We start from the raw sequence: 270848 nt of genomic DNA, 5'->3' as shown, positions 1-270848 counted from the left end.
CAGTAATAGGGGGCGGCTCGACACCAGAGCTGGCAGCGAATATTCCATTGTCCCTGGAACCCGTTGGTGCTACTGAGCGGCGGCAGCATGAAGGGGCTGCTGGGACTGACGGCACGGTTGAATGTCCCCCCAAGCTTGCGGTCATTGGGTCCGGTGGCGCAGTCACTAGTATTCCTTTGGTGGCTGCGTCACATGAATCCCCAGCCCTGGAGCCAGCTTTGCCAGGGGTGAGGGCGAGTCTGGGCATTACTGGCTCTAAGAAGGAAGGATTGTCTCAAGTAAAGAAATGTCACGCTAATGAGATAGAGGGGAAACCTGATGACACCGAGGCATTAACATCCGGCTCAAAAACACTTTTTACTGCTGGTCCAGAGGGTGAGGGTATGAATGGTGCAGGTACAAGTGCTCTTAATAATGGTAAGGGTATGAATGGTGCAGGTACGAGTGATATTGATAATGGTCTCTCTCCTGTGTCTGGGGCCGGGGTGAGTGGTGGGAATGTTACTGCCAGGGGTATGAGGTCTAGTGAGGCCGGTCCATCTGCCCCCCCAGGGGTGACTACTCGCAGTTATGCCAGTGTCACTGCTGGGGCCTCCTCCTCATCTTCAGGCTCTGGGGACGGTATTTTACAGCGGCGCCTCCTGGAGGCCCTTAAAAAGGGTGAGAGAACAATAATGGTAGAGGGCCGAGCGGTTGATCTGTCCTTCTGGATAGACAGGCATGGCCTGACTGCTTTCCGAGAAGAAAGGGAAGGGGAAACTGTGTGGACCCTTCCGACAGCCGGGCCTGGGGGGGCTCGTAGGAATGTTGTTCGTCTTCGCTGGAGAGGCAATGATACGTGCCCACCTAGGGCAAAAATAGTTGAGCTTCTCTTGAAGATGAATTTCAGGGCGATCGACATCTTTGCCCTGATACATCCCTATGGCACCCCAGTATTTGACATCAGCTTTGTTCGGCCAGAGGGCCTGGAGCTCTTTTGGTCGAATTATGAGCTGGTGAAGAATGAGTCCGGCTGGCGAGACTTCGCTGTACAAGCGTTGTCTCGTCAGAGCGAAATCAAGAAGGTGACCGTCCTAACTTGCAATGAGTGTCTTTCTTGTATGGACATTATGACCTGGCTCAGCAGGTACGGGGAGGTAACGGAGGTCCCCAAAAAAAACAGGGATGAATTTGGCATCTGGTCAGGGGCCTGGACCTTTATGGTTAAATTAAAGCGTTCAGGAAGTTCTGTCACCCACATCCCTTCCTCAGCCTTTTTAGGAAGGGACCGAATCCTGGCCTTTTACCAGGGGCAGCCGAAGCTCTGCCACAGGTGTGGTGATCTCACGCACTTCAGTGCCCACTGCAGAGTGCAGAAGTGTGCGTTGTGCGGGGGGATAGGTCATCTTTCCGCATCCTGTGGGGATATTCGGTGTCACCTGTGTGGGGATCTAGGTCACCCATTCAGTCGCTGCCCTCGTTCCTTTGCCAACGCCATGGCGGGCCCAGCGGGAGAAAGCCGAGAGGTTGCTCCTGCCGTGGTTGGCACTGGTGGAGGTGAAGGGGCTGAGGGGCCAGGGAAGAAAGGCAAGTCACCCTCCAAGTTAAGGCGATTGGAGAACCGTCGAAGGAGTAGGGAGCTCGGGGAGCCCCAGGCAACTGGGGTAACCCTTGGCCCTGCTCCGGGGGCGAGTGTCATTGCTACTGAGGCCCTGGGGGAACAGGACTTGAATGAAGAGGTCAGGAGGTTGGAGAGGGAGGAGGAAGCCGCTTCTTCATGTTCCTCGCTATATGAAAGTATGGATGAGGACAATAGACGGTGGCTAGATGAAAAGCGCAAGCAGGGTGCTAAAAAGAAAAAAAAGGGAGATAAGAAATCTTCTCCCACCCCGGTCCAGGTGCTTAAGGAAAGCCCAACCTGCTCACCTCTTGTTGTTCTCTCAAACCGCTTTCAAACCCTCAAGGACATCTCCTCTTCAGATGAGGAGTGTGGGGGTGAGGATGTGGCGAAGGTGACGAGGGGGTCTGTGGGGGGCGTCCAGCTTCTTGCCTCAGGGCATGCGGAACCCTCAGGGAGAAGCGCTGTCCCGGAGCCTGGAGGTGAGGTTGATAGTGGTGCTGGTGAGGAGGTGGAGGAAGGGAAGGATATGGACACATCAGCATCCCTCAAAAGGGCCCTCGGCTCTTCATCAGACAGTGATAAAGACCAGGGGAAGGGCAAGGGGAAAAAGGTCATCTAATTCAATCACCCAGGATGGCGGCACCCACCCCGTTGACGCTGGCATCTATTAATGTCGCCAGCATTAAATCTGACAAGGCTAGATTTGCGGCCTTTGATTTTCTCGGCCGAATTGAGGCCGACATTTTATTTTTGCAAGAGACCAGGCTGACAGACTTGGCAGCCATACATAAAGCGAAAAAGGAGTGGAGGCGTGGACCATCTTATTGGTCTCTTGCGGCCGAGCCGGGTAGCGGGGTGGCGGTTCTTTTCACCGCATCGGTAGAATGCAGACGGGTTATTGAATTAGAAATGGGGAGGTGCCTGATCTTGGATGTCCTCATGAAGGGACAGGAGCTCAGGCTCATTAACATCTATGGTCCCCAAACCAGCTGGGACCGGAAAAGTCTCTTTATGAGGATCAAGCCCTATCTTTTTACGAGTCGGCAGGTGGTCTTTGGAGGGGACTTCAATGCTGCCACGAGGTCCCAAGATAGGGGAGGTTCCAGAGACAGGCTGACTTATGACTGTGTGGCCCTAAATAGGATAGCTAGTGAGGCTCGCCTGGTGGATGTCCACATCCGGCACACCCCAGGCCACGCGGGATTCACCTTTTATCGAGGTAGTTGTAGGTCTAGAATAGATAGGTTTTATTTAAAGGAGGATGCCATCTCTTCGGCAGTGTCCGTCGTTGAGGTGGAGTTCTCCGACCACTGTTTAATTTTATTTTCACTGAATGTTGCAGAGACCCCCCGGATGGGAAGAGGCTTTTGGAGGCTCAATTCGTCTCTCTTGGAAGAAGCGGAGATAAGACGGTCCTTTGAGGATTTCTTTCAGAGCCAGGTACCATTACTGGATCTTTGTAGCAGTAAGTCGGAGTGGTGGGAGATGTTCACAAAAAGGGTGGCGAGTTTCTTCCGCCAGCTCTCGAGCCTCAGGAGCCTGGACAGGTACCGCCTGTATCAGGGCCTGAGGAGGAAACTCGAGCATCTTGTCTCGACTGGAGGTGACCGCGAGGACATCTCCAGAGTGAAATCTTTGCTTAAGAGTTGCCAGTATTATAGACACGCATCTTTAGTTTTTGAGAGGGATTTTGGGAAGTACCGCTCGCCCGACCCCTACAAGAACTGCAAGATGTCAGTAAATAGTAAAGTGGTTTCAGGACTGATGGACAGTACAGGATCCCTGAAAAGGTCCAGATCAGATCTTGGAGGTCGTCAGATCCTTTTACTCGCACCTCTTGGGAAAGATGGATCTTGATCGGGATGCGATGTCGGCTTTCCTGGCTGAAACTGTCCCTGAACCAGGAGTAGACCCCTCTCTTGGTGTCTTGGCAGAGGCGATCAGGGAAGAGGAAGTGAGATTGGCGATTGAAGGGCTTGCCCTCAAGAAGTCGCCGGGTCCAGATGGCTTAACGTCTGAATTTTACAAGACCTTTAAGGACATTTTAGTTCCCCTGTTGACTGAGGTGTTGAATGAGTGTCTTTCATCGGGCACTTTGCCGAAGTCAATGAGGAGGTCGGCCCTGATCATCCTGTCAAAGGGTAAAGACCCATCGCACATTGAGAATTGGCGTCCCATAGCGCTACTCAATGTGGACAGAAAGGTTCTGGCAAAGGTGCTGTTTAATCGGCTGGTGAAATTTGCACCCCGGCTCCTTTCGGGGGCTCAGCATTGCTCTGTTCCAGGCCGCAGCACGTTTAGCGCTGTACTCGGTGTCCGAGAGGCAGTGGAGCAGAGTAGGGCAGGCCGTTGGAAAGGGTACTTGCTGTCCTTGGATCAAGCAAAAGTGTTTGATCGGGTTGATCACGAGTATCTCTGGTCGGTCCTTCTGAGGTATGGTCTGCCGGGGAGGTTTGTTGATTGGCTTAAGACCTTGTATGCAGGGGCAGAGAGTTTTCCGCTTGTGAACGGTTGGATTGGCCGCTCTTTTGAGGTTGGGTCTGGGGTTCGCCAGGGTTGCCCGCTGAGCCCGCTTTTATACGTGTTCGAGGTTGACCTCTTCCTTAGGAGGGTAGATCGTGGACCGTTGGTGGGAGTCAGCATGGACTTGGCAGCCTCGGAAGCCACTCTGAGAGTGGTGGCGTATGCGGATGACGTCACCATCTTTGTGTCCTCGAGAGGGGAGGCAGAGTGGGTGATGTCTGAAGTTGACCGCTACTCGGAGGCATCCGGGTCCATGATCAACCAGGATAAGTGTAAGAGTCTCTGGCTGGGAGGGGGAGATCCTACCTTTGATCTCTCGGACACTCTTCCACGGCCTCAGGAGTTTGTAAAAATTCTTGGCATCGAATTTGGCCAGGGGGATTACCCCAAACAAAATTGGGACAGCAGGCTAAAGATCGCCGCTCAGAAGGTCGACCAGTGGAAGGGTTGGTCTTTGACCCTCAGAGAAAGGGTCAACTTGATCAAAACTTACCTGCTCCCTTTGTTAATCTATTTGGGCAGTGTCTGCATCTTGCCAGAACCTCTCTGGACTCGGGTCTACAGCTTGTTCTTCCAGATGTTATGGGGGAATAAGCTGAACCTAGTCAAGAGGGAGGTGACATACCGTACGAGGAGACTAGGGGGGTTGTGTATGGTCAACCCTGTGGTATTCCTGGTTAATACCTTTGTAAAGATCAACATGTCAAACCTCTGGCAAGAGAGGGCTCCTCCGTGGGTAGTCTCCTGCAGGGGGTGGTTTCGGCCTTTCTTCCAGGAATGGGAGACAGGAGGGCAAGTGAAGGACCTTCGCACGCCGCATGGGCATCTTCCGGCTTATGCTACCGTGGTTCTGAAAACAATTCGCCGGTGGGGTCTGGGGATGTGGGAGATCAGGACTCTGTCAAGGAGGCTCCTTGACAACAGGGTTCTGTTGACCCATTTCCAGAAGCCCCTGGCGCTCAGGGACTGCCCAAGTCGGGATCTGGAGGTTGGTTTGAGGGTTTTAAATTCTAGTAGGATCCCTTTAAAGTTTTGGGACTTGGCTTGGCGTTGCTTCCATGGGAAACTGTATGTGAGGGACAACTTGAAACACAGGAACCCTGAGGAAAGGGGTTGTCCCCGGGAGGAGTGTGGCGACGTGCTGGAAAGCATGGAGCACTTCCTGCTTCATTGTCCCTTCAATACAGGGGTCTACAGCAGGGTGGGTGCCTCCATTGGTTGGCCTGGTCTGACCAGTCTCTCCTATGCGGAATGGGCCTATGGAACATTCAGACACCTGGGTGGTCGAGATCGGGGCACTTTATTCTTAGTCAGCTTAGCGGTCAGGTACGGCACGTGGAACGCACGGTGTTTTGTATCAACCAGACAAAAAAATCTCCCGGAGGAAGAGGTGGTGAGGAACATTCTTGGTGACCTGGGGAAGGTTCGTTCTTTGGAGTTCGAGAGACTGGGCACGAGTAGGGCCTCCATGCTTTGGAGGGGTTTCTCCTTCAGCGTGCCCTAGTCTAGTCGTCTCTATTCCTGGTGGGGGGCTAATGCTGTCACTGTAGCTTTTTGTTTTCTTTATAGTTGATGACGGATATAGGGCTTGCAGGTACCGAACCAGGGCCTGGTGGGTAGGATTTGTTAAGGATGTTTTATGTGTTATGTCAGGTAATGTATGCCATTGTACAGGCTGAGTTATTACTTACTATATCTTGTAGAGTGTAGTATTTTTGTATAGATGTGAGGGGGTTAGGTGTTAGGTGGGGAGGGGGGAAAGGTGGGGAGGCGGGGGGTTCAAATAATAAGAAAAAGCCGGGCCCGATCAAAGAGACATTGAAGGATGGACGATGGTGTTGGTCGGAGCTTAGGTAAGGACTTTGGACTGGACATTAGTCTTGAATTGGATAAAAAGTCATTAATATGGGTATAATGTAGATATTATGTATATATATATATGTATGTTCAGTATTGTTTTGTATATATTGGTTACTAATTGGTATTCATATTGTGGATTTGTGGTTGATTAAAAGGGTGGAGGGGAAAAAAAAATAAAAAATTCTAAATAAAAAAATAAAAACATTTTTTTAAAAATTAAAAAAATAAATAAATAATATATATATAAAATAGGGGGGTTATTTGCCGATGTTGTGTTTTCTCATGTAGGAATTTCTCATTTTCCTTGGTTAATATTTTTTGATGGGCACATGGACCGGTTAGGGTCAGTTTTTGGTTTTATTGTGGTTTAACAATTTTATTTATTTTATTTTTTAGACTGTTACTGATTTTGTTCTTTTGAGGCGTCTGGATTGATGTTGTGACTATGAGTTTTGTGTATTTGTATTTATACTGATGTGAGTGACGTGTGGATGATGAGAGTGATGTGTGGATGATGTGAGTTATAATACAGAAGACTGAGTGCTGGTAGGAATGTGATCTGGACCAGAGAGGAGGCGGCCGAGATTCATAATGTGTTTATAACTTGTTCATTTTGTGTTGGTTTATGACCCGTGTATTGTATGTGCGGATTTATGGCATGTGTATGTTTGTTAACATTTATTAAAAAGATGAGAAGTGGTACTGTGCAGTGTCCATATATACAGAATAATACAGATACTGAGAATTACACCAAGTATAGAGGACAGGAGAAGTGGTACTGTGCAGTGTCCATATATACAGAATAATACAGATACTGAGAATTACACCCAGTATACAGGCAGTGCCGAACCTGCCATGAGGCCAGGTGAGCCGACGGCCTCAGGCGGCACCACCTACCCAAACGGGGGGGGGCCGCATTTTCAGCCCGGGACTGGACCGGGGGGAGGGGCCATGCAGACGCGCCGAACGTCTGTAATATTCCTCCAACTCTCTGACGCTGTACACAGTACATACAGCCAGAGAGGAGCAAGTCTGCAGGAGGAGCGACGAGCAGCACCAGCACCACGAGGTAAGTGCCTGCCTTGCTGGGACTGGGACGTGAGTATACTGCAGGGGGGCATTTTACCGACAGCAGAGGGCTCTATGGGGCTGGAATAATCCACCCCATAGAGCCCTCACATCACTATAATGGAACGATTAGTGTGGGTGGGGGAGGGTCTGAGCGTCTGACTTACTGCAGGGAGCTCTATAGGGGGGATTCTGTCCCCACTTTAGAGCAGTCAGATGCTCAGACCCCCCTAACCTTCCAGTATAGTAACTAGTCAGGGCTCTATGGTGGGGGGATGATTCCCCCCTATAGAGCCCTCTGCTGTCAGTAAAACGACCCCCCCCCTGCAGTATACTCCTGGCTTTGTAGCTTTCCTGTGCTTAATTAGCGTGGGAAAGCTACAATCAGGGCAGTGACTGGTGAGTCTCACAGTCACTCACAGTGCACACTGCATGCAGCAGCTGCGGCAGCCAGTCTGACTGTGAGTCTCTGACCAGTCACCACCCACACGCAGCAGAGAGACAGGAGAGACTAATAGTGCCTGTCATTCAATAAACCCTCAAGTACTACAGTTTCACAGGCATTGACTGAAGCTTTCTATAGTGTAGTGGTTAGCTTGTCTGCCTTACACATTAAGGTTGCTGGTTCAAATCCCAGTTGTTTTTTTTTTTTTAAATTTATTTATTAATTAATATCTTACTTGTATTGGGCTTTGTTCACACTAGCATTAATATACGTTTACCTCTCTTCCGTTAGAGGAAGAGAGGATCAATACGTTAAACGGAAAGCAACGGCTCCATTAGAATTACCATTGCTTTCAATGGTAATTCTTTTGTATCAGTTGCTTTCCGTTTGTCTCCGTTCGCTAGGTTTCCGTTCTTTTGAACGGAAATAAAAGTTCTGCAGACTTCACTTTTGTTTCCTTTAAAAAAAACGGAAACTTAGCGAACGGAGACAAACGGAAAGCAACTGATACAAAATAATTACCATTGAAAGCAATGGTAATTCTAATGGAGCCGTTGCTTTCCGTTTAACGTATTGATCCTCTCTTCCTCTGACGGAAGAGAGGTAAACGTATATTAATGCTAGTGTGAAAGAAGCCTTAGGGCCTGTTCACATCAGCGTTGGCTTTCCGTTCTGGGGTTCCGTCGGAGGTAACCCCGCAACGGAAAGTCAAACTGAAACCACAGCTTCCGTTTCAGTCACCATTAGCGCAGTCGACTGCGCTCTTGATTCCGTCACAAAAACTGAAACCTGCCGGAATGGTGATGAACGGAAACCATTAGCAATGTTTCCGTCACCATTGATTTCAATGGTGACTGAAACGGAAGCTGTGGTTTCAGTTTGACTTTCCGTTGCAGGGGGTTCACCCGACGGAAACCTCCCACGGAACCCCGGAACGGAAAGCCAACGCTGATGTGAACAGGCCCTAATCATTCCCCATAAACCTGCCCCCGCTAATTAAAATAAATATATTATATAATGTATATAGCGCTGTATCCTGTATCTGTCAGGTCAGCGAGTCCTGCAGGATCGAGCTGTAACCGATCACATCTAAGTTCATAACTTAGATGTGATCGGTAATAGGCGAACTAATGGATTCAGGTCTCAGCGCTATATACAGCTGCTCTGTATACAGGATACAAAGCAGCTGTATCTCAAAAAGTACAAATCATTTTCAATAAAAAGTAATTAAAACTTGCACCAATCGTAGTAATAGATATCTTTATATATCATAGTGACATGTCCGAAGTTTTCATCGGTGGGGGACCGAGCACTGAGGCCCCCACCGATCGCTAAAACGAATCAGCAGAAGTGCTCGGGTGAGCGCTATGCCGCTTCATTTATGATTGACTTTCAGCCGTGTGAGCGGTGTACGGACTCCTAGACTTTCTATTGAGCCCGTACACTGCTCCAAGGAAAGCCAAACAGAATTGAAGCGGCACACCGCTCACCCGAGCACTTCTGCTGCTTCGTTTTAGCGACTAGTGGGGGGTCTCAGTGCTCGGCCCCCACTGATCAAAACTTCTGACATGTCAACATTTTTTTTAAAAGTTGTTACACTTTAAAGAGAGTCTTTCACCTGCCCACAGATTTGCATTTGAGTGCAGCATGTAATGGTCAGGGCTGCACAAACTCTGGGGCACTTTACATTTTTTTTTCTACCCTCTTTCCATACTTAGATATCGGTGCTGTAATATTTGGCGCCCCATATTTAAATAACCCCATGAACTGCCAATGGGGCGGTAATTGGCAAGGGGACGTGTAACATCGCTGTGACACTGCCCAATCCGCTGCGGACAATGTCAACAGCAAGAGCTGGAGAGAGGAGAGCATGTGCGCACGCACGCTCTCACTCTTCAGCTCTCGGCAGGCAAGTACAAGACTGTGATCTCAGGTGAGAGATCAGTCTTGTCGTCCTTGTCTGCCGAGAGCTAAAGAGTGAGAGCGTGCGTGCGCGCACAGCTCCGATGCCATGAAACAGAAGAAGAAGAATTCACACTCTTCTTCTCCTCTTGTGTTCCTTAGTGGTGGCGGAGCTGCGCGCACGCACTCTCTCTCCAGCTCTTGCTGTAACGCTGACCGTAGCTGATTGGACAGTGTCACAGCGATGTTACACGCCCCCTTGCCAATTACCTCCCCATTGACAGTTCAGGGGGTTATTTAAATATCGGGCGCCAAATATTACAGCACTGATATCTAAATAACGAAAAAAATGTAAAGTGCCCCAGAGTTTGTGCGTCCCCCCCCCATTACCTGCTGCACTCAGCTGTACATGTATGGGGAGGTGAAAGGTTCTCTTTAAAAGAAAGGTGTTATAATTTTTTATTGGCCTAATTTTTCTAATTATTTTAATATGTTTCCGAAGGTAGCTATTTATTCATATGTTTGTACGTCTGTGGGGGCAGCCATCTTTATTTTTATTTTTCATACTGCTAATTTTTGTTTTGCAGGTTCCGCTGGACCATTTGGACTACGTCGTAGATTCGTTGGACTACTTCGCTGATTTAAGCTTTATTTCTTTTTTTTTAAAATAAAATGGTTAAAGTGGATTGTGTGGAAGAGTTGTCATTTCAATAAAATAAATGTCTTTATGTCTCTGATTTTTAATACTTCATTACCGCCTTAGTAATGGCAGCTGTCTGATCGAGAGCGTCCATTACTAAGAAGGGGCTTAGTGTTAGCCAGTAATAAGGCTAGCGCTAACCCCTATTATTACCCCGGTACCCACCGCCACCAGGAGTACTGGGAAGAGCTGGGTACGATCCAGCACCCGACTGTCTGAAGAGAAGGGCGGGTACTGGGGTGGCCGCAGGCAGGTAATATCAGGCTCGGAATGGCCTAAAACCATGGCCCTTCCCACCCTGGTAATGCTAGGCTGCTGCTGCTTTATTGTATCTGGCTGGTTATGAAAAATTGAGGGGATCTCACGTAATTTTTTTCTATTTATTTTTTTAAAAAGACGTGGGGTTCCCGCTATTTTTCACAACCAGCCAGATACAATAAAGCAGCTGCAGCCTGGCATCACCAGCGTGGGAAGGGCCACGTTTTTTATCCCTTCCCAGCCTGGTAAAACCAGCCTGTGACCGCCCTGCTGCCTTACCGTCGCTTCAGATGGTCGGGTACTGGATCGTACTCCCCTCGCGGCAGTGAGAACCGGGGTAATAATAGGGGTTAGTGATAGCCTTTTTACTGGCTATCACTAAGCCCCTTCTTAGTAATGGATGCTCTCAATCAGACAGCAGCCATTACTAAGGCCATAATAAAGTATTTAAAAAAACACAAGAAAAACTTTTATTGAAATCTAAACTCCACCATGCAACCCTCTTTCACCATTTTATTTTATTTTTTAAAAGTAGATCATCGGAGTAGACCAATGAATCTACGACGTAGTCCAAACGCTCCAGCGAAACCTACCAAAAAAAAGCAGTATAAAAATGTAAAAAAAACTTAAATTTGCCACAATAGTCACTCGATATAACTATACTGTAATCACTTATATGGTTTGCAGATATCTTGTGTATAACTGGCATCTACCTCTATAAGGTCACTATATGGTAGTAATATTGGTCTATATATAGTGTGATTTATTCACTAACAGTATGGTGGGTTTTTTCTGACACAATGTTGTAGTAATATGTGATCATGGTTTGGTAGTTTTATTCAGTAACAGTATGGAGTTATTATTCAGTAACAGTATGGAGGTATTATTCAGTAACAGTATGGGGGTATTATTCAGTAACAGTATGGGGGTATTATTCAGTAACAGTATGGAGGTATTATTCAGTAACAGTATGGGGGTATTATTCAGTAACAGTATGGAGGTATTATTCAGTAACAGTATGGGGGTATTATTCAGTAGCAGTATGGGGGTATTATTCAGTAACAGTATGGAGGTATTATTCAGTAACTGTATGGGGGTATTATTCAGTAACAGTATGGGGTATTATTCAGTAACAGTATGGGGGTATTATTCAGTAACAGTATAAATGTATTATTCAGTAACAGTATAAATGTATTATTCAGTAACAGTATGGGGGTATTATTCAGTAACAGTATGGAGGTATTATTCAGTAACAGTATGGGGGTATTATTCAGTAACAGTATGGGGGTATTATTCAGTAACAGTATGAGGGTATTATTCAGTAACAGTATGGGGGTATTATTTAGTAACAGTATGGGGGTATTATTCAGTAACAGTATGGGGGTATTATTCAGTAACAGTATGGGGGTATTATTCAGTAACAGTATGGGGTATTATTCAGTAACAGTATGGAGGTATTATTCAGTAACAGTATGGGGGTATTATTCAGTAACAGTATGGGGGTATTATTCAGTAACAGTATGGGGGTATTATTTAGTAACAGTATGGGGGTATTATTCAGTAACAGTATGAGGGTATTATTCAGTAACAGTATGGGGTATTATTCAGTAACAGTATGGAGGTATTATTCAGTAACAGTATAAATGTATTATTCAGTAACTGTATGGGGGTATTATTCAGTAACAGTATGGGGGTATTATTCAGTAACAGTATGGAGGTATTATTTAGTAACAGTATAAATGTATTATTCAGTAACTGTATGGGGGTATTATTCAGTAACAGTATGAGGTATTATTCAGTAACAGTATGGGGATATTATTCAGTAACAGTATGGAGGTATTATTCAGTAACAGTATGGGGGTATTATTCAGTAACAGTATGGGGGTATTATTCAGTAACAGTATGGAGGTATTATTCAGTAACAGTATGGGGGTATTATTCAGTAACAGTATGGAGGTATTATTCAGTAACAGTATGGGGGTATTATTCAGTAACAGTATGGAGGTATTATTCAGTAACAGTATAAATGTATTATTCAGTAACTGTATGGGGGTATTATTCAGTAACAGTATGGGGTATTATTCAGTAACAGTATGGGGTATTATTCAGTAACAGTATGGGGGTATTATTCAGTAACAGTATAAATGTATTATTCAGTAACAGTATAAATGTATTATTCAGTAACAGTATGGGGGTATTATTCAGTAACAGTATGGAGGTATTATTCAGTAACAGTATGGGGGTATTATTCAGTAACAGTATGGGGGTATTATTCAGTAACAGTATGGAGGTATTATTCAGTAACAGTATGGGGGTATTATTCAGTAACAGTATGGAGGTATTATTCAGTAACAGTATGGAGGTATTATTCAGTAACTGTATGGGGGTATTATTCATTAACAGTATGGGGGTATTATTCATTAACAGTATGAGGTATTATTCAGTAACAGTATGGGGGTATTATTCAGTAACAGTATGGAGGTATTATTCAGTAACAGTATGGAGGTATTATTCAGTAACAGTATGGGGGTATTATTCAGTAACAGTATGGTGGTATTATTCAGTAAAAGTATGGAGGTATTATTCAGTAACAGTATGGGGGGTATTATTCAGTAACAGTATGGAGGTATTATTCAGTAACAGTATGGAGGTATTATTCAGTAACAGTATGGTGGTATTATTCAGTAACAGTATGGAGGTATTATTCAGTAACAGTATGGGGGTATTATTCAGTAACAGTATGGGGGTATTATTCAGTAACAGTATAAATGTATTTTTCAGTAACAGTATGGGGGTATTATTCAGTAACAGTATGGAGGTATTATTCAGTAACAGTATGGAGGTATTATTCAGTAACAGTATGGGGGTATTATTCAGTAACAGTATGGGGGTATTATTCAGTAACAGTATGGGGGTATTATTCAGTAACAGTATGGAGGTATTATTCAGTAACAGTATGGGGGTATTATTCAGTATGGAGGTATTATTCAGTAACAGTATGGGGGTATTATTCAGTAACAGTATGGGGGTATTATTCAGTAACAGTATGGGGTTATTATTCAGTTACAGTATGAGGGTATTATTCAGTAACAGTATAAATGTATTATTCAGTAACTGTATGGGGGTATTATTCAGTAACAGTATGGGGGTATTATTCAGTAACAGTATGGGGGTATTATTCAGTAACAGTATGGGGGTATTATTCAGTAACAGTATGGGGGTATTATTCAGTAACAGTATGGAGGTATTATTCAGTAACAGTATGGGGGTATTATTCAGTAACAGTATGGAGGTATTATTCAGTAACAGTATGGTGGTATTATTCAGTAACAGTATGGAGGTATTATTCAGTAACAGTATGGAGGTATTATTCAGTAACAGTATGGGGGTATTATTCAGTAACAGTATGGGGGTATTATTCAGTAACAGTATAAATGTATTTTTCAGTAACAGTATGGGGGTATTATTCAGTAACAGTATGGGGGTATTATTCAGTAACAGTACAAATGTATTATTCAGTAACAGTATGGGGGTATTATTCAGTAACAGTATGGGGGTATTATTCAGTAACAGTATGGGAGTATTATTCAGTAACAGTATGGAGGTATTATTCAGTAACAGTATGGAGGTATTATTCAGTAACAGTATGGGGGTATTATTCAGTAACAGTATGGGGTATTATTCAGTATCAGTATGGAGGTATTATTCAGTAACAGTATGGAGGTATTATTCAGTAACAGTATGGGGGTATTATTCAGTAACAGTATGGGGGTATTATTCAGTAACAGTATGGGGGTATTATTCAGTAACAGTATGGGGGTATTATTCAGTAAACAGTATGGAGGTATTATTCAGTAACAGTATGGGGGTATTATTCAGTAACAGTATGGAGGTATTATTCAGTAACAGTATGAGGGTGTTATTCAGTAACAGTATGGAGTATTATTCAGTAACAGTATGGAGGTATTATTCAGTAACAGTATGGGGGTATTATTCAGTAACAGTATGAGGGTATTATTCAGTAACAGTATGGGAGTATTATTCAGTAACAGTATGGGGATATTATTCAGTAACAGTATGGAGGTATTATTCAGTAACAGTATGAGGGTATTATTCAGTAACAGTATGGAGGTATTATTCAGTAACAGTATGGGGTATTATTCAGTAACAGTATGGAGGTATTATTCAGTAACAGTATGGGGAATATTATTCAGTAACAGTATGGAGGTATTATTCAGTAACAGTATGAGGGTATTATTCAGTAACAGTATGGAGGTATTATTCAGTAACAGTATGGAGGTATTATTCAGTAACAGTATGGGGGTATTATTCAGTAACAGTATGGAGGTATTATTCAGTAACAGTATGGAGGTATTATTCAGTAACAGTATGGGGGTATTATTCAGTAACAGTATGGTGGTATTATTCAGTAACAGTATGGAGGTATTATTCAGTAACAGTATGGGGGTATTATTCAGTAACAGTATGGAGGTATTATTCAGTAACAGTATGGAGGTATTATTCAGTAACAGTATGGTGGTATTATTCAGTAACAGTATGGAGGTATTATTCAGTAACAGTATGGGGGTATTATTCAGTAACAGTATGGGGGTATTATTCAGTAACAGTATAAATGTATTATTCAGTAACAGTATGACGAGATTATTCAGTAACAGTATGGAGGTATTATTCAGTAACAGTATGGAGGTATTATTCAGTAACAGTATGGGGGTATTATTCAGTAACAGTATGGGGGTATTATTCAGTAACAGTATGGGGGTATTATTCAGTAACAGTATGGAGGTATTATTCAGTAACAGTATGGGGGTATTATTCAGTAACAGTATGGAGGTATTATTCAGTAACAGTATGGGGGTATTATTCAGTAACAGTATGGGGGTATTATTCAGTAACAGTATGGGGGTATTATTCAGTAACAGTATGAGGGTATTATTCAGTAACATTATAAATGTATTATTCAGTAACTGTATGGGGGTATTATTCAGTAACAGTATGGGGGTATTATTCAGTAACAGTATGGGGGTATTATTCAGTAACAGTATAAATGTATTATTCAGTAACAGTATGGGGGTATTATTCAGTAACAGTATGGAGGTATTATTCAGTAACAGTATGGGGGTATTATTCAGTAACAGTATGGGGGTATTATTCAGTAACAGTATGGGGGTATTATTCAGTAACAGTATGGGAGTATTATTCAGTAACAGTATGGAGGTATTATTCAGTAACAGTATGGAGGTATTATTCAGTAACAGTATGGGGGTATTATTCAGTAACAGTATGGGGTATTATTCAGTATCAGTATGGAGGTATTATTCAGTAACAGTATGGAGGTATTATTCAGTAACAGTATGGGGGTATTATTCAGTAACAGTATGGGGGTATTATTCAGTAACAGTATGGGGGTATTATTCAGTAACAGTATGGAGGTATTATTCAGTAACAGTATGGGGGTATTATTCAGTAACAGTATGGAGGTATTATTCAGTAACAGTATGAGGGTGTTATTCAGTAACAGTATGGGAGTATTATTCAGTAACAGTATGGAGGTATTATTCAGTAACAGTATGGGGGTATTATTCAGTAACAGTATGAGGGTATTATTCAGTAACAGTATGGGAGTATTATTCAGTAACAGTATGGGGATATTATTCAGTAACAGTATGGAGGTATTATTCAGTAACAGTATGAGGGTATTATTCAGTAACAGTATGGAGGTATTATTCAGTAACAGTATGGGGGTATTATTCAGTAACAGTATGGAGGTATTATTCAGTAACAGTATGGGGATATTATTCAGTAACAGTATGGAGGTATTATTCAGTAACAGTATGAGGGTATTATTCAGTAACAGTATGGAGGTATTATTCAGTAACAGTATGGGGGTATTATTCAGTAACAGTATGGGGGTATTATTCAGTAACAGTATGGAGGTATTATTCAGTAACAGTATGGAGGTATTATTCAGTAACAGTATGGGGGTATTATTCAGTAACAGTATGGAGGTATTATTCAGTAACAGTATGGGGGTATTATTCAGTAACAGTATGGGGGTATTATTCAGTAACAGTATGGGGGTATTATTCAGTAACAGTATGGAGGTATTATTCAGTAACAGTATGGGGGTATTATTCAGTAACAGTATGGTGGTATTATTCAGTAACAGTATGGAGGTATTATTCAGTAACAGTATGGGGGTATTATTCAGTAACAGTATGAGGGTATTATTCAGTAACAGTATAAATGTATTATTCAGTAACTGTATGGGGGTATTATTCAGTAACAGTATGGAGGTATTATTCAGTAACAGTATGGGGGTATTATTCAGTAACAGTATGGAGGTATTATTCAGTAACAGTATGGGGGTATTATTCAGTAACAGTACAAATGTATTATTCAGTAACAGTTTGGGGGTATTATTCAGTAACAGTATGGGGGTATTATTCAGTAACAGTATGGGAGTATTATTCAGTAACAGTATGGAGGTATTATTCAGTAACAGTATGGAGGTATTGTTCAGTAACAGTATGGGGGTATTATTCAGTAACAGTATGGGGTATTATTCAGTATCAGTATGGAGGTATTATTCAGTAACAGTATGGAGGTATTATTCAGTAACAGTATGGGGGTATTATTCAGTAACAGTATGGGGGTATTATTCAGTAACAGTATGGGGGTATTATTCAGTAACAGTATGGAGGTATTATTCAGTAACAGTATGGGGGTATTATTCAGTAACAGTATGGAGGTATTATTCAGTAACAGTATGAGGGTGTTATTCAGTAACAGTATGGGAGTATTATTCAGTAACAGTATGGAGGTATTATTCAGTAACAGTATGGGGGTATTATTCAGTAACAGTATGAGGGTATTATTCAGTAACAGTATGGGAGTATTATTCAGTAACAGTATGGGGATATTATTCAGTAACAGTATGGAGGTATTATTCAGTAACAGTATGAGGGTATTATTCAGTAACAGTATGGAGGTATTATTCAGTAACAGTATGGGGGTATTATTCAGTAAGAGTATGGAGGTATTATTCAGTAACAGTATGGGGATATTATTCAGTAACAGTATGGAGGTATTATTCAGTAACAGTATGAGGGTATTATTCAGTAACAGTATGGAGGTATTATTCAGTAACAGTATGGGGGTATTATTCAGTAACAGTATGGGGGTATTATTCAGTAACAGTATGGAGGTATTATTCAGTAACAGTATGGAGGTATTATTCAGTAACAGTATGGGGGTATTATTCAGTAACAGTATGGAGGTATTATTCAGTAACAGTATGGGGGTATTATTCAGTAACAGTATGGGGGTATTATTCAGTAACAGTATGGGGGTATTATTCAGTAACAGTATGGAGGTATTATTCAGTAACAGTATGGGGGTATTATTCAGTAACAGTATGGTGGTATTATTCAGTAACAGTATGGAGGTATTATTCAGTAACAGTATGGGGGTATTATTCAGTAACAGTATGAGGGTATTATTCAGTAACAGTATAAATGTATTATTCAGTAACTGTATGGGGGTATTATTCAGTAACAGTATGGGGGTATTATTCAGTAACAGTATGGGGGTATTATTCAGTAACAGTATGGGGGTATTATTCAGTAACAGTATGGGGGTATTATTCAGTAACAGTATGGAGGTATTATTCAGTAACAGTATGGGGGTATTATTCAGTAACAGTATGGAGGTATTATTCAGTAACAGTATGGGGGTATTATTCAGTAACAGTACAAATGTATTATTCAGTAACAGTTTGGGGGTATTATTCAGTAACAGTATGGGGGTATTATTCAGTAACAGTATGGGAGTATTATTCAGTAACAGTATGGAGGTATTATTCAGTAACAGTATGGAGGTATTATTCAGTAACAGTATGGGGGTATTATTCAGTAACAGTATGGGGTATTATTCAGTATCAGTATGGAGGTATTATTCAGTAACAGTATGGAGGTATTATTCAGTAACAGTATGGGGGTATTATTCAGTAACAGTATGGGGGTATTATTCAGTAACAGTATGGGGGTATTATTCAGTAACAGTATGGAGGTATTATTCAGTAACAGTATGGGGGTATTATTCAGTAACAGTATGGAGGTATTATTCAGTAACAGTATGAGGGTGTTATTCAGTAACAGTATGGGAGTATTATTCAGTAACAGTATGGAGGTATTATTCAGTAACAGTATGGGGGTATTATTCAGTAACAGTATGAGGGTATTATTCAGTAACAGTATGGGAGTATTATTCAGTAACAGTATGGGGATATTATTCAGTAACAGTATGGAGGTATTATTCAGTAACAGTATGAGGGTATTATTCAGTAACAGTATGGAGGTATTATTCAGTAACAGTATGGGGGTATTATTCAGTAACAGTATGGAGGTATTATTCAGTAACAGTATGGGGATATTATTCAGTAACAGTATGGAGGTATTATTCAGTAACAGTATGAGGGTATTATTCAGTAACAGTATGGAGGTATTATTCAGTAACAGTATGGGGGTATTATTCAGTAACAGTATGGGGGTATTATTCAGTAACAGTATGGAGGTATTATTCAGTAACAGTATGGAGGTATTATTCAGTAACAGTATGGGGGTATTATTCAGTAACAGTATGGAGGTATTATTCAGTAACAGTATGGGGGTATTATTCAGTAACAGTATGGGGGTATTATTCAGTAACAGTATGGGGGTATTATTCAGTAACAGTATGGAGGTATTATTCAGTAACAGTATGGGGGTATTATTCAGTAACAGTATGGTGGTATTATTCAGTAACAGTATGGAGGTATTATTCAGTAACAGTATGGGGGTATTATTCAGTAACAGTATGAGGGTATTATTCAGTAACAGTATAAATGTATTATTCAGTAACTGTATGGGGGTATTATTCAGTAACAGTATGGGGGTATTATTCAGTAACAGTATGGGGGTATTATTCAGTAACAGTATGGGGGTATTATTCAGTAACAGTATGGGGGTATTATTCAGTAACAGTATGGAGGTATTATTCAGTAACAGTATGGGGATATTATTCAGTAACAGTATGGAGGTATTATTCAGTAACAGTATGGGGGTATTATTCAGTAACAGTACAAATGTATTATTCAGTAACAGTATGGGGGTATTATTCAGTAACAGTATGGGAGTATTATTCAGTAACAGTATGGAGGTATTATTCAGTAACAGTATGGAGGTATTATTCAGTAACAGTATGGGGGTATTATTCAGTAACAGTATGGGGTATTATTCAGTATCAGTATGGAGGTATTATTCAGTAACAGTATGGAGGTATTATTCAGTAACAGTATGGGGGTATTATTCAGTAACAGTATGGGGGTATTATTCAGTAACAGTATGGGGGTATTATTCAGTAACAGTATGGAGGTATTATTCAGTAACAGTATGGGGGTATTATTCAGTAACAGTATGGAGGTATTATTCAGTAACAGTATGAGGGTGTTATTCAGTAACAGTATGGGAGTATTATTCAGTAACAGTATGGAGGTATTATTCAGTAACAGTATGGGGGTATTATTCAGTAACAGTATGAGGGTATTATTCAGTAACAGTATGGGAGTATTATTCAGTAACAGTATGGGGATATTATTCAGTAACAGTATGGAGGTATTATTCAGTAACAGTATGAGGGTATTATTCAGTAACAGTATGGAGGTATTATTCAGTAACAGTATGGGGGTATTATTCAGTAACAGTATGGAGGTATTATTCAGTAACAGTATGGGGATATTATTCAGTAACAGTATGGAGGTATTATTCAGTAACAGTATGAGGGTATTATTCAGTAACAGTATGGAGGTATTATTCAGTAACAGTATGGGGGTATTATTCAGTAACAGTATGGAGGTATTATTCAGTAACAGTATGGAGGTATTATTCAGTAACAGTATGGGGGTATTATTCAGTAACAGTATGGTGGTATTATTCAGTAACAGTATGGAGGTATTATTCAGTAACAGTATGGGGGTATTATTCAGTAACAGTATGGAGGTATTATTCAGTAACAGTATGGAGGTATTATTCAGTAACAGTATGGAGGTATTATTCAGTAACAGTATGGTGGTATTATTCAGTAACAGTATGGAGGTATTATTCAGTAACAGTATGGGGGTATTATTCAGTAACAGTATGGGGGTATTATTCAGTAACAGTATAAATGTATTATTCAGTAACAGTATGAGGAGATTATTCAGTAACAGTATGGAGGTATTATTCAGTAACAGTATGGAGGTATTATTCAGTAACAGTATGGGGGTATTATTCAGTAACAGTATGGGGGTATTATTCAGTAACAGTATGGGGGTATTATTCAGTAACAGTATGGAGGTATTATTCAGTAACAGTATGGGGGTATTATTCAGTAACAGTATGGAGGTATTATTCAGTAACAGTATGGGGGTATTATTCAGTAACAGTATGGGGGTATTATTCAGTAACAGTATGGGGGTATTATTCAGTTACAGTATGAGGGTATTATTCAGTAACAGTATAAATGTATTATTCAGTAACTGTATGGGGGTATTATTCAGTAACAGTATGGGGGTATTATTCAGTAACAGTATGGGGGTATTATTCAGTAACAGTATGGGGGTATTATTCAGTAACAGTATGGGGGTATTATTCAGTAACAGTATGGAGGTATTATTCAGTAACAGTATGGGGGTATTATTCAGTAACAGTATGGAGGTATTATTCAGTAACAGTATGGGGGTATTATTCAGTAACAGTACAAATGTATTATTCAGTAACAGTATGGGGGTATTATTCAGTAACAGTATGGGGGTATTATTCAGTAACAGTATGGGAGTATTATTCAGTAACAGTATGGAGGTATTATTCAGTAACAGTATGGAGGTATTATTCAGTAACAGTATGGGGGTATTATTCAGTAACAGTATGGGGTATTATTCAGTATCAGTATGGAGGTATTATTCAGTAACAGTATGGAGGTATTATTCAGTAACAGTATGGGGGTATTATTCAGTAACAGTATGGGGGTATTATTCAGTAACAGTATGGGGGTATTATTCAGTAACAGTATGGAGGTATTATTCAGTAACAGTATGGGGGTATTATTCAGTAACAGTATGGAGGTATTATTCAGTAACAGTATGAGGGTGTTATTCAGTAACAGTATGGGAGTATTATTCAGTAACAGTATGGAGGTATTATTCAGTAACATTATGGGGGTATTATTCAGTGACAGTATGAGGGTATTATTCAGTAACAGTATGGGAGTATTATTCAGTAACAGTATGGGGATATTATTCAGTAACAGTATGGAGGTATTATTCAGTAACAGTATGAGGGTATTATTCAGTAACAGTATTGAGGTATTATTCAGTAACAGTATGGGGGTATTATTCAGTAACAGTATGGAGGTATTATTCAGTAACAGTATGGGGATATTATTCAGTAACAGTATGGAGGTATTATTCAGTAACAGTATGAGGGTATTATTCAGTAACAGTATGGAGGTATTATTCAGTAACAGTATGGAGGTATTATTCAGTAACAGTATGGGGGTATTATTCAGTAACAGTATGGAGGTATTATTCAGTAACAGTATGGAGGTATTATTCAGTAACAGTATGGGGGTATTATTCAGTAACAGTATGGTGGTATTATTCAGTAACAGTATGGAGGTATTATTCAGTAACAGTATGGGGGTATTATTCAGTAACAGTATGGAGGTATTATTCAGTAACAGTATGGAGGTATTATTCAGTAACAGTATGGTGGTATTATTCAGTAACAGTATGGAGGTATTATTCAGTAACAGTATGGGGGTATTATTCAGTAACAGTATGGGGGTATTATTCAGTAACAGTATAAATGTATTATTCAGTAACAGTATGAGGAGATTATTCAGTAACAGTATGGAGGTATTATTCAGTAACAGTATGTAGGTATTATTCAGTAACAGTATGGGGGTATTATTCAGTAACAGTATGGGGGTATTATTCAGTAACAGTATGGGGGTATTATTCAGTAACAGTATGGAGGTATTATTCAGTAACAGTATGGGGGTATTATTCAGTAACAGTATGGAGGTATTATTCAGTAACAGTATGGGGGTATTATTCAGTAACAGTATGGGGGTATTATTCAGTAACAGTATGGGGGTATTATTCAGTAACAGTATGAGGGTATTATTCAGTAACATTATAAATGTATTATTCAGTAACTGTATGGGGGTATTATTCAGTAACAGTATGGAGGTATTATTCAGTAACAGTATGGAGGTATTATTCAGTAACAGTATGGGGGTATTATTCAGTAACAGTATGGAGGTATTATTCAGTAAAAGTATGGAGGTATTATTCAGTAACAGTATGGTGGTATTATTCAGTAACAGTATGGAGGTATTATTCAGTAACAGTATGGGGGTATTATTCAGTAACAGTATGAGGGTATTATTCAGTAACAGTATAAATGTATTATTCAGTAACTGTATGGGGGTATTATTCAGTAACAGTATGGGGGTATTATTCAGTAACAGTATGGGGGTATTATTCAGTAACAGTATGGGGGTATTATTCAGTAACAGTATGGGGGTATTATTCAGTAACAGTATGGAGGTATTATTCAGTAACAGTATGGGGGTATTATTCAGTAACAGTATGGGGGTATTATTCAGTAACAGTATGGAGGTATTATTCAGTAACAGTATGGGGGTATTATTCAGTAACAGTACAAATGTATTATTCAGTAACAGTTTGGGGGTATTATTCAGTAACAGTATGGGGGTATTATTCAGTAACAGTATGGGAGTATTATTCAGTAACAGTATGGAGGTATTATTCAGTAACAGTATGGAGGTATTATTCAGTAACAGTATGGGGGTATTATTCAGTAACAGTATGGGGTATTATTCAGTATCAGTATGGAGGTATTATTCAGTAACAGTATGGAGGTATTATTCAGTAACAGTATGGGGGTATTATTCAGTAACAGTATGGGGGTATTATTCAGTAACAGTATGGGGGTATTATTCAGTAACAGTATGGAGGTATTATTCAGTAACAGTATGGGGGTATTATTCAGTAACAGTATGGAGGTATTATTCACTAACAGTATGAGGGTGTTATTCAGTAACAGTATGGGAGTATTATTCAGTAACAGTATGGAGGTATTATTCAGTAACAGTATGGGGGTATTATTCAGTAACAGTATGAGGGTATTATTCAGTAACAGTATGGGAGTATTATTCAGTAACAGTATGGGGATATTATTCAGTAACAGTATGGAGGTATTATTCAGTAACAGTATGAGGGTATTATTCAGTAACAGTATGGAGGTATTATTCAGTAACAGTATGGGGGTATTATTCAGTAACAATATGGAGGTATTATTCAGTAACAGTATGGGGATATTATTCAGTAACAGTATGGAGGTATTATTCAGTAACAGTATGAGGGTATTATTCAGTAACAGTATGGAGGTATTATTCAGTAACAGTATGGGGGTATTATTCAGTAACAGTATGGAGGTATTATTCAGTAACAGTATGGAGGTATTATTCAGTAACAGTATGGGGGTATTATTCAGTAACAGTATGGTGGTATTATTCAGTAACAGTATGGAGGTATTATTCAGTAACAGTATGGGGGTATTATTCAGTAACAGTATGGAGGTATTATTCAGTAACAGTATGGAGGTATTATTCAGTAACAGTATGGTGGTATTATTCAGTAACAGTATGGAGGTATTATTCAGTAACAGTATGGGGGTATTATTCAGTAACAGTATGGGGGTATTATTCAGTAACAGTATAAATGTATTATTCAGTAACAGTATGAGGAGATTATTCAGTAACAGTATGGAGGTATTATTCAGTAACAGTATGGAGGTATTATTCAGTAACAGTATGGGGGTATTATTCAGTAACAGTATGGGGGTATTATTCAGTAACAGTATGGGGGTATTATTCAGTAACAGTATGGAGGTATTATTCAGTAACAGTATGGGGGTATTATTCAGTAACAGTATGGAGGTATTATTCAGTAACAGTATGGGGGTATTATTCAGTAACAGTATGGGGGTATTATTCAGTAACAGTATGGGGGTATTATTCAGTAACAGTATGAGGGTATTATTCAGTAACATTATAAATGTATTATTCAGTAACTGTATGGGGGTATTATTCAGTAACAGTATGGGGGTATTATTCAGTAACAGTATGGGGGTATTATTCAGTAACAGTATAAATGTATTATTCAGTAACAGTATGGGGGTATTATTCAGTAACAGTATAGAGGTATTATTCAGTAACAGTATGAGGGTATTATTCAGTAACAGTATGGAGGTATTATTCAGTAACAGTATGGGGGTATTATTCAGTAACAGTATAAATGTATTATTCAGTAACAGTATGGGGGTATTATTCAGTAACAGTATGGGGGTATTATTCAGTAACAGTATGGGAGTATTATTCAGTAACAGTATGGAGGTATTATTCAGTAACAGTATGGAGGTATTATTCAGTAACAGTATGGGGGTATTATTCAGTAACAGTATGGGGTATTATTCAGTATCAGTATGGAGGTATTATTCAGTAACAGTATGGAGGTATTATTCAGTAACAGTATGGGGGTATTATTCAGTAACAGTATGGGGGTATTATTCAGTAACAGTATGGGGGTATTATTCAGTAACAGTATGGAGGTATTATTCAGTAACAGTATGGGGGTATTATTCAGTAACAGTATGGAGGTATTATTCAGTAACAGTATGAGGGTGTTATTCAGTAACAGTATGGGAGTATTATTCAGTAACAGTATGGAGGTATTATTCAGTAACAGTATGGGGGTATTATTCAGTAACAGTATGAGGGTATTATTCAGTAACAGTATGGGAGTATTATTCAGTAACAGTATGGGGATATTATTCAGTAACAGTATGGAGGTATTATTCAGTAACAGTATGAGGGTATTATTCAGTAACAGTATGGAGGTATTATTCAGTAACAGTATGGGGGTATTATTCAGTAACAGTATGGAGGTATTATTCAGTAACAGTATGGGGATATTATTCAGTAACAGTATGGAGGTATTATTCAGTAACAGTATGAGGGTATTATTCAGTAACAGTATGGAGGTATTATTCAGTAACAGTATGGGGGTATTATTCAGTAACAGTATGGGGGTATTATTCAGTAACAGTATGGAGGTATTATTCAGTAACAGTATGGAGGTATTATTCAGTAACAGTATGGGGGTATTATTCAGTAACAGTATGGAGGTATTATTCAGTAACAGTATGGGGGTATTATTCAGTAACAGTATGGGGGTATTATTCAGTAACAGTATGGGGGTATTATTCAGTAACAGTATGGAGGTATTATTCAGTAACAGTATGGGGGTATTATTCAGTAACAGTATGGTGGTATTATTCAGTAACAGTATGGAGGTATTATTCAGTAACAGTATGGGGGTATTATTCAGTAACAGTATGGAGGTATTATTCAGTAACAGTATGGAGGTATTATTCAGTAACAGTATGGTGGTATTATTCAGTAACAGTATGGAGGTATTATTCAGTAACAGTATGGGAGTATTATTCAGTAACAGTATGGGGGTATTATTCAGTAACAGTATAAATGTATTATTCAGTAACAGTATGGGGGTATTATTCAGTAACAGTATGGAGGTATTATTCAGTAACAGTATGGAGGTATTATTCAGTAACAGTATGGGGGTATTATTCAGTAACAGTATGGGGGTATTATTCAGTAACAGTATGGGGGTATTATTCAGTAACAGTATGGAGGTATTATTCAGTAACAGTATGGGGGTATTATTCAGTAACAGTATGGGGGTATTATTCAGTAACAGTATGGAGGTATTATTCAGTAACAGTATGGGGGTATTATTCAGTAACAGTATGGAGGTATTATTCAGTAACAGTATGGGGGTATTATTCAGTAACAGTATGGGGGTATTATTCAGTTACAGTATGAGGGTATTATTCAGTAACAGTATAAATGTATTATTCAGTAACTGTATGGGGGTATTATTCAGTAACAGTATGGGGGTATTATTCAGTAACAGTATGGGGGTATTATTCAGTAACAGTATGGGGGTATTATTCAGTAACAGTATGGGGGTATTATTCAGTAACAGTATGGAGGTATTATTCAGTAACAGTATGGGGGTATTATTCAGTAACAGTATGGAGGTATTATTCAGTAACAGTATGGGGGTATTATTCAGTAACAGTACAAATGTATTATTCAGTAACAGTATGGGGGTATTATTCAGTAACAGTATGGGGGTATTATTCAGTAACAGTATGGGAGTATTATTCAGTAACAGTATGGAGGTATTATTCAGTAACAGTATGGGGGTATTATTCAGTAACAGTATGGGGTATTATTCAGTATCAGTATGGAGGTATTATTCAGTAACAGTATGGAGGTATTATTCAGTAACAGTATGGGGGTATTATTCAGTAACAGTATGGGGGTATTATTCAGTAACAGTATGGGGGTATTATTCAGTAACAGTATGGAGGTATTATTCAGTAACAGTATGGGGGTATTATTCAGTAACAGTATGGAGGTATTATTCAGTAACAGTATGAGGGTGTTATTCAGTAACAGTATGGGAGTATTATTCAGTAACAGTATGGAGGTATTATTCAGTAACAGTATGGGGGTATTATTCAGTAACAGTATGAGGGTATTATTCAGTAACAGTATGGAAGTATTATTCAGTAACAGTATGGGGATATTATTCAGTAACAGTATGGAGGTATTATTCAGTAACAGTATGAGGGTATTATTCAGTAACAGTATGGAGGTATTATTCAGTAACAGTATGGGGGTATTATTCAGTAACAGTATGGAGGTATTATTCAGTAACAGTATGGGGATATTATTCAGTAACAGTATGGAGGTATTATTCAGTAACAGTATGAGGGTATTATTCAGTAACAGTATGGAGGTATTATTCAGTAACAGTATGGGGGTATTATTCAGTAACAGTATGGAGGTATTATTCAGTAACAGTATGGAGGTATTATTCAGTAACAGTATGGGGGTATTATTCAGTAACAGTATGGTGGTATTATTCAGTAACAGTATGGAGGTATTATTCAGTAACAGTATGGGGGTATTATTCAGTAACAGTATGGAGGTATTATTCAGTAACAGTATGGAGGTATTATTCAGTAACAGTATGGTGGTATTATTCAGTAACAGTATGGAGGTATTATTCAGTAACAGTATGGGGGTATTATTCAGTAACAGTATGGGGGTATTATTCAGTAACAGTATAAATGTATTATTCAGTAACAGTATGAGGAGATTATTCAGTAACAGTATGGAGGTATTATTCAGTAACAGTATGGAGGTATTATTCAGTAACAGTATGGGGGTATTATTCAGTAACAGTATGGGGGTATTATTCAGTAACAGTATGGGGGTATTATTCAGTAACAGTATGGAGGTATTATTCAGTAACAGTATGGGGGTATTATTCAGTAACAGTATGGAGGTATTATTCAGTAACAGTATGGGGGTATTATTCAGTAACAGTATGGGGGTATTATTCAGTAACAGTATGGGGGTATTATTCAGTAACAGTATGAGGGTATTATTCAGTAACATTATAAATGTATTATTCAGTAACTGTATGGGGGTATTATTCAGTAACAGTATGGGGGTATTATTCAGTAACAGTATGGGGGTATTATTCAGTAACAGTATAAATGTATTATTCAGTAACAGTATGGGGGTATTATTCAGTAACAGTATGGAGGTATTATTCAGTAACAGTATGAGGGTATTATTCAGTAACAGTATGGAGGTATTATTCAGTAACAGTATGGGGGTATTATTCAGTAACAGTATAAATGTATTATTCAGTAACAGTATGGGGGTATTATTCAGTAACAGTATGGGGGTATTATTCAGAAACAGTATGGGAGTATTATTCAGTAACAGTATGGAGGTATTATTCAGTAACAGTATGGAGGTATTATTCAGTAACAGTATGGAGGTATTATTCAGTAACAGTATGGAGGTATTATTCAGTAACAGTATGGGGGTATTATTCAGTAACAGTATGGGGTATTATTCAGTATCAGTATGGAGGTATTATTCAGTAACAGTATGGAGGTATTATTCAGTAACAGTATGGGGGTATTATTCAGTAACAGTATGGGGGTATTATTCAGTAACAGTATGGGGGTATTATTCAGTAACAGTATGGGGGTATTATTCAGTAACAGTATGGAGGTATTATTCAGTAACAGTATGGGGGTATTATTCAGTAACAGTATGGAGGTATTATTCAGTAACAGTATGAGGGTGTTATTCAGTAACAGTATGGGAGTATTATTCAGTAACAGTATGGAGGTATTATTCAGTAACAGTATGGGGGTATTATTTAGTAACAGTATGAGGGTATTATTCAGTAACAGTATGGGAGTATTATTCAGTAACAGTATGGGGATATTATTCAGTAACAGTATGGAGGTATTATTCAGTAACAGTATGAGGGTATTATTCAGTAACAGTATGGAGGTATTATTCAGTAACAGTATGGGGGTATTATTCAGTAACAGTATGGAGGTATTATTCAGTAACAGTATGGGGATATTATTCAGTAACAGTATGGAGGTATTATTCAGTAACAGTATGAGGGTATTATTCAGTAACAGTATGGAGGTATTATTCAGTAACAGTATGGGGGTATTATTCAGTAACAGTATGGGGGTATTATTCAGTAACAGTATGGAGGTATTATTCAGTAACAGTATGGAGGTATTATTCAGTAACAGTATGGGGGTATTATTCAGTAACAGTATGGAGGTATTATTCAGTAACAGTATGGGGGTATTATTCAGTAACAGTATGGGGGTATTATTCAGTAACAGTATGGGGGTATTATTCAGTAACAGTATGGAGGTATTATTCAGTAACAGTATGGGGGTATTATTCAGTAACAGTATGGTGGTATTATTCAGTAACAGTATGGAGGTATTATTCAGTAACAGTATGGGGGTATTATTCAGTAACAGTATGGAGGTATTATTCAGTAACAGTATGGAGGTATTATTCAGTAACAGTATGGTGGTATTATTCAGTAACAGTATGGAGGTATTATTCAGTAACAGTATGGGGGTATTATTCAGTAACAGTATGGGGGTATTATTCAGTAACAGTATAAATGTATTATTCAGTAACAGTATGGGGGTATTATTCAGTAACAGTATGGAGGTATTATTCAGTAACAGTATGGAGGTATTATTCAGTAACAGTATGGGGGTATTATTCAGTAACAGTATAAATGTATTATTCAGTAACAGTATGAGGAGATTATTCAGTAACAGTATGGAGGTATTATTCAGTAACAGTATGGAGGTATTATTCAGTAACAGTATGGGGGTATTATTCAGTAACAGTATGGGGGTATTATTCAGTAACAGTATGAGGGTATTATTCAGTAACATTATAAATGTATTATTCAGTAACTGTATGGGGGTATTATTCAGTAACAGTATGGGGGTATTATTCAGTAACAGTATGGGGGTATTATTCAGTAACAGTATAAATGTATTATTCAGTAACAGTATGGGGGTATTATTCAGTAACAGTATGGAGGTATTATTCAGTAACAGTATGAGGGTATTATTCAGTAACAGTATGGAGGTATTATTCAGTAACAGTATGGGGGTATTATTCAGTAACAGTATAAATGTATTATTCAGTAACAGTATGGGGGTATTATTCAGAAACAGTATGGGAGTATTATTCAGTAACAGTATGGAGGTATTATTCAGTAACAGTATGGAGGTATTATTCAGTAACAGTATGGAGGTATTATTCAGTAACAGTATGGGGGTATTATTCAGTAACAGTATGGGGTATTATTCAGTATCAGTATGGAGGTATTATTCAGTAACAGTATGGAGGTATTATTCAGTAACAGTATGGGGGTATTATTCAGTAACGGTATGGGGGTATTATTCAGTAACAGTATGGGGGTATTATTCAGTAACAGTATGGAGGTATTATTCAGTAACAGTATGGGGGTATTATTCAGTAACAGTATGGAGGTATTATTCAGTAACAGTATGAGGGTGTTATTCAGTAACAGTATGGGAGTATTATTCAGTAACAGTATGGAGGTATTATTCAGTAACAGTATGGGGGTATTATTCAGTAACAGTATGAGGGTATTATTCAGTAACAGTATGGGAGTATTATTCAGTAACAGTATGGGGATATTATTCAGTAACAGTATGGAGGTATTATTCAGTAACAGTATGAGGGTATTATTCAGTAACAGTATGGAGGTATTATTCAGTAACAGTATGGGGGTATTATTCAGTAACAGTATGGAGGTATTATTCAGTAACAGTATGGGGATATTATTCAGTAACAGTATGGAGGTATTATTCAGTAACAGTATGAGGGTATTATTCAGTAACAGTATGGAGGTATTATTCAGTAACAGTATGGGGGTATTATTCAGTAACAGTATGGGGGTATTATTCAGTAACAGTATGGAGGTATTATTCAGTAACAGTATGGAGGTATTATTCAGTAACAGTATGGAGGTATTATTCAGTAACAGTATGGGGGTATTATTCAGTAACAGTATGGAGGTATTATTCAGTAACAGTATGGGGGTATTATTCAGTAACAGTATGGAGGTATTATTCAGTAACAGTATGGGGGTATTATTCAGTAACAGTATGGGGGTATTATTCAGTAACAGTATGGGGGTATTATTCAGTAACAGTATGGAGGTATTATTCAGTAACAGTATGGGGGTATTATTCAGTAACAGTATGGTGGTATTATTCAGTAACAGTATGGAGGTATTATTCAGTAACAGTATGGGGGTATTATTCAGTAACAGTATGGAGGTATTATTCAGTAACAGTATGGAGGTATTATTCAGTAACCGTATGGTGGTATTATTCAGTAACAGTATGGAGGTATTATTCAGTAACAGTATGGGGGTATTATTCAGTAACAGTATGGGGGTATTATTCAGTAACAGTATAAATGTATTATTCAGTAACAGTATGGGGGTATTATTCAGTAACAGTATGGAGGTATTATTCAGTAACAGTATGGAGGTATTATTCAGTAACAGTATGGGGGTATTATTCAGTAACAGTATGGGGGTATTATTCAGTAACAGTATGGGGGTATTATTCAGTAACAGTATGGAGGTATTATTCAGTAACAGTATGGGGGTATTATTCAGTAACAGTATGGAGGTATTATTCAGTAACAGTATGGGGGTATTATTCAGTAACAGTATGGGGGTATTATTCAGTAACAGTATGGGGGTATTATTCAGTTACAGTATGAGGGTATTATTCAGTAACAGTATAAATGTATTATTCAGTAACTGTATGGGGGTATTATTCAGTAACAGTATGGGGGTATTATTCAGTAACAGTATGGGGGTATTATTCAGTAACAGTATGGGGGTATTATTCAGTAACAGTATGGGGGTATTATTCAGTAACAGTATGGAGGTATTATTCAGTAACAGTATGGGGGTATTATTCAGTAACAGTATGGAGGTATTATTCAGTAACAGTATGGGGGTATTATTCAGTAACAGTACAAATGTATTATTCAGTAACAGTATGGGGGTATTATTCAGTAACAGTATGGGGGTATTATTCAGTAACAGTATGGGGGTATTATTCAGTAACAGTATGGAGGTATTATTCAGTAACAGTATGGGGGTATTATTCAGTAACAGTATGGGGGTATTATTCAGTAACAGTATGAGGGTATTATTCAGTAACATTATAAATGTATTATTCAGTAACTGTATGGGGGTATTATTCAGTAACAGTATGGGGGTATTATTCAGTAACAGTATAAATGTATTATTCAGTAGCAGTATGGGGGTATTATTCAGTAACAGTATGGAGGTATTATTCAGTAACAGTATGAGGGTATTATTCAGTAACAGTATGGAGGTATTATTCAGTAACAGTATGGGGGTATTATTCAGTAACAGTATAAATGTATTATTCAGTAACAGTATGGGGGTATTATTCAGTAACAGTATGGGGGTATTATTCAGTAACAGTATGGGAGTATTATTCAGTAACAGTATGGAGGTATTATTCAGTAACAGTATGGGGGTATTATTCAGTAACAGTATGGGGTATTATTCAGTATCAGTATGGAGGTATTATTCAGTAACAGTATGGAGGTATTATTCAGTAACAGTATGGGGGTATTATTCAGTAACAGTATGGGGGTATTATTCAGTAACAGTATGGGGGTATTATTCAGTAACAGTATGGAGGTATTATTCAGTAACAGTATGGGGGTATTATTCAGTAACAGTATGGAGGTATTATTCAGTAACAGTATGAGGGTGTTATTCAGTAACAGTATGGGAGTATTATTCAGTAACAGTATGGAGGTATTATTCAGTAACAGTATGGGGGTATTATTCAGTAACAGTATGAGGGTATTATTCAGTAACAGTATGGGAGTATTATTCAGTAACAGTATGGGGATATTATTCAGTAACAGTATGGAGGTATTATTCAGTAACAGTATGAGGGTATTATTCAGTAACAGTATGGAGGTATTATTCAGTAACAGTATGGGGGTATTATTCAGTAACAGTATGGAGGTATTATTCAGTAACAGTATGGGGATATTATTCAGTAACAGTATGGAGGTATTATTCAGTAACAGTATGAGGGTATTATTCAGTAACAGTATGGAGGTATTATTCAGTAACAGTATGGGGGTATTATTCAGTAACAGTATGGGGGTATTATTCAGTAACAGTATGGAGGTATTATTCAGTAACAGTATGGAGGTATTATTCAGTAACAGTATGGGGGTATTATTCAGTAACAGTATGGAGGTATTATTCAGTAACAGTATGGGGGTATTATTCAGTAACAGTATGGGGGTATTATTCAGTAACAGTATGGGGGTATTATTCAGTAACAGTATGGAGGTATTATTCAGTAACAGTATGGGGGTATTATTCAGTAACAGTATGGGGGTATTATTCAGTAACAGTATGGGGGTATTATTCAGTAACAGTATGGGGGTATTATTCAGTAACAGTATGGAGGTATTATTCAGTAACAGTATGGAGGTATTATTCAGTATCAGTATGGAGGTATTATTCAGTATCAGTATGGAGGTATTATTCAGTAACAGTATGGGGGTATTATTCAGTAACAGTATGGGGGTATTATTCAGTAACAGTATGGGGGTATTATTCAGTAACAGTATGGGGGTATTATTCAGTAACAGTATGAGGGTATTATTCAGTAACAGTATGGGGGTATTATTCAGTAACAGTATGGAGGTATTATTCAGTAACAGTATGGGGGTATTATTCAGTAACAGTATGGAGGTATTATTCAGTAACAGTATGGGGGTATTATTCAGTAACAGTATGGGGGTATTATTCAGTAACAGTATGGGGGTATTATTCAGTAACAGTATGGAGGTATTATTCAGTAACAGTATGGGGGTATTATTCAGTAACAGTATGGGGGTATTATTCAGTAACAGTATGGGGGTATTATTCAGTAACAGTATGGGGGTATTATTCAGTAACAGTATGGAGGTATTATTCAGTAACAGTATGGGGGTATTATTCAGTAACAGTATGGAGGTATTATTCAGTAACAGTATGGGGGTATTATTCAGTAACAGTATGGGGGTATTATTCAGTAACAGTATGGGGGTATTATTCAGTAACAGTATGGGGGTATTATTCAGTAACAGTATGGAGGTATTATTCAGTAACAGTATGGAGGTATTATTCAGTATCAGTATGGAGGTATTATTCAGTAACAGTATGGGGGTATTATTCAGTAACAGTATGGGGGTATTATTCAGTAACAGTATGGGGGTATTATTCAGTAACAGTATGGGGGTATTATTCATTAACAGTATGGGGGTATTATTCAGTAACAGTATGGGGGTATTATTGGTAATGTTGGTCTTACAATCTATGTATATTACAGTGGTGGGGACATTGGGGAAGTGTGAGTGGCAGCGGATGATCAGGCTAAAAGACAGTCCGCAGAGTGGCATGTGATGTACTTTGACATGTAGGTGATACTTACGTGTGGGATGTGGGTCCATAACTTGTGGACCGCACAGGGCCAAAGATCATATTAATCCACCACTGGCATCGAGCCAGCACAGGCAGACCAAAACAATACAGCAGGTAGAGCAAAGAAACCAGCCCAGGACGTGCCGCTTCAAAACAGCGCTAAGCGCGATCCGTCCTGGGCTGGCCTGAATGTAATTGCAGAGAGTTTCGCCGCAAATGAGACTGGCTGCCGAGGAGAGATATGGGGCAGTGCAGGGCAGACTGTACTATTTGCACTGCACTTATTGGCAGTAAGAATAATTCTTTAAATATTTTCCATACTTCAAACAGCACTTTAAGGCTATGTTCACACTGCGTTTTTTGAGGCAAATTTTGTCCTTCCTGCACGTCGTTTGCCGCGATTTTCACCGCGTTTTTCGCTCACGGCCATTGAGTGCTACGGGCAAAAAACTCAGCGAAATACCCTCTCTCTGCCTCCCATTGATGTCAATAGGAGGTCAGAGGCGTAAACGTGCGAAGATAGGGCATGTCCCTTCTTTCTCGGGAGGCATTTTCGGCCGGTTTTTGACGAGTTTTGCGGAGCGGTTTCCGCGCCCAAAAACTCGTCAAAATACTCTGTGTGAACAGGGCCTAACAAATAAACATCAAATGTTTTCCTATTTAAAAAATTTATATATTCCGTGTTTGATGTGTAAAGTTAGGAATGAGAAAACTCCGATAGATTTGTGGGGGGGCGCCTTTTTATAGTTCGCCTCAGGCGGCAGACGGGCTAGGTTCACCCCTGTATACAGGACAGGAGAAGTGGTACTGTGCAGTGCATATATACAGAATAATACAGATACTGAGAATTACACCCAGTATACAGGACAGGAGAAGTGGTACTGTGGAGTCTATATATATATATAGAATAATACAGATACTGAGAATTACACCCAGTATACAAGACAGGAGAAGTGGTACTGTGCAGTGTATATATATACAGAATAATACAGATACTGAGAATTACACCCAGTATACAGGACAGGAGAAGTGGTACTGTGGAGTCTATATATATATATAGAATAATACAGATACTGAGAATTACACCCAGTATACAAGACAGGAGAAGTGGTACTGTGCAGTGTATATATATACAGAATAATACAGATACTGAGAATTACACCCAGTATACAGGACAGGAGAAGTGGTACTGTGGAGTCTATATATATATATATATATATATATATATATATATAATAATACAGATACTGAGAATTACACCCAGTATACAAGACAGGAGTAGTGATACTATGCAGTGTCCATATACACAGAATAATACAGATACTGAGAATTACACCCAGTATACAGGACAGGAGAAGTGGTACTGTGCAGTGTCCATATATACAGAATAATACAGATACTGAGAATTACACCCAGTATACAGGACAGGAGAAGTGGTACTGTGCAGTGTATATATATACAGAATAATACAGATACTGAGAATTACACCCAGTATACAAGACAGGAGTAGTGATACTATGCAGTGTCCATATACACAGAATAATACAGATACTGAGAATTACACCCAGTATACAGGACAGGAGAAGTGGTACTGTGCAGTGTCCATATATACAGAACAATACAGATACTGAGAATTACACCCAGTATACAGGACAGGAGAAGTGGTACTGTGGAGTGTATATATATACAGAATAATACAGATACTGAGAATTACACCCAGTATACAGGACAGGAGAAATGGTACTGTGGAGTCTATATATATACACAGAATAATACAGATACTGAGAATTACACCCAGTATACAAGACAGGAGAAGTGGTACTGTGCAGTGTATATATATACAGAATAATACAGATACTGAGAATTACACCCAGTATACAGGGCAGGAGAAATGGTACTGTGGAGTCTATATATATATATATATATATATATATATATATATATATATATATATATATATATATAATAATACAGATACTGAGAATTACACCCAGTATACAAGACAGGAGTAGTGATACTATGCAGTGTCCATATACACAGAATAATACAGATACTGAGAATTACACCCAGTATACAGGACAGGAGAAGTGGTACTGTGGAGTCTATATATATATATATATATATATATATATATATATATATATATAGAATAATACAGATACTGAGAATTACACCCAGTATACAAGACAGGAGTAGTGATACTATGCAGTGTCCATATATACAGAATAATACAGATACTGAGAATTACACCCAGTATACAGGACAGGAGAAGTGGTACTGTGCAGTGTCTATATATACAGAGACCAGTAAGGACTGTTGCTGAGCTTGAAAATCCCCTCTCCACCCTACCCCCAGCAGACAGAAAGAGGCAGAACAATAAGGGCTCATTCAGACGAACGTGTAAGTCGTCCGTGTGACGGCCGGTAAAACACGGCCGTTGTTTCAAAGGAGCATGTTAAGGGTCTGTGGAAAAATAGGACATGTCCTATTTTCTTGCATTTTCACGCATCCCTAGTCTAGTCTATAAGGGAACGGTGATAACGCGTCCCGCATGGGTGCACCTCGGACATAAAAAACAGTCGTTTTAGTTTGGCTGGAAGCCGTAATAATCTGTAAAATGCGCTGGCGTTTATGAAAAAAAAGCCAAAAAACATATTGGAAAGGCAAGGCGCTGTTTCGTTTCTGCAATTATTTTAGCTGTGATAGGCGGAGCACTGAAGCGTCCTCTCTCACTGCCAGCGATCCTCATTGTGGCGGCCCTCCAGACTGCGTGGATTGGCTGAGAGCCTCAAGGGGCAAAGAGAAAGAGAGGGGACTGGAGGATATAATAATCCTGTTTGCACGGCGTATGCAGCCATATCAGACATTGATTACAGAATCTGAAAGTTAAAGAGGCTCTGTCACCAGATTTTGCAGCCCCTATCTGCTATTGCAGCAGATCGGCGCTGCAATGTAGATTACAGTAACGTTTTTATTTTTAAAAAACGAGCATTTTTGGCCAAGTTATGACCATTTTATTATTTATGCAAATGAGGCTTGCAAAAGTCCAACTGGGCGTGTATACAGTAAAAGTTCAAGTGGGCGTGTATTATGTGCGTACATCGGGGCGTGTATTATGTGCGTACATCAGCTGACGGCCGGGAGTCACATGGTCAGACGTCACGAATGAGGTGGGCCATTGTGATTGGCTGTTTCGAAGTGCACTGCCGAAGCCCGGGGTGAGGAGTATTAGCTATATCAACTCTGGGTCCCGAGTGAAGCGTTCCGCTGACATCTATGCGTGCACGCTTCCGTGTTGTACAGCAGAATATCTGCTAATGAATGAATATCGCTGGCACCTTAGCCAGAATGACCAAGTTACAGACCCCTGATGATATGTATAGAAACGCGTAGGGTCAGGTTAGTGAGGGATCATAGCGTAGGTTACAGCGGCACTGTTGTTCACCCTAGCACCATGTGATTTAGGAGCGGTAACTGCAGGCTCTGGTGTGTATTAGGGTCTAATCCACTGTTACACCAATGTTGAAACGCTGATCCCATATTTGTATCTTTCAAGTATACCCAGTCATAGAGGGTTCACAAACGAGCCAGGATTTGGAGTGTTTAATATGTTTTTAACACACACGGTGGGGCTTTTCACAATGGTGACTGTACCCCTGTTTTTAGAGAGTTATGAAATAAAATGTATACGTTTTACTCATTCATCACTTCAGTGAATTATGGTCTGCTATTGGCAGCGTCTGTGTTATTTTTCTTCTCTCGATATAGATCGGTATGAAATCTCCTGATTAGGATGCTGGATAAAGTTCCTGGCGTGTCTGTTGGAACACTCATCTAAATTTCAGTCTAATATATATTTTGAGCCATTGACTTCCATGTCAATACCATGTGACAATCACAGGCTGCAGCGTCACATGGTCTGCATCATCATCGTAGGAGGCTGGAGCGGACGTCACAGGAGGGAGGGGGTAAGTATGAGAGCTTTACTTACGCAGCGGAAACGCCGTCTGAAAAACTGCACCACAATGTGATTTTTACGCAGCGTATCCGACATGTGGGAACCCGGCCTAAGAGCTTCCCGCAGTCGACTGAATTTTGCTTTCCTAAGTGCTGCCGGACCTCCACATCTGATATTGTGTCTGGTCTATTAGATAAGATCAGGCCCAGCACATTATCCCCACTGGTTGGTTTATTAAACAACTGAGCAAATTAATTGTTTTTGAATTGTGTATAAAAATGTACAGCTTTGAGCATATCCAGCGGCCTCCACACGATAAGTTATCAGTATATGATCGGCGGGGGTCCGACAGTCGGACCCCACACTGATCAGCTGTTCTGGCTGCCTCCGGGCACCGGATGTCCATGCCGAAAGCAGATGGCTCCGGTTACAGTATTTTGTTCACTTCATCTCCCACAAAAAATGGAATAAAAAATTATCAAAAAGTCCCATGTACTCCGAAATGGTACCAATAAAAACTACAGCTCGGCCCCGCAAAAAATTATCCCTCACACCGATCGACGAAAAAATAAAAAAAGTTCTGGCTCTCAGAATATGGACACACAAAACAAATTTTATTTTTAACTATCAGCTTTTTCCTTGTAAAAGTAGTAAAACATAAAAAAATCAATATCAATTTGGTATCCGCGTAATTGTTTTGACCCGCATAATAAAGTTGACACGCCGATTTTACCGAATGGTGAACACCGTGAAACTGAAACCCCGAAAAAATTGAGGAATCATCCCATTCCACCACACAAGGAAATTGTTTTCCAGTTTCCCAGTATGTTATATGGTGCCGTGAAAATCGACAACACGTTCCGCAAAAAAAAAAAAGCCCTCGACGGGGCTATATCAACGGAAAAATAAAAAAATTATGGATTTTAGAAGGTGGGGAGGAAAAAACAAAAGTGAAAATCCATCAAATTACTGTGGCGCGAAAGAGTTAATGTACTGGCATAGATCTATATGCCAGTACATTAGCCTGTTACTGATTGTACAGTCAGTGGTTAGGGCATACCTAAGTATGCCCTGACAACCGGAAATATGGTCAGGCAGTCCTGGAGTCCTTCAATGGACCCTGGGCTGTCTGCCCATATATGGTATGTCCCTCTATTACGTCAAAGGGATTCCCTGTGACACGATCAAAGGGGGGGTGTCCCTTCTCATTTTCCTTTGAATGCCACGATCAGCTTTGATCGCGGCATTCAAAGGTTAACGGGGAGATCAGAGGTCTCTTTGATCTCCGCCGTTAAAACAGGGCTGTGGTTTTGTAGTACAGCCTTTGCCCCGCTCCGGATTGTGCAGGCACACTTGCAGTCAGGTCTCAAGCACACGACCGTAGTAATTTTTACTGTCCGCAAATCCAGTCATCTACATATCTGGCCCGCTGTCCGCAAATACAGTCCGTAGTGTATCAGTATTTACGGCTCCACAGAAAAAACAAAAGGGGAGGCTATAAATGATGTCACCATGTCCCAACCACTTGAGAAGGTATAGCAACGCTTCCACACTTACGGATGGATACGGATTCACATCTGTAGCCGTCTGCAATTTTGACGGCGCCCATAGACTTCTATGAGCGAGTCCGTGCCGTAATTGCAGTCAGGAATAGGACAAGTTCTATATTTTGAAGATCATTTCTACGGCCCGGACACATCCGTAAAAATATGGAAAGGTGTCCATGACCTATGGAAATGAACGGGTCCGCAGATTTTCCGTAATTTTAGATTTATGCTAATTCGTTTCTTAATGCCCAACTGGGCGTGTTTTTTAACTTTTGACCAAGTGGGCGTTGTGAAGAGAAGTGTATGACGCTGACCAATCAGTGACCAATCAGCATCATACACTTCTCTCCATTCATGTCCATTTGTACTCAGCCCATAGTGATCTCGCGAGATCACGCTGTGCTGTGAGTAAGTCCCACACAAACTTTACCGAAGTGTCAGGATTGTGAATAGACATGGCGTCCTGGCTGGAGGTGATGTCTATTCACTCTCAAGACACTTCAGTAAAGTTACTGTGGGAGTATGTGACGGCACAGCGTGATCTCGCGAGATCACGCTGTGGAGTGAATACAAATGGACATGAATGGAGAGAAGTGTATGACGCTGATTGGTCACTGATTGGTCGCTGATTGGTCAGCGTCATACACTTCTCTTTACAACACCCAGTTGGTCAAAAGGTAAAAAACGCCCAGTTGTCTATTAAGAAACGAATTAGCATAAATCTAAAATTGCTCATAACTTGCTAAAAAATTATCGTTTTTCAAAATAAAAACCACTGCAGTTATCTACATTACAGCGCTGATCACATTATGTGGAAGACAGGGCACTTATAATGTGGTGACAGAGACTCTTTAAAGAGGCTCTGTCACCAGATTCTCAAATCCCTATCTCCTATTGCATGTGATCGGCGCTGCAATGTAGATAACAGTAAAGTTTTTTTATTTTAAAAACGTTCATTTTTGGCCAAGTTATGAGCAATTTTATATTTATGCAAATGAGGTTTGAAATGGACAACTGGGCGTGTATTGTGTTTTTAACTGGGCGTGTTTACGTGTATGACGCTGACCAATCAGTGACCAGTCAGCATCATATACTCCTCTCCATTGATTTACACAGCAGCGATGTGCAGCCAGATACACAGAGATTAACGTTACTGCAGTGTCCTGATAATGAATACACATGAAATCCAGCCTGGACGTCATGTGTATTCACAATCCTGACACTTCTCACTCTTTTCTGTGAGATTCCCGCAAGGCACGTGTAATCTCGCAAGATTACGGAGGTAAACGAGATTTAGTTTCCCTTGCGGGAATCTCACAGAAAAGAGTGAGAAGTGTCAGGATTGTGAATACACATGACGTCCAGGCTGGATTTCATGTGTATTCATTATCAGGACACTTGATTAACGTTAAAGAGGCTCTGTCACCAGATTTTGCAACCCCTATCTGCTATTGCAGCAGATAGGCGCTGCAATGTAGATTACAGTAACGTTTTTATTTTTAAAAAACGAGCACTTCTCTTCAGAACGCCCAGCTTCTGACAGTGCAGATCTGTGACGTCACTCACAGGTCCTGCATCGTGTCGGCCACATCGGCACCAGAGGCTACAGTTGATTCGGCAGCAGCATCAGCGTTTGCAGGTAAGTAGCTACATCGACTTACCTGCAAACGCTGATGCTGCTGCAGAATCAACTGAAGCCTCTGGTGCCGATGTGGCCGTCACGATGCAGGACCTGTGAGTGACGTCACAGATCTGCACTGTCAGAAGCTGGGCGTTCTGAAGAGAAGTGGATGATACTTCTCTTCAGAGCGCCCAGCTAGTAAAAGTAGTAAAAACGCCCCGATGTACGCACATAATACACGCCCACTTGGACTTTTACTTTTAAACACGCCCACTTGGACTTTTGCAAGCCTCATTTGCATAACTACAAAAATGGTCATAACTTGGCCAAAAATGCTCGTTTTTTTAAAAATAAAAACGTTACTGTAATCTACATTGCAGCGCCTATCTGCTGCAATAGCAGATAGGGGTTGCAAAATCTGGTGACAGAGCCTCTTTAATCTCTGTGTATCTGGCTGCACATCGCTGCTGTGTAAATCAATGTAGAGGAGTGTATGACGCGGACTGGTCTCTGATTGGTCAGCGTCATACACGTAAACACGCCCAGTTAAAAACACAATACACGCCCAGTTGTCCATTTCAAACCTCATTTGCATATATATATATAAAATAGCTCATAACGTGGCCAAAAATGAACGTTTTTAAAATAAAAAAACGTTACGGTTATCTACATTGCAGCGCCGATCACATGCAATAGGAGATAGGGGTTTGAGAATCTGGTGACAGAGCCTCTTTAAGTCATTTTTTTACGACTAAGCTTCCACGTCAAAATCAGCGCCGAAAATGCAACGTGAACGGTCCCTTACAAAATGCATAAGAAAAAGCAGTCGAAAAAAAACGTAAAGAAAGACATTTCAAAATCGACCTACAAAATCCTGAGAAAATTTTGAGGCAAATTTTTTTTATGCATGACATAAATCTCTGTGTGAACTGACCCTTACAATGTAATAAATAGAATTTTTAAAAATTCCAGTCACACAATAGAAAGCTGCACATTTCCCTGCCCCCTCTCAGAAAAGCAAGGTCACCAATACAGGCACCACACAAAATGAGAAACCATAAAAACGGCGCCACCTGACCTCGTGGCCATAAATCACGGTCACCTGACTCCCGCTCACTCCATGGATTGGTCGCTAATATATTCTAGCCACGCCACAGGTGTTTGAGCTTGGCACTACAGGAGAAGTGGCGGCCATTTTTCCATAAACAGGATTTATAGTAAATGGGACATAACACAACCTGTCGCCTCAGTCCCGTCTTTTCCCTTTCTTTCTGTTGCCATGTGATTAAATGCACCTGTATAATAAGTATATGCGTTGTTTCTGCGGCAACACAGACGGCGGCCATTTTGTTAGAGCCAAGCTACTGTACTGCGGACATTTTTGTATAAGCCAATATACCGATGGCGCTCGTTTTAGTTCCTCTGAAGAAAAGAAAACTCTGATTCCTTATCTAGACTGTTGTTGTCTACATTCGGCCATGTTGTTGTAGATAATATAACAGAAGATAATATAACAGACGGCGGCCATTTTATTGTAGCCGCTCAAGCAAACCGTAGAAAGCATCTCCATCAGACTGCCCTATTGTAAGCACAAGACTACAACTCCCAGGATCCCTCTGCACCAACCATCAAAGCAGGCTGACAGGCTGCTTTGTGTGACTGGAATGAGTGGTGTCCCCAAGAAGAGGTAACCATTGTCCTTTACTGACATTATCCACTATACATAAGCCCTAACAGTGGGCAGGGCTTACCCCATTGTGGGAGGGGATCTGATTGATTTGGGTGTGGCAATAATGCTTTGATTTTTGGGGGCTATGTGACCCACACACTACTAGTAGAATAAATTAGTAGAGAACAAAATTAAGTGTCATAATATGATTATTACAAAGTCAACGCTGGGAATTCTGGGTAATATCGGGAGCGGGCACAGTGGCCCCATTGGAGAGATGGCAGTGGAAAGCGGTCAATGAAGTAGAATGCGCGCCAATGTCCGACCACTCGCCAAAAAGTCAGTGTCTGGAAAGAGAGACCCTCATAGAGATGAGCCGGTATGGACTGTAAACCTCCATGTTGCGTCCTGCTCCTCCCTGGCGGTCTAGTGATTAATGCCCGAGTGTTTTCACCGGACTAGTGATGTCATTGTGTGGCTACAATGGCATCACTCTTATCAGACACTTCGTCTAGAAGGCTTGGTGGATCCGAAAAGTTGAGTCAGCTGTCAGTGGAGCTTTAGCCACCACGAAGACTGAATAGTCCAGTGATTAATCATCTCTATGGAGGTGGCTTACTCGAATAGGTGGCTGGGACCAGTGATGTCATTTCATGTCACTTGTATGATTGTCAGACGCATGGATAACCAGAGACTAATCCCATTTTTTGGAACGAGGGTGTCACGTTGGGTGCGTGGACCTACTGGGCCGTACCGCCTTGACGGTATGGCAGCTGGCCAATAGGGCGCAGGTAACAGTCTATAGTTGGTATAGTGTACCTGTGGCCGCTCAGACAGTAGCAATGACAGGCTCGGCTGGGATTAGGCAGCGGGTAGACACTAGGCTTGGTGTAGCAGGACAGGCGTGGTATACAGCACAGCACGACTACAGCTCAGCACGGCACTTGACCAGGTAGCACAGGATACAGGTACAGGAACGGGGAACACTGGGAAACACTAGGAGACCATTTGCTAGATAAACTTAGGGTACGACAACAACGCTCAGACATGGGAGGAAGAGGCTGGGCCCTTCTTATAGTGCAGGGTACTCATGGGCTAATTTAGACATTAAACTCCGGTGCTCGCTGACCCTACGGGACCCGGCCAAGGTAAGCGGAAGTGAGCGCTGGAGTCTCCTGAGGAGGAGACTGGGGCCAGCGCTCACAGAGCCATGGCTGCGGCCGTCAGGAGGTGAGTGAACCTGACGGCCCGCGGCCATGGGCATGACAGAGGTTAGAGTGATCCACTCCCCAGTTAGCTTTAGGCTTGCTTCACACGACCGTGTCCATTCTTTGAGATACGGACCTTATGTCGGCCGTATTTCCCGGACCGAATAAAGTTCAGGGAGTTGGGCACCTAGCATAGTCATCCATGATGCTCAGAGTCACTGACAATATTCCAGCGGAGAGGCAGGGACCCTTAACATGATACATAACTATGATGCTAGGAGTCCGGCTCCCTGAACTAAATTCAGAACGGGAAATATGGCCGACATACGGTCCGTATCTCATAAGCAAGCCTTATATTAGTTATCTGCTCCACTCGTAGTCTCCATGAGAATTTAATTTCACCAACCAATCTGAGACCCAATAGGCAAGAGACCTATAAGAAATGGCTGCAATGGCATCGGGGTACTGTCACTACTACATTGAGCCTGCATTAAATTGTGACCTTCTGCCGTGTCTTGCTCTCCACTGGTGGTCCAGGGTTTGGTGCTTTCACATCTGGCTTGGACTAGTGATGTAATCACACGACTATCGTGATGTCACTCGTTAGACACGAAGCTGACCAGATCCACCAGGCCCTCTAGGCTAATAGTGGAGTAGACAGTAATCCACTCTTCTCCTAAGTCTAACGTGGAGCACCGCTTTGTTACTGAGGAAGTAGTGAGATAGTGCCATGCGGCTGAAATGGACCTTCAACACTATTTTACCTCTATGTTGGATCCTGCTCTTTCCTGGTGGTACAGAGGTTAATGTACCAGTGCCTGGTGGTTTCGCTTGACAGGTGACTTGGACTAATGATGTCACCACAAGGTCTTACATCACTCAGTTGGCGAGACCAGTCTAATTGGCCAAGCTCACTATAATTCTCGGTGGAGTGGAGAGCGATGCACTACACTGTCAGATTGAAACGGCAGATCCTACACAGCCCCATCAAAGCCAATCATCTGTGAGCGTCAGAAAGGACTTTCATGCATGCTTGACCACCGCTCTATTAAAGCTCCTCCTGACTGCAGGGGGTGAAGTGAGGAGGAACGTGGGGTTCGGAGCCCCCTGTTCTTGCGATCTGTGGGGCTCCACACGATCTAAGTATGTAGCCACATCCATGCATAATGTACTACTTCTGAAAACAATTACCAGCAGATAAAGTATAGGAAACATACCCCATACATTAGCCCATAAGGACACGTGGAAGCGAACAAATTGTGGCCCATTATAACTATACATAACCTTTGTGATCAGTTCATTTATGTGTTGCATTTATTTGCATGATCATCTCTGCTGGAGGTGGGACGTGAGAGAAATCTTCTAGAAAGTCGTAAAAAAAATAAAATATCAAACTAGAGGATGGAGATGGCGGAGAGAATACTAAGCCTCACCCTGGAGATCATCTACCTGCTGACTGGAGAGGTGAGGGATTTTGGGAATTATGTCACATGACCTCACTGTAATTTCTATCAATTAAAGCGACCCTCCGGTCTCAGAACAAATATATAATACTAGTAATATTACCTGGTGGCCTCAGGTTGCCCTCTCTGACGTGGATCCACTGTATTAGGGTCCCCTCTGTGTTTTCTCAAATTGGCCACAGCGCTTCTCAGACTGAGTCTAAGACACTCCCTCTGTTTACGGATTGGTCAGAACTACTCACGTGAACAGCTCTGGCCAATCCGAGAACAGTGGGAGTGTCTCTAAGAAGCGCTGTGGGACAGCACAATGAGGAACCGAAGATCCACGGTAAAGGGGCACAATTGGGGGGCACCAAGTAATATTACTCCATACACACCATCATATTTATAATGTTGTCCCAGGACCAGAGGGTCACTTTGATGAGATGAGGATTCTGAGAGTGTCATGGTGACATTTTTACTATGACTTTGTGTAAAATTGTCAATATTTATCTGGAAAATTAGGATTATGGACCTGTGAAAAAGGCTGCTAAGAATATAACCCCCAGTATTGTCCCCCATGAATCAGAAGACTGGAGCACGACCCAGAGCTGCATCGGGGAGCCCCCACTTCAATCACTGATACATGGAAGAAACAATGAGGAGAAGATCGTAGCACTCTCAAAAAAGATCATTGAGCTTCTGACCGGAGAGGTGAGGACTGCCGGGAATATTGAGACGTTGTATCCAAGGAGGAGTCTGGGCAATAACTGTATTTCAATGTAATAAAGCACGCTGCAACTTTTGTTTCTTTTTCAAAAATTTATTTATCAAAAAATTCAATTGATAATAAATACGTGAAGGTCATTGACATGATTAATCATCACCCGCAGTGCAAGAAAGTCCACAGAACATCCAGATGAATATTTATCACATGGAGGTTATGGTTCTGCGCGGAGACTCCACGAGGAGGAAAGATTGGCGTCTTGCTACGCCGGTGTGACGTTTTGGGGGTCCGCACCCTTTCTAAAGCATGCGCAGTGAATCCCTCCACCGATATAAACAGTCATGAGACGAACATGTTACACATTACTTCTAAAAACATAGAACAAAATATACATGAGTTGGATGGAAGAATATAAGATATATTGCCTGATGCTACATAAAGATTCTTAGTGTTCTTCTATTTTCCTTTTTCAACTAGCGGCATGTACCGTATTTCCACGTATTTCCTTAATCGCCTCTAGGACATGTATCTTACGTACTGTGAGCCAAATCAAGGATGTAAGTTCTAGAGAGGGCAAAGACAATCTACATTACAGATATACGGTAAAGTTAAAAAAAAAATTTGAGACCTTTAGGATTAGTGGATTCTAATGTATAAATCCAATAGACTTTTCTGACCGGTTTCTCGTTACTTCTCCCGATTTCTTGGCGGATACACCATTTCAGCTCAAACACTTTGTTTCATGAAAATTCCCTGCGACATTGGATTCCCCAAATTTTTTCTAAAATGTTTCTGGTCACGGTGGTTTTATTGCTTTATCTTTCTCTTTAGTTCTTTTTTATCATTGATTTTTTTGTTCACATGTTCTTATCGCTGAGCGATGTTTGTTCGGACGTATTTTTGCTGACCCCGCCATTTGGCCGACATATTTTGCCACATTTACATTTTTGCAATCACACTTCTAGTAGCCTTTTATTGCAAGTTTACTGCCCTGTGTCGGATGACTTAGGGTATGTTCACACAGCTTATTTTCGGCCGTTTTTCGGGACGTAAATTGCAGAAAAATCGGAAGCAGAACGCCACTAAACATGTGCCCATTGATTTCAATGGGAAAAATGGTGTTCTGTTATGACGGGCCGTTTTTTTACGTAAAAAAACGCCCGCGAAAAGAACTGCATGTCACTTCTTGAGCCGTTTTTTAAACCGTTTTTCATTGACTGCATAGAAAAACAACTCCAAAAACGGCCGTAAAAAACGCGAGTTGCTTAAAAAACGGCTGAAAATCAGGAGCAGTTTGAAAAAAGCTCCGTATTTTTAGATGTTTTTTTATTAAATGTGTGAACATACCCTTATTGTTTCTCCTTTTATGATGGAGCTGCAATTTTGGCAGGATAAACAACGAAATATTCAATTTTTGGGGGTATTTTAAAAGATTTGTGTGGCCATTTTTTTCTTATATCTGCATATATAAGTTGGTTGGATAGGGATTTTAGGTAAACAAAGTTTTTACCAAAAATGGAGCCATATTGAGGATCATGTTTTTACATTTCCCAGTATTTCTCAATTGTTGCTTCGATCGTTTTAAAGTGACCATTCTTTATTTTTATTAACTTTTTCATTTTGCTAACATCGTGGCCCATTATTTCAATCTCATTTTTATGATAACCTCTGTCCTCAAATTGTTTACTTAATTTGTTTCTTATATTTGTGGTCGGCACTGCGACGAGCACGAATAAAGTGACTTTTTGGAATAACTTTATATGTTTGTGGTGCATGTGAACTATCTTGTCTTAGGTTATTTCTATCGGTGGGTTTCGAATAGAATGTGGATAATCGATTATTAGTAATTTTGTTATTTTCAACATCGAGATAATGTATTTTATCCATATCACATTTAAATTAGAATTCTATTAAATTGTGGCAATTATTTAAGTATTGAACAAATCCATCAAGTCGATCTTTACCTCCATTCCATAAAAGGAATACATCGTTTACGTAGCGTAGCCACATTTCAATATTATCATTGAATATCATTGAATTCTACATTTCTTAAATGAATAGATTCAAATGAAGACATAAAGATATTTGCATTATCGGAAACTACAGAGAACCCCATCGATGTCCCCTGCAGCTGCTGGTAATACTCAATACAAAACCATGTTACATTGGATTCATCAAGTGTCTATGTACCTTGGACATTAAGAGCCTAATATTCCATATAATGTAGGAATGATGGCTGTGAAACTACGGGAATGAAATAAAAATAAACAAAAATCTATTTACACATATGATGGTCGCTCTAAAATTATCAAAGCCACAATTGAGAAATTCTGGGAAACGGTAAAACATGATTATGGCTCAATTTTTCGTGAAAAACCCAGATTCGTTTACTGTAAGGGTAAATCCCTATCTAACCAACTCATACACGCAGCTAGAAGAAAGACAAAAAAAGCCCAAACACACCTTTTTAAATACCCCAAAAATCGGAACTTTTCAATGTTTATCATGCTAAAATTGCTACTCCATCATAAAAGGAGAAACAATAAGTCATCCGACATAGGGCACTAAAGTTGCAATAAAAGGCTACTACAATTGTGAATGCAAAAATTTAATCTATATGCTAAAATGCCCTTGTGGCAAAGTATATGTCGGCCAAACCGTACGGTCAACTAAAATATGTCTGAACGAACATCGTTCAGCAATAAGAACACGTGAACAAAAAAAAATCAATGAACAAAAAGAACTAAAAAGAAAGATAAAACAATAAAACCACCATGACCAGAAAATTTTGGGCAAATAATATGGAAAAACCAATGTTACAAGGGATTATCATGAAATTAAACAAAGTGTTTGACCTCAAATGGTGTATCCGCGAAGAAATCGAGGGAAGTGACGAGGAACAGATCAGAATCAGACTTCTCCAAAGACAAGTCTATTGGATTTATACATTAACCCTAAAGATCTCAATGAAATGCTCAACTTTACCGTATATCTGTAATGTAGATGGTCTTTGCCCTCTCTAGAACTTACATCTTTGATTTGGCTCACAGCACATAAGATACATGTCCTAGAGGCGATTAAGGAAATACGTGGAAATACGGTACATGCCGCTAGTTGAAAAAGGAAAATAGAAGAACACTAAGAATCTTTATGTAGCAGCAGGCAATATATCTTATACTCTTATATTCTTCCATCCAACTCATGTATATTTTATTCTATGTTTTTAGAAGTAATATGTAACATGTTCGTCTCATGACTGTTTATATCGGTGGAGGGATTCACTGCGCATGCTTTAGAAAGGGTGCGGACCCCCGAAACGGCGTAACAAGACGCCAATCTTTCCTCCTCGGGGAGTCCCTGAACAGAACCATAACCTCCATTGGATAAATATTCATCTGGATGTTCTGTGGACTTTCTGGCACTACGGGTGATCATAAATCACGTGAATGACCTTCACGTATTCATTGTCAATTGAATATTTTGATAAAGAAATGACAACGTTTTTGAAAAAGAAACAAAAAGTTGAAGATTGGAAGCCTCCCCACACAGAACGTTAAAACCCAAGTGGACTATAATCCTTTACATTGGGTTGCACTGTTTATTGCTATTACTGGGTAATAACGGTATCAATGTGTGTGTCAGGTTCCTATAAGATGTCAGGATGTCACCGTCCATTTCTCCTTGGAGGAGTGGGAGTATATAGAAGGACACAAGGATCTGTACAAGGACGTCATGATGGAGGAACACCAGCCCCTCACATCACCGGGTAAGAGGGATCTGTACAAGGACGTCATGATGGAGGACCACCGGCCCCTCACATCACCGGGTAAGAGGGATCTGTACAAGGACATCATGATGGAGGACCACCAGCCCCTCACATCACCTGGTAAGAGGAGAATTTTATCGATAATAAAGGACAGAGCTGATTTGAGGGTCATCTAGAAAACCACATCATCTGATCATCTCATATAAACCGGTCATTCAGTCACTGTGTTTCATACAGATGGACCTATTAAGAGAAATCCACCAGAGAGATGCCCCTGTCCTGTCTATCCTCAGAGAACAGAGAAATCGAATATCAAATGTGGCCATAAGGTAGGTAAAGCTTAGGATCATGGTGGCTCTACAGGCGCCACAAGATTGGTAGGGAGAGGATACCTCATTAATCTTTTTAGTGGAAGGCCCCAGATAAGTGCAGGATTTACTGGAATAAACTCAAGCCGAATTTTACATTTATAGGTAGGTTTTTCCTACCGAAATTATACAGCACTGCTCATTAATTTTAATACATCATCCAAATCATCGATTTTGGGGAAATGAATAAAATAAGTTAGATTGTGTTAATAATGACTTTACTGTTTTTAGGCAAATAAACAAGTTTTGTACTCATGAATTTTGTTTACAAATGAATTGAGCCTGGATTTCCTTAAATTTTCTCTTATCAAAGTATCCAAGTAGCAAAAATCACAGCAGTGTAAACGCGGGGAATTCTGTCGGTCAATTTGTCTGAATCTTCTGCTCCGATTGCAGCCCACTTATTTTGTAGCAATTCCCAAAGGGGATTTCGGCTTGTAACTTGCACATCTCGAATACACCTGTCCACATGATCCCGAAGGAGTTCAATTGGATTGCAAACGGGACTCTGGGGTGGCCAAACCGCGTTCTTCAGCACCTGATGTCGTTCTTTTCACTGAATATACTATTTGCAAAGACAGGAGGTATGTTTTTGGGTCGTTAGCTTGCTGAAGTGTGAAACCACAACCAATAAGACGGGTGCCGTAAGGGCTGGCACGGCGTAGCAGGATGTTGTAAGTCACCACCACCGAAACATTCCCAGACCATAATGCAACTTCATCCATGCGTGGGTTCACCTGTCTCATGACAAACAAACTTTTGCCTCTTGGACCCAAAAACCTCAAACTTTGATTGGTCTGTGAAAAGACTAGTGGTCCAGTTCCTGTACTTTTGAGCCCACAGCAGCCTCTTCTTTTTATTTATGGGCCTAAGCAACGATTTTCAGGCCGCAACACATCCCTCCAAGACACCGGCTACAAGGCGGTGTTTGACAATCTTTTCTTCCAGGTTTCCATCACAGCAGCACAGATCTGAGGTCTTGTTTGGAACCCGCTCTGATCATTTTGTCCTTCTGTTTTGTGGTCACTCGCGGTTGATCAGGTCGTGGTTGATCACGTACACTCTTGTTTTAAAGGCATTTCTTGAGGGTACACTTCACGCCACCAAGAGAAACCTCCAGACGAGCAACTTCCTGCAGACTATGCCCTACTTTCTTCAAAGTGACTATGGCAGATTGCTTTTTGATTTGTAACGTCTTTCTGAAACAGTAGAGACTAATTTCTGTGCAAAACACACCTATCACACTCATTCATTACAGATAAATCGACGAATATGCGGTTGTATTGAAATAATTGAGCAGTAGTGTATATTTTTATTTTTTATGTATAATTTAGGCCCAAGTTCATTTTATAGAGGAAGATGAAGAAGCATACATCCAGGGTGATCAGCAGGAGAAGGACATTCTTACAGGGAGCCCTACAGGTATGTTGCAGGAAATAATTTAAATACTGACCCAATAGATGAAAATGTAACTACTTTAATACTTCCCTGCCCATGGACAATATTATAACTGCTGTAATAATGCCCCCTTTGGACAAGACTATAACTACTGCCACCTAATGGACATGTATAATTACTGTAATACTGCCCCCTATCACTACTATAATACTGCCCCTATATAAAAGACTATAACTACTAAAATACTGCCCCCTATATACAAGAATATAACTACTATAATACTGTCCCCTATATACAAGAATATAACTACTATAATACTGCTCCTATATACAAGAATATAACTACTATAATACTGCCTCTATATACAAGAATATAATTACTATAATGCTGCCTCCTATATACAAGAATATAACTACTATAATACTGCTCCCTATATACAAGAATATAACTACTATAATACTGCCCCTATATACAGGAATATAACTACTATAATACTGCTCTTATATACAAGAATATAACTACTATAATACTGCCCCAATATACAAGAATATAACTACTATAATACTACCCCTATATACAAGAATATAACTACTATAATACTGCTCTTATATACAAGAATATAACTACTATAATACTGCCCCAATATACAAGAATATAACTACTATAATACTGCCTCCTATATACAAGAATATAACTACTATAATACTGCCCCTATATACAAGAATATAACTACTGTAATACAGCCCCCTATACACAAGAATATAACTACTATAATACTGCCCCCTATATACAAGAATATAACTACTATAATACTGCTCCTATATACAAGAATATAACTACTATAATACTGCCTCTATATACAAGAATATAATTACTATAATGCTGCCTCCTATATACAAGAATATAACTACTATAATACTGCCCCTATATACAGGAATATAACTACTATAATACTGCTCTTATATACAAGAATATAACTACTATAATACTGCCCCAATATACAAGAATATAACTACTATAATACTGCCTCCTATATACAAGAATATAACTACTATAATACTTCTCCTATATACAAGAATATAACTACTATAATACTGCCACTATATACAAGAATATAACTACTATAATACTGCTCCTATATACAAGAATATAACTACTATAATACTGCCCCCTATATACAAGAATATAACTACTATAATACTGCTCCTATATACAAGAATATAACTACTATAATACTGCCCCCTATATACAAGAATATAACTACTATAATGCTGCCTCCTATATACAAGAATATAACTACTATAATACTGCCCCTATATACAGGAATATAACTACTATAATACTGCTCCTATATACAAGAATATAACTACTACAATACTGCCCCAATATACAAGAACATAACTACTATAATACTGCCTCCTATATACAAGAATATAACTACTATAATACTGCTCCTATATACAAGAATATAACTACTAGAATACTGCTCCTATATACAAGAATATAACTACTATAATACTACCCCTATATACAAGAATATAACTACTATAATACTGCCTCCTATATACAAGAATATAACTACTATAATACTGCTCCCTATATACAGGAATATAACTACTATAATACTGCCCCCCTATATACAAGAATATAACTACTATAATACTGCCCCCTATATACAAGAATATAACCACTGTAATACTACCCCTATATACAAGAATATAACTACTATAATACTGCTCCTATATACAAGAATATAATTACTATAATGCTGCCTCCTATATACAAGAATATAACTACTATAATACTGCCCCTATATACAGGAATATAACTACTATAATACTGCTACCTATATACAAAAATATAACTACAGGGTGGGCCATTTATATGGATACACCTAAATAAAATGGGAATGGTTGGTGATATTAACTTCCTGTTTGTGGCACATTAGTATATGGGAGGGGGGAAACTTTTCAAGCTGGGTGTTGACCATGGTGGCCATTTTGAAGTCGGCCATTTTGTATCCAACTTTAGTTTTTTCAATGGGAAGGTCATGTGACACATCAAACTTATCGAGAATTTCACAAGAAAAACAATGGTGTGCTTGGTTTTAACGTTACTTTATTCTTTCACGAGTTATTTACAAGTTTCTGACCACTTATAAAATGTATTCAAAGTGTTGCCCATTGTGTTGGATTGTCAATGCAACCCTCTTCTCCCACTCTTCACACACTGATAGCAACACCACAGAAGAAATGCTAGCACAGGCTTCCAGTATCCATAGTTTCAGTTGCTGCACATCTCGTATCTTCACAGCATAGACAATTGCCTTCAGATGACCCCAAAGATAAAAGTCTAAGGGGGTCAGATCGGGAGACCTAGGGGGCCATTCAACTGGCCCACGACGACCAATCCACTTTCCAGGAAACTGTTCATCTAGGAATGCTCGGGCAGCACTTTGAACACATTTTATAAGTGGTCAGAAACGTGTAAATAACTCATGAAGGAATAAAGTAACGTTAAAACCAAGCACACCATTGTTTTTCTTGTGAAATTCTCAATATGTTTGATGTGTCACATGACCCTCTTCCCATTGAAAAAACTAAAGTTGGATACAAAATGGCCGACTTCAAAATGGCCGCCATGGTCAACACCCAGCTTGAAAAGTTTCCCCCTCCCATATACTAATGTGCCACAAACAGGAAGTTAATATCACCAACCATTCCCATTTTATTTAGGTGTATCCATATAAATGGCCCACCCTGTACTATAATACTGCCCACTATATACAAGAATATAACTACTATAATACTGCCCCCTATATACAAGAGTATAACTGCTATAATACTGCTTCTATAAATAAGAATATAACTACTATAATACTGCCCCCTATATACAAGAATATAACTACTATAATACTGCTCCTATATACAAGAATATAACTACTATAATACTGCCCCCTATATACAAGAATATAACTGCTATAATACTGCTTCTATATATAAGAATATAACTACTATAATACTGCCCCTATATACAAGAATATAACTACTATAATACTGCTCCTATATACAAGAATATAACTACTATAATACTGCCCTATATACAAGAATATAACTACTATAATACTGCCCCCTATATACAAGAATATAACCACTGTAATACTACCCCTATATACAAGAATATAACTACTATAATACTGCCCCAATATACAAGAATATAACTACTATAATACTGCTCCTATATCCAAGAATATAACTACTATAATACTGCCCCTATATACAAGAATATAACTACTATAATACTGCCACTATATACAAGAATATAACTACTATAATACTGCTCCTATATACAAGAATATAACTACTATAATACTGCCCCTATATACAAGAATATAATTACTATAATGCTGCCTCCTATATACAAGAATATAACTACTATAATACTGCCCCTATATACAGGAATATAACTACTATAATACTGCTCCTATATACAAGAATATAACTACTATAATACTGCCCCAATATACAAGAATATAACTACTATAATACTGCCTCCTATATACAAGAATATAACTACTATAATACTGCTCCTATATACAAGAATATAACTACTATAATACTGCCCCCTATATACAAGAATATAACTACTATAATACTGCTCCTATATACAAGAATATAACTACTATAATACTGCTCCTATATACAAGAATATAACTACTATAATACTGCCCTATATACAAGAATATAACTACTATAATACTGCCTCCTATATACAAGAATATAACTACTATAATACTGCTCCTATATACAAGAATATAACTACTATAATACTGCCCCCTATATACAAGAATATAACTACTATAATACTGCTCCTATATACAAGAATATAACTACTATAATACTGCTCCTATATACAAGAATATAACTACTATAATACTTCCCTATATACAAGAATATAACTACTATAATACTGCCCCCTATATACAAGAATATAACCACTGTAATACTACCCCTATATACAAGAATATAACTACTATAATACTGCTCCTATATACAAGAATATAACTACTATAATACTGCTACCTATATACAAGAATATAACTACTATAATACTGCCCACTATATACAAGAATATAACTACTATAATACTGCCCCCTATATACAAGAGTATAACTGCTATAATACTGCTTCTATATATAAGAATATAACTACTATAATACTACCCCCTATATACAAGAATATAACTACTATAATACTGCTCCTATATACAAGAATATAACTACTATAATACTGCCCCCTATATACAAGAATATAACTGCTATAATACTGCTTCTATATATAAGAATATAACTACTATAATACTGCCCCTATATACAAGAATATAACTACTATAATACTGCCCCAATATACAAGAATATAACTACTATAATACTGCTCCTATATACAAGAATATAACTACTATAATACTGCCCTATATACAAGAATATAACTACTATAATACTGCCTCCTATATACAAGAATATAACTACTATAATACTGCTCCTATATACAAGAATATAACTACTATAATACTGCCCCCTATATACAAGAATATAACTACTATAATACTGCTCCTATATACAAGAATATAACTACTATAATACTGCTCCTATATACAAGAATATAACTACTATAATACTTCCCTATATACAAGAATATAACTACTATAATACTGCCCCCTATATACAAGAATATAACCACTGTAATACTACCCCTATATACAAGAATATAACTACTATAATACTGCTCCTATATACAAGAATATAACTACTATAATACTGCTACCTATATACAAGAATATAACTACTATAATACTGCCCACTATATACAAGAATATAACTACTATAATACTGCCCCCTATATACAAGAGTATAACTGCTATAATACTGCTTCTATATATAAGAATATAACTGCTATAATACTGCTTCTATATATAAGAATATAACTACTATAATACTGCCCCTATATACAAGAATATAACTACTATAATACTGCCCACTATATACAAGAATATAACTACTATAATACTGCTCCTATATACAAGAATATAACTACTATAATACTGCCCCCTATATACAAGAATATAACTGCTATAATACTGCTTCTATATATAAGAATATAACTACTATAATACTGCCCCTATATACAAGAATATAACTACTATAATACTGCCCCAATATACAAGAATATAACTACTATAATACTGCTCCTATATACAAGAATATAACTACTATAATACTGCCCCTATATACAGGAACATAACTACTATAATACTGCCTCCTATATACAAGAATATAACTACTATAATACTGCTCCTATATACAAGAATATAACTACTATAATACTGCCCCTATATACAGGAATATAACTACTATAATACTGCCTCCTATATAGAAGAATATAACTACTATAATACTGCCCCTATATAGAAGAATATAACTACTATAATACTGCCCCCCATATACAAGAATATAACCACTGTAATACTACCCCTATATACAAGAATATAACTACTATAATACTGCTCCTATATACAAGAATATAACTACTATAATATTGCTACCTATATACAAGAATATAACTACTATAATACTGCCCACTATATACAAGAATATAACTACTATAATACTGCCCCCTATATACAAGAGTATAACTGCTATAATACTGCTTCTATATATAAGAGTATAACTACTATAATACTGCCCCCTATATACAAGAATATAACTACTATAATACTGCTCCTATATACAAGAATAGAACTACTATAATACTGCCCCCTATATACAAGAATAGAACTACTATAATACTGCCCCCTATATACAAGAATATAACTGCTATAATACTGCTTCTATATATAAGAATATAACTACTATAATACTGCCCCTATATACAAGAATATAACTACTATAATACTGCCCCAATATACAAGAATATAACTACTATAATACTGCTCCTATATACAAGAATATAACTACTATAATACTGCCCCTATATACAGGAACATAACTACTATAATACTGCCTCCTATAGACAAGAATATAACTACTATAATACTGCTCCTATATACAAGAATATAACTACTATAATACTGCCACTATATACAAGAATATAACTACTATAATACTGCCCCTATATACAAGAATATAACTACTATAATACTGCCCCCTATATACAAGAATATAATTACTATAATGCTGCCTCCTATATACAAGAATATAACTACTATAATACTGCCCCTATATACAGGAATATAACTACTATAATACTGCTCCTATATACAAGAATATAACTACTATAATACTGCCCCAATATACAAGAATATAACTACTATAATACTGCCTCCTATATACAAGAATAGAACTACTATAATACTGCTCCTATATACAAGAATATAACTACTATAATACTGCCCCTATATACAAGAATATAACTACTATAATACTGCACCTATATACAAGAATATAACTACTATAATACTGCTCCTATATACAAGAATATAACCACTGTAATACTACCCCTATATACAAGAATATAACTAATATAATACTGCCCCCTATATACAAGAATATAACCACTGTAATACTACCCCTATATACAAGAATATAACTACTATAATACTGCTCCTATATACAAGAATATAACTACTATAATACTGCTCCTATATACAAAAATATAACTACTATAATACTGCCCCTATATACAAGAATATAACTACTATAATACTGCCCCTATATACAAGAATATAACTACTATAATACTGCTCCTATATACAAGAATATAACTACTATAATACTGTCCCCTATATACAAGAATATAACTACTATAATACTGCCCCCTATATACAAGAATATAACTACTATAATACTGCCCCTATATACAATATAACTATTATAATACTGCTCCTATATACAAGAATATGACTACTATAATACTGCCCCTATGTACAAGAATATAACTACTATAATACTGCTCCTATATACAAGAATATAACTACTATAATACTGCCCCCTATATACAAGAATATAATTATTATAATACTGCTCCTATATACAAGAATATAATTATTATAATACTGCTCCTATATACAAGAATATGACTACTATAATACTGCTCCTATATACAAGAATAGAACTACTATAATACTGCCCCTATATACAAGAATAGAACTACTATAATACTGCTCCTATATACAAGAATATAACTACTATAATACTGCTCCCTATATACAAGAATATAACTACTATAATACTGCCCCTATATACAAGAATATAACTACTATAATACTGCTCCTATATACAAGAATATAACTACTATAATACTGCCCCCTATATACAAGAATATAACCACTGTAATACTACCCCTATATACAAGAATATAACTACTATAATACTGCCCCAATATACAAGAATATAACTACTATAATACTGCTCCTATATCCAAGAATATAACTACTATAATACTGCCCCTATATACAAGAATATAACTACTATAATACTGCCACTATATACAAGAATATAACTACTATAATACTGCTCCTATATACAAGAATATAACTACTATAATACTGCCCCTATATACAAGAATATAATTACTATAATGCTGCCTCCTATATACAAGAATATAACTACTATAATACTGCCCCTATATACAGGAATATAACTACTATAATACTGCTCCTATATACAAGAATATAACTACTATAATACTGCCCCAATATACAAGAATATAACTACTATAATACTGCCTCCTATATACAAGAATATAACTACTATAATACTGCTCCTATATACAAGAATATAACTACTATAATACTGCCCCCTATATACAAGAATATAACTACTATAATACTGCTCCTATATACAAGAATATAACTACTATAATACTGCTCCTATATACAAGAATATAACTACTATAATACTGCCCTATATACAAGAATATAACTACTATAATACTGCCTCCTATATACAAGAATATAACTACTATAATACTGCTCCTATATACAAGAATATAACTACTATAATACTGCCCCCTATATACAAGAATATAACTACTATAATACTGCTCCTATATACAAGAATATAACTACTATAATACTGCTCCTATATACAAGAATATAACTACTATAATACTTCCCTATATACAAGAATATAACTACTATAATACTGCCCCCTATATACAAGAATATAACCACTGTAATACTACCCCTATATACAAGAATATAACTACTATAATACTGCTCCTATATACAAGAATATAACTACTATAATACTGCTACCTATATACAAGAATATAACTACTATAATACTGCCCACTATATACAAGAATATAACTACTATAATACTGCCCCCTATATACAAGAGTATAACTGCTATAATACTGCTTCTATATATAAGAATATAACTACTATAATACTACCCCCTATATACAAGAATATAACTACTATAATACTGCTCCTATATACAAGAATATAACTACTATAATACTGCCCCCTATATACAAGAATATAACTGCTATAATACTGCTTCTATATATAAGAATATAACTACTATAATACTGCCCCTATATACAAGAATATAACTACTATAATACTGCCCCAATATACAAGAATATAACTACTATAATACTGCTCCTATATACAAGAATATAACTACTATAATACTGCCCTATATACAAGAATATAACTACTATAATACTGCCTCCTATATACAAGAATATAACTACTATAATACTGCTCCTATATACAAGAATATAACTACTATAATACTGCCCCCTATATACAAGAATATAACTACTATAATACTGCTCCTATATACAAGAATATAACTACTATAATACTGCTCCTATATACAAGAATATAACTACTATAATACTTCCCTATATACAAGAATATAACTACTATAATACTGCCCCCTATATACAAGAATATAACCACTGTAATACTACCCCTATATACAAGAATATAACTACTATAATACTGCTCCTATATACAAGAATATAACTACTATAATACTGCTACCTATATACAAGAATATAACTACTATAATACTGCCCACTATATACAAGAATATAACTACTATAATACTGCCCCCTATATACAAGAGTATAACTGCTATAATACTGCTTCTATATATAAGAATATAACTGCTATAATACTGCTTCTATATATAAGAATATAACTACTATAATACTGCCCCTATATACAAGAATATAACTACTATAATACTGCCCACTATATACAAGAATATAACTACTATAATACTGCTCCTATATACAAGAATATAACTACTATAATACTGCCCCCTATATACAAGAATATAACTGCTATAATACTGCTTCTATATATAAGAATATAACTACTATAATACTGCCCCTATATACAAGAATATAACTACTATAATACTGCCCCAATATACAAGAATATAACTACTATAATACTGCTCCTATATACAAGAATATAACTACTATAATACTGCCCCTATATACAGGAACATAACTACTATAATACTGCCTCCTATATACAAGAATATAACTACTATAATACTGCTCCTATATACAAGAATATAACTACTATAATACTGCCCCTATATACAGGAATATAACTACTATAATACTGCCTCCTATATAGAAGAATATAACTACTATAATACTGCCCCTATATAGAAGAATATAACTACTATAATACTGCCCCCCATATACAAGAATATAACCACTGTAATACTACCCCTATATACAAGAATATAACTACTATAATACTGCTCCTATATACAAGAATATAACTACTATAATATTGCTACCTATATACAAGAATATAACTACTATAATACTGCCCACTATATACAAGAATATAACTACTATAATACTGCCCCCTATATACAAGAGTATAACTGCTATAATACTGCTTCTATATATAAGAGTATAACTACTATAATACTGCCCCCTATATACAAGAATATAACTACTATAATACTGCTCCTATATACAAGAATAGAACTACTATAATACTGCCCCCTATATACAAGAATAGAACTACTATAATACTGCCCCCTATATACAAGAATATAACTGCTATAATACTGCTTCTATATATAAGAATATAACTACTATAATACTGCCCCTATATACAAGAATATAACTACTATAATACTGCCCCAATATACAAGAATATAACTACTATAATACTGCTCCTATATACAAGAATATAACTACTATAATACTGCCCCTATATACAGGAACATAACTACTATAATACTGCCTCCTATAGACAAGAATATAACTACTATAATACTGCTCCTATATACAAGAATATAACTACTATAATACTGCCACTATATACAAGAATATAACTACTATAATACTGCCCCTATATACAAGAATATAACTACTATAATACTGCCCCCTATATACAAGAATATAATTACTATAATGCTGCCTCCTATATACAAGAATATAACTACTATAATACTGCCCCTATATACAGGAATATAACTACTATAATACTGCTCCTATATACAAGAATATAACTACTATAATACTGCCCCAATATACAAGAATATAACTACTATAATACTGCCTCCTATATACAAGAATAGAACTACTATAATACTGCTCCTATATACAAGAATATAACTACTATAATACTGCCCCTATATACAAGAATATAACTACTATAATACTGCACCTATATACAAGAATATAACTACTATAATACTGCTCCTATATACAAGAATATAACCACTGTAATACTACCCCTATATACAAGAATATAACTAATATAATACTGCCCCCTATATACAAGAATATAACCACTGTAATACTACCCCTATATACAAGAATATAACTACTATAATACTGCTCCTATATACAAGAATATAACTACTATAATACTGCTCCTATATACAAAAATATAACTACTATAATACTGCCCCTATATACAAGAATATAACTACTATAATACTGCCCCTATATACAAGAATATAACTACTATAATACTGCTCCTATATACAAGAATATAACTACTATAATACTGTCCCCTATATACAAGAATATAACTACTATAATACTGCCCCCTATATACAAGAATATAACTACTATAATACTGCCCCTATATACAATATAACTATTATAATACTGCTCCTATATACAAGAATATGACTACTATAATACTGCCCCTATGTACAAGAATATAACTACTATAATACTGCTCCTATATACAAGAATATAACTACTATAATACTGCCCCCTATATACAAGAATATAATTATTATAATACTGCTCCTATATACAAGAATATAATTATTATAATACTGCTCCTATATACAAGAATATGACTACTATAATACTGCTCCTATATACAAGAATAGAACTACTATAATACTGCCCCTATATACAAGAATAGAACTACTATAATACTGCTCCTATATACAAGAATATAACTACTATAATACTGCTCCCTATATACAAGAATATAACTACTATAATACTGCCCCTATATACAAGAATATAACTACTATAATACTGCTCCTATATACAAGAATATAACTACTATTATACTGCTCCTATATACAAGAATATAACTACTATAATACTGCCCCCTATATACAAGAATATAACTACTATAATACTGCCCCCTATATACAAGAATATAACTACTATAATACTGCCCCCTATATACAAGAATATAACTACTATAATACTGCCCCTATATACAGGAATATAACTACTATAATACTGCTCCTATATACAAGAATATAACTACTATAATACTGCCCCAATATACAAGAATATAACTACTATAATACTGCCTCCTATATACAAGAATAGAACTACTATAATACTGCTCCTATATACAAGAATATAACTACTATAATACTGCCCCTATATACAAGAATATAACTACTATAATACTGCACCTATATACAAGAATATAACTACTATAATACTGCTCCTATATACAAGAATATAACTACTATAATACTGCCCTATATACAAGAATATAACTAATATAATACTGCCCCCTATATACAAGAATATAACCACTGTAATACTACCCCTATATACAAGAATATAACTACTATAATACTGCTCCTATATACAAGAATATAACTACTATAATACTGCTCCTATATACAAAAATATAACTACTATAATACTGCCCCTATATACAAGAATATAACTACTATAATACTGCCCCTATATACAAGACTATAACTACTATAATACTGCTCCTATATACAAGAATATAACTACTATAATACTGTCCCCTATATACAAGAATATAACTACTATAATACTGCCCCCTATATACAAGAATATAACTACTATAATACTGCCCCTATATACAATATAACTATTATAATACTGCTCCTATATACAAGAATATGACTACTATAATACTGCCCCTATGTACAAGAATATAACTACTATAATACTGCTCCTATATACAAGAATATAACTACTATAATACTGCCCCCTATATACAAGAATATAATTATTATAATACTGCTCCTATATACAAGAATATAATTATTATAATACTGCTCCTATATACAAGAATATGACTACTATAATACTGCTCCTATATACAAGAATAGAACTACTATAATACTGCCCCTATATACAAGAATAGAACTACTATAATACTGCTCCTATATACAAGAATATAACTACTATAATACTGCTCCCTATATACAAGAATATAACTACTATAATACTGCCCCTATATACAAGAATATAACTACTATAATACTGCTCCTATATACAAGAATATAACTACTATTATACTGCTCCTATATACAAGAATATAACTACTATAATACTGCCCCCTATATACAAGAATATAACTACTATAATACTGCCCCCTATATACAAGAATATAACTACTATAATACTGCCCCCTATATACAAGAATATAACTACTATAATACTGCTCCTATGTACAAGAATATAACTACTATAATACTGCTCCTATATACAAGAATATAACTACTATAATACTGCCCCTATATACAGGAATATAACTACTATAATACTGCTCCTATATACAAGAATATAACTACTATAATACTGCCCCAATATACAAGAATATAACTACTATAATACTGCCTCCTATATACAAGAATAGAACTACTATAATACTGCTCCTATATACAAGAATATAACTACTATAATACTGCCCCTATATACAAGAATATAACTACTATAATACTGCACCTATATACAAGAATATAACTACTATAATACTGCTCCTATATACAAGAATATAACTACTATAATACTGCCCTATATACAAGAATATAACTAATATAATACTGCCCCCTATATACAAGAATATAACCACTGTAATACTACCCCTATATACAAGAATATAACTACTATAATACTGCTCCTATATACAAGAATATAACTACTATAATACTGCTCCTATATACAAAAATATAACTACTATAATACTGCCCCTATATACAAGAATATAACTACTATAATACTGCCCCTATATACAAGAATATAACTACTATAATACTGCTCCTATATACAAGAATATAACTACTATAATACTGTCCCCTATATACAAGAATATAACTACTATAATACTGCCCCCTATATACAAGAATATAACTACTATAATACTGCCCCTATATACAATATAACTATTATAATACTGCTCCTATATACAAGAATATGACTACTATAATACTGCCCCTATGTACAAGAATATAACTACTATAATACTGCTCCTATATACAAGAATATAACTACTATAATACTGCCCCCTATATACAAGAATATAATTATTATAATACTCCTATATACAAGAATATAATTATTATAATACTGCTCCTATATACAAGAATATGACTACTATAATACTGCTCCTATATACAAGAATAGAACTACTATAATACTGCTCCTATATACAAGAATATAACTACTATAATACTGCTCCCTATATACAAGAATATAACTACTATAATACTGCCCCTATATACAATATAACTACTATAATACTGCCCCCTATATACAAGAATATAACTACTATAATACTGCCCCCTATATACAAGAATATAACTACTATAATACTGCCCCCTATATACAAGAATATAACTACTATAATACTGCTCCTATGTACAAGAATATAACTACTATAATACTGCTCCTATATACAAGAATATAACTACTATAATACTGCCCCTATATACAAAAATATAACTACTATAATACTGCCTCCTATATAGAAGAATATAACTACTATAATACTGCTCCTATATACAAGAATATAACTACTATAATACTGCCCCTATATACAAGAATATAACTACTATAATACTGCTCCTATATACAAGAATATAACTACTATAATACTGCCCCCTATATACAAGAATATAACTACTATAATACTGTCCCTATATACAAGAATATAACTACTATAATACTGCTCCTATATACAAGAATATAACTACTATAATACTGCCCCTATATACAAGAATATAAGTACTATAATACTGTCCCTATATACAAGAATATAACTACTATAATACTGCCCCTATATACAAGAATATAACTACTATAATACTGCCCCCTATATACAAGAATATAACTACTATAATACTGCCCCCTATATACAAGAATATAACTACTATAATACTGCCCCCTATATACAAGAATATAACTACTATAATACTGCCCCCTATATACAAGAATATAACTACTATAATACTGCTCCTATGTACAAGAATATAACTACTATAATACTGCTCCTATATACAAGAATATAACTACTATAATACTGCCCCTATATACAAAAATATAACTACTATAATACTGCCTCCTATATACAAGAATATAACTACCATAATACTGCTCCTATATACAAGAATATAACTACTATAATACTGCCCCTATATACAAGAATATAACTACTATAATACTGCCCCTAAATACAAAAATATAACTACTATAATACTGCTCCTATATACAAGAATATAACTACTATAATACTGCCCCTAAATACAAGAATATAACTACTATAATACTGCTCCTATATACAAGAATATAACTACTATAATACTGCCCCCTATATACAAGAATATAACTACTATAATACTGCCCCCTATATACAAGAATATAACTACTATAATACTGCCCCCTATATACAAGAATATAACTATTATAATATATTGAGTGTATGTTTGTGTTTCCTATAGATGAATCCAGTAAGAGGAGTACACCACAGAGATTTCTCAGTTCTGGTTATGTACCGCGGGATCATCAGGTAGATGGAGTTGTCACTAATATTATAGAAACCAATTCTTCACCTTTTGCTTAATTAAATGAGAAATGAACGAGTTGCCTTGTAAAGTATTTAGCTATGTGCATTGTGCTTGCTGGTAAAATATAGATCTTTATAAAATGAAGTCAAATTCTGTGCTCACATCTGTGTCAGAGACTCTTTTAGTAAGATCAAGTAACGCAGCATCCAGCACTATTTTAAACGGTAAAATGACAGACACCATGACAGAAAATCGACGGACCCAGTCAATAGGGACCGTCGGACACTGTTGGTGTCGATCATCAGATCCGTCACTTCCATCATTTTCGTTGTTTCGCCACTATGACGGAGTAAAACAACGGAAATGACAGACGCACATGTGAATAGAGCCTAAGTCTGTATGAATATAGGATATTTCCTATCAGTGGACACCCTTGAAGGGAATGTATCACATATTATTGGTTTCTTTTACTAAATAAAACTAGATAGTGAAACATATTCTTGTAATTATGGGGGCAGCCATCTTCCCAGAGCTGCTGTTAACAGCATTCAGAGATATGCTTTACAGCAGTCACATGGACCTTGGGAAACAATAGTCTGGAGCTGACACATTGACTTCTCTAGAAGAGTTTTCTCATCACCTATTGTCAAAGGTTTATCCTGTGTTATCTACATAGAGGGCTTATATTTCATTATAATCCTGCCTGTAATAAGGAGATAACTGCTGAGAAGTGATCTTGACAGAACAGGAAGGATCAGTCTATTGTGAGACCCAGTGGCCAGATTGAAAACTGCAAGATTTTAGGATTATTTTTTAATATAGATAATGACATAGAAAATAAAAAAATAATCACAAAAAAATAATAAAAACTTGATTTAAACAATATGTACATTTCTGATGACACATCCCCTTTAACATCAGTCAAAAAGCAGGATGCGACCCCCACAAAAATGTCTTAATTCATCTACTTTTAAGGATGTATTGCAGTCATTCCTGCTCATATTGCTCCACTTCTTACATTGTAACCTAAAACTTTCAGGTTGTGGGTTAAAACTAATTTGGTACAAAATTGTACATAAAGTATTCCTAACCCCTTTACGAGGCGGCTATAGAATGGGACTTTTCACCACTTCCCAATCTTTCAGGTGCAGAACCCCAGAAGCATTTCTTTAACACTGCATATGGGACTGTCGCACAATCAAACCTTCTGGGTCAAGACCTATGCTTTTGTCACGCAACACCCGGAGCCCAACGCTCCTTTCAATTCTATTACATTTTTAGGGTGAAATATGAATTCTCGAAATATGAAATCTCGAAACTGCAAGTTTGGAAAGAACCTATACCAGTATGACTGTTGTACCTGATTTAAGAGATGTTTTTCTTTGACTTCTTACCTTTTCTTGACAATGGAAACTTTCTTTACGTCTTTCTGCATTTGCCTAGCCGTTCATGTAATCTTAATACTACCGGGAAAGTGATGAAAAAGTTGAATAAAAACAGTTAAAAGTTAAATAATTAATTTGGTAGCTAGCAGGATTTCCAGACTAAATGCATTTATCGATATGGGAAAATGTATATAGTTGTTCATTGATAAATTTTATTACTAATGTATTTTTTATTTAAGGATGAAACTTTAAGGGAATTGGATATTAATATATGTGAAATTGATGATGATGAGGAGACTTACATGTGGGGTGATCAGTCCTATACTGAGGAGACACCGACAGGTATTAGCCCCGGTGAGTATTAATAAATCTACATAGGTACAATTCTCATATCAAGCCAATAGGGGGAAGGCGAGAACCACCAGTCGCTCTTACTCTTGTTTTCTGGTTAATGTGTGGTGAGATTCATCACCGTCCCCACCAAAGCATGCCCATCATGGGGTCTCGTAGTACTACATCAATTAGCTGGTTTGACTCCTCGTGAGAATATCAATAGCATTTCCCCAGAAAGGCCTTTAAGGTCCTTTTACACGGGCAAATTATCAGGCAAATGAGTGTTCATGTGAACGCTTGTTCCCGAGCAAACACTCGTTCATTGGCTGATTGTATCGTTTATGCTGCAGGAAATATTATTGTTGTCGGCAGCACATGTTGTGTAAACAGAGAGACGCGCTGCCGACATGATAGATATGTATAAGGACGAGCGATCGTAGGAACGATCGCTCGTCTCCAAACATAGCTCCTGAAAAGAGCAAACGAGCGCCGATCAACAAGCTGTCTTATTGATCAGCGCTCGATTACACGGCCCATGTAGGAGGACCCTTACTTATATAATGGCCACTAAAGATTAGTCAAATCTTACACCTTATCTTCTCTCTACCACTCTTCCCTTTCATCCACAGTTCACTTTTTTCTTTCTGTCTCATCCCCTCTAAATCCTCTCTCTTCTCCATTCTTTTTCTATCTCTTTTTAGTTAACCATTCACCTATTTCACAGCATTTCTTCTTTACTGTTCCCTCTTCTATCTTCTTCACTGTATATCTTGCTCCATAGCTATCTCTCTTCCCCATCCTCATCATTTACCTGTGTTCTCGCTCTCTTATCTATTCCTCCTAGTTTTATCCTTGTTTCTCCTGTTACTTTTCTTCTTCTCCATTTTCAGGTTTATCCATAGTTCTCTCTTATCTCTTCCACATCTTCAGGTCTTCGGTTTTCTCTCTGTCCTATCTTTCTGTTCCTGTCTACGGTTCTGTCTCTTCTATCTTCCCCATTCTATACTTTATCCTCATTGTCTTTAAAGAGGTTATGTGGGGACCAAAAATTATTAGCAGTGTAGTCTCTGCAGTATGTGAGTGCTGATTCTGAGATTTTCAGAGATTTTTATAGCACTGCCGGGGGACCGGAAGTCTAGTTGCACAGCCTTCTTTGATGAAGATACGACTCTTTCTCAGATGACCGGCCCCGCTGTACTCTGTGTATTCGATGTACTAATTACTGCTTTTACATAGAACACACATGACGAAGAGTCGTATCGTTATGAAAGAAGGCTGTGCAACTAGACTTCCGGTCCCCCGCCAGTGCTATAAAAATGTATGAAAATGTCAGAATCAGAGCGACGGACCGGAATGTATATTAGCGACTATACTCACATACTGCAGAGACTACAGTGCTAATAATTTTTGGTCCCGACATAACCCCTTTAATCTCTTCCTTATAATTTTGTCTTCTGTTTATTCTCTATTCCTCGTTTTTTCTACTTTTCGGTTTTCATTATTTTCTTCTCATTCTGTCATTTTCTTCCCTGTTTTCCGACTTTGTTTACTCATTTTTCCTTTTGCCCTTCGATTTTCATTTGCACTTCTCTCGACTTCTGTCTTTCATACTTTTTCTACATATATTTATTTTACTTCCAACAGATGGACATAACATTAGAACCACACTGGCTGGACACATCCTTCGCGCTCCCGATTGTGAAACAGAAGACAACAGTCAAGATTCCTTATCAGTACATCCCTTCTCTTGTGATATTCGTCCAATTCATCTCCACTCAGAGTTATCATTTCAGCGGTCTAACTATGAGAAATATTTTCCTTACACACGACCTGTAGTTTCTCATTTTACAGACCAAAAAGGAACCAAACTCCTTTCGTGCTCGGAATGTGGTAAATGCTTTTCACAGAATGCAAAACTTATTAAACATCTGAGAATACACACAGGTGAAAAGCCCTTTGCATGTCCCGAATGTGGAAAATGTTTCTCTGAGAAATCAAATATGATGAAGCATATGCGAATCCACACGGGGGAGAAGCCATATTCATGTTCTGAGTGTGGGCGATCTTTCACACGCAGGTCCCATCTCATTCAACATGAGAGAATCCACACAGGAGAGAAGCCTTTTCCTTGTTCTATCTGTGGAAAGTGTTTTGCCCATAAGTCAGTTCAGGTGAAACATGAAAGAATTCACACAGGGGAAAAGCCCTTCATGTGCTCTAAATGTGGTAAATGCTTTGGTCAGAAATCAACTCTTGCTGTACATCAAAAAATTCACAAACATTTACATAGATGAAAAGGGACACGAACATGTATGTTTACTGGTATTTATTATTATTAATTTAAAGCAACATTCATGTTAACATTGTTGTGTTAACGGATGGTGTCATCTGCCCAGGGCCCTCCTTGACCTTGCACTATATGGGAAAAAGTATGTGGACACCTGACCATTACACCTGGACTTGTTGGACATCCCATTCCAAAACCACGAGAGTTAACCACTTCCCGACTTCCAGTGTACATGTAAGTCAGAAGGAGAAGTATGGGCTTAGTCCGCTCTGTACGCTGCAGGTATCTGAGTGATCCTGGCATCTTCGCCTTTAGCCAGAAGGGGGGCCCTTTGTCGCACAATCGGCTGCGATACGATCGCGGGGTGCTGATGGTTGTCATGGCACACCTGGGGGCCTAGTGTCATCTTGTACCTCCTATTAAGACCTGCCAGAGGGCTTAATTGGAGAGTGTTAATAGTACTATACACTGCAATAAGTATTGCAGTGTATGGTACCAGCTATCGAATGATTGCTTGTTCAAGTCTCCTAGTGGGACTGGAAAAAAATAAAATAAAGTTTATAATAATATACAAAATAAAAAATGTATTAAAAGTTAAAAAAAACAAACCCGCAGGGTGAATGCCGTAAAAATAAAAACCGCCATAATTAATGTTATTTTGGTCTCCTTAACCCCTAAAAAAAAGGAATAAAAAGGGACCATAATTGTATCAATAAAAACTACAGCTCGGCCCGCAAATCACAAGTTCTTACACAGCTCGATTGACGGAAAAATAAAAAACTTGTGGGTCTCAGAATATGGTGACACAAAACAATTATTTTTAACAAATAGTTTTTATTTTGTAAACCATAAACTGAAAAAAAACGATTTGGTATGGTCGTAATCATATTGACCCGCGGAATAAAATAAACATGTCATTTTCACACGTAAAAACTGAACCCAAACATACAATAGAAGAATCGCTGCTTTCATTCCATTCCACCCCACAAAATAATTTATAAAAGTTTCCTATTACATTAAAACCAAAAACTACAACTTATCCACCAAAAATAAAATAAAACAAATACCCCACACATCTATGTCAGTGGAAAAATAAAAAAAAGTTATGGCTTTCGGAAGGCAGGAAGAAAAAAGCAACAAATTCCTCGCGCTGGAAGGGGTTGATATGAAATTGGGTCCTTTTTCAGCTATAACAGCTTACGCGTTTCTGGGAGGGCTTTCCACAAGACTTTAGATGTGTATGTGGGAATTTTTGCCCATTTAGCCAAAAGAGCATTTGTGAGGTTAGACACTGATGTTGGACAAGAAGGTCTGGCTCGCAATCTTTGTTCCAATTCAACCCAAAAGTGTTCAGTGGGGTTCAGGTCAGGGCTCTGTGCAAGGACACTTGAGTTCCTCTACAACTAACTCCCCCCACCATGTCTTTATAAACCTTGATTTGTGCACAGGGGCACCGTCATGCTGGAACAGAAAAGAAGCCTTCCCCAAACTGTTCCCACAAAGTTGGAAGCTTGTCCAAAATGTCATGGTATACTGAAGCATTAAGATTTCCCTTTACTGGAATGAAGAGTCCTAGCACACCCCCTGTAAAACAGCATCAGACAAATATCACTCCTCCGCTATTTCTACATTAGATACTATACATCCCAGTAGGTACCATTCTCCTGTCAAACACCAAACCCAGACTCATCCATCAGACTGTTATGTACTAAAACGTGTTGTATCCCTCCAGGGAAAACGTTTCCACTGCTTCAGAGACGAGTGGCGGCGTGCTTTACATCATTCAAGCCGACTCACTGGCATTGTGCATGTGATCGTAGGCTTGTGTTCAAAGGTGGTATCCTATGACTACCACGTTCAAAGTCACGGAGGTCCTTAGCACGACCCATACTCCTACTGTTTGTCGATAGAGATTGCATAGCTGATTTGATCCACCTGTTTGCAGTGTGTTGCTGAAACACCGAAGCTCAATAATTAGAAAGGGTGTCCACATAATTTTGGCCATATAGATTAGATGAAGTAACCATTTTTCGGACATTCTTCTGGCGGTAATGTGTGGTCATTCGACAGGTGGTTGGAAGACAATTGACCTTTCATGTAAGCCAAGCATACGTAAATATGAAAGCAAGTCTGTTGCCGATTTCTTCTCCTAAAAGGGGTGAGTGACATATGAAGAATCATGGCGTCTTCCTGAAAAACGGTCATTACTACATGTTACATGTATGTGGCGGATATTACATATGTTCATGGAGGTATCAGCTACATGACCAAATTAGGAATGGTTCTCGAAGATACCACAGATGTTTTTATGAAATATAAGATTAACCCTGGATCACTCAACACTCTGGATTTTGTGCCTACAGAACAGAGAGTCCATCTGATAGGTTCAATATTCGACCCAGGTTCGGATCTACGGATCACACAGAATGGTCCAATCCTTTCTTGGAAAATGGGGACACCTTACCAACTAATGTGGTGTACGACTTAAATTTCTCTTTCAACTTGATGGTTGAATTAGTAGAATTTATGTTTTTATATTTGTTATTGTCACATTTTAAAATCTTCGCATATTTATTGTATACAATTGTAATAATTGTGATTATTTTTCAGATGATTATTTATTAATCGGTAATATACTGTCTTACTGTGTTGATCTCACCAAAAATATTTGGTTATTCTCAATGTCATTATTTCTTTGATAAACTTTGAGTATTATTAGGCCCCTTCAGAATACTAAAGGGGTTGTCCACTTAGGACAACTTCCTTTTGTAAGAATGCTCCCTTGACAGTGAGTGATCACGGGGGTCCGGCTTCTTTTCTTGCTGGGACCCAGTCCGTAAGGGAAAAAAAAAGACTTAGATTTGCCTGTGTATACAGCTTTATTCCAAGAGATTAAAGCAATAAACAATATTATTCCCATACGGATTTATCTCTGTGCATCCACTTCACATTTGGATCAGGTTTTCTTGAGATCCATCAAACCCATACAAGAACTGTATTCTGTCTTTTGATAAGTCGTAGACAATTTTGGTGCATTTTAGACTAATTTAAGCACAGGTGTTTGCACCTCACTAGACCGTTTTAAAAAGTGTCTCGAAAAGGAGGCGTTGCTTAGCATGGGAAGGGGCGTGGCTTAAAATGGGCCAAACAAAAACTAAGCCAACCAAGAGTCTCTAAGAGTATAAGTAAAAGTGTCGAGCAAGGTGCACCAAATTTTCGCAAATAATATGTACAACTGTGATACATTTGTCGCATCTTCTGACTGTCTTAATCTTAAACTGTTTAGTATGGCCCCATACACACGGCCATGCCCGTAATCACGGCTCACGATTGCGGTCATGGCCGGCCGCGCTCCCATACAAAGTATGGGAGCACGGCCCGTAAAATACGAAAAATAGGACATGCTCCATAATTCCAGGCACAGTTCTACGACACGGACACCCATCCATAGCAACACGGAAAGGTGTCCGCGGCCAATAGAACTGAATGGGTCCGTAAAACTGGGGACCGTATTACGATCCGCGGTTTTATGGTCGTGAGCATAGGGCCTAAATCTGCCCCAATTTGTCTAACCGTGGACTGATGTACATCCATGTCTTTAGCAATGAACAGTACAACAATGCGGAAATCAAGGTAATTCCGAAGGGGGTCACTTTTTTTTTTCTTTGCAACTTTAGATAGATATAGATCTATATATACTATATCTGGACAAAAGTATTGGGACACCTACACATTACAGCTACAGGAGCTTTTATGACATCCCATTCTAAATCCATAGGAATAAATGTGGAGTTGGTCCACTCTTCTGGGGGCTTTCTACAAGATTTTGGAGTGTGTCTGTGGGAATTTTTGCCTATTAATCCAGAAAAACATTTGCGAAGTCAGACACTGATCGGGCCTGGCTCGCAATCTCCGTTTTAGTTCATCCCAACGATATTCAATGGGGTTGAAGTTGGCTCTGTGGGGGCCAGTACATTTTTTCCACACCAAACTCATCCAACCATGCCTTTCTAGACCTTGCTTTGTGCACTGGGGCACAGACATGCTGGAACAGAAAAGGGGCAAGCCCAAAACTGTTCCCACAAAGTTGGAAGCTACAATTGTCTAAAATGTCTTGTTATGCAGAAGTATTAACTTTACCCTTCACTGAAACTAAGGGGTCTAGGCCAACCCCTGAAAACAACCCCATAGCATTACCCCTCCTCCACCAAACTTTAGAGATGGCACAGAAAAAGCACCCCAACATATGTGGTCAGAAACTGCTGTTTGGGAGGGCTCAGAGGGGAGGGAGCGCCATTTGGCTTCCGAAGCCCAGATTTTGGTTGTTCGTAGTTCTGTTTGGGGTTTTACTGGTATTTCAGTTTACAATGTGGGGCTTATGTAAGCTGTGCGGAGAACATCAGGGCATAATGTGATATAATAATGGGTTAAATAATAAAATAATCCATAGATGTGTTCTATGGTTCATCTCTTCCTGGTTCCCAAATATTAGGGCTTTGATAACCACTTCTTGAAATTGGAGGAATGTTCCCCTTTGGACTGCGCATCAGGATGTTTTTTCACCCCCACCTTACTAGGGCAATAACTTTTTTGGGGTTTTCTATCCACGTAGCCGTATAAGAGCCTTTTTTTTGCTGGAAGAGCTGTAGTTTTTATTGACAACATTTTCAGGGACATGCGACTTTGATTACTTTTTAATGCATTTTTTGGGAGGCAAGACTAAAAAAAACAAACATTGATTATATGGCAATGGTTTTCGTTTTTTTTACGGTGTTCACCGTGCAGTATAAACTACATGTTAACTATATTAAGCGGGCTAGTACGTTTACGGCGATACCAAATTTATATTGTTTTTGTTTTACTACAAGGAATGTTCCCCTGTTGCCTGCACATCAGCATGTTTTTTTCAACCGCACTTTACTAGAGCTATACCTTTTTTTAAATTTTTCATTCGATGGACAAGCTGTAGATTTTATTGGTACTGTTTTGGGATACACGCAACTTTTTATTACATTATTTTGGTGGACGACATGACCAAAAAACAGCCATTGTGGATTGTTTTTTATTCATTTTTTTTCCGGCACCATAAATTACGTTAACCTTAGTCTGCGTGTCGATACGCTAAGACAAACCACTTCGATGATATGGTCGCCACTGATCGCAGAATCTAAGAGGTTAATCGGCCGGATCAAAAGCTAGCTCCGGTCCCGACCATTGTAGCAGGGTGTCAGCTTTAATACACAGCTGACACCCACCGGTTATGGTGCGGTGTCAGCTTCTGAGCCTGCACCATCACCATGACGTAATGATACTGCGTTTGCGAGAACTACTTAACAGCGCTCTATAGATATATATCGCATGTTTGGATGAGGTTAACGATGAGTCTCTCTCACACAAAAGCATCCTCACACAGCTGCACTGGTCCATGTTTCATTGGACCATTGGCAGGAAGTAGGAAACAGTTGCAAAATTATGGGATCCAATTCTATTAAAAAAAGAACAAAAAATTAAACAGCTATGTGCTGAGTAAGGCTAGTTTTCTTTAGCATTTCTTTTTATGTCTACAGCTAGCATAAGTGGATTGAAGGATCCTTTTTTAGCGGCCAATTTTGGCTGTAACAATGAGCCCTGATCAATGAGACAGCTCGTTGATCGGCGTTTGCTACTTTCACAAGGAGCTATTATCAGTAATGTATGGGGACGAGCGTCATTACCACGATTGCTCACCCCCATACATTTCTATCATATCGGCAGCACAGTTGTTTACGCAGGAAGATGTGCTGCCGACAACAATGATATTTTCCGCTGCAAAAACTATACCATCAGCCGATGAACGAGTGTTTGCTCGTTCATCGGCTGATCGTCGCCCTGTTTACATAGGGCAATGATCGGGAATGATCGTTCTGTGAACGCTCATTTGCCTGATAATTGGCCTTAGTCTAAATTTATCATAATCCACTTATCCGACCAATCTATGTCCAGAATCGACCTCAGTCCAAAAATATGAATGTTTGATATTTGTTTGATATTTGATATTTTGTGGTTAACATCATTTGAACTAAAAATAACGCTTTTATATCAATTTAGGAATTTATTCATTTCATCCATACCGCAGACCTCTACCATTCTTCACAAGCATACGTTTCTAACAAAAACAGAAAAAAGATAAGGAAATCCCATATCAAATTGACTTGAAAAGAAAACAAATATAACCAAGACACTATATTGTCCATCTGCCCACAAAACCATGTGCTACTGACATACTGCCGATGGTAACTCCCCTAAGGGCAAAGTGCATTTAGTTTAATGACCACATTTATAGGATCCATCGTCAATCATCTGAACATCTCATCTGTTTTCCAGGCAATGGTTCTGTGGTGCTCGATGTTGGCTGAGTATCACCATCAATGCAATATTAAGAACATCGGACTGTGTAAACGAGTGTCGATCAATGAGTCCGCTCGTTGATCGGTGCTCGTTTACTCCTTCCACAAAGAGCAATGATTGGTTATGTATAGGGATGAGTTAATTCGATCGTTCGTCCCCATACATTTTCATCATGGCGGCAGAGCATCTTCCGGTTTACACAGGGAGAGGTGCTGCCGACAACGATGATTTTTAATGCTGCATAAAAGAGCAGATCAGCCGATCATCGGCTGATCCTTGCCCTGTTACAATGAGCGCTCGTTTGCCTGATCATTGGCCTGTGTAATATTACCTTTAGGCTTAGGTTTGGGCGACATCTTTTTGTTCTAAGCTACAAGTTCCTACAATAACACCAACATCACTTTAAATTTACCTTCAGAACCAAAAATAGCTTCTCTCCTTCACTGATGTATTTAAAGAAGTATTCCCATAATAAGAATTAGGGCATATCCACACAGACATATCTGCAGACAATTCTCCATTGAAGTGTATGGAAAATGTGGTGGCCAGGAATCAGCAAACGGAGGTCACCAGACCCCTGTCCTTGCGATAGATGTGGGTCTTCTTGGACCATTACCTATCAGGTATTTATGGTTTATCCTGTGGCTAGAGCATTAATGTTTAAGATTGGAAAACCGCCTTAATCTTCTCCTGTATGCCTTTACTTTTTCCTCCAGCCTGGCTTGAGAATAGTTCTCCTTTAACCCCTTAGTGACCAGCCCATTTTAGGCCCTAATGACCAAGGTATTTTATTTGTTTTTCTATAGTCGCATTCAAAGAGCTATATTTTATTTATTTTTTCGTCTACATAGCTATATGAGGACTTGTTTTTTGCGGGATTAGTTGTACTTTTTAATGGCACCATTTTTGGGTACATATCATTTTTTGATTAACTTTTATTAACTTTTTTTGGGGGGGATTAGAAAAAAAACCCTGAAATTCCACCATTGTTCTATGCGTTTTAAATTGACGCCGTTCACTGTGCGGCGTAAATAACATGTTACCTTTATTCTATTGGTCGGTACGATTACGGCGATACCACATATGTAGAGGTTTTTTATGTTTTACGACTTTTGCACAATAAAAACACTTTTGAACTAAAATTATTTGTTTTTGCATCGTCGCTTTCCAAAAGCCGTAAATTTTTTATTTTTCCATCAATGTAGTGATTTTTTGGGCTTGTTTTTTGCGGGACAAGACGTAGTTTTGATTGGTACTGTTTTGGGGTGCATGGGACTTATTGATTCATTTTTATTATGACTTTTTTGGGGGACAATGGAAAAAAATAGCACTTTCGCCAGTTTTTTTTTTTTTTTACGGTGTTCACCTTGCGACATTACGGTCGCGGCGATACCATGTATGTGTATTTTTATTTATTTTTTACACTTTTACTAAATAAAACCACTTTTTATGGGAAAAAATTGATTTATTTTTTTACTGTAACTTTTATTAATAATCTTTATTTCACATTTATTACTTATTTTTTTAGTCCCACTAGGGGACTTTACTGTGCGATCTTCAGATCGCTGCTATAATGCTTTGGTATACTTCGTATACCAGAGCATTATTGCCTGTCAGTGTAAATCTGACAGGGAATCTATTAGGACGTGCCTCCGGCGCGTCCTAACAGGCATATGTCCAGGGCAGACCAGGGGGCTTTCATCAAGCCCCCGGCTGCCATGACAACCCATCGGAGACCCGCGATTACATTTGCGGGCCGCCGATGGGTGACAGAGGGAGCTCACTCCCTCTGTAAACAAGTTAAATGCTGCGGTCGCTATTGACGGCGGCATTTATCGTGTTAAACTGCCGTGATCGAAGTAAACTTCAACCGCGGGCGTTGGAGCAGGAGCTCAGCTGTCATCAGACAGCCGAGCCCCGGCACCAGCCTGCACGGGAGACCGGTGCAGGACTTAGACTGGGCCACCGTGAAAAGGCATCAGCCTAGCCTAAGGCCCCTTAGTGACGAACGTGAAAAGGTGTATTGGTGGTCTCTAAGGGGTTAAATTACAGCTTCTGTGGCAATTGGGGCTTTTTTTTTTTACTGAGAGAAAACCACGCCCCTGAAATAATGTCATACCCCCACTGAGTATTCTTCCCAGTAGGTTATAGTTTATCATTGCTCATCAAGACTGACAGCACACTTCTAGCAGAAGACAATGCTGCTCGTAGGGAGAAGAAGGCTATAAAACTGAGCCAGAAAACAGCTTATGCAAGCTGACCTGCTAGCCTAAAACTATATAAAGCTGTACAGAAAAATATATTCTTATATCTGTATCTCCGGTTATATACAAAACATGTCAGCACCTTGAGAGTAAATTAAGTCAGGAATTGGGGAAAGATTTATTGGTTGTAAATAGGTCCAGTGACCGCTCTCAGCTGTCAGCCGAGAATGCTGGCGAAACGTGCGTCGGGTGTATAATCTATAATCCTCTGGTGCAAACACTTGGCCCGAGCTGTCCAAGTTCAATTGAGATCACGAAATACACTGCGGCTGACAGCTGTCAGCTGCTCACTTGTGCTGCACGACTGTGACTGCAGCGCGCCCCGCTGTGTCTCACAGAACAGCTGGGGCACTTTCTCCCTCCTATCACCGCGTCTTGCCTTGACGGCTGGTGATTTCCAGTGCGGTCCTCCCGGGGCTGATATACTATTCACCCACGGGAATAGACCGCAGGTCTGCTGCGGGGTGGCTGTGAGGTCTCGGCAATTGAGTCCTTACCGCCCCGCTCACAAACTCAGTGCACACACTGGGTTATATCTGCAGGCCGATCCTGTGGCACCGCTTCTCGGCTAACAGCTGAGAGCGGTCACTGGACCTATTTACAACCGCTCTGACAGCGGAGTCAACCTGGAGGACGGCCCCAATTCGCCGCCTCTGGGCTAACAACTGAGGGCGGCAGCAGCACACAATACAGCCGCTCCCCACGCTGCTGCTCTATTTGCAGGGACACCGGCGTGAGGGTGCGGTTGGTTCATTTACTGCTCACATTTACTGCAGCAATAACGCATGGTGTGCGCTTGGCAGAGATTGCATCTGCTCACTGAATTGACATCAACACCATCTGCAGGGCCAATTTGAATTGATTTAGCTTTGCTGCCTGTCGTAACAACAGTGCAGTAAAGACAATTTGAGCCTGCTATCCAGCACAATTTAGCTTCCTGAGACTGACATATTGCCACATATTGTAGCTTATTGGCTCCATTCTATCCGACCTGCAACTTCATTTGACATCCTCAGCTCAGTGATCTGTGGATTTCATTTGAGCAACAGTGACAGCACAATCACTCAATACAATACCTCACTATACAATTCGTGGCCAAGTGTATGTGAGTTTGGGGGTCACTCACACATACCAGTTTGCACCAATGGACTTTTAACAATTTTAATGCAGATCAATAAAAGTTAAATATTAATTTACCCACAGACCACATCTTTCCTCTTTCCCCAATTCCTGACTCAATTTAGCTCAATTTGGTGGTGCACACCAATGTGGTCTCCCTGACCCATTACATCCCTGTGAGACAGGTGATCTTCACCAATCACAGCACCTTGAGAGTAACCCAATGTCAAACATCTAATGACACCCTCCTCAAAATTGAAATTGCAACACCCAGAAGGACAAGCCGTAAGGTTATGCAAATCGAGGAAGTAGCAGGTGTCGCTAAAATCTGCAAATTATCACATTTTCCACACCTACCTCCAATCTGTGGCATGTGGGAGAGAAAAAAACCAGATTGAACGGCAAGTTTTTTAGCCACATGAAACCACAAAAATCAAGTGGGGCGGGATGATTGTGCGATGCCCCCTGTTCGTCGACGCGCCAGTTATCGCCACTTGTCACAAACTGAGAGGGACAGAATCCTTGAACTGAGAGACCTTGGTTTATCACTCCGGCAGATCGCAACGTGCCTAGGCCGAGATGTCCGCGCTGTTCAACGTTGCGTGTCCCGGAGGTTGGCAGAACAACGAACAGGAATGACAGCAAGAGGTGCGATGAGGCGAACCTCTGCCGGACGGATCGTCTAATTGGAAGAATGGCGCGTAGAGATCCATTCTGTACTGCAAGTGAAATTGGACGTCACATCCCAAGCCTGGGGTGGCAACCAGTGTCGACACAAACCATCAGAAGTCTACGAGACTACGAGACAGACGTCCAGCTACAGGTGTTCCACTGACCACACACCACCTCAGTGATAGGACGCCGAGGCGTGTAAGTGCGCGTATTTCTGCGCGTGGTGCTCATACTCGATACTGAATAAATCAACGTTTGGAATATTTTGTTTCCATTTTTTTTTCCATCATTTGCATATCATTAACACGTCTATCGATCCTGTGATTTCCACAACTCCAAAGCTTTTCCTTCTTGGTGTTACAATTTCAATGTCGAGGAGTGTATACGTTTATGTACTTGGTTACCAGTAACCAGTGAAGTCAATGCAGTACAGGGGCGAATTACTAGACTTCAAAATGAAACAGAACTACAATACTTACATGTGTTATACCAACATAACAATCTGAATTTCAGAAAAAGAAATAGTCAATTTCTCTACGTGTTCAGAGATTTCTCTTCCCTGTGAACTTTCTGGTGACGGAACAAATCTACCTTCTTTACAAAGCGCTCTTTACATTCAGGACACGAGAATGGTTTTTCTTTGGCGTGGTTCCTCTGATGTATAACAAAACCTAATTTACGAATAAAACAGTTCCGCCATTCCGAACTTGTACCTGGCTGCTCTCCTTTGTGGATTCTCTGATGTATAATGAGATCTAAATTACTGTTAAAAAATTTACCACAGGTGGAACAAGAATAGGAGATCTTCTTCTTGGTATGCAGCCTCATGTGGCGTATAAGATAAGTGTTACTGGTAAAGAGCTTCCCGCACTCTATACAAGAAAATGGATTCTTCCCAGTGTGCAACCTCTGATGATTCACGAGATTTTGTATTTTAATGAAAGATTTCCCACAATCGGGACACGAAAATGTTTTTTCTACGGAGTGTAGTCTCTGATGGTCAGCGAGTTCGGACTTGCTGGAAAACCATTTGTCGCATTCTGAGCACGCAAACGGATTGGCAACGCCATGAATTTTCTGATGCCGGCTAAGATACGAGCTGCTGAGGAAACGTTTTTCGCATTTGCCGCAGGAAAACGGGCCCGTCCCATCGTGGACTTTTTGATGAAGTGTGAGATTTGATGCTTTCAAAAAACTCTTACCGCACTCTTCACAAGAATAGGGTTTTTCTCCCGAATGAATCTTCTGATGTCTTACAAAAAACGAATGACTGATAAACGATTTTCCACATTCGGGACAAGAGTACCGTTTCCTAAAAATGTGGATTTTTTTGTGTGTGGAAAGTCCCGATTTACATTTAAAATGCCTCCCGCATTCAGAGCAGAAAAACGGCTTGTCTAGCGATTTATGTTGCCGGACATGTTTTCGATGAAACTCTTTGCTAATATTTGTATGTTGTGTATCTGCAGTTAAATAAATGTCGATTTCTGATGGCCGTTCCTCTTCGAAAGGCGGAGTTGGATATTGCGGTGTATGGGATGTGGCTGTGTAAACGGCGGCGTTTTTAACATAGTCTCCATCAAACGAGACTGGTTCCTCCTTGATATGAAATGCACCTCGTGTAAGATCTGCGGGTGCATAAGATTTAGCGTTTGTGAGAACTTCACATTGCTCCACCTTAATAGGAGTAGATTGATAATCTTGTATAGGACCTGCGACACGGTCTACGGGATTTTCGTCATATTGCATTGACTCCTCCTTAATATGGACAGCTGTAAATTGTATAGGACCGTCCGGAGTGTAGAGATTGGAGTATGGTAGACTTCCTCCATCACATGACTTGGGTTCTTCCTTAACCTCAGAAGTCAGAAGCTGCTGTGTAGAACACGTGGGTGTGCCGGCGTCTATGACATTATTTTCCTCCCCCGTTACTGCTTTATTCTGTGTTTTAATTGCGTATGAATGGTCTAAAAAAACAAGGTGCTTGTAATTAATGGAGTTTTGACGTCCCGGATCATTCTCGTCGCATAATCTTCTGATGGTATTAAATGTACCTTGTCTTATATTATATGTGGGTGTATAAAGGGCATTGCCGAAACATCCGGTCTCACAAGAAGCTGGTTTCTCGGTGACATTGTCACGATGGTTTGTTATATTTGTTAATGAATATCTTGGGTCTTGGCGGTTTTTAAGGAAATTGTGTTCGTTCTTCATATAAAGTGCTGAAGAAACAGATGTATAGGAGTCTCCAAGTTCAGCTGTAACCCTATACAAATCTGTTAAAGAGAAAAAGAGAGAAATGTTATACTACAGAACGGTTTAATGGGGTGGTCCAGGCGGGGGGTGATTTTTTTTTATACTGATGACCTAGCCACATTCAAAGAGTATATAAAAATATGTGATGTAATAAACAAAAAGACACAATAAATTCAGGTCTACTTTGGGCCTTAAAATCACCTATTGATAGTATAAGTGATAAATGTGATTGCTGGGGGCCCCACTGCGACCACTAGAATAGGGGGTCCCGAGCCCCCGTTCCTCCTCACTGCTTATCTGAATGGAGCGGCAGACCAAGAATTCAAAGTCTATGGGAGTGACGGAGACAGCCGATAACTGCACACGGGTGTCCGCGTCAGTCCCATAGACACAGCAGGGTGCAGGCTCGACCGCCGTTCCATGCAAGCCCCCCCACACTACAGGGGGTGAAGTGAGGAGGAACGGAGTCACCGTGCCCCTTGCTGTAGTGATCATTGGGGGTCCGAGCGATCAGACATTTATTACCTGTTCTGATCACCCTTTTAAGGATGCAGTGATGTTTGTTTTTTCATCTCCGCGTATCGAAAGTCTTCACTTTTTTATTTTTCTGTCAACATCGCCGTATGAGGGGGCTTGGGGAGCATCATGTGACACTAAACAGTCCGTTGTGTGTTAAGATGCCGTTTTAACCTGCTGTCAGCACCTGAAAAGTCTACTATTTACCGTATGGGCGAGTACGGTGGACCACTTCTACTTTGGGTAGCCGTATGAGTGCGTGTTTTTTGCGGAACGAGTTTTGTTTTTGAATGGTACCCCCCTTTTAGGGTACGTATAATGATTGGATAACTTTTCTTCATTGGCGGTGGGGGAACCAGCAATTCTGCCATCCTCGATTCTGCGTTTTTTTACAATTACGCCGCTACAAAAGCTTTATTTATGTTTTGCTACTTTTGCGCAGTAAAAAAAACATTTTTTTTTTTTTGTCGCAGCATTCCAAGACCTATAACTTTTTTTTATTTTTCTCTCGACATTGCTTTTTGAGGGCTTGTATTTTGTGGGATGACTTGTAATTTTCTGGGTACATAAACCTTTTGATTTGTTTTTATTCCGGTTTTTGGAAAGCGGAAAGAACAAAAGACGGCTCTAATAAACATTGTTTTGTTTTTTTTAGGGTTTCTGTACAGCTTTCACGGACAAATAAAATATTGCATAAAGGAAGAAGAGATTTTTTTATTCCTATTTGGGGACTGGACCATACGATTCTTCTCTATTGCAGGGTACACATGGCAGACGTGGGGGCTTTGACATAACCCTCAATTTCTTTTTTCTGCCATTTACTGGTATGTTGAGGGTCATTGTCATGGTACGAGATCCACTTGAGCTTCAGCCTTCTGACATGGCATTGCAAAATGGAGTGATAGCCTTCCTTATTCAAAATCCCTTTTACCTTGTACAAATCTCCCACTTTACCAACACCAAAGCAACCCCAGACCATCACATGACCTCCACCATGCTTGACAGATGGCGTCAGGCACTCTTCCAGCATCTTTTCAGTTGTTCTGCGTCTCACAAATGTTCTTCTGTGTGATCCAAACACCTCAAACGTCGATTCGTCTGTCCATAACACTTTTTTCCAATCTTCCTCTGTCCAATGTCTGTGTGCTTTTGCCCATATTAATCTTTTCCTTTTATTAGCCAGTCTCAGATATGGCTTTTTCTTTGCCACTCTGCCCTGAAGGCCAGCATCCCGGAGTCGCCTCTTCACTGTAGACGTTGACACTGGCGTTTTGCGGGTACTATTTAATGAAGCTGCCAGTTGAGGACCTGTGAGGCGTCTATTTCTCAAACTAGAGACTCTAATGTACTTGCCTTGTTGCTCAGTTGTGCAGCGGGGCCTCCCACTTCTCTTTCTACTCTGGTTAGAGCCTGTTTGAGCTGTCCTCTGAAGGGAGTAGTACACACCGTTGTAGGAAATCTTCAGTTTCTTGGCAATTTCTCGCATGGAATAGCCTTCATTTCGAAGAACAAGAATAGACTGTCGAGTTTCACATGAAAGCTCTCTTTTTCTAGCCATTTGGAGAGTTTAATCGAACCCACAAATGTAATGCTCCAGATTCTCAACTAGCTCAAAGGAAGGTCTGTTTTATAGCTCCTCTAAACAGCAAAACTGTTTACAGCGGCGCTAACATAATTGCACAAGGGTTTTCAAGTGTTTTCTAATCATCCATTAGCCTTCTAACACAGTTAGCAAACACAATGTACCATTAGAACAGTGGAGTGATGGTTGCTGGATATGGGCCTCTATACACCTATGTAGATATTGCATTAACCCGTTAGTGACCGGCCCATCGTGTTTCTATGTTGGTCACTAACGGGCCTTATTCCGATGCCATAGACTTTTTACGTCGCGGCATCGGAATAAGTTTACAGAGCAGGAAGCTGTCAAATCTCCCTGCTCTCAGCTGCCAGAGGCAGCTGAGGGCTGGGAGCGTCCCTGCTCTGCCGGGTGAGATCGATATTAGTATCGATCTCACCCGTTTAACCCCTCAGATGCGGTGCGCAATAGCGAGCACCGCATCTGAGTGTCTGTGTCTCCAATGGCAGCCGGGGGTCTAATAAAGGCCCCCAGGTCTGCCTGGAGTAAATGCCTGCTAGATCATGCCGCAGGCATGACCTAGCAGATGCCTGTCCGTGTTAAACGGACAGGCAGTAATACACTGCAATACAAAAGTATTGCAGCGTATTATAAATGCGATCGCAGAATCGCATATTATAGTCCCCTAGTGGGACTAGTAAAAAAGTGAAAAAAAAGTTTAATAAAGTTAATTTAAAAATTTTTTTGAAAACAAATGAAAAACCCAGCTTTTCCCCTTACAAAATGCTTTACTATTAAAAAAACAAAATAAAGTTAAAAAGTTCCACATATTTGGTATCGCTGCGTCCGTAACGACCCCGACTATAAATCTGTTACATTATTTAACCCGCACGGTGAACGCCGTAAAAAATTTAATAAAAAACTATGGAAAAATTGCTGTTTTCTGTGAATCCTGACTTTAAAAAAATGTGATTAAAAAGTGATCAAAAAGTCGCATCTACTCCAAAATGTTACCAATAAAAACTACAAGTCATCCCGCAAAACAAAAGCCCTCCTACAACTGCATCGGCGAAAAAATTAAAAACGTTACGGCTCTTCAAATATGGAGACACAAAAACAAATAATGTTGAAAAAAAAGCGTTTTTACTGTGTAAAAGTAGTAAAACATACAAAATCTATACAAATTTGGTATTGTTGCAATCGCAACAACCCACTGAATAAAGTTATTGTGTTATTTATACCACACGGTAAACGGCGTAGATTTAAGACGCGAAAAAGAGTGGCGAAATTTCAGGTTTTTTTCTATTTCCCCCCAAATAAAAGTTAATCAATAAATAATATGTCCCCCAAAATGGTGCTATTGAAAAGTACAACTTGTCCCGCAAAAAACAAGACCTTATACAGCTATGTCGACGCAAAAATAAAAACGTTATAGCTCTTGGAAGGTGACGATGGAAAAACGTAAAAAATACCTTGTCATTAAGGTCCAAAATAGGCTGGTCATTAAGGGGTTAAAAATCAGACGTTTGAAGCTAGAATAGTCATTTAGCACATTAACAATGTATAGAGGGTATTTCTGATTAATTTAACCCCTTAGTGACCACTAATACGCCTTTTTACGTCGGTCACTAATGGGCTTTAGGCTAGGCTGACGACTTTTCACGTCAGCCTAGTCTAAGTCCTGCACGGGTCTCCCGTGCAGGCAGGAGCCGGGGCTCTGCTGTCTGATGACAGCTGAGCTCCTGCTCCAACGCCCGCGATCGAAGTTTACTTCGACCGATAGCGACCGCGGCATTTAACTTTGTTTACAGAGGGAGTGAGCTCCCTCTGTCACCCATCGGCGGCCCGCGAATGCAATCGCGGGTCTCCGATGGGGTGTCATGGCAGCCGGGGGCTTGATAAAAGCCCCCAGGTCTGCCCTGGACATATGCCTGTTAGGACGCGCCGGAGGCACGTCCTAACAGATTGCCTGTCAGATTTACACTGACAGGCAATAATGCTCTGGTATATGAAGTATACCAGAGAATTATAGCAGCGATCGGAACATCGCACAGTAAAGTCCCCTAGTGGGACTAATAAAATAAGTCATCAAAGTGAAATAAAGATTATTAATAAAAAGTACAGTAAAAAAATAAATAAAACCATTTTTTTCCATAAAAAGTGGTTTTATTTAGTAAAAGTGTAAAAAAAAAAAAAAAAGTACATATATGTGGTATCGCCGCGACCGTAATGACTCCATTAATAAAGTTAATATGTAATTTAAACCGCAAAGTGAACACCGTAAAAAAAAAACGCAAAAAAACATGGCGAAATTGCAATTTTTTTCCATTGCCCCCCAAAAAAGTCATAATAAAAATGAATCAATAAGTCCCATGCACCCCAAAACAGTACCATTCAAAACTACGTCTTGTCCCGCAGAAAAGAAGCCCAAAAAATCACTACATTGATGGAAAAATAAAAAAATTACGGCTCTTGGAAAGCAACGATGCAAAAACAAATAATTTTAGTTCAAAAGTGTTTTTATTGTGCAAAAGTCGTAAAACATAAAAAACCTCTACATATGTGGTATCGCCGTAATCGTACCGACCCATAGAATAAAGGTAACATGTTGTTTACACCGCACAGTGAACGGCGTCAATTTAAAAACGCATAGAACAATGGCGGAATTTCAGTTTTTTTTTTATAATCTCCCACCAAAAAGGTTAATAAAAGTTAATATAAAAATTATATGTACCCAAAAATGGTGCCATTAAAAAGCACAACTAATCCCGCAAAAAACAAGTCCTCATACAGCTATGTAGACGAAAAAATAAAAACGTTATAGCTCTTTGAATGCGAATAACGAATAAAATAGCTTGGTCATTAGGGCCTAAAATGGGCTGGTCACTAAGGGGTTAATGTTATCTTCATTGAAAAAAACTTTTCTTGCAAAAATAAGGACATTTCTAAGTGACCCTAAACTTTTTAACGGTAGTGTGTATGTATATATATATACAGTGAAGGAAATAAGTACTTGATCCCTTGCTGATTTTGTAAGTTTGCCCACTGTCAAAGTCATGAACAGTCTAGAATTTTTAGGCTAGGTTAATTTTACCAGTGAGAGATAGATTATATTTAAAAAAAAACTGAAAATCACATTGTCAAAATGATATATATTTATTTGCATTGTGCACAGAGAAATAAGTATTTGATCCCCTACCAACCATTAAGAGTTCAGCCTCCTCCAGACCAGTTACACGCTCCAAATCAACTTGGTGCCTGCATTATAGACAGCTCTTACATGGTCACCTGTATAAAAGACTCCTGTCCACAGACTCAATTAATCAGTCTGACTCTAACCTCTACAACATGGGCAAGACCAAAGAGCTTTCTAAGGATGTCAGGGACAAGATCATAGACCTGCACAAGGCTGGAATGGGCTACAAAACCATAAGTAAGACGCTGGGTGAGAAGGAGACAACTGTTGGTGCAATAGTAAGAAAATGGAAGACATACAAAATGACTGTCAATCGACATTGATCTGGGGCTCCATGCAAAATCTCATCTCGTGGGGTATCCTTGATCCTGAGGAAGGTGAGAGCTCAGCCGAAAACTACACGGGGGGAACTTGTTAATGATCTCAAGGCAGCTGGGACCACAGTCACCAAGAAAACCATTGGTAACACATTACACCGTAATGGATTAAAATCCTGCAGTGCCAGCAAGGTCCCCCTGCTCAAGAAGGCACATGTACAGGCCCATCTGAAGTTTGCAAATGAACATCTGGATGATTCTGAGAGTGATTGGGAGAAGGTGCTGTGGTCAGATGAGACTAAAATTGAGCTCTTTGGCATTAACTCAACTTGCCGTGTTTGGAGGAAGAGAAATGCTGCCTATGACCCAAAGAACACCGTCCCCACTGTCAAGCATGGAGGTAGAAACATTATGTTTTGGGGGTGTCTCTCTGCTAAGGGCACAGGACTACTTCACCGAATCAATGGGAGAATGGATGGAGCCATGTACCGTCAAATCCTGAGTGACAACCTCCTTCCCTCCACCAGGACATTAAAAATGGCTCATGGCTGGGTCTTCCAGCACGACAATGACCCGAAACATACAGCCAAGGCAACAAAGGAGTGGCTCAAAAAGAAGCACATTAAGGTCACGGAGTGGCCTAGCCAGTCTCCAGACCTTAATCCCATCGAAAACTTATGGAGGGAGCTGAAGATCCGAGTTGCCAAGCGACAGCCTCGAAATCTTAATGATTTACAGATGATCTGCAAAGAGGAGTGGGCCAAAATTCCAGCTAACATGTGTGCAAACCTCATCATAAACTACAAAAAACGTCTGACTGCTGTGCTTGCCAACAAGGGTTTTGCCACCAAGTATTAAGTCTTGTTTGCCAAAGGGATCAAATACTTATTTCTCTGTGCACAATGCAAATAAATATATATAATTTTGACAATGTGATTTTCTTTTTTTATATAATCTATCTCTCACTGGTAAAATTAGCCTAGCCTAAAAATTCTAGACTGTTCATGTCTTTGACAGTGGGCAAACTTACAAAATCAGCAAGGGATCAAATACTTATTATGTATGTATGTATGTATATGTATATATATATATATATATATATATATATATATATATATATATATATAAAAACAACTTTATTTAACACTGTTTAACTTTTTGTTTTATTAGTCCCTTGGAGGACTTGAACCAGCTGTAATAATGTTTTCATTTCCGGCAGCGAGGCAGGGACTCCCAGCGTCGTACATAACTATGATGCTAGGAGCCCGGCTCCCTGCACTGTGTTCGGTCCGGGACTTGCGGCCGAAATACGTCCGTCAATTACGGATGTAATGACCTCGTGTGTATCCAGCCTAACCTAGAGCCGACATGCTCATTCTATGGAGTGGCCTCATCCCGCAGGTCCGCTCCATACTCCCCCACCCGACCTACGGCGGATGTCCGGAAGTGGTTGAAGCTAAAACAAACCTTACATACCCCAAAACAGGACTCCCTCTTACCCGGTGATGTGAGGGGCTGGTGGTCCTCCATCATGACGTCCCTGTACAGATCCCTCTTACCCGGTGATGTGAGGGGCTGGTGCTCCTCCATCATGACGTCCTTGTACAGATCCCTCTTACCCGGTGATGTGAGGGGCTGGTGGTCCTCCATCATGACGTCCCTGTACAGATCCCTGTGTCCTTCTATATACTCCCACTCCTCCATGGAGAAATAGACGGTGACATCCTGACACCTTAAAGGAACCTGACACACAATGAGACAGTCATAATCCCGACACCTTCATAGCTATATAATGTCCCAGCATTTACCGGTAGTCCTCACCTCTCCAGTCAGCAGATGAAGGATCTTGTTGGTAAGGTCCAGGATCTTCTGCTCATTATTTCGCTCATGTATCAGTGAGTGAATCGGTAGCTCCGGGATGGGACTGGGAGTCCTGCTACGTCCTCCAGACACATCAGGGTTACCGCTCGGTATCCCATTCTCAGTAGATTTCTTCACAGGTCCATAGTCCTACAGAACAAAACGAAAAAAAATTATATTTTATTTATTTGCTGACTATTTAATGGAATACATGAATGATGATTTGTAGAACCCCTCACCTCTCCAGTCAGCAGGAAGATGATCTCCAGGGTGAGGTTTAATATTCTCTCAGTCAATTGGCTCTGATATTTCCCCATCTTCAGGACACAATCGCTAGTAAATAGGTTCTCCTTCGAAGAAGCTCCACAACTGGATCTAAAGATACAGAAGAAATAAGATAAGGGAGATTTGCTTTTCCAGAACTCCTAGAGAATCACCGCTCTATAGGAGATCAAAGAAACCTTTGATCTCTGTCGTTAATCCCTTAAGTGCTGCGATCAAAGATGATCGCGTCATTCAAAGGAGAATGACAAGGGGGACCCCCTTTTGAATTCGACACATGGAATCTCTGTGACGTGATTGAGGGACATACCATATATGGACAGACAGCCCAGGGTCCATTGAAGGACTCCAACGGTCTGACCATATTTCTTTAGGTATGCCCTAACAACTGCCTTTGTACTATCAGACAGTAGTTAGGGCAATTATATGCCAGTACATGAACCCGTTAGTGACCGCTAATACGCTTTTTCACAGCGGCCACTAACAGGCTTTATTCTGATGCATATGCCTTTTCACGGCGCTGCATCAGGATAAATAAACAGAGCAGGGAGCGTCAAATCTCCCTGCTCTCGGCTGCCATAGGTAGCGGAGGGCTGGGGGCGTCCCTGCTCGAACGTGTGAGATCGATATAAGTATCGATCTTGCCCGTTTAACCCTTCCGATGTTGTGCTCAATAGCGTACACCGAATCTGAGTGATTTTGGAGACACCCGGTGATAAGATCGCCGAGTGTCTGTGTCTCCAACGGTAGCCGGGGGCCTAATAAAGGCCCCCAGGTCTGCCTGTAATGAATGCCTACTAGGTAATGCCGGAGGCATATCCTAGCAGATGCCTGTCCGTTTTAAACGTACAGGCAGTAGTACACTGCAATACAGAAGTATTGCAGTGTATTATAATAGCGATCGGAGGATCACTTATTAAAGTCCCCTAATGGGACTAGTAAAAAAGTTTAAAAAAAGTTTAATAAAGTTAATGAAAAAAAAATGAAAAACCCACCTTTTCCCCTTACAAAATGCTTTACTATTAAAAAACCAAAATAAAAGTAAAAAAGTTACACATATTTGGTATCGCCGCGTCCGTATCGACCCCGACTATAAATCTGTTACATTATTTAACCCGCACGGTGAACGCCGTAAAAAAATAAAATAAAAACTATGGAAAAATTGCTGTTTTCTGTGAATCCTGACATAAAAAAAGTGATCAAAAAGTCGCATCTACTCCAAAATGGTACCAATAAAAACTACAAGTCTTCCCGAAAAACAAAAGCCCTCCTACAACTGCATCAGCGGAACAATAAAAACGTTACGGCTCTTGAAATATGGAGACACAAAAACAAATAATTTTGAAAAAAAAGTGTTTTTACTGTGTTAGGCCCCATGCACACGAACGTAAAAACGCCCGTAATCACGGCACGTTTTTTTACGGGCCCATGGACTTCTATTGGCCACGGGTACCTCCCCGTATGATTACAGGAAGTTGACGGGGCCGGTGAAAAATATAGAACATGTCCTATTTTAGGCCGTAATTATGGCACAGGCAGGCTCATAGAAGTCTACGGTGTGCACTCGTAATTACGGGAGCGTTGCTAGGCGACGTCAGTAAATAGTCACTGTCCAGGGTGCTGAAAGAGTTAAGCACTTTCAGCACCCTGGACAGTGACTTCCGATCACAATATACATCAACCTGTAAAAAAAAAATAGAATTTCATACTTACCCAGAACTCCCTGCTTCTTCCTCCAGTCCGGCCTCCCGGGGTGACGTTTCAGCCCATGTGACCGCTGCAGCCAATCACAGGCCAATCACAGGCTGCAGCGGTCACATGGACTGCCGCGCCATCCAGGGAGGTCGGGCCGGATGTCGAAAGAGAGGGATGCGTCACCAAGACAACGGCCGGGTAAGTATGAATTTCTTTTACTACAGAATGGGCTGTCCCTTCTCTCTATCCTGCACTGATAGAGAGAAGGGGCTGCAGATTAGTGCAGTGCAATTTTGCAGCGAAAACATGCCCGTAAATACTGGTGGAAAACGGGTGACACCGGACCCATATTTACGCCAGTATTAACGGGAGGACAAAAATACGTTCGTGTGCATGAGGCCTTACAGTGTTATATAAATACTTTTATGCAGGATGAGGTGTCGATTTTATTGGCGCCTTTTTCTAGTACATGGAACTTATTCATTCAAATTTTTTAGGAGGAAGTGGGAAAATATAGTAAACGTGCCATAGTTTGTTTTCTACGACATTCGCCGTGCGGTATAAATAATATGTTCTCTTTATTTTATGGGTCGTCATGGTTGCGGCGATACAATGCATGGATTTTTTTAATGGTGCGCTAAAAAAAATCTAGAACAAAAATTGTTACTGAAAAAAGGGGCTATTTCATTTTTGTACAAAATGTATTTTTATCAATCCCCCTACGGGACTTGAGGCTGCGATCACTTGGTAGCACATATAATGCTCAGGAAAACTAATGCCCGTTGCACACGGCTGAGTGTCACTCGGGCCGTTTTTCACGGCATCCGGTAGTTTTCACAGACCCATTCACTTTAGCGGGTGAGTCGGGTCCGTGAAAACTGACCAGATTCTCCGATCTGTGGAAAGATAGAACATGTCCGATCTTTCCACAGATGGCTGACGAGCCCCGGCCATTGCACACTGTTGCATAAGGCTCAACGCAAACAATGCGTATTACGTGCGGTTTTGCCGCGTACAGTACCGGCATAGTCAATGAGACTCCAAGAAAGGCAGAAAGAAAACCCAACACCACCACCACGGGCCCTCGTCCAACTCAGTCTATTATCCTGCAACGTTTATATAGAGGAAGGCAAAAAACTATTCTTAGGGGGGGGATCCTTCCGGACTCCAATATGACGACCAGAATAAATCCCTGGATCAGCGGGCGATCACCAGTGATCCAGTAATATTATTACACCCAGGGACGGCTTCCTGGTCCCTTGTGAAGTATTTCAGTGAATTCACCGTAACACGCTCCATAGTCTCACTGCTGTCAGGCCCCGTGCACGCGACCGTAGAATTCATCCGCAATTACGGATCACATTCGCTTCTATTTCCAACGTAAATATACGGGAAGGTGTCCATAAAATAATAGGACATGTCCTATTTTTTGCTTTTTACAGACCGTGCTCCCGTACTTTACAATAGGAGCACGGCCTGCAAACCCGGGCAGCGGTCCATGGCCGGCCGTGCCTGTGATTCCGGACCGTGATTGGTGTAGACGCCGCCCCCGTGTCATAGTTTCCATCCTGGGTATTAATAGATCAGGAGACGTCTCGTACCGACCTTGATATATTTATATACAGTTATTCGGTCGCCCCTCAGACGTATATTTTCTAAACTAAATCATTTTGATCTCTCTGGGGCTTGTTGTCCACCCGTTGTATTACTTTAGTTGTTACTGGTTCTGTTATGGGGAACCTGCGTTACGGTTATGGGATGACTTTGGTTGTCACTTGTATAGATGTGATGTCACGGTTATTGGGGCGCTGTTGATGTCACGGTTATTGGGGCGCTGTTGATGTCACTCCAATAAGAATACTCTCATTGTCTCTGGTATATAACCACTTTGGCTGTCACTGTTGTGGGGGGCACGGAGGCTGTCACTATTGTGGGGACACTTTGGCTGTCACTGTTGTGGGGACACTTTGGCTGTCACTGTTGTGGGGACACTTTGGCTGTCACTGTTGTGGGGACACTTTGGCTGTCACTGTTGTGGGGACAGTGTCTGGCACTGTTGTGGGGACACTGTGTCTGTCACTGTTGTGGGGACACTGTGTCTGTCACTGTTGTGGGGACACTGTGTCTGTCACTGTTGTGGGGTCACTTTGGCTGTCACTGTTGTGGGGACACTGTGTCTGTCACTGTTGTGGGGACACTGTGTCTGTCACTGTTGTGGGGTCACTTTGGCTGTCACTGTTGTGGGGACACTGTGTCTGGCACTGTTGTGGGGACACTGTCTCTGTCACTGTTGTGGGGTCACTTTGGCTGTCACTGTTGTGGGGACACTGTATCTGGCACTGGGGCTTCCGTTTAGGACAGGCATGGTAGAAGTCCTGGGTGAAGATACTGGATAACACACGAGTAGAATATTATTACCTCGGACACTCTGCAGGACACAGCACTGACCGCCGCCTCAGTCACGTCCGCACTTTCCCGTGCGCAGCATGTGTCTCAACAGGGCCCTCAGCCCTTCCGGTGTGCGTTCCACTCGACTTCCGTGTTTAGCGGTCCACTTGAGAGCGGGCAGGAACACGCCTCCTGTTACCTGACGTCAACTCTGTGATCCGCCGCGTGTTACTGTAATGCCGTTTGCGCCCTCTGCTGTTCACTCCGGGAAGTGCTTTTGTCCAGACTGTTTATAGATCTGTGCCCAAATAGTGCCACAATGCCGGGGGCAGCCTAATATATCAGTGCCCATACTATAGTGCCTGCTAATGTCAGTGCCCACTAATTATTAGTGTATGAAGCGCAATGTTCCCGCCATCATAATGTGGACACTGCCAAACACCTATAGACTGTGGGTGATATTAGAAATATTGCCAACGTCCATATCATCATGTCTGCCACACTGTCCCTAAGAGAAACCCGCTACATAGTACATTCAATAATGGCGGTTATTATCCCCCTACAGTATTATAAAGGCATGTGATCTCCTCCTCTTCACAGGCGCACGTTCACACCTACAAAAGAAGCGGCAGAAAATTACGAGGCGGTTTTAAAGGGAAAACAGCCACTGATTTAAAGTTGTTTTTGAAGCTGAAAACAAAGCGTCTTTCAATTTCAAGCTTATTTAGCGCTATTTTTTTGTGCCAATGGAAAATCCGCTACGAAAACTCGCCGTGTGAACAGACCCTTAGAGGACGTCCTTGTCTGCCAATGACGTGTCCGGACCCTCTGCTTCCCACCAAAGTGCCCGGCTGTTTACTTGCATAGGACTGTTTAGTGTTCATACTGTTAGGCCAGATTCACACGAAAGATGGCAGTTTTTCACTTCCAAGTTGCCCCCGTGCGGGTCCCGTTTTCTCAGATCCCCATAGACTTGAGGGCTATGGAGGGATCCGTGAAAACGGAAGATAAAAGGCCATATTTAATTTTTTCACTGACCCTTGGCAACAACGGCCCCATTGAAATACATGCGTCCGCATGACGGCCGTTGTTTAATGGCAGTCACACAGACGTATACCACGGTCGTCTGAATTCGGCCTTACTTGTAGGTCATTTGGGATTGACAAATGTGGATGCTTTGCCAGGCTTACCGTCTGTGTTTTTGGGATGTGACATCATCCACCCCCGATTTAGGTCATGTAGATGGACCTCTGAACCCTGCCCCGCACCATTGGCAGACCTATTGCCTTACGATTTCTATATTAGAAATAAGATCCTGGGGGGGGGGGGGTTCATATGGTTGCCTCTCATTTTGAAGCGACGTGACTTATTTCTGCTTCCGTTCCCTCTTTTTTTATTCATTATCCCCCCCCCCAGGATCTAACACCTTTGCTCTCCCGTACGGTAACCTATATAGCTTTGGTCTACACTATAGCTTTCCTATTTTCAGCTCCTTTGTATCTGAGGGGCTGCGCTCCACGTTCCTTTTGGATAATAGAGAGCGGTGTGCGCGCTACCTTGTTAGAGTGACCTTCATTCCTTGTCTTTCCTGCAATTAGTAGACTTAGCGCGCCTAGAGTCTAGCTGAAGACTAACCCGAAACTTGACAATAAAGCGGTAGACAAGACCATATTCTAATTTAAGCAACGCCAAATCAGACAAGCAGCTTAGGTGGCCTGAGCAATGATCCTACTCGCAGAGGAAGAAACCTGGCTAGCTCGCGAACTTCAATCCCCCACCCTCACGAATAAATCAATCCATTTACGTACCTATTGTGGCAAAACCTCAAAGAATTTAGGCGCTACTGTATTCTGACAACACCTTGCTAAACTATATAGAAACCCCCTCCATTCCCATCTGATCCAGTTTCGGACCACTTTGACCGTTTCATTCGCCGCCCTCTAAGCCCCGAAGATGTCAATATCATGGAGGCGGTCACCTTCCTATTATAAATACAAGCAGTTTTCTATTGAGCCGTAGACCGATACATCGGCTTTCCGAGAAAGGCCGATCAGAAATCAAGCGGCTCAGCGCTTCGTCCTAGCGATCGGTGGGGGTCTCAGTGCTCGGACCCCCACCAATCAAAACTTCTGACATGTCAGAAGTTTTCTGAAAGTTTAGTTACCTTTTAAAAATTGGTCTGCTATATTTATTTGGTCAAACATTTAATGAACTCACCACTTATGTGATGACTGGAACGGCTTCTCCTTGGCGAGGCGCGCGATCTTGATGTATTGAGGATATTGCTACTCGCATCTGGTTTTCCAGGTTTGCGTCTGTCAGTCTGGTGGGCAGTCGACTCTTTGCGATGGTAAGCTTTGAAATACATTTACGAAGGGGCCTAACTTTCCATGAGGCCTCAGCTGAATTTCTAAATTTTAGGAGCAGGAGGAGGGCAGACAGAGCCAAGTAGCGTCATTCACTACTAGTGAATGAGGAGGCCCTAGTGTGATACTTGACTGCAACACAAGGAGCACCTTGTGGATTTTAGGGCCTCCTTTTTATTAGGATGTTTTTTTAGCTATCGCTATAGGCTTGCAGAGGCCTTGAGGTGCCAAAACATAAGAAACACCCCTATAAAGAACCAATTTTAGAAACTACACCCCTCAAGGAATTCATCTAGGGTTGCAGTGAGCATTTTGACCACACAGGTGTTTCATAGATTAGTAATGCTATTTTAGTTCCCAATATGTGATGCCCGGGTGGTGCCACGGTGAAAAGACAGCTCTCTAATTATTTAGTGTTTCTTTAGCCTGGACGTACGACAGGGCTCAGGAGCACCGTGTACATTTGAGGCCTAATTTGGCGATTTACACAGTATTGGTTCACAATTGCAGAGGCTCGGATCTGAAACGACACCTCTAAAGACATTTATCAAGGGGTGTATTGGGCCTTTTCCACTGCTATGCCGTTTCAATGCGGAATATGTTGTGACCAGCTGGTGCCACACATCCCATAAATTGCTTAGCATGTCTTCTTCAGTATGGCAATGCCTTATATGTGGTAGTAGGCTGCTTTTTGGGCACATCATAGTGCTTAGAAAGGAGGAAGAGCCATTTGGCTTTTGGAGCGCAGATTTAGCTTAATAATAGTTTTGATCTGGGTTTTACTAATATTTCAGTTTATAATGTGGGGGCATATGTAATCTGTGCGGAGTACATCAGGGTATATGTAATCTGTGCGGAGTACATCAGGGTATATGTAATCTGTGCGGAGTACATCAGGGTATATGTAAGCTGTGAGGAGTACATCAGGGTATATGTAAGCTGTGAGGAGTACATCAGGATATATGTAATATGTGAGGAGTACATCAGGGTATATGTAAGCTGTGAGGAGTACATCAGGGTATATGTAAGCTGTGAGGAGTACATCAGGATATATGTAATATGTGCGGAGTACATCAGGGTATATGTAAGCTGGGCGGAGTACATCAGGGTATATGTAAGCTGTGAGGAGTACATCAGGGTATATGTAATATGTGAGGAGTACATCAGGGTATATGTAATCTGTGCGGAGTACATCAGGGTATATGTAATATGTGCGGAGTACATCAGGGTATATGTAATATGTGAGGAGTACATCAAGGTATACGTAAGCTGTACGGAGTACATCAGGGTATATGTAATCTGTGCGGAGTACATCAGGGTATATGTAATCTGTGAGGAGTACATCAGGGTATATGTAAGCTGTGAGGAGTACATCAGGGTATATGTAAGCTGTGAGGAGTACATCAGGATATATGTAATATGTGAGGAGTACATCAGGGTATATGTAAGCTGTGAGGAGTACATCAGGGTATATGTAAGCTGTGAGGAGTACATCAGGATATATGTAATATGTGCGGAGTACATCAGGGTATATGTAAGCTGGGCGGAGTACATCAGGGTATATGTAAGCTGTGAGGAGTACATCAGGGTATATGTAATATGTGAGGAGTACATCAGGGTATATGTAATCTGTGCGGAGTACATCAGGGTATATGTAATATGTGCGGAGTACATCAGGGTATATGTAATATGTGAGGAGTACATCAAGGTATACGTAAGCTGGGCGGAGTACATCAGGGTATACGTAAGCTGGGCGGAGTACATCAGGGTATATGTAATCTGTGAGGAGTACATAAGGGTATATGTAAGCTGGGCGGAGTACATCAGGGTATATGTAATCTGTGAGGAGTACATCAGGGTATATGTAATATGTGAGGAGTACATCAGGGTATATGTAAGCTGGGCGGAGTACATCAGGGTATATGTAAGCTGTGAGGAGTACATCAGGGTATATGTAATATGTGAGGAGTACATCAGGGTATATGTAAGCTGTGAGGAGTACATCAGGGTATATGTAATATGTGAGGAGTACATCAGGGTATATGTAATATGTGAGGAGTACATCAGGGTATATGTAATATGTGAAGAGAACATCAGGGTATATGTAATATGTGAGGAGTACATCAGGGTATATGTAATATGTGAGGAGTACATCAGGGTATATGTAATATGTGAGGAGTACATCAGGGTTTATGTAATATGTGAGGAGTACATCAGGGTATATGTAATATGTGAGGAGTACATCAGGGTATATGTAATATGTGCGGAGTACATCAGGATATATATAATATGTGAGGAGTACATCAGGGTATATGTAATCTGTGAGGAGTACATCAGTGTATATATAATATGTGAGGAGTACATCAGTGTATATATAATATGTGAGGAGTACATCAGGGTATATGTAATCTGTGAGGAGTACATCAGTGTATATGTAATATGTGAGGAGTACATCAGGGTATATGTAATATGTGAGGAGTACATCAGGGTATATGTAATATGTGAGGAGTACATCAGGGTATATGTAAGCTGTGAGGAGTACATCAGGGTATATGTAATATGTGAGGAGTACATCAGGGTATATGTAATATGTGAGGAGTACATCAGGGTATATGTAATATGTGAGGAGTACATCAGGGTATATGTAATCTGTGAGGAGTACATCAGGGTATATGTAATCTGTGAGGAGTACATCAGGGTATATGTAATCTGTGAGGAGTACATCAGGGTATATGTAATATGTGAGGAGTACATCAGGGTATATGTAATATGTGAGGAGTACATCAGGGTATATGTAATATGTGAAGAGAACATCAGGGTATATGTAATATGTGAGGAGTACATCAGGGTATATGTAATCTGTGAGGAGTACATCAGTGTATATGTAATATGTGAGGAGTACATCAGTGTATATGTAATATGTGAGGAGTACATCAGGGTATATGTAATATGTGAGGAGTACATCAGGGTACATGTAATATGTGCGGAGTACATCAGGATATATATAATATGTGAGGAGTACATCAGGGTATATGTAATCTGTGAGGAGTACATCAGTGTATATATAATATGTGAGGAGTACATCAGGGTATATGTAATCTGTGAGGAGTACATCAGTGTATATGTAATATGTGAGGAGTACATCAGGGTATATGTAATATGTGAGGAGTACATCAGGGTATATGTAATATGTGAGGAGTACATCAGGGTATATGTAAGCTGGGCGGAGTACATCAGGGTATATGTAATATGTGAGGAGTACATCAGGGTATATGTAATATGTGAGGAGTACATCAGGGTATATGTAAGCTGTGAGGAGTACATCAGGGTATATGTAATCTGTGCGGAGTACATCAGGGTATATGTAATCTGTGAGAAGTACATCAGGGTATATGTAATATGTGAGGAGTACATCAGGGTATATGTAATATGTGAGGAGTACATCAGGGTTTATGTAATATGTGAGGAGTACATCAGGGTATATGTAATATGTGAGGAGTACATCAGGGTATATGTAATATGTGCGGAGTACATCAGGATATATATAATATGTGAGGAGTACATCAGGGTATATGTAATATGTGAGGAGTACATCAGGGTATATGTAATATGTGAGGAGTACATCAGGGTTTATGTAATATGTGAGGAGTACATCAGGGTATATGTAATATGTGAGGAGTACATCAGGGTATATGTAATCTGTGAGGAGTACATCAGGGTATATGTAATATGTGCGGAGTACATCAGGATATATGTAATATGTGAGGAGTACATCAGGGTATATGTAATATGTGAGGAGTACATCAGGGTATATGTAATATGTGAGGAGTACATCAGGGTATATGTAAGCTGGGCGGAGTACATCAGGGTATATGTAATCTGTGCGGAGTACATCAGGGTATATGTAATCTGTGAGGAGTACATCAGGGTATATGTAATCTGTGCGGAGTACATCAGGGTATATGTAATCTGTGAGGAGTACATCAGGGTATATGTAATATGTGAGGAGTACATCAGGGTATATGTAATATGTGAGGAGTACATCAGGGTTTATGTAATATGTGAGGAGTACATCAGGGTATATGTAATATGTGAGGAGTACATCAGGGTATATGTAATATGTGCGGAGTACATCAGGATATATATAATATGTGAGGAGTACATCAGGGTATATGTAATATGTGAGGAGTACATCAGGGTATATGTAAGCTGTGAGGAGTACATCAGGGTATATGTAATATGTGAGGAGTACATCAGGGTATATGTAATATGTGAGGAGTACATCAGGGTATATGTAATCTGTGAGGAGTACATCAGGGTATATGTAATCTGTGAGGAGTACATCAGGGTATATGTAATCTGTGAGGAGTACATCAGGGTATATGTAATCTGTGAGGAGTACATCAGGGTATATGTAATATGTGAGGAGTACATCAGGGTATATGTAATATGTGAGGAGTACATCAGGGTATATGTAATATGTGAAGAGAACATCAGGGTATATGTAATATGTGAGGAGTACATCAGGGTATATGTAATCTGTGAGGAGTACATCAGTGTATATGTAATATGTGAGGAGTACATCAGTGTATATGTAATATGTGAGGAGTACATCAGGGTATATGTAATATGTGAGGAGTACATCAGGGTTTATGTAATATGTGAGGAGTACATCAGGGTATATGTAATATGTGAGGAGTACATCAGGGTACATGTAATATGTGCGGAGTACATCAGGATATATATAATATGTGAGGAGTACATCAGGGTATATGTAATCTGTGAGGAGTACATCAGTGTATATGTAATATGTGAGGAGTACATCAGGGTATATGTAATATGTGAGGAGTACATCAGGGTATATGTAATATGTGAGGAGTACATCAGGGTATATGTAAGCTGGGCGGAGTACATCAGGGTATATGTAATATGTGAGGAGTACATCAGGGTATATGTAATATGTGAGGAGTACATCAGGGTATATGTAAGCTGTGAGGAGTACATCAGGGTATATGTAATCTGTGCGGAGTACATCAGGGTATATGTAATCTGTGAGGAGTACATCAGGGTATATGTAATATGTGAGGAGTACATCAGGGTATATGTAATATGTGAGGAGTACATCAGGGTTTATGTAATATGTGAGGAGTACATCAGGGTATATGTAATATGTGAGGAGTACATCAGGGTATATGTAATATGTGCGGAGTACATCAGGATATATATAATATGTGAGGAGTACATCAGGGTATATGTAATATGTGAGGAGTACATCAGGGTATATGTAATATGTGAGGAGTACATCAGGGTTTATGTAATATGTGAGGAGTACATCAGGGTATATGTAATATGTGAGGAGTACATCAGGGTATATGTAATCTGTGAGGAGTACATCAGGGTATATGTAATATGTGCGGAGTACATCAGGATATATGTAATATGTGAGGAGTACATCAGGGTATATGTAAGCTGGGCGGAGTACATCAGGGTATATGTAATATGTGAGGAGTACATCAGGGTATATGTAATATGTGAGGAGTACATCAGGGTATATGTAAGCTGTGAGGAGTACATCAGGGTATATGTAATCTGTGCGGAGTACATCAGGGTATATGTAATCTGTGAGGAGTACATCAGGGTATATGTAATCTGTGCGGAGTACATCAGGGTATATGTAATCTGTGAGGAGTACATCAGGGTATATGTAATATGTGAGGAGTACATCAGGGTATATGTAATATGTGAGGAGTACATCAGGGTTTATGTAATATGTGAGGAGTACATCAGGGTATATGTAATATGTGAGGAGTACATCAGGGTATATGTAATATGTGCGGAGTACATCAGGATATATATAATATGTGAGGAGTACATCAGGGTATATGTAATATGTGAGGAGTACATCAGGGTATATGTAATATGTGAGGAGTACATCAGGGTTTATGTAATATGTGAGGAGTACATCAGGGTATATGTAATATGTGAGGAGTACATCAGGGTATATGTAATCTGTGAGGAGTACATCAGGGTATATGTAATATGTGCGGAGTACATCAGGATATATGTAATATGTGAGGAGTACATCAGGGTATATGTAATATGTGAGGAGTACATCAGGGTATATGTAATATGTGAGGAGTACATCAGGGTATATGTAAGCTGGGCGGAGTACATCAGGGTATATGTAATATGTGAGGAGTACATCAGGGTATATGTAATATGTGAGGAGTACATCAGGGTATATGTAAGCTGTGAGGAGTACATCAGGGTATATGTAATCTGTGCGGAGTACATCAGGGTATATGTAATCTGTGAGGAGTACATCAGGGTATATGTAATATGTGAGGAGTACATCAGGGTATATGTAATATGTGAGGAGTACATCAGGGTTTATGTAATATGTGAGGAGTACATCAGGGTATATGTAATATGTGAGGAGTACATCAGGGTATATGTAATATGTGCGGAGTACATCAGGATATATATAATATGTGAGGAGTACATCAGGGTATATGTAATCTGTGAGGAGTACATCAGTGTATATGTAATATGTGAGGAGTACATCAGGGTATATGTAATATGTGAGGAGTACATCAGGGTATATGTAATATGTGAGGAGTACATCAGGGTATATGTAATATGTGAGGAGTACCTCAGGGTATATGTAGTATGTGAGGAGTACATCAGGGTATATGTAATCTGTGAGGAGTACTTCAGGGTATATGTAATATGTGAGGAGTACATCAGGGTATATGTAATATGTGAGGAGTACATCAGGGTTTATGTAATATGTGAGGAGTACATCAGGGTATATGTAATATGTGAGGAGTACATCAGGGTATATGTAATATGTGAGGAGTTCATCAGGGTATATGTAATCTGTGAGGAGTACATCAGGGTATATGTAATATGTGCGGAGTACATCAGGATATATGTAATATGTGAGGAGTACATCAGGGTATATGTAATATGTGAGGAGTACATCAGGGTATATGTAATATGTGAGGAGTACATCAGGGTATATGTAAGCTGGGCGGAGTACATCAGGGTATATGTAATATGTGAGGAGTACATCAGGGTATATGTAATATGTGAGGAGTACATCAGGGTATATGTAAGCTGTGAGGAGTACATCAGGGTATATGTAATCTGTGCGGAGTACATCAGGGTATATGTAATCTGTGAGGAGTACATCAGGGTATATGTAATATGTGAGGAGTACATCAGGGTATATGTAAGCTGGGCGGAGTACATCAGTGTATATGTAATATGTGAGGAGTACATCAGGATATATGTAATATGTGCGGAGTACATCAGGGTATATGTAATCTGTGAGGAGTACATCAGGGTATATGAAATATGTGAGGAGTACATCAGGGTATATGTAATCTGTGAGGAGTACATCAGGGTATATGTAATATGTGAGGAGTACATCAGGGTATATGTAATCTGTGAGGAGTACATCAGGGTATATGTAATATGTGCGGAGTACATCAGGATATATGTAATATGTGAGGAGTACATCAGGGTATATGTAATATGTGAGGAGTACATCAGGGTATATGTAATATGTGAGGAGTACATCAGGGTATATGTAAGCTGGGCGGAGTACATCAGGGTATATGTAATATGTGAGGAGTACATCAGGGTATATGTAATATGTGAGGAGTACATCAGGGTATATGTAAGCTGTGAGGAGTACATCAGGGTATATGTAATCTGTGCGGAGTACATCAGGGTATATGTAATCTGTGAGGAGTACATCAGGGTATATGTAATATGTGAGGAGTACATCAGGGTATATGTAATATGTGAGGAGTACATCAGGGTTTATGTAATATGTGAGGAGTACATCAGGGTATATGTAATATGTGAGGAGTACATCAGGGTATATGTAATATGTGCGGAGTACATCAGGATATATATAATATGTGAGGAGTACATCAGGGTATATGTAATCTGTGAGGAGTACATCAGTGTATATGTAATATGTGAGGAGTACATCAGGGTATATGTAATATGTGAGGAGTACATCAGGGTATATGTAATATGTGAGGAGTACATCAGGGTATATGTAATATGTGAGGAGTACCTCAGGGTATATGTAATATGTGAGGAGTACATCAGGGTATATGTAATCTGTGAGGAGTACTTCAGGGTATATGTAATATGTGAGGAGTACATCAGGGTATATGTAATATGTGAGGAGTACATCAGGGTTTATGTAATATGTGAGGAGTACATCAGGGTATATGTAATATGTGAGGAGTACATCAGGGTATATGTAATATGTGAGGAGTTCATCAGGGTATATGTAATCTGTGAGGAGTACATCAGGGTATATGTAATATGTGCGGAGTACATCAGGATATATGTAATATGTGAGGAGTACATCAGGGTATATGTAATATGTGAGGAGTACATCAGGGTATATGTAATATGTGAGGAGTACATCAGGGTATATGTAAGCTGGGCGGAGTACATCAGGGTATATGTAATATGTGAGGAGTACATCAGGGTATATGTAATATGTGAGGAGTACATCAGGGTATATGTAAGCTGTGAGGAGTACATCAGGGTATATGTAATCTGTGCGGAGTACATCAGGGTATATGTAATCTGTGAGGAGTACATCAGGGTATATGTAATATGTGAGGAGTACATCAGGGTATATGTAATATGTGAGGAGTACATCAGGGTTTATGTAATATGTGAGGAGTACATCAGGGTATATGTAATATGTGAGGAGTACATCAGGGTATATGTAATATGTGCGGAGTACATCAGGATATATATAATATGTGAGGAGTACATCAGGGTATATGTAATATGTGAGGAGTACATCAGGGTATATGTAATATGTGAGGAGTACATCAGGGTTTATGTAATATGTGAGGAGTACATCAGGGTATATGTAATATGTGAGGAGTACATCAGGGTATATGTAATCTGTGAGGAGTACATCAGGGTATATGTAATATGTGCGGAGTACATCAGGATATATGTAATATGTGAGGAGTACATCAGGGTATATGTAATATGTGAGGAGTACATCAGGGTATATGTAATATGTGAGGAGTACATCAGGGTATATGTAAGCTGGGCGGAGTACATCAGGGTATATGTAATATGTGAGGAGTACATCAGGGTATATGTAATATGTGAGGAGTACATCAGGGTATATGTAAGCTGTGAGGAGTACATCAGGGTATATGTAATCTGTGCGGAGTACATCAGGGTATATGTAATCTGTGAGGAGTACATCAGGGTATATGTAATCTGTGCGGAGTACATCAGGGTATATGTAATCTGTGAGGAGTACATCAGGGTATATGTAATATGTGAGGAGTACATCAGGGTATATGTAATATGTGAGGAGTACATCAGGGTTTATGTAATATGTGAGGAGTACATCAGGGTATATGTAATATGTGAGGAGTACATCAGGGTATATGTAATATGTGCGGAGTACATCAGGATATATATAATATGTGAGGAGTACATCAGGGTATATGTAATATGTGAGGAGTACATCAGGGTATATGTAATATGTGAGGAGTACATCAGGGTTTATGTAATATGTGAGGAGTACATCAGGGTATATGTAATATGTGAGGAGTACATCAGGGTATATGTAATCTGTGAGGAGTACATCAGGGTATATGTAATATGTGCGGAGTACATCAGGATATATGTAATATGTGAGGAGTACATCAGGGTATATGTAATATGTGAGGAGTACATCAGGGTATATGTAATATGTGAGGAGTACATCAGGGTATATGTAAGCTGGGCGGAGTACATCAGGGTATATGTAATATGTGAGGAGTACATCAGGGTATATGTAATATGTGAGGAGTACATCAGGGTATATGTAAGCTGTGAGGAGTACATCAGGGTATATGTAATCTGTGCGGAGTACATCAGGGTATATGTAATCTGTGAGGAGTACATCAGGGTATATGTAATATGTGAGGAGTACATCAGGGTATATGTAATATGTGAGGAGTACATCAGGGTTTATGTAATATGTGAGGAGTACATCAGGGTATATGTAATATGTGAGGAGTACATCAGGGTATATGTAATCTGTGAGGAGTACATCAGGGTATATGAAATATGTGAGGAGTACATCAGGGTATATGTAATCTGTGAGGAGTACATCAGGGTATATGTAATATGTGAGGAGTACATCAGGGTATATGTAATCTGTGAGGAGTACATCAGGGTATATGTAATCTGTGAGGAGTACATCAGGGTATATGTAATATGTGCGGAATACATCAGGGTATATGTAATCTGTGAGGAGTACATCAGGGTATATGTAATATGTGAGGAGTACATCAGGGTATATGTAAGCTGGGCGGAGTACATCAGGGTATATGTAAGCTGTGAGGAGTACATCAGGGTATATGTAATATGTGAGGAGTACATCAGGGTATATGTAAGCTGTGAGGAGTACATCAGGGTATATGTAATATGTGAGGAGTACATCAGGGTATATGTAATATGTGAGGAGTACATCAGGGTATATGTAAGCTGTGAGGAGTACATCAGGGTATATGTAATATGTGAGGAGTACATCAGGGTATATGTAATATGTGAGGAGTACATCAGGGTATATGTAATATGTGAGGAGTACATCAGGGTATATGTAATATGTGAGGAGTACATCAGTGTATATGTAATATGTGAGGAGTACATCAGGGTATATGTAATATGTGAGGAGTACATCAGGGTATATGTAATATGTGAGGAGTACATCAGGGTATATGTAATATGTGAGGAGTACATCAGGGTATATGTAATATGTGAGGAGTACATCAGGGTATATGTAATATGTGAGGAGTACATCAGGGTATATGTAATATGTGAGGAGTACATCAGGGTTTATGTAATATGTGAGGAGTACATCAGGGTATATGTAATATGTGAGGAGTACATCAGGGTATATGTAATATGTGAGGAGTACATCAGGGTATATGTAATCTGTGAGGAGTACTTCAGGGTATATGTAATATGTGAGGAGTACATCAGGGTATATGTAATATGTGAGGAGTACATCAGGGTATATGTAATCTGTGAGGAGTACATCAGGGTATATGTAATCTGTGCGGAATACATCAGGGTATATGTAATCTGTGAGGAGTACATCAGGGTATATGTAATATGTGAGGAGTACATCAGGGTATATGTAATCTGTGAGGAGTACATCAGGGTATATGTAATATGTGCGGAATACATCAGGGTATATGTAATCTGTGAGGAGTACATCAGGGTATATGTAATCTGTGAGGAGTACATCAGGGTATATGTAATATGTGAGGAGTACATCAGGGTATATGTAATATGTGAGGAGTACATCAGGGTATATGTAAGCTGTGAGGAGTACATCAGGGTATATGTAAGCTGGGCGGAGTACATCAGGGTATATGTAATATGTGAGGAGTACATCAGGGTATATGTAAGCTGTGAGGAGTACATCAGGGTATATGTAAGCTGTGAGGAGTACATCAGGGTATATGTAATATGTGAGGAGTACATCAGGGTATATGTAATATGTGAGGAGTACATCAGGGTATATGTAATATGTGAGGAGTACATCAGGGTATATGTAAGCTGTGAGGAGTACATCAGGGTATATGTAATATGTGAGGAGTACATCAGGGTATATGTAATATGTGAGGAGTACATCAGGGTATATGTAATATGTGAGGAGTACATCAGGGTATATGTAATATGTGAGGAGTACATCAGGGTATATGTAATATGTGAGGAGTACATCAGGGTATATGTAATATGTGAAGAGAACATCAGGGTATATGTAATATGTGAGGAGTACATCAGGGTATATGTAATCTGTGAGGAGTACATCAGTGTATATGTAATCTGTGAGGAGTACATCAGTGTATATGTAATATGTGAGGAGTACATCAGGGTATATGTAATATGTGAGGAGTACATCAGGGTATATGTAATATGTGAGGAGTACATCAGGGTATATGTAATATGTGAGGAGTACATCAGGGTATATGTAATATGTGAGGAGTACATCAGGGTATATGTAATATGTGAGGAGTACATCAGGGTATATGTAATATGTGAGGAGTACATCAGGGTATATGTAATATGTGAGGAGTACATCAGGGTATATGTAATCTGTGAGGAGTACTTCAGGGTATATGTAATATGTGAGGAGTACATCAGGGTATATGTAATATGTGAGGAGTACATCAGGGTATATGTAATCTGTGAGGAGTACATCAGGGTATATGTAATATGTGCGGAATACATCAGGGTATATGTAATCTGTGAGGAGTACATCAGGGTATATGTAATATGTGAGGAGTACATCAGGGTATATGTAATATGTGAGGAGTACATCAGGGTATATGTAAGCTGTGAGGAGTACATCAGGGTATATGTAAGCTGGGCGGAGTACATCAGGGTATATGTAAGCTGTGAGGAGTACATCAGGGTATATGTAATATGTGAGGAGTACATCAGGGTATATGTAAGCTGTGAGGAGTACATCAGGGTATATGTAATATGTGAGGAGTACATCAGGGTATATGTAATATGTGAGGAGTACATCAGGGTATATGTAATATGTGAGGAGTACATCAGGGTATATGTAATATGTGAAGAGAACATCAGGGTATATGTAATATGTGAGGAGTACATCAGTGTATATGTAATATGTGAGGAGTACATCAGTGTATATGTAATATGTGAGGAGTACATCAGGGTATATGTAATATGTGAGGAGTACATCAGGGTATATGTAATATGTGAGGAGTACATCAGGGTATATGTAATATGTGAGGAGTACATCAGGGTTTATGTAATATGTGAGGAGTACATCAGGGTATATGTAATATGTGAGGAGTACATCAGGGTATATGTAATATGTGAGGAGTACATCAGGGTATATGTAATATGTGAGGAGTACAACAGGATATATTTAATATGTGAGGAGTACATCAGGGTATATGTAATATGTGAGGAGTACATCAGGATATATGTAATCTGTGAGGAGTACATCAGGGCATATGTAATATGTGAGGAGTACATTAGGGTATATGTAATCTGTGAGGAGTACATCAGGATATATGTAATCTGTGAGGAGTACATCAGGATATATGTAATCTGTGAGGAGTACATCAGGGCATATGTAATATGTGAGGAGTACATCAGGGTATATGTAATATGTGAGGAATACATCAGGATATATGTAATCTGTGAGGAGTACATCAGGGCATATGTAATATGTGAGTAGTACATCAGGGTATATGTAATATGTGAGGAGTACATCAGGGTATATGTAATCTGTGAGGAGTACATCAGGGTATATGTAATATGTGAGGAGTACATCAGGGTATATGTAAGCTGTGTGGAGTACATCAGGGTATATGTAATATGTGAGGAGTACATCAGGGTATATGTAATATGTGAGGAGTACATCAGGGTATATGTAATATGTGAGCAGTACATCAGGGTATATGTAATCTGTGAGGAGTACATCAGGGTATCTGTAATATGTGAGGAGTACATCAGGGTATATGTAATGAGTACATCAGGGTATATGTAAGCTGTGAGGAGTACATCAGGGTATATGTAATATGTGAGGAGTACATCAGGGTATATGTAATATGTGAGGAGTACATCAGGATATATGTAATCTGTGAGGAGTACATCAGGGTATATGTAATCTGTGCGGAGTACATCAGGGTATATGTAATCTGTGCGGAGTACATCAGGGTATATGTAATATGTGAGGAGTACATCAGGATATATGTAAGCTTGGCGGAGTACATCAGGGCTTGTTTTTTGCAGGACAAGCTGCAGATTTTATTGGTACCATTTTGGGACACATGCGACTATTTGATCACTTTTTATTACATTTTTTTAAAAAAGGGATGACCAAAAACTCTTGAATTATTTTTTTTTTGCATTCATCGTGCGCCATAATTTACATTTTAAATTTATTCTGTGGGTGGATTCAATTACGGCGATTCAAAATGTATATAGTTTTTTAATGTAATACTGCTTTTGCACAACTAAATCATTTTTATTTTTTTTAAATCAATTGTTTTTTGTGACGTCAAATTCTAAGCGCCATAACTTTTTTATTTTTGTATCAAAGATTTATTATGGGGAAATAGGGGATTTTTTTCTGACCATTACAGCAGGGTGTCAGAATGGTACTGTGCTTAGTGGGAACCACTTCTCGACAGCGCCGAGAAGGGGTTAGTGTTATCAGAAGCTACTCACCTACATCGCTGGTATGTCCTGCTTCCACGGAGAAGCCATAACATTAGACCAATGTTAACATGCCATGAAATATACACACACCACTTTGCATAGCAATTATGTATTGGTTTACACTTTGCATAGCAACACCCATATTTCTATAAAACGAACATAATTTGCCAACCTGTTCTTGCCATAAAGATTTACAAACTTTGAAAAGGATGGAGCTATTGAAAGTCGGGGGAGAGAAAATTGGCTGTGTTAAAGTTTTGTCTAGGGGACAATCAATCTCTCACCATCTGAAATTTCCATCCGGTTACACCAAGACAAGAATGTTTTTGAAACAGAATTAAAGGGTTTATTATATTGCAGCCAGCGCTGCAATCAGCTGATTGCCGGGGAAGTCAGATCTCAGCACAGGTAAAGGTCGCATTATATGCCAGAATATTCAAATGCATGGCCGTCTATGTAATGCATGAATGGGCCGGGTCCGCCAGAGTAACTCTCCATTCTGGCACATAGAGGGGGAACCCTTTCGCCTTCTATGACGTCCATATACCCTAATAGGGTATATAGAGAGGAGTTGATCTTGCAAGTGCCTTGCAGAAGAGATCATCCAAAATGTAAGACGTCGCCTTCACGGATGCCCTAAAAAAAGAGGAATCAGTTCTCGATATTTACCATAGCGCGGTTTCATGGCACATTTTCCCCCTGGCCAAAATAATCCTTTACTTTGGTTTCATAGCGGAGTTAGATGCAGGCGGTGTGATTATGAATGATGAGGGGGCTATCCATATGTATTTTTTAAGGATACGTCCCCCCTTAAGTCACAGCAATGAAGTGTTGTAACCCACCCGTCAGGTGATGGTACGATTATCGGCTATGTACCATCTTTGTGCTGGTTGTGCGCCGACCTACGGATTGTCCACCACGGTCATTAAAAGGTCCCCTTTAAGAACACTTGCAGTGTGATGTATATGAGCTTGTTGATGACGCACAAGTTGTGGTTTATTGGTAAACCTCATCCTGCAGGCAGCGCAATAGAATGGCTTCTCTCCTGTGTGGAGTCTCTGATGAGCCTGGAGGTTTCTTTTACAGGTAAAAAACTTCCCACACTGGTCACAAGAGAATGGTTTTTCCCCCGTGTGGATTCTTAAGTGCGTATTAAGGTTCCTCCTGCTAGTGAAACATTTCCCACATTCAGCACAAGGAAATGGCCTTTCCCCGGTATGGCTCATGCGGTGCCGGTACAAACTTTTGTTGCTATTAAAGCATTTGCCACACTCGGTGCAGAGAAATGGTTTTTCTCCCGTATGAATCCTCTGGTGACTCACCAGTTCTGGTTTGCTGGTAAAACGTTTTTGGCATTCCGAACAAGAATATGGCTTCTCTCCAGTGTGGATTCTCTGGTGGATGACGAAATAAGAGTGTCGGATAAAACATTTACCACATTCCTTGCAGGAGTATGGTCTCTCTCCTGTGTGGATCTTCTCGTGCATGGAGAGATGCGTCCTTCTCTTGAAACTTTTCCCACATTCAGCACAGGAAAACTTCTTGTCTCCTTGGTGAATCCTCAAATGTACAACAAATTCTGAATCCGTGTCAAAAGATTTCTTACATTCTGGGCAAGTGTAGGATTTTTCCCTCGTGTGAATTAACTGATGTTCTACAAATCCGATCATACTGGTAAAACACATGCTACACTCTGAACACTCTCGTGGGTTATCCACAGTTTGTGCCTCACATGAGACCAAATCCTCTTTATTACCATGTGAAAGACCCGTGGGTGAATAAATGTCAGTATCTGAAAGATTTCCTCCATCACATGAGATGAATTCCTCCTTAATATGAGGAGATGGAGCTTGTTGCATATGACTTACGGGCGTAAAAACATCAGTGTCGCTGAGATTTAATTCTTCACCTGGGAACAATTCGTTCTTAATATATGCAGTGGGATATTGCCCTGTACAATACGTGGGTGTGCAAACGTGTATATCTGTGTTGTCAGAACAAGCTTCTGAGCGCAAAGTGGATTCCACATTCTCGAGACTGTTGATCATGACTGGTTCATCTGAGGAGCATTTTACAGTCTGAATGTTTATAACGTCGTCAGTCAAAAAATCTGGTAAAGAAATAGGGTCGCTGGACCTTTTAGACCTTTTTGCTGCTTTCGTGGTATCTGTTGGTAGAGAAAAACATTGTGGTCAGAGGATGTAAACAATGTGAAGCGACACAATCGAAGTGTGGACAAGGCTTCAGAGAGACGCATTTCGACACAGGAGATTGGGTAGAGGAAGATTGCAATGGCTGACAACTCTGTAGGCCAACGGGAAAAGAAGACAAGTTGCAATGAAAGTGGCGGCGTACAGAGTAGGAGGTGAATTTGTGCCATAGTAAATCAAACTATAAACACAAAATCATACTTACCTCACAAAATTTCTGGGTGGCCATAGACAGAAATAGGTCTCACCGACAAGGATTATTCGTACACCTGCCAATTTTGGCCATAACAATGAGCGCCAATCAATGAGACAGCTCGTTGATCATTTGCTCCTTTCGAGCTATGACCAGTAATGTATGGGGATAAGCGATCGTTACTCCATGCATTACCGTCATGTCGGCAGCATAGTTGTTTACACAGGGCGATGTGCTGCCGACAACGATAATATTTTCTGCTGCATAAACGGTAGGACGAGCCGATGAATGAGCGTTTGCTCGTTCATCGGCTGATCGTCGCCCTGTTTACCTATGGCAATGATCGGGAATAAGTATTCACATGAACGCTCGTTGCCCGATCATTGGCCCGTGTAAAAGGACCTTAACCCCTACCCGCACCAGGACGTAACTGTCCGTCGTTGCGGGAGGTTACTTCCCGCACGAGGACGTACAGCTGACACTCCCCTCTTGCCGGCCAGCGGTCCTTTGCCGCTGATTTCAGCGAATTAACCACTTAAATTCGGCGATCGGGTGCAATCGCCAAATTTTGGGGGTTTCTAACATATCGGCAGACCCTGGTCCGAAATCGCGAGGTTTGCCGATAGTTACTATGCCAAACGGAAGTCAGTACCCCTTGGGAAAGCTGACGGCGAAACGTGCGTCGGGGGTGGTCAGTGTGGAGTGTTCCTGCGTGCTTCCTATCATGCAGTCCATGGGTTTGTGCAATATCCTTTATTTATAAAGCATGGTCTTTGTTTTGTGTGCAACTTGGAGCTTTAGCTGTATACTCTTATATGCATGCACAATTGTGTGCTCTTCTGTTAGGTGCTAAATATATTTATGTGCTTCTGTTGTCCAAATACTTGATCTATATGATTATCTTTTCTATAGATATCTGCATTTGTTACCACATCACAGGATGTTTATAGTATGGTAGCATATATATTGGATTATTCACGCAGCTCCTCCATACTCTCCTTTTTAACTGTGTGCTATATTGTTTTTATATTTTGATGGCCAATGTGTTATGTATATTTCAATAAAGTTTATTTTATATTGTCATGGTACATGACTTGTGCTATGTGTGTTTCATTTTCTGGATATACTAGTAGTCTTCACAGTCTGGTATAGGTATTGAACAATATAATTTTGCATGTAAAAGACCCAGGGAACACTATGTAATTTATTCTAGATATTCCATAAATGTATGGATGGTGGAGGACTGACGGCTGGAACAACTTCCCGATGTAAAGAACGATGGTACTCGGCTGTTTCCATTTCTCCCATTCACTTTAAACGAGAGTGACCAAGGATGTGCAGCCAATTATCTGCCAGGAACAATCCCTGTTATCGGGAGTGTTTTGATCCTCCAATCCCCATTGATCACATTTAAGGCATATAAAAAATATGTTTTGTGGAAAAACCAATTTAATTTTCTGCTGAGGTCAAGTAGAGACGTGGCAGGGTGGTGACCTACTTTATAAAAACATACACAGAAATACCTTCTCACAACGTCAATGTAGAAAAAAAAGGGGTAGCCAGGTTAGAGAGGGGTCAGACTATATTGGTGGGGGGAGAAACAGAATGTGGGGAGAGGACTAGACAACAGGATAAGGAGATCCTTTCGTTACAAAACATCAGTGTAAATAAAAAGGCCCGATTAATGTCAAATCACATTTCTGATAATAAAAGTGAAAAACTGACAGGCAAGTTAAAGTGTATGTTCACAAATGCCAGAAGTCTAGCAAGCAAAATGGGGGAGCTGGAGGCCTTGATACTGGAAGAAAATATAGATATAGTTGGTGTTGCTGAAACATGGCTGGACTCTTCACATGACTGGGCTGTAAATCTACAGGGTTTTACACTTTTTCGGAAAGACAGGACAAATAGGAAAGGTGGTGGTGTATGTCTGTATGTGAGAAATGATATGAAGGCGAGTGTGAAAGAGACAATAGTGGGTGAATACTGTGAGGAGGTTGAAACCTTGTGGGTGGAACTAGAAAGGGAGGTAAACACTGAAAAAATTACTTTTGGTGTAATCTATAGATCCCCCAATATAACTGAGGAGATGGAAGTTCAGCTATATAAACAGATGGAGCGGGCTGCACAGGCGGGTACTGTAGTGATAATGGGAGATTTTAATTTCCGGGATATTAATTGGTGTCATGGTTCGGCTTCAACTGCAAAGGGGAGACATTTCCTCAACCTGTTGCAGGAAAATTTTATGGGCCAGTTTGTGGAAGACCCGACTAGAGGTGAAGCTCTGTTGGATCTGGTCATTTCTAATAATGCAGATCTTGCTGGGAATGTCAATGTTCGTGAAAACCTCGGTAACAGTGATCATAATATAGTTACATTTTACCTATACTGTAAAAAACAAACGCAGGCTGGGAGGGCAAAAACATTTAATTTTAAGAAAGCCAATTTCCCCAGGATGAGGGCTGCAATTCAGGATATAGACTGGGAAGAACTAATGTCAAATAATGGAACAAATGATAAATGGGAGATTTTCAAATCTACTTTGTTATTATAGTGCAAAATTTATTCCTACAGGTAACAAGTATAAACGACTCAAATTAAACCCCACATGGCTTACACATTCTGTGAAAGGGGCAATACATGACAAAAAAAGGGCATTTAAAAAATACAAATCTGAGGGTACAGCTGTAGCCTTTGTAAAATATAAGGAGCTTAATAAAATCTGTAAAAATTTAATAAAATTAGCAAAAATACAAAATGAAAGGCAGGTGGCCAGGGATAGTAAAACAAATCCCAAAAAAATCTTCAAGCATATAAATGCAAAAAAGCCCAGGTCTGAACATGTGGGACCCCTAGATAATGGTAATGGGGAGTTGATCACAGGGGATCAAGAGAAGGCAGAGTTACTAAATGGGTTCTTTAGCTCTGTATATACAACTGAAGAAGGAGCAGCTGATGTAGCCGGTGCCAGTGCTGTTAATATATCAGTTGATATACTGAATTGGATGAATGTAGAGATGGTCCAAGCTAAATTAAATAAAATAAATGTGCACAAGGCCCCGGGACCAGATGGGTTACACCCTAGAGTTCTTAAAGAGCTTAGTTCAGTTATTTCTGTCCCCCTTTTCATAATATTCAGAGAATCTCTAGTGACTGGTATAGTGCCAAGGGACTGGCGCAGGGCAAATGTGGTGCCTATTTTCAAAAAGGGCTCTATGTCTTCCCCGGGTAATTATAGACCAGTAAGCTTAACATTAATCGTGGGGAAAATGTTTGAGGGGCTATTGAGGGACTATATACAGGATTATGTGACAATAAATAGCATAAGTGACAGCCAGCACGGTTTTACTAAGGACAGAAGTTGTCAAACTAACCTAATCTGTTTTTATGAAGAGGTGAGCAGAAGTCTAGACAGAGGGGCCGCTGTGGATTTAGTGTTTTTGGACTTTGCAAAGGCATTTGACACTGTCCCCCACAGACGCCTAATGGGTAAATTACGGACTATAGGTTTAGAAAATATAGTTTGTAATTGGATTGAGAATTGGCTCAAGGACCGTATCCAGAGAGTTGTGGTCAATGATTCCTACTCTGAATGGTCCCCGGTAATAAGTGGTGTACCCCAGGGTTCAGTGCTGGGACCCCTATTATTCAACTTATTTATTAATGATATAGAGGATGGGATTAATAGCACTATTTCTATTTTTGCAGATGACACCAAGCTATGCAATATAGTTCAGACTATGGAAGATGTTCATGAATTACAGGCAGATTTAAACAAACTAAGTGTTTGGGCGTCCACTTGGCAGATGAAGTTTAATGTAGATAAATGTAAAGTTATGCATCTGGGTACCAACAACCTGCATGCATCATATGTCCTAGGGGGAGCTACACTGGCGGATTCACTTGTTGAGAAGGATCTGGGTGTACTTGTAAATCATAAACTCAATAACAGCATGCAGTGTCAATCAGCTGCTTCAAAGGCCAGCAGGATATTGTCGTGTATTAAAAGAGGCATGGACTCGCGGGACAGGGATGTAATATTACCACTTTACAAAGCATTAGTGAGGCCTCATCTAGAATATGCAGTCCAGTTCTGGGCTCCAGTTCATAGAAAGGATGCCCTGGAGTTGGAAAAAATACAAAGAAGAGCAACGAAGCTAATTAGGGGCATGGAGAATTTAAGTTATGAGGAAAGATTGAAAGAATTAAACCTATTTAGACTTGAAAAAAGACGACTAAGGGGGGACATGATTAACTTATATAAATATATTAATGGCACATACAAAAAATATGGTAAAATCCTGTTCCTTGTAAAACCCCCTCAAAAAACAAGGGGGCACTCCCTCCGTCTGGAGAAAAAAAGGTTCAAGCTGCAGAGGCGACAAGGCTTCTTTACAGTGAGAACTGTGAATCTATGGAATAGTCTACCGCAGGAGCTGGTCACAGCAGGGACAGTAGATGGCTTTAAAAAAGGGTTAGATAATTTCCTAGAACAAAAAAATATTAGCTCCTATGTGTAGAAATTTTTCCTTCCCTTTTCCCTTCCCTTGGTTGAACTTGATGGACATGTGTCTTTTTTCAGCCGTACTAACTATGTAACTATGTAACTATGTAACGTGCGTACAAAAATATGGACACATGAGGAAATTTAAAAGAAAATGGATCATGTTTTTAATTTACGTAAATAAAATCTACCGATGTAGAAGTGAAATCTGTGTCCAGGGAACGACACAGTATAGCCCCTTCCCCCTGAAAACGAGGGATGGTAGAGGAACTTCATACAGAGCCTTATGTGTGTATAGTGTTTTATCCTGCCTTATCTAGGTCTCAAGACTGGTCATTCACTCTGATTTTACGGCTTTTTTTTGCCTATCGAAGTCTTTGAAGAGGGGAGAAAGGAGAAAAGAAACTGAGAATGACACAGATGCGGTTGGCTCACAGTAGGTGTTTTATCTCACCCCAGTGCTGGATTCTCAGCTATACTGCTCATTACTGCTGTATAATATCCCCCATGCTGCTGCAGCTTCTTTATATCTAATAGATAAAGAGGAATTTCTTGCTCCCCTATGTATATAAAAGACATGATAATAGTTAGGCTCCACCTGCTAGCTCAGAGACAACTGAGAATTAAAGATAGAGCCTGCAGAGAGGAAAACTGCTAAAAAATGCAGACAAGTAATATAATGGCCAGAAATAGTATGATCCCTCATATACACACATATGACAGCTTATTATGAAAGGTCAGGTTTTTCTTTACAGGGGTTATCAAATGAATAATTTTCATACCAAAAGTCCTGAAATGCTGTGGATAGCTTTTTTTAAGTAATTCATAATGTTTCTAGCATATAACAGTACCTTCCATGTGTCCCCCTCGATGCTGCTGCTAATCTGTGCTGCTGGCGGCAAGCTCTGAGCAAAATCAGTCTCCTTCAGTCTCAGGCAGCTGACAATGTAATCCTTAATAGTTCTTACTTTCCAATCCAGCTTTCCAATCCTAACAAGCTATGAAGTTGTCTTCTCAGCTATACCGCCATGTTACTACGTAGGCCCTGCTCCTTCCCTGACAAGAAGAAAGCCGTTTCTACTGGCTGCTATGCAGTAAACAGAGGATCACTGTGAAGAGAAAGACTGAGCACGGGTGTCCACCAGCACTCAGCTCATTGCTATACACTTTAAACACCAGGGGGTGCCATACTATGTATATCAATGTCCTAACTTTTCACTTGATAATTTTTTATATTCCTTAAGTACAAAATAGGTTTATAATTTGGTGCTTTATTTTAATAAACATATTATTCGCCATGGTTTAAAAAAAAGGTAGGGAAGGGGAGGACAGACCCATTCACATATCGTTTTTTGGCCATATTTAACGTATATGCTGGGGAAAACTCGTTGGAAAAGCCTAACAGTGACATTCGGATAAGTCATTAACGCTCTTGACCCTTTTCATAACGTATCCGTTAAATGGATACTATTATTAGCCTACGGATGACAGATGCCGCCGTTAGGCAACCTTCGCACATGTGAACATTCCCTTGCAGATCAATAAACTTCCATGTGCAGGAGATCGCTGACATTTTTATGTAGGATCGTTTTTGGTCATTTACAAAAGGACAATCATCAAATCTAAACGACTATTAATTCCCGTAAATGGACCTTATGATCAACATTTGTCAAGCTGTAAATTGTGGTCTCTTGCACATATCCAACATACTAGATTACCTGATTCCCTCCCCCATCAGTGATTTTGCTTCTTCAAAAGAATAGGGATGTACGCTCTTCAGGAGATGGTCACCTAATGTTTTACATTTACAGTGCAGCTGAGCCTCCAAAAATAAAAAAACCCAGTATTAAATATATAAAAAAGCAATAGTATAAACTAGAAAATAAAAGAGTTGTTAAAAAAAAAAACAAAGACTTCCAACATTATATATAAATACATTAAAAGCTTCCCAGAGGACACCACTTTGAGAAGAACGCCCCTTTCCGGAGCAAATTTTTCTGTGAATGATTTTCCCCACCATTATAGTCTATGGAAGCTGCCTCTCCGGAAGCAGACCATCCCCTAATCCGACCAAATACCACTTTTTTTTAGCAAATCTTTCAGTGGCAACTGGATCACCCCATCACCGACCAGAAGACTTGCTTGGCATATCAGGGGAGAGAAGCTGCCAGCATCGCGCCACATCATATGGCCAGAAAAAGAAAGAAGAGGAGCATTTCCAGCACCACGAAGCGTCATAGGAGGCGCAAGGCTCTTATGTTAGAGAAAGGGAGAGTAGTCTGTGGGATTGTTGAGCAAGGGTGCCTGCAGACTGCCACTGGGGTGTCAAGGTTAGCAATGCGGGGGAGATATGGAAAGCGGATCCTGACTGGGGTCTAATAATGGGAGAGCGAGCCATGCTGGGGACTCGGAATGAGAGTGGAAGCCCTAATAAAGGCCAGCAATGAGGGGATCCAAGCTGGGTACTGGGAATGTGAGGGGAGCCATGTTAGGTACTAGGAATAAGAAGGGAGCCATGCTGGGGACTAGGCATAAGAGGGAGAGTCATGCTGGAGATTAAGAACGAGAGGGGGAGCCATGCTGGGGACTTCGAATGAGAGGGGAGCCATGCTGGGGACTAGACACGTGTGGGGTGCCATGCTGGGTACTCAGAATGAGGAGGGCAATGCTGGGGACTAAGAATGAGGGGGGCCATACTGGGGATTAAGAATAAGAGGGCTGTTTATTTATGTGCTGTACATTTTGCTGATTGCATTACACTCTTTAACCTGCCTTTTGCGTACATTTTTCCTTGAGAGGAACATCCCCATAAAAGACCATGGACAATTGTGGGTGGTCGGCTCAAAGAGGTTTACTGTAAATAGTCCAAAACCACATGAAGAGAACAAGGGGTGTGTTACATATGAAAAATGTGTGTATCGTAGCTCTATTCTGCTTTCCAGGGTCAGAGTCATAATATAATATTGTATTAGCTAGTAGAGCTCCTAATTAAAAAAAAGAAATCGCCCCTTTGTTTCCCACGTGTCCCAGCGTCAGGTATAGTAGCACTCACTGTGAGGACACTTCATATCTAAGTTTCCTGGCCTTCATGGTCGGGAGGGTAATTACAGTCACACCTGTAGTTTTTGGTTGTTATTGTACTTAGGCTTTATTGGCTGAGAAAGCTACTCACGGCATCTAGAGTTAAAAACCATATTGAAGAGACGTCCCTGTGATTTTCGCAAGGAGAATCAGCACCTTCTAACAGCTGCATTGATCAGGAATAATAACTCGGAAACAGTGCGGTCTCAAACAGTCATGTTTCAAGGCTCCATAACAGGTCAGTCATCGACTTACAGGGTAGTCACTAAAGGTGACACTAGAGAGAAAATGTTCTGGTTCTGGATGAGAAACATTTTGGTACAGGGGCTTCATAGGCAACCAATACTACACTATATAGACAAAAGTACAAGGAGACATATACATTACACCATGGGGAGCTTCTATGACGTCCCATTATAAATCCATAGGTATCCACATATGGCGTTCGTCCCCCTTTTGCAGCTAAAACACCCTCCACTCTTCTGGGAACACTTTCTACAAGATTTTGGGGTGTCTGTGGGAATTTTTGCCTATTCATCGAGTAGAGCATTTGTGAGGTCAGACACTGATGTTGGGGGAGGGGGCCTGGCTCGTAATCTCCGTTCCAAAAGGTGTTGGATGGGGTTGAGGTCAGGACTCAGTGCGGCCGGTCAAGTTCTTCCACACCAAACTCCCCCCAACTAACCAGCCAACCAACTAACCAGCCATGTCTTTATGGACCTTGTGCACTGGGGCGCAGTCATGAGGAACAGAAAAGGGCCCCAAACTGTTCTCACAAAGCTGGTAGCTACAATTGTCCAAAATGTCTTGGTGTAAAGGATCTGCCGGACACAGCTTCTGTGTCGACGCCCGTGGTTAATCAGTCTGCACCTGCTCCTAAGTCTGATAGAGTGACTCGATCTGCTACCACTCAGGCTGGTAGACTCAGGAGTGGGAGAACCTATCACAGCCTGGCCAGACGGTTCTAGCTCCCGCCCTCGGTCTATTTATACCTTCATTTCCTGCTGGTCTCTGCCTGTGATTCTTTCCTGGCTCTGCTGCTCCTGCTATCATTATTTACCTTGCTTCATTTTGACCCTGGCTTTACTTACTACGCTCCTGCTCTGCGTTTGGTACCTCGTACACTCCTGGTTTGACTCGGCTCGTTCACTACTCTTGTTGCTCACGGTGTTGCCGTGGGCAACTGCCCCAATTCCCTTAGCTTCTGTGTACACTTGTCTGTTTGTCTGTCGTGCACATATTGAGCGTAGGGACCGTCGCCCAGTTGTATGCCGTCGCCTAGGACGGGCCATGCAAGTAGGCAGGGACTGAGTGGAGGGTAGATTAGGCCTCACCTGTCTGTCTCCCTACCCCGTCATTGCATAATCACAGGCCCATATACCTTTTCTACACTGGTCCCTGACACAACTATGGACCCCCTTGAGACCCTGGCTCATCAAATGCAGGGCCTCTCCCTACAGATCCAAGCCCTGGTTCAGAGGGGCAACCAGCGTGATGCTACCCTGGTAGTGCCCCCCACCTCACCTCTTGAACCCCACCTCAAGTTGCCTGACCGGTTCTCAGGGGACCGGAAGACTTTTTTCTCCTTTCGGGAGAGTTGTAGGCTCTATTTCCGTCTAAGGCCCCACTCCTCAGGTTCTGAGAGCCAGCGAGTGGGTATAATTATGTCCCGGCTCCAGGACGGGCCCCAAGAATGGGCCTTCTCCTTGGCTCCTGACGCCCCTGAACTTTCCTCTGTTGATCTTTTTTTTCTGCTCTCGAGCTCATATATGACGAGACTGACAAGACTGCCTTTGCCGAGAGTCAGCTGGTGACCTTACGTCAGGGTAAGAGACTCGTTGAGGAGTACTGTTCTGACTTTAGGAAGTGGTGTGTAGCTTCTCGGTGGAATGACCCTGCCTTGAGTTGCCTGTTTAGATTGAGTCTGTCGAACGCCCTGAAAGACCTGTTAGTTAGATATCCCTCTTCTGACTCTCTAGATCAGGTTATGGCTTTAGCGGTACGTCTTGACCGACGTCTCAGGGAACAACGACTTGAACGTTTTTGTGCTTTCTCCTCTGGCTCCCCCATGATGGCTCCTGAGGTTCTGTTGCTTCGTTCTTCCACGGAAAACTCGGATGAACCTATGCAACTCGGGGCTTCCGTGTCTCCCCAACAACGTAGAGAGTTCCGCAGGAAGAATGGTCTCTGCTTCTACTGTGGGGATGACAAGCATCAAGTGAACAACTGTCCTAGGCGTAAGAATAAGCAGCCGGAAGAACTTCCGCGCCTAAGTGACCATCGGGCAGGTCACTTGGGCACACAGGTATTTCCCGTAAATATGAAACCTAATAAGATCTTGCGTCTCTTACAGGTCTCTTTTGTAGGTAGGTCTGCTACCGGCAGTGCCTTCGTGGATTCAGGGTCTTCTGCTAATATTATGTCTGTGGAATTTGCTATGTCTCTAGCTATGCCATTGATTGATTTGCCTAAACCTGTCCCGGTAGTGGGTATCGACTCCACTCCTCTTGCTAATGGTTATTTTACACAGCATACCCGTGTTTTTGAACTCCTTGTTGGCTCCATGCATTTGGAGCAGTGCTCTGTACTGGTGATGCAGGGATTATCGTCCGATTTGGTTTTAGGCCTTCCCTGGTTGCAGATGCATAATCCCACGTTTAACTGGAATACTGGGGATCTTACCAAATGGGGTAATGAATGCATGACATTCTGTTTTTCTGTTAATTTTATTTCTCTTCCTGAGGAGGTGAACACTCTACCTGAGTTTATTCAGGACTTCGCTGATGTTTTTTCTAAAAAGGCCTCCGAAGTGTTACCTCCTCATAGAGCATACGATTGCGCAATCCATTTGGTACCAGGAGCTAAGCTCCCTAAGGGTAGGATATTTAATCTCTCCTGTCCCGAACGTGAAGCCATGAGAGAATATATCCAGGAATGCCTGGCCAAGGGTTACATTCGCCCCTCTACTTCTCTGGTAGGTGCTGGCTTCTTCTTCGTAGGGAAGAAGGATGGTGGTCTTAGGCCGTGCATCGATTACCGAAACTTGAATAAGGTCACTGTAAGGAACCAGTATCCCCTTCCTTTGATTCCTGATCTCTTCAATCAGGTTCAGGGGGCCCAATGGTTCTCCAAGTTTGATCTTCGGGGGGCTTATAACCTTATCCGCATCAGAGAGGGGGATGAGTGGAAGACTGCGTTTAACACGCCCGAAGGTCATATCGAATACCTCGTCATGCCCTTTGGGTTGTGTAATGCTCCCGTGGTCTTCCAGAATTTCATAAATTAGATTTTAAGAGACTACCTGGGGGTATTTCTTGTAGTGTACCTTGATGACATACTTGTGTTTTCCAAGGACTGGTCCTCCCACATTGAGCATGTCAGGAAGGTGCTCCAGGCCCTTCGGGAAAACAAACTCTTTGCTATAACCGAAAAATGTGTGTTTAGGGTGCAGGAGATACCATTTTTGGGTCAAATCCTCACTCCTCATGAATTCCGCATGGACCCCACCAAGGTCCAGGCTGTGGCGGAATGGATCCAACCTGCCTCCCTGAAGGCGTTACAGTGCTTCCTGGGGTTCGCTAATTATTACAGGAGATTTATTACTAACTTCTCGGTCATCGCTAAGCCTCTTACGGATCTTACTCGCAAAGGTGCTGATCTCCTCCACTGGCCTCCAGAGGCAGTTCAGGCTTTTGAGGTCCTTAAGAAGTGCTTTATCTCGGCCCCAGTGCCGATTCAGCCTAACCAAATGGAGCCATTCATCGTGGAGGTTGACGCCTCCGAGGTGGGAGTGGGTGCTGTCTTGTCCCAGGGTACCAGGTCCCTCACCTATCTCCATCCCTGTGCCTACTTCTCCAGGAAGTTCTCGCCCACTGAGAGTAACTATGACATTGGTAATGAATGATGATGAAAGATAAAGTCCACCCTCCAGACTTCTTTTTAATGAATTCTCTGTAAAATAAATAGAAAAGAAAAGTAGATCCGGAGTTTTTTGTATATATAAAATATAGCTTTTACTTGTTTCTCTTAAAAAATGACTTTAGAAAAAACACAATTGTACAGACAATATATAAAAGGTGTACTGAAGTTTTGATGCTCATTCAAAGCCTGTATCCAGTATCGTGAGGTGATACGACATTAACAGAAGTTCATGCGTGTATATAATGAATAAAGAGTGTTCATCAATTTTCGTGTCTAGAGATCCTTTCAAGTTAGTAACCAACAGGTTATAATGAGTGACCAACAGGTACAAGAGTATGGGTCTCAGTGCCCCCCTACCCGTATGGATGTCATCCGTTTTCTCTGACAACCTTTAGAGCTTGCTGTCCGACACAAGTAAAAGCTATATTTTATATACAAAAAACTCCGGATCTACTTTTCTTAACTATGACATTGGCAACCGCCACTTCCTGGAGGGGGCTAGGCACCAGGTAACGGTCCTTACCGACCACAAGAATCTGTTTTTCCTAGAATCTGCCCGGAGGCTAAACCCGAGACAAGCTCGATGGGCGTTGTTTTTTACTAGATTCAACTTTTTGGTCACCTATAGGGCTGGGTCTAAAAATATTAAAGCTGATGCACTGTCGCGTAGCTTCATGGCCAGCCCTCCTTCGGAGGAAGATCCTGCTTGTGTTTTGCCCCCAGGTATAATCATTTCCTCTGTTGATTCTGACTTAGTCTCCGAAATTGCGGCTGATCAAGGTTCAGCTCCTGGGAAGCTTCCTGAGAACAAGATGTTTGTTCCCCTGCAATTCCGGCTAAGGGTACTCAGGGAAAATCATGACTCTGCACTATCTGGCCATCCAGGCATCCTGGGTACCAAGCACCTCATTACCAGAAACTATTAGTGGCCTGGATTGCCTAAAGACGTTAAGGCCTACGTCGCCGCTTGTGAAATTTGTGCTAGGTCCAAGCTTCCCAGGTCCCGACCAGCGGGCTTACTATGTTCTTTGCCCATTCCCCAGAGACCTTGGACACATATCTCGATGGATTTTATCACCGATCTGCCTCCATCTCAAGGCAAGTCGGTGGTGTGGGTTGTAGTAGACCGCTTCAGTAAGATGTGCCACTTTGTGCCCCTCAAAAAACTACCCAATGCTAAGACGCTAGCTACCTTGTTTGTCAAACACCTCCTGCGTCTCCATGGGGTTCCTGTCAATATAGTTTCTGACAGAGGGGTACAATTTGTTTTATTGTTTTGGAGAGCTTTCTATAAAAGTTGGAGATTGATCTGTCCTTCTCCTCGGCCTTCCATCCTGAAACTAATGGCCAAACCGAGAGGAATAATCAGTCTCTAGAACAATATTTAAGGTGTTTTATCTCTGAGTGTCAATATGATTGGGTCTCCTTCATTTCCCTCGCCAAATTTTCCCTTAATAACCGGGTCAGTAACTAGTCAGGGGTCTCCCCCTTTTTCTGTAATTTTGGGTTTACTCCACGGTTCTCCACCGTTTCACCTGGTGGTTCCAACAATCCCGAAGTAGATGTCGTTCATCGGGAACTGTGCACAGTCTGGGCCCAGGTTCAGAAGAACCTAGAGGCGTCCCAGAGCATACAAAAGACTCAGGCAGATAGAAGACGTTCTGCTAACCCCTTGTTTGTGGTCGGGGATCTGGTGTGACTGTCTTCAAAAAATTTGCGGCTTAAAGTCCCGTCCAAAAAATTTGCTCCCCGCTATATAGGGCCGTACAAGGTCATTGAGGTTTTTAACCCTGTCTCCTTCCGACTGGAGTTACCCCTGTCTTTTCGAATACACGACGTGTTTCATGCCTCCCTCCTGAAACGCTGCTCCTCGTCCTTGGCTACCTCGAGGAAACCTCCGGTCCCTGTTCTCACCCCTGAAGGGGTAGAATTCGAGGTGGCCAAGATTGTGGACAGCAGGATGGTCCAAGGCTCCCTCAAGTACCTGGTCCATTGGAGAGGATACGGGCCTGAGGAGAGGACTTGGGTACCCGCCCGGGATGTTCACGCTGGGGTATTGCTCAGGAGGTCCCATCTTCGGTTCCCCAATAAGCCAGGTCCACCTAGAAAGGATCTAGTGGCCCCTCATAAAAGGGGGGGGTACTGTAAAGGATCTGCCAGACACAGCTTCTGTGTCGACGCCCGTGGTTAATCAGTCTGCACCTGCTCCTAAGTCTGATAGTGACTCGATCTGCTACCACTCAGGCTGGTAGGCTCAGGAGTGGGAGAACCTATCACAGCCTGGCCAGAAGGAGCTAGCTCCCGCCCTCGGCCTATTTATACCTTCATTTCCTGCTTGTCTCTGCCTGTGATTCTTTCCTGTATCCTGGCTCTGCTGCTCCTGCTATTATTATTGACCTTGCTTCATTTTGACCCTGGCTTTATGGTCTACTCTCCTGCTGTGCGTTTGGTACCTCGTACACTCCTGGTTTGACTCGGCTCGTTCACTACTCTTGTTGCTCACGGTCTTGCCGTGGGCAACTGCCCCATTTCCCTTAGCTTCTGTGTACCCTTGTCTGTTTGTCTGTCGTGCACATATTGAGCGTAGGGACCGTCGCCCAGTTGTACGCCGTCGCCTAGGACGGGCCGTGCAAGTAGGCAGGGACTGAGTGGGGGGTAGATTAGGGCTCACCTGTCTGTCTCCCTACCCAGTCATTACACTTGGTATGCGGAAGCATTAAGATTTCCCTTCACTGGAACTAAGGGGCCGATCCCTGAAAAATACCCCCCATAGTATTATCCCTCCTCCACCAAACTTCTGGCACAATGCAGTCAGGCGGGTAACGTCCTCCTGGCATTCACTAAACCCAGATTCATCCATCAGACCGCCAGATAGAGAAGCGTCACTCCACAGAACACGCCAGATAGAGAAGCGTCACTCCACAGAACACGCCAGATAGAGAAGCGTCACTCCGCAGAACACGCCAGATAGAGAAGCGTCACTCCACAGAACACGTCAGATAGAGAAGCGTCACTCCACAGAACACGTTTCCTCTGTTCCAGAGTCCAGTGGCAGCGGCTTTACACCCCTCCATCTGACGCTTGGCATTCTGCTTGGTGATGTAAGGCTGGCATGCTGCTGTTCGGCCCTCATGTCATGAAGTTCCCGGCGCAGTTTTTGAGCAGATGTTAATACTAGAGGTCTATACTCTGCAGTTATGGAGTCAGCAGAGCGTTGGCATCTTTTCTGCACTCAGCGACCTGCTCTGTAACTTTACGTGGTCTGCCACTTATTGGCTGAGTTGCTGCGGTTCCTTCCCTTTTGTAATAATATTTCTCACAGGTGATGATGGAATATCTAAGGGGAGACATTTCAAGTACTGACTTGTTACAACAGTGACATTCTATTACAGGACCGCGCTGGAATTCAGTGATCTCTCTACAACGACCCGTTCTATCACTAATGACTGTAAAAGACGACTGCATGGTGAGGTGCCGGATGTTATACACCTGTGGGAATGGAAGTGAAGGAAACACCTGAATTCAATTATATAGAACTTTGTCCCAATACATTTGTCCAGATAGTATAGGTCCTCCACTAGAGTTGAATATGTGAGCATTCGTATTAACTGGTGGAACAGTCTACAACAAAAGCAATGAAGTCTCTCACCCGGTAAAACGAGGGGTTGGTGGTCCTCCATCATGACGTCCTTGTACAGATCCCTCTTACCCGGTGATGTGAGGGGCCGGTGGTCCTCCATCATGACGTCCCTGTACAGATCCTTGTGTCCTTCTATATACTCCCACTCCTCCATGGAGAAATAGACGGTGACATCCTGACACCTTATAGGGACCTGACACACAATGAGACAGTCATCATCCCGACACCTTCATAGCGTCACTATATAATGTCCCAGCATTCCCGGTAGTCCTCACCTCTCCGGTCAGCAGATGAATGATCTTGTTGGTGAGGTCTAAGATCTTCTGCTCGTCGATCGGACTCCAATGGCTTCTAATACCAGATGCAAAGGAACAGTCACTGACAACAAAATCCTCCCAAGACTTCCTCTGAGGTCCATAATCCTGAGTTATGATAAAAAAAGAAAAAAAAACAACTATAAAAACAAACACATTGCGGAGTCATTTGCACTAGAGTAAAAACCCCTGACCTCTCTAGTCAATATCGAATAATAGAGAAAATAATAATAATCTTTATATAGCGCCAAAATATTCGGCAGCACATTACAATTCAGAGGAAGCGTGCGAGGACATTACAGAGTGACAAAACTAATTAAAGGGTAAATAAACTTTTAAAAAACTTCTGACATGTTCATGGGTGAGGTCCGAGCACTGAGACCCCCCACCGATCACTAAAATGAAGCAACTGAAGCCCTCGGGTGAATAATGTGCCGATTAGTTTCTGATCGGCTTTCCTCGGAAAGCCAAGGGCGCAGTATACGGACTTAAAGACTTTCTATTGACACAAAACACCACTCCGAGGAAAGCCGATCAGAAACGAAGCGGCTTCTGCTGCTTTGTTTTAGCGATCAGTGGGATCTCAGTGCTCGGACCCCCACCGATCAAAACTTCTGACATGTCAAAATTTTACTTACCATTTAATAATTCGCAAGAGCTTACAATCTATGAGGAAATAGGGGAACACACAAAATGTAAAAAGTGCTTATTTTGTACAATGCACCTCCATATTTTATGCACAGGGGGCAGTAACATAAAGCTGCAGGAGCCGTCACCAGACAGTATCTGTGTATGACGGACATGACGTGTATTGGGGTGCGAGGGGTGTGGGGGAAACTGCTGAGTGACGGGGTCAGGTCTGATGACTAATGTAAAATGGGGGGCTAGTCAAGCAGTCAGATCAGGGAATGTTATAGGCCGTTCTCAAAAGATGTGTTTTTAGGGCACGTTTAAAACTGTGGATGTTGGGAATTAATCTGATTGTCTGGGGTAGCGCATTCCACAGGACGGTGCGGCAGGAGAGAAGTCTTGGAGACGGGAGTCAGAGGTTCGGATTATGGTGGATTTTAATCTAAGGTCGTTGGCAGAACGTAGAGCCCGAGTAGGGTGGTAGACAGAGATGAGGGAGGAGATGTAAGGAGGTGCAGCACTGTGGAGAGCTTTGTGGGTGAGAGTAATAAGTTATTCTAAAGTGAATGGGCAACCACTGTGGTGACTGGCACAGGGTAGAGGCATTGATGTAGTGACTGGCACAGGGTAGAGGCGTTGATGTAGTGACTGGCACAGGGTAGAGGCGTTGGTGTAGTGACTGGCACAGGGTAGAGGTGTTGGTGTAGTGACTGGCACAGGGTAGAGGTGTTGGTGTAGTGACTGGCACAGGGTAGAGATGTTGGTGTAGTGACTGGCACAGGGTAGAGGCATTGGTGTAGTGACTGGCACAGGGTAGAGGCATTGGTGTAGTGACTGGCAGAGGGTAGAGGCGTTGGTGTAGTGACTGGCACAGGGTAGAGGCGTTGATGTAGTGACTGGCACAGGGTAGAGGCGTTGATGTAGTGACTGGCACAGGGTAGAGGCGTTGGTGTAGTGACTGGCACAGGGTAGAGGTGTTGGTGTAGTGACTGGCACAGGGTAGAGGTGTTGGTGTAGTGACTGGCACAGGGTAGAGGTGTTGGTGTAGTGACTGGCACAGGGTAGAGGTGTTGGTGTAGTGACTGGCACAGGGTAGAGGTGTTGGTGTAGTGACTGGCACAGGGTAGAGGTGTTGGTGTAGTGACTGGCACAGGGTAGAGGTGTTGGTGTAGTGACTGGCACAGGGTAGAGGTGTTGGTGTAGTGACTGGCACAGGGTAGAGGCATTGGTGTAGTGACTGGCACAGGGTAGAGGCATTGGTGTAGTGACTGGCACAGGGTAGAGGCATTGGTGTAGTGACTGGCGAAGGGGAGAGGCATTGGTGTAGTGACTGGCACAGGGTAGAGGCATTGATGTAGCAGTGCAGTGAATAGCGTATGGGAGCTGCACATGGTGAGGGAAGGAGAGAGGGACTGATGTGGAGAAAATCTATCAAATACGTAAATGGGTGGTAGGATTGTAAGCAAAGAACAGCCACAATGATGAGTGACGCAGTGAACCTGCCGAGAACACAGATAGGGCCCTGTTCACACCTGTGTTTGGATTTCCATTGTTCTGCTTCGTCAGCAGAACAAAAAAACGAAAATACTGGAAGCGCCGATTCTGTTCAAACAACAGAGATAACGGCACCCGACGGAAACCACTGACTTGAACGGGTGTCCGTGGCTCTTTATGCAGCGCTGTTGCTCCGGGTATTTTCGTCTGGATCTGCGAGTCCCCTAATGTGAACAGGCTCTAATATAACTGTATGATAATAGTAATACGCGAGGTCATGTGACACAACACGCAGTATCTCACCTCTCCGGTCAGCAGGCGGATTATCTTCAAGGACAGGTTAAGGATTCTCTCCAGCCTGGACCTCCGGACCTCCTGCTCCATTCTTGGCGAGTTAGGCAGAAGGTCCATCTATGGCGTCTTTAATATCACACACGTCCAACCCAAGACAAGAAAACCTCCGATATCTGCAGACGTTACAGGAGTCCTTGACCGCCTAGTCCTTCATTTAGTCCCCCGGGATCACATCCATCCCTGTGCTCGTGACTCACTGCCATGTTTCCACGCACAGGACGGAACCGTATCTGTAATATAGGTTTAAAGGGCAGGAGTGAAGGGGTTAATACAATAATAACACTAATTAAGTGCATTTCCCAGAGCACAATACACACATAATATATTATAATTATCCAACCAGTCACATGACCCAGCTCCACAGAATGTCGCCTGAGCCGTGCTCAGCGACAAAACACCAATGTTTCCTCTCATTCCAGCGTCCAGCTGCCCGACCCGGAGCCACAGCTCCTGAGGAACGAGTACTTCCGGATTATGCGTTCCACACAGCCTCTGGGTTTGCGTTCCAATCTACCTGTAGTCCGTTCGTTTCTACTCCTTTTGGTATCGTTTTGGAAGTCAGGACTACAAATCCCAAAATGCACTGCAAGTGTAGCGAAATTATCAACGCTCTTAGGCAGCAGTGCCCTCTTGTGTTAATTTCTGGTATAACGCTTCTCTAACAAGATCATTGCTGTGCTCTTAGGCAACAGTGCCCTCTTGTGTTCTTTTTGGGTATAACGCTTCTATAAACAAGATCATTGCTGCGCTCTAAGGCTATGTTCACACGGAGTATTTTGGGGGAGGAATATCTGCCTCAAAATTCCGTTTGGAACTTTGAGGCAGATATTCCTCTCCCTGCACGCCGATTTTCGCGGCAATTATCGCGCCGTTTTTCGCCCGCGGCCATTGAGCGCCACGGGCATAAAACAGCGAGAAATACGCTTTCTCCTGCCTCCCATTGAAGTCAATGGGAGGTCGGAGGCGGAAGCGCCCGAAGATAGGGCATGTCGCTTCTTTTTCCCGCGAGCAGTAAAACTGCCGATGCCTCCCATTGAAATCAATGGGAGGCGTTCTCGGGCCGTTTCTGCCGAGTTTTGCGACGCGGTTTCCATAGCCTTAGGCTGGGTTCACACGACCTATTTTCAGGCGTAAACGAGGCGTATAATGCCTCGTTTTACGCCTGAAAATAGGGCTACCATACGTCGGCAAACATCTGTCCATTCATTTGAATGGGTTTGCCGACGTATTGTGCAGACGACCTGTAAATTACGAGTCGTCGTTTGACAGCTGTCAAACGACGACGAGTAAATGGACTGCCTCGACAAAGAAGTGCAGGACACTTCTTTGCCACGTAATTTGAGCTGTTCTTCATTGAACTCAATGAAGCACAGCTCAAGATTTACGAGCGTCTCAGACGGCTCGCAAAATGCGAGAAGGAGCATTTACGTGTGAAACGAGGCAGCTGTTTTCTCTTGAAAACAGTCTGTCTTTTCACACGTAAATGACAGCTAGCGTCTGACACACTAATTACGGACGTAATTCGGGCATTTTTGACGTTTGTCTGTTCACACGAGGCGTATATTTACGCGCCGCTGTCAAATGATGGCGCGTAGACGCCCGCGTCAAAGAAGTGACCTGTCACTTCTTGGGGCGTAATTGGAGCCGTTATTCATTGACTCCAATGAAAAGCAGCGCCAATTACGTCCGTAATGGACGCGGCGTTCAAGCGCCTGCACATGCCGTTACGGCTGAAATTACGGGGATGTTTCCTCCTGAAAACATCCCCGTAATTTCAGCCGTTACGGACGCTGCCGTGGGAACATACCCTAAGGCCTCATTCACACAATGGGTCCGAGTGTCGGCCGATAAAATCGGCCGTTTTTCCGGCCGGTCTGCATCCGTTTTGCATCCGTTCCGGGCCGTGTTGCCGTTTTTAACGGCCGATTTTGACCCGTTTTTTTCCCTGTCCGTTTTAAAATCGGATGAATTTCATTTAAATTTGTTGCCACACACAGCCCCCTGCAGGTAATGCCACCCAGCCCAATGTAGGTAATGCCACCAAGTACCCTGTAGGTTGCACCCATCCCCTCCCCCCCCTTCCATGAGAAGTCACTGACTTCAATGTCCATATATGGACAGTGCAGTCACTGACTTCTCCTGGAGAGGAATCCCCGACCCGGGGATTCCGCTTCAGAAGTGAGAGACGTCACTGTGTCCATATATGGACAGTGCAGTCACTCACTTCTCCTGTAGCGGAATCCCCGGCCACGGGGTCGGGGATTCCGCTTCAAAAGTGAGTGACGTCGCTGTGTCCATATATGGACAGCGTAGTCACTCACTTCTCCTGTAGCGGAATCCCCGGCCAGGGGGTCGGGGATTCCGCTTCAGAAGTGAGTGACATCGCTGTGTCCATATATGGACAGTGTAGTCACTCACTTCTCCTGTAGCGGAATCCCCAATCCCCGGCCGGGGATTGGGGATTTCGACTCCTACAGGGAGCAAACAAAGACCCTTCTCCTCCTCACATGCACTCTGCACTGTGAGGAGGAGGAGGAGGAGGAGGAGAGAGAGAGCGCGAGCGACGGAATACATGGCCATCACTCGGGACACATTCCGGTGATGGCCGTGTATTACCCGGCCCCATAGACTTCTATGGGAGCCAGGCGGCCGGGTAAACGGCCGAAAATAGGGCATGTCCCATTTTTTGACGGCCAGGTTTCCCGGGCCGTCAAAAAATCAGTCGTGTGAATAGCCCCATTAGGGGTCTATTGTTCCTACTGCAGCCGGGTGACGGCCGATTTATGAACGGCCGTTGCCCGGCCGGGAAACCCTGTCGTTTGAATAAGGGCTTAGGGTATGTTCACAAGGCCTATTTTCAGACGTAATTCGGTCGTTTTAGGGCCTGTTCACACAGAGTATTTTGACAAGCTTTTTGGAGCGGAAACCGCTCCGCAAAACTTGTCAAAAACCGGCCGAAAATGCCTCCCATTGAAATCAATGGGAGGCGGGGGCGGTTTTCTCCCGCAAGCGGTAAAACCGCCTCGCGGGAGAAAGAAGGGACATGCCCAATCTTCGAGCGTTTACACCTCTGACCTCCCATTGACATCAAAGGGAGGTAGAGAGAGCGTATTTCGCTGAGTTTTTTGCCCGTAGCACTCTATGGCCGCGGCGAAAATCGCAGCAAACGACGTGTAGGAAGGACAAAATCTGCCTCAAAATCCCAAATGGAATATTGAGGCAGAATTTTTTTCCTCCTGCAAAAAACGCCTCGAATTACACGTGAAAAAACGCCCTAATACTTCGGCAAACATCTGCCCATTGCTTGCAATGGGTTTTACGATGTTCTGTTCCCACGAGCCTTTATTTTACACGTCGCTGTCAAAATACAGCGCGTAAAATGACGGCTCGTCAAAAGAAGTGCAGGTCACTTCTTGGGACGTTTTTGGAGCCGTTTTTCATAGACTATTGAAAACCGCTCCAAAAACGGCCGTAAAAAACGCGAGTGGCTCAAAAAACGTCTGAAAATGAGGAGCTGATGTTTGTAGGCGTAAGGGAGCCGTTTTTTCAGGCATAATTCGAGGCGTAAAACGCCGGAATTAGGTCTGAAAATAGGCCGTGTGAACATACCCTAAGGCCTTTTTCACACTGAGTTTTTTGCAAGAGGAAAATTCTGCCTAAAAATTCCGTTTGGGATTTTGAGGCAGGTTTTGTCCTTCCTGCACGTCGTTTGCCGTGATTTTCGCAACGTTTTTCGCTCGTGCCCATTGAGTGCTACGGGCAAAAAACTCAGCGAAAATACGCTTTCTCTGCCTCCCATTGATGTCAATGGGAGGTCAGAGGCGTAAACGCGCGAAGATAGGGCATGTCCCTTCTTTCTCCCGCAAGGCGGTTTTACCGCTTGCGGGAGAAAACCGCCCCCGCCTCCCATTGAAATCAATGGGAGCCATTTTCAGCCGGTTTTTGACGAGTTTTGCGGAGCGGTTTCCGCGTCAAAAAACTCTGTGTGAACATAGCCTAAGGCTGGATTCACACGAGCATGTTACGTCCGTAATGGACGGACGTATTTCGGCCGCTAATCCCGGACCGAATACACTGCAGGGAGCCGGGCTCCTAGCATCATACTTATGTACGACGCTAGGAGTCCCTGCCTCTCCGTGGAACTACTGTCCCGTACTGAAAAGATGTTTTCAGTACGGGACAGTTGTCCTGCAGCGAGGCAGAGACTCCTAGCGTCGTACATAACTATGATGCTAGGAGCCCGGCTCCCTGCAGTGTGTTCGGTCCGGGATTAGCGGCCGAAATACGTTCCGTCCTTTACGGACCGAACATGCTCGTGTGAATCCAGCCTAAAGGCTATGTTGACATGCTAAAGTAAAAACGGCTGTAAAATACGGAGCTGTTTTCTAGGGAAAACAGCCTCGATTTTCAGCCGTTTTTAAAGCATCAAACGTTTTTTGATGTGTTTTTTTGAGTTGTTTTTCTATTGACACAATGAAAAATGTAAGTGACATGCACTTCTTTTTACGGGGCGTTTTTCCAAACGGCCGCGTAAAAAACAAAACGCCCCGTCTGAACGAAACACAGTTTTTCCCATTGTAATCAATGGGCAGATGTTTGGAGGCGTTCAGCTACCATTTTTTCCAGGCGTATTTAGAGGAGTTTACGCCCTGAAATACGCCTGAAAACTCTGCGTGTGACATTATCCTTAGGCAACAGTGCCCTCTTATATATTTCCTTATAGCACAAATTTGACTTTTAAATATAAGGAACCAATCAGACATAAAGGGTTCACTATACGGAGGCGAGAGAAATCCCATGTAATGAGTACTATGGCATCAGTGACGGGAGACGGCTTCTGAAGCTCCTTTACAGGGACCAATGAATGGGTGAAGGAGCTAAATGGGCAAATGGCTAATCACATCGTGAATGCAGCTAAAAAAAATGGTCACTAGTCGGCAGGACATCTCCCTGTATAAACAGGGAGATGCGCTGCCGACACGATGATAATGGATGAGGACGATCGTGCTAACGATTGTTGGTGCCCATACTAAATGATCATTGCTCCGTATCAAGGGATCAACGAGAGCCGATCGACAAGTTGTATGTGCAAGGCATTAGAAACTAGGAGCTTACGCGCATCCATTGTTGGGCTCCAAGCTCCGGGTGGCGGGGTGTACAGCATAAGCTTTTCTTTTGTTGAATTGGCAATCACCTTTGTTGGAACCCTTTGCAACATTTAGTGATCACAAGCGTTAAAAGAATTTCACAAAAATCCCGGCTCCTGCGTTACCTCATGAATCGGCAGAGAGGACTCCAAGCAGAGAGTATCATGTATTACGCAAGAGAGCTTTATTGAAGATGAATACATGAACACAAGACAATAAGTAAAGGTTTTACCTGGTCAGGGTGGTGGTGTGAACGGGATCAGGGTGGTGGTGTGAACGGGATCAGGGTGGTGGTGTGAACGGGGTCAGGGTGGTGGTGTGAACGGGGTCAGGGTGGTGGTGTGAACGGGGTCAGGGTGGTGGTGTGAACGGGGTCAGGGTGGTGGTGTGAACGGGGTCAGGGTGGTGGTGTGAACGGGGTCAGGGTGGTGGTGTGAACGGGATCAGGGTGGTGGTGTGAACGGGATCAGGGTGGTGGTGTGAACGGGATCAGGGTGGTGGTGTGAACGGGATCAGGGTGGTGGTGTGAACGGGATCAGGGTGGTGGTGTGAACGGGATCAGGGTGGTGGTGTGAACGGGATCAGGGTGGTGGTGTGAACGGGATCAGGGTGGTGGTGTGAACGGGATCAGGGTGGTGGTGTGAACGGGATCAGGGTGGTGGTGTGAACGGGATCAGGGTGGTGGTGTGAACGTGATCAGGGTGGTGGTGTGAACGTGATCAGGGTGGTGGTGTGAACGTGATCAGGGTGGTGGTGTGAACGTGGTCAGGGTGGTGGTGTGAACGTGATCAGGGTGGTGGTGTGAACGGGGTCAGGGTGGTGGTGTGAACGGGGTCAGGGTGGTGGTGTGAACGGGGTCAGGGTGGTGGTGTGAACGGGGTCAGGGTGGTGGTGTGAACGGGGTCAGGGTGGTGGTGTGAACGGGGTCAGGGTGGTGGTGTGAACGGGGTCAGGGTGGTGGTGTGAACGGGGTCAGGGTGGTGGTGTGAACGGGGTCAGGGTGGTGGTGTGAACGGGGTCAGGGTGGTGGTGTGAACGGGGTCAGGGTGGTGGTGTGAACGGGGTCAGGGTGGTGGTGTGAACGGGGTCAGGGTGGTGGTGTGAACGGGGTCAGGGTGGTGGTGTGAACGGGGTCAGGGTGGTGGTGTGAACGGGGTCAGGGTGGTGGTGTGAACGGGGTCAGGGTGGTGGTGTGAACGGGGTCAGGGTGGTGGTGTGAACGGGGTCAGGGTGGTGGTGTGAACGGGGTCAGGGTGGTGGTGTGAACGGGGTCAGGGTGGTGGTGTGAACGGGGTCAGGGTGGTGGTGTGAACGGGGTCAGGGTGGTGGTGTGAACGGGGTCAGGGTGGTGGTGTGAACGGGGTCAGGGTGGTGGTGTGAACGGGGTCAGGGTGGTGGTGTGAACGGGGTCAGGGTGGTGGTGTGAACGGGGTCAGGGTGGTGGTGTGAACGGGGTCAGGGTGGTGGTGTGAACGGGGTCAGGGTGGTGGTGTGAACGGGGTCAGGGTGGTGGTGTGAACGGGGTCAGGGTGGTGGTGTGAACGGGATCAGGGTGGTGGTGTGAACGGGATCAGGGTGGTGGTGTGAACGGGATCAGGGTGGTGGTGTGAACGGGATCAGGGTGGTGGTGTGAACGGGATCAGGGTGGTGGTGTGAACGGGATCAGGGTGGTGGTGTGAACGGGATCAGGGTGGTGGTGTGAACGGGATCAGGGTGGTGGTGTGAACGGGATCAGGGTGGTGGTGTGAACGGGATCAGGGTGGTGGTGTGAACGGGATCAGGGTGGTGGTGTGAACGGGATCAGGGTGGTGGTGTGAACGGGATCAGGGTGGTGGTGTGAACGTGATCAGGGTGGTGGTGTGAACGTGATCAGGGTGGTGGTGTGAACGTGATCAGGGTGGTGGTGTGAACGTGATCAGGGTGGTGGTGTGAACGTGATCAGGGTGGTGGTGTGAACGTGAACAGGGTGGTGGTGTGAACGTGATCAGGGTGGTGGTGTGAACGTGATCAGGGTGGTGGTGTGAACGTGATCAGGGTGGTGGTGTGAACGTGATCAGGGTGGTGGTGTGAACGTGATCAGGGTGGTGGTGTGAACGTGATCAGGGTGGTGGTGTGAACGTGATCAGGGTGGTGGTGTGAACGTGATCAGGGTGGTGGTGTGAACGTGATCAGGGTGGTGGTGTGAACGTGATCAGGGTGGTGGTGTGAACGTGATCAGGGTGGTGGTGTGAACGTGATCAGGGTGGTGGTGTGAACGTGATCAGGGTGGTGGTGTGAACGTGATCAGGGTGGTGGTGTGAACGTGATCAGGGTGGTGGTGTGAACGTGATCAGGGTGGTGGTGTGAACGTGATCAGGGTGGTGGTGTGAACGTGATCAGGGTGGTGGTGTGAACGTGATCAGGGTGGTGGTGTGAACGTGATCAGGGTGGTGGTGTGAACGGGATCAGGGTGGTGGTGTGAACGGGATCAGGGTGGTGGTGTGAACGGGATCAGGGTGGTGGTGTGAACGGGATCAGGGTGGTGGTGTGAACGGGATCAGGGTGGTGGTGTGAACGGGATCAGGGTGGTGGTGTGAACGGGATCAGGGTGGTGGTGTGAACGGGATCAGGGTGGTGGTGTGAACGGGATCAGGGTGGTGGTGTGAACGGGATCAGGGTGGTGGTGTGAACGGGATCAGGGTGGTGGTGTGAACGGGGTCAGGGTGGTGGTGTGAACGGGGTCAGGGTGGTGGTGTGAACGGGGTCAGGGTGGTGGTGTGAACGGGGTCAGGGTGGTGGTGTGAACGGGGTCAGGGTGGTGGTGTGAACGGGGTCAGGGTGGTGGTGTGAACGGGGTCAGGGTGGTGGTGTGAACGGGGTCAGGGTGGTGGTGTGAACGGGGTCAGGGTGGTGGTGTGAACGGGGTCAGGGTGGTGGTGTGAACGGGGTCAGGGTGGTGGTGTGAACGGGGTCAGGGTGGTGGTGTGAACGGGGTCAGGGTGGTGGTGTGAACGGGGTCAGGGTGGTGGTGTGAACGGGGTCAGGGTGGTGGTGTGAACGGGGTCAGGGTGGTGGTGTGAACGGGGTCAGGGTGGTGGTGTGAACGGGGTCAGGGTGGTGGTGTGAACGGGGTCAGGGTGGTGGTGTGAACGGGGTCAGGGTGGTGGTGTGAACGGGGTCAGGGTGGTGGTGTGAACGGGGTCAGGGTGGTGGTGTGAACGGGGTCAGGGTGGTGGTGTGAACGGGGTCAGGGTGGTGGTGTGAACGGGGTCAGGGTGGTGGTGTGAACGGGGTCAGGGTGGTGGTGTGAACGGGGTCAGGGTGGTGGTGTGAACGGGGTCAGGGTGGTGGTGTGAACGGGGTCAGGGTGGTGGTGTGAACGGGGTCAGGGTGGTGGTGTGAACGGGGTCAGGGTGGTGGTGTGAACGGGGTCAGGGTGGTGGTGTGAACGGGGTCAGGGTGGTGGTGTGAACGGGGTCAGGGTGGTGGTGTGAACGGGGTCAGGGTGGTGGTGTGAACGGGGTCAGGGTGGTGGTGTGAACGGGGTCAGGGTGGTGGTGTGAACGGGGTCAGGGTGGTGGTGTGAACGGGGTCAGGGTGGTGGTGTGAACGGGGTCAGGGTGGTGGTGTGAACGGGGTCAGGGTGGTGGTGTGAACGGGGTCAGGGTGGTGGTGTGAACGGGGTCAGGGTGGTGGTGTGAACGGGGTCAGGGTGGTGGTGTGAACGGGGTCAGGGTGGTGGTGTGAACGGGGTCAGGGTGGTGGTGTGAACGGGGTCAGGGTGGTGGTGTGAACGGGGTCAGGGTGGTGGTGTGAACGGGGTCAGGGTGGTGGTGTGAACGGGATCAGGGTGGTGGTGTGAACGGGATCAGGGTGGTGGTGTGAACGGGATCAGGGTGGTGGTGTGAACGGGATCAGGGTGGTGGTGTGAACGGGATCAGGGTGGTGGTGTGAACGTGATCAGGGTGGTGGTGTGAACGTGATCAGGGTGGTGGTGTGAACGTGATCAGGGTGGTGGTGTGAACGTGATCAGGGTGGTGGTGTGAACGTGATCAGGGTGGTGGTGTGAACGTGATCAGGGTGGTGGTGTGAACGTGATCAGGGTGGTGGTGTGAACGTGATCAGGGTGGTGGTGTGAACGTGATCAGGGTGGTGGTGTGAACGTGATCAGGGTGGTGGTGTGAACGTGATCAGGGTGGTGGTGTGAACGTGATCAGGGTGGTGGTGTGAACGTGATCAGGGTGGTGGTGTGAACGTGATCAATGTGGTGGTGTGAACGTGATCAGGGTGGTGGTGTGAACGTGATCAGGGTGGTGGTGTGAACGTGATCAGGGTGGTGGTGTGAACGTGAACAGGGTGGTGGTGTGAACGTGAACAGGGTGGTGGTGTGAACGTGATCAGGGTGGTGGTGTGAACGTGATCAGGGTGGTGGTGTGAACGTGATCAGGGTGGTGGTGTGAACGTGATCAGGGTGGTGGTGTGAACGTGATCAGGGTGGTGGTGTGAACGTGATCAGGGTGGTGGTGTGAACGTGATCAGGGTGGTGGTGTGAACGTGATCAGGGTGGTGGTGTGAACGTGATCAGGGTGGTGGTGTGAACGTGATCAGGGTGGTGGTGTGAACGTGATCAGGGTGGTGGTGTGAACGTGATCAGGGTGGTGGTGTGAACGTGATCAGGGTGGTGGTGTGAACGTGATCAGGGTGGTGGTGTGAACGTGATCAGGGTGGTGGTGTGAACGTGATCAGGGTGGTGGTGTGAACGTGATCAGGGTGGTGGTGTGAACGTGATCAGGGTGGTGGTGTGAACGTGATCAGGGTGGTGGTGTGAACGTGATCAGGGTGGTGGTGTGAACGTGATCAGGGTGGTGGTGTGAACGTGATCAGGGTGGTGGTGTGAACGTGATCAGGGTGGTGGTGTGAACGTGATCAGGGTGGTGGTGTGAACGTGATCAGGGTGGTGGTGTGAACGTGATCAGGGTGGTGGTGTGAACGTGATCAGGGTGGTGGTGTGAACGTGATCAGGGTCGTAGTGTGAACGTGGTCAGGGTCGTAGTGTAAACGTGGTCAGGGTCGTAGTGTGAACATGACATAAAATGAGCCCTGCATCTCCTTTAGTTTAGGGTAGCTACACAACTATAAGAACTTGAAGAATTAATTCATCAGGTTATTTAGAAGGAAACGTGAACTGGATAAAAAAAAAATAAAAATGTCCAAAATCATTTTTCCTACATTAATGCCGAAAAAATATAATTACACAGTAATTTTTTTGTACCCCACAAACTACGTAGAAAAAAAATACAAATTCTGCCGCATAAAACAAGGCCTCATATAGCCACGTCAATAAAAAATTAAATTGTGTTGTAGCTGAAATGCAAAACCAAATATTTAGCTGGTCATTACGGCATTTTCATGCTTGGTTATTAAGGCGTTAAAGGGGCTAAGAATGAATAATGCTTATACCCGTGGACTTCTCTTTTTTTTTCTTCTGATCTCTCCTGCCAGCTCACGAAGAGTTAAATGTAGAGAAACGACCCCTGTTCTTGTGATCAGTGGGAGGTCCCACAAGTGGAATGGTTACTTATTCATTGGTGCAAAAATATTCAATTTTGTGCAAATAATTTAATAAGCAGATTTAAAAAAATTATCCATAAAGTAAACCAAATATATATATTTTTTTTTAATTAAATGCTTTCTAAAGTTTATAGAGAAATATATTTGGAAAAACTATATCTGTAAAAAAAAACATAGAACCATGGAGAACCTGAGAAGGACTGAATTATCTATCTTTGGTGACTTTCTAGATGCCTTGCAAGATGTCCTCTTTCCGTAAAACACTTCCCACAGTCCGAGCAGGAGTATGGCTTCTCTCCTATATGACGTCGCTGATGCAGAACAAGAGATTTTTCATTGGCAAAAGATTTACCGCAGTCCCAACAATAATGTGATTTTTCTCCATCATAAATGGTCTGATGTCCATAAAGTTGTGATCCAGTAAATGATTCCTTTGAGTGACTTTCCTGGTGACTTAAAAATTGTGTGTTATTTGCAAAAATTTCCCCACATTGACTACAAGGAAAAAGTTTTTTCCTTGCCTGGCTTTTGTTATGTCTAGCAAGGTCGGATTTGCTGTTCCTTTCCATGTGGATCTTCTGATGTTTGGTAAGAACGGAATTACAAGTAAAACTCTTTCCACATTCCATACAAGAAAACGGTTTCACTCCCGTGTGGATTCTCCGGTGGACAACAAGATAGGCGTTAGTGGTAAAATACTTGCCACAATCCGGACAGCAATGTCTTTTTTCCCCCGTGTGAGTCCTCAGATGTTTTATGAGAACCGAATTACAGATAAAACTCTTTCCACATTCCGAGCAATGGTAGGGCCTCTCTCCGGTATGGGTTCTCCGATGGATCACAAGATCTGAGGTTGTAATGAAACGTTTCCCACATTCGGAGCATGAATGTGGTTTCTCCCCCGTGTGAATCCTCTTATGCCTAACCAAATGGGAACTCCTCATAAACCGCTTACCACATTCAGAACAAGAGTATGGCTTCTCTCCTGTGTGACTTCTTTGATGGCTTATGAGGTGGGAATTACGATTGAAACTTTTGCCACATTCTGAACAGAAGAAAAGTTTCTCTGCGGGCTTATGTTTACGATAGTATGTGATATACTCGCCTGTAGAGGCTATGTGATGTAGGATATCGACGTTAGAAGAGATCGAGCTGATATTTTGATCACACGAAGCCGGTTTCTCCTCCATATCAGGTGATGGATCGGTTTGTGGGTGATCGGATGGTGTATAAATGTCAGCGTTTGTCTCCGCGATATTATTTTCATCACATGAGACTGGTTCCTCCTTAATTTGTGTAAGAATAGAGGGTGAATTCATGATGGCAGGATGATCGTTGCTTAATACGGATTCTTCCTGAATATGAGTTAATTGATCTGGTTGTGTATGATCTGCGGGGGTAATAACGTCAGTGTCTGTGAGACTCCGTCCGTCAGGTAACGTTGGTTCCGTACTAACATGAGTAGTCGAATATCGTGGATGGTCTGTGGTTCTTTTAACGTTGGTATTAATGACTTCTTCACATGAAGGCGGAGTCTCCAGATGGTTGATCGTGTTTGGTTCCCATGACGAATGGTTTGCAGTCTGGATATTAATAGAACGACTGTGATCATTCATAGATTCCATTGAAGAAATAAGGCGGGAAGATCTTCTAGATGTATTTGTGGCCTGAGGGACATCTGAAGGACACGTCAATAAGTAGTCATTTAAATACACCAGCCCCAGAATTGAATCATGTGTATACTGCATAAAAGTCTACTCATATAAAAAAATGTTAAAATAACATACACAAACAAGCCTTAAGGCCCTTACACTGGCCAATTATCGGGCAGACAAGACTTCATAGAACACTCATTGCCGATAACCGTCCAGTGTAAATAGGACAGCGATCAGCCGATGATCGTGCAAACGCTCGATCATCGGCTGATCGTATCGTTTCAAAAAACTGAAATATAATCGTTGTCGGCAGCAGATCTCCCTGTGTAAACAAAGACGCGCTGTCGACATGATAGTAATGTATGGGGACGAGCGATCGGAGTAACGAGCGCTTGTCCCCATACATAGCTCCGTGTGACAGGAGCAAACGAGCACCGATCAATGAGCTGTCTCGTTGATCAACGCTCTTTGCAACGGCCAAAATTGGCCAGTGTAATAGGGCCTTTACAATTGGAAAGGGTGATATTTCAATTGTGGTCATAGATCTACTGTGGTGGGAAGGGGTAATGAAGAGGACTAGTGGAACAGTAGTAAAGGAGTGTAGGACATGCTGGTAACAAGGAGAGAGGAGTTGACCATAGACGTAGTAATCTCAGGCATCTTCGAGATCACATATCTAATCAATCTATTGCTTGTACCCATGCATGGTTTCACACAGTCTTTGAATAGAAACCGGAGTAGAATACTCAAATTCTTGTGTGCATTAGGGTCTAAGGGTTCTATTCAACGGCTCGAATGGGGCCAATTGACGAATCAGCTTGTTGATCGTCGCTCGCTTACACCTTTCACAAGGAGCTATGCTTGGTTATGTATTGGGAGGAGCGATCATTACTACGATTGCTCATCCCCATACATTTCCATTATGACGGCAGCAAGTCTCCCTGTTTACTCAGGGAGATGTGCTGCTGACTAGTGAGCATTTTATTGCCCACATAAACGAGAAGATCAGCCGATAAACGAGCGTTTGCCCGACCATTGGCCCTTGTATTAAGGCCTCTATACTGATCTCAAGAACAAGGTGGTCCAGATTCTGACCCTGTCCATGGTGTCACTGTATGTATGCATGGTGCCTGTCCTTTGAAGCTTTCCATTAGCTCCCTTCATTGGTCTACACGTCATGACTTGCATTCATTGAAGACAAAGATCATCTACCTAGTTAAAGAGGCTCTGTCACCACATTATAAGTGGCCTATATTGTACATGATGTGTTTTTTATTTCGAAAAACGATCATTTTTGATGGAGTTACGACCTAATTTAGCTTTATGCTAATGAGTTTCTTAATGTCCAACTGGGCGTGTTTTACTTTTTGAGCCAGTGGGCAAAAGGAGGAGTGTATGACGCTGACCAATCAGTGACCAATCAGCGTCATACACTTCTCTCCATTCATTTACACAGCACATAGTGATTTACTAGATCACTATGTGCAGCCACATACACACACATTAACGTTACTGAAGTGTCCTGAGAGTGAATAGAGATCACTACCAGCCAGGACAGGATGTCTATTCAGAACCCTGACACTTCGCTAACGTTTCTGTGTGATTTACAGCAAGTCAAGCGTAATCTCGCGAGATTACGCTGTAAACTGTAATTTAAAACGAGATTACGCTTGCCTTGCTGTCAATCTCACACAAACGTTAGCAAAGTGTCAGGATTCTGAATAGTCATCACGTCCTGGCTGGTAGTGATCTCTATTCACTGTCAGGACACTTTAGTAACGTTAGTGTGTGTGTATGTGGCTGCACATAGTGATCTAGTAAGATCACTATGTGCTGTGTAAATGAATGGAGAGAAGTGTATGACGCTGATTGGTCAGCGTCATACACTTTTCTCCACAACACCCACTTGGTCATATAGTAAAAACACGCCCAGTTGTTCATTAAGAAACTCATTAGCATAAAGCTAAAATAGGTCATAACTTTGTCAAAAATGATCGTTTTTCTAAATAAAAAACACTGCAGTAATCTACATTACAGCGCCGATCACATTATGTACAATATAGGGCTCTTATAATGTGGTGACAGAGACTCTTTATTACTAGGACCACTATTATCTACATTACAGCGCCGATCACATCATGTACAATATAGGGCACTTATAATGTGGTGACAGACTCTTTAAACCCAATTATCAGTAAGTGTGTCCTAGGTTAACACATTAGGGAAGGTTGGGAAGTAATAGGAAGATGATAGAAAAGTCTCATCATCTAGTTCTAATGGCAAACTATGAATTTACAGCTCACAAAGGTTCTGAGTCAATTTATCTGTCACTCATATCTGTAATATTCACAATGTACATGTAAAGATATGTTCATACATACAGTAATCTAATCTCCTCTTACCCGGTGATGTGAGGGGCCGGTGGTCCTCCATCATGACGTCCTTGTACGGATCCCTCTTACCCGGTGATGTGAGGGGCCGGTGGTCCTCCATCATGACGTCCTTGTACAGATTCCTCTTACCCGGTGATGTGAGGGGCTGGTGGTCCTCCACCATGACATCCTTGTACAGATCCTTGTGTTCTTCTATATACTCCCACTCCTCCATGGAGAAATAGACGTTGACATCCTGACACCTTATAGGAACCTGACACACAATGAGACAGTCATCATCCCAACACCTTCATAGCGTCACTATATAATGTCCCACCATTCCCGGTAGTCCTCACCTCTCCAGTCAGCTGATGAATGATCTTGTTGGTGAGGTCTAGGATCTTCTGCTCATTGTTTTGCTTATGTGTCCTGCTTTGTTTATATGACACTTGGGTATGGATGTTGGTTGTTACAGGCTTTCTGGTATTCTTTGAAGGCACATAAATCTAAGAGTCAAGAGGATAAGCCATAAAAGTTTGAGGGCCCCTCCGGCTGAGATAGTAGTCAAACGACTCAAGAATGACTCACCTCTCCAGTCACCAGATAGATGATCTCCAAGGTGAGGTTTAATATACTCTTAGACATGTACATCCTGTCCTTTTCCATGTTTCGGTAATTGCAAGATCTTTAGGTTTCTAACCTGTAGGCCCAACTAGAAGAAACCGGGAACCATAAAATACTTCATAGGACAGGACAAAATAGAAAAAAATACAATGACAATGTTGGATGATGACCCAGAAGGGAGTAAAATAAAGATAAAGAGAACTATACAACATATCTATGTTTCAATCTTTTTGAATAGAATACATCGTTACATATTACATACATACATAGTTACATACATACATAGTTACATACATACATAGTTACATACATACATAGTTACATACATACATACATACATAGTTACATACATAGTTTCATAGTTTGTACATATGCATATTCTAGATGAGGCCTCACTAATGCTTTGTAAAGTGGTACGTGAAACCCATATTGACATACCATTCACAAAGAGAACTGGAAGATCCGTAGTGTCAACATATCTCCAGTGTGAAGCACTTCAGTATAACGGGGTTGTATCAACGTAAGAGACAAAAAGAACAGTAGGAGGTTTCAATAACCATCTAGGTGAAACTTTACGAAGAGACGGGGAAAAGGGGGGGGGGGAAGAAAAATAAAAAAAATGGGGGAGAGGGAGAAGCAGAGCAAGAAGAATCATTTCTGATGTCTCCTCCATCCAAACTCAGAGAGAGCACAAGTAGTATGATCGTCCACCAAATAATCAAGGTGAAGCAAAGATTGCGCTTATGTCGGCAAAGTAAATTATCCAGGGGGAGCAAATCTTCTCAAATAACTTAACCCTATCCTAAATAATACTTGAGAGTTTCGCATTGACCATGATCCATGACAATTTCAGTTTCACACAATCTGGGCTAATCGATGGAGTCCTCCATGCCCCCGACATTGTGATTCTGACTGCCAGAAACATAAATATAATTAATTTTTGAGTATGCTTCGGCTATCGGGAACTGGTTTATTCAGTAATGCTTTTTAGGGGAGGGGGGGGGGGGATTTACTAAGGGAGATGTGAAATAGTAGAAGCATATTCAAAAACGGCGTACTCTGGGACAAGTCCACCAGATGTGAAGTAGAGGACCCTCACTTCCACAAACCCGGAAACATTGGCAGGACCCAGAGAAGATCCGTGCCAGTCTCTGAGGGGTTGAATACCATCTCAGGCCTCATGCACACGAACATATTTTTTTCCTCCCGTAAATACTGGCGTAAATACGGGTACTTTGTCACATGTGTTCGACCCGTATTTACGGACCCGTTTTCTATGTAAAATTGCATTGCACTAATCGGCAGCCCCTTTTCTCTATCAGTGCTGGATAGAGAGAAGGGGCAGCCCTTTCGGGCATATTTTCCGCAGCGATTTTAAGTAAAAGAAGTTCATACATACCCCGGCCGTTGTCTTGGTGACGCGTCCCTCTTTTGACATCCAGTCCGACCTCCCTGGATGACGCGGCAGTCCATGTGACCACTGCAGCCTGTGATTGGCTGCACCAGTCACATGGGATGAAACGTCATCCCGGGAGGCCGGACTGGAGGAAGAAGCAGGGAGTTCTGGGTAAGTTAACTTTTAATACTATTAATTCCGGCGGTAGTCACTGTCCCGGGTGCTGAAAGAGTTACTGCTGATCAATTAACTCTTTCAGAACCCTGGACAGTGACTATCCCCTGACGTCGCCTAGCAACACTCCCGTAATTACATGTGCACACACGTAGCCACCCGTAGTTACAGGAGCCCCATAGACTTTTATGGGCCTGCACGGGCCGTTATTACGGCCTGAAATAGGACATATTCTATATTTTTCAACGGCTCGGGCACCTTCCCGTAAGCAAACGAGAAGGTATCCGTGGCCAATAGAAGTCTATGGGCCCGTAATTACAGGCGTTTTTACGTTCGTGTGCATGAGGCCTCATTGAGGAGTTTATAACTGAACTCTTTCAAAACTCTAAAAAACTGTGATTGTAATATAAACTATACTAAGAGGGGGAGCGTATGAAAGACGTAGAGTATGTGCGGTAGAAATGTCATTTTTATGGCGTATATTCCACCCAACCATGATATCTGATATGACTTCCATGGGTGGAGATCCATCACCAGCTTTTTCACTAACGGTGGATAGTTGACTCTATAAGCTCATAGTCCATAGATGGTGAAATACGGATCCTCAGATATGGAAGTAGTGGAACATCTAAAATCAAAATTAAGCATAAAACGGTAGGGCTGGGCAATTGGTCGAAAAATAATTGAAGTTGAAATTCAGCCCAATTAATTGTTGTCATCTTGCCAATTTTGGATTTATCAATTATTTTCTCCCGGTTTAAACTGTATCTGCATCTTCAGGACGCAGATACAGTTGAAGCCAATGGTAGAGCAGGAGACCATAAGGTCCCTGCTCTACCATTCACTATGTATCGCTGGACGCGAGGCAGTGACGTCATCGCGCCTGTCTGCGCCGAGCTCCACTGAATGGAGTAGCGGAGGGATCTCCTCCACTCGTCATTGGAATGGGGCTAGGTGAGTATGTATATTATTATTTTTATCAGGCACTATTGGGGGCAGCTGTAGGGGGCATTATACAGCGTGGGAGCAGCTATGGGGGACTTTTACTGTGTGGAAGTCAGTTAAGGGGTATTATACTATGTAGAGGCAGTTATGGGGCAATAAACTATGGGGAGGGCAGTTATGGGGGGCATTATACTGTGGGGAGGGCAGTTATGGGGGCATTGTACTGTGTGTTGGCAGCTATGAGGCATTATAATGTGTTGGGGCAGCTATAGGGGCATTATACTGTGCGGGGGCAGCTATAGGTGCATTATACTGTTTGTAGGGCAACTATTGGGGCATTATACTGTGTGGAGGCAGTTATATTGGCATTATACTGTGTGGAGGCAGTTATATGGGCATTATACTGTGTGGAGGCAGTTATATGGGCATTATACTGTGTGGAGGCAGTTATATGGGCATTATACTGTGTGGAGGCAGTTATATGGGCACTATACTGTGTGGAGGGCAGTTATGGGGGCATTATACTGTGTGGAGGCAGTTATAGGGACATTATACTGTGTGGAGGCAGTTATAGGGGCATTATACTGTGTGGAGGCAGTTATAGGGGCATTATACTGTGTGGAGGACAGTTATGGGGGCATTATACTGTGTGCAGGCAGTTATAGGGGCATTATACTGTGTGGAGGACAGTTATGGGGGCATTATACTGTGTGGAGGCAGTTATAGGGGCATTATACTGTGTGGAGGCAGTTATAGGGGCATTATACTGTGTGGAGGCAGTTATTGGGGCATTATACTGTGTGGAGGCAGTTATAGGGGCATTGTACTGTGTGGAGGCAGTTATAGGGGCATTGTACTGTGTGCAGGCAGTTATATGGGCATTATACTGTGTGGAGGCAGTTATGGGGCATTATACTGTGTGGAGGCCGTTATGGGGAATTATACTGTGTGGAGGCCGTTATGGGGCATTATACTGTGTGGAGGCCGTTATGGGGCATTATACTGTGTGGAGGCCGTTATGGGGCATTATACTGTGTGGAGGCCGTTATGGGGCATTATACTGTGTGGAGGCAGTTATGGGGCATTATACTGTGTGGAGGCAGTTATGGGGGCATTATACTGTGTGGAGGTCAGTTATGGGGGCATTATACCGTGTGGAGGCAGTTATGGGGGCATTATACCGTCTGGAGGCAGTTATGGGGGCATTATACTGTGTGGAGGGCAGTTATAGGGGCATTATACTGTGTGGAGGCAGTTATGGGGGCATTATACTGTGTGGAGGGCAGTTGTGGGGGCATTATACTGTGTGGAGGGCAGTTATGGGGGCATTATACTGTGTGGAGGGCAGTTATAGGGGCATTATACTGTGTGGAGGCAGTTATATTTGCATTATACCGTGTGGAGGCAGTTATATGGGCATTATACCGTGTGGAGGCAGTTATAGGGACATTATACCGTGTGGGGGCAGTTATAGGGACATTATACTGTGTGGGGGCAGTTATAGGGGCATTATACTGTGTGGAGGCAGTTATAGGGGCATTATACTGTGTGGAGGACAGTTTGACTCTATAAGCTCATAGTCCATAGATGGTGAAATACGGATCCTCAGATATGGAAGTAGTGGAACATCTAAAATCAAAATTAAGCATAAAACGGTAGGGCTGGGCAATTGTTCGAAAAATAATTGAAGTTGAAATTCAGCCCAATTAATTGTTGTCATCTTGCCAATTTTGGATTTATCAATTATTTTCTCCCGGTTTAAACTGTATCTGCATCTTCAGGACGCAGATACAGTTGAAGCCAATGGTAGAGCAGGAGACCATAAGGTCCCTGCTCTACCATTCACTATGTATCGCTGGACGCGAGGCAGTGACGTCATCGCGCCTGTCTGTGCCGAGCTCCACTGAATGGAGTAGCGGAGGGATCTCCTCCACTCGTCATTGGAATGGGGCTAGGTGAGTATGTATATTATTATTTTTATCAGGCACTATTGGGGGCAGCTGTAGGGGGCATTATACAGCGTGGGAGCAGCTATGGGGGACTTTTACTGTGTGGAAGTCAGTTAAGGGGTATTATACTATGTAGAGGCAGTTATGGGGCAATAAACTATGGGGAGGGCAGTTATGGGGGGCATTATACTGTGGGGAGGGCAGTTATGGGGGCATTGTACTGTGTGTTGGCAGCTATGAGGCATTATAATGTGTTGGGGCAGCTATAGGGGCATTATACTGTGCGGGGGCAGCTATAGGTGCATTATACTGTTTGTAGGGCAACTATTGGGGCATTATACTGTGTGGAGGCAGTTATATTGGCATTATACTGTGTGGAGGCAGTTATATGGGCATTATACTGTGTGGAGGCAGTTATATGGGCATTATACTGTGTGGAGGCAGTTATATGGGCATTATACTGTGTGGAGGCAGTTATATGGGCACTATACTGTGTGGAGGTAGTTATAGGGGCATTATACTTTGTGGAGGCAGTTATAGGGGCATTATACTGTGTGCAGGTAGTTATAGGAGCATTATTCTGTGTGGAGGCAGTAATATTGGCATTATACTGTCTGGAGGCAGTTATAGGGCCATTATACTGTGTGGAGGGCAGTTATGGGGGCATTATACTGTCTGGAGGAAGTTATAGGGGCATTATGCTGTGTGGAGGCAGTTATAGGGGCATTATACTGCGTGGAGGCATTTATATTGACATTATACGGTGTGGAGGCAGTTATAGGGGCATTATACTGTGTGGAGGGCAGTTATGGGGGCATTATACTGTGTGGAGGCAGTTATGGGGCATTATACTGTGTGGAGGCAGTTATGGGGCATTATACTGTGTGGAGGCAGTTATGGAGGCATTATACTGTGTGGAGGGCAGTTATAGGGGCATTATACCGTGTGGAGGGAAGTTATGGGGGCATTATACCGTGTGGAGGCAGTTATGGGGGCATTATACCGTCTGGAGGCAGTTATGGGGGCATTATACTGTGTGGAGGGCAGTTATAGGGGCATTATACTGTGTGGAGGCAGTTATAAAGGCATTATACTGTGTGGAGGCAGTTATGGGGCATTATACTGTGTGGGGGCAGCTATAGGGGCATTATACTGTGTGGAGGCAGTTATAGGGGCATTATACTGTGTGGAGGCAGTTATGGGGCATTATACTGTGTGGAGGCAGTTATGGGGCATTATACTGTGTGGAGGCAGTTATGGGGGCATTATACTGTGTGGAGGGCAGTTATAGGGGCATTATACTGTGTGGGGGCAGTTATGGGGTCATTATACTGTGTGGAGGCAGTTATAGGGGCATTATACTGTGTGGAGGCAGTTATAGGGGCATTATACTGTGTGGAGGGCAGTTATGGGGGCATTATACTGTGTGGAGGGCAGTTATGGGGGCATTATACTGTGTGGAGGCAGTTATGGGGCATTATACTGTGTGGAGGCAGTTATGGAGGCATTATACTGTGTGGAGGGCAGTTATGGGGGCATTATACCGTGTGGAGGGAAGTTATGGGGGCATTATACCGTGTGGAGGCAGTTATGGGGGCATTATACCGTCTGGAGGCAGTTATGGGGGCATTATACCGTGTGGAGGGCAGTTATAGGGGCATTATACTGTGTGGAGGCAGTTATAAAGGCATTATACTGTGTGGAGGCAGTTATGGGGCATTATACTGTGTGGGGGCAGCTATAGGGGCATTATACTGTGTGGAGGCAGTTATAGGGGCATTATACTGTGTGGAGGCAGTTATGGGGCATTATACTGTGTGGAGGCAGTTATGGGGCATTATACTGTGTGGAGGCAGTTATGGGGGCATTATACTGTGTGGAGGGCAGTTATAGGGGCATTATACTGTGTGGGGGCAGTTATGGGGTCATTATACTGTGTGGAGGCAGTTATAGGGGCATTATACTGTGTGGAGGCAGTTATAGGGGCATTATACTGTGTGGAGGGCAGTTATGGGGGCATTATACTGTGTGGAGGGCAGTTATGGGGGCATTATACTGTGTGTTGGCAGCTATAGGGGCATTATACTGTGTGTAGGCAGTTACAGGGGCATTATACTGTGTGGAGGCAGTTATAGGGGCATTATACTGTGTGGAGGCAGTTATAGGGGCATTATACTGTCTGGAGGCAGTTATAGGGGCATTATACGGTCTGGAGGCAGTTACAGGGGCATTATGCTGTGTGGAGGTAGTTATAGGGGCATTATACTTTGTGGAGGCAGTTATAGGGGCATTATACTGTCTGCAGGTAGTTATAGGGGCATTATTCTGTGTGTAGGCAGTTATATTGGCATTATACTGTCTGGAGGCAGTTAAGGGGCATTATACTGTGCGGAGGCAGTTATAGGGGCATTATGCTGTGTGGAGGCAGTTATTAGGGCATTATACTGTGCGGAGGCAGTTATGCGGGCATCATACTGTGTGGAGGGCAGTTATGGGGGCATTATACTGTGTGGAGGCAGTTATAGGGGCATTATATTGTGTGGAAGCAGTTATATGGGCATTATACTGTGTGGAGGCAGTTATAGGGGCATTATACTGTGTGGAGGCAGTTATAGGGGCATTATACTGTGTGGAGGCAGTTATAGGGGCATTATACTGTGTGGAGGCAGTTATAGGGGCATTATACTGTGTGGAGGCAGTTATAGGGGCATTATACTGTGTGGAGGCAGTTATAGGGGCATTATACTGTGTGGAGGCAGTTATAGGGGCATTATACTGTGTGGAGGCAGTTATAGGGGCATTATACTGTGTGGAGGCAGTTATAGGGGCATTATACTGTGTGGAGGCAGTTATAGGGGCATTATACTGTGTGGAGGGCAGTTATGGGGGCATTATACTGTGTGGAGGCAGTTATAGGGGCATTATACTGTGTGGAGGCAGTTATAGGGGCATTATACTGTGTGGAGGCAGTTATAGGGGCATTATACTGTGTGGAAGCAGTTATATGGGCATTATACTGTGTGGAGGCAGTTAAAGGGGCATTATACTGTGTGGAGGCAGTTATAGGGGCATTATACTGTGTGGAGGCAGTTATAGGGGCATTATACTGTGTGGAGGCAGTTATAGGGGCATTATACTGTGTGGAGGCAGTTATAGGGGCATTATACTGTGTGGAGGCAGTTATAGGGGCATTATACTGTGTGGAGGCAGTTATAGGGGCATTATACTGTGTGGAGGCAGTTATAGGGGCATTATACTGTGTGGAGGGCAGTTATGGGGGCATTATACTGTGTGGAGGCAGTTATAGGGGCATTATACTGTGTGGAGGCAGTTATAGGGGCATTATACTGTGTGGAGGCAGTTATAGGGGCATTATACTGTGTGGAAGCAGTTATATGGGCATTATACTGTGTGGAGGCAGTTAAAGGGGCATTATACTGTGTGGAGGCAATTATAGGGACATTATACTGTGTTGAGGCAGTTATAGGGGCATTATACTGTGTGCAGGTAGTTATAGGAGCATTATACTGTGTGGAGGCAGTTATAGGGGCATTATACTGTGTGGAGGCAGTTATAGGGGCATTATACTGTGTGGAGGGCAGTTATGGGGGCATTATACTGTGTGGAGGCAGTTATAGGGGCATTATACTGTGTGGAAGCAGTTATATGGGCATTATACTGTGTGGAGGCAGTTAAAGGGGCATTATACTGTGTGGAGGCAGTTATAGGGACATTATACTGTGTTGAGGCAGTTATAGGGGCATACTGTGTGCAGGTAGTTATAGGAGCATTATACTGTGTGGAGGCAGTTATAGGGGCATTATACTGTGTGGAGGCAGTTATAGGGGCATTATACTGTGTGGAGGGCAGTTATGGGGGCATTATACTGTGTGGAGGCAGTTATAGGGGCATTATACTGTGTGGAAGCAGTTATATGGGCATTATACTGTGTGGAGGCAGTTAAAGGGGCATTATACTGTGTGGAGGCAGTTATAGGGACATTATACTGTGTTGAGGCAGTTATAGGGGCATTATACTGTGTGCAGGTAGTTATAGGAGCATTATACTGTGTGGAGGCAGTTATAGGGGCATTATACTGTGTGGAGGCAGTTATAGGGGCATTATACTGTGTGGAGGCAGTTATAGGGGCATTATACTGTGTGCAGGTAGTTATAGGGGCATTATACTGTGTGGAGGCAGTTATAGGGGCATTATACTGTGTGGAGGCAGTTATAGGGGCATTATACTGTGTGGAGGCAGTTATAGGGGCATTATACTGTGTGGAGGCAGTTATAGGGGCATTATACTGTGCGCAGGTAGTTATAGGAGCATTATACTGTGTGGAGGCAGTTATAGGGGCATTATACTGTGTGGAGGCAGTTATAGGGGCATTATACTGTGTGGAGGCAGTTATAGGGGCATTATACTGTGTGCAGGTAGTTATAGGGGCATTATACTGTGTGGAGGCAGTTATAGGGGCATTATACTGTGTGGAGGCAGTTATAGGGGCATTATACTGTGTGGAGGCAGTTATAGGGGCATTATACTGTGTGGAGGGCAGTTATGGGGGCATTATACTGTGTGGAGGCAGTTATAGGGGCATTATACTGTGTGGAAGCAGTTATATGGGCATTATACTGTGTGGAGGCAGTTAAAGGGGCATTATACTGTGTGGAGGCAGTTATAGGGACATTATACTGTGTTGAGGCAGTTATAGGGGCATTATACTGTGTGCAGGTAGTTATAGGAGCATTATACTGTGTGGAGGCAGTTATAGGGGCATTATACTGTGTGGAGGCAGTTATAGGGGCATTATACTGTGTGGAGGCAGTTATAGGGGCATTATACTGTGTGGAGGGCAGTTATGGGGGCATTATATTGTGTGGAGGCAGTTATAGGGGCATTATACTGTGTGGAAGCAGTTATATGGGCATTATACTGTGTGGAGGCAGTTAAAGGGGCATTATACTGTGTGGAGGCAGTTATAGGGACATTATACTGTGTTGAGGCAGTTATAGGGGCATTATACTGTGTGCAGGTAGTTATAGGAGCATTATACTGTGTGGAGGCAGTTATAGGGGCATTATACTGTGTGGAGGCAGTTATAGGGGCATTATACTGTGTGGAGGCAGTTATAGGGGCATCATACTGTGTTGAGGCAGTTATAGGGGCATTATACTGTGTGCAGGTAGTTATAGGGGCATTATACTGTGTGGAGGCAGTTATAGGGGCATTATACTGTGTGGAGGCAGTTATATTGGCATTATACTGTGTGGGGAGCCCTATGGAGGGCAATATACTGTGTGGGGGCAGTGTCAGGGGTTATATTGTATACAGCAGGCTCAGGGGATAAATATTAATTCAATGGCGTAGCATGCAAATAGGCGCGTGGCTTGCAAAAGGGGTGTGGTCTAAATAATCGTTATCGAGGTTACATGTTCAATTAATCGTGATTTTGATTTAGATCAATTCCAGTTAGATCAGTGTATGTCCGACAGCTGGGACCCCCACTGATCACAAGAACGGGGGTTCCATACCCCCGTTTGAATGGAGCGGCAGGTCGCTTATGCACACTGCCGCTCCATTCATTCTCTATGGGAGCGTCGGTAATAGACGAACGCTGTACTCCGCGCTCCCATAGAGAATGAATGGAGCAGCAGTGCGCATGAAGGACCTGCTGCTCCATTCAATTGGGGATACGGGACCCCCACTCTCGTGATCGGTTGGGGTCCCAGCTGTCGGACACCCACAGATCAGCAAGTTATACGCAACAGTTATATTGATGATGAAGCGGGAAGATGACGAGTGAAGAATCTGGGAACCACACAATACAGGACACGGCTAAGAGGAGACTTGGATGATATTGGTGGAAAGGCAAACATAGAAGAGGGGTACAATTCTAGAAATTATACATCTGTGGGGCGGGACTAGGAGACCTGGATGATGTCACAGATGGAGGTATAAAGCTACATCAGAAAAAAAAAATACACACACACGCACGCACACAAACTATATAAAGGACTAGGAGGATACATGGATGATAATGAGGAGACCCTTCCCTAACTACCGCTCCCTGCCACTCAGAAGACTTTTCTGACTATATATATATATATATATATATATATATAAACACACGCACGCACGCACACACGCACGCACGCACGCACACACGCACACACGCACACACGCACACACATTCTACAAGTCTAGAGGACTGAACTAGGAGGAGACCTGGATTATGAGGTTGATGTCTCCAGAGAAGGAATAAAGTTGCAGGAATCACACACAGGACATGGATGATGAGGGTGGATGCTGAGAGTAATAGGAGTTCCTCCACAGTAGTTACCTATTATGATGCCAGCAGGGATGACTTGGACATGTGCTTGGGCAGGATGTTAGAGGGCAGTGTCTCCTGCTCCAGCAGCTCTGCTCACTGGTTAGTTTCTAAGATCCTGGGACCACATTAGATCCACTCTCTGTAACTATGAGAGTTGTCACGTGATCAGGCAGTTAGCTCCCGAGATCCGGTGGTCACCCTCGCACCGCAGCGCCCTCTAGTGGTCACCACTGGCAATAATAGTGACGAATAATCAGTGTATTGTTTCTGGTTTATAATAAGACGCGGCTGTAAATATATACAGACATCGTCAGACGATGCGATACAGACAGACGGCCGCTGTCGCCTGAGGCATGCTTTTAATTCCAATGAAAAAAGGTTAGATGCTGACGTCACGCACTCCATATATGGTAACGCCTTTAAACATGACGTAAGGATGTGTCGGTCAATCATTGCGATGGGCGGGATTTAAATGTTACTGAATTAAAGGAGCCGCTCACCTAATTTTTGCCCATCGATTATCAGCATTATAACGCACCAGGAAGTGATAGCAGCCAGTGCTTCCTGTCAGTGGTGTAGTAGAGAGGAGGTAGTGCTGCAGGTGAGTGCTGGGGCCATGCACAGTGATATGAGGGGTGCTGTGGACTCCCTGTCATTATTACTCAGCAGGCTATAGGGTTAGTGTCGTCAGGCTGACCACCGCTCCCCGCCACTCGTAAGGCTGACCACCCCTCCCCGCCACTCGTAAGGCTGACCACCGCTCCCGCCACTCGTAAGGCTGACCACCGCTCCCCGCCACTCGTAAGGCTGACCACCGCTCCTCGCCACTCGTAAGGCTGACCACCGCTCCCGCCACTTGTAAGGCTGACCACCGCTCCCCGCCACTCGTAAAACTGACCACTGTTCCCTGCCACTCGTAAGACTGACCACCGCTGCCCGCCACTCGTAAGACTGACCACCGCTGCTCGCCACTCGTAAGGCTGACCACCGCTGCCCGCCACTCCTAAGGCTGACCACCGCACCCCGCCACTCCTAAGACTGACCACCGCACCCCGCCACTCCTAAGACTGACCACCGCTGCCCACCACTCGTAAGACTGACCACCACTGCCTGCCACTCGTAAGGCTGACCACCCCTCCCCGCCACTCGTAAGGCTGACCACCGCTCCCGCCACTCGTAAGGCTGACCACCCCTCCCCGCCACTCGTAAGGCTGACCACCGCTCCCCGCCACTCGTAAGGCTGACCACCGCTCCCGCCACTCGTAAGGCTGACCACCGCTCCCGCCACTCGTAAGGCTGACCACCGCTCCCGCCACTCGTAAGGCTGACCACCGCTCCCCGCCACTCGTAAGACTGACCACCGCTCCCTGCCACTCGTAAGACTGACCACCGTTGCCCGCCACTCGTAAGACTGACCACCGCTGCCCGCCACTCGTAAGACTGACCACCGCTGCCCGCCACTCGTAAGACTGACCACCGCTGCCCGCCACTCGTAAGACTGACCACCGCTGCCCGCCACTCGTAAGACTGACCACCGCTGCCCGCCACTCGTAAGACTGACCACCGCTGCCCGCCACTCGTAAGACTGACCACCGCTGCCCGCCACTCGTAAGACTGACCACCGCTGCCCGCCACTCGTAAGACTGACCACCGCTGCCCGCCACTCGTAAGACTGACCACCGCTGCCCGCCACTCGTAAGACTGACCACCGCTGCCCGCCACTCGTAAGGCTGACCACCGCTGCCCACCACTCCTAAGGCTGACCACCGCACCCCGCCACTCCTAAGACTGACCACCGCTGCCCACCACTCGTAAGACTGACCACCGCTGCCCGCCACTCGTAAGGCTGACCACCCCTCCCCGCCACTCGTAAGGCTGACCACCCCTCCCCGCCACTCGTAAGGCTGACCACCCCTCCCCGCCACTCGTAAGGCTGACCACCGCTCCCCGTCACTCGTAAGGCTGACCACCGCTCTCCGCCACTCGTGAGGCTGACCACCGCTCTCCGCCACTCGTAAGGCTGACCACCGCTGCCCGCCACTCATAAGGCTGACCACCGCTGCCCGCCACTCATAAGGCTGACCACCGCTCCCCGCCACTGGTAAGGCTGACCACCGCTGCCCGCCACTGGTAAGGCTGACCACCGCTCTCCGCCACTCGTGAGGCTGACCACAGCTCCCCGCCACTCGTGAGGCTGACCACCGCTCCTTGCCACTCGTGAGGCTGACCACCGCTCCCCGCCACTCGTGAGGCTGACCACCGCTCCCCGCCACTCGTGAGGCTGACCACCGCTTCCCGCCACTCGTAAGGCTGACCACCCCTCCCCGCCACTCGTAAGGCTGACCACCCCTCCCCGCCACTCGTAAGGCTGACCACGGCTGCCCGCCACTCGTAAGGCTGACCACCGCTGCCCGCCACTCGTAAGGCTGACCACCGCTGCCCGCCACTCTTAAAGGCTGACCACCGCCCCCTGTCATTCCGTAGACTCTTCCCTGACTCCCTGACAGTATTTGATATGTACAGGTTTTCAGCCTCTGAGTATAAACTAGAATGTACCCATTCACTGACAGCAAACAGAAAAATGTTATTTCAATAAGTTGTAGAACTTTTAATTCCTATAGATTAAAATGTATTTGAATTATGTTTTCCTATTTAATGTATTTTTTTTATATATCCCTTGACTTCTGTGACCACGACATGGCTTCTTTCCAGAATTAACCCTGAAGATGGTAAAGAAACGGAAAGGATACGAGTGAAAGGATATTAAGCCTTACCCTGGAGATCATCTGCCTGTTGACTGGAAAGGTGAGAAATTCTGGGAATTATGTCACGTGACATCACTCTTACGTCTATTAACCTCTTCAGGACCGAGCCTAAAGTTTTTATTTTTTTTTATTTTACAAATAAACTTTATTTCACATTATTTTTTTAGTCACACTAGGGGATCTAACAATAAGATGTTTTGATTGCTTTTATAATGCTTTGGTATACTCCGTATACCAAAGCATTATTGCCTGTCAGTAACAAACCGTGATCACATCGCGCCAATGGGGTGAAAGACGGAGCCCCCTCCCTCTGTCTAACCACCTAGACACTGCGGTTGTTATTGACTGCGGCAACTAAGGGGTTAAACAGCCACGGTCAGGATTTTGGCTGTATATTATAGCTGGCACCAGCTGCGAATAAGGCTAGCATAGCCCCTGTGCCATCCTTTGGACGTAACTGTACGTCCATTTCGTAAAAGTAATGTAGAGCTATGTCCGATTGCGGGAATGAGTTATGGAGGTTCTCTAGGCATTTTATATTGATGGCCTATCCATAGGATAAGCCATCAATATCAGATCGGTGGGGGTCCCACTTCCGAGATCCCCACCAATTAGCTGATTGATTGGGGCTGCTGCGTTCGTCGCCGCAGCCTTTTCCCAATTTACAGGCACAGCGCTGTACACTGCCTGGGATTGCAGTTCCGGTCCCATTTAAGGATTTAGCTGCAATCCCAGGCACAGCCGCTACGGAAGAGTATGTCGCTAAGCCTGGTAAACACTAAAGAGTCCGTGGTAATGAACCCTGTAGGCCAGGGGTCTCAAGCACGCGGCCCGCGGGCCGCATGCGGCCCCTGGGGCTGTCCTCTGCGGCCCGCGGGACACAGAGCCGCTAATACAGGCTCTGCTCCGAGACTCTGGAATTCCCTGACATCGCTGTCCACATATAAACAGCGATGTCTGGGGCTTCCCCAGAGCCGGAGTCCCGGGCAGAGCGCTAGTATCGGCTCTGCTCATGGACTCTGTGGAATTCCCTGACATCGCTGTCAACATATGGACAGTGTGTCAGGGTCTTCCTCAGAGCGGAGTCCCGGGCAGAGCGCTAGTATCGGCTCTGCTCCGGGACGCTGCAAAATTCCCTGACATCGCTGCCCATATATGGACAGTGTGTCAGGGTCTTCCCCAGAGCGGAGTCCCGGGCAGAGAGCTAGTATCGGCTCTGCTTCGGGACTCTGTGGAATTCCCTGACATCGCTGCCCATATATGGACAGTGTGTCAGGGTCTTCCCCAGAGCGGAGTCCCGTGCAGAGCGCTAGTACAGGCTCTGCTCCGGGACTCTGTGGAATTCCCTGACATCGCTGCCCATATATGGACAGTGTGTCAGGGTCTTCCCCAGAGCGGAGTCCAGGGCATAGCGCTAGTACAGGCTCTGCTCCGGGACTCTGTGGAATTCCCTGACATCGCTGCCCATATATGGACAGTGTGTCAGGGTCTTCCCCAGAGCGGAGTCCCGGGCAGAGCGCTAGTACAGGCTCTGCTCCGGGACTCTGTGGAATTCCCTGACATCGCTGCCCATATATGGACAGTGTGTCAGGGTCTTCCCCAGAGCGGAGTCCCGGGCAGAGCGCTATTATCGGCTCTTCTCCGGGACTCTGGGGAAGCCTCTGACATCGCCGTCCATACATAGACAATGATGCCAGGGGCTTCCCCAGAGCAGGAGTCCCAGTGATGTCAGGAGCACAGCTGGAGTCCCAGTCTACAGGGGGCACTGCTGTGGCGGAATCTACAGGGGGCACTGCTGTGGCGGCATCTACAGGGGGCACTGCTGTGGCGGCATCTACAGGGGGTACTGCTGTGGCGGCATCTACAGGGGGTACTGCTGTAGCGGCATCTACAGGGGGCACTGCTGTGGCGGCATCTACAGGGGGCACTGCTGTGGCGGCATCTACAGGGGGCACTGCTGTGGCGGCATCTACAGAGGGCACTGCTGTGGCGGCATCTACAGAGGGCACTGCTGTGGTAGCATCCACCGAGGGCACTGTGGCACTATTTAAAAAGGGGCTGCCCAATCTTGACGTGTGTCTGCCACACACTGCTAACTGAACCGCCGGACTGCATTTAGTGACACTTAAACTGGAAAGCTGGATTGTTGAAATAAGCACGTGGAGAAATATCTCAAATTTTAAACCTAGCGGTATTATTATAGTAATATAGTGTTATAGTAGTTCAAATAACTAATTGATTAACAATAATTTTGTATTGTATCAAATTTGAAATTCATGCGGCCCGACCACTTCACATTTTTTCTATATGCGGCCCACTTACCCGGCCGAGTTTGAGACCCCTGCTGTAGGCCCTTCATTCAGCTGATTGGTGGGGGTGCTAGGAGTCGGACCCCCAACGATCTGATATTGATGGCCTATCTTAAGACTAGGCCATCTGTTGATGAAACAGAGACCAGACAGGAGTAATTTCCTTAAATCTGTGAGGTGCAGGGATTGTTATAGTACACCTATCAGAGCTCTGTCTTGTATCGATCTATCCATTAGATGACCAGGATTGATTTTCATCCTCTGGAAGTAATGAGGATGGTTCCCATTAAATTACAGCATGCAGAGATCTTGAAAATCATGAGGAATTGATACAAAAATGTAAGCTGGAAAATTTGTATAGCTTTCCCCTATGTAATGAATATACTTTCAGGTTTCTGGGGAGTCTATTAAAGTGAGGACCAAAAATGATTAGCAGTGTAGTCCCTGCAGTATGTGAGTACACTCGCTAATATACATTCCGGTCCCCGGTCGCACTGATTCTGAGAGTTTCATAGATTTTTTATAGCACTTCCGGGTGACCGTAAGTCTAGTTGCACAGTCTTCTTTGATGACGCTATGACTCTTCGTCACGTGAATGACCCCGGTGTACTCTATGTACTCGCTGTAATACTGCTTCTGCTTGTACATAGAGTAATGCAGGGTTGGTCACATGATGAAGTGTCATATGGTCGTATCGTCATCAAAAAAGGCTGTGCAACTAGACTTCCGGTCATCCGGCAGTGCTATAAAAATCGATGAAAATCTCAGAATCCGCGAGACGGGGGATCGGAATGTATATTGGCTAGTGTATCACATACTGCAGGGACTACACGGATAATCATTTTCAGTCCCCACAAACTCTTTAAACGTCATTTTCTGACGATAAATTCCCGTTAAGAGTGGAAATTATTACTGTATGTCCACACGTAGGATTACATTGTTGTAAGGATATCGGATGAGCCGGGTACATCCAGCAGTATCTCCTATATTTCTGAAGGACGAACCAAAACCCAAAGTACAAGGCACCTGTTTTTTCCACCTTACTCTTTGGTACAAGAGAGGAACAACGAGCAGAAGATCCTAGACCTCACCAACAAGATCATTCATCTGCTGACCGGAGAGGTGAGGACTACCGGGAATGCTGGGACATTATATAGTAACGCTATGAAGGTGTCGGGATGATGACTGTATCATTGTGTGTCAGGTTCCTATAAGATGTCAGGATGTCTCCGTCTATTTCTCCATGGAGGAGTGGGAGTATATAGAAGGACACAAGGATCTGTACAAGGACGTCATGATGGAGGACCACCGGCCCCTCACATCACCGGGTAAGAGGAATCTGTACAAGGACGTAATGATGGAGGACCACCAGCCCCTCACATCACCGGGTAAGAGACAGAACTCCTGCAATCTAAGATAATTTAGATATCGGACATATGGACAACTTACCTTCTAAACTTATATATACACCAATATGAGTTAATATATATCATGGTAAAATACTAGGTTCACAATAAGATAATGCCTCTTTTACGTAGAACTTATTTCTGTCTACATATTTTCCTGTTCCATATGAATGGACCTCAACTATCAAGGAAGAATCGGTCTTATGTGATGGAGGAAATGTCCTAGATCCTAATATGCATATATCCAATAATCCTACAGAACCGGAGGAAACCGTCTCGTATCGCGGGGAAAATTTTAGAAACTTAGAGTTGCCCCCTGATCATATATCTTATACCACTACTCAAATTAAAGAAGAATGCCAGGAAGATATCACTGAATGGAATACTGATACAACCATAAATCATACAGAACAATATCAAGCCCCTCATATTACAGTAAGATCAGTCTCCTATGTAGAAGAAAGTCTGGTCCATGCGGACATGTATACACATATCTCTCAAATGCAGTATATACCAACCCGCATTATGGAAAATGTAGTTCCCTATAAAGAAATAGATCTCATTGGCTCAAACTTTTATCCGGTTTCAAAAACTTTTCAAAATACAGCTACTAACACGCAGGAATTTACAGAGAATTGTGAGACGTATCCCCCCAAACAAAAAACATTCATGTGTTCCGAATGTGGCAAGTGTTTCAAATGTAAGGCTAAGCTTACCATCCACTTGAGGATCCACACAGGGGAAAAAACATATTCTTGCTCTGTTTGCCAGAAAGGTTTCGCCAGTAGCTCGAATCTGATCAAGCACCGGAGAATCCACACAGGAGAGAAACCATATTCTTGCTCAACCTGCGACAAGAGTTTCAACAACACGTCAGATCTTGTGAAACATCAAAGAATTCACATGGGAGAGAAACCATTTTCCTCCTCAGAATGCAGTAAATATTTTTTCTGTAGCTCAAACTTGGCTGCTCACCAGAGATGTCACACTGGAGAGAAGCCATATTCATGTTTCGAGTGCGGGAAAAGATTTATTAGTAGCTCCCATCTTGTGATACATCAAAGAACTCACACAGGGGAGAAGCCATATTCTTGTCTAACTTGTGGGAAAAGTTTTGACCTCTCCAAACATCAAAGGCTTCACAGGGAGGAGAAACCGTATTCCTGTGTGGACTGTGAGAAAAGTTTTAAAAGTACCTCGGACCTGGCTAAACACAAAAGAGTTCATACGAAGGAAAGGCCATATGCTTGTACTTGGTGTGAGAAATGCTTTCAAAGAAGGTCTCAACATTTGAAGCATCAGAAGACTCACAAAGAAGAGATGGTATTGTAGAGCGAGAAGTACAAATGACTGATAGTAATGTTTATAGCTTTATCATCCTGTGAACTGTAAATATCTATATATTTTTGTTTTAAAAAAATTTTTTGGGGGGTATTTCATATAAAAAAAAAATATCAGACATTGGTTACGTTCCAGAAAAACGCATCGGATGTGAATATTTTGTACCTTGGATTTTATAAAAATCACATAGACTGAAAAAGTCTGCTTTGACTAATGGTTGTCCTGTGTTTGTAAAAAATATATTGAGAGTTTTCTAATCAGTAACGGCATGAAGATTATCCATGTAGCGCCTTCAAATTATATGGAAATCTGAAAACATATGCTAAAAATGTTCAAATGCGTTGGGACATTCATAAAGTTATAAAAATTGAATAGGTGAAAGAACGAGTTCGATTTAATTCTGGCCTTTCATTAAGAGGTGGCCACATCTGCGGAGTCACTCCTTTGAGATGGATAGGAGTTTTGGAAACCCTTTAGCTTGTATGTTTCGTAAAAGCAACTCTCCGGTCCTGGGACAACATTTTTTAAATATGATGGTGTGTATGCAGTAATAATATCTGCTGCCCTCCAGATGTGCCCCACTGCCATGGATACACAGCTTTTGGTTTCCCTCTGTGCTCTCCCAAAATGGCCACAGTGCTGCTTAGATTACAAGTCTGAGACACTCCCACTGTTCTTGGATTGGCCAGAGATGCTCATGTGAACAGTTATGTCCAATCTGTGAACAGAGGGAGTGTCTTGGACTCAGCCTGAGAAGTACTTTGACTATCTTGAGACCACGCAGAGGGGACCCTAAAACGGTGGCTCTGTGGTAGAGGGGGGCATCAGGTAATATGGATCCATACATCCCATCACATTTATAATTTTGTCCCGAGATCGGATGGTTGCTTTAACACCTTTCTATTCAAGTGGACCTCACGATTGCACACTAAGTCTGGGATTGGTTTCTTTTTTGGAATCAGCGGTGCTCCAAGTTATAAAAATATCTTCACTACACAGGGGTGCCAGAATGAAAAGAAATATATACAAGAGCATTCTGGGTTATTACAGAATTTGTGCAGAAATGAAATGAAATATAATAATTTACAACCACTGAACATGTTTAAACAAAGGTATAATTTCCTTACCCCCTCCACAACAGGTTTCCCCATCTCCCTTTACCTGGTTTAGTTGTTTCCTGTCCCTCTGGGTTTTCTGTCATCTCCCTCATTAGCTTGTCTTCATTCCCTGTCTCCGGAGGTAGCGTGCGGCAGGCAGCCCCGGCCGTTTCATCCATCTCCCCTCCATGGGGATGCTGGCTGAGGGTTTCAGCCACATTCATTAAGTGTGCATATCCGACTCCAGAAGTGCCACATACATGACCCTTAAAAGGGCCGTTCACTTTTTTTTATCCACCTTTTGGACCCAGAAATTTTAATTTAAAGCTGTTCTTGGGGAGAGCTGCCCAGAGTGCCAAGAATCCTGATCTCCACGCTTCCACAAAGTTGGTGGATCCTGACAAAGCCCCAGCTCGGTACATACACCCCCTTTTTTGGAGGACCTTTTCTACGTGATCCAGAGGGGTAAATGTGATGTGAATATTAATTTCCCCACTTTTGCTTGTGTAGGAGGGGACTTTACTTTTTTGTTTTTTGACAGGGTAGGTAAAATTATTTTGGGGTTGATCAAGATTCCTCTGATGATGCATCTGACTGCCCTCTTTCTTTTTGGCTGGGGAGACCGAGTTCCTGTTAAAAGCAATCAGGTTGCCTACAAATAAGGTGAACCAGAGAAAAAAAATCTTGCCTATCGAGAGTATTCAAGCCCAAGTATCCTTTTGCTGAAAAGCACTCGAAACACTGGAACAAGATACCTAAGACAGATCACCCAGTGGCCGGGATCCAGAAAAAGACTTCTCTTCCTTTTGAGAAAATTTGCCTACCCCGTGACCCTAAGGATAGTAAGCAAAAGGGTTGGCGAAGCGCTCCTGGGAGCATACTAGCACTATGTTCAGAGCGGAAATTGAGGCTACCTGTATGGTTAGAGCCCTAAGTATATGGCTAGACCAGCTGGAGAACCACCTGTCAGCTGGAACCTCCAGAGAAGAAATCCTGTGTTCCCTTCTAGTGCTAAAAATACGTTTAGGCTCGAACAGATGCCCCCTACAATGCCACCAGAAGACCTATTCAGCTCCGATCTTGGTAAGGGGATTAAGGCTACAAGACCCACTTATGTGCAGTCTCCTGGGCGAGATCACGGAAAAAAAGTAAAGAAGGGATTTCCGCAGAGGGTTGATTTCTTCCAGCAGATACATTCCCTTCATGACCAGTAGAAAAACCATCCAGACAACAAAAAGAAGGCACCGAGAAGTGGCAGGGTACCGGGTTTACCCCTGACAACTCTGCACGTCAAAAACAATGATGCCAGCATTCCGATAAGGGACAGACTAAGTTGTTTTGTCTAGACTTGGACAGAAATCCCTTCTTCTCCATGAATCCCGAATACAATCAGCTTGGGCTTTAAGTTGGAACTCCTCTCCCCTCCCCTTTCTCCAACAAGCCCTTGTCTCAATCCAACAGATAGGAAGCTTTGGAAAAGAAATGTCAACCTGACTTCAAAAGTACGTTTTGATGTTTTTCCTGATTTTGACTAGTGAGAAATCCACTGCCGTAAAAAGAACATGCATAGGATATAAGTAAGCAGGGAAAGCGCTGCTTATAATACAGTTCTAGGGCAGGAGATTGATGTGACTAACTTTTTTACTTTAGTCAGAAATAGCAACTGGTTTATATAATTCACAATATCCCCTGTAAGCTCGCCATATGGGTTACAGTATGTAGCGTCCATGGTCGCGGACCGTCGGGTTTACTCACCCCCCGGCGGCCACAGCCATGGATCTGTTAGGGCTGGCTCGCATCTCCGTCCTAGGAGACGGCAGCGCTCACTTCCGCTCCGGTCCGCTGTGTCCCATAGGGTACACGCTCGTGCCCGGTTTTAAAGGACCAGCACGCACATAAATGGGAGTCATCATCAACTGCCCATGATTCCATGGACTATAAAGAGGGCCCTGCCCTTCTGATTCTTGCCTGAGCATTGTTAGTTTATCCCACGTCAGTCTTGCAAATGGTCCCTTAGTGTTATCCCGTTCCTGTTGTTACCCGTGCCCTGATACCTGTATCCCGTACTGTGTTCTTGTTCCTGAGCCTGTTAGTGTTGGAGTCGTGTTTCACTACATCTGCTGTCATCTTCCACGTCCAGTGTGATCCGCCACGTCTGGCGCAACCTGCGACACCTGTTGTCATCTGCCACGTCTGGCGTAACCTGTTGCACCCACCTCCATCCGTGCCAAAGCCTCGGCTACTGTTCTATTCAGGTACCCTAGTGCGGGACTTTGTATTGATTGGGTGCTCTGTTGTTTGGCCAGCGGCACCCCGCTACGACGGTGCGGCTTAGTGGGTCCATATACAATGTGTACAGAATTTATTGTGAAGGGCTTCCAACTATAGATTCATTCACACAACCGTATGACTGGGTAGCATGTTAAAGATTACCTGTCACCACTCCGGACACGTCTGTTTTAGTAAATAATTGCATTCCCCATGTAATAACAATTCTGTAACACAATTTCTTATAACCCGGTGTTCTGCTATTCCCCTGTAACACCCAGTTGTCAATTTTTTCATTAATTTCTTGGAGTAATAACAGAGGGATGGCACAGGAAAGATTTGCTTAAATGGATATGTCAGAAGCCATCAATTGGGGGTGAAGGCTGTATCATAAAGCCGACACCTCGTTCTAGGTACCGACCATTTTACCCCTTTGATTAAACGGTCTGCTGACTGCGGTATCTAAGTGGTTAGACAGAAGCCGTTCCGCGACTCGTCCATACTGATCCGAACTATAAAACGATCACCTTATTGGGTCAGCACAGTTGTCACGGCTGTGGGGTATGTGGACCCACTAGGTCGCTCCGCCGTAGCGTAGCAGCAGCTGGCCAAACTACAGTCAATGAAAGTCTTTCGATGTAGAGAACCTGTATAGAACTTCTGACAGACACGTGGCGTAGCACAGACCTTGGCACAGATGACTGTTGGCACCAATCACAATTGGCGTGGTAGATGACACGTAGCACAGAGGATAAACTTGACGCCAACACTAAACTTTGCTCAGGAACAAATAATTACAGGATACGGAAACACAAGGTACAATTAAGGGACCATTTACAATAAAGCGCATGGGTAGACAACAAAGCTCAGACACAGGAAGGAGGGCAGGACGGACTTATGTAGGGCCGGGTGCACAAGGAGAGGCTGGGGAGGGATATAGTGGTGTGCACACTGGCCCTTTAAGATGTCACCAGCGCGAGCACCCTACATGAGCGAGACCCAGACGGGAGCAGCACATGCCGGCGTCCCCGGGAAGGAGGAGCAGGACGCCGGCACAAAGGTAATAGATGAAAAAAGAGTTTTATAGTACGGGTCGTTACAGACGCAGCAATACCAAATATGTTCAATTTAAAATCTGTTTTCAAAAGGGGAAGCATGGGTTTTTCGTTTGTTTTTCCGGGGGATTTTTTAAATTAATTTATTAGTAACGTTATTAAAATATTTTTTACTTCCACTTTTTATAATACACCGCAGTGTAAAACGGACAGGCATTCTACTAGGCCCTTGAGCATACACACAAGACAGACGTAGGGACCTTTTGTTAGGCTCTTGACTGCCATAAAATCAATCGGCACCCCGCGATGTTGTCGTGGGTGTGGCGATGGGGGGACAGAGGGCGCCCTCTCCCGCTGAAAACGCCTCGATGCAGCGGTTACTAATGACCGCGGCGCGGCATGTAAGGGGTCAAACGGGCAGGATTGAAGGCAAATTCATTCCCACACCCTTTTGTGGTTGTCACTGTTATGGAGGCACTTATGCTGTCTGCTATGGAGTGCTGTGGCTGGTACGATACTGTTATTTGGGCATTGATATAAAGTTATCTGAAACAAATGTTGCATGAGGACTGTACCATTATTTTTATGTTGGATTGCTGGGTAATAAATCCGTAAATAATTTTTTTATTTTTTTTTCATTAAATAGAATAGATGTATATAAGCTCATTATTATTATTATTAGGTAATAAGGAAATAATACTAGTAATAATACTACAAATAATAATACAGCCAAGTAAACGAACGCTTCTGATTGGTCTACAACAAGATGGCCGCCGTGTTCCTGCACCGCGGACATGCTGCTAAGCACACAACGTTCTTATATAAGTGACGTCACGTATTCCATATATGGCTATACCTCTCAGGAATAGCGGACTGAATCCGCCAATCAGCGGTAAAGGCGTGGCTTAACCCGCAATTCTATATCGAAACCCCTCTTCTTAAAGGCGCCGGAGGTCCCAATTGGAACGGATTTCTGACCCCGGAAGTGATACAGAGCAGTCAGTGACTCCTAGCCATTCAAAGGGGGAGAGAGTGCTGCAGGTGAGTGCTGCGGTGCTGAGCTCATAAATATTCATGAGCACTGGGACTTACACTCAGGAGGGGATTGTAGGGACTCGCTGTAACGCTGGGCTTTCCCATTCATCAATGGTCCCCATTACCAGGTCCTCTCTGCAAAAAAAATAACTTAAACCACTCCCACTTTAGGGCTTCCCTACTTATTGAGCTTCTTGGCAGAATGTCCTGCGCCTCTAATAAGGTTACACTCTATGGCCAAAAGTATGTGGACACTCCTCCTATTAAGTTCAGGTGTTTCAGCCACACCCGTTGCACATAGGTGCATACAATCCAGCACACAACCATGTCATCTCCATAGAAAAACATTGATCGTAGCATGGGCCGTGCTGAAGAACATAATGCCGATGTCCTGGGATATCAAGTCAGTTTGTAGAATTTCGGAGGAGCGGGACGTGAAGAACAGGGCTCATTAATGGGGTGGTTTTTCATACTGATCAAACAATACACATAGGTCATGGATATATGATCTGTGGGGGTCCAACACCTGGACCCTTCACCGATCAGCTGTTCCGGCTGCCTCCGGGCACCGGACGTCCATGCAGATGGCTCCCGTCACAGTATAGCGGCTGTGCTTTAGTGAATGGGAACAGATTTGCACTGCTGCAGCACAGCCGCTGTACTGTGACCGGAGCGTCTGCAGTTTGGGGCTTGCCCCTTTTCTGTTCCATCATGACTGCGCCCCAGTGCACAAAGCAAGGTCAATAAAGACAGGACTGGCCCTGACCTCAACCCTCTGGGATGAATTAGACATTATCTATGAGACAGGTCTTCTCCTCCAACATCAGTCTCTGACCTCACAAATGATCTCCTGGATGAACGGGCAAAAATTCCCACAGACAGACGGCAAAATCTTGTAGAAAGTGAAGAATGAGATCAAAACTGGAGTCTCCCTTAAAGGTGTTCTCTAGAATCATATAAATGGGGATGAAAGCCAAGCGCAGTGATGACTAGCTCCCTGATATATTTATCTTGTTAAAATTGGTTCCTCACATTCAGTTGTTAGGGATCTGGGTTTCTTGTACATACACTTCTTGCTGGGCCACGTCTGATCACTTGGCCATGCTTATTCTCAGAGGACCGGGTAATATGGTGTGGCTCAGTCCTATCTGTCTTCGTTACATACAGCGTCGACTTGGCCAAATTAAAGGGGTTGTCCACTACCGGAACAACTGATGGCCTATTCTTATGGCATTGCTCACCCGCCGACGACCTTGGACCCACGAGCTCATGCCGGCGTCTCTCTCCTCTGAGACGCCCGCACACTGTACTGTCCTCGGCTGCTGCTAGGGTGCCCTTTAAGGCCGTGAGCGAGTGCGCTCACCTACATAAAGCTCCCTATCCAATCCCTGCTGTACTAAAAAAGGACTCTGCCCTCTTCCTCCTTGCCTGAGCGTTGTTGTTGTCTCCCTATGTTCTTTTAAGCATTTGGTCCCTTAGTTGTATCCTGTACCCGTATCCTGTAACTGTTTGTTCCGGAGCTGAAGTCTAGTGTTGGTGTCGTGTTTTTTCCAATCATCTGTGCCAAAGCGTCTGCTACATCTCGTGTCTGTCTGGACTCTCACACAGGTACCATTGCGCTAAGACTTTCATTGACTTTTGTTTGGCCAGCTGCCACTCCACTACGGCGGAGCGGCCTAGTGGGTCCACATACCCCAGAATCGTAACACCTATCCACTGGATAGGTCATCAGTATATAATCTGTACGGGTCCGACACCCGGACCCCACACCGATCAACCGTTCCGGCTGCCTCCGGGCACATCAATGCCGGAAGCAGATGGCTCCGGTGACGGAATAGCGGCAGAGCTGCAAGTGGATAGGAGCAGAGCTGCAGTTTTGCAGCATGGCCAATACGTAATGTACGGAGTCCAACTGCTTCCGACTCCATACATTGCATACTGTGCAATGACAACCGTTGCCTGCAGGCTGCCGGTACAGCTGATCGGTCCGGTGTCCGGGTGTCGGATCCCCACAGACCATATACTGATGACATATCCGGTGGATAGCTCATCAGTTGTCCGGCAGTGGACAACCCCTTTAATTTGCATGATCAATAGGCTAAGAGCCCTGGAGAACCCATTTTCGTAACATATATGTAAATGTGGACTTTAAACATATTTTTGTGGCCATTCTTTTAACTTTTCATTTAGATTAGTATTACTACATGATTTCAAGGACTGAGGTCCCCTGGAGGTTTTCACAAGTTAAGGACGTCTTCCCCTAACTGTCCCAAACATGGTGGCCAACGATGACGTGACTGAGAGGATCTTAGGCTTCGCTCTGGAGATCATCTACTTGCTGACTGGAGAGGTGATGTATTTTGGGAATGATGCCGCATGACTAAGGACACTAGATATGTATCATGGGTTACTACGTTATGACTTGTATGTCATTTTTTGACATATGTTTCTTAATTTAGGATTATGGTCCTCTGAAGAAATCTGCAGAGGCTGTAATACATGGTACCCATCCTCATTTGTCTGGAGAACAGTGCAGAAGTCAAAGCTCCATTGTGGAGCCTCCACCCCTGATATATGAGAGGAACGATGAGCAGAAGATCCTAGACCTCACCAACAAGATCATTGAGCTGCTGACGGGAGAGGTGAGGACTACCGGGAATGCTGGGACATTATATAGTAACGCTATGAAGGTGTCGGGATGATGACTGTCTCATTGTGTGTCAGGTTCCTGTAAGATGTCAGGATGTCACCGTCTATTTCTCCATGGAGGAGTGGGAGTATATAGAAGAACACAAGGATCTGTACAAGGACATCATGATGGAGGAGCACCAGCCCCTCACATCACCGGGTAAGAGGGATCTGTACAAGGACGTCATGATGGAGGACCAACAGGACCGCACATCACCGGGTAAGAGTAGGTCGTATTTTGTTTGGTATCTATGGACTCTTCACTGGTCTATGTGGACAATGCATTAAAAAAAATGTAGCCTTGCTAAGGATACTGGGAGCTCACTCCAATGCTTCATTCCTCCTGGATCTAAAGCGGACGTCAGTTTGCCAGACTCTTATCACCTCTCTATGAAAACAATTGAGCTCCATAGAACCCATTTAAAGGGGTTTTCCCGCTCTAGGAAGTGATGGCATATTGCTAGGATATTCAACAACTTCCTCAACGGTGGCTATTAGTCTTCTGGGACCCACACAATTCTCAGAATAAAGGGGCCACAGCAATAGTTAAATGGACCCTAACTTTTCACGCAACTTATGCTTGATTTAATAATATACCTGCTATAGATCAACTTTGTCATTTACATACTGTTATAAAATTTAGTTGTTATACCCATGAAAATTCTATGTGAAGTTACTGCCACTAGCTGTCTCCCTTCCTGTAATCTGCTGTCCACCCGCTGTTGTCAAGTCTGTCTCTGGTTACAGAGCAGAGTTGACGGGCTGCAAAAGGTGGAGTTGTATCTCTTCACTGCCTGTCCATACACGTCTATGGGGAGGGGAGGGGGGAACAGAGAGAGTGAGCCACACAGACATGCTGCATAGAAGTCCATGGAGAGGGTAGGCGTACGCAGGAGCAGAGTGAGAAAAACAGAGACATGCTGGTAAGATTTCTATGTCACCCCAGTGCTGGATTCTCAGCTACACTGGTGGGGGTTGGACTCCCACCGTTTATATTTTATCCTAGTAATTTGCCACAACATTTTATGATGGTAATACCCCTTTACTGTGATAAAATGCTTCCCATTGTCTCTCTTTCTTGACTTAATCTTAATTTAAAAAATTTGTTCTCCACAGTTAAATTTGTTTTATCTGGACGCTCTCCTCATATTAAGGAGGAATATGTCACCAAGGATGGTGGACTTCTCACCGACAATTACATCTTTACAGCCACAAATCCTTCACGAGATCCATCACCTCATGTTCAGGATGAAGTCTCCTGTAGTGGAGGAAATCTTCAACACATGGACACGTGTACACCCACAGATCATACGGATTATGTATCTTTCCAAATAAAGGACGAAGGAGTATTACGTTTTGAGGAAAATCTCTGTGGCATTTCTACACACAGGCCTCGTGATAAACTATATATAGCTCATCATTTTGAGGGTGAACCCATCTCTTATCAGGGTGGAATCACAGACACTGACGTCTGTACATCCAGTGACCATACTCAACAATATTCATCTATTCCTATTAAAATAGAACCAGTCGCCTACGATGGAGACAATGTGACAGATGTTTATACATCCACAGATCATCCTCAGCAATATCCAAGTTACATTACATCATGTCAACAAGGGAATCTCACCGGCATTTATACACCAAAAACTCACACTTGGTATCAGTCTACTTATATAAAAGAAGAACCAATCTCATGTGATGAAGGAGATCTTACAGACTCGGACATTATGCCTTTAGGTCATACACCACAAGATTTGTCTCCTATTAAGCATGGAGAAGTCTTGCGTGATGAAGAAAATCGCATCGACACCAATGTGTATACACCCACAGAACATCTAAAGTATACATCTGGTCTTACTAAGGAGCAGAGAAACAACGGACTGGAACTTTGGTCAAAGCAACATGTGTACTCTTGTTCTGAATGCGATAAAAGCTTTAATTGCAAATCTGAACTTCTCATGCATCTACCAGTCCACTCTGGGGATAAACCATACAATTGTTCTATATGCGGCAAATGTTTTACCAATCTTTCCTACCTTATCACACATGGGAAAATCCATGCGGGAGAGAAGCGCTATTCTTGTCCTGATTGCGGGGTATCGTTCACCAGAAGCTCAAACCTTAAAACCCATAAGAGAAAACACACCGGGGAGAAACCCTATTTGTGTTCTGATTGTGGGAAGTCTTTTTCCAATAAGTCAAACCTCAACGCCCACAGGAAGAGACACACTGGAGACAAGCCATATTCTTGTCCCGACTGTGGGAAGCGTTTTATCAGTAGGTCACATCTTGTTGTGCATCAAAGAACTCACACAGGAGAGAAGCCATATACGTGCCCTTTATGTATTAAATGTTTCTCCAACACATCTGATCTGGCTAAACACCGGAAGATCCATAACAAAAAACCCTATTACTGCAGTAAATGTGGGAAGTGTTATAAAAGTAACCCAGATTTAGATAACCAGAAGCTGCATATATGTAATTAATAAAAATTCCTACAAGGAATTGGTGAAGCCGTCAGTGGTTTTTGCCCAGATTTTGTAGTATGTGGGAAGGAGCTTCCGTTTGATGTGTGAAACACTTTCTAAGAGAGAAGTTGGGGAAAAGTAGTGACAACCGCTCGGAGCAGATTTCTACTTCACCAATGTGGTTGTCACTTTTGAATCCCATTCATCCAAAGTTCTGACACGCTAATGTCGACAATAATTACTACATAACCTAAAGTGGATTTACATCTGGACATGAATGGGTAGCATGCTGACTGTCCGACTCTTGAAGTTATATGAACGTAAAAAAAAAGTATTCATAGTTTTGGACGTATCTTTGAAGTATTTGGGTTTTCCAGAACCTATAAACTAATTTCTATTTCACTACACCTCTAAAAAAAAATCTAATTTGTAATATACTTACGTTTGGAGTTCCTTTTCTAACACCCGATTCCAGCGCCGGTCACGTGATGCGTCTCCGATCTTGAAATCTTTGCTTCCGGCGCTGCCCCGTACACTTTTTTTTACGTCCGGCTCAATGTATGGTAAAGTCATGCCTGACGTCACTGAAGACTGAGGGAAGGGGTGGACCGGATCCTCTTCCTCCGGCGTCTCTGAGCATGTGCGGTTTCTACACTAACAATGTTTACCACGCTTGCCTACTCTTGCGCCATCACAGAAAGAAAAACGAACAAAAAGGTATTTAAGGGGGTTTATTCATGGCTAAAAACAGAGCAGACTATTAATAAAAAAATGTAGATCTTGGAAAACCCATTTAAGTAGGACTTCACAAAAGAAAAAAACATGACTTCAGGTGTAATAAAGGGTTATATCAACCATAGACTATTACGGTGTAGAATACATTATAAAGTGTCCTTTCTTGGACATTTACATTCTACAGTTATGCCATAAAGGTCTATGGTCAGAATACCCATTTAAGTACCAAAATAATAATAAAATACAAAAAATAGTTTCTACTCCCTTTTATTCTCTATCCTGGATTCCTTGTCCCATGTGAGTACAGATAAAATGACTGTGTATTGAATTTGGGTTTTCGGATTTTTTAGTTTAACACTAAAATATCGTACAGGTTGTTCTAATGTTGTGCCAACGCTGAGGTATAGAAACATCTCCTCTATGTTATTTTACCTGTCAAGCGTAACACTACTAAAAACATTAAAGGGACACTCCGACCAAAACTAAAAACTTTCCCATGTGCTGCATTCTGGTATTCCATGTGTCTGTCTCTCACCTGTTATTTATCTCTATATATCAGACCGGGATGGTTGCTTAGCAGCAGTGTGAATCCGGCTCGGTGACTACTATCTCTACTTTGGTCTCTGGAGATCTATGTGTCACCCGTCACAGGCTTCAGCAGTTCCTGTACCGCACTAGTTATACACAGGGAGAAACAGAAACTTCTATCATCAACTGCCACTGATACTTAGACAGGTTCCTGTCACACAGGTGTAGAAGAATATAGTGCAGCCTCCCTGTCTGTATACTTATGGTTTCTCAGCTTATTTAGAAGAATATAGAGAGAATAATAATCACAGTGTCCCCCAGCATAAAGAAATTATATGGTCTTTAGCTGGTCATGTGATTGATAGCAAAGCAGAGAGGAAGAGAAAGCTGGGGAAATCTAAGAATAAAGACGGAGGCTTCTTTTAAAGCACGGACAAGGCAGGAGTTCAAAAAGTAAGTACAGTATACATAAAAGAAGTGTAGAGTGATATATACAGTCAGGTGGGGGGTGCAGACATGGAAAGTTGTGCTTCCACTGGAGCTCTTCTTTAAGGTGCGATATCAGTCAAATGTCTATAGCCTACCATAGATTGTCAGAAGAGACGACCACTGGGCTCTGCCCCCAAATATCTCATATCGATGTCCACATTTAATTGTTGTCGGTATTCTAGGAAGCCATTTTATCAGAAATAAAGGTTTCCTTGTTTATTTCGGTCCATAGATTGGTGCTTCTGTCTGATAAATGGTCACGTGGTTGGTCTAAGTATCCTTGTTAACAAAATAATTATTTCCATGGAAATGTGGTGCGTATTTCACATAGCATTGAAGTCTGATGAAATTCTGCGTCTGAAATCCGCAACACATACAAAAAACGCTGTGGAAAGAATTTCTGCAGCAGCAAAATTCCACACACAGGTTTAAACCATGTATGTGTTGTAGATTTTGTTTTAGAAATACATGATGTCAATTTTTACAGCGGATTTTTTCCACTTTGGAATACTTTGCCTCGTGTGACTGCACCCTAAGGGTAGATTCACGCACGGCAAATTTTGTAGCAGAAATTTCTGCAAATGAAAATAAGTTCCGTTCACCTGAAAAGAACTTGCAGAAATCCATGTCCTTGGTGCAGAAACCACAATATTCAGATGAGTGGAACAAATTTTCAGTCACAGAAATTTCTGCTACAAAAACTGCCGCGTGTGAATTAACCTTATCCTCATAAAAAGCAATGACTAAAAACAGAACAGAAGTGTGGCATATATTTGAGGGTTTCACTCATTGACATTGGCCTGCCTGACATCCGGTAAGATATCTACCCCCTAAAGATGAGCTTTTCTTTATGGTCTACGTAGTTCCTCACCTATTCCTTACTTGCTGAATTTAAGATGTCTCTTGCATGGTTGAGACAGTTCAGGTCCTATAACACCGACCGATATAGGTGGTGAAAATGAGCGCTGATCTACGAGGCAGCTCGTTGATCTGCGCTCGTTTGCTCTTGTCAAAACGATCGGTTATATATGGGGACGAACGATTGTTACTACGATCGTTCGTCCCTATACTTTTCCATCATGTCGGCAGGGCGTTTCCCTGTGATGTGCTGCCGACAACGATAATATTTATTGCTGCATAAACGATACGATCAGCTGATGAACGAGCGATCACAGGAAAGCTCGTTTTCCTGATCATTGGCCCGTGTAACAGGACCTTTAAGGCCCTGTTCACATCATGAAAGCTCCGGACGTACACCTATTTCTAGGTAATATCCAAAACAGATTAGGATGCTGCGAAGAGTAATAAACATTACGGAGTATAATGGCTCTTTTCCACGGGCCAATGATCGGGCAATCTAGTATTCATATAAGGAAATGTGTGGAAGACCACCTATCACACAAGATTGTCAAGAGATCACATAGGTGTGCACCACCCAATAAAGTCATATGATTGAGGAAGGGAAAGGGGGAAGAAAGTATGTGATCTGTAATTAAGAGTTAACTTTTATTGGTATACATTAAATGAACAATTGAGCTAAAAGTCCAATGGTGCACCAAGGTATGTGTGAGTGACCCCCAAACTCACATACCTGTGGGCCATGTGTAGTAAAGTATGGTATATGGATAATAAATGGAATGTGTTGCTGTCAACAGTGCTTCAGTGAGGGGAACACTATTGCGCTACCATGCTTGAAGTCTAAGACTGCAGCTATGCTAATATAAGGGCAATGGTGGCCGATAGCACTACCATGCGGCTGTGCTGAAGCACAGTGTGAATGTGACCTTGCTATATACGCCCCCAGGTAAAGATCTAGGTGAACCAAAACCTGAGCGTGTGGCACAGTGATGGCTGCAGAGCTGTCAATTGTATAGCAATGTGATCGCCATGCTGAATGACATAGGACTTAGAGAAGGTAGAATAAATTTTATTATGAGTCAAAAGCAGTATGTGCAGATGTAAGGCAGTAGGTTAATCGTGTTGTGTTTCACATCTGCAGGAACAGCCGGGGTTGCCTAGCTGTGGCCGCGCTCAGCGTCAGCTGAGAGGCGGTAACGCAAAGCTCTGCCAGAGTGTGACTCAACTGTCAGTGGAGTCAGACTTGGCAAGTGTAATGGTTCTCAGAACGGAGCGATGCCTCCAGTGCTGAGAGATCAAGGAGCCCCTCAGGATGAGCTGTCCTGCAAGGCAGCAGCCCTGATCCAGTGAGTGCACCAATGACAGGACCGCTCGGTGAATTCACCGGCGGTCAGAAAGAGCGTAGCGGCTGGTGAGAGTTCACACCCAGCCGCTCAAAAATGACAGCGGGGTATGCTTGTGCTGACAGCACGTTGGTGCTGTGAGCCCAATGACAAGACCGCACGGTGGGTTCACCAGCGGTCAAAAGGAACGTAGCGGCTGGTGGGAGCTGACACCCAGCTGCTCAGGAGTAACAGCAGGGTGTGCTGCGCTAATAGCACGCTCGTGCTGTAAGTTAAACAGCCGGCTGCTGTCAGCAATGCAGTGAAAGCAATCGGTAGCAAATGAGCCTAGATATGGCAACTATGGCCCTAAGTGCACCAGTGGACATTAAAATTATAGAGCACCCGACGCGCGTTTCGCCAGCATTCTGGCTTCTTCTAGAAGCACAAGCATACCCCGCTGTCATTTTTGAGCGGCTGGGTGTGAACTCTCACCAGCCGCTACGCTCTTTCTGACCGCCGGTGAATTCACCGAGCGGTCCTGTCATTGGTGCACTCACTGGATCAGGGCTGCTGCCTTGCAGGACAGCTCATCCTGAGGGGCTCCTTGATCTCTCAGCACTGGAGGCATCGCTCCGTTCTGAGAACCATTACACTTGCCAAGTCTGACTCCACTGACAGTTGAGTCACACTCTGGCAGAGCTTTGCGTTACCGCCTCTCAGCTGACGCTGAGCGCGGCCACAGCTAGGCAACCCCGGCTGTTCCTGCAGATGTGAAACACAACACGATTAACCTACTGCCTTACATCTGCACATACTGCTTTTGACTCATAATAAAATTTATTCTACCTTCTCTAAGTCCTATGTCATTCAGCATGGCGATCACATTGCTATACAATTGACAGCTCTGCAGCCATCACTGTGCCACACGCTCAGGTTTTGGTTCACCTAGATCTTTACCTGGGGGCGTATATAGCAAGGTCACATTCACACTGTGCTGCAGCACAGCCGCATGGTAGTGCTATTGGCCACCATTGCCCTTATATTAGCATAGCTGCAGTCTTAGACTTCAAGCATGGTAGCGCAATAGTGTTCCCCTCACTGAAGCACTGTTGACAGCAACACATTCCATTTATTATCCATATACCATACTTTACTACACATGGCCCACAGGTATGTGAGTTTGGGGGTCACTCACACATACCTTGGTGCACCATTGGACTTTTAGCTCAATTGTTCATTTAATGTATACCAATAAAAGTTAACTCTTAATTACAGATCACATACTTTCTTCCCCCTTTCCCTTCCTCAATCATAGTATTCATATAAGCACTCATTCCCGATCATATGTAAACAGCATCGATTAGCCGATGAACGAGCAAACACTCATTCACCGGCTGATCGCATCTTTTATTCAGCATAAAATATCATTGTTTAAACAGAGACGTGCTGCCGACATGATAAAAATGTATGAAGACGAGCGATCGTAGTAACGACTGCTCATCCCCATACTAAACCATCAGTGGTAAACACGGGCGATATCTATAAAAGCACCTTAAAGGACGAGTGTCACGGGAAAAATTTTTTTTACATCAATTTGCATTTAGTGTTTTATTATAAAATCTTTTATTTATTTGTGTGTTTGTGTTTTACTTTTTTCTAACTTTTACTTCACTATGGGGGCTGCCATTTAGTTTTTCATCTCCGTATGTGTAGATTAACGACATATACAGAGATGGAATACGGCAGCTACAGGGCATAGGCTGGGTTCACACGACCTATTTTCAGGCGTAAACGAGGCGTATTATGCCTCGATTTACGCCTGAAAATAGGGCTACAATACGTCGGCAAACATCTGCCCATTCATTTGAATGGGTTTGCCGACGTATTGTGCAGACGACCTGTCATTTACGCGTCGTCGTTTGACAGCTGTCAAACGACGACGCGTAAATTGACTGCCTCGGTAAAGAAGTGCAGGACACTTCTTTGCAACGTAATTTGAGCCGTTCTTCATTGAACTCAATGAAGAGCAGCTCAAGATTTACGAGCGTCACAGACGCCTCGCATAATACGAGGAGGAGCATTTACGTGTGAAACGAGGCAGCTGTTTTCTCCTGAAAACAGTGTCTTTTCACACGTAAATGCCTGCTATTGTGTGCACATACCCTAGGAGTCAATGAACAGGAGCCGTTCCATTGACTTTGCTCTCTGGCTCTGTACTGCGCAGACGCAGGTCAGAGTCACACAGAGCAGAGCAGCTGTTTGCAGGGAGAGAGCAGGCGCCATCTTGAAGACCAGCTGCACTGCAGGTAAGATGTGTGTCTCTGCATGTCCCACTCTCTATCTCACAGACCCCCGCTCTCGTGACCCCCGACGGGCCCCCCCCCCCCTAACGCCCCCCTTGTATGAAGGACACATGATGAAACTGTACTGGGAAAGCCCTGAATGATAAATCTCTAGTTGTGCTGAGACTGTTTGTGAATGTGACTAATGAACCTTTCAGTCTCAGCACAATTAGAGAGATTTATCATTCAGGGGTCTGGGAAAGCTGGGTGACCACCATTACCCCTCCTACTGGAGTGAGATTCATTAGTCACATCCCCAAACACACTCCAGTAGGAGGGGTAATGGTGGTCACTCAGATTTCCCAGACCCCTGAATGATAAATCTCTCTAGTTGTGCTGAGACTGAGAGGTTCATTAGTCACATTCACAAACAGTCTCAGCACAACTAGAGAGATTTATCGTTCAGGGGTCTGGGAAAGCTGGGTGACCACCATTACCCCTCCCACTGGAGTGTGAGATTCATTAGTCACAGCCCTAAACACTCCAGTATGAGGGGTAATGGTGGTCACCCAGCTTTCCCAGACGCAGATATAACCAGGAAAGGGCTGGATGGACGGGCTGAGGGTGCACAAGGGTTTTGGTGATCCCCCTCTGTCATGTGATCGGACCTAGGTTACCGGTTCATCAGACGGGGTTCATGTGACTATAAATCTGTCCATAACAAGAGACAGTGCATTCAGGACAAGCCCTGCCCTCATGCTGTAGTTGTGTGGTTCTGTCTGCAGTGATGGCGGTGGGTGGCTCTGACACCCGCCTCCCCCGTCGGGTCATCTCAGGACAGAAGGGGTGTCCGGATTGGAGACACAGCGCCGCACCTGTCCTCAGGTTGTGTCTGGTATCGCAGTTCACCTCCATTGAAGTGAATAGGACAGAGCTGTAATACCACACACGACCTGAGGACAGGTGCGGCGCCATGTTTTCCTGGACGACCCCTTTAAGACTTTTCCCGTGTGTGTGCGGCAGAGCGGAGTGTGCACGGGCGCCGCTGATACTTCATAGCCGCTTATCAGCTGTTTTGAAGAATCAGCGGCGAGCACCCCCCACACACACAAATCCCCCAAACATGCAAAATCAAGTGTAATCAAGCGTTTATTATGTGTTTTTTTTGCACGTAAAATGTGCAAAAACAAAAAAACATGTCAAATACACGGCGTGTGAACCGGTCAACTGAAAAGTCATTCACTTCACTTTCATCATTATAAGGCTGGGTTCACACGACCTATTTTCAGGCGTAAACGAGGCGTTTTACGCCTCGATTTACGCCTGAAAAGACGGCTCCAATACGTCGGCAAACATCTGCCCATTAATTTGAATGGGTTTGCCGATATACTGTGCCGACGACCTGTAATATACGCGTCGCTGTCAAAAGACGGCGCGTAAAATAACAGCTTCGGCAAAGAAGTGCAGGACACTTCTTGGGACGTAATTTGAGCCATTTTTCATTGATTCCAATGAAGAACAGCTCCAAATTATGGCCGTAATTGACGCCTCGCAAAACGCGAGTACGAGCAATTACGTCTGAAATGATGGAGCTGTTTTCTCCTGAAATTTCAGACGTAAATGCAGTTAGCGTGTGCACATACCCTAGGGGTATGTTCACACACAATGTTTTCAGCTGAAAAATCGGAAGCAGAACGCCTACAAGCATCTGCCCATTGGTTTCAATGGGAAATACGGCGTTCTGTTCCGACAGGGCGTTTTTTACGTGGTAGTTTTCCAAAAACGGCACGTAAAAAGACGCCCGACCAAAATGAAGTGCACATCACTTCTTGGGACGTTTTTGGAGCCGTTTTTCATTGACTTTATAGAAAAACAGCTCCAAAAACAGCCGTTAAAAAACGTGAGTTTGATTAAAAAATGGCTGAAAATCAGGAGCTGTTTTCCCTTTGTTTAGTAAGCGTGTGAACATACACTTAGCCTTTTGGTGTGTCCTATAACTTCTTCCAGCTGCAGAATCACACCCAATATGGCTGCCGGACACTGCTTGAAGACACCTTTACCTGTCTTGTGAGAGGGGGGGTGAGATTCCCTCCCACATTTACAGCAACTGTGAGTCAGGTTGCTTTGCCTTATTCACCTTGCTGTAATTCTGGGAAGTGCTCCCCCTGGTGGCCAACATTGGAAAACATGTCAAATTATTATTTAATTTTTAATACTTTCCACCATACGGAAAAAAAAAAAAAATACAGCAAAAAACTTAAAAAATATAATAGAAATAAGTAACGACACTTAAAAAAAAAAAGGTTTAATTTGCGACACATGGGACTATGTAATAAAAAGTGAGGCCATTTTGCACAATTCATATAAGGGTCAGTTCACACCTAGTTTTTTGGCACTGATTCTGACACAGAAACCGTGTATACTGTATGGTCTGTTGGCGATCACCCTCGATCCTGCTTGATTAAAACTATTTTTTTCTTATTTGAGCCTCCCTTCTAATCCTGCAAATGCCACCAAAAGCTCATATGGAAAATGTGCATATATATATATATATATATATATAATTGTAATAAGGCTAGGATTTGTGTAGTCAGATTGGGGATCACGTGACGCAACAGCGGCCTGGAGTAGAGCAGCTAACTGTCAAATAAAGTGCCCGGTTTGCCAATACACCTCACTACCATTCTTTTCATTACATTTTCAAACCTCGGGGGCAGAATTTTTTTCACCGGAGTGTTTCTTTACTCCTTACCCGACACGGGCATCTAAAGCATTAGAAAGGGGGCGACCTCTGACAGCCCATTGGCCGCGATGCATCTGCGGGGTGCCGATGGTTGGCATGGCAGCCTGGGGGCCTAATGAAGGGCCCCCAGGTCTACGCCTTATGCCCCATGCACACGACCGTAAAACCGTGGACTGTAATACGGTCTGCGGTTTTACGGTCCCATTCAGTTCTATTGGCCGCGGACACCTTTCCGTATTGCTACGGATGGGTGTCCGTGTTGGGAATTATGGAGCATGTCAGTTTTTTTGTGTTTTACAGGCCGTGCTCCCATAAAAATAATAATCATTTTTATATATATATATATATATATATATACATACATCTATACACACACACACACATTTACATACATACACATACACTTTTCCCATTTTCCCCCTAAAGCAATATATAAAAAAAGTAAGAGTAAACATAACTTGTATCGCTGCGTCCGTATAAGTCTGAACTATTACAATATATCATTGTTTAACCCGCATGGTAAATACCGTCCAAAAAAAATAAGAAAACTCTGGAATTGCTGTTTTTTAAGCACCTAATCTCCCACAAAAAAATTGAATAAAAAGTGATTAAAACCTGGCATGTGCCCCAAAATGGTACTAATAGAAACTACAGCTTATCCCGCAAAAAATAAGACCTCATACCACTCAATCGACGGAAAAATAGAACGTTATGGCTCTCATATTTAGCGAGACAAAATACATTTTATTTTTTACATTCAGTTTTTTCCTTGTAAAAGTAGTAAAAATATAAAAAAACAACATAAATTTGGTATTGCCATAATCGCATTGACCCGCAAAATAAAGTTAACATGTCGTTTTAATTGCACGGTGAACGCCATAAATGGAGGAATCGCTGTTTGGTTTTTTTTCATTTTCCACCCCACATAGAATTTTTTTCCCGTTTCCTAGTACATTATATGGTACAATAAATGGTGCCATAAAAAACTGAAACTCATCTTGTAAAAATCAAGCCCTCATAGGGCGATCCTCTGTTCTGAGCACCATGGGATGACATTTTATCACATGCGACTGCTGCAGCCAATCAAATGGACTACAACGTCATCCCAGGTGGCCGGGCTGTACCGTACACATCGCTATGACAACGGAGAACGTGGTGAGTATGAACTTTTTTCTTTTCTTTCTAGCAGTGTTTCCTGCCCGAAAAACTGCACCACAATTTGGTGCGTTTCTTTTTGTGTGTATTTCCTTGCGGCTTCCATGACGGATATGTTGTGTACTTTTGAGCAGCGTATCTGCCCTGTGTGAACGTACCCTAATGGAAATTTATAATGGGGTTCATCAGGTTTTTGGTTTTTTGTAGACTACACTATTTTTGTTGTCAAAAACACCATAAACCCAAAGTAACAGAATCCAGCGCAAGTTTGAAGCGAGTCAAATGTGTCAGGATGTCAAGATTTCTATGGAGCAGCGGGAGGATTTAAAACACAATGAGCGGCAATTCATTAATGTAAAACTTTGAAGACTTTTTTTTTTTTTTACTCACAAGCAGCTTCACACTTGTCAAACATCAAAGGATTCACACAAGCGAGAAGCTGTTAACATGTTTGATGGTGTAACGTCCGTGGTCACTGACCACAAACTCCTTCCATCCAGTCGACGCCCTTCTCTCAAGGGATGTTTGCACATACGGCCGTCCTGCTCCACAGTGACCACCAGGGTGCGCTCACGAGCTCAGTCCAGACTTGAGAAGCCAGAGCGCAAGCATGTTTGTGATTGAGCTAATTGGTCCAGAGTACCCTGGGCTATAAGAAGGTTCCAGCTCATCCTCCCACGCCTGAGCTTTGTTGTGTATTCCTAGTCTGTCTGTCATATGGCCTCCTAGTGTTTCCTGCTCCCAGTCTTCCCTGCTTCCAGTCTTCCTGTTCCTGTATCCTATACTTGTATCCTGATCTAGTGCCGTGCTGTATACCACGCCTGTCCTGCTTCTCCACGCCTGACGTCCACCTGCTGCCAAGCCTGCCTTGCTACTGTCTGAGCTGCCACAGGTACCCTATACGAACTATAGACTTTTATTGTTGTCCAGCTGCCTTACCACCAAGACGGTACGGCCCAGTGGGTCCACGAACCCTACGTGACAGATAGGTGGGAAAGGTTTTGCCAGCACTTCAGATCTATTCAAGCATTAAAGGAGAGAAACCATATTCTTGGGAAATGGTAGTAGCTGCAGTCTTATCACTCATCTGAGAAGTCACGCGGGAGAAAAAACATATTCTTGTTCGGAACGCGGGAAACTACCTGTAGTTCACATCTTGTCATGCATCAAAGGATTCATACCAGTGAAAAGCATATCGTTGCCTTGAGTATGGTAAATGTTTCAACATCTTGATAAACATTATGTAGGGGAGAAGTCGTTTCCATGCTCCAAATGTGGAAAATGTTTTGTCTCCACCGCTAGTCATGTTGCCTACAAGAAACCACATACAACAAAGAATCCTTCTTCGTGCAATGAATGTTGAAAAGGTTTAATGCAGAAGTCGCAACCTAGTCATTCATCAGAGGATCCACACTGGAGAGAATCCATCCTCTTGTGTTGATTGTTGGAAGGGCTTTGTCTGTACATCATCTCTTGCTCGCCATCAGAGACTTCGCACCAAAGAGAAGCTAAATTCTTGTAGTGACTGTGGGAAGTTTTTTTTAACAACTGCTCCACATTTGCAACACATGGAAAGCTAAACACCGGAGAAAAGTCTCATGTGTGGGATAGGTTTTCTTAGAAGGTCACACTTATGAGATGCTATGTTTTGGATGATTGGTAAAAGAAGGTTGGTGTAATATTTATTGGAGGATTATTGTGTGACTTTGTGTTGGGTCTCATGTCGGGGCCTGTATGGTGGTACATGGAGACATTGTATTCTCTCGTAGAAGCAATACCTCTGTAATACGGCATGAAATGGAGCATACCATATTTTTATCATGCACATTATCCTGGAATCTGTCTAAAATCAAATATCTGTGTCTACCATCAGAGGCACAGAGGTATAGCATGGGCCTATAGAATTCTATGAGCGCCATATTATCGATTCCAACCACACACATCTGTAATACGACAATGTGGATGTGAGGTAAAACCGTGGGTGCTGCCACGTTGTTCAAGTTGTGTCACGATCTGTGTGTGTGGACCCACTGGGCCACACCGCCGTAGCGGGATGGCAGCTGGCCAAACTACAGTGTACCAAGTTAATATATATAGTCCAAGCACAAGGGTACCTGTGATAGGGATGTCACGATACCAGAATTTGTACTTCGATACCGATACTTCGTTTAGTATTGCGATTTCGATACTTTGCCAACAGTAATAAAAAAAAAAAAATCTTCCACTTTCTGATGTGAGGCGCGAGGTGTGATTATGAATTTTGAACGCGCCTCACATTAATAGTAATTAACCTCATTATGTTTCTCAGTCATAATGGGTTAATGTGTGAGGTACATGATGGGGTTAATTACTATTAATGTGAGGCACATGGAGGTTAAATTCATCGCACCTCGTGCCCCACAATAATAAGTGACAGAAAGCAGTTTTGTTTTTTTTTACACCGTACACCTCATAAATGACGCAAAAAAAATGTTGTGCAGGTTATTACAGCCGCGCCAATACCGAATATGTGTATATGTTCTGTATTGAGACTTATTTTAATGTTTAGGGTATGTTCACACGGCCAAATTATGGACGTAATTCGGGTGTTTTACGCCTGGAATTACGTCCAAAATTACGGCTTGAATGCGTTGACAAACCTCTGCCCATTGAAAGCAAAGGGCTGACGTTTGTCTGTTCACACGAGGCGTATATTTACGCGTCGCTGTCAAAAGACGGCGCGTAAATAGACGCCCGCACCAAAGAAGTGACCTGTCACTTCTTGGGACGTAATTGGAGCCGTTATTCATTGACTCCAATGAAAAGCAGCGCCAATTACGTCCGTAATGGACGCGGCGTTCAAGCACCTGCACATGCCGTTACGGCTGAAATGACGGGGATGTTTTCTCCTGAAAACAGCCCCGGAATTTTGGCCGTAACGGACGTGCACGTGTGAACATACTCTAATTGTAAAAATAGTGTACGTGTATTTTTTAAATTTAATATTACTTTATGTTTTTACTTTATTTTTAAACTTTAATGTACTGGCATATATTTATATGGCAGTACATTAGCCTGTGTACGGATAGTACACAGGCAGTTGTTAGGACATACCTCAGTATACTCTAACAACAGGAAATATGGTAAGACAGCCCTGGGGTCCTTCAATGGACCCTGGGCTGTCTGCCCATATATGGTATGTCCATCAATCGCGTCGCAGGAATTCCCTGTGACACGATCCAAAGGGCATCCCCCCCATCTCATTTTCCGCTGAATGCTGCAGTCAGCTGTGATTGCAGCATTCACGGGAATAACCGCAGAGGTGAGAGGTTTCTCTGATCTTCGCCGTTATAGAGCGGAGCTGCGGCTGTGTAACAGTCATTGCCCCGCTCCTGACAGGACGTGCGTGCGCGCGCTCAGCATGAGGTGATGCAGCCGGCGCTGCACTAATGAGCGGCGACGCAGGCACTGAAGACAGAACATGGGGGTGTTTTGCAGTGCGCCCGCCATATTCGGTCTTCAGTGCCGGTGCTCATTAGTACAGCACCGGCTACATCACCTCATCCTGACGGCGCACACTTGTTGTCAGGAGCAGGGCGATGGCTGTATTACACAGCTGCAGCCCCGCTCTCATACATTCATGTGTTACAATACTGAGCTGTGCGGCCGCACAGCTCAGTATCGAAATACATGAAATAACGGTATCGAACCGTTTGGGGATGCACAGTATCGAAGTTTCGATGCATCGTGCATCCCTAACCTGTGATAGTCCAGAGAGTAGCAATGGCTAGGCACAGATTGGATCTTGGCGGCAGGTGATGCAAACGGGACAAATGACACCAGACGAGGTTTAAGACAGCAGACTTGGCCGATGGCAGAACTCGACTCCAACACTATACTTTATAATTTTCCAAAGTGGCCCCGTTTCCATATCCTGCCGTGGGGTACTTGACGGGTGACGTCACTCTCTGCACTGGCTCTGGCCGCTGTGTTGATCTTCAATTCTTTGCCGGGTATATGACACGTCACTTGTGATGTATGGGCTGTTCTGCTGCACAGCCCTGTAACGCGCATGCGCGGTCCCTGCTGTTCTCAAGATAACAGCAGAGGCCGCGCATGCCCGTTACAACAGAACAGCCCATACACGTCACAAGTGACGTGTCGTATACCCGGAAAATAATTGAAGATCAACACAGTGGCCGGAGCCAGTGCAGAGAGTGACGTCACCTGTCAAATACCCCACGACAGGATCTGGAAACGGGGCCACTTTGGAAAACGTAAGTATATTACAAATGTATTTACATTTAGGCTGGGTTCACACGACCTATTTTCAGACTTAAACGAGGCGTATTATGCCTCGTTTTACATCTGAAAATAAGGCTACAATACGTCGGCAAACATCTGCCCATTCATTTGAATGGGTTTGCCGACGTATTGTGCAGACAACCTGTCATTTGCGCGTCGTCGTTTGACAGCTGTCAAACGACGACACGTAAAAATACAGCCTCGTCAAAAGAAGTGCAGGACACTTCTTTGGACGTTTTTGGAGCCGTTTTCTCAGACTCCAATGAAAACCGCTCCAAAAACGGACGTAAAAAACGCAGCGAAAAACGCGAGTTGCTCAAAAAACGTCTGAAAATCAGGGGCTGTTTTCCCTTGAAAACAGCTCCGTATTTTCAGACGTTTTTGGTCACTACGTGTGCACATACCCTCATATATTACAAGCATTAACACACAGTCATTTTATCTCGGACAACCCCTTTAAGTCCAGGGTGATCATGGGCTAATTAATGATGTTTCACATGTGCGCACACCCTACGGGACACAGCAGAGTGGAGCGGAAGTGAGCGCTAGCATCTCCTGGGGAGGAGATGCGGACCAGCGCTCACAAGTCCATGGCTGCGTCCGTCGGGGGGTAAGTAGTCTCGACGGTCTGCGGCCGCTAATGTTACAAGTTGTTTCATGTATCAACTTACAAGACTGTGCACAATGACATTACTATTTGTGTGGGGTTTTCTTTTTTTACAATAGAATGCAGTGCAGAGCCCCCTCATGCCTCCTTGTACCCAGTGCAGAGCCCCCTCATGCCTCCTTGTACCCAGTGCAGAGCCCCCTCATGCCTCCTTGTACCCAGTGCAGAGCCCCCTCATGCCTCCTTGTACCCAGTGCAGAGCCCCCTCATGCCTCCTTGTACCCAGTGCAGAGCCCCCTCATGCCTCCTTGTACCCAGTGCAGAGCCCCCTCATGCCTCCTTATACCCAGTGCAGAGCCCCTCATGCCTCTTTATACCCAGTGCAGAGCTCCTCATACCTCCTTATAACCAGTGCAGAGCTCCTCATACCTCCTTATAACCAGTGCAGAGCTCCTCATACCTCCTTATACCCAGTGCAGAGCCCCTCATGCCCTTATACCCAGTGCAGAGCCCCTCATACCTCCTTATACCCAGTGCAGAGCTCCTCATGCCTCCTTATACCCAGTGCAGAGCTCCTCATGCCTCCTTATACCCAGTGCAGAGCTCCTCATGCCTCCTTATACCCAGTGCAGAGCTCCTCATGCCTCCTTATACCCAATGCAGAGCCCCTCATACCTCCTTATAGCCAGTGCAGAGCCCCTCATGCCTCATACCCAGTGCAGAGCCCTTCATACCTCATTATACCCACTGCAGAGCTCCTTATACCCACTGCAGAGCCCCTCATACCTCACACATACCAAGTGCAGAGCCCCTCATACCTCCTTATACCCAGTGCAGAGCCACTCATACCCAGTGCAGAGACCCTCATACCTCCTTATACCCAGTGCAGAGCCACTCATGACGCACACATACCCAGTGCAGAACCCCTCATACCTACTTATAACCACTGCAGAGCCCCTCATGCCTCACACATACCCAGTGCAGAGCCCCTCATACCTCCTTATACCCAGTGCAGAGCCCCTCATACCTCCTTATACCCAGTGCAGAGCCCCTCATACCTCCTTATACCCAGTGCAGAGCCCCTCATACCTCCTTATACCCAGTGCAGAGCCCCTCATGCCTCACACATACTCAGTGCAGCGCCCCTCATACCTCGTTATAACCACTGCAGAGCCCCTCTTGCCTCACACATACCCAGTGCAGAGCCCCTTATACCCAGTGCAGAGACCCTCATACCTCCTTATATCCAGTGCAGAGCCACTCATGCCTCACACATACCCAGTGCAGAGCCCCTCACCCCTCCCTCATACACAGTGCAGACCCCCTCACCCCTCCCTCATACACAGTGCAGACCCCCTCATGCCTCCTTATACCCAGTACAGAGCCCCTCACGCCTCATACCCAGTGCAGAGCCCTTCACATCTCATTATAGCCACTGCAGAGCCCCTCATGCCTCACACATACCCAGTGCAGTGACCCTCATACCTCCTTATACCCAGTGCAGAGCCTCTCATACCTCCTTATACCCAGTGCACAGCCCCTCATCCCTCACAGAATACCTCCCTCATACATAGTGCAGAGCCCCTCCCCCTCCCTTATACACAGTGCAGAGCCCCTGACTCCTCATACACCGTGCAGAGCCCCTCACCCCTCATACACAGTGCAGAGCCCCTCATACACAGTGCAGAGCCCTTTATGCCTCCTTATATTCAGTGCAGAGCCCATCTTGCCTCCTTATACTCAGTGCAGAGCCCCTCACACCTCCTTATACCCAGTGCAGAGCCCCTCACGCCTCCTTATACCCAGTGCAGAGGCCCTCACGCCTCCTTATACCCAGTGCAGAGGCCCTCACGCCTCCTTATACCCAGTGCAGAGGCCCTCACGCCTCCTTATACCCAGTGCAGAGGCCCTCACGCCTCCTTATACCCAGTGCAGAGGCCCTCACGCCTCCTTATACCCAGTGCAGAGGCCCTCACGCCTCCTTATACCCAGTGCAGAGGCCCTCACGCCTCCTTATACCCAGTGCAGAGGCCCTCACGCCTCCTTTTACCCAGTGCAGAGGCCCTCACGCCTCCTTATACCCAGTGCAGAGGCCCTCACGCCTCCTTATACCCAGTGCAGAGGCCCTCACGCCTCCTTATACCCAGTGCAGAGGCCCTCACGCCTCCTTATACCCAGTGCAGAGGCCCTCACGCCTCCTTATACCCAGTGCAGAGGCCCTCACGCCTCCTTATACCCAGTGCAGAGGCCCTCACGCCTCCTTATACCCAGTGCAGAGGCCCTCACGCCTCCTTATACCCAGTGCAGAGGCCCTCACGCCTCCTTATACCCAGTGCAGAGGCCCTCACGCCTCCTTATACCCAGTGCAGAGGCCCTCACGCCTCCTTATACCCAGTGCAGAGGCCCTCACGCCTCCTTATACCCAGTGCAGAGGCCCTCACGCCTCCTTATACCCAGTGCAGAGGCCTTCATACCTATACGCCTCCTTATACCTCACGCCTCCTTATACTCAGTGCAGAGCCCCTCACGCCTCCTTATACCCAGTGCAGAGGCCCTCACCCCTCCCTCATACACAGTGCAGACCCCCTCATGCCTCCTTATACCCAGTACAGAGCCCCTCACGCCTCATACCCAGTGCAGAGCCCCTCATACACCGTGCAGAGCCCTTTATGCCTCCTTATATACAGTGCAGAGCCCCTCATGCCTCCTTATACCCAGTGCAGAGCCCCTCATGCCTCCTTATACCCAGTGCAGAGCCCCTCATGCCTCCTTATACCCAGTGCAGAGCCCCTCATACCTCCTTATACCCAGTGCAGAGCCCCTCATACCTCCTTATACCCAGTGCAGAGCCCCTCATGCCTCCGTATACCCAGTGCAGAGCCCCTCATGCCTCCGTATACCCAGTGCAGAGCCCCTCATGCCTCCGCATACCCAGTGCAGAGCCCCTCATGCCTCCGCATACCCAGTGCAGAGCCCCTCATGCCTCCGTATACCCAGTGCAGAGCCCCTCATGCCTCCGTATACCCAGTGCAGAGCCCCTCATACCCAGTGCAGAGCCCTTCACGCCTCCTTTTACCCAGTGCAGAGGCCCTCACGCCTCCTTATACCCAGTGCAGAGGCCCTCACGCCTCCTTATACCCAGTGCAGAGGCCCTCACGCCTCCTTATACCCAGTGCAGAGGCCCTCACCCCTCCCTCATACACAGTGCAGACCCCCTCATGCCTCCTTATACCCAGTACAGAGCCCCTCACGCCTCATACCCAGTGCAGAGCCCCTCATACACCGTGCAGAGCCCTTTATGCCTCCTTATATACAGTGCAGAGCCCATCTTGCCTCCTTATACCCAGTGCAGAGCCCCTCATGCCTCCTTATACCCAGTGCAGAGCCCCTCATGCCTCCTTATACCCAGTGCAGAGCCCCTCATACCTCCTTATACCCAGTGCAGAGCCCCTCATACCTCCTTATACCCAGTGCAGAGCCCCTCATGCCTCCGTATACCCAGTGCAGAGCCCCTCATGCCTCCGTATACCCAGTGCAGAGCCCCTCATGCCTCCGTATACCCAGTGCAGAGCCCCTCATGCCTCCGCATACCCAGTGCAGAGCCCCTCATGCCTCCGTATACCCAGTGCAGAGCCCCTCATGCCTCCGTATACCCAGTGCAGAGCCCCTCATACCCAGTGCAGAGCCCTTCACGCCTCCTTTTACCCAGTGCAGAGGCCCTCACGCCTCCTTATACCCAGTGCAGAGGCCCTCACGCCTCCTTATACCCAGTGCAGAGGCCCTCACGCCTCCTTATACCCAGTGCAGAGGCCCTCACGCCTCCTTATACCCAGTGCAGAGGCCCTCACGCCTCCTTATTCCCAGTGCAGAGGCCCTCACGCCTCCTTATACCCAGTGCAGAGGCCCTCACGCCTCCTTATACCCAGTGCAGAGGCCCTCACGCCTCCTTATACCCAGTGCAGAGGCCTGCACACCTCATTATACCCACTGCAGAGCCCCTCATACTTCCTTATACCCAATGCAGAGCCCCTCATGCCTCACACATGCCCACTGCAGCGCCCCTCGTACCTACTTATAACCACTGCAGAGCCCCTCATGCCTCACACATACCCAGTGCAGTGCCCCTCATACCTCCTTATACCCAGTGCAGAGCCCCTCATGCCTCACACATACTCAGTGCAGCGCCCCTCATGCCTCCTTATACCCAGTGCAGAGCCCCTCATGCCTCCTTATACCCAGTGCAGAGCCCCTTATGCCTCCGTATACCCAGTGCAGAGCCCCTCGCCCACAGTGCGGAGCCCCTCGCCCCTCACACACAGTGCGGAGCCCCTCGCCCCTCACACACAGTGCGGAGCCCCTCGCCCACAGTCGGTGCAGATGATGTGAAGTAACGTTATTAGGCAGCTCCCCTTTTCAGGAATAGATGGGAAGAATTGAGAAACAGGGCTGACATTTTTTTTTACTGTAAACAATGTCCACAAATAAAAGGCAAATAACAAAAAAGTAACGGTCCCAGTGATCCCATTCATATCGCCATGCAGTTACCTCCAGCTGCCTCTGGGGGGGAGCTTGCTGCATATGGATTTATACGTGTCATACTGAAATCAATAGGGAACAATATAAATATTCAGCATCTCCCCCTACAGGCGGCTGCCGGTTGTGTTCGCCCCTGGCAGAAGATCTCTAGTATTTCGGTGCACTCCGGGGAGCAGGTAATCAGCACGGTATACGGCAGGTCACATGATGACTGGACGGCAGAACACGGAAGTTAACTGGAGAGCATCACCGGAAGTAGCCGGTCATCAGACCGCGCACACCGGAAGTGACACATTCTGAATGTGTTTTCTGTCATTGTTGGAGCGGAGGAGTGATCGGGATCTTCATGTCCTACCAGCCCTGTCCCCGTATATCACGTCATATCCTGCGCTGCTGCCCGTTATACAGGTGAAAGTGTTCTCATATATACTGCTATATAACATGCCACCCCATATACCGCTCTATATATCACACCTCCATGTATACCTCTCCATGCATCATATACCTCCACGTATATCGCTCTATATATCACACACCTCCACATATACTGCTCCATGCATCACACACCTCCACGTATACCGCTCTATACATCACACACCTCCACGTATACCGCTCTATATATCACACACCTCCACGTATACCGCTCTATACATCACACACCTCCACGTATACCGCTCTATATATCACACACCTCCACATATACTGCTCCATGCATCACACACCTCCACGTATACCGCTCTATATATCACACACCTCCACGTATACCTCTCCATGCATCATATACCTCCACGTATACCGCTCTATATATCACACACCTCCACGTATACCGCTCTATATATCACACACCTCCACGTATACCGCTCTATAGATCGCACACCTCCACGTATACCGCTCTATAGATCGCACACCTCCACGTATACCGCTCTATAGATCACACACCTCCACGTATACCGCTCTATATATCACACACCTCCACGTATACCGCTCTATATATCACACACCTCCACGTATACCGCTCTATATATCACACACCTCCACGTATACCGCTCTATAGATCGCACACCTCCACGTATACCGCTCTATAGATCGCACACCTCCACGTATACCGCTCTATATATCACACACCTCCACGTATACCGCTCTATATATCACACACCTCCACGTATACCGCTCTATATATCACACACCTCCACGTATACCGCTCTATATATCACACACCTCCACGTATACCGCTCTATATATCACACACCTCCACGTATACCGCTCTATATATCACACACCTCCACGTATACCCCTCTATATATCACACACCTCCACGTATACCCCTCTATATATCACACACCTCCACGTATACCGCTCTATATATCACACACCTCCACGTATACCGCTCTATATATCACACACCTCCACGTATACCGCTCTATATATCACACACCTCCACGTATACCGCTCTATATATCACACACCTCCACGTATACCCCTCTATATATCACACACCTCCACGTATACCGCTCTATATATCGCACACCTCCACGTATACCGCTCTATATATCACACCTCCACGTATACCCCTCTATATATCACACACCTCCACGTATACCCCTCTATATATCACACACCTCCACGTATACCGCTCTATATATCACACACCTCCACGTATACCGCTCTATATATCACACCTCCACGTATACCGCTCTATATATCACACACCTCCACATATACTGCTCCATGCATCACACACCTCCACGTATACCGCTCTATACATCACACACCTCCACGTATACCGCTCTATACATCACACACCTCCACGTATACCGCTCTATACATCACACACCTCCACGTATACCGCTCTATACATCACACACCTCCACATATACTGCTCCATGCATCACACACCTCCACGTATACCGCTCTATATATCACACACCTCCACGTATACCCCTCTATATATCACACACCTCCACGTATACCGCTCTATATATCACACACCTCCACGTATACCGCTCTATATATCACACCTCCACGTATACCCCTCTATATATCACACACCTCCACATATACCGCTCTATATATCACACACCTCCACGTATACCGCTCTATATATCACACCTCCACGTATACCGCTCTATATATCACACACCTCCACATATACTGCTCCATGCATCACACACCTCCACGTATACCGCTCTATACATCACACACCTCCACGTATACCGCTCTATATATCACACACCTCCACGTATACCCCTCTATACATCACACACCTCCACGTATACCGCTCTATACATCACACACCTCCACATATACTGCTCCATGCATCACACACCTCCACGTATACCGCTCTATATATCACACACCTCCACGTATACCGCTCTATATATCACACACCTCCACGTATACCCCTCTATATATCACACACCTCCACGTATACCCCTCTATATATCACACACCTCCACGTATACCGCTCTATATATCACACACCTCCACATATACTGCTCCATGCATCATATACCTCCACATATACCGCTCCATGCATCATACACCTCCACGTATACCGCTCTATATATCACACACCTCCACGTATACCGCTCCATAGATCACACACCTCCACGTATACCGCTCTATAGATCACACACCTCCACGTATACCGCTCTATATATCATACACCTCCACGTATACCGCTCTATAGATCACACACCTCCACGTGTACCGCTCTATATATCACACACCTCCACGTATACCGCTCTATATATTACATATCTCCATGTATACTGCTCCATGCATCACACACCTCCACGTATACCGCTCTATAGATCACACACCTCCACGTATACCGCTCTATATATCACACACCTCCATGTATACCTCTCCATGCATCATATACCTCCACATATACCGCTCCATGCATCATACACCTCCACGTATACCGCTCTATATATCATACACCTCCACGTATACCGCTCTATATATCACACACCTCCACGTATACCGCTCTATATATCACACACCTCCACGTATACCGCTCTATAGATCACACACCTCCACATATACCGCTCTATATATCACACACCTCCACGTATACCGCTCTATATATCACACACCTCCACGTATACCGCTCTATATATCACACACCTCCACGTATACCGCTCTATATATCACACACCTCCACGTATACCGCTCTATATATCACACACCTCCATGTATACCTCTCCATGCATCATATACCTCCACGTATACCGCTCTATATATCACACACCTCCACATATACCGCTTTATATATCATACACCTCCACGTATACCGCTCTATACATCACACACCTCCACGTATACCGCTCTATATATCACACACCTCCACATATACTGCTCCATGCATCACACACCTCCACGTATACCGCTCTATATATCACACACCTCCACGTATACCGCTCTATATATCACACACCTCCACGTATACCGCTCTATATATCACACACCTCCACGTATACCGCTCTATATATCACACACCTCCACGTATACCGCTCTATATATCACACACCTCCACGTATACCGCTCTATATATCACACACCTCCACGTATACCGCTCTATATATCACACACCTCCACGTATACCGCTCTATATATCACACACCTCCACGTATACCGCTCTATATATCACACACCTCCACATATACCGCTCTATATATCACACCTCCACGTATACCGCTCCATGCATCATATACCTCCACGTATACCGCTCTATATATCGCATACCTCCACGTATACCGCTCTATATATCACACACCTCCACGTATACCGCTCTATATATCACATACCTCCACGTATACCGCTCTATATATCACACCTCCACGTATACCGCTCTATATATCACACACCTCCACGTATACCGCTCTATATATTACATATCTCCATGTATACTGCTCCATGCATCACACACCTCCACGTATACCGCTCTATAGATCACACACCTCCACGTATACCGCTCTATATATCACACACCTCCATGTATACCTCTCCATGCATCATATACCTCCACATATACCGCTCCATGCATCATACACCTCCACGTATACCGCTCTATATATCATACACCTCCACGTATACCGCTCTATATATCACACACCTCCACGTATACCGCTCTATATATCACACACCTCCACGTATACCGCTCTATAGATCACACACCTCCACATATACCGCTCTATATATCACACACCTCCACGTATACCGCTCTATATATCACACACCTCCACGTATACCGCTCTATATATCACACACCTCCACGTATACCGCTCTATATATCACACACCTCCACGTATACCGCTCTATATATCACACACCTCCATGTATACCTCTCCATGCATCATATACCTCCACGTATACCGCTCTATATATCACACACCTCCACATATACCGCTTTATATATCATACACCTCCACGTATACCGCTCTATACATCACACACCTCCACGTATACCGCTCTATATATCACACACCTCCACATATACTGCTCCATGCATCACACACCTCCACGTATACCGCTCTATATATCACACACCTCCACGTATACCGCTCTATATATCACACACCTCCACGTATACCGCTCTATATATCACACACCTCCACGTATACCGCTCTATATATCACACACCTCCACGTATACCGCTCTATATATCACACACCTCCACGTATACCGCTCTATATATCACACACCTCCACGTATACCGCTCTATATATCACACACCTCCACGTATACCGCTCTATATATCACACACCTCCACGTATACCGCTCTATATATCACACACCTCCACATATACCGCTCTATATATCACACCTCCACGTATACCGCTCCATGCATCATATACCTCCACGTATACCGCTCTATATATCGCATACCTCCACGTATACCGCTCTATATATCACACACCTCCACGTATACCGCTCTATATATCACATACCTCCACGTATACCGCTCTATATATCACACCTCCACGTATACCGCTCTATATATCACACACCTCCACGTATACCGCTCTATAGATCACACACCTCCATGTATACTGCTCCATGCATCACACACCTCCACGTATACCGCTCTATATATGACATACCTCCACATATACCACTCCATGCGTCATACACCTCCACATATACCGCTCTATATATCACACACCTCCACGTATACCGCTCTATATATCATACACCTCCACGTATACCGCTCTATATATCACACACCTCCACGTATACCGCTCTATATATCACACACCTCCACGTATACCGCTCTATATATCACACACCTTCACGTATACCGCTCTATATATCACACACCTCCACGTATACCGCTCTATATATCACACACCTCCACGTATACCGCTCTATATATCACACACCTCCACGTATACCGCTCTATATATCACACACCTCCACGTATACCGCTCTATATATCACACACCTCCACGTATACCGCTCTATATATCACATACCTCCACGTATACCGCTCTATATATCACACCTCCACGTATACCGCTCTATAGATCACAGACCTCCACGTATACCGCTCTATAGATCACACACCTCCACGTATACCGCTCTATAGATCACACACCTCCATGTATACTGCTCCATGCATCACACACCTCCACGTATACCGCTCTATATATCACATACCTCCACGTATACCGCTCTATATATCGCACACCTCCACGTATACCGCTCTATAGATCGCACACCTCCACGTATACCGCTCTATATATCACATCTCCACGTATACCGCTCTATATATCACACACCTCCACGTATACCGCTCTATATATCACACACCTCCACATATACCGCTCTATATATCACACACCTCCACATATACTGCTCTATATATCACACACCTCCACGTATACCGCTCTATATATCACACACCTCCACATATACCGCTCTATATATCACACACCTCCACGTATACCGCTCTATATATCACACACCTCCATGTATACCGCTCTATATATCACACGCCTCCACGTATACCGCTCTATATATCACACGCCTCCACGTATACCACCCTATACTTCATATACCGCCCTATATTTCATATACCTCCACGTATACATCACATACCTCCACGTATACCGCTCTATACCTAATCTTCCTCCATGTATACCGCTCTATACCTAATCTTCCTCCATGTATACCGCTCTAGATATCGCATACCTCCACGAATACCGCTCTATACCCCATATACCTCCACATATACCGCTCTATCATATACTTTCACATATACCGCTCTTTACGTTAAAAAATAGAACATGACGTATTTTCTTCCGTTTTCATGAATCCCTCGATAGACCGCAGCCATTGAAAATCAGTTGAAAAATAAAACTTCCTTTTTTGTTCTGTTTTCACGGATCCCTCCATAGACTCAAGTCTATGGGGATCCGTGAAAACAGGACCCGCACGGGGGCAACTCGACGTGAAACCGGGACTGGTTTGTGTGAGTCTTGCCTAAGCAATACGTGTTATATCGATATACATCCTAAATGAGTATAGTGCTGGGATTCATCTCCCGTGTCCTATGTTGTCTACTCCTCTATATCCTACGTATTGTATCCCTATGTATATCACATATGCTAGGAATATCCCTGTTACTGGTATGACATCATTACATGAGGAATCCAAACCTGCTGGACTTCCTGCGACTGTTGTGTCGCGGACGCAGCAACATGCGGGTCACAAGGTGACTCCTTACCTGGGATGAAGGCAGCGCAAAACATCCATCTTTGGCCGTGCACTTGGTGTGGTGACGAAGCCCTCGCCTTATTTATATCCCGTCTATTGCGCATTGTACACATTGCAGTATGTTTGTTTCTCAGGATATTCTTATATTTTTCGTTTTATACATACTACTACTTGTTATTTCCCATATACTCGTCATTGTAAACATTATACTCCTCTCTGGCTAAGTCTATATAATCTGAGTGTTTTGCACTTTACAGGCGTCTATAGTCTAGGGCCGGGCGATTATGACCTAAATCAAAATCACCATTAATTGAACATGTAACCTCGATTACGATTATTTAGACCACACCCCTTTGTCATGCCACACCTCCTATTTGCATGCTACGCAATTGAAATAATATTTATCCCCTTCTGAATACTACTGTATATAATGGACCCCCTGACACTGCCCCCACACAATGCTCCTATAACTGCCCCCACACAATGCTCCTATAACTGCCTCCACACAGTATAATGCCCTCCACAATATAGTGCCCCCCCATATCTGCACCTACACAGTATAATGCCCCCATAACTGACTTCCACGCAGTATAATGCCCCTATATCTGCCCTCACACAGTATAATGCCACCGTAACTGCCCCCATAGCTGCCCTTACACTGTATAATGCCCCCACAGCTGCCCCAATAGCGCCTGATAAAAATAATAATATACATACTCCCCTAACCCTTTTACAACGACGAGTGGAGGAGATCCCTCTGGTTCTTGCAGCGCAGACAGGCGCGATGATGTCACTGCCTCACATCCATCGATACATAGTGAATGGTAGAGATGGTCTCCTGCTCTACCATTGAATTCAACTGTATCTGCGTCCTGAAGATGCAGATACAGCTTAAACCGGGAAAAAAAAATTGCTAAAACCGAAATTCGCAAGATAACGTAGATTAATTGCGGTGAATTTCAATTATTTTTCTATGGGCTGCCTGTGCCGTAATTATGGCCTGAAATAGGACATGTTCTATCTTTTTCAACGGCACGGGCACCTTCCCGTAAGCATACGGGGAGGTACCTGTGGCCAATAGAAGTCTATGGGCCCGTAATTACGGGAGTTTTTACGTTCGTGTGCATGGGGCCTTAGTCAATTAAAGCAAATTTTACCATCAGAGCTGGTTATATCCCCATCACTCACATATAATACATTTGTCATTTAATAATATACGTTGATCGAACTGTTATTTATTTTTTTATTATTTTTTTTTTTAAAGGGTCAACCTGCAAGGCCTGTTAAACAAAGGTCTGAAGAAACCTCTGTGTTTCTGTCCAAACTACATGTAGCATATCCCTGGCAAGTTTAATATGGAGAAAGACCGAGGTCAATTGACGGAGACTATATTAAGCATGACCCTGAAGATCATCTACTTGTTGACTGGAGGGGTGAGTAATGTTTGGTTTATCGTAATGCCGTTTTTATTTATTTTTGGTAAGTCTTCGCTGCTGGCATTGAGCTGTAACAATTTACTTCCTAAATTCATAGGAATATGTTATTGAGAAAAAGCCCGGTGGGAGAAAAACAGCTAGGAGTTTCCGTCCATCTGGAAACTTAGATAAGGCTCAAAATACCATCAGGGAGCCATCTCCTCGCTCAGGGACAAACAATTATCAGAAGATCCTAGAACTCACCAACAAGATCGTCCATCTGCTGACTGAAGAGGTGAGCGCTGCTCGGAAATCATACACTAAAGGCCAATGATTCGGTGAACGAGCGAATGCGTGTTCCCGATCATTGCCTTGTGTAAACGGGGCAAAGATCAGCCAATGAACCGGGAAATGCCCAATCTGCTGCCGACATGATAGGAATGAATGGGGACGAACGATTGTAGTAAAGATCGCTTGTCCCCGTACATAACCGTTCGTTGCTCCTTGTGAAAGGAACAAACGAGCACCGATCAACAAGATGTCTCTTTGGTGCTTGTTTTCACGGCCCATGTAAAAGGACCTTAAAGGGGGTTTCCCATCTTAGACATTTATGGTATATCCACAGGATGATCGATGCGGGTCCAAGCTCTGCATGGCTTAGCCTGGTGCGGCGGTTGCTGACTGAAGAGTCCAGAAGGGGAGTAGTGGAGAGAGGTGCGCGCTGCTCTTTCCATTCTGCTCAATGGGATTTCTGGAAACAGCCAAGCAACACTTGCTCGTCTGTTTCCGGAACTCCCATTGAACAGAATGGAGAGATCTGCGCGCCCCTCTCTCCACTAGTACCCTTCTGGATTCTGTGGCCAGCTGCCACCGCACCAGGTGAAACGGGGGTTGGGAGTCACAGAAACAGCTAACACGTCGAGCTACACTGTTTCTGGAACTTGGGCGCTTCGATAGTTCACAGTGCTACGCTATTCCCATTCACTTCTATTCTCAGTGAGCTCGGCTGTTTCCAGAACTCCCGACCAACTAATCAGGAAGTGGCTGGGAAGCAGCGGTAGCCGAGCAAGGTAGAACGGGTTTTAGGAGGAACGTTCTAGAGATAGGTGTGGGTCCCAGAGGTGGGACCCGCATCTATCGGTCATTTATGCCAAATCTTGTGGATATGCCATGAATGTCTAAGTTGGGAAAACCAATGAAGGTATGGGAATGATGACTGTCTCATTGTGTGTCAGGTTCCCATAAGATGTCAGGATGTCACCGTCTATTTCTCCATGGAGGAGTGGGAGTATATAGAAGAACACAAGGATCTGTACAAGGACGTCATGATGGAGAACAACCAACCCCTCACATCACCGGGTAAGAGGGATCTGTACAAGGACGTCATGACGGAGGACCACCGGCCCCTCACATCACCGGGTAAGAGGGATCTGTACAAGGATGTCATGACTGAGGACCCCCGGCCCCTCACATCACCGGGTAAGAGGGATCTGTACAAGGACGTCATGATGGAGGACCACCAGCCCCTCACATCACCGGGTAAGAGGAATCTGTACAAGGATGTCATGATGGAGGACCACTGGACCCTCGCATCACCGGGTAAGAGGGATCTGTACAAGGATGTCATGATGGAGGACCACTGGACCCTCGCATCACCGGGTAAGAGATGTTCAGGAATAATCAGGATCTTAGTTCTAAAACTTTTTGAATTTTTACTAAAAAATGTGTTTCTTTCACATAGGTCATGAGAATGTTGAGGAAATACGTGAAGATGTTACCCCTGATATTTTACCAGTGTTTTCGAATCAATGTCCCGTTGCAGAACTCTCAAGTTGTGATTCAGATTCAAACATTTTGTTGAATAACATCAATGAGGAATCCATCTCGTGTGACGAAAACGAAGACCCGTCGGGCCCCGACCTCTACCGACCCACAGATCTTACACGACAATATCGATCTGGTAGTGTTAATATGGATGCTGTTGGTTGTAAAGGAGATATTATAGACGCTGACATTTATATACCTGTAACACACACTATACAATCTCCATCTACTTCTAAAGCTGGAGAATTCGTCTCAAGTGAGGGTCAAAATTGTGCGGACATTGACATTATCACCATCCCAGATCATTCTCCGACTAGGTTTGGTGTCACCGGAGAACGTGATTGGTCTAGTAATACAAAAGCAAGGTATCAAGCGGTCCTGGAAAAGCCTAAGAATTCCATTAACCGCTTATATCATAAGTCTAAACCATCTGCTGTCCCAACGCCACACAATACAGATAAAATATACAATGGGTCACTCTGTGAGGGACGTTTTACTAAAGGGTCCGAAATCCTTGACCATACGGTTGATGATACAAAGTCTCAGTCCTTTATCTGCTCCGATTGTGGAAAGTGTCTGGCAAATCAGTCAGCTCTGTATAACCACCAAGAGAGTCACATTAAAGCAAGCAAGCGTTCCGGATTACACGTAAGGAAATCATTGGTTCGAAACACCGTTACAAAACCAGATTTTCGCATCAAAGAAGTATTTAAATGTCGGATCTGTGGATTATGTTTCAGCAATACAATTGAACTTGTCGCCCACCATCAAATTCATATAAAGAAGCCATATCCGTGTTCAGAATGTGGACGGGGATTTTACAGCCGTTCGGGACTGGTCACTCATCAGAAAACTCACGCGTTCCAGAGGCTTTATGACTGTCCCACATGTGGAAAAACTTTTATATCAATTGCTCATCTCATATTACATCAAGAGGTACATGTCGAAGCCGGAGACAGTTCAGGAACCGGGGCAGATGCCGGAGATAGTTCGGGTGGAGACTCTAATCTGACGGACTATCAGCATTTCGGAAGCCAAGATAAATTATTCTCCTGCTCTATATGTGGCGAATGCTTCTATAGCAGCGAACATTTTCTTCAGCATCAAAAAAGCCACTTCAAGAATGATCCTCTTATGTGCCCGGATTGCGGGAAGCTTTTCATGAGAAAGTCAGGACTCTCTAAGCATCGGAGAGTCGTCCATCAAGGAGACGTAGCACTTTCTTGTGCCGCATGTGGGAAAGGCTTTGCGTGCAAATCGGAGCTCATTAGACATATGGCTGTTCATTCAGGACAGAAACCATACACATGTATGGAGTGTGGAAAGTGCTTCTCCTTTAAATCCGCTCTCGTAAGGCATCAAAGGATTCACACTGGAGATAGACTGCAATACTGCCCTGATTGTGGGAAGGGGTTTTCATGCAACTCCGAGCTTCTTCGACATCAATCTGTTCATCAGTAAACATTTATATTTTTCATAGATAAGAGTTCAATAAATGTTCTGTTCTTAAAGCTTAAAATTTGATATGCATTTGACCACAATATCCCCCTCTTGTCACTCTCACAGGAGTCCATAAAGCGCCTCTCACTGTAGAGCTACTATAGTTGGTCCCTAAAAAAACTAAAGGTTTTGTCTGGTCGAGGGGCATTTTTTTATGCGGATGACCTATCCACCGGATAGGTCATCAGTATATGATCGGTGGGGGTCCAACACCCGTATCCCACACCAATCAGCTGTTCTGGCTGCCGAGCCACCGGATAGGTCATCAGTATATGATCGGTGGGGGTCCAACACCCGTATCCCGCACCGATCAGCTGTTCTGGCTGCCGAGCCACCGGATAGGTCATCAGTATATGATCGGTGGGGGTCCGACACCCGTATCCCGCACCGATCAGCTGTTCTGGCTGCCGAGCCACCGGATAGGTCATCAGTATGTGATCGGTGGGGGTCCAACACCCGTATCCCGCACCGATCAGCTGTTCTGGCTGCCTAGCCACCGGATAGGTCATCAGTATATGATCGGTGGGGGTCCGACACCCAGATCCCGCACTGATCTGCCTCCGGTACCGGGAGTTATACAGTGCGAATAGGAACAGAGCCGCAGTAACCCGGCACGACCGCTATACAGTGTACGGAGCCATCTGCTTCCGGCACCAAAAAACTGCTTATTATCCGGTGCCCGGAGCAGCGGATTGTTGCAGGATTAGGGTGTCAGACCCGCACCGATCATATACTGATGACCTATCCTGTCGATAGTATAAAAAAAAATCGCCCATTTCGCAGGCAGGCACAGGGTTACTAAAGCAGGTGTACAGTGCGAGGACCGCACAAACACATCCCCATATTTCAGCTTCCTGGACCCCCTTGAAAGTGAAGAATTAGGGGGAGGGATTTCGCCCCTTGTAATAACAGCTTTATCTTCTGGCTGCTCCAGTCTATGTCCACAGATGAGGAGCATGGGACTAGACGTGCTCCACTGTAACGCTGCGGCCAGTAAACTAGAACAGGTGCAGGGGTTTAATATGCAGGTACGTGTGCACTCACATGCTCCTCCATCTGCGGCTATATTGTGGACGGGAGCTCCGGGCAGCCGGAATATAAAGCTGCGGCGTGGCTAAGGAATGCAGGGAAAACGGTGCTGAACTTCATATAAAGACATATTAGTACGTTTATTAAGATAATGTTTATTGCTGAAGATTTTCCAAAAAGAGGCCAACACCACTATAGCGATTGCTTACGGGGGGAAAATGAAGACACTTTCTTGGGTTCCATTATCCATAATTCTTAAGTAAGTCACAGTGTAAATGATGGAGGCGGATCTGTGACAACCTGTTATTTATCTTAATGAAAAATAGTCGTTGTCATTCTTAAAATAAATGATAAAGGCTAAAAGAATGTGCACCCCCCTGGTCAGTTGTGACTTTGGCCACCCCCTTTGCATACAGGTGCATAAAATATAGCACACAGCCATGCAATTATCATAGACCACAGTAGTGGTAGAATGGGTTGTACTGAAAGTATAGTGGATCAGGGTCACATGGCCAAGCAGTGGTATAACGCATATCGCCATTGCTCTTTGAATCAATGGAAACCGGGTTAATAAGACAGGCGAATTTGGGTTGCGTAGACGTTGGAAGCTGCCTGCCGTAATTCGCAGTGCCAGAGCACAAAGGTCCATAGAAGAAGGGTCTCTAGAAAGAATTACAATGCCTAGTCTCCCGATAGGAGTGCCCAGCCGGCAGTGCTGAGGGAGGGGAACCAACTTCTTAAGCTGGGTTTACACAGGCAGATTTTGACCCATTATGAGCGCCGATCGATGATCTAACAAGTCGATAGGCGCTCGTTTAAAGGCCCTTTTACACGGGCAAATTGAAACTGTATGGAGACGAACGATCGGTAATACGATCATTCGGGCCGCAAAACGTTTGTTACTATGCAATTTTTCTAGAACAACCTATTATAGGAGGCAAGTGACATTGTATGCTAAGCTGTTAAAGGGGACTTACACCTTTTTATATATATATATATATATATATATATATAATATATATAATACCTGCCTATCCAGCTTTGTTATATGTAAGTCATCTCGATTATTCCGCTCTGCACTGATCATGGGGCCTGATGAAGGCGGCCGGCAGTGAAGAGGTAGGAGAGTCTTGTACATGGGGCAGCTATTTGTAGAGGTGTCAGCCCCTTTTACTTTATTTGCGTTGTATAATATATGGAAATATAAAGTAATCCCTATTTTTTTCTGTTACAGGAGTCAATATCTAACGTCCATGGTTCTGCCTATGGTTGGACCAGTTGACGATCACACCACAGGAAGCATCTCAGGAGAGGCCTAAGAAAATACTTTGTAATGTGCAATCTCTTAACTCAGGTTTATTTATAAAGCTGCCTTTCCCTTAACCCTTTAGCCATCAAGTGGAAGTATGGAACGGGCTGAGCGCGCTCCATACTTAGTGGGTGTCGGCTGTATAATACAGCGGACGCCTCACTGCAACGAGTGGAATCAAAAATCACTTTGATTCCGTCCATTCAACCTTTTAGATGCCCCGGTCAAGTGATCGACATTGGCAACTTAGCCATTAGAAAGAGGGGATGGACCTCTCTGACAGCGCATCACCACCCTCAGCGGGGTGTTGATGGTTGTCATGTCAGTCTGGGGGTCTAATGAACGCCCCCAGGTGTGCCATCTTTGTGTCCTATTAAGCCCTTAATAGGAGCCTGTCAAAATCACAATATAACCAGTGGATCACAGGTTCAAGTCCCCTAGGGAACAGGAAGTTTTTTTTTTTAATGTACAAAAATAAAATATTCAAAGTAAAAAAAAATAATTACCAGAACTGGTATTGCTGCGCCTGAAAAATGACAAAATAAGGTTATTTAACCCGCACGGTGTACGTTGTTAAAAAAAAATAGTTCCCCAAAAAAATGGAATAAAAAGTTACATGTACCCCAAAATGATACCAATAAAAACCGTTCAATCCCGCAAAAAATAACCCTCATACCGCTCAATCGAAGGGAAAATAAAAAAAGTTATGGCACTCAGAATATGGCAACACAAAGCAATTTTTTTTTAACAAATTGTATTTTAACAGTTTTTTTTTTAGTAGTATAATATAAAAAAAATATACGTTTGGTATCGCCGTAAATGTATCAAACCATAGAGTAAAATGTACTCGTTTTCACCACTCGATGAATGCCGTGAAAACAAAACCCGAAAAACAAAGGCAGGAATCAGTTTTTTGCCCATTTTACCCCGCAAATAAAAAAAATTCAATTTCCCAGTACATTATATGGTGTTTTGAATCTACCCACAAACAAAGCCGCTGTACGATGTGAGGAACCCACCAAAGACCACCTCTTATGTGATGTGCCCAGACTCTTATGAGTTTGACGTTGGGGTAAACGGGATATTGGAGAACTCACTCCGGAATCTTTAGGTTTTGACTAGAGTTCAAATTCGGTTCTGTAGAGCGCAAAATAAAATGTTATTGTCGTAATATAACTTTTACTTATGTGTGAATGTTTTTATATGCTTTAGAAAAAAATTAAATATATTCTACTCTTTGAGAGAAATAACTTTGTCAAAGACCGGACTAAATGCACTTTTACACGGGCCAATTATCGACTTTTCACTATATGGTCACGCCTCGTACTTGGCTTTGTTGCCCAATTGGTGATTATAGGTAAACAATCTGATGCCAGGAAATATTCCTCTTATTTCTTGGGAGGCTTCTTAATATTCATTAAAGGGTAGCTAAACTTTCAAAAAACTTCTGCCATGTCAGAAGCATTGACCGGTGGGGTCCAAGCCCTGAGACCCCCACCGATCGCTACAACAAAGCGGCAGGAGAGCTCGGATGAGCGCTGAGCCACTTGGTGTCTGATCGGCTTTTCTCGGAAAGCCGAGCTGTTGGTGTGCGGACTGCTAGACTTTGTATTGAGCCTGTACACCAGTTGCTTGCCTTTCCGAGAAAAGCCGATCAGAAACCAATCGGCTCAGCGCTCACCCCAGCTCTTCTGCCACTTAGCGATCAGTGGGGGTCTCAGTGCTCAGACCCCCACCAATCAAAGCTTCTGACATGTCAGAAGTTTTTGAAAGTTTTTAGTTACCCTTTTAAGATGAAAAATTGAAGGCATCGTGGAAGTGTAGTAGATCGTAGAAGGTCCATTTTCAGCTGAGCTTCAATCTTCTGACAGATGGTTTCACGTTGTCTCCAAGCACCCTCTGGTACTATTAAGTATTTCTAGTGGATTCTATGATGGTGGAGCTGCCCAGGCCCGATGCAGCAAAGCAGTCCCGAACCATCACATTTCAATACCAATGGCAGACACTATATTGTAGGGCAATATTGTAAGGCTCTATTCACACCTGCGTTGGAGACTCCATCATGAGCCTCCGGTGCACATTCTGCTGCCTCTTTCTTATGGTAGACTCTGTATTCCAGAGCAATATTGCCTGTCAATGTAAGGCCCTATTCACATCAGTGTTAGAGGCTCCTCCATCGCGGATTTCATCATAGGTCAAACGGCAGTACCTGACAGACCCCATTAGAAGTCAGTGGGGTCCATCGGGCGCTGTTGGTGTCCGGAGCAGAGTAAGTAAATTGACGACGCAGGTGTAAACTCAGCCTTGAACTAACGGCACGTAGAAGCCCTGCCATTAGGTTGCCATAGCAAGGAAATGTAGTAATATGACATCACTTATCACTGTCAACATAGGGACGTGACTGGAGAAGTAAGGTTTTCCGGGGAAGTGCGTCACATAAGATCACAGATCTCTTTTAAAGAGGTTATCCCATGAAGAATATTATTTTTATGTAACTAAAGCAACAAATTATACACTTAATTTGTAAAACTCGTTAAAAAGAAATGACCCAGTGAAGAGTTAGGACAATGACTTACCTAGTATGGTGCCATCTGATGTTCAAAGTTTATAGCAATGTGCACATCCACCTAATGAGCGGAGTGCTGGTGGACCGCCCTGCTCAGTCTTTTCGCCTCACAGCCAGGTCTCTGCACAATGACCCTTTGTTCACTGCAGAGCAGCCAATAGAAATAGCTTTCTGCTTGTCAGGGAAGGAGCAGAGCCTTAGTAACATGGCTGTATAGCTGAGAAGATGACTCAGCTTGTTAGGATTGTAAAGTAAGAAGGGACTATCTCATCAGCTGCCAGAGAGGTAAGGAGACTGATTCTGCTCAGAGCCTCTCCCCCAGCAGCACAGAATAGCAGCAGCATCAAGGGGGACACAGGAAAACAAAATGTGACGAATGAAGTAAAAAAAAAAAAAATTATGCTGGAAACACTGCAAACCTATCCCAAATACTGCTCCATAATCTTAGAAAGGAAAAGGAAAGCAGGTACACCACATGGACAAAAGTATTGGGACACAGCTCTTAAAGGGAATGTGTTGCTAGCAAAAAATGTATTTTTTTTTTTAGTTAAACAATTAGTGTGTAGGTGATTAAACATTGTTCTAATTTTTTTTATTTTTTTCACGAGTCAGGAAATATTATAAATTAGATTCTAATTTATAATATTTCCCAGTGCTGGTCACTAGATGGAGCAATTTCCAAAATTGCAGCATTGCATGTGGTAAAGCAACCACATTGCTTTATGCTGCAAAATTGGAAAAAAAATCCCTCGCTCTAGTGAGCTCTCAGAATCCCCCCCCTCCTTTATCCTGGCTAGTGCCGGGAGAAACGAGGGGATTGAACGGTCAAACCTCCTACACTGTTTGTCACCATTTTTTGAGCTAACACAGTGTAGTAGGTTTACATACAGTAGTAAACACACACTGAAACACGAACATACATAGAAATAACTTACCTGCTCCTGCCACCGCCGCTCCCTCCGCTCAGTCTGCTGCCGCTGCTCCAAGTGCACAAGTCCGGAAGCCGCGACCGGAAGTAGTAATCTTACTGTCCGGCCGCGACTTCCGGTCTACAGGAAAATGGCGCCGGACGGCGCTCAGTTCAACTTGGACTGTGTGGGAGCGGCGCATGCGCCGTTCCCACACAGACGGCGTACACCATAGTGGATGGAGCTGGCCCCGTTCGCATTCACTATGGGACTGGAGCTGCCGTATTCCATGTCTGTATGTGTCGTTAATCGACACATACAGAAATGGGAAAAAAAATGGCAGCCCCCATAGGGAAGAAAAAGTGAAAAAATAAAAAAAAGTCACACACAAACACACAAATAAATATAAACGTTTTTAATAAAACACTAACATCAAACTGATATAAAAATTTTTTTGGGGGTAACACTGTTCCTTTAATCATTGAATTCAGGTGTATAACATCCGACACTCGCCCTGCAGTCACTTTACAGACATTTGTGATCGAACGGGTCGTTGTAAAGAGCTCAATGAATTCCAGTGCGGTCCTGTAATAGGACGCCACCGTTATAACAAGTCAGTTCATGAAATTTCTTCCCTCCTAGATATTCCACCAACAACTGTGAGTGATATTATTGTAAAGTGGAAGCATTTAGGAACCTCAGCCATGAAGTTGCCAAGTGCTGAGGAGCAAGTACAGAAAAGTCGTCAACGCTCCGCTGACTCTATAACTGCAGAGTACAGACCTCCTCTGGTATTAACATCCGCTCAAAAACTGCTGGGAGCTTTATGGCATGGGGGCTGAGCAGCTGCATGCCAGCCTTACATCACCAAGCACAATGCCAAGCATCAGATGGAGGGGTATAAAGCCGCCGCCACTGGACTCTGGAGCAGTGGAAATGTGTTCTGTGGAGTGACTATCTTCAGCCGAATAGGTGGCGCTATCAACAGAAGGCGTGTGTGTGGCGCAATCTACAGGGGGGTGTTTGTTGCCATCTATAGGGGGGGTGGCACTATCTACATGGCCACTGTGGCACTAATGTGGGCTAAGCGCTGGCACTATGTGGGAACGATTTACAGTGGGCACTGTGACACTATTTACAGGCATTGTGGCACTATGTATGTGGAAACTATATACTTAGTGGGCACTGTGGCACTATCTACAGGTAAATTGTGGCACTATCTACTTGGTCACTGTGATGTGTTTAGGGGGTTGTGATAAAAACCCCTGACAAATGAAATGTATCCAGGTTTTTTTTTACGCCCGTGAATAACAAATGACAAATAGCGGTTAAAAACGTTCAGTTGGGAAATGGCTGAAAATCTAGAGACACTGACAGGCGGTCTGTTTTTAGCGGCCATTTTTTTTCACTGTCGTGTGACCATAGTCTTACTGGAAGAGGGAAACCTCTTGTGAAGAGAATAATATCAGCAAGTTGCTCAGAAATTTCCCCAAGAGAACGCAGAGAAGACAGACATTAAAGACGGTTACCCGCTACACCCGCTACATTTTACGAGGGAAACATTTGTGTATTATTTGAGAAGTGTATTATAATGGAGGCTGGCACTATTATGGGTGCACTGTGGATACTTTTGTTTTAGGTGCACTATGGATACCACCAGGGCCGGACTGGGAAATAAAAAAAATCAGCCCCTGCGTTTTAAAGCAAACTGGTCCACCAAGCGGTTCATTCAATATGTTTGCCCGGGTGCGGGTAATAGACTGTATGCCCGCAAGGGTGCACTACATGCGCCCATGTTACTGACACTCTTATAAAAGCTACATTTGTGTGCAATGATAATACTAAGCAGCCACCCCCCTCATGAATAGTAGTGTAATCTCCCTCTATGTAGCATTTTAGTTTGTCTGCGTCCTGCTGGGAGGTGTTGTACCTGCCCTCATGAGTAAGTAAGGCCTGCTCAGTGATTTTCATACATACTGGACACATGAATAATGCTGCCATATATACCGTACACACTAATAATGCTGTCATATATACTGTACACATGAATAATGCTGCCATATATACTGGACACATGAATAATACTGCCATATATACTGTACACACAAATAATGCCATATATACTGTACAAACACATAATGCCATATATACTGTACACATGAATAATACTGCCAAATATACTGTACACACAAATAATGCTGCCATATATACTGTACACATGAATAATGCTGCCATATATACTGGACACATGAATAATACTGCCATATATACTGTACACACAAACAATGCTGCCATATATACTGTACAAACACATAATGCCATATATACTGTACACATGAATAATACCGCCATATATACTGTACACATGAATAATGCTGCCATATATACTGTACACCTGAATAATGCCGCCATATATACTGTACACACAAATAATGCTGCCATATATACTGTACAAACACATAATGCCATATATACTGGACACAAGAATAATACTGCCATATATACTGTACACATGAATAATGCCGCCATATATACTGGACACATGAATAATGCTGCCATATATACCGTACACACTAATAATGCTGTCATATATACTGTACACATGAATAATGCTGCCATATATACTGGACACATGAATAACACTGCCATATATACTGTACACACAAATAATGCTGCCATATATACTGTACAAACACATAATGCCATATATACTGTACACATGAATAATACTGCCATATATACTGTACACACAAATAATGCTGCCATATATACTGTACAAACACATAATGCCATATATACTGTACACATGAATAATACTGCCATATATACTGTACACACAAATAATGCTGCCATATATACTGTACACACAAACAATGCTGCCATATATACTGTACAAACACATAATGCCATATATACTGTACACATGAATAATACCGCCATATATACTGTACACATGAATAATGCTGCCATATATACTGTACACATGAATAATACTGCCATATATACTGTACACACAAATAATGCTGCCATATATACTGTACACACAAACAATGCTGCCATATATACTGTACAAACACATAATGCCATATATACTGTACACATGAATAATACAGCCATATATACTGTACACATGAATAATGCTGCCATATATACTGTACACATGAATAATACTGCCATATATACTGTACACACAAATAATGCTGCCATATATACTGTACACACAAACAATGCTGCCATATATACTGTACAAACACATAATGCCATATATACTGTACACATGAATAATACCGCCATATATACTGTACACATGAATAATGCTGCCATATATACTGTACACATGAATAATGCCGCCATATATACTGTACACACAAATAATGCTGCCATATATACTGTACAAACACATAATGCCATATATACTGTACACATGAATAATACTGCCATATATACTGTACACACAAATAATGCTGCCATATATACTGTACAAACACATAATGCCATATATACTGTACACATGAATAACACTGCCATATATACTGTACACACAAATAATGCTGCCATATATACTGTACAAACACATAATGCCATATATACTGTACACATGAATAATACTGCCATATATACTGTACACACAAATAATGCTGCCATATATACTGTACAAACACATAGCCATATATACTGTACACATGAATAATACTGCCATATATACTGTACACACAAATAATGCTGCCATATATACTGTACACACAAACAATGCTGCCATATATACTGTACAAACACATAATGCCATATATACTGTACACATGAATAATACCGCCATATATACTGTACACATGAATAATGCTGCCATATATACTGTACACATGAATAATACTGCCATATATACTGTACACACAAATAATGCTGCCATATATACTGTACACACAAACAATGCTGCCATATATACTGTACAAACACATAATGCCATATATACTGTACACATGAATAATACCGCCATATATACTGTACACATGAATAATGCTGCCATATATACTGTACACATGAATAATACTGCCATATATACTGTACACACAAATAATGCTGCCATATATACTGTACACACAAACAATGCTGCCATATATACTGTACAAACACATAATGCCATATATACTGTACACATGAATAATACCGCCATATATACTGTACACATGAATAATGCTGCCATATATACTGTACACATGAATAATGCCGCCATATATACTGTACACACAAATAATGCTGCCATATATACTGTACAAACACATAATGCCATATATACTGTACACATGAATAATACTGCCATATATACTGTACACACAAATAATGCTGCCATATATACTGTACACACAAACAATGCTGCCATATATACTGTACAAACACATAATGCCATATATACTGTACACATGAATAATACCGCCATATATACTGTACACATGAATAATGCTGCCATATATACTGTACACATGAATAATGCCGCCATATATACTGTACACACAAATAATGCTGCCATATATACTGTACAAACACATAATGCCATATATACTGTACACATGAATAATACTGCCATATATACTGTACACACAAATAATGCTGCCATATATACTGTACACACAAACAATGCTGCCATATATACTGTACAAACACATAATGCCATATATACTGTACACATGAATAATACTGCCATATATACTGTACACACAAATAATGCTGCCATATATACTGTACAAACACATAATGCCATATATACTGTACACATGAATAATACTGCCATATATACTGTACACACAAATAATGCTGCCATATATACTGTACACACAAACAATGCTGCCATATATACTGTACAAACACATAATGCCATATATACTGTACACATGAATAATACCGCCATATATACTGTACACATGAATAATGCTGCCATATATACTGTACACATGAATAATGCCGCCATATATACTGTACACACAAATAATGCTGCCATATATACTGTACAAACACATAATGCCATATATACTGTACACATGAATAATACCGCCATATATACTGTACACATGAATAATGCTGCCATATATACTGTACACATGAATAATGCCGCCATATATACTGTACACACAAATAATGCTGCCATATATACTGTACAAACACATAATGCCATATATACTGGACACATGAATAATACTGCCATATATACTGTACACATGAATAATACTGCCATATATACTGTACACATGAATAATGCTGCCATATATACCGTACACACTAATAATGCTGTCATATATACTGTACACATGAATAATGCTGCCATATATACTGGACACATGAATAATACTGCCATATATACTGTACACACAAATAATGCTGCCATATATACTGTACAAACACAATGCCATATATACTGTACACATGAATAATACTGCCATATATACTGTACACACAAATAATGCTGCCATATATACTGTACACACAAACAATGCTGCCATATATACTGTACAAACACATAATGCCATATATACTGTACACATGAATAATACCGCCATATATACTGTACACATGAATAATGCTGCCATATATACCGTACACACTAATAATGCTGTCATATATACTGTACACATGAATAATGCTGCCATATATACTGGACACATGAATAATACTGCCATATATACTGTACACACAAACAATGCTGCCATATATACTGTACAAACACATAATGCCATATATACTGTACACATGAATAATACCGCCATATATACTGTACACATGAATAATGCTGCCATATACATACTGGACACATGAATAATGCTGCCATATATACTGTACACATGAATAATGCTGCCATATACATCCTGAATACTGCTGCCATATATACTGTACACACAAATAATGCTGCCATATATACTGTACACATGAATAATACCACCATATATACTGTACACATGAATAATGCTGCCATATACATACTGTACACATGAATAATGCCGCAATATATACTGGACACATGAATAATACCACCATATATACTGGACACATGAATAATGCCGCCATATATACTGGACACATGAATAATGCAGCTATATATACTGTGCACATGAAAACTGCTGCCATATATACTGGACACATGAATAATGCCGCCATATATACTGGACACATTAATAATGCCGCCATATATACTGGACACATGAAAAATGCCGTCATATATACTGGACACATGAATAATGCCACCATATATACTGGACACATGAATAATGCCGCCATATATACTGGACACATGAATAATACCGCCATATATACTGGACACATGAATAATACTGCCATATATACTGGACACATGAATAATGCTGCCATATATACTGGACACATGAATAATGCTGCCATATATACTATACACATGAATAATGCTGCCATATATACTGTACACATGAATAATACCACCATATATACTGTACACTTGAATAATGCTGCCATATATACTATACACATGAATAATGCTACCATATATACTATACACATAAATAATGCTGCTATATATACTATACACATGAATAATGCTGCTATATATACTGTGCACATGAAAAATGCTGCCATATATACTGGCCACATGAATAATGCTGCTATATATACTGTACACATGAAAAATGTTGCCATATATACTGTACACACTAATAATGCTGCCATATATACTGTACACATGAATAATGCTGCCATATATACTATACACATGAATAATACCGCCATATATACTGTACAAATGAATAATGCCGCCATATATACTGTACACATGAATAATGCCACCATATATACTGTACACACTAATAATGCTGCCATATATACTGGACACATGAATAATGCCGCCATATATACTGTACACATGAATAATGCTGCCATATATACTGTACACATGAATAATGCCGCCATATATACTGTACACATGAATAATGCCGCCATATATACTGTACACATGAATAATGCCGCCATATATACTGGACACATGAATAATACCGCCATATATACTGGACACATGAATAATACCGCCATATATACTGGACACATGAATAATGCCGCCATATATACTGGACACATGAATAATGCTGCCATATATACTATACACATGAATAATGCTGCCATATATACTATACACATAAATAATGCTGCTATATATACTATACACATGAATAATGCTGCTATATATACTGTGCACATGAAAAATACTGCCATATATACTGGACGCATGAATAATGCTGCTATATATACTGTGCACATGAAAAATGCTGCCATATATACTGTACACACTAATAATGCTTACATATATACTGTACACATGAATAATGCTGCCATATATACTGGACACATGAATAATGCCGCCATATATACTATACACATGAATAATACCACCATATATACTGTACACATGAATAATGGCGCCATATATACTGTACACATGAATAATGCTGCCATATATACTGTACACATGAATAATGCCACCATATATACTGTACACACTAATAATGCTGCCATATATACTGGACACATGAATAATGCCGCCATATATACTGGACACATGAATAATGCTGCCATATATACTATACACATGACTAAAGCCATATATACTGTACACATGAATAATGCTGCCATATATACTGTACACATGAATAATGCTGCCATATATACTGTACACATGAATAATACCACCACATATACTGTACACATGAATAATGCCGCCATATATACTGTACACATGAATAATACCACCATATATACTGTACACATGAATAATGCTGCCATATATACTGTACACATGAATAATGCTGCCATATATACTATACACATGAATAATGCTGCTGTAAAGGATCTGCCAGGCACAACTTCTGTGTATACGCCCATAGATAATCAGTCTGCACCTGAGTCTATGTCTCTGAGACTGACGCCATCTTCCACCACTCAGGATTGCAGGCTTAGGAGCGGGAGAGCCTATCGCAGCCTGGTCAGACGGAGCTAGCTCCCGCCCTCTGTCTATTTATACCTGCCTTTCCTGTTCCTCCTTTGCTTGTGATTCTTCTTGTGTGGTTTCCTGGCCCAGCTACACCTTCTGACTATTTGATCCTGCTCCATACTGACCCTGGCTTACTGACTACTCTCCTGCTCTGCGTTTGGTACCTCGTTCACTCCTGGTTTGACTCGGCTCGTTCACCACTCTGGTTGCTCACAGTGTTTCCGTGGGCAACTGCCCCTTTCCCTTAGCTTTGTATTCCCTTGTATGTTTGTCTCGTGCACTTACTGAGCGTAGGGACCGCCGCCCAGTTGTACCCCGTCGCCTAGGGCGGGTCGTTGCAAGTAGGCAGGGACAGAGTGGCGGGTAGATTAGGGCTCACTTGTTCGTTTCCCTACCCCCGTCGTTACATAATCACAAGCCCATACCTAGTCTACCCTGGTCCCTGACACCACTATGGACCCCCTTGAGACCCTGGCTCAGCAAATACAGGGTCTCTCCCTACAGGTCCAGGCCCTGGCTCAGAGGGTCAACCAGCCTGATGCTACCTTGGTAGTTCCCCTCACCTCACCTCCTGAACCCCACCTCAAGTTGCCCGACCGGTTCTCAGGGGACAGGAGGGCTTTTCTCTCTTTTCGGGAGAGTTGTAGGCTTTACTTTCGCTTAAAGCCTCATTCCTCAGGTTCTGAGAACCAGCGGGTGGGTATAATTATGTCCCGGCTCCAGGAAGGGCCCCAAGAGTGGGCCTTCTCCTTGGCTCCTGACGCCCCTGAACTTTCCTCCGTTGATCGTTTCTTTTCTGCTCTCGGACTCATTTATGACGAGACTGACAGGACTGCCTTTGCCGAGAGTCAGCTGGTGACCTTACATCAGGGTAAGAGACCTGTTGAGGAGTATTGTTCTGACTTTAGGAATGACCCTGCCTTAAGGTGCCAGTTTAGGTTGGGTCTGTCGAATGCCCTGAAAGACCTGCTAGTTAGCTATCCCTCTTTTGACTCCCTAGACCAGGTTATGGCTTTAGCGGTACGACTTGACCGTCGTCTCAGGGAACGACAACGTGAACGTTTATGTGTTTTCTCCTCCGACTCCTCCATGATGCCTCCCGAGGTTCCGTTGCTTCGTTCCTCCCCGGAAGACTCAGAGGTACCTATGCAACTCGGGGCCTCCGTGTCCCCCCAACTACGTAGAGATTTCCGGAGGAAGAATGGTCTCTGCTTCTACTGTGGGGATGACAAGCATCAAGTGAACAACTGTCCTAAGCGTAAGAATGCAGCCGGAGAACTTCCGCGCCTAAGTGATCATCGGGGAGGTCACTTGGGCGCACAGGTTTTTCCCGTAAATATGAAACGTAATAAGATCTTGCTTCCCTTTCAGGTCTCTTTTAGTGGTAGGTCTGCTACCGGCAGTGCCTTCGTGGATTCAGGGTCCTCTGTTAATATCATGTCTGTGGAATTTGCTATGTCTCTTGCTATGCCTTTGATTGATTTGCCTAAACCTGTCCCGGTAGTGGGTATCGACTCCACTCCTCTTGCTAATGGTTATTTTACACAGCATACCCCTGTTTTTGAACTCCTTGTTGGCTCCATGCATTTGGAGCAGTGCTCTGTACTGTTGATGCAGGGATTATCGTCCGATTTGGTTTTAGGCCTTCCCTGGTTGCAGTTGCATAATCCCACGTTTGACTGGAATACTGGGGAGCTGACCAAATGGGGTAATGAATGTTTGACGTCATGTTTTTCTGTTAATTCTATTTCTCCCCCTGAGGAGGTGAACACGCTACCTGAGTTTGTTCAGGACTTCGCTGATGTTTTCTCTAAGGAGGCCTCCGAAGTGTTACCTCCTCATAGAGAATACGATTGCGCTATCGATTTGGTGCCAGGAGCTAAGCTTCCTAAGGGTAGGATATTTAATCTTTCTTGTCCCGAACGTGAAGCCATGAGAGAGTATATCCAGGAATGCCTGGCCAAGGGTTACATTCGCCTCTCTACTTCTCCGGTAGGTGCTGGCTTCTTCTTCGTAGGGAAGAAGGATGGTGGTCTTAGGCCATGCATTGACTACCGTAACCTGAATAAGGTCACTGTAAGGAACCAGTATCCCCTTCCTTTGATTCCTGATCTCTTTAATCAGGTTCAGGGGGCCCAATGGTTCTCTAAGTTTAATCTACGGGGGGCGTATAACCTTATCCGCATCAAAGAGGGGGATGAGTGGAAGACTGCATTTAACACGCCCGAAGGTCATTTCGAATACCTCGTCATGCCCTTTGGGTTGTGTAATGCTCCGGCGGTCTTCCAGAATTTCATAAATTAGATTTTGAGAGATTACCTGGGAATATTTCTTGTAGTGTACCTTGATGACATACTGGTGTTTTCCAAGGACTGGTCCTCCCACATTGAGCATGTCAGGAAGATGCTCCAGGTCCTTCGGGAAAACAAACTGTTTGCAAAAACTGAAAAATGTGTGTTTGGGGTACAGGAGCTACCATTTCTGGGTCAAATCCTCACTCCTCATGAATTCCGCATGGAACCCGCCAAGGTTCAGGCTGTGGCGGAATGGGTCCAACCTGCCTCCCTGAAGGCGTTACAGTGTTTTTTGGAGTTCGCTAATTATTACAGGAGATTTATTGCTAACTTCTCGGTCATCGCTAAGCCTCTAACGGACCTCACTCGCAAAGGTGCTGATCTCCTCCACTGGCCTCCTGAGGCTGTCCAGGCTTTTGAGGTCCTTAAGAAGTGCTTTATCTCGGCCCCGCTGCTGGTTCAGCCCAATCAAATGGAGCCATTTATCGTGGAAGTTGACGCATCCGAGGTGGGAGTGGGGGCTGTCTTGTCCCAGGGTACCAAGTCCCTCACCCATCTCTGCCCCTGTGCCTACTTCTCCAGGAAGTTTTCGCCCACTGAGAGTAACTATGATATTGGCAACCGCGAACTCTTAGCCATTAAATGGGCATTTGAAGAGTGGCGCCACTTCCTGGAGGGGGCTAGGCACCAGGTAATGGTCCTTACAGACCACAAGAATCTGGTTTTCCTAGAATCTGCTCGGAGGCTAAACCCGAGACAAGCTCGATGGGCGCTATTTCTTACCAGATTCAACTTTTTGGTTACTTATAGGGCTGGTTCTAAAAATATTAAGGCCGATGCACTGTCGCGTAGCTTCATGGCCAGCCCTCCTTCGGAGGAAGATCCTGCTTGTATTTTGCCTCCCGGTATAATCATTTCTTCTATTGATTCTGATTTAGTCTCTGAAATTGCGGCTAATCAAGGTTCATCTCCCGGGAACCTTCCTGAGGACAAGCTGTTTGTTCCCCTGCAATACCGGCTAAGGGTACTTAGGGAAAATCATGACTCCGCACTATCTGGTCATCCAGGCATCCTGGATACCAAACACCTCATTGCCAGAAACTATTGGTGGCCTGGGTTGCCTAAAGACGTTAAGGCCTACGTCGCCGCTTGTGAGGTTTTTGCTAGGTCCAAGACTCCCAGGTCCCGACCAGCGGGCTTACTGCGTTCGTTGCCCATTCCCCAGAGACCTTGGACACATATCTCCATGGATTTTATCACCGATTTGCCTCCATCCCAAGGCAAGTCGGTGGTGTGGGTGGTAGTAGACCGCTTCAGTAAGATGTGCCACTTTGTGCCCCTCAAGAAACTACCAAACGCCAAGACGTTAGCTACCTTGTTTGTCAAACACATCCTGCGTCTCCATGGGGTCCCTGTCAATATTGTTTCGGACAGAGGGGTACAATTTGTTTCTTTGTTTTGGAGAGCCTTCTGTAAAAAGTTGGAGATTGATCTGTCCTTCTCCTCTGCCTTCCATCCTGAAACCAATGGCCAAACTGAGAGGACTAATCAATCTCTAGAACAATATTAAAGGTGTTTTATCTCTGACTGTCAATATGATTGGGTCTCATTCATTCCCCTCGCCGAATTTTCCCTTAATAACCGGGTCAGTAACTCGTCAGGGGTCTCCCCCTTTTTCTGTAATTTTGGGTTTAATCCACGGTTCTCCTCCGTTTCCCCTGGTAGTTCTAACAATCCCGAGGTAGAGGTCGTTCATCGGGAACTGTGCACAGTCTGGGCCCAGGTTCAGAAGAACCTAGAGGCGTCCCAGAGCGTGCAAAAAACTCAGGCTGATAGAAAACGTTCTGCTAACCCCTTGTTTATGGTCGGGGATCTGGTGTGGTTATCGTCTAGGAACTTGCGTCTTAAGGTCCCGTCCAAGAAGTTTGCTCCCCGGTTTATTGGGCCGTATAAGGTAATTGAAGTCCTCAATCCTGTCTCCTTTCGGCTGGAGTTACCCCCATCTTTTCGTATACACGACGTGTTTCATGCCTCCCTCCTTAAACGCTGCTCCCCGTCCTTGGCTCCCTCGAGGAAACCTCCTGTTCCCGTTCTCACCCCTGAGGGGGTGGAATTCGAGGTGGCCAAGATTGTGGACAGCAAGATGGTCCAAGGCTCCCTCCAGTACCTGGTCCATTGGAGAGGATACGGGCCTGAGGAGAGGACTTGGGTACCCGCCCGGGATGTTCACGCTGGGGTATTGGTCAGGAAGTTCCACCTTCGTTTCCCCAATAAACCAGGTCCACTTAGAAAGGGTCCGGTGGCCCCTCATAAAAGGGGGGGTACTGTAAAGGATCTGCCAGGCACAGCTTCGGGGTTAACTCCCATAGGTAATCAGTCTGCACCTGAATCTACGTCTCTGAGACTGACTCCATCTTCCATCACTCAGGATGGCAGGCTTAGGAGTGGGAGAGCCTATCGCAGCCTGGCCAGACGGAGCTAGCTCCCGCCCTCTGTCTATTTATACCTGCCTTTCCTGTTCCTCCTTTGCTTGTGATTCTTTTCGTGTGGTTTCCTGGCCCAGCTACAGCTCCTAACTATTTATCCTGCTCCATACTGACCCTGGCTTACTGACTACTCTTCTTCTCTGCGTTTGGTACCTCGTGCTCTCGTGGTTTGACTTGGCTCGTTCACCACTCTGGTTGCTCACGGTGTTTCCGTGGGCAACTGCCCCTTTCCCTTTGCTTTGTATTCCCTTGTATGTTTGTCTCGTGCACTTACTGAGCGTAGGGACCGCCGCCCAGTTGTACCCCGTCGCCTAGGGCGGGTCGTTGCAAGTAGGCAGGGACAGAGTGGCGGGTAGATTAGGGCTCACTTGCTCGTTTCCCTACCCCCGTCGTTACAGCCGCCATATATACTGTGCACATGAAAAATACCACCATATATACTGGACACATGAATAATGCCGCCATATATATTGTACACACTAATAATGCTGCCATATATATACTGGACACATGAATAATGCTGTCATGTATACTGTACACACTAATAATGCTGCCATATATATACTGGACACATGAATAATACTGCCATATATACTGTACACACAAATAATGCTGCCATATGTACTGTACAAACACATAATGCTGCCATATATACTGTACACATGAATAATACCACCATATATACTGTACACATGAATAATGCCGCAATATATACTGGACACATGAATAATGCCACCATATATACTGTACACATGAATAATGCCGCCATATATACTGGACACATGAATAATACCACGATATATACTGGACACATGAATAATACCACCATACATACTGGACACATGAATAATGCTGCAATATATACTGGACACATGAATATTGCCGCAATATATACTGTACACATGAATATTGCCGCAATATATACTGTACACATGAATAATGCCGCAATATATACTGTACACATGAATAATGCCGCCATATATACTGTACACATGAATAATGCCGCCATATATACTGTACACATGAATAATGCTGCCATATATACTGTACACATGAATAATGCTGCCATATATACTGTACACATGAATAATGCTGCCATATATACTGTACACATGAATAATACCACCATATATACTGTACACATGAATAATGCCGCAATATATACTGGACACATGAATAATGCCACCATATATACTGTACACATGAATAATGCCGCCATATATACTGGACACATGAATAATACCACAATATATACTGGACACATGAATAATACCACCATACATACTGGACACATGAATAATGCTGCAATATATACTGGACACATGAATATTGCCGCAATATATACTGTACACATGAATATTGCTGCAATATATACTGTACACATGAATAATGCCGCAATATATACTGTACACATGAATAATGACGCCATATATACTGTACACATGAATAATGCCGCCATATATACTGTACACATGAATAATGCTGCCATATATACTGTACACATGAATAATGCTGCCATATATACTGTACACATGAATAATGCTGCCATATATACTGGACACATGAATAATGCTGCCATATATACTATACACATGAATAATGCTGCCATATATACTGTACACATGAATAATGCTGCCATATATACTATACACATGAATAATGCTGCCATATATACTGTACACATGAATAATGCCGCCATATATACTGTACACATGAATAATGCCGCCATATATACTGTACACATGAATAATACTGCCATATATACTATACACATGAATAATGCTGCCATATATACTATACACATGAATAATGCCGCCATATATACTGGACACATGAATAATACTGCCATATATACTATACACATGAATAATGCTGCCATATATACTATACACATGAATAATGCTGCCATATATACTGTACACATGAATAATGCTGCCATATATACTATACACATGAATAATGCTGCCATATATACTATACACATGAATAATGCTGCCATATATACTGTACACATGAATAATGCCGCCATATATACTGTACACATGAATAATGCCGCCATATATACTGGACACATGAATAATACTGCCATATATACTGTACACATGAATAATGCCGCCATATATACTGTACACATGAATAATGCCGCCATATATACTGTACACATGAATAATGCTGCCATATATACTGTACACATGAATAATACCACCATATATACTGGACACATGAATAATGCTGCCATATATACTGGACACGTGAATAATGCTGTCATATATACTGTACACACAAATAATGCTGCCATATATACTGTACACATGAATAATGCCGCCATATATACTGGACACGTGAATAATGCTGTCATATATACTGTACACACAAATAATGCCGCCATATATACTGTACACATGAATAATGCCGCCATATATACTGGACACATGAATAATGCTGCCATATATACTGGACACATGAATAATGCTGCCATATATACTATACACATGAATAATGCTGCCATATATACTATACACATGAATAATGCTGCCATATATACTGTACACATGAATAATGCCGCCATATATACTGTACACATGAATAATGCCACCATATATACTGTACGCACTAATAATACCACCATATATACTGTACACAAGAATAATGCCGCCATATATACTATACACATGAATAATGCTGCCATATATACTATACACATGAATAATGCTGCCATATATACTGTACACATGAATAATGCTGCCATATATACTATACACATGAATAATGCTGCCATATATACTGTACACATGAATAATGCCGCCATATATACTGTACACATGAATAATGCCGCCATATATACTGTACACATGAATAATGCCGCCATATATACTGTACACATGAATAATGCCACCATATATACTGTACGCACTAATAATACCACCATATATACTGTACACAAGAATAATGCCGCCATATATACTATACACATGAATAATGCTGCCATATATACTATACACATGAATAATGCTGCCATATATACTGTACACATGAATAATGCTGCCATATATACTATACACATGAATAATGCTGCCATATATACTGTACACATGAATAATGCCGCCATATATACTGTACACATGAATAATGCCGCCATATATACTGTACACATGAATAATGCCGCCATATATACTGTACACATGAATAATGCCACCATATATACTGTACGCACTAATAATACCACCATATATACTGTACACAAGAATAATGCCGCCATATATACTATACACATGAATAATGCTGCCATATATACTATACACATGAATAATGCTGCCATATATACTGTACACATGAATAATGCTGCCATATATACTATACACATGAATAATGCTGCCATATATACTGTACACATGAATAATGCCGCCATATATACTGTACACATGAATAATGCCGCCATATATACTGGACACATGAATAATACTGCCATATATACTGTACACATGAATAATGCCGCCATATATACTGTACACATGAATAATGCCGCCATATATACTGTACACATGAATAATGCTGCCATATATACTGTACACATGAATAATACCACCATATATACTGGACACATGAATAATACTGCCATATATACTGGACACATGAATAGTGCCGCCATATATACTGGACACGTGAATAATGCTGTCATATATACTGTACACACAAATAATGCTGCCATATATACTGTACACATGAATAATGCCGCCATATATACTGGACACGTGAATAATGCTGTCATATATACTGTACACACAAATAATGCTGCCATATATACTGTACACATGAATAATGCCGCCATATATACTGGACACATGAATAATACTGCCATATATACTGTACACATGAATAATGCCGCCATATATACTGTACACATGAATAATGCCACCATATATACTGTACGCACTAATAATACCACCATATATACTGTACACAAGAATAATGCCGCCATATATACTGTACACATGAATAATGCCGCCATATATACTGTACACATGAATAATGCCGCCATATATACTGTACACATGAATAATGCTGCCATATATACTGTACACATGAATAATGCTGCCATATATACTATACACATGAATAATGCCGCCATATATACTGTACACATGAATAATGCCGCCATATATACTGGACACATGAATAATGCTGCCATATATACTATACACATGAATAATGCTGCCATATATACTATACACATGAATAATGCTGCCATATATACTGTACACATGAATAATGCTGCCATATATACTATACACATGAATAATGCTGCCATATATACTGTACACATGAATAATGCCGCCATATATACTGTACACATGAATAATGCCGCCATATATACTGGACACATGAATAATACCACCATATATACTGTACACATGAATAATGCTGCCATATATACTGTACACATGAATAATGCCGCCATATATACTGTACACATGAATAATGCCGCCATATATACTGTACACATGAATAATGCTGCCATATATACTGTACACATGAATAATGCCGCCATATATACTGTACACATGAATAATGCCGCCATATATACTGTACACATGAATAATGATGCCATATATACTGTACACATGAATAATGCTGCCATATATACTGTACACATGAATAATACCACCATATATACTGTACACATGAATAATGCTGCCATATATACTGTACACATGAATAATGCTGCCATATATACTGGACACATGAATAGTGCCGCCATATATACTATACACATGAATAATGCTGCCATATATACTGGACACATCAATAATGCTGCCATATATACTGTACACATGAATAATGCCGCCATATATACTGTACACATGAATAATACCACCATATATACTGTACACATGAATAATACCACCATATATACTGTACACATGAATAATGCTGCCATATATACTGTACACATGAATAATGCTGCCATATATACTGGACACATGAATAGTGCCGCCATATATACTATACACATGAATAATGCTGCCATATATACTGGACACATGAATAATGCTGCCATATATACTGTACACATGAATAATGCCGCCATATATACTGTACACATGAATAATACCACCATATATACTGTACACATGAATAATGCCGCCATATATACTGGACACATGAATAATACCACCATATATACTGTACACATGAATAATGCCACCATATATACTGTACACATGAATAATGCTGCCATATATACTGGACACATGAATAGTGCCGCCATATATACTATACACATGAATAATGCTGCCATATATACTGGACACATGAATAATGCCGCCATATATACTGGACACATGAATAATGCCGCCATATATACTATACACATGAATAATGCTGCCATATATACTGTACACATGAATAATACCACCATATATACTGGACACATGAATAATGCCGCCATATATACTGGACACATGAATAATGCCGCCATATATACTATACACATGAATAATGCCGCCATATATACTATACACATGAATAATGCCGCCATATATACTATACACATGAATAATGCCACCATATATACTGTACACATGAATAATGCCGCCATATATACTGGACACATGAATAATACCACCATATATACTGTACACATGAATAATACCACCATATATACTATACACATGAATAATGCCGCCATATATACTGGACACATGAATAATACCACCATATATACTGTACACATGAATAATACCACCATATATACTGTACACATGAATAATGCCGCCATATATACTGGACACATGAATAATACCACCATATATACTGTACACATGAATAATACCACCATATATACTGTACACACTAATAATGCCGCCATATATACTGGACACATGAATAATGCCGCCATATATACTATACACATGAATAATGCCACCATATATACTGTACACACTAATAATGCTGCCATATATACTGGACACATGAATAATACCACCATATATACTGGACACATGAATAATATATATGAGAGAATTGCCCGGTGTATACCTCTGACAGACGCTTACGACATATGCCAGTGTTTAGGCATAAGTCAGCCGTAGGCTGACATTTAAAAAAAAATTGTATTTGGAATAGTGTGGTCAACTGCGCCATTCCATACAGTTAAAAAAAGATTTACTGGCCCATGAATGCCAAAAGTGCCCTAAGGCCAGATTCACACGAACGAGCGCAAACTCCCATCTTCACAGATCCCCACAGACTTGAGTCAATGGAGGGATCCGTGAAAACGGAAGAAAATACGATATGTTCTATTTTTCAACGGACCCTTCACACGCTCTGTTGAAACGACGGTCGTGTGAATGGCACCACTGAAGTACATGCGTCCGTGTGACAGCGCTTGTTTTAACGGTCGCCACATGGACGTATACTACGGTCGTCTGAATTCGGCCTTAAGTTGTGGTGATACTGCAGGTATCAGGGCATGCTGAGAGTTGTAGTTTACCAACGCTTGGAGAGACACAAGTTGGGCACCTCTGCTCTACTACAAGAATCACGCATGAGCCCCCAGATGACTGGTTCTATATTCATCCATAACTGGAACATTTAAAGAGATATTCAGCTACATGTGGAATATTCTTAAAGGGGTTGTCCACAGGATAGGTCATCAGTATATCATCGGTGCGGGACCATCACCCGGACCCCGCCCCGAGCAGCTGCTCCGGCTACCTGCGGACACCGGATATTATTGTGCAGTATGCTATGTTCGGTGTTGGAAGCAGTTGGCGCCGTACATTGCATAGCGGCCGTGCTGCCGAACTGCAGCTCTGCTCCTATTCACTGCAGCTCTGCTCCTATTCACTGCAGCTCTGCTCCTATTCACTGCAGCTCTGCTCCTATTCACTGCAGCTCTGCTCCTATTCACTGCAGCTCTGCTCCTATTCACTGCAGCTCTGCTCCTATTCACTGCAGCTCTGGTCCTATTCACTGCAGCTCTGCTCCTATTCACTGCAGCTCTGCTCCTATTCACTGCAGCTCTGGTCCTATTCACTGCAGCTCTGCTCCTATTCACTGCAGCTCTGCTCCTATTCACTGCAGCTCTGCTCCTATTCACTGCAGCTCTGCTCCTATTCACTGCAGCTCTGGTCCTATTCACTGCAGCTCTGCTCCTATTCACTGCAGCTCTGCTCCTATTCACTGCAGCTCTGCTCCTATTCACTGCAGCTCTGCTCCTATTCACTGCAGCTCTGCTCCTATTCACTGCAGCTCTGCTTCTATTCACTTGAATACAGAACTTCAGCTCGGCCGCTATTCTGTGACTGGAGCCATCTGCTTCTAGCATGGACGTCCGCTGCCCGGAGGAAGCTGATTGGTGTGGGGTCCGGGTGTCGGACCCCCACAGATCATGAACGGTGGATAGGTCATCTGTTGTCCGGTAGTGGACAACCCCTTTAAGTATGGGTTTTACCTTTCACAAATGTCCTGAAACCTTGAGGCTCCACCACCGTGAACGAGTCAATTAAGCAGTGCCGGGCTGCTGGACGGGCTCCTCTCCTCTGGGGGGGGGGGGGTTTGGGGACACCGCTTCCTGTCGCCGCTTGATAACTGCTGGATTATACAGGGGCAGCCGACCCTTTTCCCTCTTCTCCTCCGCCATCTCTCGGAGGGTCGGATCAGTGGCCACTGTTATCGGGGCATTGTAGCTACCAACATTATGGGGTATTAGGGCGCTGTGGCATTCTATGTCATAAGGGCTACTGTGGCTGAAAATGCTATTCGGGCACTCTGGCTCTATAATACGGGGGATCTTTGGCAACCACTGTTATGGGGACACTATGACTCGCTGTTATGACGGCACTGTAGGGGGCTCTGTTATGGGCGCTTTAAGTCCGTTATTTTTATGAGGGCACTAGAGCTGTCCTGTCATAAGGATGTTTGGATAGCTTTGTTATGGAGGTACTGCAGCCTGTATTATGCGGGTAGCTGTCACTGTTATGGAAGCATTGCGGCTGGGTCTGTAATAAGGACAGTATGGCTGTCACTGTCATGGGGCACTGCGGCTGTCACTGTTATTGGGCACTGTGGCTGTCACTTTTATGGGGCACTGTGGCTGTCACTGTTATGGGGTACTGTGGCTGTCACTTTTATGGGGCACTGTGGCTGTCACTGTTATGGGGTACTGTGGCTGTCACTTTTATGGGGCACTGTGGCTGTCACTGTTATGGGGTACTGTGGCTGTCACGGTTATTGGGCACTGTGGCTGTCACTTTTATGGTGCACTGCGGCTGCCACTGTTATGGGGCACTGTGGCTGTCACTATCATGGGGCGCTGAGGCTGTCACTGTTATGGGGCGCTGAGGCTGTCACTGTTATGGGGCGCTGAGGCTGTCACTGTTATGGGGCGCTGAGGCTGTCACTGTTATGGGGCGCTGAGGCGGTCACTGTTATGGGGCACTGTGGCTGTCACTATCATGGGGCACTGAGGTTGTCACTGTTATGGGGAACTGTGGCTGTCACTGTCATGGGGCACTGAGGCGGTCACTGTTATGGGGCACTGTGGCTGTCACTATCATGGGGCGCTGAAGCTGTCACTGTTATGGGGAACTGTGGCTGACACTATCATGGGGCACTGCGGCTGTCACTGTTATTGGGCACTGCGGCTGACACTATCATGGGGCACTGCGGCTGTCACTGTTATTGGGCACTGCGGCTGTCACTTTTATGGGGCACTGTGGCTGTCACTGTTATGGGGCGCTGAGGCTGTCACTGTTATGGGGCACTGTGGCTGTCACTGTTATGGGGCGCTGAGGCTGTCACTGTTATGGGGCACTGTGGCTGTCACTGTTAGAGTATGTTCACACGACAACGCCAAATACGTCTGAAATTACGGAGCCGTTTTCAGGAGAAAACAGCCCCTGAATTTCAGACGTTTTTGCATGCACTCGCGTTTTTCGCGGCGTCTTTTACGGACGTAATTCGAGCTGTTCTTCATTGGAGTCAATGAAAAACGGCTCCAATTACGTCCCAAGAAGCGTCCTGCACTTGTTTGACGCGGGCGGAATTTTACGCGCCGTCTTTTGACAGCGACGCGAAAATGACAGCTCGTCTGCACAGAACATCGTATAACCCATTGCAAGCAACGGGCAGATGTTTGCCGACGTATTGGAGCCGTCTTTTCAGGCGTAATTCGAGGCGTAAAACGCCTCCATTACGTCTGAATAGAGGTCGTGTGCACATACCCTTATGGGGCACTGTGGCTGTCACTATCATGGGGCACTGTGGCTGTCAGTATTATGGGGCGCTGAGTCTGTCACTGTTATGGGGCACTGCGGCTGACACTGTTATGGGGCACTGTTGCTGCCACTGTTATGGGGCACTGTGGCTGTCACTATCATGGGGTGCTGTGGTTGTGACTGTTATGGGGAACTGAGTCTGTCACTGTTATGGGGCACTGCGGCTGTCACTATCATGGGGCGCTGAGTCTGTCACTGTTATGGGGCACTGCGGCTGTCACTATCATGGGGCGCTGAGGCTGTCACTGTTATGGGGCGCTGAGGCTGTCACTGTTATGGGGCGCTGAGGCTGTCACTGTTATGGGGCACTGCGGCTGTCACTATCCTGGCGTGCTGTGGCTGTCACTGTTATGGGGCTTGTCACTGTTAAGAAGACATTAGGGCTGTGAGTCTTATGGGAGCCCCATAGATGACTCGGTTATCAAGATAATGTGGCTGGTACTTTAATTTAGGCACTACAGCTGTTATGGAGGTACTTTGGCAACCACTGGTATGACAGCACTGTGTCAGGCTCTGTTGAGGGAAATTTCAGCCACAAATTCTGACGCGTGTGAATCCACCCTTATGGGGCGCTGGGTTTGTCACAATGTTTTGGGCACACAGGCTGTTACTATTAGGGGGCTGCTGTACCATGTAGTTATGGGCACTGAGTGACTTTTGGGAGGCACAGGGGTTCAATATGGTTGCCACTGTTATGGGATGCTATGACTACGATGGGGCACTGGGTTTGGCAATGTTGTGGGCACACAGGCTATTACTATTATGGGGCTGATGTAATTGTTACTGTTATGGGCACTGGTGCTGTGACTGTTTTTGGGGGCACAGGGGCTTTTACTGTTATAAGTGCACTATGGTTGTCACTGTTATAGGATGAAACAAATGTGACTACAAAGGGCGCACAGCGTTTGTCACTGTTGTGGGCACACGGGCTGTTATTATAATGGGGCTCCAGTATCATTTACTGTTATGGGCACAGAGGATTTTACTATTATCACTGTTATGGGGGCACACGGGCCATTACTATTAGGGGGCTGCTGTATCGTGTACTCTTATGGGCACTGGGACTGTGGTTGTCCCTGTGTAGGATGCTGTGACTCCCAGGGCCGCACTGTGGTGGTCTCAGATGTATTTTGGATGGTGCAGCACGTGAGAACATTTCTCCATCTCTTATTGCCTATGGGTCGTCCTTGTTTTTCCTCTTCTTGTATTTATAACATAATCAATGAGGAGCAGGAAGTAGAGTGGAACTTCTCAAGATACACAGAGGGAGGAAAGGAGTTCACCAGCCCACACCGGAAGTCCTTCATTACTTACACGCCCCTTCTAGCTAGCGAGTGACGATGGCCCCGCCTACAATGTCGTCATCAGTAATGGACAACACACCGGAAGTTGCTTGTATTTTGGACGCCGACTTCCTGGTCCGGACCCGGACAAGGTGAGAGGTTGCTGGGTGTGTGGGAACGCGTGTATATGGGCTCCTCACTATGTCTGTCGGTTTCGGAGGGTTTACACCTATAGGGAGGAACGTTAGAAAGAACTTGTCTCCCGCGGGAGAGGATTCATAATGTTGGTGAATTGATCATCTTGAATTATTAGGATTCCAAACTTCAGCACCAAAGGTCGTCCGTCCTATGGGCGCCTATCTTATATGTGCCCATCCTGTGAGTGTCCATTCTATATGTGCCCGTCCTAGGAGTGTCCATTCTATATGTGCCCGTCCTGTTTGCCACTTTTATGGTGTGACTAGCCTCTTTCCATAATAAAACATACCCTAAAACTTCGTCCACTCCAAACCATCTGACAGACTGTAATTCCGGACTGGATGTGGCCGCTTCTTGCTCATAATCCTTTAAAAAAATGTAAAATGATGAGAGCAGTAGTGGTTACCAAGATTCGAGATGTTGCTAATAGGACTACAACGTCCATTTCTCAGCTAAAAGACCTGTTGGGAGTCCTCATGTTCCCGTGACCGCCTCAGGACGCAAATACAGTTGAATCCAATGCTGAAGCAGGGAACCGTCCGCTCCCTGCTTCAGCCTTCACTGTCCACTCATCGAGGACTCCCCGGGCACAGCTGTGCCCGGCCAAGCCCTTAACCTCACTGTCTATGTATGGACAGTGACGTCCGGGGCTTCTCCTGGAGCGGAATCACTGGCCACAGCATGGCTAATGCTCTGGCTGAGGATCCGCCCCTAGAGGGTGCCCAAATGACGACGTCTACAGTGGGGGGGAGACTATCTTCAAGGGTGTGGCGCTGTCTACATGGGCACTGTGTGTGGAACTATCTACATGGGCAGCTCTGGGGCATTATACTGTATGGGGGCATTTGTGTTGGCTTTATATTCTATGGGGTTGTTATACCGTGGGGAGGCACTGTGGGATCATGATACTGGTGTGTGTATGGGCGGGGTTAGAGGCGTGGCTTTAAAGGAAAAGAATAAAGAGGTTGTCCCTCTTTACGATACTTGAAAGTTGGGAGGTGTATAATGTACTAGGAAACTGGGAAAAAAATGTTGTGGGGTGCAATGGGAAAAACGGCGATTGCTCCGCTGTTTTTTGGGATTAGTTTTTACGACGTTCAAGTGCAGTAAAAACGACTTGTTAACTTTATTCTGCGGATCGATACGATTACGGTGCTAATAATTTTCTATAGTTTTGCCGTTTAACATTTGGTTTGTGTCACCGTGTTCTGGAGCCATCGCTCTTTTTATTTTTTCATTCATTGAGCGGCATGAGGGTTATTTTTGCGGCGCGAGCTGTCGTTTTTATTGGTACCGTTTTGGGGCACGTGAGACTTTCTGTGGAAGACGAGGTGACTAATAACCAGCAATCCTGTCGCTTGATTTTTTTTTTCTCCATTTACTGTGCAGGATACATAACATTATAATTATTCGGATTGCTACGGACACGGCGATGCCAATAAGGTTAATTTTTTTTATTGTTTACATTATTTTACAGAAAAAACAGGCTTACCAGGGCACATGAACATGCGATTGTTAGGTGTATTGCCGGGGAGTTCTATTAAGCTCTGGCTGGTCATTAAGTGGTTATGGGCCAAAATAGGCCGCTCTTGTCATAGAGACATGTCAGATGTTATGATCGTGGGGTCCAGGTGCTGAGACCCCCACTTAAAGAGGCTCTGTCACCAGATTTTGCAACCCCTATCTGCTATTGCAGCAGATCGGCGCTGCAATGTAGATTACAGTAACGTTTTTATTTTTAAAAAACGAGCATTTTTGGTCAATTATGACCATTTTTATATTTATGCAAATGAGGCTTGCAAAAATACAACTGGGCGTGTTTAAAGTAAAAGTACAACTGGGCGTGTATTATGTGCGTACATCGGGGCGTGTTTACTACTTTTACTAGCTGGGCGCTGTGAAGAGAAGTATCATCCACTTCTCTTCAGAACGCCCAGCTTCTGGCAGTGCAGATCTGTGACGTCACTCACAGGTCCTTCGTGTCGGCCACATCGGCACCAGAGGCTACAGTTGATTCTGCAGCAGCATCAGCGTTTGCAGGTAAATCGATGTAGCTACTTACCTGCAAATGCTGATGCTGCTGCAGAATCAACTGTAGCCTCTGGTGCCGATGTGGCCGTCACGATGCAGGACCTGTGAGTGACGTCACAGATCTGCACTGCCAGAAGCTGGGCGTTCTGAAGAGAAGAGGATGATACTTCTCTTCAGAGCGCCCAGCTAGTAAAAGTAGTAAAAACGCCCCGATGTACGCACATAATAGACGCCCAGTTGGACTTTTACTGTAAACACACCCACTTGGACTTTTGCAAGCCTCATTTACATAAATACAAAAATGGTCATAACTTGGCCAAAAATGCTCGTTTTTAAAAAAAATAAAAACGTTACTGTAATCTACATTGCAGCGCCGATCTGCTGCAATAGCAGATAGGGGTTGCAAAATCTGGTGACAGAGCCTCTTTAAGCTGAAACGAAGGTGCAGAATCTCAGCTGAGCGTCCTGCACCTCTTGTCTGTGATTGTTGTTCCTCGCTGGACGTCTCATAGATGTTTTAGGTGAACCCGTCTCCACCCTAAGGCCTTATTCACACGGACCTATATAATTCATTGTGGCCGTTCACACGACAGTAGGTTTCAACGGACCGTGCGGAGGGTCCTTGAGAGAATAGGACATGTCCTATTTTTTTCACGCATCCCTCCACAGGCCCTCGTCTATGGGGGATGCGTGATATCGCATCCCGCAGAGCACAGATGCACCTCTGACATGAAAAACGGCCAAGATGCGCAACGCCCGTGTGAATAAGGCCTAACAAGTAGAGCTGATCACAGTGTTCCCGGATGAGGGAAGCTTGAGGAACACACTGGTGCACGGCTCGTTACAGTGTCTCTTCTAATGATCCCAGCTCCTCCACTGGAAGTAAACAATAATGTTCCTCCTGAATAACAGCAAGCAGAGATTTTGAAAACCATAAGGAATTAAAGGAAACCTGGAACGTTAAAATGCTGTCCAATCTGTGGGCAGCCCGATCTAGAGCAGGAGGAGCCGTGTGTGTATATGGGTGCGCTGCAGGTGGTTTTATGTTACTGCAGAAATGCCGGTGTGTATCTTGTGCTGCCGTCTTACTTGCTGCTACACAATTTTAAGTTTATGTATCTCGTAACTGTCTGATATATGCCGGTTCCAGCTCTGGGACACCCTCCTATCTGCAGAACAGGGGTCACCCATCCCACCTGGTAAGGAAGCCGCTAGCTGCCAAATCCAGGAGTAGAATGGATGGGGAAATCTCTCAGTTGATTCTTATGGGAGTTCCGGAAATGGCTGAAGAAACTGACTTGGCTGTTTCCGCAACTCCAATGGGAATCAATGCTGGGACCCGCATCTATCAGACATTTATGGCATGTCCCATGGATATATCATAAATGTCTTAAATGGGAAATAACTTTTTTCTGTGTTCTGATTTGAAAACATTTTTTTACAAAATATTATTCTTTTTTTCCCGACAGACTTGTATTAGCAAAATCTGATACCAAAATAGCCCCATACAGACTGTGGTGACAAAATGGGCGTGGACAAGGTCAGGCGTCACATGACTGAGGACATATTAAAACTGACTTTGGAGATCATATATCTGCTGACCGGAGAGGTGAGAGATACAGGAATTCTGTCACGTAACGTTTCTTATCCCTCTTTATAAAACGTGGACATGACCTGGACGGGATATTCTTGGAATTATTTCACATGGCAAAACTCTTATGTTTAAATATATTTAGGATTATGGACCAATGAAGTCCAGGAAACATGTGACGTCCAGCAGTCGACCCAGCGTGTCAGCAGAATGGAGCACGACCCAAAGCCCCATCTCCGAGCCTCCACCTCACCCCGTAATACAAGAGCAGAAGATCCTAGAAATCACCAACAAGATCATTTATCTGCTGACTGCAGAGGTGAGTGCTGCTGGGAAATAGAGAGCGCGCGAGAGCTATAGAGAGAGATAAAATCACATACTATATGGTCAAAAGTATATGGACACCCCTCCTAATTATCGCGTTCAGACGTTTCCGCCACACCCATTGCTAAAAGTTGCATAAAATCATGCACACAGCCATGCAATCTCCAAAAACAGACGTTGGTAGTAGTATGGGTCGTACATAAAGTGTCATGGGATGCTACCTTTGCCACAAGTCAGTTTGTGAAATGACTGATCTGTCCGGTCACCTGTAATAATTGTTGTAAAGTGGAAGCGTCTGAGTAACAAAGGCACGAAAAGGTAAACCGCGCAAATTGATAGAGCGAGGCCACCGAGTGAGGAAGTATGTGACGTGTAAAAATTGTCTATCTGCTGTTGCATCACTCACTAGAGATCCAAACTGCATCTGGAAGAGTGCGGACAGAGCTTCATGGAACGAGCCTAAGATCACAATGCGCAATGCCAAGTGTGGATGGAGTGGTGTAAGAGGCGGCCACTAGACTCTGGAGCAGCCTGTTATCTGGAGCGATGAATCACGTTTCACTATCTGGCTGTCTGATGGAGGAATCTGGCTTTGGTGGGTGCCAGGAGAACGCTGCCTACCGGAATGAATACTGTCTACTGTAAAATATAGGGAAGGATGGATAATAGTCCGGGCTGGTTTTCAGGTTTGGTGCCTTATTTCCAGTGAAGGATAATATTAATGCTACAACATACAAAGACATTTTAGACAATCGTAGCTTCTATCTTTGCGGCAACAATTTGGGATATGTCCCATTCCAGTTCGAGCATGAGGTCCATAAAAACCTGGTGTGAAGGAACTGAAGTGGTCTTCACAGAGCCCTGACCTTAAGCATATCCATCACCTTTGGGTTGAAATGTAACGCCACTCATCCCAGAAAAGCGGGGGCTGTTCTAGCCGCAAAAGAAGCCACAACTCGGTAAGAACGCCTATGGTTTTGTAACGGGATGTCCAACAAGCTCATATAGGGGTGATGGTCAGGTGTCCACATACTTTTGGCCATATTGTCTGTGTGAGCTGCAGTCCACATGAATACATTAAGTTGGATGTAAGCCTGTGGACTGCAGCTGTCACTCCATAGTAAAAATCAATCAGTAGCGCTACAAAAAGTCTGTGTAGCCCTGGCCTGTCTGTTTTCATTTTGCTAGGGCTTTCTGTGGGAGGGATTACCATGCGAAGGACTACAGTTCCCATGATTCCTCTTTTCTCAGAGATTGCCTATATTTAGTTGCTTGCATGCCTCTCCATTACAAGGTGTAAGGTAGTGCTGTAATTACTTTGTCTGCTATGGTATTTTGTTGCTCACTGCACAATCTGCTGCCCAGCATGTGAAACGTGATCCCTCCAGACGTAAAATGTGATGTGATTAATGACCTCCCCTACACTAATGGGAAGGGAGATAACCAAATGTTCAATGAAAGGAACATCACACAAGCAGTAGGTGAACACTAAGAGCATGGTCATGTGGAGTCAGCCTTACAGAGGCATCTAATATTACTGAATTTAAAGGGGTGGTCTGAGCACGGGGCGTTTTTTCACACTGATGACTTATCCATAGGATAGATCAACAGTATATGATCGTGGGGATCTGGATCCACACCGATCAGTCGTTCCGAGCATCGGAAGCTATGCAGTGGTCTTTTCCGGAAGCTGAAGGCTATGACCACTGTATATTCAAGTGAAGGGAGCTGCAGTACCCCAGCACAGCCACTATACAGTGTATGGAGACATATGCTTCCAGCAATGACCACTGCATAACATCCGTTGACTGGAGGCAGCTGATCGGTGCGGGTTCTGGGTGTAGGACCCCCGCCGATCACACACTGATGACCTATCCTGTGGACAGGTCATCAGTATGAAAAACCGCCCCGTGCCCAGATTAATGGATGAAAAAGACCTCACCGCAGGTGTTGCCTGGATGATGACCGTATCATTGTGTGTGTCAGGTCCCTACAAAGCATCAAGAAGAAAATGGTGATTCTTCAATGGAGGAGTGGGAGTATTTGGAAAGAAGCAAGAACCTTAAGAAGAAAGTCAAGATGGAGTCTCCCGAACACCACACTTCACCAGGTGGGGATTTTTAAAGTTCGCTTTGTACCAAGTATACGGGATCTTTTTCAAAGCAGGCAAATCTGTGATATTTACAAATTTTAATTTGAAATCAGAAACTTAAATTTTAACACTTCATAAATCATAACTGGTCTGAGGGCTCAGGTCTGGGGCTTGTTTTTACCCATTCCCAGCTTCTCATTCGCCAAGAAAGTTTGGTAAAAGAAGTGCCCATCTTCAAGCTTATATCTCCATCACAAGTAGGTGCTAGATCCCACATCATGGCGGATTTATCAGTCGCTCGCATTTCGTGGCTACTGCCGCTGTACCCGCCAGATCAGTGACAGGAGCACAGCTGTTATACACAGAGAGGCTCCGACCGGAATTGGAGAGAACTCAGATTCTGGCAGTTTAATCCCTTAGATGCTGCGGTCAATAGCGACAGCGGCATCTAAGGTGTTTGCTCCCGCTGTCACCCCGTTGGCACACCCGCAACACTTTTGCGGGGCGCCAATAGGTTTCTATTGCAGCTGGAAAAACAAAAAAGTTACAGCTTTTGAAATGTGACGATGCAAAGACAAAGAATTTTCTTTTTAAAAGGGTTTTTGTGTGCAAACATAGTAAAACATCTACATAATTAATATCGCCATAATATCGCCGTGTTATTTACGCCGCATATTGAACAGCGTAAATTTAAATTGCAAAAAACAATGCTGGAAAAGCTGTTGTTTTTTTTTTCAATTCCACAATTTTTTTTTTAAAATAAAAGTTAATCAATATACGATGTGCCCCCAAAATGGTGCAATTGAAAAATACAACTCGTCCCTCAAAAAAACAAACAAGTCCTCATACGGCTGTGTCGACGGAAAAAGAAAAAAAGTTATGACTCTTGGAAATGCGACGGTGAAAAAAAGAAAAAAATACACAACAGCTCAAGGTGAACATATGACCTATCCAAGCAAAACGAATTCTATACATGTAAGGGTATCTACACTATGAGGCCGTATGTCACTTTTTTTTATTCTAAAAATCATTCCTAAAAGGGGTTGTCCAGTCCTCCAGTATAGGCCATTAACGTCTGATCGGTGGAGGTCCGACTCCCGGCACCCACGCTGATCAGCTGTTTTGAAGGGGTTGCAGCTCTCATACGAGCTTTGCTTCCCCTTCATTCTTTATCTGCTTGTACTGTGAATCGCCAAAACACATGTAGCGGGCGTTCACAGTATTACATTGGAGTGAATGGCAGAAGGCTGTAATACTGTGAACCCCCGCTACATGTGTTTTGGCGATTCACAGTACAAGCAGATAAAGAATGAAGGGGAAGCAAAGCTCGTACGAGAGCTGCAACCCCTTCAAAACAGCGGATAGGCGGGGGTGCCGGGTTCGGAACCAGACTGATCAGAAGTTAGTGGTCATCAATTTTTAGTGACTGAAAAACTCCATTAAGGGCTAGTTCACACAGTTTTTTGGCACAGTTTTTTGGCACAGTTTGTGACGCGGAAACCGCGTTGGGAACCGCTCAAAAAAAAACCGTCCAAAGTCGCGTTCCATTGATTTTAATGGAAGGCGGAGGCAAAAAAAACAAAACTATATGCTCTTTCTTCCCGCGGTTCCATCTCTGACCTCTCACTGAAATGAATGGGAGGCAGTGGTTTTCTCTGCGTTTTTTTTGCCCACGGCGCTCAAAGGCCGCAGCCAAGAAATTCCACAAAAAAACGTGGCAGAGAAAGTGCAGGCAGGCGAAAATCTGCCTCAACCTTCCTGAAGAAATTGAGGCAGAATTTTCTGCCTGCAAAAAAAAACTCCGTGTGAACAGGGCCTACGACTCTTGAAAGCAGTATTGTCATGCTGAGAAGCCTCCTACTCTTTGCTAATATATAGCTCTGTTTCAACCTCTTACCACAATGTATTTCACTCTCAACAGAATTCACTGATGACACAGACATATCCGGAGGTTCCCCCTCCCCCATTTCTTCGTGGGATGGTCCTATTGCAATAAGCATAAAGACTGCAAAATCCTCATCAGATGTCTCTGATAATATTGATGGTCCAGAGAACGCTAGAGAGACACCGTCTTCATGTAATGAACCATGTCCCACCAAGACTAAAATCTTTACCCGTACACAGTACTCACCTCCCCGTGTTAAGGAGGAACCTGTCCCATGTGGTGAAGGAAATATCTCGAACACAGACCTCTACTCACAGACTGACCATTCACCATATACATATTTTCATAATAAAGAAGAATCCATGTCGGATGAAGCAGAAAATCTCGCCAACTCTGAAATGTCCACAGATCCCCAACGATACACTGACCTTTATGCACCTATCGATTGTGAAAGCCAAGTTCGAATTCCTCATATTAAGGAGGAACCAGTCTCCGGTGATGAAGAAAATCTCACGGACCGTCCATTACCATCGTGGGTTTATTCTAAAAGTGACAACAAATGTAGAAAGAAAGATCCCATGTGTTTCATATGTGTAGAATGTGGAAAGAATTTTCCATACAAGTCGCATCTCCTTCGGCATCAGAAGATTCACATGGAAGAGAGGCCATATACTTGTCCCGAATGTGGCAAAAGCTTTAAGTTGAATTCCAATCTTCTAAGTCACCAGCGAATCCACACGGGACAGAGGCCTTTTTCCTGCTGTCAGTGTGGGAAGCGTTTTATCAGCAAGTCCGAGCTTGTTAAACACTCGAGAATCCACACAGGGGAGAAGCCATACCCTTGCTTGGATTGTGGAAGGCGTTTTTCACGAGTATCCAATCTGATCGACCACAATAAAATACACACGGGTGAAAAGCCGCATTGCTGTTCAGAATGTGGCAAGGGTTTCCGACGTCATTCCAACCTACTAAGCCACCAGAAGACTCACACAATGGAAAAAGTGTATTCCTGCCCACAATGTTCGACATGTTTCCTCGACAAATCGGAACTTCTTAAACACCAGAAGACTCACTCGGAATAAAACAGTATTTCTCCACTAAACGTAGACTTATTTGTAAATACGCGTTTTGACCCATGAGATGTCTCCCAAGGAAAAAAAAACTATTCAGTTGTTGGATGCCAGCAATACCACCAAAAATGCGTAGTAATGCAGGTGATATTTTTATTCCGGGGTTCATCTGTACGTTTTTGTCAAATGTTTTTGAAATCCACAAACGTAAAAATAATATAACAGGTATTAAATTTTTGTAAATCTCATTGTAAGGCCTCCTTCACGCACACAATTTTTTGGGACATTTTAAACCATCAAAAAACGCTAGCCGTTTTCAAATGTTTTTATTTGGTGTTTTGTACACTCAGTGTTTTTATTTCTTCTGTTTTTGAGGTCTTATACAGAAGCCTATGGGAAAAACCCCATACCCAGAGCATGCTGTATTTGGGGGGGAAACGCAGCGGACTACAAAATTGCCTCAAACCAAAACGGAGTTGTGTGTAGTGAATTTGATGTTTTACTTTAGACTTTACTGTAACATCTGACCGCACTTAAAAATTAATTAAAAGCGCCACAAAAAACGCACAAACAACGCAAAAAGCAGTGTGTGAATCCAGTCTAAAGAAAATGAGGTTGGCCCAACCGTGCCATTTTCAATGCACGTTCATAGGCTCTTGTCTAGTTTCCTGATCAGTAATAAAGCGCAACGCATTTATCGTAGCTTATTTTTATCGGTTCCTTGAGAAAAAGATCCTTCTGAGCTGAGGATTTTTATAAAGTTATTGCATCTATGGTGCTTAAACTCATCCAGTGGCATGTCAAATCATGTGGTTGGTTTGGATAGAGTTGGTCTTGATTACAGGGACCTAATGAACATCGGTAGATGTGGTTAAGACCTTCATGTGCCATGATGAACTGGTACGTCGTAGTGGGGGGTGTATGGAGCGGGCTCATGGGCTGAGCTTGCTCCATGCACTGTGGGTGTCAGGTGTATATTAGACCTCACTTCAACAGATAACTCCGATCCTGTTGTTTAACCACTTCGATGTCGTGGTCAATAGCGACCTCCACGATCAAACGATTGCATGTCCCCTTGTGGGACGAAATAAAAAATGTGAAAATAGATTTAATAAAGATTTTAACAATATTTTTTTTTTTTTTTTTTTTAAAAGTCAACTTTTTTTGTCATGATTCGTATCACCGTGTCCTTAAGTCTGAATTATTACAGTATGACAATATGTATCCAACGCGGTGAACGCCGTAAAAAAAAAAAAAAAGATTACCCTGTAAAAAAAAAAAAAACAATCAACGGGGAAAAAAGTTATGGGTCAAAGGTGACATGAAAAAAAAAACTATATCAATTGAGTATCACCCTAATCTTACTGACCCGCAGAATAAGGTTAACGTGTCTTAACTGCCTGGTGAATGCTGTAAAAAAAATATACAACAATGGGGAAATAGCTGTTTTTTCCCGTTCCACTTTACAAACTAGTTTTTTTAAAAAGTGCATACATTAAATTGTGCCTTTAAAAAACAATCCCGCACACGGCTATATCAATGGAAAAATAAAAAAAAGTTCCGGCTCTTGGAAAGCTCTAAAGAACGAAATTGAAAAAAACAAAAAATGGCATGGATCTTAAGGGGTTAAAGGCTTGTATACTGGGGTACTACATAAGAAGCATTTCCCTTTTATCATTGGAATGTTTCCCATCAATTCTGGGGGTGATTCTGACAGAAGACGACCTTTATTCTGCCTGTGGAGCAATGGACATGGGTCATAAAACATCCTGCAGTCATTGACATTAGCTGGGAAGTCATGTGGAATTGAATATCTGAGAAATGCACCCACTCATACGCAGCATTTAAGAAGTTTACAGAGCAAGGGAGCTCCCTCTGTCACCCAGCGGCGGCCCGCAAATACCTCAGATGGGGTGCCATGGCTATATGCCTATTATGCCGTGTCCGAGGTATGGCCTAATAGATTGCCTGTTAGTTTTACACGGACAGGCAGTAATGCTTTGGTATACTAAGCATATCAAAGCATTATATCAACGATCAGAAGATCGCATAGTGAAGTCCCCTAGTGGGGCTGAAAAAACAAGTAATAAATGTTAAATATTTAATAAAAGATTAGTTTTAAAAAAAATCCATTAAAAAGTGGTTTTATTTAGGAAAAAGTGTAAAAAAGAAACAAAGTATACATATGGTATCGCTGCAACCATAGGGACCCAAACAATGAAGTTCACTTGTAAATGAAACTGCAAGGTGAACGACGTAAATAAATAAAAAAACGATGGCGGAATTACTATTTTTTTCCATTGCCCCCCAAAAAATATTAAGTTAATCAAGTCCCATGGTCCCATGTACCCCAAAAAAGTACCAAGGAGAACTAAGTCTCGTCCCGCAAAAAAAAAAAAAGCCCTCATATCACTGCATTGATGGAAAAATAATAAAGTTACGGCTCTTGGAAAGAGACGATGCAAAAAATGAAAATTTACTCACCAAAATTTTTATTTCCTGGAGTCCGTAGGCAGCACAACACATATGGGTTTTAGTCCCCTAGGTACAATCAAGCAGAGACAGGTTAATTAGCAATAAGCAATTAAACAATTAAGGACTTCCCCTATAAGTATGTACCAGAAACCGGGCCCCAGCGTATTTTTATGAAGCAATAGTCATAAGTCATGCCAGGGGGGAAGCTTGTGCTGCCTACGGACTCCAGGAAATAAAAATTTTGGTGAGTAAATTTTCGTTTTCCTGATCGTCCTTAGCAGCACAACACATATGGGACTTGCCCAGCAATAGCTATATGGGTGAGATAGCAGACGCCATTTCCAGCACTCTTTTGCCAAATAGAGAACCCTCTGATGCCAGTAAGTCGAGCCTGTAGTGCTTGACAAGGGTTGATGTGGATGCCCACGTAGCAGCTCTGCAGATTTGAGCCAGTGGGATATGCCCGACTTCTGCCCATGTAGCTGTAGAGCGTGTGGAATATGCCCTGATCTGCAGAGGAGATTGAAGGTCACTGAGATGATCGCATTTTAATAGTTGATCTAATCCACCTGGCTAGGGTGGCTTTACTTGCTTTTTGTCCCTTATTAGGGACAAGCCTTTGAATATAGGTGAGAACTGCTATTCTCACATCCAGTGTATGCCAATTCTCCTGATCTTCACCTTGGGGATGAGGGAAAAGAACTGGCAATAATATCTCTTGGTTTATATTCCTAAAGGAAGGAACTTTAGGGAAGAACCCAGGCAGGGTACGTAGTAGAAGACAATCTCCCAGGTCCCTCAAATATGGTTCTTTGAAGGAGAGGGCCTGCAGCTTGCTTATGCGCCTGGCCGACGTGATTGCCACCAGGAAGAAGGCCTTGAAGGAGAGAGATCTGATGGATGACTCTTGCATGGGTTCAGACGGTGGCTTTGTTAGAGCCGACACCACTATTGAAAGGTCCCAGGAAGGAGAGGGTAACTGAGAGACTGGGCTAAGGTTTCTTAAAGCCTTGGAGAAGGTCTTCACCAACTGCTGAAACCATTGAAGAAACAATTTTGCAATTGTGCATTAATTGCCGTGAACTGCACCTTAAGGGTATTTAGCTTCAAGCCTTTATTGAAACCCTCCTGAAGAAATTTCAGGATAGTATTCAGAGAGACTACGTTTGCCGAATTTTTAGAGCACCAGGAGGTAAACCGGGTCCAAACTCTGTTGTATACTTTGACCGTTGAAGGTCATCTAGCTGACAGCAAGGTATTAATAACTTCTGCTAAAAGTCCCATTTCTGTCAGGTTCTCCCGGTCAGTCTCCAGGCTGTGAGATGTAGACTGCGAGGGTTCGGGTGATACACCCGTTTCTGGGACAGGAGGTCCGGTGATACTGGTAGTTTCAGGAACCTGCCCTTCGAGAGAGACAATGCTAGGGAGAACCAGGCCCTGTGGGGCCAAAATGGCAGGATTGCAATAGCTTCCGCTTTCTCGTCCCGAACTTTTTTTCAATACTCTGGGTATTAAGGGGAGGGGAGGAAAAATGTAGATTTATTTTCCTCCCCAACTGACAGACAGGCCATCTAATGCTACTGCATGGTGGGTGTGGTACAGAGAACAGAAGCTAAAGACTTTGTTGTTCTCTTCTGATGCCATCACATCCATGTCTGGCATTCCCCACGTAGCAGCTAAGTTGCTGAAAACCTGAGGGTTGAGACGCCACTCCCGTGGATGGAGGATATTGTGGCTGAGGAAGTCTGCATCTGTTCTGAACCCATAGGTGATCTACATGAGCACCCCAGCCCCAGGAGGAGGCATACGTTGTGAGGACTTTCTGTGGTGGGGGAACCAGAGACCTGCCGGACCGGAGAGTGTCCGGGATTAACCACCAGCTGAGGTCTTGAATGGTGAAGTTGGAGACTTCGAAGAGAGCGTCCAGATTTCTGACATTTTTGTCCCAGGCTCTGAGGATGTCGAGCTGTAATGATCTCATGTGGGCTTTGGCCCAGGGGACCGCATCTATGGATGAGGTGATTAGACCTAGGATTTTCATAGCTCCTCGAACCGATATATTCGGATGGCAAATAAGGTGTTCAATTGAACCCCGGATTGCAGCAATCCTCTCTGGAAACAATTTGACTGTCATCGACTGGGAATTCACCATGAACCCTAAAAATTTCAGATTCTGTGATGATGAGAGCTGTGACTTTCTGAAGTTCACCAGGAGCCTGTGAAAGTGAAGAAACTCCAATGTGGTTTGGAGATGTTGGTGTAGAAGGGACTCTGATGATCCTTTTATTAGCCAGTCGTTCAAGTAAGGGACCACACATATCCCTTTCAGCCTCAGTGCTGCTGTTAGGACCACCACGATTTTCGTGAACACATGGGGTGCCGACGAAATCCCGAGGGGTAGGCAGGTAAATTCGAAGTGCTGTACTCCGCCTTGCTTCTGGACAACCAATCGAAGGAACCTTTTGTGCGCGTTCAGAATCGGGACATGCAGGTATGCGTCCGTGAGGTCGATTGTTGCCAGCACATCGTTCCTTTCCAGAAGGTTCATCACTGACCGGATAGTCTCCATCTTGAAGGTTTTCCTCACCAGATATTGATTGAGGAAAGTTAGGTCTATTACCAGCCTCCAACTGCCATCTGATTTGGGCACAGGGAACACTCTGGAGTAAACTCCTTGCCCTTTTTCTGAGACTGGGACATCTTCCAGGGCTGCTTTCTGGAGCAAGTCCATGAGCTTCTGCAGGTCTATCGGGTTGTGATGCCTGTTGAGGAAAAAGTGAACTGTGGGGAGAGTTCTGAACTCCAAAGAGTATCCTCTCCCGATGGTTGCCGTCACCCAGTCGTCGGATGATGTCACCAACCACCGAGAGGAGAATCTCTGAAGCCTTGCTCCTACTTGTAGGATTGGCTGGGCGTCATAAACTGTTTGTATTTTGAGCGATGACATCACTTCCGCACCAATCCATGCCTCTAATGCTGAGCAGCACTTCTGGGTAACCGGGAGAGCGCGGGCAGGCGGTCCGGAATCCACTTCGGACCTAGACGAACGGGGGATGCTCCAACAGGGGGTCCTCCTCCCCTGCTACCATTACCATGATCAGGTAAGGTGCCCCGTCGCTGTGTACCAAGACGTTGACCGCCATTTTGGTACACCTTCGTGGCTGAGGGACAGAGGTGCAGCCCGGAATAATCTTTTCCTCTGTTAGAAGGACAGGGTACTGTCTCCGTACTGACCTAAGAGAGAGAGAAAAAATACGCAGTTTCCGGTACATACTTATAGGGGAAGTCCTTATTTGTTTAATTGCTTATTGCTAATTAACCTGTCTCTGCTTGATTGTACCTAGGGGACTAAAACCCATATGTGTTGTGCTGCCAAGGACAATCAGGAAACAAATAATTTCAGTTCAAAAGTGTTTTTATGGTGCAAAAGTCGTAAAACATAAAAAAAACCTCTACATATGTGGTATCGTCGTAATCTTACCGACCCACAGAATAAAGGTAACGTCTTATTTATGCCGCACGGTGAATGGCGTAAAATTTTAAATGCATAGAACTAGGTTTTTTTTTCTATTCTCCCCCCAAAAAAGTTAATCAAAAAATTATGGTTCCCAAAATGGTGCCATTGAATAATACAACTAATCCCGCAAAAATAAAGTCCTTATACAGCTATGTCGACGGAAAAATAAAAGCTCTTTAAATGTGCCGATGGAAAAACAAAATAAGTTGCTTGGTCTTTAAGGCCTAAAATAAGATGGTCACTAAGGTGTTAAAGGGTTGTCCGGGTACGTTGCGGTTTTTCATACTGATGACCTATCTACAGGATAGGTAGTCCGTATATGATCAGTGGACACTCGGACCCCGTACGATCTGCTGTTCCGGCTGCCTCCGTGCACCGGATGTTATGCAGTGGTCCGTGCCGAAAGCAGAAGGTTACGGTCACCGTATAGCAGCCGTGCTGCAGAACTGCAACTCTGCTCTTATTCAAGTGACTAGGAGAAGAGATGCAGCACGGCCGCTATGCAGTCTACGGAGCCATCTGCTTCCGACACCGGTCACTGCATAACATCCGGAACAGCCATTTAGAAGCCTTCTAAATATTAAGATCTCAGGCCTTCAAAAACACATTGATCCCATTCTGATGAACCTCTAAATTGGGGCACGGAGTGGAACTTGTGGTGAACCTGTAGAACTGGATATTGTGCCAGAGGTTTTACCAAGAAATGTCACCTGCAAATTTGGTTGTGTGACAAATTGATAGGAGCAGCCAACAAAAATCTTGCATCTGGATTTTAATGGACTTATTGCTGCTCCCAACCCAACACCGAGGGAGAAAAGGTTTCCACCTATGCGGAGTTTCCGCTCTTCATTCATAGTCAATGTTAGGTGTGAGCTAGTAGTCCAACACTATCCAACCAACCTCCTATCTTTTGTGAAGCAACTGCATCTGCCAAATGGGACCCAAGGTAAGGCTTTTAGTAGAAGGTTGAGAAGCCCTGGTATACACCATGTATGGACATTTTTCAGCAGAAGAATCTTCCATTCATGGACTTGTACCGAGCGTTACTTCATATTATGGTCTACATACGTTTCTAGCATCTTTATGTCCTCCTACAATTCTATTGTACGTAGGGGGGGTATTATCCATCCTTACATGGTACGAGGATCATTTTGGGTTAATTTATTAGTATTGTGATTCTATACGGTACTCATACTTGTATTCTTCTACAGTATACCTTCCTGTATTGATTTGATATGTTTGGTATTCTCAAGATTGTACTTATTTATAAATTCAGTAAAGAATTAATAAAAAAAAATAGACTAGGCTTAAAACAGAAATTATTTAGTGGAGTGGAGGAATTTTAATGGACTCCAGCATCGATGGGGATGTGGAAATAATATCCGGTACCGTGGTGAATTTTAGAGGCACTATTCAAAATGTCGTCATAAAGGACAAAACCTCCAAGAAAAAAAAGATGTGTGGAAAGTTAAGCATGTTTAGTATAACTTCCAAGTCACAATGCTTAACAACATTAACTTTTTGAGGGCACAGACAATTTTCTTGTTCTCGTTTTTTTTTTTTTTCTCGCCCCATTCCAAGAGCCATAACTTTTTTTTTTTTTCTCCCATCGACACAGCTGTATGAGGGTTATTTTTTTTTTTTCTTGTGGTACAAGTTGTTTTTAAAGGATAACTAAACTTTCAACAAACTTCTGACATGTCAGAAGTTTTGATCGCTGGGGGTCTGAGCACTGAGACCCCCACCAATCGCTAAAACAAACCGGCAGAAGCGCTCGAGTGAGCGCTGAGCCGCTTCATTTCTGTTCAGCTTTTCTCGGAAAGCCGATGTAGCAGTATACGGACTCACTTTCTATTGAGTCCATACACCACTACATTGGCTTTCCGAGAAAAGCCGAACAGCAAGCAGCACACACGAGCGATTCTGCCGCTTCGCTTTAGCGATCGATGGGGTCTCAGTGCTCAGACCCCCAGCGATCAAACCTCCTGACGTCACTATGACATGTCAGAAGTTTGTTGAACGTTTAGTTACCCTTTAATGTTAACATTTAAAGTACCTTTATAATGTCCTGAGAATTCCCTTGAAGGGGAAAATGAAGTGGTCAACCTGGGAGAGCTACCATCATAGCGTTTAAAAGTTTACTTTCCAAAATTTCAATTAAATTATGCAAAAGAATCAATTTGACTCCCCAATCACACAATAAAAGTAGTAAGAAGATGCAACACCATGCACTTGGCATTTTTTCTTCTGGGGGTAAAATCTGTGCAGCCTATGGACTCCAGGAAATGGAAATTTTAGTAAGTAAATTTTAATCTTTCCTGGGCCTCCCACAGCAGAACACCATGGGACTTCAAAAGCAATACATGAAGGCTGGGATCAGGAAACAACTGCTTGCTCAAGCACTCTTTTTGCCGAATGCCAAACCGTCTGGGCTATTAACATCCACCCTGTAGTTGTGACAACGCGGACCATGTAGCGGATCTACAAAAGTGCTCCAACGGAACATGGGCCAACTCAGCCCGTGAAGTGGAGATGGTTCACGTTAAACTCTAATGGGCTGAAGAGGGTTTTGGCCATGCAGAAGATAGTCTCGATTTCATATCCCTAATCCATCTCGACAGGGACCCATTGTTACACTTGCTGGGACCTCTAAGTTGATGAAAAAAGTTTTCTACCTTGCTTAAAAGATAGTCTTTTGCAAATACAGCAGGACCATTCTTCTCACATCCAGAAGATGATACCTCTTCTCATCCTGATCATTTTGAGTGTTCAGAAGATAAGACTGGCAATGCAATCTCCTGATTGATATTATAGACAGAATTAATTAGACATAAAGCCTGGCCTTAGACTTAGCACTACGGGTTCTGGAAAAACCTGCAGATCCGGTTCTTTAGAGGACATTACTGGTAATTCTCCAATATGTTTGGCAGAACTAATGGCAACAAGAAAGTTTTGAAGGCGATCTGCTTGATGGAGGCTTTCTCAGCTGGTTCAAATGAAGGACCCATGAGAATATTTAGAACCAGAGAGAGAGAGATCCCAGGCTGGAACCTGAGGGGGGGGCGGAAGAATTAAAGTGTAACTAAACTTTCAATCAACTTTTTATTTTCTAGCAGCATGTGTAATATAAATATATTTTGTAATATACTTTATTAATAAATTTGGGCTCCTTTTTGTGTTATATGTTTTTTTTAATGGCCACTCTGAACTTTTTTATTACATTTTATTTCTTGTATTTCTCCTGTTGCTAGCAGAAATCCGTACACTGTTTGAATGTATCGGTGTACGGACTCGGCTGCCTGTGAGTCTGGGTGGGTGGTGGCCCCATCCTGACGTCAGATGTGCACACCGCCATTGTGACGTCAGGGAGGTCTCTGCCTCTATAAACTATACAGTTCTCTTTAGTGTAACCGGCAGCAGCAGAGCGCAGGGAGAATGACAGCTCTGCTGCTGTCCGGACTATAGTATGTGTGAGAGGCGCTTCAGTAGCAGAAGCGCAAGTCTAGCGGCGGCTCCCTGTCCCCTCTTCCCCCTGCCACAGTACTGTAACCGGCAGCAGCAGAGCGCAGGGAAGAGAATGACAGCTCTGCTACTGTCCAGTCTATGGTATGTGTGAGAGGCGCTTCCCTCGCTAGACCTGCACTTCTGCTACGGAAGAATGTCAGATGCAAAAGACAACTGTGCTGCAAAAGGACCTTTTGGTTTTCCTGATTGGCTGGCTGTTTAGGTGCATGATGGGAAGTAAGGGCAGATTGAATATTGCATACAATACTGGCAAACATCACACACGGTAAGACACGCCCCTAGACACGCCCCTAGCAACTGGCCAGAATCAGGAAGTGTGAGAAAATAGATTTGGACGGTTTCACAAGAAAAAAAGCTGCAAAAAAGGTACTTTGAAGTGAAAAAAATTGCTAGGAGTAAAGAAGTCACATAGAGGGACATAATAGCAGTTTAAGTTGTTGGTTTTTTTTGCAAAAGTCTAGCTACGCTTTAAAGAGGTTTTCCGATCTTGGGCATTTATGGCATATCCATAGGATATGCCATAAATGTTCGATAGATGAGAGTCGCACCTCTGTGATCTGCACCTATCTCTAGAATGCTCCCCCTGAACCCCAGTCTACCTTGCTCTGCGTGCCAGCCACATCCTGATTAGTTGGTCGAGAGCAATGGGCAAAGCACCTGTGAAACCCACACTCCCAATCTCATCTCCTTAATTGAAACACCTGCCAATTAGCTCTTGGAGTAGTCATCAACAAAGGTTCACTTACTTTTAATCCCTGCACTGTTGATAGTTTACTTAACCCGTTAGTGACCGCCAATACGCCACTAACGGGCTTTATTCTGATGCATATGCCTTTTTACGTCGCTGCATCAGGATAAGTAAACAGAGCAGGGAGCTGTCAAATCTCCCTGCTCTCAGCTGCTAGAGGTAGCTGAGGGCTGGGGCGTCCCTGCTCTTCCGTGTGAGATCAATATTAGTATCGATCTCACCCGTTTAACCCCTCAGATGCGGTGCGCAATAGCGAGCCCCGCATCGGAGTGGTTTTTGGAGAGCGATAGGGAGCTCTCTCTCATCCCACCGACACCCGGCGATAAGATCACCGAGTATCTGTGTCTCTAATGGCAGCCGGGGGCCTAATAAAGGCCCCCAGGTCTGCCTGGAGCGAATGCCTGCTAGATCATGCCGGAGGCATGACCTAGCAGATGCCTGTCCGTGTTAAACGGACAGGCAGTAAAACACTGCAATACAGAAGTATTGCAGGGTATTATAATAGCGATCTCAGAATCGCATATTAAAGTCCCCTAGTGGGACTAGTAAAAAAGTAAAAAAAAAAAGTTTAATAAAGTTAATTCAAAAAAATGTGAAGAAAAATAAAAAACTCACCTTTTCCCCTTACAAACTGCTTTACTTTTAACCCTTTCAAGACCGAGCTCATTTTGGCCTTCAAGACCAGCCCCATATTTTCAAATCTGACATGTTACTTTATGTGCTAATAACTCCGGAATGCTTTTGCCTATCCAATCGATTCTGAGATTGTTTTCTTGTGACATGTTGTACTTTGTTAGTGGAAAAATTTGATCAATAAATTCATTGCTTATTTGTGAAAAACACCAAAATTGAGAGAAAATTTGCAAAAATTATGATTTTTCTAATTTGAAATGTATCTGCTTGTAAAACAGATAGTAACTATTTTGTGTGGTATTACTATTTCACATATTCCATATGTCTACTTTATATTTGCAAAGTTTTTTGAACATTATTTTATTTTTCTAGGACATTACGAGGCTTAGTACTTTACCAGCAATTTGTCACATTTTCAAAAAAATTTCAAAAGGCGATTTTTACAGGGACCAGTTCAGTTCTAAAGCGACTTTGAGGGCCTTATGTACTGGATAGACCCCATAAATCACCCCATATTAAAAACTTCACCCCTTAAAGTATTCAAAACAGCATTCAGAAAGTTTCTTAACCCTTTAGGCGTTTCACAGGAATTAAAGCAATGTATGTTTTTTTGCTGCAATTCATTTGTAATACATTTTTTTCTGTAACACAGAAGGTTTTACCAGAGAAACGCAACTCAATATTTTTGCCCAGATTCTGCAGTTTTTAGAAATATCCCACATGTGGCCCTAGTGCGGTAATGGACTGAAGCACCGGCCTCAGAATCAAAGGAGCACCTAGTGGATTTTGTGGCCTCCTTTTTTTAGAATATATTTTAGGCACCATGTCGGGTTTGAAGAGGTCTTGTAGTGCCAAAACAGTGGAAATCCCCCAAAAGTGACACGGTTTTGGAAACTGCACCCCTCAAGGAATTTATCTAGGGGTATAGTTAGCTTCTTGACCCCACAGGTCTTCTTCTATATTTATTGGAGTTTGCCTGTGAAAGTGAAAATCTCCTTTTTTCTGAAAAAATATTTGCAAGGAATAAAGAATAAAAAGCACCCCAAAACTTGTAAAGCTACTTCTCCCGATTACAGCAATACCCCACATGTGGTACTAAACTGCTGTTTGGACCCACGGCAGAGCTCAGAAGGGAAGGAGCACCATTTGGATTTTGAAGCGCAGATTGTTCTGGATTGGTTTTCAGTGTCATGTCGCGTTTGCAACGCCCTGGAGGGAGCAAAATGGTGGAAACCCCCCAAAAGTGACCCCATTTTGTAGACTACACCCCTTAAGGAATTTTTCTAGGGGTATAGTTAGCATTTTGACCCCACAGTTTTTTTGCCGTGAAAATGAAAATGTTTAATTCACCACAAAATTTGTAAAGCAATTTGTCCTGATTACAGCAATACCCCATATGTGGTAATAAACTGCTGTTTGGACCCACGGCAAGACTCAGAAGGGAAGGAACAATATTTGGCTTTTGGAGCTCAAATTTAGCTGGAATGGTTTTCGGGTGTCATGTCGCATATGCAAAGCCCCTGAGGTACCAAAACAGTGGAAACCTCCTAAAAGTCCCTTTAGGGGACTGGAACGAGCGATCATTAGGTCGCTGGTACAATACACTGCAGTACTAATGTATTGCAGTATAAGGTCATTCTTACAGGCTCCTGTAACAGCGCGATTGCTGTTCCTTTCCATTAGTCCCGGGTGTCCGCTGTAATACACAGCGGACACCTGCAGAATATGGCGCGGGCGCAGCGCATGAGCCTGCTCCATATATAACCCCCCGCACCACGACATGCTATTAAGTCGTGGTGCGCGAAGGCGTTAATGCGCAGCGGATGGTGCAAAGTGAAAATTACAATTTTCCACTGATATGCCATTTTAATGCACAATATGTTGTGCCCAGTTTGTGCCACTGAAGACAAATACCTCATACAATGTTGAGCGGGTTCTCCCGGATATAAAATATCATATATGTGGACGTAAGCTGGTGTTTGGGCACGCTGTGGGGCTCAGAAGGGAGGGAGCGCCATTTGGCTTTTGGAGTGCAGAGTTTGCTTGGTAACTGTTCTGTTTGGGGTTTTGCTGGTATTTCAGTTTATGATGTGGGGGTATATGTAACCTGTGCGGAGAACATCAGGACATAATAAGAGGGTATAATAATGGGGTACATAAATAATAATCCGCAGATATGTGGCCAATGTCGCACTGATAAATGGCGCCCGATCTTATCCGCTTTTGGACACTGCACAATTTCTGTCGCTATATTCTTAGAGCCAGAACTTTTTTTATTTTTTCTTCACCGAAGCCGTGCGAGGACTTATTTGTTGCGGGACAATCTGTAGTTTTCATTGGTACCATATTAGGGTACATGTGATTTTTTTTTTTATCACTTTTTATTAAAAAAAATTTTGGCCAAGCAAAGTAACAAAAAAGCAAAATTCTGACTGTTTTTTGTGGTTTTTTTTACACTTTTCACCGTGCGCTATATATGACATTTTACTTTATTCTGCGGGTCGATACGATTACGGCGATACCAGATGTATATAGTTTTTTTATGTTTTGTGGCATTTGCGCAATAAAATCACTTTTCGATAAAATTATTTATTTTCTGTCACCATATTCTGAGAGCCATAACTTTTTTATTTTTCAGTCAAAAAAGCTGTGTAAGGGCTTGTTTTTTGTGGGACGGGTTGTCGTTTTTATTGGTACTATTTTGGGGTACATGCGACTCTTATCACTTTTTATTCTATATTTTGGAATGGTTGATGACCAAAAAAATAGTGATTCTGACATTGTTTTTTAATTATTTTTTTTGCGCTGTTCACCGTGCGGGAAAAATAATATTATAGTTTGGGTCGTTACGAACGCGGTGATACCAAATATGTGTACTGTTTTTAACGGTTTCATTTTTTTCCTATAATAAAAGACTTCTTATAGGAAAAAAAGCATTTTTTGTTTTTGTAACATTTTTTTTAACTTTTTACTTGCTTTACTTGAAGACCTGCAGCACTGATCGCTGCTATAATACATTACACTACCTAGGTGGTGTAACGTATTATAAACTGTCAGGGTGACGCTGAGAGTCACACTGACAGGAGGCTTATGAGGACCGGCCTCCGGCAGAGCCCAGCAAGCGCCGACGTGAATTTACTGTGGGCGGTCAGGAAGCGGTTAAAAAACAAAAATAAAGTAAAAAAGTTACACATATTTGGTATCGCCGCGTTCGTAACGACCCCGACTATAAATCTATTACATTATTTAACCCGCACGGTGAATGCCGTAAAAAATGTAATAAAAAATTATGGAAAAATTGTTGTTTTCTGTGAATCCTGACTTAAAAAAAATGTGATAAAAAGTGATCAAAAAGTTGCATCTACTCCAAAATGGTACCAATAAAAACTACAAGTCGTCCCGCCAAAAAATAGCCCTCATACAACCGCATCGGCGAAAAAATAAAAACGTTACGGCTCTTCAAATATAGACACAAAAACAAATAATTTTTAAAAAAAAAGCGTTTTTACTGTGTAAAAGTAGTAAAACATACAAAAACTATACAAATTTGATATTGTTGCAATCGTAACAACCCGCTGAATAAAGTTATTGTGTTATTTATAACACACGGTAAACGGCGTAGATTTAAGACGCGAAAGAGTGGCGAAATTTCAGGGTTTTTTCTATTTCCCCCCCCCCCCCAAAAAAAAAGTTCATAAAAGTTAATCAATAAATAATATGTACCTCAAAATGGTGCTATTAAAAAATACAACTTGTCCCGCAAAAAACAAGACCTTATACAGCTATGTCGACGCAAAAATAAAAAGGTTATAGCTCTTGGAATGCGACGATGGAAAAACGTAAAAAATGGCTTGGTCATTAAGGTTTAAAATAGGCTGGTCATTAAGGGGTTAATGTGCTTAATAAAAAAGACATGAGCAGTACAACTGTTTGTGTGTTCTTTTAGAGAGATTGTATATAGTGTGTGTATAATTGTAACTTCGATAACAATTAGACCACGTTTTAAAAATAATCAATGCAGAAATTCAGGTAATGCCAAAGGGGTCACTAACTTTTTCGTGCAACTATTAGGGTATGTTCACACGCAAACGTAAAATACATCTGAAATTACGGAGCTTCTTTCAGGCGAAAACAGCTCCTGAATTTCAGACGTTTTTACAAGTGCACGCGTTTTTCGCGGTGTCCATTACGGTTGTAATTGGAGCTGTTTTTCAATTGAGTCAATGAAAAACGGCTCCAATTACGTCTCAAGAAGTGACATGCACTTCTTTGAGGCGGCCGTCTTTTTACGCGCCGTGTTTTGACAGCGGCGCGTAAAAAAAAAAGCCTGTCTGCACAGAACACCGTAAGACCCATTGAATTCAATGGGCAGATGTTTGCTGACGGTTTGGAGCCGTTTTTTCGGCCATAATTCCAGGCGAAAAACGCCTGAATTACGTCCGTAAATAGGGCGTGTGAACATACCCTAACTATAGCAGTCAGAGTCAGGCAGCTGCTGCCAAGGCAAATAAGAGCATAACATGCATCAAAAGAGGCATAAATACAAATGGCGAGAAAATAGTTTCATTTACAAATCGTTGGTCAGACAGCATATGGAATATTGTGTATAATTTTGGCCACCAGATAACAATAAAACATTGAACCTGCTCAAGCTCTACTCAGGCGGGCAACTTATAGCGAAGGTGTCGCTAGAATTTTATTTTATTTTTTTCAGTTAAACAGTTAGTATATAAATGATTATACATTGTTTTAGATTTTTCACAAATCAGGAAATATTATAAATTAGATTCTAATTTATAACATATCCATGTGCTGGTCACTAGAGGGAGCAATTCCCAAAATTGCAGCATTGGCATGTGGTAAAGCAACCTCATTTGTGAAGGATTTGCCTGACACAGCTGCTGTGTCGACGCCCGTGGTTAATCAGTCTGCATCTGTTCCTAGGTCTGCTAGAGTGACTCGATCTGCTACCACTCAGGCTGGTAGGCTGAGGAGTGGGAGAGCCTATCGCAGCCTGGCCAGACGGTTCTAGCTCCCGCCCTTGGTCTACTTATACCTTCATTTCCTGCTCTCCTTTGCCTGTGATTCTCTTGTTTCCTGGAGCCATTCATCGTGGAGGTTGACGCCTCAAAGGTGGGAGTGGGTGCTGTCTTGTCCCAGGGTACTAGGTCTCTCACCCATCTCCGTCCCTGTGCCTACTTCTCCAGGAAGTTCTCGCCCACTGAGAGTAACTGACGCTATGACGCTGGCAACCGCGAACTCTTAGCCATTAAATGGGCATTTGAAGAGTGGCGCCACTTCCTGGAGGGGGCTAGGCACCAGGTAACGGTCCTTACCGACCACAAGAATCTGGTTTTTCTAGAATCTGCCCGGAGGTTAAACCCGAGACAAGCTCGATGGGCGTTGTTTTTTACTAGATTCAACTTTGTGGTCACCTATAGGGCTGGGTCTAAAAATATTAAAGCTGATGCGCTGTCACGTAGCTTCATGGCCAGCCCTCCTCCGGAGGAGGATCCTGCTTGTGTTTTGCCCCCAGGTATAATCATATCCTCTATTGATTCTGACTTAGTCTCCGAAATTGCGGCTGATCAAGGTTCAGCTCCCGAGAACCTTCCTGAGAACAAGCTGTTTGTTCCCCTGCAATTCCGGCTAAGGGTACTCAGGGAGAATCATGACTCTGCACTATCTGGCAATCCAGGCATCCTGGGTACCAAGCACCTCATTTCTAGAACCTATTGGTGGCCTGGGTTGCCTAAAGACGTTAAGCCCTACGTCGCAGCTTGTGAAATTTGTGCTAGGTCCAAGACTCCCAGATCCCGACCAGCGGGCTTACTATGTTCTTTGCCCATTCCCCAGAGACCTTGGACCCATATCTCCATGGATTTTATCACCGATCTGCCTCCATCCCAAAGCAAGACGGTGGTGTGGGTTGTAGTAGACCGCTTCAGTAAGATGTGTCACTTTGTGACCCTCAAGAAACTACCCAATGCCAAGACGTTAGCTACCTTGTTTGTCAAACACATCCTGCGTCTCCATGAGGTTCCTGTCAATATTGTTTCTGACAGAGGGGTACAGTTTGTTTCATTGTTTTGGAGGGCTTTCTGTAAGAAGTTGGAGATTCATCTGTCCTTCTCCTCGGCCTTCCATCCTGAAACTAATGGCCAAACTGAGCGGACTAATCCGTCTCCAGAACAATATTTAAGGTGTTTTATCTCTGACTGTCAATATGATTGGGTCTCCTTCATTCCCCTCGCCGAATTTTCCCTCAATAACCGGGTCAGTAACTCGTCAGGGGTCTCCCCCTTTTTCTGTAATTTTGGGTTTAATCCACGGTTTTCCTCCATTTCACCTGGTGGTTCCAATTATCCCGAGGTAGATGTCGTTCATCGGGAACTGTGCACAGTCTGGGCCCAGGTTCAGAAGAACCTTGAGGTGTGCCAGAGCATACAAAAGACTCAGGCAGATAAAAGACGTTCTGCTAACCCCTTGTTTGTGGTCAGGGATCTGGTGTGGCTGTCTTCAAAAAATTTGCGCCTTAAAGTTCCGTCCAAAAAATGTGCTCCCCGGTTTATAGGGCCGTACAGGGTCATTGAGGTTCTTAACCCTGTCTCCTTCCGGCTGGAGTTACCCCCATCTCTTCAAATACACAACGTGTTCCATGCCTCCCTCCTGAAACGCTGCGCCCCATCCTTGGCTACCTCGAGGAAACCTCCGGTCCCTGTTCTTACCCCTGAAGGGGTAGAATTTGAGGTGGCCAAGATTGTGGACAGCAGGATGGTCCAAGGCTCCCTCCAGTACCTTGTCCATTGGAGAGGATACGAGCCTGGGGAGAGGACTTGGGTACCCGCCCGGGATGTTCACGCCGAGTTATTGCTCAGGAAGTTCCATCTTCGCTTCCCCAACAAGCCAGGTCCACCTAGGAAGGGTCCAGTGGCCCCTCATAAAAGGGGGGTACTGTGAAGGATTTGCCTGACACAGCTGCTGTGTCGACGCCCGTGGTTAATCAGCCTGCATCTGTTCCTAGGTCTGCTAGAGTGACTCGATCTGCTACCACTCAGGCTGGTAGGCTGAGGAGTGGGAGAGCCTATCGCAGCCTGGCCAGACGGTTCTAGCTCCCGCCCTTGGTCTACTTATACCTTCATTTCCTGCTCTCCTTTGCCTGTGATTCTCTTGTTTCCTGGCTCTGCTGTTCCTACTGTTACCATTGACCTCTGCTTCATATTGACCCTGGCTTGACTGACTATTCTCCTGCTCTGCATTTGTTACCACGTACACTCCTGGTTTGACTCAGCTCGTCCACTACTCTGTTGCTCACGGTGTTGCCGTGGGCAACTGCCCCACTTCCCTTTGCTTTTGTGTACCCTTGTCTTGTTTGTCTGTCGTGCACATATTGAGCGTAGGGACCGTCGCCCAGTTGTACGCCGTCGGCTAGGACGGGCTGTGCAAGTAGGCAGGGTAGATTAGGAGTGGCGGGTAGATTAGGGCTCACCTGCCTGTCTCCCTATCCTGTCATTACATCATTGCTTTATGCTGCAAATTTGGAGTAGACACACTCGCTCTAGTGTCCTCACACAATCCCCCCTCCTTTATCCTGGCTAGTGCCAGGAGAAAGGAGGGGGTTGAATGTTTAAACCTCCTACACTGTGTGCCGCCATTTTCTGAGCGAATGCACAGTGTAGGAAGATTAGATACAGTGGTAATCACACAGTATAACAACAACATACACACACATCACATACACAAACATAACTTACCTGCTCCTGCCGCCTCCGCCCTGCCGCTCCTAGTCCTTGCGTCTGCGCTGCCTTCAACATATGGCCGGAAGCCGCAACCAGAAGTGGTCATCTTACTGTCCGGCCGCGTTTTCTGGTCCACATGAAAATGGCGCCGGATGTCGCTCTACCAAAGACCTTCCTTTTGGTCTGTGTGGGAGCGGCGCATGCGCCGTTCCCACACAGACGGCGTACACTATAGTGAATGGAACGGCTCCCGTTCGCATTCTCTATGGGGATGTACGTGCCGTATTCCATCTCTGTATGTGTGGATAATCGACACATACAGAGATGAAAAAAAAAAATGGCAGCCCCCATAGAGAAGTAAAAGAAAGTAAAAAGTACAACACAAAAACACACACAAAATTTATTTTAATGACATACTAAAAGCAATATTATATATAAAAAAATTTTTTTCCCATGACACCTTCCCTTTTAAAAGTAATAAATTTGACAAGTGAACTGCAGTACCCTGAAGGATCATAATTGGGGTCGTTTCGGGTAAAAACGGCTTGTGGAGTCTTAATGACTATGTATAAATACACGGATCAGCCATAACATTACCACAGGTAAAGTGACTAACATGGATTATCTGGTTACAATGGCACCTGTCAAGGGGTGGGATATATTAGGCAGCAAGTGAACCGTCAGCCTTTGAAGTTGATGCGTTAAAAAGCAGGAAAAATGTGCAAGCACAAGGATGATTGACTTTGACAAGGCCCAAATTGTGATGGCTAGACAACTGGGTCAGACGATCTCCAAAACTTGTGGGGACGTCCCCTGTAAGTAGTGATTACCCACCAAAAATCGTTCAAGGAAGGACAACTGGTGAGCTGGCGACAGGGTCATGGATGCCCAAGGCTCATTGATGCACCTGCGTAGCAAAGACAAGGCCATCTGGTCCGATCCCATAGAAGAGCTACTGTAGCATAAATTGCTGAAAAAGTTAATGCTGGCTGAGAGCCACGGGCCAGAAAAAGATTAAGAAGGTGGAACCAAGAAACTACTGTCCAGTAAGCTTGACATCTGCGGTATGTAAAGTATTTTGAAGAAAGTGAGATGAACTCCAAAAGTATATAGGGGTAAATAATGGATAACCAGCATGAATTCATGAAAACAGGTCGTGCCTAACTAACATACTCGGGTTCTATGAGGAGGTAAGTGCAAATCTGGATTTTGGTCATGCGGCTCATGTGATATATCTGGATTTTGCAAAAGCATTTGATACTGTTCCACACATCAGCCTTGTACTGAAGCTAAAAGCCGGGACTGGGGGACCATATATGCACGTGGGTAAAGAATTGGTTAAGAGACAGAAAACAAAGAGTCGTTATAAATGGAACTTACTCAAAATGCGCTGAAGTCAGCAGCAGGGACCACAATGATCGGTGTTCGGCCCAAATCTGAATGACTTTATGGATGGAATTGATAGCAAGGTGCCAGTTTTTGCAGACGATGTAGAATGCTTAAAACTCAGCTGGACTATAAAACATTACAGAAAGACCTAGATAATCTGGCAGCATGGTCAAAAACATGGCAGATGAAATGTAATGTTAATAAATGTAAAGTAATGCACTTAGGACGCAATAATAGCATTAATTCATATATACATTAAATGGAATAAAACTGGGGATAACGGAACAAGAGAAGGACCTGGGTACCCTGGATACAAATAAGCTAAACAGCAGCACTCAATGTCAGGCAGAAGCTGCAAAAGCAAATAAGATTTTAGGGTGTATTAAAAGAGATAAAAACCTGTGATTCAAATGTAATATCACCCCCTCTATAATGTAATATCACCCCCTCTATAATGTAATATCACCCCCTGTATAATGTAATATCACCTCCTCTATAATGTAATATCACCTCCTCTATAATGTAATATCACCCCCTCTATAATGTAATATCACCCCCTCTATAATGTAATATCACCCCCTGTATAATGTAATATCACCTCCTGTATAATGTAATATCACCTCCTCTATAATGTAATATCACCTCCTCTATAACGTAATATCACCCCCTCTATAATGTAATATCACCTCCTCTATAATGTAATATCACCCCCTCTATAACGTAATATCACCTCCTCTATAACGTAATATCACCTCCTCTATAACGTAATATCACCCCCTCTATAATGTAATATCGCCCCCTCTATAATGTAATATCGCCCCCTCTATAATGTAATATCGCCCCCTCTATAATGTAATATCGCCCCCTCTATAATGTAATATCGCCTCCTCTATAATGTAATATCACCTCCTCTATAATGTAATATCACCTCCTCTATAATGTAATATCACCTCCTCCATAATGTAATATCACCTCCTCTATAATGTAATATCACCTCCTCTATAATGTAATATCACCCCCTCTATAATGTAATATCACTCCCTCTATAATGTAATATCACCTCCTCTATAATGTAATATCGCCCCCTCTATAATGTAATATCGCCTCCTCTATAATGTAATATCGCCTCCTCTATAATGTAATATCGCCTCCTCTATAATGTAATATCGCCTCCTCTATAATGTAATATCGCCTCCTCTATAATGTAATATCACCCCCTCTATAATGTAATATCACCTCCTCTATAATGTAATATCACCTCCTCTATAATGTAATATCACCTCCTCTATAATGTAATATCACCTCCTCTATAATGTAATATCTCCCCCTCTATAATGTAATATCGCCCCCTCTATAATGTAATATCGCCTCCTCTATAATGTAATATCGCCTCCTCTATAATGTAATATCGCCTCCTCTATAATGTAATATCGCCCCCTCTATAATGTAATATCGCCCCCTCTATAATGTAATATCGCCTCCTCTATAATGTAATATCGCCCCCTCTATAATGTAATATCGCCCCCTCTATAATGTAATATCGCCTCCTCTATAATGTCATATCACCTCCTCTATAATGTCATATCACCTCCTCTATAATGTCATATCACCTCCTCTATAATGTCATATCACCTCCTCTATAATGTAATATCACCCCCTCTATAATGTAATATCACCTCCTCTATAAATGTAATATCACCTCCTCTATAAATCCCTTTGTAAAGCCACATCTTGAATATGGGATTCAGTTTTAGGCTCCACAAAGTTGGAGTGTCCATTCTCATCCATGTGCACTGCTGAAAGCCCCTAACAAGGCCCGAGAGCATAAGAACTGGACCATTGAAAAAGATGGCCTGGTCTGGTAAATCCATTTTTCTTATACATTATGTGAACGGCCCGGTGAATGTACACCACAGATGCCACTAGGATGCATTATGCCGGCTTGCCATCTTCCTAATGACTGTCCAGAGTATCGTACTATGTTCTGCTGGGTGACTCTAGGTCTTGGCGTAGACGTTGCTTTGACACCTTTACAGACCAAGTACACTAATGGCAGTGGCCTCTTTCAGTAGGATAACGTGCCCGGCCATACTGCTAATATTGTTCAGGAATAGTTTTAGAAACACGGCAAGAGTCCAAGGTGCTCCCAGATCTCAATGCGATCGAACATCGACCTTTGATATAGACCGATCATCTAATGTTATGTCTAATCGGTATATATCAAAGGGCAGTATTCTTTAATGTCACCATTTTGACACATATATATAATGTGTGTGTATATACCGGAATTTATTTTTTTGACATGGTAAAAAAAAAATAATAATCCCGCCGTTGTTTTTTACATCGTTCACCATGCAATTACATAACTTTATTCTGCGAGTCCATACAATTACGCTAATACAAAATATGTAATTTTTTTTGTTTAACTACTTTTGTAAAAAAATCATTTGTGTTTGTGCCGCATATACGCAGCAATAACTTTGCTTTTCCGTCAATAGAACTTTGAGGGCCTGCGAGAGGAGTTGACGTTCTCATTGGTATCATTTTGGGGCACATACAACGTTTTGATCGCTTGTCATTCAGTTTTCTGAGACGGAACAAAAAAATATTAGCAATTCTGATTTTCATCACAGATACTTAGACAGGTGTGGAAGAATATAGTGCAGCCTCCCTGTCTGTATACTTATGGTTTCTCAGCTTATTTAGGAGAATGCAGAAATGGTATGGTCTTTAGCTGGTCATGTTATGATGTGGGATTGATAGCAAAGCAGAGAGGAAGAGAAAGCTGGGGAAATCCAAGAATCAAGATGGAGGCTTTTTTAAAGCACAGACAAGGCAGCAGTTCAAAAAATAAGCACTGTATCCATAACGAAGTGTAGAGTGATATACACAGTCAGGTGGGGGGGGGGGGTGCAGACATGGAAAGTTGTGTTTCCACTGGAGGTTTTCTTTAAAGAGGCTCTGTCACCAGATTTTGCAACCCCTATCTGCTATTGCAGCAGATAGGCGCTGCAATGTAGATTACAGTAACGTTTTTATTTTTAAAAAACGAGCATTTTTGGCCAAGTTATGACCATTTTTGTAGTTATGCAAATGAGGCTTGCAAAAGTCCAAGTGGGTGTGTTTAAAAGTAAAAGTCCAAGTGGGCGTGTATTATGTGTGTACATCGGGGCGTTTTTAATACTTTCACTAGCTGGGCGCTCTGAAGAGAAGTAACATCCTCTACTCTTCAGAACGCCCAGCTTCTGACAGTGCAGATCTGTGACGTCACTCACAGGTCCTGCATCGTGACGGCCACATCGGCTACAGTTGATTCTGCAACAGCATCAGCGTTTGCAGGTAAGATCGACTTACCTGCAAACGCTGATGCTGCTGTTTTTTAAAAATAAAAACGTTACTGTAATCTACATTGCAGCGCCTATCTGCTGCAATAGCAGATAGGGGTTGCAAAATCTGGTGACAGAGCCTCTTTAAGTAAATGTACATCAGGGGGGATAATGTACCTACTGTCATTCCAGCATATGGTTTAATAAATAATGAGGGAGTGACTCATTTCACAAAAAATTCCACGAAAGTCTAACATTAGAAGGTTGTATGCCATCTTTTTTTCTCTAAGCATTCTACAGATGATCACAACTGTAAGGTTATGTTCACACGCAGAGTTTTTAGGCGTATTTTGGGGTGTAGACGGCTCGAAGTACTCGAAAAATGCTAAGTGCAAACAAAATTTGCCCATTAAATTCAATGGGAAAAACTTTGTTTAGTTCAGACGGGGCGTTTTGTTTTTTTACACCGGCTTTAAAAAATGGTGCGTAAAGCGATGCCCCGTAAAAAGGAGCATGACAATTTTTGAGCCGTTTTTCAT

General features: G+C 42.8%; 7 protein-coding genes across 14 annotated transcripts; 5 read left to right on the top strand and 2 right to left on the bottom strand.

Moving 5' to 3' along the window:
- The first annotated feature begins 42823 nt into the window (after positions 1–42823).
- On the top strand, positions 42824–74152 carry LOC142663715 (uncharacterized). Its single transcript, XM_075842500.1, has 9 exons — positions 42824–43320; positions 45852–45974; positions 46478–46666; positions 50322–50565; positions 50683–50774; positions 52148–52235; positions 67450–67517; positions 69140–69254; positions 70878–74152. The coding sequence occupies exons 2-9, from the start codon at positions 45912–45914 to the stop codon at positions 71525–71527; spliced, it is 1509 nt and encodes a 502-aa protein (XP_075698615.1). The 5' UTR covers positions 42824–43320; positions 45852–45911; the 3' UTR covers positions 71528–74152.
- On the bottom strand, positions 71179–96278 carry LOC142663687 (uncharacterized). 3 transcript variants are annotated; one of them, XM_075842450.1, is made up of 5 exons: positions 96082–96278; positions 91926–92061; positions 91648–91836; positions 91326–91569; positions 71179–84238 (listed from the first exon to the last, which is right to left on the bottom strand). In XM_075842450.1, exons 2-5 carry the CDS (start codon positions 92001–92003, stop codon positions 82497–82499), a joined length of 2253 nt encoding a protein of 750 aa, XP_075698565.1. In that variant the 5' UTR covers positions 92004–92061; positions 96082–96278; the 3' UTR covers positions 71179–82496. The 3 variants fall into 3 exon arrangements, with proteins under 3 accessions (XP_075698565.1, XP_075698566.1, XP_075698568.1); XM_075842451.1 differs by having other exon boundaries at positions 91386–91569; XM_075842453.1 differs by lacking the exons at positions 91926–92061; positions 96082–96278 and having other exon boundaries at positions 91326–91558; positions 91648–91697.
- A 16283-nt stretch (positions 96279–112561) lies between these two features.
- LOC142662999 (uncharacterized) lies at positions 112562–159534 on the bottom strand. The gene is made up of 9 exons (XM_075841293.1): positions 159182–159534; positions 148336–148459; positions 148104–148253; positions 147778–148021; positions 143936–145398; positions 132973–133080; positions 130507–130653; positions 130241–130424; positions 112562–114849 (listed from the first exon to the last, which is right to left on the bottom strand). The coding sequence occupies exons 2-9, from the start codon at positions 148411–148413 to the stop codon at positions 113585–113587; spliced, it is 3639 nt and encodes a 1212-aa protein (XP_075697408.1). The 5' UTR covers positions 148414–148459; positions 159182–159534; the 3' UTR covers positions 112562–113584.
- Positions 159535–159645: 111 nt separating this feature from the next.
- Positions 159646–167203, top strand: LOC142663736 (uncharacterized). 3 transcript variants are annotated; one of them, XM_075842558.1, is made up of 5 exons: positions 159646–159773; positions 161885–161977; positions 165244–165368; positions 165451–165634; positions 165842–167203. In XM_075842558.1, the coding sequence occupies exon 5, from the start codon at positions 165887–165889 to the stop codon at positions 166982–166984; it is 1098 nt and encodes a 365-aa protein (XP_075698673.1). In that variant the 5' UTR covers positions 159646–159773; positions 161885–161977; positions 165244–165368; positions 165451–165634; positions 165842–165886; the 3' UTR covers positions 166985–167203. The 3 variants fall into 3 exon arrangements, with proteins under 3 accessions (XP_075698673.1, XP_075698670.1, XP_075698671.1); XM_075842555.1 differs by having other exon boundaries at positions 165177–165368; XM_075842556.1 differs by having other exon boundaries at positions 165177–165368; positions 165451–167203.
- Positions 167204–172342: 5139 nt separating this feature from the next.
- Positions 172343–179075, top strand: LOC142663698 (gastrula zinc finger protein XlCGF48.2-like). 2 transcript variants are annotated; one of them, XM_075842467.1, is made up of 5 exons: positions 172343–172454; positions 174639–174798; positions 174908–175090; positions 175173–175356; positions 176253–179075. In XM_075842467.1, the coding sequence occupies exons 2-5, from the start codon at positions 174724–174726 to the stop codon at positions 177623–177625; spliced, it is 1815 nt and encodes a 604-aa protein (XP_075698582.1). In that variant the 5' UTR covers positions 172343–172454; positions 174639–174723; the 3' UTR covers positions 177626–179075. The 2 variants fall into 2 exon arrangements, with proteins under 2 accessions (XP_075698582.1, XP_075698583.1); XM_075842468.1 differs by lacking the exon at positions 172343–172454 and adding an exon at positions 172469–174056.
- An 18279-nt stretch (positions 179076–197354) lies between these two features.
- Positions 197355–212187, top strand: LOC142663685 (uncharacterized). Its single transcript, XM_075842447.1, has 6 exons — positions 197355–197557; positions 205137–205305; positions 205406–205582; positions 206523–206946; positions 207029–208568; positions 210875–212187. Exons 2-6 carry the CDS (start codon positions 205228–205230, stop codon positions 210957–210959), a joined length of 2304 nt encoding a protein of 767 aa, XP_075698562.1. The 5' UTR covers positions 197355–197557; positions 205137–205227; the 3' UTR covers positions 210960–212187.
- Positions 212188–237836: 25649 nt separating this feature from the next.
- On the top strand, positions 237837–248110 carry LOC142663722 (uncharacterized). 3 transcript variants are annotated; one of them, XM_075842517.1, is made up of 5 exons: positions 237837–237918; positions 241465–241604; positions 241732–241905; positions 243897–244020; positions 245924–248110. In XM_075842517.1, the coding sequence occupies exons 2-5, from the start codon at positions 241521–241523 to the stop codon at positions 246967–246969; spliced, it is 1428 nt and encodes a 475-aa protein (XP_075698632.1). In that variant the 5' UTR covers positions 237837–237918; positions 241465–241520; the 3' UTR covers positions 246970–248110. The 3 variants fall into 3 exon arrangements, with proteins under 3 accessions (XP_075698632.1, XP_075698633.1, XP_075698634.1); XM_075842518.1 differs by lacking the exon at positions 237837–237918 and adding an exon at positions 237938–238144; XM_075842519.1 differs by lacking the exon at positions 237837–237918 and adding an exon at positions 239366–239407.
- Positions 248111–270848: the final 22738 nt, after the last annotated feature.

Source organism: Rhinoderma darwinii, chromosome 11 (genome assembly GCF_050947455.1).
Source record: "Rhinoderma darwinii isolate aRhiDar2 chromosome 11, aRhiDar2.hap1, whole genome shotgun sequence".
Taxonomy (NCBI): domain Eukaryota; kingdom Metazoa; phylum Chordata; class Amphibia; order Anura; family Rhinodermatidae; genus Rhinoderma; species Rhinoderma darwinii.
Note: the sequence above shows the minus strand (reverse complement) of the source record. Positions and strands in the feature narration are given on the sequence as shown.

Bases quoted from the DNA above. Each gene is read 5' to 3' on its own strand.
- LOC142662999 (XM_075841293.1), bottom strand. From the start codon at position 148,413: ATGGAAAAGGACAGGATGTACATGTCTAAGAGTATATTAAACCTCACC. The intron at 148,022-148,103 runs GTGAGGACTACC...ATTGTGTGTCAG, and splicing joins TTCATCAGCTGACTGGAGAG to GTTCCTATAAGGTGTCAGGA. The intron at 130,425-130,506 runs GTGAGGACTACC...ATTGTGTGTCAG, and splicing joins TTCATCTGCTGACCGGAGAG to GTCCCTATAAGGTGTCAGGA.
- LOC142663685 (XM_075842447.1), top strand. From the start codon at position 205,228: ATGGAGAAAGACCGAGGTCAATTGACGGAGACTATATTAAGCATGACC. The intron at 205,306-205,405 runs GTGAGTAATGTT...CTAAATTCATAG, and splicing joins TCTACTTGTTGACTGGAGGG to GAATATGTTATTGAGAAAAA. The intron at 208,569-210,874 runs GTAAACATTTAT...TTTCTGTTACAG, and splicing joins CGACATCAATCTGTTCATCA to GAGTCAATATCTAACGTCCA.
- LOC142663687 (XM_075842450.1), bottom strand. From the start codon at position 92,003: ATGGGGAAATATCAGAGCCAATTGACTGAGAGAATATTAAACCTCACC. The intron at 91,570-91,647 runs GTGAGGACTACC...ATTGTGTGTCAG, and splicing joins TTCATCTGCTGACTGGAGAG to GTTCCTTTAAGGTGTCAGGA. The intron at 84,239-91,325 runs GTAAGAGGGAGT...TCTCTTTAACAG, and splicing joins CCAGCCCCTCACATCACCGG to ATTTGTATAGGGTTACAGCT.
- LOC142663698 (XM_075842467.1), top strand. From the start codon at position 174,724: ATGGTGGCCAACGATGACGTGACTGAGAGGATCTTAGGCTTCGCTCTG. The intron at 174,799-174,907 runs GTGATGTATTTT...TTCTTAATTTAG, and splicing joins TCTACTTGCTGACTGGAGAG to GATTATGGTCCTCTGAAGAA. The intron at 175,091-175,172 runs GTGAGGACTACC...ATTGTGTGTCAG, and splicing joins TTGAGCTGCTGACGGGAGAG to GTTCCTGTAAGATGTCAGGA.
- LOC142663715 (XM_075842500.1), top strand. From the start codon at position 45,912: ATGGAGATGGCGGAGAGAATACTAAGCCTCACCCTGGAGATCATCTAC. The intron at 45,975-46,477 runs GTGAGGGATTTT...CTGGAAAATTAG, and splicing joins TCTACCTGCTGACTGGAGAG to GATTATGGACCTGTGAAAAA. The intron at 50,566-50,682 runs GTAAGAGGAGAA...TGTTTCATACAG, and splicing joins CCAGCCCCTCACATCACCTG to ATGGACCTATTAAGAGAAAT.
- LOC142663722 (XM_075842517.1), top strand. From the start codon at position 241,521: ATGGGCGTGGACAAGGTCAGGCGTCACATGACTGAGGACATATTAAAA. The intron at 241,605-241,731 runs GTGAGAGATACA...AAATATATTTAG, and splicing joins TATATCTGCTGACCGGAGAG to GATTATGGACCAATGAAGTC. The intron at 244,021-245,923 runs GTGGGGATTTTT...CACTCTCAACAG, and splicing joins CGAACACCACACTTCACCAG to AATTCACTGATGACACAGAC.
- LOC142663736 (XM_075842558.1), top strand. From the start codon at position 165,887: ATGCATATATCCAATAATCCTACAGAACCGGAGGAAACCGTCTCGTAT.